The 247,897-nt window shown below is 41.8% G+C and overlaps 2 protein-coding genes across 4 annotated transcripts; one reads left to right on the forward strand and one right to left on the reverse strand.

Annotated features, from left to right (window-relative positions):
- The first annotated feature begins 407 nt into the window (after positions 1-407).
- stk39 (serine threonine kinase 39) lies at positions 408-72,364 on the forward strand. The gene is made up of 18 exons (XM_061235706.1): positions 408-520; positions 5,416-5,528; positions 7,615-7,723; positions 10,010-10,151; positions 11,676-11,731; positions 14,202-14,311; positions 16,265-16,366; positions 16,797-16,930; positions 17,749-17,797; positions 17,898-17,963; positions 27,319-27,441; positions 28,593-28,622; positions 29,968-30,024; positions 31,879-31,949; positions 62,355-62,407; positions 62,869-62,937; positions 63,116-63,180; positions 70,624-72,364. Exons 1-18 carry the CDS (start codon positions 415-417, stop codon positions 70,696-70,698), a joined length of 1,530 nt encoding a protein of 509 aa, XP_061091690.1. The 5' UTR covers positions 408-414; the 3' UTR covers positions 70,699-72,364.
- Positions 72,365-76,944: 4,580 nt separating this feature from the next.
- b3galt1b (UDP-Gal:betaGlcNAc beta 1,3-galactosyltransferase, polypeptide 1b) lies at positions 76,945-233,841 on the reverse strand. Of its 3 annotated transcripts, XM_061235950.1 has the most exons (4): positions 233,773-233,841; positions 196,766-196,837; positions 151,839-151,890; positions 76,945-80,045 (listed from the first exon to the last, which is right to left on the reverse strand). In XM_061235950.1, the coding sequence occupies exon 4, from the start codon at positions 79,782-79,784 to the stop codon at positions 78,801-78,803; it is 984 nt and encodes a 327-aa protein (XP_061091934.1). In that variant the 5' UTR covers positions 79,785-80,045; positions 151,839-151,890; positions 196,766-196,837; positions 233,773-233,841; the 3' UTR covers positions 76,945-78,800. The 3 variants fall into 3 exon arrangements, with proteins under 3 accessions (XP_061091934.1, XP_061091935.1, XP_061091936.1); XM_061235951.1 differs by lacking the exon at positions 151,839-151,890; XM_061235952.1 differs by lacking the exons at positions 151,839-151,890; positions 196,766-196,837 and having other exon boundaries at positions 233,773-233,827.
- Positions 233,842-247,897: the final 14,056 nt, after the last annotated feature.

A 247,897-nucleotide genomic window follows, 5' to 3' on the forward strand; every position in this document is an offset into this window, starting at 1 on the left:
TTACTTTAGACCCACATTTTAAAAGTTAATATGAGTTTTTCTAATACATTGTTTTATTTGGTTTTAATTATGGTGGCGATCAAATTAATGATCAGTAATAGGCTACGGACATACCGATTATTACAAAACACTTGGCCGACTTAAATAGGCTAAATCATGCAAATCATTTCAATGTATAACAAATAAGATATAAAATAATAATGAATTGATCCGTGGGATACACGCTGCATCATTGCCCTGACACATTTTATGGATGAATGCATATCGGCTAGTAGTGAGTCCACATAACTGTGAGCCTGACAGCAGCTGACACTGCACTAGCCTGAGGAGGTGGAGGGAAATTGTTGATACTGTCTGAGGGCGCTATCTAGCTAGCCAAGTAGCCTACTAGCTCAATAGCTGAGCAGCAGCATCATGGCGGAGACGACCATATCTCCGGTATACGTCCAAAATCCGCAACCAGTGCCGACAACAAGCTGGCCAATTACCCGGGAGTCCTATGAGCTCCAGGAGGTTATCGGTTAGTCATTACATTACCTACAAGCTCGACTGGTGTAATTATGTCTTACTTTAAAAGTCCGGTGGTTATCAATAAAATGACGATGATGGCCTACCGGCTTTATCGATGCTGAAGCCGACCTGTTCTGTAAATTACAGTGTAATGCGGCAAGCCGCATTATTTGACTCGTTTTAGATGACAGCTGGAACAGTTAGGACGTGTCAGAAACACGAAATAGGCTAATTTTGCTTAGGAAATAACCTGTCATTTTCCCACAGATATTCGCATTAACGTTACAGATAAGTTGCCGTTTTTTTTCCGAAGCATGCTCTTCTATGGCACGTATCCAATAAGCTACTGTAAGTTACAGTAGCTGTCTATAGAAATGTAATTGGACAAATTTTTAGCTAAATAATGCTTATGGAATTAGCTAAATATTGTTTGTATTTAATGTACCCCTTTGTCAAGCAGACTACAGAATATTGTAACTTTGATTTAGCACTAAAATAACTAGCTATGATGTCTAACAGATTTGTTGTGCATAACTTGTCTGTAACGTTAGCCGGGATAGCCTGCTGTAACCTATAATGTATGCAGAATCTGTTATTGTTAAATTATTACACAATTAAATAGGCCTAGCTATTATTATAATACGCTTAAAATGTTTTCCGAGTATCTTTAAATGTAGCCTATTGGAAATTCGCTCATTTGAAATTATGACGTTGTTGTAGCTTGGCTAATTTGGGCAAACAGCATACCATACAGTAGATATCACTGGTCATTTCGTTCTTTAATTTTGATTTCGGATTATTTGTGAAGCGCGCTTAACACGAAATAATTTCATCACCATGGCGCTTCTTGCCATGTTTCTGGAACTTTCGTGTCCTCTGCTGGCGTTTAGGAGAATCGCCTTTATGAAAAGTGTTTCGTTCAGATTGTCAGATTGTCGTAATTCCATTAATACAAATGTATCAATTACCCTCTACGTTTACAAATACATTTTATTCCAGCAATTAATATTGAATATGGAATAATTGTACAACAGACGTATCCAATTGATACATTTGAAAGAGATACTCTTATAGTGAGTGCAGGTTGAGTTATATACAGCAAAAAAATAATGAAGAAAAAAGGTTGCATATAATAAAATATATATTATTATCTGTGTTGTTTATGTTCAAACATATGGGAAAACCATATACTTTTATTTCAATACATTATTCTCATGTGTTAATCCTTTTTTTCTGAAAATCATGTGTCAAGATTATTGCCACCCCTAGCAGTTATTGTGAATAAAATCAAAACGAATTTACTGAATTTAGTGAATCAGTCTCAAGGAACTATTGTGTATGAAAATGAGGTAACGATCATACAAAACCGATCAATATACCAATCAAAACCAATACAGAATCCATCGCCATGGGAAAAGCCAAAGTACCATCAGTACAAAGTTACCTTCAAAAGTCTGGTACTGTGTGCAACAAAAAGGTCAAAGATACCACACAAATGTTAAACATATGGAATGGTTGCAAACTTGCCAGGAAGAGGACGCAAGTACAGTGAGGAACATGGTGAGGGAGGCAGGATCAAGGTTCTGGAGTTTGCCAAACGTCATTGGAATTATGATTGGAAGAGAGTATATGGTCAGATGAGACCAAAATTGAAGCTTTTGGCCATAAACACCATACCACCTAAACATAAATCCACACAGAAATGGTTAACATCCATGTTCTGCAATAGCCATCTTAGTCTCCAGGCTTAAATACCATCACAAATATGTGCTCTGCACTGAAGAGGGGTCTATAAGCACAAGCGCAAAGATATCAATGATCTTGCAAAGTTTTGCATGGAGGGTTGGTCAAATGGTCAAAATTCCCAACAAATGATGGGAAAAAACTCACAGTCATCATCATTGCTAGGGGTGCCCATAATTGTGAAACCTGGTTTTGGTGAAATATTTTCTTATTTAGTTGAATCCATTTAATCATTAATAAAGCAGCAATAACTGTATTATTTTTTAGTTTACAGTTTACTTTTCTTGTCTGCATATTCATCTGTGGATCTTTTTCTTGCAGCCAATTTGACAAACATCGTTTTACTAAAATTAGTTGTACTTGAATATGAATTGTACATGAATTCACCCAGATTCAGCGATGGTTATCATAAAGATTTAAAGGCATACTCTGCAGCATTTCTTTCCGTGCTTTGCTCCTGTGTTTACATACAAAAAGGTCTACATTCGCAACCCCACCTACACCCAAAAGATTTCTTTTGGTAGTTTGCAGCTCCATTGCAGACTAAAATGTGATAGCCATGACAGTAATGAGCTAAGAAATCACAGCCTAATATGATTGGTAGCCACAGTCTAATATGGTAGCTAGCTTTAGTAGCTAGCTATTTCACTGGGAAATGCAGTAATAGCTGCATTCATAGCAGTCAGACAGTTAAAAGTATTCCAAAATGCTTGACTGACATATCCAGGAAAAAAACATATGCAGAAAAGTTACAGGTCAGCTAACTTTACTTTAACTAAAAGGTAGTGGTGATTGAATGAACCAACACTAGCCCCTGCTGCTAACACCAGTGAATTTCAGTCTGCTCTAGCCTGCCTGGAAGGAGCACAGTTCTGTCAAATAAACTCACAAACACATCAAGTCTTTAAAAGTTTGGGAGTGTTTTGGATTTAGGTACAAGCTCTCTGCCCAGGATAGGAAATAAGCTGGTAGAATCTCCTGAAAATATAAGCAGTAGTACTGTGCAGTGGGACCCAGCTATATTGGCCAGCCAGCTGATGTACAAAACGGAATTTAGTTTGCTAATAACCGCAGCTACCTAATTTTACCAACGCTGGGCAGCCACTTGCTTAATTGTTAGCCACAAGGCTATATCTCGCAAACCCAGCTCAGCGCTGTAGTAGTCAATCCATACACGTCTCTCGCACTTCCTCCTTCTATTGGACCATAGAGTGTACAAGTTCAGCGTATTGAACACATGCTTTTCAGATACAACACAGAAAAAAAGGCCCTCGCCCTGAAATAGCATTATTAGAATAACAAATACAAGTACATAAACAAGGTATTGGGGAGAAGTGAACACAGACACAGTTTGTCAGTGTATCATAGTAATGACTGAGCATGTTTGTTTTATAATATTTTCAATGTGAAAATCCTGCATAGTATGCCTTTAATCAGCCTGAGACATCTGGTGGCGTGTTTTGCCTCAAAACATGTTGCTACAGGAAAAATTCATTTCTCGGCAATAAACACAAGCTCTTTGACATTAATATTCATTGTACAGTCAATAGCTGGCCTGCCTGGCAAAGCCATTCGTACACATGCTCTTCTTTGTAATTTGGGCCGATAATGGCTCCCAACTCCTTTTTCTGCCACCTGCAGTTGGCATGGCATGCAGTTTCATTTGGTCTTCCTCACTGTGAATATTTAGCCCACATTGTACAGTGCAGTCTGCTGACAACAGCTCCTCTGCCTCAGTGTTTTACAGCTCTGCATTCTGGGGCCATTTTAAAGAACTGCTTTCAGTCCTGAACTTTCCTATGTGACTATTCAGCCATTATTTAGGCATTCCTATTCTGTAATCTTAATTTACACTATTATGTGATGTAGATAATATACATTTGTGTATTGTTCCTATTGTGTGGAATTATAAACCCATTATGAAAATAACCAGCAAGTCAATGCAACATAAAAAGCTTGATGACATAAGTATACTGTAAATCATAAAAGGCATGTAGGCTAAATGAAACAAACAAACAAACGGTTAGGTTTGACATAACACCAAATAATAATACTATCTCACACTTTATCCCTGTTTCATTTTGTAATACTTTCTCTTTTTTTCTGGAGAATATAAATGTAAGTGTTTCAGTCACTGTTGTCATGTGTGTTTAGCCTTCAGTGTAAACAGGTAAGACTAACCAGAGGGTTGGTTGTGCATTCTTCAGTCTCCCCTTACTCAGGTGGCTCTGGTTAGTATTACAGTACGTATGATTCCATCACAATTTTGTTTTACTTGGTCGCAAATTTCAGAGAGGCAGAGCTTTTGATGATGAGAATGGTGACTTGAACATCTGGTTAGTCTGTAGTACTATCTATGGTAAGTTCTTCTGTCACTGTTGAGATGTGCAGTTTGCTACCTGTGTGATATTATGTTCACTTCGCCAGTCACTGTTGTAATGTGTGGATATCCACCTATTTAACACAGTGTCTCAGTCCCTCTTGTGATGCAGGGGTATTCACCTATTTAACACAGTGTCTCAGTCCCTCTTGTGATGCAGGGGTATCCACCAATGAAGCAAAGTGTCTCAGTCACTGTTGTAATGTGTGGATATCCACCTATTTAACACAGTGTCTCAGTCCCTCTTGTGATGCAGGGATATCCACCTATTTAACACAGTGTCTCAGCCCCTCTTGTGATGCAGGGTTATCCACCTATTTAACACAGTGTCTCAGCCCCTCTTGTGATGCAGGTTATAGCCACCTATTTAACACAGTGTCTCAGCCCCTCTTGTGATGCAGGGATATCCACCTATGCAGCACAGTGTCTCAGTCACTGTTGTGATACGTGCATATCCACCTATTCAACAGTGTCTCAGTCACTGTTGTAATGCAGGGATATCCACCCATGCAGCACAGTGTCTCAGTCACTGTTGTAATGCAGGGATATCCACCCATGCAACACAGTGTCTCAGGCACTGTTGTAATGCAGGGATATCCACCCATGCAGCACAGTGTCTCAGGCACTGTTGTAATGCAGGGATATCCACCCATGCAGCACAGTGTCTCAGGCACTGTTGTAATGCAGGGATATCCACCCATGCAGCACAGTGTCTCAGGCAGAGCACTGTGAGATGCGTAATGGCCGTCGGTGTAATGCAGACTCTATGCTGCTGGTTCCAGGCAGCGGGGCTACAGCCGTGGTGCAGGCCGCTCTCTGCTCCCCCCGGCAGGAGCGCGTGGCCGTGAAGCGGATAAACCTGGAGAAGTGCCAGGCCAGCATGGACGAGCTGCTGGTGAGCAGCGCGATAAAGGCGGGCTTCTGTTCTCTGTAGATACCTCAGGGCCTTTCATGCTTATTTAATCCCCTGTTCCCTTGTTGTGTGTTTATCATTGTGCATAGAATAGGAACTGCTCACAGACACAGTGTGACAGGGCTGGGGATGGCCCTTTTTGTTGGTGAACATCCCCCTGGCCAAGTAACTGTGCCTCCATGTACTATATTAAAATGGAGGCATGTTGGTTGAAACTCCAGACGGCGTGTACACTCACTGAGCACTTTATTAGGTATTAATTAGACTTAGACTGCTGCTGTAGCCTGTCCACTTAGAGGTTTAAAGGTTTTGAGGCAATGTGTGTTCAGAGATGCTCTACTGCATACTGTTGTAATGTATTTGCGTTACTGTCACCTTCCTGTTAGCTTTTACTAGTCTGGCCATTCTGCTCTCATGTCTCTCATTAACAATGCGTTTTTTCCTGCTGCTCACTGGATGTTTTTATTTTTTGCACCATTCTCTGCAAACTCTAGAGACTGTTGTGTCTGAAAATCCCAGGAGATCAGCAGTTTTCGAGATACTCAAACCACCCTGTCTGGCACCAACGATCATTCCACAGTCACTAATTTCTTCCCTATTCTGACATTTGGTCTGAAAACAGCTGAACCTCTTGACCATGTCAGCATGCTTATTTAGTTGCTGCCACATGATTTGCAGATTAAATATTTGCACTAACACGCTGGTGTACAGATTTACCTAATAAAGTGCTCAGTGAGTGTATATCTGAGCATCTTTCACATCGGTCACATCATTTCACACACAGTGGCAGGCAGGTGGGAAAATGGTGTCTGCTTATGACAGGGATCAGCAACTCTGGCCCCAAAACCAGGAGTTCCCGGCCCTCGAGGACTGTGAGTTGCTGATCCCTGGTTTGTGATGTAGGTTTTGTATAATGAATCCTCGTTCTTTGTAATGTAGTGAATGTATAAGCGATACTACTGTAAAATTTAACAGAAAGTGACCCTCAGTACCTATCTCAGCAGGCCAATTTGCAACAGAAACCACATTACAGGAATCTGAAGAGCGGTTCATACTACCTCTTTCGAAATGTTCGGTTCAGAGTTCAGATGCTTCGCATTCTGTTCAGTAACACTGCAAAGAGTGTGGGGCCTCCACCCCAAGTTCTGAAACTTTGCTAATTTCTTAGATAGAAATTACATGCACTGCTTGTTGAAATGAATAATAATCAATGGGCCTCATGTAAGAACCACTCATATGAACAGATCTGTTCTTAAATTGCTTAAATCTCTTAAAACGAGTGATTTAAGAGAACTTGGCACATTCAACAATTTTATCTTTTAGATGTAGATTTTGTCTTCTGTAGGAACAGCATTTACGAGTGGTCCCGACCTGGGTCCTATTTCAAATAAATCGCTTGAACAGTCTAGGATGATTGGATGCGTCTTGTGTCAAATTTTCTGATTAATTAAATTTGGCCTTACTCCATTTCATAAATGTGAACTACGATTTCATTAGTGAATCAATCATTGTATCATCTCGGATAACTGCGCTACCCGCTCTGCTATAAAGGGCAGATTAATCACTTGCCAAAAACTGGATCATGCTCCTTATATAGACAAAGTGAGGCGGGGCTCTGCCCACGTAAAAATTGAGGAATGTGGGCTATGAGTTCACATAATCTCACTCACACATCGTGTGACTCCCTAGTGTGGGAGAGGTGACACTTCCAGGATTTCAGGATAAAAAAGAGAAAATGTATCAACTTTTCCACCAGGTTTATTTGCCATATTATATTTCGCCAGAAATCAGGTATCAGTCATCCCTTGTTGCTGTTAATCCCATTTGTCATCTCTCTGAAGGAACCCACCTACAGAACGGTATATACTGTATTATAACAGATATTTTGACTGAAGGTGAGTTTGTAGTGGCACCCTTGTATGAGCCCGTTGTACTAAAAAAGTACGATAAATGTTCTTGCATGAGGCCCAATGTGTAAGAAATAGAAAAACTCAAGTAACCAAGCGTCATTGAGCCTAGGTTGAACAGAGTCCTGTGAAATGAAATACATTCTCCTTTCTCAATGCAGAAAGAGATTCAAGCAATGAGCCAGTGCAGCCATCCCAATGTTGTCACATACTACACCTCATTTGTTGTAAAAGATGAGCTGTGGCTAGTCATGAAACTTCTAAGTGGAGGTAAGCTTTTGCCTTTGCCTTTGCCGTTTTCACATTTGAATTAACTATTTATTTTGTCACTAACCATATATAACTTGCCATAGACATGGCTTTCTAGTGTCATTGTAATTAAAGTTTGAATTAGTCGATTGATGTCTGAAGAACACTTAGGAAGTAGAAGTGGAAACAATGAGCGAGACTGGAAATGCAGATTGATATCTCGAAAGCACTTGGAGCGGCACAGCGTTTAAAAGCCTTGAAATCCTTTGTGTTCAACACTTTATCATCACAAGAATATTGCACCGATATTACATTTTCTGTCCATATCTGGGCACTCATATTTTACGAGTAACATTTTCTTGATTTTTGGACTGGTCGTTGAGGCAGACTGAGTTCTGCTTTGTGGGCTCTCCATCCTTGGCTTTGTGTGTGTTCATGCATTGTGTGTGTATACACACTGCGAATTTGAAGGTGAAATTGGTAAAAATGTGTGAATAATGACTAAGTAGTGAAATACAATGTGAGCATAATTCCGATTTACAAAAGTTCAGCCTTTGTGCATTGTGGCTAGTGAAGGCCTGAAAAGTGTATATGCTATTTACTAAACATTTGCAATGAAATGTTTACAGGCTAATACAGTAACTTCTATTGGACCTGTGCTGTGCACATACAGTAGTTAATGTTCATTGACTTCCAACAAATAAGTTATATAAAAATATGTGGTGTTTATATGGTAAAGTTAAAAAAAAGTGGGTCCAAACAATATAGTTGCTAATACATAACATTATTCATTCAAAACGTATTCACGTTCCAACACATAATGCAACCTACTCAAGATTCTCTTGTTTGTGTTTGCAGTTCTGTATGAGGCATTCCATGCCAACTCCAGGAGGTGGATTTTTTCTTTTTTGTTTTGGTAGACAATGAAGAGATATAAAACTCCTGAAAATTTGTTTTGTTTTGTTTTGCTGGTAGAGCCATTGAAAGTTCACTGGGTGTTGCAATAAAAAATGCATCGTGGCACCAAGTGTGATTTTTTGAGGTCCATAACTTTGTAAGGAAGAGCCGTACATGTAGATTTGTACATGTATTTCGAGTAGTAGCCTACATTTGTATGTAGAATTCATATCTGGCCTTAAAGCGCATGTATTTACTTTAATCTTATTTACTTTAAAAATTATTTTTTATTTCACTGTGGACCATTTTTGGGTGGTCATATCACCAGAATTAAACATTCAATTCACTTTTTACAACACAAATTGTTACAAAGCAGCTTTACAAAGAACCCAGGCCTGAGGCCCGCTCAGACCAAGCCTAGGCCTCCCTGACTAACAGGAAGAAACCTTGACCAGAATTCGGCTCAGTGGGGGAGCCCATCTGCTTCTGGCTGGCATTGGGCAAAGTGAGTTTGACAGCAGTATTATATATGATAGATAAAACATATCCTTTGTGTCACTTTATTTTTAAATGAGAGTCATCCGAGAGCTCTTTTTGTGAAGATAAATATTACTAATAACATTGGCTGAGATATGACCCATGGGAAATTCAATTTTTGGCACAATTGTACATTTTAGATTATAGGGGTGTTACAGGCTTGCAGCATGAAGCTCAGGAGCTTTGTATCTCATCATTGTCTATAACTGAAAATAACTGTGTGAATAAACATATCTGTTTGGATATGTAAAACTGGTACAGTGTACAGTTCTGGATGGATATGTAAAACTGGTACAGTGTGCAGTTCTGTATGGATATAGAAAACTGGTAGTGTGCAGTCCTGTATGGATATGTAAAACTGGTAGTGTTCAGTTCTATATGGATATTTAAACCTGGTCTCTATTTTTTCAACTTTTCTTCAGCTGTTCCTTTTGTAAAGCAATACATAATTACAGCTTTTAATGCTTGAATGGATTCAGAATTTCAGCAGTGTAATACATTTATAAAATGTTCGGTATTGCCTGTATAATCATTTCTTGGCACAGGCAATATGCTAATACGGCATTTTCTAGGCACTGCTAAATGTGACAGTCGGACAAGCAACTGCCCAAAGCCCTACCTTTATATTACTAGTTCTAGAAGAATTACCTCACGTCCTGTTCATTGCACCTGCTACCTGAGTCGGTTGGGCCAAGATATCCGAAGCAGTTTCTTTTCATTTTTCATGTTTAGCTGTTATCACATAAAACAAATTGTTATTTTGTTTCCTATGATATTACTGTTCGGTTTAAAGAGAGGAAATATTTTTGAATGTACAGGGCCTGGAAGGACAGCCACAAAGCTTGGGAACTAAATGCAAGTGTTTCCTTTAAGGGTCCATGTTGGATGTAATCAAACACACGGTCACCGGCGGAGAGAACAACAATGGAGTCCTGGATGAACCTATCATAGCCACCATTTTGAAAGAGGTATTAGAAGGCCTGGATTACCTGCATAGAAATGGGCAGATCCACAGGTAATGGTATTCTATGGCTTTTTGTAGCTTCACTTTACTTAATGTGAACAGTGGTCTTGAGAGTGCCTTCAGCTTTTACAGAAGTCTGTCAGCAAATAGCAAGTATTCTGATATGTTCAGTGGATCCTGGTATCTGTATGAATTTCATTAAATGTATGAATCACTTCAATACATTATTCCCTTTAGTAGCCCTACATGCAGGTAATACCAGGACTGTCCATGAAATATACAGCATATGAAAGTATTTTGACATTAGGTTTATTCTCTGAATGTGACTTGAACAGAATGAGAGTACTCTTGCACAGACACCTACAGTATGTCTATGTCTTTGTACAGTGAGGTCCGTAGGTATTTGGATATTGACACAATTTTAATGGGCTGTCATCCCTACCCGAGTCTGCACTTTAATTTGAGGGTATTTGCACCCCTATGAATCGTAAAGGAAGCCCTGTGAAATTGTGTCACTGTCCGAATACTTGCGGAACTCACTGTATGTCAGTGTTATCTTTGCTGCTGTGGACACTGTTTTCACAAATGAACACAGGTTTGTTATCAATTATGATATCGGAGATTATTTAGAAAAAAATGCTTGTCAACACAAGTAATTATGATGCATTTAGAAGGAAGCGTTTACTAAGTGAGACAGAGTGCCGCAATAGCTCCTCGGTTCACTGCCCACATTTGGACGTAATTTGTTTTGCACAACACGCATCGATCATTAGGCTACACAACAGCAAACCTGCATATCAGCTCTCAAAAACATGAAAAGGCGATGCAGATAATCTGGATGCAAATTATCTCGCCTCTTTATGATGCACAGTACAGTATTGCGAAACGGGTCGGCTAATCGGTATTTCTATGGATATCGATCATTAAGAAAGAATATTTCTTTGCGAATTGAGCAAACGAAAAATAAGTTTAGCATAATTATGGTTTAAAGGGAAGATTTGTGCCTTGTCAGTTTCCAGCTCAACGGATTCCATTTGTTTCCATAAGTATTCCCTAATTGTGTTGTGATAGGATTATGTTATTTTACAGTTATGATTTTCTGATGTTTGTTCACAAGCCTTTATTGGGCATTACATTCAGAGCTGGTACTACTGTTGATACAAAGGTTTACTGCATCTAAATGCAGTTTTGCAACTGTTTTGAAACAGTGATTTTACTCAAATTATTTACATTCTCTACTGTAATGAGAACAAAAGAGAATGCTACATTTTAAGAGGAGGCTGCAGGAGTACTTGTCAATCAAATATTCAGATAAATCCATGCCTTTTATCAAACAAATGTAATGAAATGAGGTTGAGGTTGCTGTCTATTTCAAGTTGAAAAGCTGCTTTTGTTATAGGTAACATTATTTGTTCTGTACAGACTAATTAAGCTATACAGTTCAATGCAGCACACTTCACTGTTTGGGACATAGGTATGTTACCTGAACTGTTTTCTGTGTGTATGTGTGTGTGTGTGTGTGTGTGTGTGTGTGTGTGTGTGGGTGTGTGTGTGCATGCGTGTTTCTGTCCTCAGGGATGTAAAAGCTGGGAACATTCTTCTAGGAGAGGATGGTTCAGTCCAGATTGCAGGTGGGTGAATGACATTATACTAAACATTCACGGTGAACGATTTATTTCTTGGCTTTATAAGCAATGCATTTAATCCAGCAGTTATCTTTTATCAGGGCCATTTAATTAATGTAATACAAATATTCTTCAGTGCCTTGCAAACCGATATTTATGTTTCAAATTGTGAATGTTATAAAATGAATGTGTATGTATAGCTGGAAAATATAATATTGCTGTTATATAATATACACTCAGTGAGCAATTTATTAGGTTGACCTGCACACCAGCTTGTTAATGGAAATATTTAATCAGCCAATCATGTGGCAATAACTAAATGCATAAGAGCATGCCGACGTGGTCAAGAGGTTCAGTCGTTGTTCAGACCAAAAGTCAGAATGGGGAAGAAATGTGATCTAAGTGACTTTGACTGTGGAATGATTGTTGGTGCCAGACAGGGTGGTTTGATTATCTCAGAAACTGCTGATCTCCTGTGATTTCCATGTAAAACAGTTTCTAGAGTTTACAGAGAATGCGAAAAACCAAAAACATCCAGTGACCAGCAGTTCTGCGGGAAAAAACATGTTGTTAATGAGAGAGGTCAGAGGAGAAGGGCAAGCCTGTTCGAAGCTGACAAGAAGGTCACAGTAACGCAAATAACCATACATTACAACAGTGAGCAGAAGAGCATCTCTGAACACACAACTCATCAAACCTTTAAGTGAATAGGCTACAGCAACAGAAGACCAACAAGCCAAAAAAATAAGTCTAATAAATACCTAATAAAGTGCTCACTGAGTGTATATAATATAAAGTTCCTTTGGATTCCTTGAAGTGTATTGAATTTTTTTTGCTTGAATCACAATGCCCCCAATGACAGCCAAAGCAAAGTTGGCAGGTCGAAAACCTCTACAATGTCCTTCACTGCACACAAAGCACTGTCTTGGTTAATGAAACACACTCAAACTGAAATAGGCTCATATATTAAGACATTTTGACAGCACACTTAATTCTAGGAGCTAAAATGTATTATATACTACATAGTATGATTGCATGTCAACTTGAGGAATTGGATTTTGATCTTTGACAGATAGGAATCTCTTAGCTGATGACACCACACCACAGGTGTGTGGCGATCCACCCTAATTAAGGGTGCCTAGACTAAAAGAGTTTCTGTGAGTAATAAAGCAACCCCATTCCTAATTTCTTAAAAAATATGTACGTGATATTCCACAATGTTTGGCATGAAGACATATTTGGCTGCACTCCAAAATGTGGGATTTGTAATGAGACAGTGCACATGTGCTTAGATTTCATATTTTCAGCTTTTATTGAATGTGGATTTTTCCGCATTTTGGGCCTTATGTTGACAATTGTTTGGCCCACACATTATGGAGCATACTGTATATAGTATACTTATAATGCAACAAGAGACAAAGTATTCTCTTCAGTTTGGAACCTTTAAGCACTCACTTCAACATCCCAAGTTAATGAGTGAGTAATAAGTGAGTAATAATATCAATAAATAATAATAAATCAATAATAAATCATGTCCCTTTTGGGTCATATTGATTACAAAACATGGGGAGAGTCACCCTCTCCCTGCATTAAAGTGGGCTGCAATGCATGCACGAGTGAAGTAGCTCTTTTTTCAGATGGTCAATTTTATTTACAGACCTAGATCCAGGCTGGCCAATTTTACGCTTGGAGGCCCTGTGCATTTGCAGGTTTTTGCTTCAACCAATTAGCCTGGCTCAATTAGGTAATTAGCTCTGCACATCAAGGCTGGTTCACTTGTAGGTTAGACCCCGCTAAATTCTTACAGGGACACAAATCAGTTATCTAGAGACCATCAGTGAATGTAGCTAAATGCAAGGGTTAGAGAATATCATAGTAATACCTAACAAAATATGCATATCAATTAATAAGGGGTGGCCTGTTGTGTAGTGGTTAAAGTAAATGACTGGGACAGGCAAGGTTGGTGGTTCGAATCCCAGTGTAGCCACAATAAGATCCGCGCAGCCATTGGGCCCTTGAGCAAGGCCCTTAACCCTGCATTGCTCCAGGGGAGGATTGTCTCCTGCTTAGTCTAATAAACTGTACATCGCTCTGGATAAGAGCAGCTGCCAAATGCCAATATTGTAATGTAATGTAATGTCATAAGGAGCATTGCTATACCTTTGCCATGCAAACAGCTTATGAAATAATGTCAAACAAGTTATTCACCATTTGTAGTGGGATATTTGAGTATTTGTGAAGGAAAGCCTTTAGCTTTGTGAAGCTCATGGCATACAGTCTTTGTCTAGACTGGGTCACAGAGGTGTTTAATCAAGTCAATTTTGGGTGTTGAAAATCCTGTTTAAGTATCCATTTGTCCCTCTCAATCTTCAACTTGAAACCACTCTCCTTTTTTGCTGATGGAGTTTGTTGATGTTTGGAATGAGCTGTGGTTATTTTTGCCGCAATTGAATTTTATTTGTTGTTGGTTTCATAGATTTTGGAGTCAGTTCATTTCTAGCTACTGGAGGAGACGTGACACGAAACAAAGTTCGGAAGACCTTTGTGGGGACCCCATGCTGGATGGCTCCTGAAGTAATGGAACAGGTGTGTGTAGTCTGTGGCCCTTCACCACACAGACACCAATAATAATACCTGTGCGGCCCCGGACAATACTGACTCCAGTATTTTGTATCTTTTTTTTAAATTTAGCCTTTATTTCATCCGGTAAGTACTCATTGACATTATATAGAATATATTCTACATGAGACATGGTCAAGAGAACAGCAACAGTACGTCAATACAAAAATTATGCATTCGAAATTTGAAATGTTTTCTGTCATTATTAACGAAAGAGATTAAAAACACTGGAAATTAAAGGTACAATAGGTAATTTTGGATTTCTAACGGCCAAGAGAGGAATTGCAGCAACAAACACCCTCAAGCCACAAGACTCTTTATCCCTCCCCTTCTCTGTTAAAGCACTGACGTTGAAACCTCCCCTCGCCATTGGCTGTAGCAATTAGAACCAATTTTGAACCAATGAGCTTGAATTATTGTACAGCTATACAATATTTTGGAGTGTCGTTCTGTCAACTGTATATTTTGAAACCCAAAATTAAGGTCTATAAACACAGGCAGAAGGTGAGTCAACATGTCAGTGAGCCTTTTTCAATGATAGGAAGGAATTTTAAATGGTTTTGTAACAATTTTTGAATAGAAAAATCTTACCTATTGTAACCTTGGATTTATGTTGCAGTTCTTTGACCATCAATTTAAAGTTATAGTTCTTTATAGAGCACAATGTGGATCTTGATATCTATCATTGTAAGATCTTATAATTATAGATCTTGAGATCTATCATTTCTTATAGATCTAGGAAGCGCTTTCTAGGAAGAAAGTTGACTTCGGGCTGCCTTTTAAATAAAAAAAGGCGGAGAATGAGGGCCAGTCTACTTTCCTATTCAGTATGCAATGAATTCTGGGGGTGTAATGGTACACGGTTTTGAATTTACAGTTGCATTTATCCAGTGAAATTGCTTTAAGGTGTATTTCTTCACTTTGAAGGAGATAGGCTACTGACTCCTATAGGCTTCAAGCCTTCAAGGCTGGGCGGCCTGTAGCGTAGTGGTTAAGGTAAACGACTGGGACATGCATGGTCGGTGGTTCTAATCCCGGTGTAGCCACAACAAGATCCACACAGCCGTTGGGCCCTTGAGCAAGGCCCTTAACCCTGCATTGATCCAGGGGAGGATTGTCTCCTGCTTAGTCTAATCAACTGTATGTTGCTCTGGATAAGAGCGTCTGCCAAAATGCCATTCATGTAATGTAATGTCAAAGTCTTTATGCTAAGCTAACATGTTATGCACAAAAATGAATCTTGTTTAAGTCTGGGTTTTTAAGTTAAAACTGGGTAATCAAAAAATGATATTCCCCAAAATGTTGGTGTATGCATTTAAGCCATCGGGGAATAGAGCCATCTTGTGACTTTTGAATTTAAGTTCCACATGGTTTGCTACGAATACGGGTACTGTTACACCCCTAGGAATGGTGCGGTAGAAACTGAGTTCATGACAAATCTTAAAGTGGTAAACTGCAGACCTGGGTTCAAATAGTATTTGTTTTTAATGACTTTCTTCAACAAAAACAAAATCTTCATTTGACTAAGCTCTACTGGTGTATTGGAGCAAATTTAATGATACCAAAAACCCTGACCATCTGCTCCTCCTTGCAGGCTCAAATGCACAGGCAAGATCAATAGCACAGAAAGTATTTGAATCCAAAACAAATACTATTTGAACCCAGGTCTGGTAAACAGTGACAAAATAATATTCATGTCCATGTGACCTTTCTCAGTAATGCTACCAGTAATCAAATCCGTTTGGCTCATCTCAAGTACTGACACATGTACTCACATTTGTAAGGCATTTCTCAGTACTCACACGTAATCACATTCATAAGGCATTTCTCAGTACTGACACCAGTGATAATATCCATGTGGCCCTCAGTATGGACTCCAGTGACAATATTCCTGATATATCACAACCAGTGTGTTCACAGGTACGAGGTTATGACTTCAAAGCAGACATCTGGAGTTTTGGAATCACGGCCATTGAATTAGCCACCGGATCTGCACCCTACCACAAATACCCACCCATGAAGGTACTCAAGATCGCACCCAGAGATTTTGGGGAGTGGATAAGGTCTGTCAATTGTGTGTGTGTGTGTGTGTGTGTTTGTGTGCGTGCATGCGTGCACAACAGACCTGGGTCAAATTCGTAATTGTTTTGGATTCTTTTTCCAAGCTTAACTGAGCTTGTCTGGTGTCTTGGAACCTATGAAATACTCTCAAAAAGTGCAAACCCCGCCTTCTGGTCCTCTTGTTTGGCTCGGTTGAACCAGGCAAGATCAATCGAGCACAGAGAAGTATTTGAATCCAAAACAATGACGTATTTGACCCAGGTCTAGTGTATGGCTGCCTACTGTATGTGTGCTTGTATCTATGCACGTATGTATGCACATGTGTACATGTGCTTGTGTGTGCGGGTGTGCATATAGTCTGCACTCTTCTGTTCCTCTTGGCTTTTTGCAGGTCCTAATGCTGACATTGCAGAATGACCCGCCCACACTGGAAACTGGTGCGGAGGACAAAGAGATGTTGAGGAAGTATGGCAAGTCCTTTAGGAAGCTGATAACCCTGTGTCTTCAGAAAGACCCCACTAAGAGGTCTGCACTTCTCCACCATGCTTCCTCAGCCTATGAGCTCACACTGCCTAGTGCAGTGCCAGCTTTACTGACCCCACAAGTGGATGTGTAATGACGCCAAGTGGGGACGTCCCCACTTGGTTTACATGTCCCCACTTGGTTACCACATCGCATTTTTGTGTATGTGTAATGACCCCATTGGTCCCCAGAGTGTACACACACACTCGGTCTGATGCACACATGAACACAACAAACTCATTCTCACAAATAACAGTACAGGCATTCAGTCTCTCGCAGACGTGCACTGACACAAACACACAGGCACTCACGTGTACATACAAACTCACATACCAAACACTCACTAACACTCTCACACATACTTGCACAAGTGACACACGCATAGACACTGTTAATATATAAGGCAACACAAACTTCTCAAACCGTCTAGTGCAGTGTCACACTGACCCCAGATCCCTGCTCTCTGGAACGAGGATAGATCAAAACTCGCTATGAAGTTAAATTAGCGAATGGATGCTGTCCCGCAATTTTTCACTTTCTCATTTGCAGTGAATTCAGCTAAGTACAACGTTGAGAAATTTGAATTAAATCCTTTATGGCGTTTTATCTAATTACATTCTCGGCTTCGATGATCATAAGTGTGCACTGGGTCTCAGCAGGGTCATGATGAGCGAGGAAATAGTGCTGACGCCTTGGCATCTGCTAGCAAGTGCACTTACCGTACTGTACACCTGACCTGCTGTTAGAGCCACACTGTTATATAGCAGGATTCTTTGTAGCTGGTGTGTGGATTGATTGTCTTTGTCTCCTTTTGTCTTTAGGCCTACTGCTGCGGAGCTTTTGAAATGCAAATTTTTCCAAAAGGCAAAGGTATATAATTTATTCTCTCACATTCTCACTCCATTCACTTTTAACCGCCTTGTGACAAAGGAGCAAGAAGATTGATTTCTCTTCCTGTTTTCATTTACAGAACAGAGAGTATCTAATCGACAGACTGCTGAACAGAGCGCCAAATATTGGTCAAAGAGCCAGAAGGGTAATGTTTTTAGCACGAAGACACAAACAGTATACACGTGTAAGCACACACACACAGACACAACCACACATTTAATATATTATATATATATATATTATGAGGTAAATGTATTTAAAGAATGTATAAATATCACTTGGAGAGACACATTTATTCAGTGTTTCCTCAGTTAGCTCCCCTATAGACTGAAAACCCGCCAGGGGCCATTAGCAATAATGGGGGAGTGTTTAATTAAACAACAGGGGGTTTGTATGTCGCTGAAATCCCAGCTCCAGCCCACAGGGGCAGCACTGAGACACAAAAACACTCACTCTGACAAACATCAAGTTACATTACATTACATTACATTAATGGCATTTGGCAGACACTCTTATCCAGAGCGACATACAGTTGATTAGACTATGCAGGAGACAATCCTCCCCTGGAGCAATGCAGGGTTAAGGGACTTGCTCAAGGGCCCAACGGCTGTGCGGATCTTATTGTGGCTACACCAGGGATTGAACCACCAACCTTGTGGGTCCCAGTCATGTACCTCAACCACTACACTACAGACCGCAGGCCCTAATGCAATGTCAGCATTAGGACCTGCAGCCACCGCAATGAGTACCCACTTGTTTTACTAGTTTACTGGGGGTCATCATTTTTTAATTAATTAACCTAGAAAATGTCCCCACTTGGTTACCACATCCCCTTTTTGTGGATGCGTAATGACGCCATTGGTCCCCAGAGTGCACACACACACTCGGTCTGATGTACACACACTCACTCTCACAAACATCAATACAGACATATTCAGCCTTTCTCTCACAGACATGCATGCGCACAACACTCGGTCTGATGTACACACACTCACTCTCACAAACATCAATACAGACATATTCAGCCTTTCTCTCACAGACATGCATGGGCACAACACTCGGTCTGATGTACACACACTCACTCTCACAAACATCAATACAGACATATTCAGCCTTTCTCTCACAGACATGCATGCGCACAACACTCGGTCTGATGTACACACACTCACTCTCACAAACATCAATACAGACATATTCAGCCTTTCTCTCACAGACATGCATGTGCACAACACTCGGTCTGATGTACACACACTCACTCTCACAAACATCAATACAGACATATTCAGCCTTTCTCTCACAGACATGCATGCGCACAACACTCGGTCTGATGTACACACACTCACTCTCACAAACATCAATACAGACATATTCAGCCTTTCTCTCACAGACATGCATGTGCACAACACTCGGTCTGATGTACACACACTCACTCTCACAAACATCAATACAGACATATTCAGCCTTTCTCTCACAGACATGCATGCGCACAACACTTCAGAATTATAATGATAATAATGTGTATGTTCAAACATATGGGAAAACGATATACTTTTATTTAAATACATTTGCTCGCATTTCTCAATATTTTGTATTAAAATATTTGAAAACCCTCAAAATATTGGCACCCCTAACGATTTTTGTAAATAAAATCAAACAAAGTGAAAACACAATTTTAAGTCATTTAATTAATCTCAGTCTAAAGGAACGATATTGTGTCATTCCATCACATCCTGTTTCACGAAAGTATAAAAATGAGTCAACAAGCATGCAACATCCCTTTGTCATCCACCAGCATGAGAAAAGCCAAAGAGCTGTCAATTCAGAAGAGATGGTAATTGACTGTGACAAAAAAGTCTGGTACAAAAATATATGAATGGATAGATATACCAATTGCACTCTAAAGGCAATACTACAAAAATCTAAAACATACAGTATGGAATGGTTGGAAACTTGCAAAGAAGAGGTCACAAGTGCACATTGTCCCAACAGATGGTCTATAAAGGCCATAAAGAACCCAAGGGTCACAGTTTAATCTAGAGATTGGTTTCATCTTTGGGTCAGCAAGTCTCAGAACCACAGAATGGCACCTACATATTCTTTGGAAGGCTGTTACAAAGGCAGCCCTTAAGGAGCACAATAAACAAAACCAAGCACAAGCGCCATTGGAATTATGACTGGAGAGAGTGCTATGGTGAGATGAGACCAAAATTATATAATAATTGTGAAACCTGTTTTTTTGGGGATATATATTTCAAAAATATAACACAGTTGATTCATGAATAAAACACACTACTTTATGTTGAAAAATAAAAATCATATCAATAAGAGTATTATTTAGTCATTTCTGTGCACATTTATCAAGGGTGCTAATAATTCACTGTACTTGCAAACAACCTCACATATCAAACGTACACGCGCAAAACCTCCCTCCCACAACTCGCACAGACAGACACTCCCGCAGGCGCACACAGCACGCCCTTCTCAGCTAAGCTGCCAGTGCTGAATAAACATTACATAAACGCTCTGCTGTAAAGTGTCATTAGCAAAGAGCGGCAGCTTGAAGGGTTCGATTTAGCATCATAACACACGCTGAGTGACCTCTAATTCTGCACGCTTTCTGCGGGCTTGTCCTCGCGGCGTAGTCAGGCTGCGGACCGAAGCCTCATCACTCACGCGGAATGAATGCGCTGACAAGTCAGGCAATCGCTGGCGTGTAATTTGTTTCCAGTACAAACGGTCTAAAGAGACAAACGGGATTTAATGCGAACGGTTTGGTAACGGGGCATTGCTTTCAAACTCACTATTTACATATCCCTGACTCTCTTTCAGAGATATCTGGAGCCTGACTTTTCTGGCACAGCGCTTACATCTTGTCTTCGTGTCGTCACGTATGTCAAGAAACTGTATAAGTTGCAGAGCCGAATAAGCATTTTTAATAATTAAAAATATATCAATAATTTCTAATTTAGCTGGCACTTTTATCCAAAGTGACTTACGGTTGATTAGACTAAGTAGAGGACAATGGAGGGTAAAGGGTCCAACAGCTGTGCAGATCTTATCGTGGCTACACCGGGGCTTATGAGCCAAATGCTAACTGTGAGGTTTATTTGCAAACTGGGATGAGCACCTGACGCTATGATGACAGGTGTGGAAAGATAAACGGGAGGGACTTTTATTTTAGTCTTTTATCAGAGCAGGGGGTTAAATAATTCCTTGCATTTATATAGCAATTTTGCTTTATAGTGATGAGGGGGGATACTCTCCTCATTCCCCACCTGGGTGATGCATGGCAGCCATTTTGCGCCAGAACACTCACCATAAATTAGCTGGAGAGGGAGATACCTTTTTTTTAGGAAATTAAATCATGGGATGATTAGGTGGCAGGTTGAGAGAGTCAGGTTTGGAAATTAGCCAGGACACCGGGGAACCCCCTGCTCTTTGCGATAAGTGTCACGGGATCTTTAATGACCACGGTCAGTCAGGACCTCGGTTTAACATCTCATCCGAATGACAGCATTTTACTAGAAAGCTACTGTAGTAAAAGGCACAGGTTCTGTTTGTCCTTTCTCACATAGTGCAGACCGTGAGCTGCATGAGGTCACTTATCTCTGAGATTCCCTTGCAGAATATTCCATTCATAATGTGCCTTAAGGATGATAAGGGGTTTTCTGTTTAGGATATTGATATTAATGTTGAATGTTGTTGTAAGAAATGAGACAGCACAGGACAGGATTAACAGGGAGTTGCTGCAAATGAGCATGCATGCTCAGTCAACCTACCCTGTATAAATAAAGGCAAATAAATCACAGAAATCACACGAATAAATCACAAATAAATCAAACAAATCACACAGGCAGATGCACACACATAATGACATACACATACACTCACATACACATGCACTCATACAAACAGACATACATACTTACATACCGTATACATGCACATGCTGTACATGCACACACGTACAGACACAATACACACACACACACACACACATAATCCACTTCTTTAGCTCAGTTAATAACTCACAGACTTTATATCACATAATCTGTGGTTTATCCGAAGCAGGCGTCTCGTAGAAATCCCTAAACGCTGCGAAGGATTTGCCGCCGTTAAACACAGTATGATAAAGCAGTACAACTAAAAAAACATCCAAGAAAACAAAGACCAAATAAAATGTATTCCCATTGCTATGGAAACTATACTGTAAAGTCTTTCTAAAATATACTATTAGTTGGTAGGATTTAAGCAAGACTGTAAAAGGACCAGTTTTTACATCGTGTTTGGTGCTGTTAAACAAGTGTGTTCACTCAGCCGTGAGGAAGGCCAGTTCGCTGCAGCGTCAGCTAATGCGAGATTAGGCGGAACCTTCCGGAAGGTAGTGTTAATTGCGGAGCAGGAGGCTGATGTCACAGCGGAGAGATTAGTATTTGGAGGAGGCGGTTTAATCCCCAGGCTTTCCGTGACCAGGCCGGCCCCTGCTGAGAGCTGTTTGACTTCCTGCCATGTTTGGTCAGCGGGATATCGATTGATATACCAAACTGGTAGATGGTAAAATGGGGTTTCGTGGCCCCCGTGATGCATTGGGCCGGGTCGCTGTGGCGGTCGAGCGGGGCGTTGTCACGCGTGGGCGGACCCTGTGACCGCTGCTCCGGCCCGCGTCGGCTCGCTCCTCGCTCCCGACTCTGTGACCTCGTTCCAACCTCGCTCGGTTTGACTTTGCCGGTGCCGGTCCCGGGCTCCCCTTCCCCCTGGCTCTCCCTCACCCTCCGTATCCCACTCCTCAATATAATGCCCTGCCCTCACAGTTAGGGTGGGGAGGCGCCTGTCGGTGTCAGTGGCTGCGGGAAGGGCTGAAGAGTTGAGTGGGTGCTGGCCGTGGAGGCGGCGGGAGAGGGAGGCGTCCAATCAAACGGAAGGAGCTGCTTCAGCGGGTCTGAGAGTGGACCGCTGTAGTTACAGTGCGGTGCCGCTCACCGGCTCAAGCCGGGTCGATGATTCAGAAGCTGCAGGGCGCACCTTGTGTGAGGGACTAGGCCCTTCATGGAAAAAGTACTTTTCTAAAAACTATTTCTACTTCTTTACACGGTACAGAAAGTGCACGGCCAGTTAATGTGCGTATATGGGTAGGTAGTCGGCTGCCCTACACACTGTGACCCGCACAGTCCTGCCCGGCCTCGTTTTTAAGGTTTTATTGTTTTTCCCTCGCTCATTGACCGGATTGTAGGGCTGCTGTGGATTGTAGGGCTGTTGTGGATTGTAGGGTTGTTGTGGATTGTAGGTCCGTCTCATTGCCGCTGCGTCCTCACTAAGGTACAGAACTGGGCTGATTTACGCGCGTCTCGGCACAAAAGCCAACCGGCACTTATTTTCACTGCGTTATCCGCCCCTGGGCCGCCCCTGCAGCCCATTTGGCTCCAGTTACCCCCCAGCTGCCTATCACGTCCGCACCACTCACACGGTCAGGCTCTGATCCGCCCCAGGGGGGCATCTCTGCTCCAGCTGCGTCTGGATACACCACTTGGAGGCCCCAAAGCAGCACTTCATTTTAGTATCGGTTATATACTTAGCTTTATGAGAACATTCATACACACCGGAAAAAACTGAAGGACATTACCTGCTTTTTTTATTATACCTGACATTTTTTCTTTATCTTTCCTCCATCTTTCCATTCTCCCTCCCCCATCTTGTTGTTGTTCACTCTCCCCTCAATCAAATGACCTGAAGTGCAGTGTTTTGTTTGTTGTAAACGGTACACGAGTTCCGGTGGATCACATCTGCAGCTCCACCTTAATGCCAGTTCGTATTTTAGAGTGACAGAATGACTGAGTTTGGCGCAAGATAAATTGGCACCTTTTCAGCCGGGAGCTGTTCTGCCAGCAGAGGGCGTCAGAGTTCCTATATTCCGCTCTCTTGCATTCATTTAACATTAAAAGGAGCCATTGATAAATATTATCACATTTCAAGTGTCTGGAAACTATGGGGATGATGCTTAAGCTGCAGTTATAACTGCAGCACAATGTAGGCCTAATTAAAAGGCGGAGACTGGAAGACATTTTATTTTTATATCTAGCGAGAGTTTTTGCCAGACCTGTGAGAGCAGCCTGCTGTGAGAGAAACCATATAAAATGTTTCCCTGTAATTCTAAAACCCCAGGCCCTGTGCTAGCCTTCTATTTGATGGATTTTCAAGTAGCCTATCTTTGATGCTTTAGCTACTTAACTTTCTCGGAAAAGGCCACATCGGAAGTTCTCCGTTAAGTTGTGCCGGAGACTCCTGTAGTCTCGCTCAGTCATTATGCGCTTAGTTTTCTGAGTGTCTGTCTGTTTGTGTGAGTGTATGTGTACAGGTATGTGTCTGTATGTCTGTTTGTGTGAGTGTATGTGTACTGGTATGTGTGTGTCTATCTGTTTGTGTGAGTGTATGTGTACAGGTATGTGTCTGTCTGTCTGTTTGTGTGAGTGTATGTGTACTGGTATGTGTGTGTCTATCTGTTTGTGTGAGTGTATGTGCACTGGTATGTGTGTGTCTGTCTGTTTGTGTGAGTGTATGTGTACTGGTATGTGTGTGTCTGTCTGTCTGTGTGAGTGCATGTGCACTGGTATGTGTGTGTCTGTCTGTTCATGTGAGTGTATGTGTACTGGTATGTGTGTGTCTGTCTGTTTGTGTGAGTGTATGTGTACTGGTATGTGTCTGTCTGTCTGTTCATGTGAGTGTATGTGTACAGGTATGTGTGTGTCTGTCTGTTTGTGTGAGTGTATGTGTACTGGTGTGTGTGTCTGTTTCTGTTTGTGTGTGTGTATGTGTACAGGTATGTGTGTGTCTGTCTGTTTGTGTGAGTGTACGTGTACTGATATGTGTGTGTCTGTCTGTTTGTGTGAGTGTATGTGTACTGGTATGTGTGTGTCTGTCTGTTCGTGTGAGTGTATGTGTACAGGTATGTGTCTGTCTGTCTGTTTGTGTGAGCGTATGTGTACAGGTATGTGTGTGTCTGTCTGTTCATGTGAGTGTATGTGTACAGGTATGTGTGTGTCTGTCTGTTTGTGTGAGTGTATGTGTACTGGTATGTGTGTGTCTGTCTGTTCATGTGAGTGTATGTGTACTGGTGTGTGTGTGTCTGTCTATTCATGTGAGTGTATGTGTACAGGTATGTGTCTGTCTGTCTGTTTGTGTGAGCGTATGTGTACAGGTATGTGTGTGTCTGTCTGTTCATGTGAGTGTATGTGTACAGGTATGTGTGTGTCTGTCTGTTTGTGTGAGTGTATGTGTACTGGTATGTGTGTGTCTGTCTGTTCATGTGAGTGTATGTGTACTGGTGTGTGTGTGTCTGTCTATTCATGTGAGTGTATGTGTACTGGTATGTAGTGTCTGTCTGTTTGTGTGAGTGTATGTGTACTGGTGTGTGTGTCTGTTTCTGTTTGTGTGTGTGTATGTGTACAGGTATGTGTGTGTCTGTCTGTTTGTGTGAGTGTACGTGTACTGATATGTGTGTGTCTGTCTGTTTGTGTGAGTGTATGTGTACAGGTGTGTGTGTCTGTCTGTTTGTGTGAGTGTATGTGTACTGGTATGTGTGTGTCTGTCTGTCTGTGTGAGTGTATGTGTACTGGTGTGTGTGTGTCTGTCTTTATGTATGTGTGTCTCATTATGTGTGTGAGTGTGCCAGCACCTGTTTTTAAATAAGCGTGTGCTGGTCTGCAGTCTCCCTGTTTGACAGAGCATGTCGCGAGGACACGGGTTTGCGCATCAAATCGAGCATTCCAAAGTAAAACATAAAGTGTGGGATGAAGTGTTTTAGAAGAAGACAGAGCTAAAAGGTTAAAACGGCTTACGGAATAATAATCGAGCCGTAAACACGTTTGTGGAAAGAGACGTGGGCTTGAGGATTAAGTGGAGCTTTCTCGGTTGGGAGATGAACACAAATCCCCTTTCCAAAATCCAGCTGATGGATCCGACTGATCTGTGTGACTCACCTCCTGCACACCTCCGGAACTCCTCTGCCCGGCGCATGACGAGCTCATCACTGCTTCCGCCACAACCCACTGCACTTCAACCTCCCCTGGTATTCGCTTTAACCCCGTCGGTCTCACAGTGCCGTATGCCAATCAAAACCACTGCTATAGCATTGTTTTGAGCCCTGATTAATTTTCTCGGTTTCTCAACCAAAGCCGAAACCCCTTTAGGATTTCGCTGGATCCGGTTCACGTCGGGCTCGGGACTGAAGGGGTTAATCTCCACGTGGCTCGTCCCCGCTCTGCACCAGGCGACGTATCCCATGCAACGCGGAGAGCTTCTGACCGCAGCTGCCTTAAAAAAACAAACGTGTCATGTAAGACGAACTCAAGCTTTTCAGAGCCGACGAGTCGCGTTTTTCCGGAGCTGAGCACAACTGGGACGGCCGTTGGTTGGAAGCGTGTTCCGGAAACACGCGAGTGGGTGTTAGAGCGTGTAGAGTAGCGTACTGCGTGCAGGTGCACACGGCCTGCGTTTGTCCTTCTCCCGAGAGGCCCTCTCACTTTTCGAGCAGAGAACGGGGAGCTCCAGCTTGGCGTGGAGTTCTGAGACAGGTTCTGAACACAATGCCACCCGAGGGGAACTCCTTCTTTGACTCGGCGCTGCCAAGCTTTCGGTACTGGTGGGTCACGGTGCCTGTGTAAGCTCCCTTTCAAATAGCTGTCAATTTAGGCCTCAGAACTAAGGTGGGAAGACTGTCAAGAAAAACAATGACTTAAACTAACCCCATGGGTGCTGGAACACCAAACACCAGCAGGCAACGTGGCCCTGATATGGAGTCTGATATCCCTGCATTCGACGTTTCGTGCTTCTTATTAGGTTGCGCTGGTCAGATTGGATTGGTGGCTCAAAATGGGGGTGACATATCTGACATTCTAAATCAGTTCTACTGGCCTCTGTGACGTGGTTACTTTTCTACAACGGCGACCGTTGCTATACTGACGCTGCCTGCTAGCTGGAATAAGATGAAGATTCTAAAATGACCTAATCCTTACTTTGGTTAACAAATTTGATCCGGGCAGCAGAAATGATCCTGGTGACGTACTTAAGGTGCAGAAAGAGCTGATACAGTGTCCGATGCTATATCGACTGTGCAAGCTAGACAGAATCTGTGCAGATAACATTCCAAAAATGACTCATTCATTCCTCCGGGTTAATTGGTCTCCTACATAAAACACCAGCTTTCTGAAAAGAAGCAACATTCTCACACTTCAGCTGATTTGGCTCCACAGATTCATACCCGGGCGTAAATTGCAGCTATGACCAGCTTGAAATGCCAGCTACCAAAACATAGCTTGAGCTGGTCAAACCATGTTGAGTATAGGGCTGGTCTAACTGGTCAACCAGCTGCCAGCTGTTTCAAAACCTAGCTTCAGCTGTTTTTTTCAGCAGGGTAGACACACTGTATGTCTAAAGTAAGTACCCGTATGTCTGTTTGTTGTATGTACAGTATGTTCAGGGAGTTCCTCTTCCTGTTCCTGCCCCAGGTGAGGAGAGTGCCAGGGTCGAGCGGACACCTCCACCGGACGGAGGACGGGGACTGGGAGTGGAGCGACCACGAGCTGGACGAGGGGAGCGAGGAGGGAAAGGCCGCAGCCAATCAGGGCAGGGTAGGTGGACCTCTACCACTCCCACCTCACCTGTTCGACCAGTCAGCTCAGCCCTCGTGCCAAGCGCAGAGCAAGGGAGCTCAACCTTGTATAGTAGTTCATTGTGTGGGTGCATTGTGACATTGCTAAAACAGTAGGCCTCCTGGCAGGTCAGACTATCCTGCCTCCAAGCTAAGCCACCCTGTCTGGCGTCTCTCCAGAAAGAGCGAGAAACAACCTGGAACTGTTGTATCCTCTGTTTGGAAATGCACCTTGCGCCACCTGTTTTTCCGTTGACTGGAGACCAGCGTGTGTGTCAGGGAGGCTCCTGCAGTTGGATGCAGAGTATCAGAAACTCGCTGTGTTCTGAACAGAACACAAGAAAGCGGCCACTTCCACCGGAAGTTAATGTCCGTTCAATGGTAGTTTTTCTGTAGTTTATGATTATGGTTGCTTATTGACTATCTCAGACACTAAACACTTTGATTAATGTGAATTGGACCAATAGTTGTAGAGAAAACGACAAATAACTGGACAACGTCCCTGTGTTCGGAAGGCAGTGTTAGCTCTTATGGTCTGAACACCGCCATATAAGCCTGCCCGGTTCATATCGTCTCTTTAGCAACAGCTTCTCCACCACAAAGTCACAGTGTCGCACTATTACCATGTCACTGTATGCTGAAGATATGCTGAAGTGGATTGCGTATGTGACTCCTACCAAGAATGATACTTTACAACCACGTAAAAACTAAAGCTGACCTGGAAGTAATTCTTTAGTTATCCGTCATGAAAGTCGCACTGTTCGGAACACGGTGGGCTAACTTGGTGTGAGTTCACGTTAGCGTTAGCGTTCAGAGATGGCCGGAATATACAGGGGAAAAGGGAGCAGGAGGAGGAGGGTACTCTGAGTGATGGGAATGTTTACCGAAGGAGCTGGAAATGAGTCTTACGGGGGAAAAGTAAATAACTAAACAAACTGTGACAAATCGCACGTCCTCAGACGTCTCCGTCTCACCTCCGTTCCTTTTGATTTGTCCTTTTGTTTACCCCGTGTCTAAGTGCTTATGATTCAGCTGTAATCACTCTGCTGTGCCCCCCGTCCTGCTGTCTGCCCAAAATGTATGTTTCCTGATGATGAGATCGCCTGGCTCTGTTCGGTTTTGTCTTTTCAGTCACGAAGGATCCACGCAGAAGGCCAAGGAGTAAGTCATTGCACCCTCACATAAATAAACCGTCATTGTCTCCGTGAAGTAAGTCATTGCACGGTCGTAATAAATGTTTATTGTCATTGCCATGTAAATCACTGCACAGCGCAGTCGTATAAACAAACCTTTTATTATCTTTGTCAGGTAATTCATCGCACCTACATGCAAGCACATTTTCATGGTTAACTGTTGGTCTCTGAATTTCCTGCCTCCTCTTAGCAGAATTGCTTAATTTAATTTGTTTTTTAATTTTTTTAAATTTTTTATGTTTAATTTATTTAATTTTCAAAAAAGTGACAGCTTTTTTGGCGACTTTTATATCCGTGGAGTCCAAAGTGAGAGGGTACCGGGTTTTACTCTGATAGTTCTGAGGAAGTTTCCGGTGTTTCGTGAAATGTCAGCTCGCTGCATGCGTAGTGAGAACCTAATAGGCATTGTGACAGCACTCACTGTTTGCTTTCATCACAGCACTGATAGCTTCCACAGGTAATTACTGCTGTAGCAGGCTGTGCTGTTGAGTAGGCATGATGCGATGGTGAAAACCCCGTTGTGCTTGACCAGCGAGACTCGCGTTGCCAGGGCTGTCTAGTGGACGCAAAAATTGGCTGCGCTGTCGACACCGCGTAAATGCCTTCCTGTTAAGCTGCTTTTACGTGAACAGCATCAAAAACACTCGACGCGGTGTCAAGCCATTCAATTCTTATGTAGGGAACGCTGAAGCTCGACTTGGAAGCAACGCTAAGCCTGGCGTAGCTCACAGTTCAAAATAAAGCCAAGTTGAGAGCCTCCGGAGTGCAATTTTTGTTGAAACTTTGACCTTGTTTGAAGCTGACCTTTCCTAGCGTGTCCGGTCACATTACAGCTTTGTACGAAACTGGCTTACGGTACCTAGCAACACAGACAGAGCCGTTTCACATAGGCTACAGACTAACTGAGTTAGCTTGGTTAGTTTCTTGACGTTTTGGGATAAACTCAATATTACTGTTTTCACAAAGTGAGTACACAGTTTAGCCTTTTATAACCGTAGAGAACCTACTATCACATATTGTTGCGGCTTGTTACAGTTTAACAAACTAACGGCTTCCTGGATGGGCGATGACAAGTTTGAACAACTGACGGCACTCAATTCTTCTGAGGTGCAGTCACCGCTTTACTTGGCTTGAACATAATGTTTGAAGCTGATCTTGTGAAAGCAGCTTAATTGCGCTTCATTTGCGGGCTGGCAGAAGCACCCACGGGAGTTTGAGGCGGGGTGGGGGGGGGGTGGGACTTTCACCGCGCCGAATAAAACAGACAGGTAGCCATGGGGATTCACCGCGTGCCTTTCATTCGCCTTTTCCAGGAGGAAGCCAATGGCAGGGGCGTCCCCGTCGACCGGCTGTCCGCCGGCCATCCCCAGGTGAGCGTAGCCAAAAACAGCGTCCAGCACTTTTCGCACGACTCCCCCCCCCGACCTGGCCCCCGTGCCGAGCACCGCCCGTCTCCCCCCCCGCGTTCCCCCCGCCGGCCGGAGAGGACCTTTCAGCGGTAATAACTCAGCTTCCCCAGCTCCTAGCGTTGGCCGCGGTGGGCCAGGGGCAGGTTATTACTTCCACAAAGAGCCCCGCACAATTCTCTGAGAGCCCATTAGCATTTCAAAGATAACCTGAGAGCATCGCTGCCGAGCCCGCCGGCTCTCGCTGTCTGCGCTCCCAGACCATTCATCCTCCGTAATTTCCACTTTAAACCTGCCGGAGCTTCGGGCCGTGCGTGGTGGGCTTTTCTTTTCCTTTTTTCCCCCCTTCTTCCTCAGAGCGGTTCTCAATTATCAACAAAGTCCCGGTTGCTATCTCTACCATTTTTATGTTTGGTTCAATGGGCTTAGCTTGTTTTGTTGGCTTTCATCGTGCCAGTTAACCGCGCCGTGGCGACTCTCGACGCTGTCAAAGCCACGGACTTATCCGCTCTCGAGAACCCCGACGTGCATCGTAGTGTTTTTTCAAAATGGCCGCTGTCCTCTCGGGGGGATGAGCGCTCCGCACTCCGGAGGTACCTACTCCTGTGAGGTAATCTCCAAACCCGGGCTATTAATCCTGCGGACAGCCTAACTGCTTTAATTCGGCAATACTCCGGGAAGGTTGGAGGCGCAAAAAAAGCCTTTGGGACTCCTCAGAGAGTGGCGTGGCCTTGTGGAGATGGCGGTAATTATCAGAATTAGACCCGACATCACATAGGGTGGGGGGCTCGGCGGGGTACCCCTCCCTGGCCTCCGGGCGTGGGCTCCTTGTGGGCTTGTCGGCTGGGGCCTGGGGCACTTGTCCCCGGGGGCCACGTGTCCGGCCCCCTGGGGGTGGCATGGGGGGGGTCGGTGGCCATGGGGGCGCTGTCCTCTGGGGCAGGTGGGGGCTTGGGGAGGGTGGGTTGGGGTGGCCGGGGGGTCTTGGGGCCCGTCTCGCCCTTGTGGCCGGCAGTGGTGCCCGTGTTGGCTCCTGGGGGCGTGGCTGCCCGCTTGCAGTGGGGCTGCGCTTGTCGGGTCCGGCCCCTGGGCGGGGCGGGGCGGTGCTCGCTGCGGTGCCTGGGGGGGGGGGGGCGCCCTGGGTCCTGCGGTGGTGGGGGTGCGGGGGGTGGTGAGGGGTGTGTGGGGGGGCGGATGGGTGGGGGGCTGCGCATGGCCGGTGTCCTCCTCCCACCCCAGGCCGCCCTGGCCGTTCCTCCCTTCCCGTTCACATGTCACTAGGGTTTTGGGGGGATAGGTTCGGGGCAGCTTCGTCCTGTTTGCCGGACCCTGCCGTGTAAAAAAAAATGTAACAACACACACTAGTCACCATATGTCACTAGGGCTCCGGGGGGAGGGATGGGGCAGACTAGCTCTCTGTCGCCCAACCGCAGTGGGAGCCCCCTGCCCTGGTTACTCCCCCCAATTTACTCATGGAAGAAGACAAAGACGAAGACTCGCTACTCCACCCCCCCCCCCCCCCCCATCTCATATCCCATCCCCATATGCCTAAATAAAGTATGAAATAAGCAACAGGGGGAACATCTGACACCTCTGGAAGAATACAAGGGTACCAATACTCCCCTGTTACAGATCAAACTGTCCCCAAAACACATGGCACCCAGATCAATCATACTGCTTGCCCAAGATACCGGGGACAAAAAAAAAAAAAAAAAAATTAGACCCGGCTGACAACGGCGGGCCTGTAAATAGTGGAGGGTCCTCTGGCAAAATGACAAAATAACCACCTGTCCTTTCTCCTTTCTGCCCACACCACAGGTCCAGCCTTTTGAGGACCCCACCCCCTGCGCTCCAGGCCAGACTGCCGTTAACATGGTGCTTCGCTTAAGGTAAAGGAGGCCTCTCTTTTTCTAATCCAAATAAGCCTCATTAGCATGGCAAGGGGACACTTACATTGCCAACGCACACGCTGACATAACAAACATAACAGGTAATAACAAATTGAACTCCAGTAAACAGAAGAAAGAAATACAATTCTGCATCTAGGAGATAACGATTGGCAATGGATTATAATAGGTCTTTATTTTGTTTTGCGAATCTCTCTCTGTCTCCGTCCTCCCATAACCATTTACGGGAAGGCGTGATGAAGCGACAGAATGATGGTGTTTATTTAGCTGTGAGGGGCCTCGCAGTGGCCTTTCGCCTCATTAGCGAGTCGCTGTGACTCAGCCGAGGGGCTTTTATTATTCATTTGTGTCTGGATGTGCTTGCGCGCACGCGTCAATCACCAGGTCAGTCAGTCGTACCGAGCGTGGCCCGGCGGTGTCTCGCGCTCCAGTGACGGAGGGGAGGGCTGGCGAGGGAACGGAACTTTCTAGAAGCTTCCGTCTGAACATTTACCGGCGCTGACCCAGGGTCGCTCTCGGCAATCTCAGCCCGGCTCTGAAAGGAGACCTCTGGGGATGGGCTGCGGCGGCCTGGTTCCGCCCAGCCTCACGGAACATTCCAGAACCTGGACCGGGCAACCCGGCCGCAGGGACAATCCCGGGAAAAGGCCTGTGAGACAGGAGAAAGCTATTAAATTTGATAAATAAGATGTCATATCTCACCGTTCACACTCAGTGCCACCAGATGAGATTTGTGATCGCTTTGAAAGCCATTGGTGCAGGTGTTAAGTGCTTGTTGAAGTTTTAGTTTGGGAAGGGTGATTGGACAGTGTTTTATAACGTATCGAGAATTATGGCGCTCATTAAATGAAATGGTATGTGGTGTGTAGAGAGAACGAGAGTGTATTTCAGTGGATGTTTTTAGAATGCTGCCCAGCTCCTCAAATGTGGTGTAGCAGTAAAAGGGCTCACAAGCTGTAAGAGACATTAAGGCAGAGAGAACATTTATTCCTTCAATTTTCACCTAACAGCTCTTGAAAGGCTTTGAAGGTGGCTCACAGGGAAACCGAACCCCAGGTAAAGTACTTAGTCGGACACATTTCCAAACACTGTTCATATGAACGTCCTTAGCAGTGGTGCACTTTGGAGTTCTGGAATCTTCTAAGAAACATATGTTATGTTTCAGGCTCTGCTTAAATGGACTTGCTGGATGATAATCACTTGGTAAAACACAAACTTTTTTGGAGCTCATCCCTGGGGCTGTTCTCGGGAAAAGTAGAAAGTTTTCAGAACCCCCTGTCTTATTTTCACTATCCTGAGGGTAGTTCTGTGGGCAAAATGGCAATGAAGATCCACGGTACTCCTTATTCATAAGCAGAACCTTCCCTCAGTTTCAGCTGAAACACACACGCTGACACACATCACCCAGACCGCTCCAGTTACCCGGCGAAACGGGTTTAGCCCTGTCACGCATCATTTGTTTCTCGAAATAAAACCGTTTGAATTCGAAAGCAGAGGGTGATTTACGAGTGGCCGAATGTGTCTCCAGTAGACAGTTTAACTGCGGCGGACTCGTATCCACGATATTTCATTGCATTCGGTCTCCAAATAGATTTTAAACTCATGCGCGGAAACGGGACTGCCAGACCTGGTCTTGTGTTACCGGGAGCGACAGCTCTATCTGTGACTCTGGCCGGGGGCCGGCGGGGTGAATCGGGGCGGCTAGCGGGCAGCCGTCTGCCGCCTGCAGAACGTGTCGACCGCGCTGATACTGGTTCAGTTAGATAAGCACGGAGCACGGCTCCAGGCTCCGTCTCCAGAACAAAGCATTCCTACCGGCCGGCTGCTTTGGGAACGCTGCAATTACTCAGACCCTACATCGGAATCAAATAACCTCGCGGACCAGTCTCCGTAGGATGTTAGTTGCTTCTCGGGGCTTTCTGAGTAAAACGATTCCTTGTTCTGCTGCTTTCAATTGGGACTGGGATACCCGGCCCTAATGTCTCCGTTTCTCTGTTCCTGACTCTTGACCTGACACTGATTGAATTAGCAGCTGCTGCACAAGCAGCCTTTCACCACTAGAGGCAGCAGAAAGTCTAAATTCCAGCAGTTTTCACAGCCAACGTGAACTATGTTTGTTTGAGCTCTTGCTAATTTATACAACATTTTGAGCTAAAATTGCTCTCATTTTTGAGGCAGTTTAATAGGACTCAGAAAACGAGGCCCAGATAAAGTGTTTGTTTGGACAGCTGGAAGAATATACAGTATGTTTTTTCTCCCTGTTATTTTTAATTCAGTCCTTCAGTACGGTACAGTTAATGGTTTTCTTTCCGGAGAAGAACCCAAGGTGCCCTTACCTTTTTTTAAAAGTGCTGTTTGACAAAGCGGTGTGCAGAGTAAATGCGGCTAATTAAATGCAAGCCGTCTCTCGTTTCTTTTGCTGTTGTGAACAGGAACACTCAGAAAGCAAATCTCTGTCGGTTGAGAGCAGCATTTACCGTGCACTCCAGCAGCATGGGAACAGGAGCAAAATGTGTTATTTTTGCTATATGAGGTATTTGGATTTTAGGTCAAAGATAAATATGAGACAAAAATACAGACAAAGAGCTTTTATTTTGTAGTATTTACATGCGGGTATTTTTTACCTTTTTACTGAAGCAGTTGTTTTTGTGTCGTCCTTTCACTTTCCGCTGTGCGGGGGAGGTGGGGGGCACCAATTATTTCTGCAAAATGTCTTTGTACGCACCAGTGGTGCATGCGCAGGACCAGTAGATGCAAAATAACCCCATAAGATCAAAGACCCCACGCCATATGTCCAACATGTGTCCCAAGGCCGAACCCCAGTTCCACCCTGATGTGTGTGGCCAATACACCGGTCGTCCGCATCCCCTCCGAAAACAAATTCCTACACTTAACTACATCCAGCGTGTCTGCCCGAAGGGCCGAACTCCTGCATTTAACTGTAATATGCTTCGCTGGCTATTACATAAAAACAGGATTCCCGTGTTTGTTTCCCAGTTGGATGTGGGAGCTTCGGTCTTATTAGCCAGCGCCGAGCCTTGCAGTTATCACTCTGCCTCTCTTCATAATCCACAGCGGCCGCTTTACCCGTAATCGCTCCCGGCATTTATGACACGGAACAAAGTCCTGGCTGCTATCTTACGTCTCTTATGCATAGAATTATGTTTATCCCCTGTATACGGCCCGGTTCGACAAGTAACAGAGGAAGCGGGTGAAGCAGGATAACAGAACGGAAGTATTTTGGCAGAGCGTTTTATTTGCAGAGCAAATCCCATTACGCCGGGTGAATTACACAGCTTAAGCAGATCTCCCCGATATTTTGTACGCCTGTTTTACGCGCTGGCGTCTGTGCCGGAGCAAATGGGGAAAAACTGCTTCAGTCAAGGACGTATTAGGAGTTTCCCAGGGGGCACTGGGCCTGGGTTACTCGCTCAGCTCTCTCGGCGTGAGGAGGGCCTCAGCTGAAGGCCAGTTCCCTTCCGCCTCCGTGTGAAAAGGCAGATCAGACACTCAGACCTGGGTCAAAGACGTCATTGTTTTGGATTCAAATGCTTTTCCGTGCTCGATTGAGTGCAGTTCATGGTTGAGTTGAGCCAACCAAGAAGGCGAGGTTTGCAGTTTTTGAGAGTATTTTGTAGGTTCCAATACACTAGGCAAGTAAAGCGTAGAAAATAATTTGCATCTAAAACAATTATGCTGCCTGGTTATGAGGGCGACGAAACGGACAACGGACTGCAGATGCAAGGAGAAATAATAGATATAAATAATAGATGTAAAATAGATGTATTTATACATAATCCGTGGGCAAACGGCAAAAGAATTACAGCGACAGAAGTTATGCTTAGGGTGAAGATGTAACATGAACAATATTAACTGAGCATAGAGACACAATGCATTCGAGTGCCTCAGTTTTGGTTGGGGTATTAGAACGTACTGTTAACTTCAAGTGCTATTATATTTATTATATTTCGGAAATCTGGAGCTGATTTCAGTGGACTGAACATTCAGCCATCGCTCGGCGAATTCGTGTGAGACCAGGCTGAAACGGAGAGGGTTCCCCTCAACACCGCACGAGAACAGGGAGGTTTCGGGGAGGAGGACCCCCACGGACACCCACTTGTCTTTCTTACCCCTCAGCAGTGGGCTGGGCTGTGGTCTAGACGACGAGCGACAGACCCAGTCAAAGCCAGCGATGACGTTACCGACACACCAGTCTGCAGCAGTGATCTTCAAATCCGGCCCTCAAATCCAGCCCTGGGTTTCTTTTCTCACAGGAAATTAACTAAACAATTAGTGCTCACTCTTCACACCTGACTCCCCGGTAAAGGGAGGGCGGAGAGCCGGCAGTTCTCGGCCCTCCAGGACCGTAATTTGATGATCCCTGGTTTATAGGCTTTTCCGCAGCCTAACGCAGCGGCACCGAGCGCACGGGTAACGGCAGGAGAGAGAGCGCGGAACAGATGTTGGGAATTCTGTAGTGTGCTGCAGAGAGCGGCTTTCAGGTACTGAACAACCGGATTAGGGCTGAGTGAGGTGCGTATCAGTGCAGGCAGGGACAGTGTGAGGGGGGGTGGGTTGCACAGAACCACAGATCTCTCCATCTGCCATCTACCCCGTCATATAAATGGTCTGAAATTCGGCAGTACTTCTGACCTGCAGTTTCACCTATGTTGAAGGTGGAACACCTATATACACTCAGTGACCACTGAGGTATTTATTAGACTTACTTGTTTTTTTATTGGTATTTTTTAGACGTATCGGTCTTCTGCTACTGTAGCAAGGTTGAAGGTTTGACGTGTTGTGTGTTCAGAGATACTCTTCTGCATACCAGTGTTGTAACACGTGGTTATTGAAATAGTTAACCCCATAAGATCAAAGACCCCGTGCCATATGTCCAACGTGTGTCCGAAGGCCAAAACCCCAGTCCCACCCCAGGTGTGTGTCCGCAGGCCCTCCGAAAAATGTGTCCGGCCCTGCTACCAACACGTCTGCATTTCAGTACATTCCAGCACCTTCCTGTCAGCTTGAACCAGTCTGGTCCTTCTCCTCTGACCACTCTCATTAACATCACTCTCATTAAAGGAATTTTCACCCACAGAACTGCCACTCACTGGATGTTTTTCATTTTTTTGTTGCAGCGTTCTCAGTGAACATTAGAGACTTTTGTGCATGAAAATCCCAGGAGATACTGAACCCCCCCCCAACCGTCTGGCACCAACAATTATTCCACGATCAAAGTCATTTACGATACATCACATTTTTTTGTTTGGTCTGAACAACAACTGAACTTCTTGACCACATCTGCATGCTTTTCAGCATTGAGTTGCTGCCATATGATTGGCTGATTAGATATTTACAAGCTGGTGTACAGGTCTACCTAATAAAGCAGTCACAGAGTGTATATCAGCAAATACTATACTTTAATCCAGAGGGCCGTGGTATCAGCGTGCTTTTATTCCCAGCCGTACAAGTGCGCTTATCTGACGGTAGCCTCCATTGAACCGATTTGTGGCCAAGTTCTAATAGCGTTAGTGGTTTAAGGGGCGCTTTTCATTTAGGCAATCTCGTCTGCCTTGGATTCTACCGTGATTTGGGTGCGTGATAAAAAACGCAGAGACGCGGGGAACTGGTGCAAAGCGCGTCTCGCACCAACTGGAGCGAGGCAGTATACACGGGCATCACTTAATCCCTATTAGCTTATACACAGCGCTGCAAGCCGTGGATAGGAGCGTTTGTTTCAATGAGTAAACGGAAGCAGTGCTATGGCATTGCTGAATGGGGCTCTTAATCCAGGATCGATCCAGGGAAAGAAAGAAATAACCCCCTTCAATAAACAATGGATTTGAGGGGATTTTTTTGTAATAAAGTGCTGTTGTCTGTGTCAGATAACATACAGTACCCGGTTTTATTTGTCTCCCCGTCTTAAATAAGACAAGCAAGCATTAAATAGTTCGAATTTCATTTTGGCAAACAATACATTCAACGCGGCTTCAATTAATAATTAACGGAGCAGACTTGATGAATTGCTTCAAAGAGCGTTAAGCCTGTTTAGTCAGATTAGTCAGCTGCCCCTTTGGAATAAATGTTAGAGAATGGTGAAACGCATTTATTTGCATAAATTAATTACACGCCGTCAACTTGTTGGAATAAAAGAATTAAAAAGCACTGGAGGTGTAAGGGCGTTTCATAGTGTGACTAATTCTCATCATTCAAATTCCCATGGTGCCGGGGAACGGTTAGTTAAGGATCTTCACAGGAGCTTCTCAGAGTGAACTAATCCATTTATGTGGTGTGTGTTCACATTTAAAACTCTTACGTTCTTTGTATGCTTGTATACTTTGTATACTACTATGGCTTATGACTATATAAGCCATAGTAAGCTATATATATATTTATGACTGGGCCCCGCAAGGTCAGTGGTTCGATCCCCGTGTAGCCACAATAAGATCCAGCTGTCGGACCCTTGAGAAAGGCCCTTAACGCCACGTTGCTCCAGAGGGGATTGTCCCCCAGCTTAGTCAAATCAACTGTAAGTCACTGTGGATAAAAGTGTCAGTCTAATAACACGTAATGTCGGTTATCGCAAGAGCGAAAACTCTGCTCATTCCAGCACCGGGCCCACCGGGTTGCTAGGCGCTAGTGAAAATAAATTCCGTCCGCCGATTGCATCCCCTTCCAATCACCTAAAGCCAAGTATTGCCACCCTCCAGTGGTTACGTATGGCGTTCCGCTGGAACGTATCCAGCCTCAGTACACTTCACCTCAAGCTGTGAAATGAATTACTCCTGCTGCGTGTGCAGTTTCCCCCCCCACCCCGCTTCCACCTCACAGCGGAGCAGCAAGCCCCTCAGCCCCCCGGCCCCAGCTCACCCGCAGGTCTGCCATTCGCCCACGCTTTCCCTTCCAGGTGGCGGATGCGCTAAGTGGCGGAGTCGAAAGGCTCTCCTCGTTTGCGTGTTTGTTGAAATGTCATCAAAATTCTAAGGTTCACCCCATTGGGCTGTGCAGAGATGCCGGCCTTATCTTTAACGGGGATTTGTCGTTTTACCGGATGCCTGTGCGATGCGGTTGATTCGGTTAGATAAGGCGGCCGTTTTTGTCTCGTTATAAGGGACCCAAAATATCTGTTCTGGCTCAACTGCCACGTCAGTAAAAATGGACCTTAAATTGCTTCACGGAATGTCTTTTTGTGATTGCCCTTGTTATTTGCCACCCTTGGCGGGCTGTGTTAAGTAACTGAAGCCATCGCGCACCTGGTGACTTTGCTTTGAAGGAAGCAGGTTGGAGGCTTGACTGGGAGCTGCTTTGTGTTTTGCAAGCCTGCTTTTATCTCTGTTGCGCACCGCAGTGGCCTTCTTTGTCAAAAACAGCGGTTTGGTTGAAATGCAGCCAATGTGGTGAGCAGTGTGATTTGTACTTTTGTGCTGCAATTAGGAAATGGCAGCAGGGAGAGGTTCTTTGAGTAACCAAATAAAACTCCATTCAATACAATACACGCTTAAATTATTTCATTGTAATGGCCTTAACTGCTGGGTGTTACAATCAAATAATGTAGGCAAGTCTGTGAATCATGACCTTGCATTGGTGGGGATCCAACCGTAGCCAGAAATTCAAGCCAACCATCAAGCCCCTTCATTGACCTATGTCATCATGCAGGTTATGACCTAATCTGATTGCAGGATTCCTCCTGGGCGATAGTGTCTGGATAAGACTAAATTCCAATTAACCAGTTATGCTAGGCTACACAGGTCTCTGTGGATACAATTGACAATTAGTTACAATTGTACTACTAATAGTACACAATAATAAAGCAACAATCAAGTTCCAACATTAAAGCCTTTTTGTGAGATCCTTATATGGAAGCAGACCTCATGTTATCCAATTCATTTGAAAACAACATACTTTACTCTTGACCTAGCATGAAGTAGAATGCATTCTGCCCAGCCGGAGGGGTTCATTGATTTGGCTTTGTTATCGCCTTTTTAAATGCTCTTTTGAACACAACTGAGCTAAATATGCAGTACCTGTGACTGCATAAATAAGTACAAAATAATAAAAAGAACCAAAATGGTAGTTTCAAAGTGTTGCTGGAAGTGAAGGTGATGGGTAAGTTGAGCCAAAATGGAGAACTGCCGTGTTCAAGGAGATGAGAGGATTTACTGTTTCTTTCAAATTGGTCTCATATCTGTGAATGCAGTCTTATGAAATACAATGCTTTCCAACTATGTAGCGGAGTACAACGGAGGATTTCGGGCTCCAATCTAAAAAGAAAATCAGGATTCAACAAATGGTAAAAAGATCCATATGATAGCATTATCCAAAGTACTGGTTCCAGTTAAACAGAAATCCAAAACAAGTGTGCATTTGAGAGATTGGAACAAGCTTTTTTTCATGTGCTACTGAAATTACTTCAGGGATTTTTTGTGGCTGAAAGCTCTTTTCATTCAGCCCTTCGGATACATCTTGAGTGTGGCACATGGAATCTTTTTTAGTAATTGAATGGCAGGTGCTGATCTTGGTGGTTCTTGGTGGTTTGAGAACAAAGTTTGGTTTGATTTGAGATGAGGGGAAATCCAGCAACACAAGCTGTTCAGATGCCTTCCCAATTCCATGGTTCTACCAGAGCTAGATCAGCTGGTTCACCTAATTTCCTAAATTGTTCCTGTATTTGCTAAATCTGAATCCCTTCCCCCTACTCTCACAATCATCTGTCTCTGATTAAATTCCTGACGACTGTCCTTTGGATCAGTAGTAATGTCAGCATGCCTCTTTAGAAATGCGTGAAAACTAAAAAAACAAAAAGCCAATGAAGCCTTCCCAACTTACACAAAACGCTCACAATGTTGTTGCCATGTAGTGGCAAAGTTATAACACTGACAGAACATTCTAGTAGCATTGTAAGAACATTTTGTGTTGGCTCAGTTGGAGCTTCCTTTTGCCCTGCTATCATTGTGCAGCATGGACTGTAGCTTGCAGGGTCAGGCATCAGGTTCAGATTTGAAGGAAGCATAATATTGCGATATTGCATTCAATGTGCATTATGAATATCTGTTTGCCATCCAAGTCCTGCTTTTTAGTTCTGTATTGCGTTTATTACATTACATTACATTACATTAGTGGTATTTGGCAGACGCCCTTATCCAGAGCGACGAACAGTTGATTAGACTAAGCAGGAGACAATCCTCCCCTGGAGCAATGCAGGGTTAAGGGCCTTGCTCAAGGGCCCAATGGCTGTGCGGATCTTGTTGCGGCTACACTGGGATTAGAGCCACCGACCTCGTGTGTCCCAGTCATTTACCTTAACCACTACGCTACAGGCCGCCCAGTTTATATATTTGTAGCAACATTCATGCGAGACCCCCTCACTGCCGATTGGGGAGATTGGAGAGATCAACCTGCTTCTGTTCACACTGCAGCTCACAGTCAAGTTCACATAGGGTTGAGTCGGAGGAGGACATCTCATATGTACAGATATGAGTTTTATTTATTGGAATGCGTTCTGAGAGTGAGGAAATAGGATCATTTGCAGTAGGACGTGCAAGCCTGATCTCCCATTAAGACCTACTGTGGCTTCAGAAAGTATTCAGACCCCCTCACATTTTACACACTTTATTGTGTTGTAGATTTAATTTTAAATGGATAAAATTACCATTTTTGTCCAACAATCTACACTCAATAACCCATAATGACAAAGTTAAAAACAAGCAAATTTCTAAAAAGGAGGGCACCATGCTGTAGTGCAGTGCTACTCTTCTTCTTGCCGCAGTGTCTGCAGGTATTTGATCCCACTGCGTGCTACACCACCTGATTTCACTAATTATCTTATTATCTGAACCAAGCAGATATAACAATTAGTGAAATCAGGTGGTGTAGCACACAGTTGGATCGAATACCTGCAGACACTGCATTACAGCATGGTGCCTTCCGTGCACTACAGCAGCCATCATCAAATCTGGACCTCGGATCCAAAATCTGGCCCTGATTTTCTTTTCTCCCAGGTAATTAGCTGAACAATTAGTGCTACTGATTGACCAGAAGGTCTTTACACCTGTCTACCAGGGATGGTGGAAAGCCAGTAGTTCTTGGACCTTGAGGACCATGATTTGATTATCCCTGCACTACAGCATGGTACAAAAGGAGGCGGTATTCATCCTTTTTTAACTGGTGTGTAAAACTGCCATGTAACTTCTACATATCATTTTTATATCTTCTCATGTTTTTTATGCAACTGGAAGGAATGTGTGCATTCCTCCAATCCTTAGAAACAAAATAATGAACAGATAATAGAAAGGGGCAATGCACAATCGCAATTCACCAACAAAATAATCAGTTCACCGATGGTATTTATGCCATTGCCATTGTAAAGGAAAATAAGTAAATCTATTTGCTTTAAAGAAGTCAAATTAACTCCTGCAGCTCTGTAGATTTAATTGATTTTGTTGTTATTATCCCTACACAGCAAGCCTCCACCATGTTTTTGTGTAACGTTGTTTATACCGAGCTGAGCGCATAGTAATTTCAGCATCTGGAGAATTCTACATTTACTCTACAAGGTATATTGATTATGTTTGTAAATGGGTTGGGAAATTACCTTTCCTGTCACATTAGCTGAGGATTTACAATATACCTTACCGGTATGTTCACAAAAAGGTCATTAAATAAAAGTTTATTCAAGCTATTTATCTAACACATGCAATTTCAGTGAAATGCATTTTCGGTAAATCCTTCAAGTTGTCAGAAACCTTTTCTTCCTGTCACTTTTTAAAGAGAGCCCTTATTCCAACATATTTACCTGTGTCACATATTGAGTGTTCCATTTTCGATTATACTGAAAAAAAAAATACTTTTAATGTGGTTATTCTGAAATGGTGGAGAGGGTGATGATGATTATTGTTGGTGATGAGAATATAATAAGTGCATGTTATTAATGAACGTATTGTGTATGTTATTATAGTTTGGAATTGAAAAATGAAGAAATTGAAGAAACCATAATCTGAACCCGTAGCTATGGACTAAACCAAAATATCCCCACTTTATGTAATAATTTCTTTAACAAACTGTAGCAGTGTGATAATAGGATATATCTGAATAGCCTTTGAAGTCATGTGTTGGCTTGCTTGTCTACACTGTAAAAAATGCTCCTGTATATTTTACAGTAATTTACTGGCTGTACAGTTGCTGTAATTTAAAGCATTTTTTTGTATAGTTGGAGGTTTTTGTGTAATTTTATGTGAATTATACAGGTACAGTCTGCAAGTATTTGTTGTGCAGTGACACAATTGTTGTTGTTTTGGCTCTGTACTGCAGCGCATTGGGTTTGAAATGAGACAGTGAATATGAGGTTCAAATGCAGACTGTCAGCTTTAATTTGAGGGCGTTTAGGTCCATATCCATGTAGGAGCAATAACAAACAACAATTACGTCAACCATCCACTCGAACACTTAAGAACTACACTGTATGTTTGCTGTATTATTTTCTGACACAAAACCTTCCATTTAATGGCTGGAAAGTAAATAGAAGGATGGTCTCATATGCAAAATGTCAAATCCTTCAGTATTTACCACCTGTATCCACCTTTTGCCTTTATTGCAGCTTCCATTAATTTTGGGAGTTTTTCAAAGAAACCTGCAGGGATATTTTTTCCATGCTTCTTGTAAACACCTTGGAAGTTCAGTCTTAGAAGTTGGTTGCATTTCCTGCTTCCCTTGAATCAAGTAATCATAAACACATTCAGTGATGTTCAGGTCTGGACATTCTCAGCTGTGTGCTTGGGGACATTATCTTACTGTAAAATGAATTTGCTCCCAATAAAACATTGTCCAGAGGGTACTGCATGATTTGTTAAGATTTGTTTGTATTTACCAGCATTCATGATGCCTTCAATCAAAACCAAATGACCAACTCCAGATATTGTACTGTACAAAATGCACTGACCTTCCACCGTGCTTGACAGATGGTTATAGACATGATTCGGAGAGTCTTTCATTGCTTCAGCGGTGTAGCTATTGCATTCTCTTCCGAAAATCTCAAATTTAGACACATTGGCTCATAAAACCTTACTGCACAACTCCAGACTGTCTTCTCTTCTCTTTTATTTATTTCCTTTTCTTTGTCGTGGCTTTTTGGCAGCTACACATCCTTTCACCCCTGTGACTGATTTGGTTGAATTGACAACATCCATAAGAGAATTATTGTCTGAGACGCACTCCACAGGGGAGATGTGCTGTGTAGCCTCACCTGTGCATTGATTTTAAAGTACTTCTTGTTTTTAAAGCCTTGAATGGACTTTCACTGAAATATCTGAGTGATCGTATTATCCCGTATCACCCTCATCGCACACTGCACTCACAATACTCTGGCACCCTTGTGCTTCCAGGAATAAAGAAAGTTACAGGTGGTAAAGCATTTTCGTATAGAGGCCCACTGCTTTGGAACAAACCTCCAACAAACCACTGATGTTCGGGTCGCAGAGACTGTAGCCAGCTTCCAGTCCAAACTTCTGTATGACTTGACGACAAATCATTTATTGAATAAACTGTAGCAATGTGATAACTTGCTGACTGCACTTGTGAATTATGCAAGTGCAGTCTGCAAGTATTTGGACAGTGACACTGTTGTTTTGGCTCTGTACTCCAGCACATTGGATTTGAAATAAGTCTGTGAATATGGGGTTCAATTGCTGGCTTATGGCTGAATATATTTCGGGTATATCCATATCCATGTAGGAACAACAACAAAAAACTATTATGTCACCGTCCACTGTATGTTTGCTGTATGCTGTAGGACTTGACTAACCTGTGGTAAGTTCAGAGTAAAGACAAAGTAAAGACAAATCTCCACATGTCGATAATAAAGTTTTTCAAATCTAAATGTGGGCAGAAAGATAGCATTGTCAATACCATCTGCAAGTGTCTCTCCTGCTAAAAGTGCTCTGCACAACACTCCTGATTCTTTTGGAGTGCCAGCAGACAGGTGACAATCTTCCTTCCTCATCCATAAGGATGATGAGATGTCCCCCTTGGGCACCTCCGTCTGAAAGGTTCCCCATTGAGGCATCACTAAACACCACTAATCGAGTTTAGTTGAGCTGTCTTTTCCTACATTCTGAAATGTAAAATGTTGAATGTTCTTATTTAAACTATTGGATTATCTCCTTTGCTTCATGCACATTTCGTATAGTTGCATGTTTTGTGTTGGATGTAAGTATCACACATGACATCAGGCCTACCCTGTCTGGCATCCCACAAGATCTTTGACCTCAGTTGGTCAGTTTCACTCTCTGTGAGAGGGGCATCACACTGCACAGCTCTAACAGGAGCTACAGCACATGCATGGGCTGAAGGTTCTTTATGTGGTTTGCTTGTCACATTCGTACCCCAACATCTTCAGAGATCCACTCAATTCTTATAAAGCTAAAGCTGTCATGGTCCTCGCGGCCCACTTGAAGAGGTTGCTTTCAAGTGAGGAATGACAGAGAATGCTTGTGAGCCCCCCCATAGGAAATCATCAGCGTGACAAGCCAGCACTCCGGTGACATTGCAGTCCTGTGACATTTTTCCCTTTCTTCTCAGCATTGTGTCTGTCTGCTGCACCAGTACAATGATGCATCTGCTAATCCATAGACACATTTCTTTAAGTTCCTAAACTCGGAGCCTCAGGTGGTGGATGGATGTAGATATCTCCGTTTTTTTCTGAGCAAAATTGTTGCCTTGATATCCATGGAGTGCAGTTTCCATTGTTTTTGACATATGACCGCCATTGGTAGTTTTCAGACCTGGATCAAATATGTAACGGATACTAATAGCTATATGGAGCTTTTCTGGTGTATTGGAACCTATGAAATACTCTCAAAAATGGCAAGCCCCTCCTTCTGGTCCTCTTGGTTGGCTCAATTGCACCAGACAAGATCAAGCACAGAAAATTATTTGAGTCTAAACAATTATGTATTTCACCCACATCTGGTAGTTTTATGAATTCTGAGGCATATGTACAGTAGGAAGTGAATCTTTAGAAAGTTCCTTTCAGTTTATTTACTCAAAGCGTCTCTTCACTAACTGTGCCTCGGGTAAAATACTAAAATACTACCAGGGGTTTCTGTACATTTTAAGCCAACATTTCTGTAAACCTGCTGGACTGCAGCCACAGTGTTTTTATCATGTCTGGGGGCCTGAAGAATGCGCTGTTTTATTATTGTGTATTATGTAATATCTTGTGGTAAAACCTGTTTTCATTATTGTCATATACTATATCTTTTGTATAAGTGATTATACATGCTGCATATCCTCTTGTGTAAGTAACCAGAATTATATTCTTGAATATAATCAGCTTAACATAACTGCAAGTAGGGGGGATAAGAGACAATTAGTGGTATGAAGACCAGAGTTTAGAGAAAGAGGCCCAGTTAGGAGAAAGCGCTTGATCCATTGCTGAAGAATATATTGGCTGTGTGCAGCCAGGGAGTAACCAATGAATTAGAACCAAAGGCTGGAGACCGGGCAGGGGCAGTAGATAATGTCACGGCCTCAACAAGAACTATCTTTTTATTTGAGTGCATCTGGGCATGAGGTGCTCATGCGGATGTTGTCCAAATTTGTAAGAAAAAGAAGCGTTTCACTGTGTGTCTGTAAACCTCTGAGTTCATTGGGGAAGCCATGTCGGTCCGAACATACTGTACATGGCCTCCTGCAGACTGTAATAAAAAGTGTTTATGTTTTGATATCATTCTTGCTTTCAGTCTTGAGTTTGTTTGGAATCAACATATTAGAGTTCAACAACACCTGACCGAACCTACTGAGGTGGCACAGTTTGGCCTCAACAGGCCTCTCCTACACTATCAGTGTCAGTCTCATTGTCCATATCTGAGCATTCATCATTTTGTTCATTTGTGTTGCCTTCTGTGGCCTGCTCCTGCCTGTCAATATCTGCCCCCTAAGTGTGACGTGTATTTGCCTTTAGTAATTTGGAGTGGTGCACTGTAACAGAGGGGCCCCCATGCCTGACAAATATGACCACCCATCCTGCCCAAAGACCACACTGGGGTCTTTCCATTCAGCAGTCTTATTAGTTTATAGTATACATTGTACCCGGTCTCACATTTTTCATCCATAGGCTGACATTGTTGATGCAGAGCTCTGAATCCTGTCAGAGCATTGTGCTTGTGTGAAAGTTCTCTTAGCTGTGTGCAATTTTCTGTGCTCATTTGATCTTGCCTGGACTAGAAGGCAGAAAAGTATTTGAATCAAAAACAGTTACATATTTGACCCAGCTATGGACTCTACCTATGGACGTTGTTGCCATTAGAGCCCAGTTCAGGGCTGTCTGCAAGTCACATTTGGTGTCTTTCTTTACTTTTAACAAGCTCTCAGTAGGAGGTCTGATTGTGTCTTTCTAACAGGCCATTGCTCCATGGACTGTAAGCAGCAGTGGTTTGTACTTGTCGAGGTTCTCTGCCATGTCTCTCATTACCTCATGATTGAGCTCACCCCCATTGTCACTACACACTCATTGTGGAGGACCATGAACACTTATCCAGGAATAGATAAAACGCTTCACTGTGTCACTGGGTCTCTTTGTGGTCACAATGCTGCCGCCATTAAAATGTGTGAAGTGGTTGATTATGTGAAGATACCACCCAGGCTCTAGTTTATGCTAGTATACTGCCACCGTTTCATTGTACACCTGCCTCATTGTTGTCGGTTTTAACCGATTTCCCCCAAAAAAATTTTTAAAGATTTTTTTGAAAAGGACAGTTTGGATTAAACCGATTTTTGCCCATAATTTGGATTTTCTTATTGATGTTTCTCCACCTTTGAAAAGTTTTTGGAATTAAAATCTATTATTGATTTGGTTCTCTTGACCATTGCCGTTGGTAAATGAGGCTATGCTGAATGGGAATCATGGGGGTTGTTGTATTGTTTCTGTTTTCAGTGTTCCGATTGGTCCGTGCGTGTATGTGAGGCCGCTGGGAATGGTCAGCGAGTGAGTGATTGTTTTCGGTTGTTATGTGTGCATTTCGGTTGTTATGTGTGCGTTTTGAAAGAGAGCATGGTCACGGAGGAAAGCTGGTAGTATAGGTGCAATAAAGGAAGCAAATGCCAAAAGACCTTGCAGCAGAAACCAGCTAAATTGTTAAGTTGGGTGTTACTCTGAGGTTGCTGGTGAGTGGACAGTACAGCAGCTTCGGCCCTGGAATCAAAAAGGAATAGTAGTTCGGTTCCCCTGTGTCTCCCAACTACAGTTCAGAGAAGCAGGAAAAAGTAACATGTGAAAAGAATACCAGTTTTAACCTGATTCATGTCGTTTGTTTCAAGTTCTAAAATGCATAGATGAGGTCCCCCCCATGCTTGTTTTGTCACTGCACACGTAATAAAATAAGGAACCATTGTTGCTAAAACAATGGTATTGTAAAATTGTTTATGCAAATAGAACCGTTTGTTTTATTGCTTTCACACTTAAAAATTATTGAATGGAAATAACCGCACTCTGGGTGTGCAGCTTAAGTGATTAAACAGGGTTCTTTAGTTTTTTGTATTAGAATTACTTTGTCATTAGGCAATGTTAGGCCTATTTCTTGTGTATGTCACTGTGCGAACATCATTGCAGTGCAGTTGAAATAGCAGGTGCAACGTATCCAATCTCCTGGAATGTGATTTGTTCCCTTAACAAAGCCTATGGTTAAAAGGAAGGACAATGTTTAAAATTTAAATGAAAGATTTGTCCCGGAAATTAGCATAATTTTTTTCAAATCCAATTTCCATCCGTTTTTTAAATTCCAAAAAAAAACCCGGAGAATCCCTGGATTATTAAATAAAAAATAGAAAATGATGAGCCTTAATTGTACAGTAGCTGGATGCCATTGGTAAACCCACAGCAGGTTTCAGATTAGATTTGCTGTACTTGGTACACGTTTCAGTTATTCACAATCTCTTTCAGAATAGTAATGCTCTCATATACAATTCTTATAATAATTACTTAAGCTATTGAGTGATTTCTGATCAACTGATGCCTGTCCAAACTGTTTGTGAAGATATAGGTGTACTTTACAAGCTTTCTTTTCATTCTTTTGATTCTTATTGTTTATTATATTCACACAATGGTGTCTTGATGAGGTTAGCTCTGTTTTAAGTGGCTGTTTTAACATGACTGCCTTGTCACTCTCAATATCTATGATGGCTCCTGCTCTTTTCAATGGTGCTTTGCTTAGGTGTCTGTTGGGACTCTGTTTGGCACTTGGTCTGGATTATTTTTACTCTCTCAGTGGAGTGTGCAATTCTCTCATCACTGAACATGAAAGCCTCATTACTTTGTGCATTTTCTATTTTTCTTGCCTCAGTCTTGTTTATTCCACTGACATAATTGTCAAGCCACTTTTGTCCATGTATATGTAGTATCGATGACTGCAGATGCTAGCGATTCAACCATAAATATGTCAGACATTAATTTTTCCTGTCATTTTCATGTACATTTTTGTGCAGACAAATTTTTAGCCAGTGAAATGTACATTTCAATCGCCTTCCATACAAACCCCGTGGATCTGTATCAATGGCATCCTCGCCTGACTTTGAGAGAATAATTTATTGCCCTCTCTCTTTCCGGAATCATCCATGTAGTAAGCAGAGTATTCACTCACTTTTGATGTCTTGTCAGTTTTGAGCAGTCGTCTGGTAGTCGGGGAGATGCTGGTTCTATCCCTGACCAAGACACCTAACCCCAAATTGCTCCTGATGAGCTGGTTGGTGCCTTGCATGGCAGCCAATCACCGTTGGTGTGTGTGTGTGTGTGTGTGTGTGTGTGAATGGGTGAATGAGAAGTATCAATTGTACCCTGCTTTGGATACACAAGGGGCTAAGGAAGTTTAGTATTTAGTGCCCTTGCTTCTCTTGTTTTCATTTTCATCTGTAAAAATGTATTTGAAATTGATTCATGGGCACAAGAGGTAATGACATTATGTGACCACCATAATTAGAAATTAAGTACACAAGCGAAAACCCAAAAAAACAACAGTTCTCTTTGTATGAATATTGTCATTTTGTGTTGAAAAATACTGGCCGAAGAAGTTGATTAGACAATCTCCACAGTAAGATACATTCGACGGCTCAGTTTTGTACTGTACGGTATATATGAAATAATACATACAGGAAGGTGTAATTATTACTTGTTTTTCACAAATCTCAGATCAATTTATGCTGGTGGCTGTGATTGGAACAGAGCCTGATTTGTAGAATGGCTATCTGCAAAAGTACTCATTAAATCCCTACCACAGTCACAGCAGGGAGGGCTGATTTCTATGTGGATCCTGATTGCACAGAGCAGGACAAGTACCTGCTGATAGTCATTGAGACTGTGTTGATTCTTTCTATGTCTGCTGCAGGCATACGGTTGCATAAAAATATGCAAGTTAACCAAGGGTTTTAAGATAGCATCAGTGACACTTTTGGCATCAGTCCCAACTTCTGTTGGGAGGACACAGCTGTAACTTGTTAATTGATTGAAGGCATGGAAGGCTTAAAGTGGTATTATACAACAGATAGGTCCGGTCCATGGTCAGTTTACGTTCCAGCCGTGGCAATATCCAGGATATACGCACGACTAAATGGAATGTTCACATGTCTTTTAATATTACTCCACGTTTGGAGATCGCCGTTACTTTGAAACCGAAATTAACGTAACGTATAATACTGAATTATATTCAAAACAGAGGCTAAACTATAAACCTAGGTAATCGTTCTCAAAGATAAGCTATAGAACCAACCATGTCCGTGTGAATTACGTGGCTAAGTAGAACGCGTCTTTTACTTTGAAATGACGGGATGATTCCATAATTTTATTGGATGGTTGGCAACACTAAATCAAAGTACAATTAGCTGCTCTACAGTCATTTATGCACAACAAGCTGACAATGCTGGAGTTTCCAGTGGCTCTAACATCATTGAAGACTGTGTTGAAATGATGATATTGCAACAGTTTACTAACAATTTTTGACAAAGACACTTTTATGTTGAGGTGCATTAATTTAGATGCTTTTGACAGTGCTACTTCGTATGAACCGATATGAAAAAGTAACACATACCTCCCAGCCGATCAGAATTGAGTATTTAACCAAGCTGTTGTATAAAATGGAATAGCAATCGCTGGTCACTCACATTCAGCATCTAAACAAAGAATGACTGTGCTGTGTTATTTATGGTAACGACCATAATAAGACTTATGTAGACCTGCTTGTTGAGTGCATGATCTTGCTTTCTAGTGTACAATAAAATGCTAAACTGATCCTGAACATAATTTTTTGTGAAATGATAGTTATCGCACACAATATTTATGAATATTTATAGTTTTCTGTATCTGGAGATGGCGGCACGGATGGTGCAGTGAGTAGCACTGCCGCCTCACAGCAAGGAAGGAGGCCGGGGCCTCTCTGTGCGGAGTTTGCATGTTCTCCCCGTGTCTGTGTGGGTTTTCTCCGGGTACTCCGGTTTCCTCCCACCGTCCAAAGACATGCAGGTTAGGCTGATTGGAGAGTCTAAATTGCCCGTAGGTATGAGTGTGTGAGTGAATGGTGTGTGTGCCCTGCGATGGACTGGCGACCTGTCCAGGGTGTATTCCTGCCTTTCGCCCAATGTATGCTGGGATAGGGTCCAGCCCCCCTGCAACCCTGTTCAGGATAAGCAGGTTAGGATAATGAATGAATGAATGAATGAATGTATCTGGAGATGGTAGGCTGTATATATGCACTATTGGCTATGTTTCCTGCATTATTGTCTGACACTGAAAAGAAAAAAAATGCACAGAATGCAAACTGGAAATTGATTAAACAAAAAGATGGCCTCTGACTTTTAGTACTGTATGTTGAACATCTGTATGTTGTATTTTTCTTGATGGAAAACAAAGCACGCATTACATGGAGCTGTTAGTACAGAACCCCCCCAACACACACCCCCACGCACACAAATTGAATTGAAGTTATATATGTATGACAAGAGCATTTGCATTTGTGTGTTTAAAGGCTAAGTAACTTGTAAATGAATGTTTTTCGAGAACAGAATGCTGTGATAAGTTAAAAAAAGAAATGAACGACAAGGCCAGAACTAGTGAACACTAATATTCATGTGAATACACAACACTATCGGTCTCTGCATTTTTCATAGTGCAAAAATGACATCATCGCCATTTCACCTGTCTAATAGTCACCACAAACCTTGGGTATCCATGACTTTTTATATACACTCAGTGATCACTTTTAGGTATTTATTAGACTTGTTTTTTAGACTTCTACTGCTGTAGCCTATCCACTTAGAGTTATGATGCATTGTGTGTTCAGAGATGCTCTTCTGTATACCACTGTTGTTATGTGTGGTTATTTGTGTTACTGTCACCTTCCTGTCAGCTTTGACCAGTCTGGCCATTCTCCTCTGACGTCTCTCATTAACAAGGTGTTTCTGTCTGCAGAACTGCTGCTCACTGGATTATTTTATTTTTTTGCGCCATTCTTTGCAAACTCTAGAGACTAGTGTGTGTGAAAATCCCAGGAGACCAGCAGTTTCTGAGATACACAAACCACCCTGTCTGCCACAAGAAATCAATCCACGGTCAAAGTCACTTAGATCACATTTTTTCCCAATTCTGATGGTTGACGTGAACATTAACTGAAGCTCCTGACCCGTATCTACATGACTATGCATTGCACTGCTGCCACACAATTGGCTGATTAGATATTCGCATGAATAAGTAGGTATAATAAAGTGCTCGGTGAGTGCATATAAGCATTTCAAAGGCCAGACTGTGGCCATGCTCTCCTTCTCTGTTTTGCTTTTTCTCTCTTACTCTGTCTCGCTCTCTCACTCGCTCTGTCTCTTCCTATTATATCTGGCACTGTTGATTTGAGAAGCATGTTGCATGTTAGCTGTTTTGCTCGCTAGTCACAGCACTGAACACAGCTGGCGCTGCACCTGTCAAAGAGACTCCCGCCTGCTAGCACGAAAGGCTGCGATGATGGTGACTGCACTCCTTTAACGGGAAGCTTTTTGAGAGTTTCAGTAGCGCAGCCGGGAAACATGCAATAGTTATTCCGCCACTTCCACCTCCTCCGCCTAGGTTGATGTGCGGGGCGCGCGGGGGAAAAACTCACAGGGCGTTCGCGCTTTTCACCGAAACTTCTGAAGTGTCCTTTTCCCTTTCAGTCAGCGTTCCTTGTTTGGAAACCCGGTGCAATCCGTGTTTCCGCTGGTGTAATCTGTCAGGTTTTCCAGGCGTCGGGAAGAGATTCGCTCGTGTGGACTGCAGAGCGGAGCGGGGGAAAATAAATGGCCGGGTTGAGACCTTAAAGCGAAAGCAGATTAGCAGCCTTTGGGAAACCTCCTGGCGGATGGGATTACAGCGGCCGTGCGGTGATGAGCCACTGCCAGCCCATAATGCCTCAAGATGCCACATCTTTCCCGTCCAGACCCGGGTCAAATATGTAATCGTTTTGGATTCAAATGCTTTTCTGTGCTCAGTTCATCTTGCCTGGTGCAGTTGAGCCAATTAAGAGGACCAGAAGGTGGGGTTTGATCTTTTTGAGACGTTGCAATTTTCTGTAGGTTCCAATTTTCTGTAGACAAGCTCAGTAAAGCATAGAAAAGTATCTGAATCCAAAACGTAATTGACCCAGTTCTGATCCCATCTTTATCAATCATTTTGGCCCGGTAGTCAATGAAATGTGAAACAAAAAGACTTGTGTACTTATTGTAATGCTCAAATATCTATTTTAATCTAACAGTAGAGATGAGATTTCTGCAATATCAGTAGAATGGGGAAAAACCTAAAAAAAGAAAATGTACATGTACAAGATATGTCAAGTTTCATGTTTCCTGTCAAATTCTGTGTCTGAGACATTATCCCCACATAAAAAGTCACATTTTCAATGCCAATATAACATAAAGAAGACATTGTGGTTAAAGTTGTTCAAATGTACTTAGTGGTGGAACTCTTTATATTAATTTGGCCCCTGACCTTTGATGATAAAAGAATGTGCATTTAGTTGTTAAATTTAATTGCCACGTTTATAATCCCCATCTGGTACATTGGAAAGAAAGGTGACTGTAGGACTAATAGCTGGAGCAATATCTCACCTAACCAACATGTCAGTCTGTCTTTTATATAGAATTCAACAAATGGTCATTTTTTCTTAGAATTTTTCGAACATGGCCGCCAAGTGGTGAAATGCCAGTGACACATGAAATGGGCTGAGTCTCTGAATGCGGTCTGGGTGCTTTCAGTCCATTATTTGTTTGGCAGAACTGATACAGTCCTCTCTATAACCTCTCTACTTAAAACGTAGAGCAAGGTCTTGGGCCTGCCTTTCATACAGTATCTTTTTTGTAAATACAGATTTACAAATTCTACATATCCTATAGAACTGACTAATGGGCAAACCTTTCTTTAGAGGGGTTGAATGAAAACTCTGCTCTAAAGAGAATTTCTATCAGTGGGTTTGCAGTATAGGTCAGTGGAGAGATCTACTGTATATACGTGCTACTTAAGGATTAAAATATCCAGAAAATTAATCTGCAACAATCTGTTCAGGTATTAATGGGATTCCAAAAGATGTCAAATGTCCATCTAGGTAACAGCACTTGTCCTTGGTGCAGTGACAAGTCCATAATTGACTGGAAGAATGGCTTTTGCTGGGAGGGGGGGGAAGTTTCATTCAGCTGGATGTTCCTCATTTCCTCAGGCATTAGTAACTCCTCTCGGCAACGGCGCACCTGCAGTAAGCCCGAGACAGCTGAGGAAAGTGCAGCCAGCCCGCAAAATGGCCGCCCACCCCAGCTGCCGAACTGCAGAGCGCAAAGTAGCAGACACGCGAATTTGAGCCGTACTGATTCGACAAGAGATGCCGCAGTGAAGGCTCAAAACCGCTCTCAGACATTCTGAATTTCACAGAAAAAGAAATATAAGGGATAGAGAGATGTTTAAAAAGGGAACGGTTAGTGAGTGTGCACCACTGGAGCTTGAAATTAATTTCATATATTCCCCACCACTCTGTAACAGTGCTAACCTTACCACTTGTAAAAATGTAAAAGTGGAAATTGCTAACCGCTAACTTCTTTGTGAAAATTGCACTGACTCCCCACGCCATTCCTTGGCTTTCCTACTCACTCTCACTCACCAGCTCACTTTCTTGCTTGAATAACAACTAGATAAACTATTTCAAATGAACAAAGCTAAAATATTAATGTAATTGTCATAATTTCATAACATATTATATTTTTTTATTTATGTAGTACAGTAAGTTTGCTGTACAAAGTTCTTAATGTAAAAATGATCAATGAACTCATATATTACAGTAATAAAAGACAATACAATAAATAAAATAGATAAATGGTAATAAAAGAAAATTAAATAAGAGTGCATACAATTTGGAGCAGGATTAATCAGATTAATTAAGATTGTAATAATATACACACACTTTGAGACCACTGTATTATGTACAGCTTTCTAATACTAATACAGATCAGCCTGAATTCTTTGTTGTGAGGATTTGACAAGGTGCTGGAAACATTCCTTAGAGATTCCGGTTCATGTTGACATGGTAGCATTTGCTGCAGATTTGTTTGCTGCACATTCATGCTGCAAATCTCCCTTTCCTCCACGTCCCAAAGGAGCTCTATTTGATTGAAATCTGGTGACAGTGGAGGCCAATGGAGTATACTCAACTCATTGTCATGTTTGTGGAACCATCTTGAGATTACGGGGGCTTTGTGACATGGTGTGTTATCCTGCTGGAAGTAGCTATCAAAGGTTTTACATTTATTTATTTACTTTTTTAAATGTTTGTACTATACAGCGATTTGAGCTTGGGAAGTGCACTTATTATTATTATTATTATTAGTAGTAGTAGTAGTAGTATGAAAAATTGGGTAGACTGTGGCCATAAAGGGATGCATATAGTCAGCAACAATACTTAGGGTGTGGTATTTACACAATGCCCAATTTTAGGTAAGAGACTTAATCGGTGCCAAAATACATTCACCACACCATTACATCACCACCACCAGCCTGAACCATTGACACAAGGCAGGATGGATCCAAGGATTCGTGTTTATGCAAAATTATGACCCGTCTGCATACCATATGCATGTCACAGCAGAAATGGAGATTCATCAGACCACGCAACATTTTTCCAATCTTCAGCTGGTGAGCCTGTGCCCACTATAGCCTCAGTTTCCTGCTCTTCACTGACAGGAGAGTGGTCTTCTGCTGATGTGACCCATCCACTTCAAGGCTTCGACATGTCGTGTTCAGAGATACTCTTCTGCATCCCACTGTTCTAACACATGGTTATTACTGTCACCTTCCTGTCAGCTTGAACCAGTCTGGCCCTATCCTCTGACCTCTCTCATTAACAAGGCATTTTCACCCACAGAACTGCCACTCACTGGATGTTTTTCGCATTTCGCACCATTCTCTGTAAACTGTTGTGAGACTGTTGTGCCTGAAAATCCCAGGAGATCAGCGGTTTCTGAGATACCACCCCGACTGGCACCAACCATCATTCCACAGTCAAAGCCACTTAGATTTCTTCCCCGTTCTAATGTTTGATCTGAACAACAGTTGAACCTCTTGACCATGCCTGCATGCTTTTATGCATTGAGTTTTGCATTGATTTGCATAGTGAGCTGATGTACTGTACAGGTCTACCTAATAAAATGGCAGCCGAGTGCATGTTATACAGGTACACCCGTCTTTGTAATAAGGGTGCTGGGGTTAGGGGTGGGGCAGCAGATATGGGTGTGGACCCTCTCATCACCTCAGCTTATAGCCAGAGCCGCTGCCTCCCTGTGTCTCTGCTTCTGTCATGTGGCTGACAGCACTCTGCGAATGTGTTTGTTTTTGTCCGCTTTCAAAAAAAAAAAAAAAAATCTGAAATGTGGGTCAGGGTATAACAGCCACTTTGAGACGGATGTGATTTTCAGACCTTAATTACATTCCACATTAATCCAATTAGGCTCTGCCATTCCCCTCCACGCGACGTGGTCTTTTTGTGAGTGCGCTCAAAAAGCCAGCTGTCATTTTCCTTTTCAGCACCATATCAGCTGCATTTAAACACAACACGCTCGCAGCGGGAGAGATGGAGACGACACGACGTACTCGCCTCAGACATGATAAGTGCTTTCGTTAAAGCTGCCAGTAAGGCTTAATATTGATGCATTAGATTGAGGCAATAGACTTGGGGGGGGGGGGGGGGGAGCTGGACTATTATCACTTAGGAAGCCCAGACAAGGCACCGACGGGTTGGGTGCTGAATACTAACTGCTGCTCCTCCCCTGCGAGATAGCCCCAAAACGTGATCTATTTCATATTTCAGTTTTGTTTTGGATGGCGGTATTAAGACTTCAAGGCCGTACTGTGTTTTTCCCTGGCCTCTCTTTTTAAATCTACTGAGGATCCTCGTACGCAGCACGACCGGCAGTGTTTTATATCTCGCCGTGAACCTGGAATTAGGGGCGTCTGTTATACAGGTGAATGTTCTGGAACCGAAAGTGTTGTTTTTTTTGCGCCGGTTGTTCATTTTACTTTGTCAGACAAAGAAAGTGGGGAAAAACCCTTGCTGCATGATGAATTACTGTGCCGCACACAACCGCAGTCTTATCTGGATGGAAACGAATGACATCGCCTCTGAGAAGCCTCTGAGCTGCGATCCGTCTGAATGTAAAAAAAATATCCTGCAAACATAATACGGTGTGGGGGGATTGAGAATACTATTGAAAACTTTATCGGTTTTACCAGCCGAGCTCACGCGCAAAGCCAAGGAGGGACCCAGTTGCTCCTTCATAATTTGACACACGCGCTCGTCTGCTTCTTCCCCGTTTGCGTTTGTGCTTGAAATGTAAAACAGGGAGGCATCGGCCAAGGCTGCCGGGCAAATACCGTCCTTTCATGCCCAGATTTTCGCTACAAAAATACGTAGCCGGTGCTTTCACACGGGCGCTCCACCTTTCATTAAGAAAGGATGGCTCTGCACTTTGTGATCTGAGTGCAGGTCCCCTGGGAGCGGAGCGGATGTGGAAGAGCTGCTCGGAGTTGGCGTTGAAAGAGAATGGACTATGACGTTCTGCGGCGAGCGCCCTTTGTTGTGCGCTTCTCCCGCCTGTCACGGACGGCCCCCGAACCCGCCGCTCTGCTGGGCACCGGTACCGCTTCCTGCAGAACCCGGGGGGGGATGAGTGACATCCTCTTTGTCAGCATCAACGGACAACCAGTCATAAATACGAAACGCACCCGCTGTGTATTCTCGTGTCCTGGCGCACCGTAGCTATTCTGGGCGCAGGGACCCAAGCGCTACTGCCCACGGCTCTTTGTACTCACCTCCGTAATAGGCCAATTACTCCCAAATGTGGAAAACATGCAAATTCAGCCTCTTGTAGAAAGTGACCTCATTCATCAGTACGTCTCTAAGCAACACCAGTTGTTGAAAAAAAGGGCCCATTATTCACTTACAATTCCAATCTATTGAGAATGATTCATTGGCTTTGGTTACGGAGAAATGTTCTATTAGTTGTTTTTTTTTCATAACAATTATTCTCTTAATAATTAAGGTAATTGCATAATTAAATTAAATTAAATATGTAAATGAATCACTGAACCATAGCATATATTAAGGTAGATACTTTGATGGGCTTAAGCAGAATTCCTCTATATTTCCCCTTTTTTCCCACACTATTTTTCCTTTTTCTGCCAAGCATTTGTATTTTGATGCATAGCTCTTCAACAGGACGTTAATGATATAGTTTAAATGGTGCTGTCTGCCCAGGAGAGATTTAGAACCCTGTTACAGGAATTGACTGGCAGGTCAGAGCCTCCACTTTAGCGGAGATAATATATCATTCCGGTGAATTACCCCTCTTTGCCATTCTGACAATCCCATAATGCACTGCCCTGCCAAAAACACTGAAAATGACATCAAAGCCAAGGTCCTGCTCCAGGCGACCCTAGCGGAGGCGTTGGTATAATCACTCAACGCACTGTCGTGTTTTAAGTCAATTTAAGTTCACATTGAGTGGAGTAATATGTTACCGGCCCTTCAGTTTTCTGTCTTATCTTCCTTCTGTCACCTCTGTTGCCGAGAGAGTTGGGGCCAATTTCACCTTGCAGTAAAAACACCCTGGACAGAATCATTTCCTTAAGGCATAAACCTCTCATTTGGATTCCTGCCACTTACGATAAAGCCAAACGCTGCATTTTTAATATGCCGGCGCAGGATTCTGACACCGCCATTTTGGTAACGGAACGACCTCAGCAAGGTGTCATCTGTGCAGCTAATTTTAGCTCAGATCTGTTTTTTATGGATTTCGCCAGGCGTATCGCGGGTGGATTCTCGGCGCTCCCCGTTGGAGCACAGAACGAAATGAGGCCCTGATGTTGTCTCACAGGTGTGTTTGGCTGGAGTCAGTTCAACCAGGGTACATGGGGTGGAGCCTCATTAGATTATTGGCATTTTGGAAGACGCTCTTATCCAGAGCGACGTACAGTTGATTAGACTAAGCAGGAGACAATCCTCCCCAGGAGCAATGCAGGGTTAAGGGCCTTGCTCAAGGGCCCAACGGCTGGGCGGATCTTATTGTTGCTACACCGGGGATAGAACCACCGACCTTGCGGGTCCCAGTCATTTACTTTAACCACTATGTGACAGGCCGCCTCACCCAATGGAAACAGGTGGGACCTGATTCACAAAAACCTTTACCATGTCCAAAACATTTTAGCGCGCGCAAAACCAATAACATGACCAATGGTTGGTCTTGGTTAGGGCCGCCAGTTTGTCTCCTCTTGTTTTCTCACATTGTACTTCAGTCCTCCACCAGCTAGAGGTCACTCTAGCCTTTATCTCAGAAAATCTCATTTGCACCCCCTCAATAATCTAAGTTGATGAAGTAATTGAACTCATGCACTCAGGATTGTCTCCTGCTTAGTCTAATCAACTGTACTTCGCTCTGGATAAGAGTGTCTGCCGGGCAAATGCCATTAATGTGATGTAACTCATGTTAAATTCAGTTGGATTTCTAGCTACTGTGGACATGCTACTGTATTTTTAAATGTTGTACAACGGCATGGTTGGCTTTGTTAGAAGCAGTGGGAAATGCCATTAAAAATGAGAGTGATCACTTTATTAGGTAGACCTGTACACCAGCTTGTTAATGCAAATATTTCATCAGCCAATCATGTGGCAGCAACTAAATGCATAAAAGCATGGTTTTTCAGACCAAATGTCAGAATGGGGAAGAAATGTGATCTAAGTGACTAAGTGACTGTGGAATGATTGTTGGTGCCAGACATGGTGGTTTATGTATCTCAGAAACTGTTGCTCTCCTGGGATTTTCACACACAAGCGTCTCTAGAGTTTGCAGAGATGTTAAAACTAAAAACATCAAGCGAGCAGCAGTTCTGCAGGCAATTAATGAGAGAGGTCAGAGGAGAAGGGCCAGACTGGTTGAAGCTGACAGGAAGGTGACAGTAACACAAATAACCACACATTAGTGGTATGCAGAAGAGCATCTAAACACACAACACGTCAAACCTGTAATTGGATAGGCTACAGCAGCAGCAAGTCTAAAAAATAAGTCTAAAAATTAATAAAGCGCCTAATAAAGTACTCACCGAGCGTATATGACATTTAACCTGCACAAAAACAGTGGTGTTAGTTTTGCATGTGCTAAATGTTTTAGCACGCACTAAAGCTCTTTGTAAATCAGGCCCTGAATGTGCTGCAGGCCCTGTCCTCCCTCAGTGCAGAACTGTGCTCTCTGCCTGGCTGTTCCTGTGGCTTTGTCTTATTTATGTGCCTGGTGTCCTGTAAATAGGTTTCATCTGTTACGGGTGACAGGAAAGAATTTGTGCCACCACACCCGCACTGTCAAAACGAATCACAGGGAAGCCGCGGCCTCTTTGTAAGGATGCTAATTACGAAGGACTACTTTACACACGGCAGTTATTTCAAAAAAGGGTTTAAACAAGGAAACCTCAAACCTCAAACTGAATTTTCAGTGTTAAATCAACTGATAGGTATACCTTAAACTCTAACAGAGTTCACATTCTTCCTGCTGTCCCTGATACAAACTAGTAATTTTGCTGCTTTTCTTTTAATCAGCAGGCAATTCATGCTTTGGATACAAGGTGTGGTTTCATCAATCAGTGACTTAAATGAAGCGCTCAATCACTCTGACACCAAAAAAAGAAAAAGAAAAAAGAAAAACATACCAGCAGACTCTGCCTCCCTCCAGGGGCTCAGGTTGAGATTCCTGCACTTGGTACTATGTAAATGGTTGGCATTTACATAGAGCCTTTATCCAAAGCGCTGTACAATTGATGCTTCTCATTCACCCATTCACACACACACCAACGGCGATTGGCTGCAATGCAAAGCACCAACCAGTTCGTCAGGAGCATTTAGGTGTCTCGCTCAAGGACACTTCGACTCACCCAGGGCGGGATCGAACCAGCAACCCTCCGACTGCCGGATGACTGCTCTTACCACCTGAGCCAATGTCGCCCCATAAATTGTACGTATGATAAAAAACACGGTTGTACCTTTTCAACCACTCCAGTGCTTTGTTCTCAACGCGGTTGGTCCAGTCGCAATTCCAGCGGTCAGAAACCGTATTCTGGAAAAGACTGCAGTGCCCCAGTGCTGGACAGCCCACACACTGATAAGAGTCTGGGAAGAGGGAGGCTGTTGTTCAGCATTCTGCTGCTGCTGGCTGTCTTCTTGTCAGGCTCCACAGGACAGCCCATATGGCGAATCTACCGTGTGTCTGTTTCTCCTGTCTGCTCAGCTGAAGGCAAGACAGGTGGGCTCTGTGGCCACTTTGAGTTATGAGCGTGCGTGTGTGTGTGCCCGCGCGGGCGTGTGTGTGTGTGCGTCTGGGTCCATGCGTATTTTACAAGCTAATAAATCTGAAACGATGCCTGAAGCTTTAAAACATTTGATGAAATCACACGGTGAAAGGCCATTTGTAAGATCTACGCTACAAACAATGTTTCGAGGTATCGGAAATATGTTACTCTCTTGTCCGATTCATTATGAAAAGAGTATAACTTGATGTTGTATAATTCATTACTGGCCTTGACTAATAAATCTTATTCCTGGCACCAGAGAACTGCATGCTTTGTAAATATGGTACATAAGCTTTATGAAGCAGCTGTAAACCGTATGAGTAAGTTGATATTTCTCAATGACCTTAAATGGGACAGAATTTTTGTAGATTGTTAGTGTTCATTTTTCCAATTATTTACACCTCCGGTCTAACCTTTCTTTTAACCCCATTGACTTATAATAAGTGCCTTAGATGATTAACTATCACAGTTTTCTATACATGGTTTTCTATACATTTGTTTCGTTTTTCTATCTTCAGAAACTCCAGGAAGGAGCTGAATGACATACGATTTGAATTTACTCCTGGTCGAGGTAAGCGCAAGAAAATCCATTATGATAGCATGATAGCAATGATTGCATGATGCCATGTTTAAACACAATTGGTGGTGAAATAATTATCTGCATGGCTGGTGTTCAGTAAGGGAACTTGTTGTGCTAATTGGGGATGAGCTAATGAAGTCTATGAAGTGTATGAAGTGCACTTGCTGTGTCGATGGCATGGAGTAAGTGTGCACTTTCTGTCTTGATGCCGTGGAGTGAGGGAACTTGCTAGATTGGCACAGATTAAGTACTATATGCTGTGTTGAAAGAGCAGATTACACATGTAGCTCTTGTGTTGGAGGTATGCAGTAGGTAGCTATTTGTTGGAGAGTATGTAGAGTAAGCGTACACTTCACTGAGTGGAGGGAGTGCCCTTCCTGTTGATGGCATGGAGTAAGTGTGCATTTCGTATTGTCGATGGAGTCCCATTATTTGTGTTGTGTTCTGTGAAGACACTGCAGATGGAGTGTCTCAGGAGCTCTTCTCAGCCGGCCTTGTGGATGGACACGATGTCCTTGTGGGTAATGTAGTCTCTCCTTCCAAGAGGGATTCCATTTGTTTCCACCTTTATTCCACATACTACAGAGTTTTGTGCTTTGAACAATATATCCTCCACTTGCAATTTATGAATATGACATGAGCACTTGCTGTGTTTGTATGGCAATGTAATTTAACACAGACTGAAATGTGACTTTTCAGTTGCTGCTAATCTTCAGAAGATTGTAGAGGATCCAATTACCTACAAAGTATTGACCTTTAAACTGGTAAGTACACATTATTTCTGGCAAATGTATATGTAATACAGCCCCTAGATTGTGTTACATCATATTATGAAGTCTCTTATTTGACACCCTTGGTCAAGGAAAAAGTACTTAGCTTACATTTTAGAGATTTATGCAGCTTGATATTTAGTGGAAATGCTGTAAGAGCACTTGAAACTTTTCTAATAATGTCCAGGGGGTATACTACAAAGGGAGCTTAACGTACTGTACAAAGCTTCACAAAACCTAATAACTGCAGTAGAGCAATGGCAAAAAGTAGCACCCTTGCCTCCAACAAAGCCAGTTTTTAGGGGACCAAAACTAATTGGACAATTGGCTGCTCTAATGATGTAGGCATGGATGTGTCAAAGAAGACCTTGAAGAGAAGACTGCACAACTTCAGAGGGTTTACCGCAATATGCAAACCCCTGGCAGGCCTCAATAATAGAATGGCCAGGTGTACGTTTTTTACAGTTAAGAAAAACGTACATTAAAATACTTCTGGAACAAACTGTTATGGACGGATGAGATGAAGATCCTTCATTGGCGTTTATGGCTGCCATTGGCACTGGCTCATTTGTGTTCATTGATGACGGCTGATGGCAGCAGCAGGATGAATGCCGAAGTATACAGAAACACCTTGTCTGCTCAGATTCAAGCAAATGCATCAAAACTGATTGGATGACGCTTCACAATGCAGCAGGACAATGATCCAGATCATACAGCCAAAGCAACAAATTAGTTTTTTTGGGCCAAAATGTGGAAAGTTGTTGACTGGCCAAGTCAATCACCTGACCTTAATCCAACTGAGCATGCATTTCACTAGCTGAAGACCAGCCTGAAGGCAAATAGCCCCCAGAACCAGCAGGAGCTGAAGAGGCCTGCATCACCAGGGAAGTGATGTCTATGGGTCATAGACTTCAGGCAGTCATCGATTGCAAAGGATTTGCAATGGAATATTGAATATGATGACTTTCAGTTTGTGTTTTAGTTGTGTGTCCAATTGCTTTTGGTCCCCTAAAATTGTTGGAGACTATGTATCAAAATGGCTGTAATTCCTACACAGCTCGCACAATATGGGTGTAAAAACTCTCAAATTAAAGCCGAAAGTTTGCAATTTAACCACATAGTGATTGTTTTATTTCAACTGTTTGTTTGCAGGAATACAGTCAAAACAACAAAAAATATGTCACTGTCCAAATACTTACAGACTGCACTGTAGATATGGATACTTAGGGTTCAGAAAGCTTGCTTATGTAGCCTACCATATTCCCTTCATTGACAATCTAATCTTTTGTAGAGTTTATCTGAGAGAAATCCAGCAGATTAATTTGGTCTCTAAAGAACCATTGCCCTGTGACACCCCTGAGCTATATGGGATCCTGCAGGAATGGAGACGCCTTAAAGGGAGGTGATTTTATGTTTCAATCCGGCCTGAATATAACCTGCCCATGATCAGGTTAGCCGTGCAGCATACTTTACCATGGCGATATACCCGATTTAAAGTCAGTCAGCGTTGTGATACGGAAAACCCAGGGTTAAAGCTTAAGTGGACTTAACCCCGGAATCTTATTTATTCTTAATTTATCCAGGAGAAAACATACATTAATATAGTAAAGGTTTCATGAAATGTGAGATGTTGGATTTCCATCTATGCATGAAAATTAATGTCAGTTATCAGGAATTTAAGCTTAACCCATTATTCGTTCTTAGTGTAATTATTTACTGAGTGCCTGGGGAATTGGTTTACTTGTGGAGCAAATACTTTAATTTAATTTAATTGACTAAAATCCAAACAGCAGTTATAATAACAATGGCACAATCAGCATTCCATATTGGAAGTGATCACTGCTGTTTAGTCAGCACTTTAGAATGTTACCTTCCTGTAAAATATAATTTGTATTGTATTGATCGACTTGATGCACAACAATACTTTTTTTCAAAAGGAAGGGAGAAAAAACTATTATAGTACACTTCCCACTTAGCCTGAAAATGCAACAGGCAAAATTTTACTGCATTTTAAAAACATAAACAACATCTTTGTGAATCACAGTTATGATCTATGGTGATCAGTATCACAGAAACTTTTCCAATTTATTTTCTAATTGAATAGGTTCAGAAAAAATAAATATTTGGGAAGAATTAAATCTATTGGTGTTGACATTTCAGTTACTCTTTAAGATGCATTTTATGGGGAAGTGTATAATTTGGTTAGTTTTGTGAGAACACAATATGGAAAGCATATTTCAGGATAAGAGTTGATTGTATCTTCACCTCCGGTGACTTTGTAGTCAAGAACATTTTGTATTGACATGCGTGGGCTAAAGTACACTCTCATTTCGCTGACTCATCTTGTGCAAACTCTCCTTCTGCTACTCTGTAAAAAGCCCCTTTGTGACAGATCTCTGTAAAAATCAGTATACAAATAAAATACAATTTATTTAATTTGAAACAAAATGATTTCTCTGTATGGCACAGCCTTACAGTTTCCATAGAGTGCATCCTGATAGAATGAATCCATTGAATATAAATATAAAAAAAAATAAAAATAAATAAATGGTCAAACTTCTGTTGAATTAATGGGATTCTTGTGGCGATATTTTATGGAAATTATATTAAATCTTTTTTTTAATCCCAGGGAAAGCACAAAACGCATGTAAGTAATAACTGCATTTGAGCCATAAGAGCAACATTGCCTTTCCACGGTTTAATGCACCAGCTCAATATCAAACTAGCAAATAGCAGCTTGCACTAAACCAGGGGTAATTGTGTAAACCAGTTTTTTGTGGAAATAATGTTTTTATTTCGCTTTGTTTGATTCTATTGAATCATTAATAAAGCAAGATACTTGATGCATGTTGGGAGATAAAGCTCCAAACTATTATTTTTTAGTTTACTGTATTTTTGTGCACATTTCTCAAGGGTGCCAATACTTCAGGAACCAACTGTATATTATCATATTTCGTAACCTTTTTATAAAAGCAATAACTCACTCTAGGCTGTGGTATATTGTCATTTTATCACAGCTATGGGGGTTTGTGACCACATGTCAAAAAAGAAGAATTTGAATATTCTATGTTCCAGCCAACGGTGAAGGGAGCCTCAGTGCTCTGAGGGCTGGGAGCAGGGAGAGAGGGAGGTGCAGGGAGGCGCAGGTTGTCACTGCTGAGGTTCTGTGAAGAGCAGCAAACAGCTCCGGGCTCAGATGTAAATCGCAGCATGCCAGAAGTCTGCCCTGTCACTTGCAGTGGGTTATCAGACGGAGCAGATATCGATCGCCCTCACAGGAACAACTCCGGCCACTCTGAAGCGCATGTAACGGGTCCTCGAGCTGCGTCACAGTATGATTAGTTTACGCCCCAGCGACAGAAAAAGGTCTCTCCTTGGCCAATCCTTGTCGATAAAACTAACCTGAACTATCCTGCAGTTTTCAGCTATCGGGTGAAATCGGTCGAGGTCACGGTTTGGATTTGAGCTCGGCGTTAAGGTCATAACCTCTCTTGCGCTAAAACAAGAGCTTTCCGCATCAGAAATTCTGTGCTCCCCCCTCCCGCTGTTGCAAATTATATCTCTAACCTCAGACCGGAACATAAATCCCCCATAATCTGGAGTAGCTGGAAGGACGACCTCCTGAGCCTTTTCATTAGTCTTGTCACCAGAGAGATTTCCCACATCCTCTCATCCGGAATTACAGCGTGCCGTCCACGCAATCTAATCTCGGAAGTCCGGCTCGAAATCCGTACGGGACACTCGGTGGCCGAAGAGACATCGTCCCAGGACGCACCCGGGGGCCCGTTTCCCGGTGGCGGAGCGGCTGCGTGGCGAGGAGAGAGGCGAAACGGCGGAGCGGGTTTATCCGCGCTTTAATTGGCACGGTTTACGTCTTAATCGCGGCGAGCCGGCCGGGCTCGGCTGATTGATGAGGCGCTGCGGAGAGATCAAAAACACGGCTCCGCAAACAAAAACCAGCGTTCGTCCGCGGTTCTCCTTCGGCACAACACGCCGGGCTGCCTCCACCCACCCTGGGGACGTGCCAACAGGGCCCTCCGCCATCCATCAACGTCCCCCGCCTCGGATTTCATAACGCTCCGGTTGAAGGGAGCAGCTGTTGAAATCAGCACAAATAATTAGCTGCTCTTCCAACGCGAGCTTAATCTCCTGTAATTCAGGCCCGGCTGGTCTCACCCGTTTAGCGAAGCTGGTTTCGCTACAACATTGACTCGAGGAAGAAAAGCGATGCTGGTATTGTAATTAAAAGTATGGCAAAGCAATAGCGTTTCAAGAAAAAAACTTACTTCAGGTCGATTTTAGATTACAGGTCGATCAGAACGGGGTGATGACCTGTACTGAAAATTATTGGGTATTTTTTTTAGCAAATAACTGCTCGTAAATACGTCCTAAAAACATCTTGCTAGTGGGTGTTGGTGTGATGTCCAATCAGCAGCAAGGCCATGCAGGTTTCCCCGATGTGTTTTTTCCAATCACAGAGCGGCTGGACGGCTGTTATGTTGCATGGCGACAATGATTGTTATTACGCTACATTCGATAATTATCGTTATGGTTTATCACCCAGTGCTAGTTTGGTTTATCATTTTTCTTGTTCCTCTGAATGTTATTAGCGCCAATTATTTTCAGTTCCCATCTGATTAATGAATTGAATTTATGTGTTTCACTCAAGCAATTATTTTTTACAGCACATGCTGTTATGCATTTTAACCACCGGTGCACTATTGAACTTATATTGAATGTGTGTGAGCATTGAGGGTATTCATAGTTTAGTATGTTGATATTTAAAATGATATGAAATCATCTGAGTAGCAGCAATCAAAATAAAACAAATGTAAACTTACTAGTTAAACTTACTAGGTAGTGCTGAATTATGCTTACAGTAGGTGCACAGCCTATTAAACAGAAATCCAAGAAAATCCATGTCAAGGTGAGAATGGTGAGAAATTCTGTATCAGTAGGTATTCAGACAATGTCCAGGAGTGTGTGAGGTGCCTGCTCCTCCTCCATTCTTGCTACCTCCCAAAAACCTTGGTGGCTTTCAGTGCCTTTCAGTGCAGTAGCCTCACGTCAGTAGCAGTTGTCTGCATCAGGGATCAGTAACTCATGATCTTTGAGGGCCGAGAACTGCTTGTTTTCCACCCTCCCTGACCTGGGAGTCAGTTTTATGACAGTCTGGCCAATCGTTAGCATTATTTACCCAAGAGAAAAGAAAACCAGGGCTGGATTAAGATTTGAGGGCCATAGTTGATGATCCTCCTTGGTCTACATGGAAGTATGGACATGTATCTTTAATGTGAATCCATACACAAACTAATAAAGGAATATACTGACCTACAGTGCAGTCTCTATGTATAAAGCTTTCTTATACCTGCACTAAGGAAGTGATTGAATACACCAGACTGTTCAGAAGCTGCTGAGAAGCCAACCGTCCAATTACTTTTGGTCCCCTAAAATTGGGGGGGACTATGAATATTACATTAATGCCATTTAGTAGATGCTCTCATCCAGAGCGTCTTACAGTTGATTTTAGACTACGCAGGAGACAATCCTCCCCCTAGAGCAATGCAGGGTTAAGGGCCTTGCTCAAGGACCCAACGGCTAGGCGGATCTCATTGTGGTTACACCGGGGATTGAACCAGCAACCTTGCCGGTCCCAGTCATGTACCTTAACCACTATGCTACAGGCTGGCCTATAAAAAGGGTATAAAAAGGGATGTGACACACATCACATGCATCACCCAATATGGATGTAAATACCCTCAAATTAAAGCATACTGCACTTTAACTTCACATTAATTGTTTCATTTCAAATCCAATGTGCTGGACTACAGAGCCAAAAGAACAGAAATTGTACCAACTGGCCAAATACATACGGACTGCACTGTATATTCCTAGAGTGTTTCTCAGTGTGCTTCTTTGTTTTGATGGCTGCATTCTCTGTGTTTGTCTGTGGTACTGTTTTTCTGTGTGTATGCGTTTACGTCTGTTTCTCCATACAATGGTATGGCCTGTCGAATGGTGCTCAGCTTGGAAGGTATCGTTTTCATCCACTTGCACAGCTGAAGGTGACTGCTACAGTAGTTTCCTTAATCTGTTAGGAAAGCATAGTCCGCTAGGCCTTTGGGCAAAGATGTTCAGTGGCTTAGCTCGGCTGCCCTACAAGACCTCTGCTCTTAGGACGGCGCAGGGAGTCCTCGTGGAAAGGTTTCAGGTTTCATTCGTGCCTGTTGGCCAGTTCACTCAGTTGTATGCGGTTGCTACGTAACACATTAACTCCACAGGCTGTCATATCGCAGAGAGATGAGGGTGTAGGTCGCTCGCATAAGACTAACAGCACAAAGGGTACTGTGCTAGGTTTGCGAATTTGCCGTATTGCTGTAAGAGCTTCTCTGAACGTGTCCCTGTGGATGTGTCTCGCTGCCTGTGGAGAGGCAGGTGGCTTCTACGCCGGGAGTGAGAATGCACAAGGCAGTGTCACGCTGATGAGGAATCGCTAGTCGCTAATGTATTGGCACAACCATAATTAAACCCATTCGAATTTCATTCAATTTCAGGTATTTCATACAGCGCTGGTGAACTGCGCCCAAATGCAAATTGCATGTGATTTCATTACTGCCGGTGAGAATCCACTGATAATTACGGAGAATTTGTGTACGGCAGCAGTAATCAGCGAAGACAAAGCGGCCATTAGAAGCCAATGCCCAACGATGCAGAGGAGCAATAGCATAAATTGTTTTGGTTTGTCAGTTTATATATTTAATTCGAATTGTGCCTGTTCCCACGCTGAGCATGCTGGAAAACTACTTGTGATGTTTGACAACACAACAGCTGGCGCGTAGCAACAAAGCCGGCGCTCTGGTAGTCGGCGCTCGATGCTGCTGGGATTGATCTGCGGGTCAGACGTGCCTGCGGAAACCACTAGAAACCGGGAAAAAAAGAGAGTTCAGAAGCCGAGGTTTAATACACCGGGAAAAAAAACTTCAAAAAGTTCTCCTCATTAAACTTTTATGGATAGCTTCTATAAAAGTTATGTTTTTTTTGTTTTTTTTACTGCTCCTCAGCTCATTTGCATGTTAAAATGTATAATTGACATTATATTTCAGATCACTGTGGGGTGTGCTACTAAAGCAAAAGCAGTAGATAGTTCACTGCAAAAACCTAAATAAGACAAAAACTATTGACAATGAGGACAGTTTGACACATTTCAGGATTTGCCAAAATTTCACATGTCAAGCATAGAGGAAATAGTTTGATCTTATGTCTTATTACCACACTAAAGTGCATGTTAAGACAGTTGTTTTTTGCAGTGACAGGATGTGACAGGAAGTTTTTGTCGGTAATCGCAGATAATCAGAAGTAATCCCGAGCGGATTGTGATTTGACTGGAAATGCTCTGCTGTGTTTGTGATTGACTGTCCCCTTTTCCCCCTCCCGTAGGCTTCAGGCAGTGAAGGCGCGGAGACGTTCGATGAGGTGAAGCTGGTGGGCTTCGCCCAGCTGAGCGTCAGCTGATCGCTCCTGGCCTGGTACGGGTGTGGAAGTGGGCGGATTTGGGCTCGCGGCAGACGCACAGGAGAAGCACAGCCAGGCACTGCGAGCCTCTCTATCCTGCGGTTCCCCCTGCTGCTCATCGGAGCAGAACGCCAGTAGGATGCTTCTGGAATTCTACCAGAGCTCTGCTAGAAGTAAAAATTCCACTGTAACTCCGTGGGATCTCTGCTGAAACTCTGCTAGAACTCTCTGCTAAAACCCCCCACTATAATTATGCTGCAGCTCTTCTAGCACTATGTCAGAACCATGTTGTAACTCTGTTTTAATTCTACATTAACACTAGAAAATGATATGGCTGTCACTTCACCTTCGACTCCCTTTACAAGGACCAGAACTGAAAGAACTGGGGTATATTGGTATATAAACTCAGGTGGTATAGTCATTTTAGAGGAGGCTGTGCTATTGTCATACCTCTCCTTTCAGTGTAGCTTTAACTTCCCTTATTTATTGAACTGAGGATACTTTCCTCCGTGTTTTGTTCCCATTTTCAAAGTAAAGCGCTCGCGTCTTCATCACGTGCATTACGGAACGTACAATTGATGTAAAAAGCAATTAGCGGGAATAGTACTCACTGTCAGAATGTAAAGTTTGTTTCAAACCACATTTTGATGGCTACATTATAATTGTTGAATTCAATTTAATGAACTGTACAGTGTCTCGAACAAAGATTAATCCAAGCAAAACGGGAAAATGAGACGGCAGAATAGGAGTGAGCCGTAAAATCGCTTTTTTAAAAAGTCAGTGTTGAAAATAATAATAAAATATATATTTAACAAAGAACAAAAACGCTGGAGGTGCCTTGCTCATCAAATTGTGCCTGAAGATTTTGGCAGCATTTCGCAGCCTGACCACAACGGGCTTCAAAGAGAACGCGTTCATGGTTCATACGATAAGGAAGGAAGAGACCCGACCCTTAAAACACATCGTGTGGTGTTCATAGCACAAAGCCATAGGCTAGGCAGCTCATGATAAACAACGTCCGTCACCTTAATGGACAGTAACAGTTTCTGCAATATCTCTGATTGTTGATCATTAGAGTATGGCATTTCCATTACAGCCTTGTCCTCTTACAGATATTCTGTTGAAATGAGTATTTCACCATTGATTGCAAGCTTTGACAGAAAAGCTATCGTGCACTTTTAGCCGCAGTATATGTACAGTATGCCCTCCTTGGGCGATTCACCCTATGATTTCTGCACAGAATTGAACCTGTAAGCATTGTCAGCCGTAAAAAAGATACCATAACTATTAAATAACACATAAACTGCAATACATAGATTTTACAGAACTTGAATACTGAAAAATATGCTTATATCTTACTGCATTGCAGAAATGGTGTCTTTCTGAAACACATTTAGTCTCAGAAATATACTGTATAATGATGTACCTGAAAACAAAACCTACTGAAGAATATTGAGTCATCATTTGTCCGATAAGTACAGTAGCTCTCAAGTATTTTTTAAACTATTTAAGTAATACTATTAACTAATTAATTCCCAAGCTGTTTGTTATTGTGTTTTCTATATATAGTAGTATATACAGTGTCTGCATATTAATCCTGTCCCCTTATAAGCATTATTTAAAATGTCAGGAAAAAGGCAAATAAAATATTGCTGTTAAAAAACAATGGTGTTTTTGATTTCTCGTTGTCCGTGCTAAAGGTGCGATTCGTTTCAAAGTGCACGACGGTTTTTTAACAGCCGTAAGCAAGGTGAAGGTCAATCTGCTGAAGGCTAGTTTCCTCTCCGTGATTGACATCCCATTTCTTCGCACTGAAAGTCACGGGGGTGAAAGCGGTAATGGCGGGGGAGGAGGAGAGAAAGTCCTACCATGAGAAAATAGCAAGTTAGGCTACGGTTGCAGCCCAATTCACAATCCTATTGTTCCACTTGATTTAAGAGCAAAATGTGCACCTGTGGAGCTAAGCTTTCAAAACCCCGTTTTGAAAACACTCTCTGAAAATCTGTGTTTATGCTCGCGGCGTACCTGAGGACATGTTTTTGCTGTAGCGAGGCTAAAAGCAGTGTTTTAAAACGTCTTCCTCCATCGCCGCCGTTAGTTTGAACTGGAAACATAGCATCCATCCCTTCAGCAGTGGAGTAAGATTCAGAAAGTCAGAAAGTCCTGCCATGTATTCTACCACCCATGAACTCAGCCAGCTGATTTAAAAAAATTGCCTCTACCCCCTGGCTGAAGAATTGTGCTAGTTGTCAAATCTTCGTGTTTGGAACAAAATCGTGGGGAGGACTTTTACTTTCTGAACCTGGATTTTACACCTCTGCCCTTAACAAACCAAACACTTCTGCAGGCCAGTAAACTCCAACAAAAGCAGGCTTGAAGAGTGAAATTTCTCTACAGGCACATACATGTGAACTGAGGAGCATTACTGTACCAAATTACAGTTGACAATCTTGTGGGTATAACTATATGGTAAAACTACATTAGCATTAGCTAGTTTGAAGTGCACTATTCTGGGTTTATGTCAACTGGGGAAAACGTAGCTATTCTGGGAAGTGCTCTTAATAAAAGTGCTACACGAGCTACTCATGTTTTTACATTCATTATATTAAAAAACAATCCTTCATAATGACAAATGTTATTAATACACTAGCGCTGGAGTCACGTTTTCCCTTAGTGCATGTTTCATAAGGACAGAAAAGCACCACTTGAGAGATTTTAAAGCAGAGCTAGAATTCAAGACTTTTGGGATGCCTTTCCCAACATTCACTGCTGGATCTTGGCTGCAGAAAAGCATTTATTGTGAGTGTTTTAGAAGGTTACACGTACAGCATTCATGGGTACATCTTTTTTTACAGGCTTTTACCTTTTACGATCAAACTGCTGGATTGTGAAAATTAGGCAGAGACTTTATAGTGAAGCAGTTTGCTTTATGCCTCTGCGTTATTGAAACACACAGAAACATCTGTAACCTCTTCCAGCATTTTGCCATTCCGGAACCTTCTAAGCATTTGCTCTCCTATAACATCTAAGTAGCATTCTCAGACAATGCACCTCAGAACAGTTATTTCCTTGAACCTCGCAAGAACAAAAAGCCATTGATGGACAATGAGGATAACTTGTATTTACTTGTCGAAATAGATATATTTGCCGTAGAAGACACTCCACTGGACTAATTTGATGAGAGCAGCATTCTGAGAGCTGTTTTACATAATTGTTTTCGCACAAGCTGGAGTGTTCATCTCAGATATCAAAAAATATATTCTCTTCTGAACAATTGGGTGTAAAACCGAATGCAAATTGACATTCTGTTCTGCGGCACTATTAACGGTTTATTATGTCACCTCCATTTTGTTTGTGCACCTCATTTTAAGGATTCGATTAATCATCTAAAAGACAACTATCTGGAAGTTATTAGTTTGAAATACATATCCGGTAGGCACACATTCTTGTTTTGTGATTTCTTCACTGGCTCAGAGAATTCAGTTGCTTGTAAGTGGACTTCTTGTAGCTAATCCCCAAAAAAACTAACGGACTGATAAAAATACAATTTTAGAATGTGTAGAAGTATGAACATTTCCCCACCCGCTCAGTTTTCATATTATTGTGAGTGTTACAAGGCATTTTAGGTGAACCAGTCCTGCTTCGGGTGCCGCAGTAATTCTCCACCCATCAAAACTACATGACTGATGGCTGCACTTTATGAGTGAAACAGCTATAGATTTTTATTGATTTATCATTGCAGTCGAAAGTATATCTGAAATGAGTTCTTTCCTTCAGTTTAGGAAATGCTTTTGTGCAGGAGGATTTCAGAGTAAATAGCTATCCAGTGATTATCATACAGCACATCTTATTTTAACTCTTTACTGTAATGCCTGAAATAACAACTGAGAGAAAGGGACTATCGTTCTCACATACAGTAATTTGATTGCAGATAATATCAAGGAATACTCTTCTCTAATTTCCATGAAATTTCCTTGAAATACCATCTACCAGCTGTTTCAAGACACAGCTTGAGCTGGTCAAACCATGTTGAGTATGGAGTTGGTCTGAACTGGTCAACCAGCTGTTTCAAAACCTAGCTTGAGCTGTTGTTGTTTTTTTTGTTTTTTTTTAAAGAGTGCATCTTTTAATAATTTAAATGAAAAAATAATAATAATGAAAATTATTTGGATAAAAAAAGAAATCTTATCTTAACATATTTCAGTTATTGCATTTTTGCATTGGTGACGATGAGGGGCTTGGAGTATGCTATTTCTGGGTTTGGTCTGCTCATAACGTTGAAGCTATTCACCCTGAGCCTGATATGACCATGGACTCCCCCTCTTCAGTTCGTTTCCCCACAAGATTTCTTCCGATCTATTCTGCCTAGGGAGTTTCTCCTTGTCACCATCACCCCAGGCTTGCTCTTGTGGGGAATTAGGCCCAGGTCCATTGTAAAACCGTATTATGACAAACTGTAATTGCTCTATACAAATAAATTTGATTTGATTTGATTCGATTAACATCTCTGAGGTCCTGCTGCATGACACGGCACTCGCGTCTATAAATATTTTTAAACGAAATTGGACCCATGGTACCGCTTTATAAATGATGACAATTGAAAATGAACTTATGAAGTCTACTCACATACTGTCTAGAATAAACTCAAAGTGCCACACTAGTCAACACAGATAAAGAATATGGAAGAGAGGATGAAACCAGCTGAATGTTAATGCTTTGGATAGACAGTCTTCAGACTTATTGAATTTGCTCACACTTCAGACTATCTCCTATAGTATGTTCTGTTGTATGTCTAACTGAATCGTCAAATAACTCATTTTATATGCACAAAACGCTCGTTTCCTTTTGGCATTTTGCACAAAATGTTAATAAAAAAGGCTCCTAACCTCACCTTAATGGAAATGTCAGTAGCAACCGTTACATACTGCGTTCAAAAGATGAATACGCTCAGTACATACAAACCAGACTCAGTTCCTCCTTGAGTGAGTAGTCCTCCTTATTGACTCTGTAATCAAACTTCACTTTGGAAATTGTGTGCAAGGAGGGATAATTAATACTTTTCTGACCACCGATGCGCCTCACAGCAAGGAAGTCCTGGGTTCGAATCCCCGTCGGCCGGGGCCTCTCTGTGTGGAGTTTGCATGTTCTCCCCGTGTCTGCGTGGGTTTCCTCCGGGAACTCCGGTTTCCTCCCACAGTCCAAAGACATGCAGGTTAGGCTGATTGGAGAGTCTAAATTGCCCATAGGTGTGAGTGTGTGAGTGAATGGTGTGTGTGCCCTGCGATGGACTGGCGACCTGTCCAGGGTGTATTCCTGCCTTTCGCCCAATGTATGCTGGGATAGGCTCCAGCCCCCCTGCGACCCTGTTCAGGATAAGCGGGTTAAGATAATGGATGGATGGATGGATGACCACCGATGCTCACACTGCATAACAGAAAGAAAAAAAACTGACGTAGAACTCTGACACTATTTTTTTGTGATATTTTTATCCACATTTCAGCAGTAATTAAAGAAGTCATTTCAAAACAAAATTCATAAAAATGATAAAAGAAACATACACCAGCTTTAAGCTTTGTATTCTTTTAAATGTTTAGACAAACATGGATTTTATTCTAACAGTAACTATTTTGGGGACCAAGAACTAAATTGACCATATAACAGACTGCACGCGTCTGCACACTGAATACCTCTCAGTTCTCTTTGTGACCGTGAACTATAGTCACACACCTCTATAATTTCATTGAACAAAATTAACAGAGCGAAAGCACTGTTCTCGCTATGTAATACCAGCCGGGCCCGTTCCATCAAAGGAAATGTCAAAGTGTCTCAATTTACCAGGAGCAGGTGATGGAATTTGGCAGTCAGAACTTGGCACATGTTAGGTAGGCTAAACGCTGCCAAGTGAGACTGTTTGGCAGTGCCCGCGTTTGGCCAATCACTCAGGTGGACGTGAACGGAATCGGACAGTTTGACAAGGAAGCATAATGTACAATTTGAAAAATATATATTGTTCAAGATGTGGTCAGTGAGCGTAGCGTCTACCCCTTTACCCAAATTTTACTTTTAGGATGACATGTTTAATTTGATCAACCTGTCACGTGCATAGCTTGGTCACAGATTGAATGTGGGACTCGATACAGATACTATGTGTTACAGGGTTATCCTTATTTACACTATATATCACAATTTATAATCATTGTGACATTCTCCATATTAAGAGACAGATGAAATGTGCAATGCTTCAAATGTGCAGAATAATACTTTTAATATAAAAAAAGAAATGCTGTACAATACAATTATCCCATTTTGGATAGCCGGCTCTTCACCTATGCTTTACATTAAAATATCACAACAGCTTATAATACAAGAGGAATAATAATAAAAAAAAAACTTGCTTTAAAAAGAAATTGCTTTAAATTAAATTGGGCAGAATGCAGCCCTTGTAACCAATCTATATCTGGTCAAGATATAGAAAATGTTTATTTTCAATCATTTTAACAGCAGTGCTTAATTAAAGATTGGTACTTTACATACAGAAGATACCCTGGGGAATGTAAATGTATACAATATGTCACCTATACAATGGTACACAGTACATATGCTCATTACCTATGTTTCCATTAAAATGTCACAGCAAAGTCACCTTGGAGCACTACAGAGTATCTGCTACTTGTGCGTAAAACTGCCAGCAAGATTGTTGTTTCCAAAGTCTGATTTGTCAGCAAAATTCATAACATGTAATTTGAGCCTGCCCCGTGTGCTGTTTCAGTGACAGTTACTTAATAACTTTTATGTGAGAATGATCGATTTTTAATGCGGCTAAGGTGTGGGGATAAGTTTTGTGCACATTACAGCTGTTTCCATTAACGTTAATGGACGTTTACACCACGTTTTCCAATTCACTGAACTGGCTAAAATCGCTAAAGTCCTGTCAAATAAAAAAAAGTCAAATAACTAATTTCTCGTTTCCTTTTGGCATGTTGCACAAAATGTTAATCAAAAAAGTCTTCTAAACTCACCTTAATGGAAATGTACAGTAGCAACAGATACAAACTGAGTTCAAAGGTTTAATACGCTCTGTACATACAAACCGGACTCAGTTCCGATAGAAGCGAGTAAAGCATGTCACTATCATTTACTCAAGGTAAGAAAATAATTTTGATATTGTAAAACAATGATATTACATCATACTTGCAAAGTAAGCCATTAAGGTCTGGTACTTTGTAGGCCTTTATTCAAAAAGAAGCAGTTCAGGCCCACAAATTGAAACAAAATTAAAGGAATTAATTAAAAAGATCCAATAGCCTTCACATTAATTAAGCATCGTTTGTTAGATTTACACAACTGGTTCTTTACACGAAGCAACAACGATGACCGTTATTATGTAATAGCATTGTCTTAAAACATATGTTACAATACATCCAACAAAGATATATATTTTTTCATATGACAAGAATATGGAGTTAATTAATTGCAATTTCATTTGGCCTCAGTTTGCAGAGCGATCACATTAGTTATGCTGGCGCATCTAATTGGTGCATTAAGTACTGAATTAATGTCACAGAGCCAGGCATTCTTTCTTTCAGTATTGGCAGGCTCTCCTGCATAGGAGTGCAGTGAAACAGCCTCTTGTCACTTTGACCTGGAAAATGGCATGTTCCATGTCTAACACAATTCTACAGCACAAACAGCTCAAGTCTTTCATGATGTGTCCCAGATTTCATGTGAAGCTAGAATCTAAATTTAACCAAGTTTGGTAGATGTGCATAATTACAATAGCGCAAATTGGAAATACCGAGGGAATGACATGAATCGTGTTTTGTTTATCGCTTATTTTTCAAGACTACAAAACAAGCAGTGCAACGTGATTTGTGTGTTGTGTTTGTTTTTTGTTGTTGTTTTTTTTTCTTCTAGAATGTGCACCTAAACAGCCGAGTGCTCCCTTGACAAAGGACCGGATTAAGATCCGACCGAAGATATGACAAAAACAATAGCGGTCGCCAAAGTCCTCTGAGGTCACACGACCTGGGTCTGCGATACTCAATGCTGCTTATGAAACAGAGATGGGAGGAGGCGGGGTGGGTGGGGGCGAGGGTTTGTCATTAACACCTCAGGTGCTTCTTGCTGGACATGTCGTTCCAGACCCTGTGCATCTCCTCGGGCGAGATCTGGTGCACGGTGATTACTCTGCGGTAGCGGCAGAGGCTGTAGGCCATTTTCCAGTGGTTGAAGCCACTGTTCTGGAAGGGGTGGATGCCCAGTTTGCGCAGGCAAAGGCCCACGTACACGTCCTCCAGGTGCAGCAGCCTGGTGTGGAGCGACGTCTTGTAGATGAGCTCGGCCACGTCAGCCGAAAACACGTACCCCGTCCCCGAGCAGAACGGCGGGTACTTACTGTCAGGGTACAGGTCCCGCGACATGTACCATTTGCTGCGCATGTCCCGGATTGGGCCTCCGTTGATCACGTACCCGGTGAAGTACCTCCTCCTGGGCTTGGTGGTGGGCTTCAGGAGCTTGTAGACCAGGTTGTCCATGTTCACGAAGATGTCGCTGTCGGTCTTCATGACGTACTTGGCCTTGGGGCAGAAGGTGGCCACCCACCTCATGCCCATCAAGGTCTTGAGGGTGAGGTTGTGGTAGGAGTCCACAAAGTCCTCCACCACGATGTCGTGGAAGATCTGGCTCTCCTGCTCCACCATCTGGTTGAGCACGGCGTCCGTGTTCCTGCCCAGCAGGAAGAGGGTGACCACGCGGATGTCGGCGAAGGTGCTCTCGTCGCCCCACGTCTCGCGTATGGCCTGGCGAGCGTCGAACTCCTTGTGCGTGGTGCTGATGAGGATGACCAGGAAGGGAGCGTCCTCCTCGCACTTCTTGGGCTCGTTGACCACGAAGTCGAAGGCGTGCGGGTTCAGGGGACGGGTGCGGATGTTGCTGAAGGTGACGTTCTTGCTCTTGGCCGTCTTCCTGGCGGGCAGGGTCAGCTGCCCGACGTAGGAGGACGAGGGCCGCGATAGGCTGAGGTACCAGAGAGCGCTCGCCCAGCAGACCACCGTCAGGACGTATAGGCAGGACACCTTTGAAGGCATTGTGTAGCATTTACTTGTGTTTGGCGCGTTGAATTTCAAGTGCTTCTCTTCCCATCGGTGGTGTTGATCCCGGCAACGCAGCGCTATGCTGCCTCCGCGTGACGCTTGACATTAATTGTCAATGACGGGCTGTTTTAGGGGTGAAGGGAGGGCGCTCTCTTTAGAGAAAGAGAGGTTTATTTTTTAATGCAGGGCTGGACTGGAACATCTGCAGGCTTCCGGGTCCTTCTCCAGGTGCTCCTTCTCTCACTCCATTTAGTTCTGGAAAACACGAAAGAAGACCACATGACATAACACCAACACAAATATACACGCAGTGAGCACATTATTAGGCATTTATTAGACTTTCATTAGACTATTTGTTGGAGTTATTGGTCTTCTACTGCCGTAGCCTATTGACTTATGAGTTATGATCCGTTGTGTGTTCAGAGATGCTCTTCTGTATGCTCTTCATTACTGTCACCTTCCTGTCAGCTTTGACCAGTCTGGGCCTTCTCCATTATAGAATTAAAGATTAAACAATGGAAGTTTAATATTTGGAGACAGACATTTATTTCTGTAAAGGGTGTTCCTATGGAGATAACCCCAAGCCACTTAAAATACTATGGGGTTTCCAGAGAAAGACTTTTCAGACCTAATCGATAAGAGAACAATGTTTTGCTGATCTGCTAACAGGCAGGAATGGATTACAATAGGAAATACCATCATGCTAAGCCAGTCAACTGCACTAGGGGAATGTGACTTTCAAATTGAACTGACAAGAGTGAATAAAGGGAAACAATGGGTTGTAACTTGAAGTCCTTGTCAGCGTGTTTCTGTTCTTAATATAAGTGTCGTTAGGGGGTGTTTCACGTAGCGCTCAGCAAACAAGAGCTTGGGGAGAAGGGTTCTCATGTTTGTAAGAGAATTAGGGGCTGACACAGCAGTTGAGATCAATATTTTATCAGGGGCCTATATAACTCAGGCCTTTTTGTTCAGAGGTGTTCAGTGGTTGCCAGCTCAGTGTCACATCTAACAGAGGCACACAGGGATCCTTACCAGCGGGGGAGGGGGGCAGAGGGACCGAGCTAGAGAACGAGACAAAAATAGAAAGAGCGAGTGCTAGTGAGCATGTCTGCCGAGATAATAACCCAGAAATTCCCGGCCTAAATATATGATGAAATGTTGATGTTACCTGTCACTGAAAGGCCAGCAAAATTAATTTAGGACTTAAGCCTGACAGAAGACATACAGAGGAATCCTTTGTCTGTATGAAGTCCCAGTTTAGCCGAGGAAGCGTTCTTGTTTTAATGCTGGTCAGTATTATTTAAGTATTATTTCTACTGCTAAAAATCCATAGCTGTATACAGTAGTGCATACAGCCCTGGAGATATACCATATCCACAACAAGCCCTAAGGTTAGAGTTAAAAGAATATTATTCTGAGCTCTACCCCCTCGACTAAAAACAATGAAAATAAATAATAGGTGTCAGAGGATTACTTCCTATGAGTTAATATAAATGCAATAACATATACAGTTGTTTTCTGTTTTTCTTTTTTTTTTTTCCACGATGCTTAATTTACTATATGAAGTTTATGGAGGTGTTATCTAGATTTGTCAATATGGACAGAGAATTTTATTACAATGCAGTTAGAAGCTGTTGATCAATATGACAAATTAGAACTTGGAGGCATGAGGCTTTTTAACAGCTGGGCGGTAGCTTTCGTTTTGGATCCAAGAATGTCAATTAAACCCACAACACGGTACTCTGTCCCGTGCATGAGATTAATATTCACCCCTCGCCTTGCTGAATCCGTAAAAAAAAGTCAATAAACCCCATGACTCAGACACATATTTCACTGATAAGCTACACTCCGGAAGACAAATAGAGAAATGAAAAATATCGGAATAACGGTTTTCACGGTCTGCCTGTCTCAGATTTCTGATAGGCACCGGATTTGAGCTTTTTTAAAATCATCACATTCTATGAAAATGACTGTTTATAAATAAACGGCAATGTAGGATATTTGGTAATATTCATACAGCCGTCCTCTCTTTCGCCCATAACAGAACAATAAAAAGGTTCCCATTTAAGTGCTTTTCTGTTTTATTTTCCCCGAGCGTTAGGAGTTAGAGGCTGGGGGATTGCGGGCAGTCATTTGTCATGGCAGCAGTGTGCAGCAAATGACCTTGAAGAGCACCTTTTTTTAATGACAAATTTATAAAAATGACCACGCTCGCATTTTTATACGAGCGCAAAAAAAAACAGCCTTGATTCACAACTCCTGGCTAAATCCTACTCAAAGAGCGCGCAACAGCCGTGAGCGGAGCACTAAAGCCCGCTGTTTGATTAACGGATCTCCCTGGGTTGAACCCCGCATGCCGATCTCCCGGATCCTGCACTCAAGGGAACGCGCGCTTCTGATTTGTTACACAGCAGCATCCCTCTGCGCGGAGACACATCTTTCACCGCGTTACTCGTGTCCAATGCGCGATACTGCTCTCCATATCGACAAGGCATGCGCGTAATAAGATAAACAACGAAGCTTTCACGGGTTCCGACGGCACTTTATTCCTGTGAAATTGTTGCTTTGCTCTCGCCGTCCGTGTAGTGAGTCTGTAGACTCGAGGGGAAAATTCCGGTAATTGGCAGTTAATGTTAATTTCCTCAGCTGTAGGTGTGACCGGAAACACGTGTGTAAAATCGGCGCGCCTGCCTGAGTTTCCTCGGTGCCCTCAATGACGACGTGATCTTGAAGCGAAGGGGAACAACTGCACTGTAATGAGGTTTTCTCCCCCAGGTGGAAATTGCAGCATGCGGGGGAATGGTGCTGCGGCGTCCAGGCGCCATTACTCTAGCCTGGGTAATTCCAGGCCTCTCCCTTTGGGTTTGTCTGTGCCTGTTCCAGTACACACGGGTCAGGGGCACGGTCCCAAGGCTGATGAATCTCGATATACCTGCGGAGGGGAGGGTGGCGGGCTAGCTATCGCCTGCCAGCGTCTTGTTATCTCAGCCCAAAGGATTACTTTCATCCCCCGCAGGAAATGACAAGACATCCAGGGGGGGAAAAAATCACTAGAGGCAGAGGCAGGCAGACACAAGCCAGCGCTGACATTTTATAAACACGACCGACGGTCTCGAAAAACCCACGAGGCTGGGGGGTTTTTTTTTCGAAAGGAGGATTTTGGTCGCGGTTGGGGTTATTCGTTTTGTTTGTAGCAGTGAAAGTAAGCGACCCATGTGAGTGCCCGTGACCGTTGTGACCGAATATCCGGCTGATGTGCTTTTATTAGCCTACGCCGGCACAGAAGAAAAGAGCGTCGAGCGGACCGGCGATATTTCAGGAGGGTGGAAAAGCTCTGGTCTAAAAGAGACAAACCGTATTGTTTGCAGCACACCGACGTGGAGAAATGGAGCTGGCGCTGTTTGTCAGCGAAGATGGATTTCTCGCGGTGCGCGGTAACTTATATCTGCTGGTGAAGCCCTGAGCGCAAAGTCATTGGTCACGCTGGTCCCTCTGCTCAACAGCACCGGGAAGAAAGAGAGCTGGTTAGCGTGACAAACAGAGCCCCTTCTATGTGCAGCTTCAGCACCAGGCCTGGGGACCCCTTCTCTCCATGATGTAGCGCCCCCCCCATTGTCTCTTTTTCTTGGCTGCATCCTTCAGAGGCCTGCTGCCCTCTTTTAGGACCCTGCTGCTAAACCAGTCAAGCTGGTCATAACGCTGGTCTAGCTGGGTATGAGCTGGTCAACCAGCTAGTGCTGGTAGCTTGTCTGAGAAGTTCCAAAACATTGCTTGAGCTGGTACAACCATGTCGAGCTGGGAGCTGGTCTGAACTGGTCACCCAGCTAAACCATGTTGAGTGTGGAGCTGGTCTGAACTGGTCAACCAGCTAAACCATGTTGAGTATGGAGCCGGTCTGAACTTGTCACCCAGCTAAACCATGTTGAGTATGGAGCTGGTCTGACCTGGTCACTCAGCTACCAGCTAGAGCTGGAGCTGTTTTTTCCAGCCGCTGTCAGTGTTCTCTCATAAGCACGTAGCCAGAAGCCGCTGTCAGTGTACTCTCTAAGCACGTAGCCAGCTGCCGATTTGCCAGCTGAGAAGCACAGTTATTATGCCAGAGGGCCTTTGCAGCCGGCGCGAGCAGATTACAGACGCTTGACTGACCTGAGAGATGTTACAGCACAAAGGGGCGGGCTGCACTCTGCTCTGTCACACCCTCAGTGTCACGTTGGCTAAAGCATGTAGCCTACCATCACACATATCCCATGTCATAGCATCATCATTCGTGTTGAATCCATTATAGTATGTTCTGAAAAAAAGTGTACTAATTGATCTATCTTCCTCTTCCTTTTTTTTTGACCAATGAATTAGTTAGCAGCAAGCAAAAAGTGCCTACCTACTCCAACCTAACTTCCCTAACGCTTATTTGCTATCGTATATCAGCTAGTCCAATATGCAAATAAAGCTGGCAACTTCAACTCCCAAAACATATGGCTACCTAACTAACGTTATTCGGTAAATGAAAAACCTGTGAAACGTGGTTAATGGCTTGTCAGTTATGTACATTCCGTAATCCTCGATCAGATGAACCTTTGCCTCTACGCTTATAATCTGGCATGCAGATTTTTACTTTTACGCCACAACACATATTACATTTTATGTCACATTTTACACCACAATACATATCAGTCATATGATTTTATCACAGCTTTGTAACAGTCTTGTTAAGGGAATTGGAAAGATACTTCATTCTATGGCGATATGGATTCGTCAAACTGGCGGGTGTATTTTTCATTTAAGGCCCGCAGTTCAAGTTGAGCAATATCTTAAAATTGAAAGCCTCTAGGGATTCATGAAAACCTGACATGGCTGCTATTTATCTTGTTTGTTGCAATTACCTCACGTTTTCTCGTTTTGCTTGCATTCGCTGTCTATCACCATCTGGCACCACAATTGATTGTGAGCCTATTAGGCGGTCTGACACTTTCCCATGACTCTTGAATTATAGCACATTATAAGAGGTTTTATACTTTTTTTTCTATGTAATTCTGGGCATTATCCAAACGTCTCATTTCAAACCACGTTCCTCAGCGCTCTGAGAATATATCTGTAACGGTTAGATAATTAGATAATTCTGTAAGTAGCAAGCGATAAGGATGAGTCAAGTAGACATCAAGGTCACAGACTTTACCACCTCGACATTTCAATCACGCTGTGCCCAGACCCGTCCCAGATTTCACGAGCATAAGGGTTTCCAATTTCCCTACTGTGCAGTGTCTGGCCCCGATTTCTACAACACAGTGGCACAAAAACAGCACTTCCCCTGCTTCAAAACACATTTCACAAACCCACAGAAAGTCAATGGTTGACTTTACAGTTACTTTGTCCATTATCTTTATAGTGTATGATTACACACATGTGGGCGCAACACACACATACACACACAATGCTGTTTCGCATTCTTTTCATAAAGCTTTTTAACGTTATACCTCAGTTATGTTTCAATCTAGGCCTAAGCACAGAGAAGTACATATTTTCCCCTCTGCCTCCACATCATGAATCATTTTTTCTTCATTTGCTAGGCACTCATATTCAGGCTGCTTTATAGAGAATTTGTTGACACAAATGTCAACGTTATTAGTTTTGTGACCTTTTCAACTCCACGTCCCTGAGTTGATGTAAATATCAAGTATAAAATATTTCCTGGGAGATATTTAGTGATATTCTCTAATATGCACTGATATTCCAGTCTGTAGGTATTTCTGACAGAGAAATGGTGCCATGGCATGAAAGGACAGCTGTAGAAGATTTATTCACTGAATTTATTTATAGCTACTGAGTGAGTTCATTAACCAAAACACCCTCTGTAGCAATGTTTCTATTATAAGACAGTTAATCTGACAGTCCATATACACTCAGTGAGCACTTTATTAGGTATTTATTTAACTTATTATTTTTACTTATTAAGTCTTCTGCTGCTGTAGCCTATCCACTTAGAGGTTTGACGTGTTGTGTGTTCGGAGATGCATACCAATGTTTAATGTGTGGTTATTTGTGTTACTGTCACCTTCCTGTCAGCTTTGACCAGTCTGGCCCTTCTCCTCGGACCTCTCTCATTAACAAGGCATTTCTATTTTTTGGTTTTTCACACCATTCTCTGCAAACTCTAGAGACTGTTATGCTTGAAAATCCCAGGAGATCAGCAGATTCTGAGATACTCTAACCTTAGTTAGATACTTAAATCACATCCCCATTATGATGGTTGATGTGAACATTAACTGAAGCATTTTTGCATTATTTTATGCATTGCACTGCTGCCACACAATTGGCTGATCACATAATCGCATTAAATAGTAGGTGTAGAGGTGTTCCTAATAAAGTGCTCAGTGAGTGTAGTATATCTTGAACTGCAAAACTACTGAGTGAAAAACCCCATCACAGGGCAGGTGCTTCTGTATTCTGGGGGCAGGAGCGTAGCCGGCACATCCCGCAGAGATGCCTGGTGTTAGCGCGTGGAGCCCTGACCGCGCTGATGCGAACCTCAGCTCTGCGGGGCGATTCGGTTAGCCTGGGCCGTCCCTCTCCCATAACGCATGAGCGACCGCGGACGGTCGAACGGTCGAGCTGGCTGCGCGTGAACCCGCTCGCTCCTCGACCGCGCGCCTCTGCAGGGGGGCCGCTCAGCCGAAACAGGGGCGTTCGCACCAAAAAAAACGGCCGTGCCTGCGTAACCCTCATCAGTGCGGATCTTTCTGGATTCACGGGCCTTTATCACCCGGCTGCTCCGCTCCCGCTATCGGCTGACCCGGACGACGGAAAGGACCGCGCGGGTCGGGCCCTGAGCCCTTTCTCCGCCGAACGCGCACAGCCTGAGGATGTGCTTCGGTTCTGAAACAGCGGGGCTCGATTCCGCACAGAAATAAGGGCGAGCGCTTCGAAGGCACAGGGACAGATCGCCGTACCAAGCGGTCACACTCGTTACCCGACTCCCCCTTTAGCGGTTAGCGGCCGCTATCGCACGGAACTTTCCGTGGCGGTACGTACAGGCGGAGAGGGTTGGGGGGCAGGGGCGGGTGACAGCAGCGATAAGATTTATAGGCGCGGCAGCCTAAGGTGGGTCTCGCTCTGGCAGATAAAGAGCGGGAGAGGAGGGGACGGGGCGGCCGCTCGCCGATACCATCTCTTTCACCATCTGCGACACGCGCACAAACACAGGAAGGATATAACCGCCCGTCTCCGAACACATTAACCTCCTGAAATTAAAGTGTCAGATTGCTTCTGGAAAATATCGGTCCCGGGCACACCGGCGGCAATAAACGGTCGCAGCCACACAGAGCCGATGGGGGGAGATACTGACAGTGTGTAAAGAACTCCGGCAGTGACTCGGTCCTGTTTTCATACGGAGGGGATTCCTTATCGCTTCACTGCTCAAACATGATCGCCTGAAGAACTGTTCACAGAGTACAGTATGTAGGGGGGTACACGGACACAGGTGGATAGGGAAATAATTACTTCTTTCCTATCATATATATATATATATATATATATATATATATATATATATATATATATATATATATATATATATATATTATGGCAGTTGAACATACACTGAAAACATATTTTTTTATGATTACTGCTTGATTTTGGTTTTCAAGTTAAACAAATCTATATATCATAGAATAATGCTCTAAATTGTACATTACCCCAATCAATTCCAGGCTAAAATGGATGACGAATGGAAAGCTATTATTTTTCTACATAAATATATACGTACAAAACATAGAAATGATAATGAAATGCATTTTCATTGTTTTTACATAGGCCTATAATGACACTTAAAATGGAAGAGACAAAAGATAACATTATTTATTTACTGAGGTGGTAAATAATAACCTTAACTTTATGATTAATATTTATAATATTTTGCGGGTAGTAATAGAAGCACAACATGGTAAATGGTTGGGATTTATATAGGCACCAACCAGCTTGTCAGGAGCAAATGGGGGTTAGGTGTTTTGCTCAGGGACACTTCGACACACCCACGGTGGGATCGAACCAGCAACCCTCCGACTGCATACGACTGCTCTTACCTCCTGAGCCAATGTCGCATATGCATGTGTTTTCTGGCCTTAAACGGTGTTTGATAAAGACATAATTTTAGGATGGGAGCAATGTATGTAACAAACAAAGTGGATGTTTGGAAGACCAGTGCAGTATTGTGCATCATGGTCACTGCAGTAGACACTGGTCTATAGTGAGTAAAACAACACCTTTCATGACTTCATACTTCATACAATAAAAGAATCATCCTAAATCTGAGGTGGCAAATATTTTCTTTATCTTCAAAATTCTACTGTGACAATCTGCATCAACCAACATTATTGTTTAAGAATAGAGTAGCTTCATTTTTCAGTGTGACAGAAAATCAGGCTTCCGGGAGATACATCAAAACCTCAGTTATCTCCTGCGTCTAGTCAGACTGAAGCTGATAGTATCTGCAGATTAAACAGTTGGGCTTCCCTCTGATATCTGGATAATTCATGCTAGCTGTTTCTACAAACCGGTGTGAAACGTTCCTTACTGGCTGCAGCTGAACTACATGCAGGATGTTTAAAGGTCCTCATTGGTAGTTTCAGTTTGGCCTTCAGCATCCATCCAACTCACGGGTGTCAAACTGAATTCCCAGGGGGCCGCAGTGTCTGCGGGTTTTTGTGGTTTCCTTTCAATCAGCTGCCAATTAAGGCCAATTAAGGCCTTGAGAACAAGGCGTGTGGATACTTTAACCAATCAATGACTTGAATGAACCCCAAAAACAGTACGGTCCACCAGGACTGGAGTTTGACACCTGTGATCTAACTGCTCAACATCTCTGAAACCCCCAAAACATATCAACCCCATACAAACACATGAGAAAAAAAGCTCAAGACACCTCCATTGCATGAAATGTTTCCTACACAGTATATGCATACCCATGCATTCATGTCCAGACAATGAGAGTGTATTCAACGTAGGTATTGAAATAGCATTAACACCATGGAAACTGTGTTAGATGAAGAGGTTCACACCCTTCCCCTTCCTAGAATGCTGGCACTAAGAAGTGTTGGTGACCACAACTAGTGTTCCAACTAATTTAATTTTAATTTTAATTTTTTGACTCAGGAAGGCAAATTACAAAACGACAACAAATAAAAACTGGAAAGGACTGTCTGAAGACACATTTTGTTATTTTGTTCAAAGTTTCATGAGTGCAGATTTACCTCATTCTGTTGTAAATTTTTCAATTCATTTAAAATGATTACAATTCATATAAACACGTCCATGAAATTAGCATAGACTTTACCGATACTACTGCATTTGCGGGTGTCGCTTACCCCTCAGTAAAAAAAGTTAATGGAGCCTGTACTGCCAATTAAATTCCTTCATTTTTTATTCATAGGTAAAAATATTGAGTCGTAAACAATCATTTTCCTTTTCAATTTCAGTAAATGTGTTTCATTCAGGTGTTTCCAGCAACCTATTCAGGGCTGAAATGAGTGCACTGACTCAGGCATTGCAGATGAGACGTTGATGGAGCGCTTACTGTGACCAATTAAGTGTCTATTTGCGTTTATGGTGACGCTGCTAATACATAGATGATGTCAATGTTCATTGTTTTTGTTGGGAAGGGATCTTGCAATTCTATATGTGGGTGATTATGCAAATATGTAACTGACTCAGGAAGTCAAATAACAAAACAACAACAGAAAAAACGAAAAGGACTGTCTGAAAACACAGTACTGGAATTTTTGTTTAAAGTTTCATTAGCACAGATTTACCTCATTCTGGGAAAATACAAAAGGTTCTTCACAAAATAAGTGGGATGCCATCTATGCATAATATGGTAGTGAGAGGTGTTGCTTGCTTCTTTCTGCCGTGGATGTGCGGCAACACATCGCCTCTTTGTTTTGCTACGTGTATTTGTGAAATCAGCGAAACTACAATGAGGTTCACAGGCTTTTGCCTGAAGTCACTTAAAGTCACTCAATCTTCGAATTAAAGACCCAGCTAATTGTGGAGGGAGCAAACGGAAGCTTGTTATTTTTATTTTGTTATTTTTAAGCACAATTGTTATTTCTGTTCTTTCTCCAAACACGTTCCTGCTATTTCCTCTGCTGTCCTCAAAATGCTTCCATGTCCCGCCTCTCATCCCCGGAGAAGCAGGCTTCCTGCCCTGCCTGTGGCATTTCAGCAGTGACATTTGATAAATAAACCACATCTGTACCACGGAGAATTGATTCTGTCTCAGTCACCCCGTATGGAAATCTAATACATGGACATAAGTGGGATTCTCATATATGAGCATATGCAGGGAACACTATACATGTTCATATTAAACATTTGCCCATTTTCATATTTGTCAATACAGTAAATGCCCGGCATACATATGGACATATATGCATCACTCATATATACTTATATATATATACTCATATATAGACATTTGGAGACTCCAAAAAGACACGTGTAAAATAAATTATATTATGGGTCTTATATGAGGTGTAAAATTCTATAGTTCACAGGCTAAATGATAAGCATAGACACTTTTTTTATCCTGAAAAATGTGTTCTCGCTGCCCCCCTAGCTCTCCCTCTTCTTGTTCTCCCCATCTGGCAGCAGCAGGTCCAAAAGACTGTAAAAGAAAAAGTGCAGAAATTGCAGTAATAAGATCTGGTATGCTAATATAGTGATTGAGGTCTGTTGACTGATGTTTTTGTCAATTACCAAACCCCCAACAACAAGTCAAACATATCCCACAATTTCACATGCCATGTATTACCAAAAAGCAGGCCTGCTCCTTATTTAGAAACGTACAGCATAATAATAATTTTGATAATGTATTTAGATGTTGACGGATATAAAATAAAAATGGCCTCTTGTGTGGAGTGGAATGCGTTTTCACTGTTCTCCTCAGAACTATTCTCTCAGATGAGCGACTTCTTCTGATCCTTCCAAATTTTCTATTGGACCAAAGTCTTCTATTTAGACTTAGTCATCACAAAATATTTTTTGTTGTTGTAAAACATCAACCTTTTCAGGCATGGTCTAAAGAACTTTATTTTCCAGCTTATAACTGTCTTAGCGTGCGTACTGAAAATGAAAGGAAAATGATTACGGCAACAAAAAAATCTGTGTTGTTTATGTCAGCCGAACAAACAATACAACCTTGGAAACGTAATTTAGTTTACCTCGTAGTTGCAGTGATTGTGTCCGAGAGAGCTTATACCAAAATAACTTTTGTACACGTATGCAATGGTGAAACGGACAAAAATGATAATTCCTCTGAAAAGAATAACCATTCTATCAATGTTTCTCTGAGTTAGCACATTATTGGTATTATAAACGATTATGGATTGGTTCACGGGATCCTTGTTGTTGAGTTCCTCTTAAGAGTCGAACACGAGTGTGTTCAGGAAACCCAAGTTATAATAGAACGTTCTTTGATTAAGAACCTCGGCTGAGAGCGGTATCTTAAAGAGGTTCTTTGCTGTGAACAAGAGATCCTGGTTGCTCGTAACTTACAAGGGAACTAAAGAGACAATTTCACGCTGTTGCCAATATGAATTGTTTCTCCTGATGAATTCTCCAGTTGAACTCAATGGAAAAAATATTCAGGAGAAACAATTCTTCTAGCATCTACTGCATAGCAGCACAGTGGTTTGAGGCTCATTTGATAGCTTGGACCTGTGATTAGCCAACTAATGTGTTCCATACTGTATCAGCAAAATGTACAAAATTTTGCATCACCCGCCCAATTCCCATAGAGATCCATTCCAATGCAAAGAGTTTTATTATCGCTTATGGAACCACCTGAAAAAAAAAAATACATATCCATATCTCTATTTCATAGAGAAAAAAACTTCCTAGTTTCTGTCCAGACTCTGACGATGTTGATTGGTCACAGACATCAGTCAGGGCAAAGGATAGGCAACCATATACAAAACGTGACTCTTTTATTTGGCATTATGTTAATTTGTCTCAAACATTGAAATGGGGGACGACATATAAAACGTGCTGTAATTACTACATGGTGAGACCAAAATATATTTAAAAAAACCCTGAGCCTGCGCTTTGACCAGGTATGAATTGTTTGATTACAAACCTAGAAAAGCAAAAATGTAAAATCATAAAAAGCAGAAAAAGGCAAGGTGACCCCAAAATTTTGAATGGTAGCGTGTGTCCATATATTAGATTTCCGTATGGGACGTGAATCATGAGTGTTCCACTACTTGTGTGATCAACACACTTCAAAGAACACAGAGCTTCCAACAATACAGTCATTTTCAAGGAGAGTTATGAGAGTTCAAGCGTCGATTGAAATAAACCATACTCACATCTGAGCCTCCACTGGGAATCTTTCTCAGACACAGCCAAACCCTTTAGCTGTGTGCTTTCTGCTTTCAACCAGTTAAGACCCTGTTAAGTGGTGTGTGAATGGCTTTGTTGTGAGGCTACAGAACTGCTCATTTGAAGAGTTACAGAGAGCACAATGCACTTGCACCTTCGCAGAAAAGAAACTTACAAACCCATTTTGCAGCGATTCAAAATCTAATGATCGGATATCAAAGGCGACTGTTTCCACAACAAAGCAGTGTTAGAAGTACGCGGCACAACATCAACAAATCAAACACTGAAGTAGATGGGCTACAGCAGCAGAAAACCAATAAGTTCAAAAAAATAAGTATAGTAAATGCCTAATAAAGTGGTAACTGAGGGTGTAACCGTGAAAAGAACAGAATAAAGGACTAAAACACTGAGTTGTGTGCTTGCCTTTGAGATCCAGCAATGCTGTTGCAACCTGGCTGCATTCTCCCTCCCTCCGCTTCCGTCGTTTAAAGCCGCTCAGTTTTCATTAAGACGTCCCTTCCAGAGCCGACCGTACAATAGCGGCTGATTTAGGGCGCTTTATGAATTTCCGGCCACAGTTACGCTCCAGTAAATTAACAGCCCATAAATTCAGCCCCAATTCTGCCGTCAGTAAATGATGAGGAGGGAAGGCCAGACTTTATTTACTCTGGCTTGTTGATCCGAGGCCGAAGTCATTTCTAAGCTCATTGAGCCTTTAGCTCAGAGGCAACGGACTTGGTTAAAGTTAATAGGCTAAAGACTGAGTTCCTCTTGAACTCATCCGGACAATGTATCACAAATGCTTCGCATCTTGAGAAATGCAGCATCTAGCCATAATTCTACGCACCAGTCCTTCGATCCAACCGCAGATTAATGACGCCTCGAGGTCTGGGGGCAGAGCGCATGCAACGAAGCAGGGCTCGGACAAACTTTTATATTAGGTGGCCTTGATTAAAAGGCGTGGTTGACACTTGCCAGTTGTCTTTAGGCAACAATAAAAACAAATGTGCATTTTTAAATTTTATTGTCCAGTCATTTAAATGTATTTTAAAACGGATTTTTCAAAACCTAAATTTCCCACTATAAAAGTTCACCCAAACTGTCTGGGCGTGGTAATGGGAATGGTCAATTAGCGATAACGTGCCCCCACTTTCCTGTAAGCCAGCGGCACTAACTGTCAGTCACGAGTTATAGGGGAGGGATAAGGGGAGTGGTTATCCTCATGTGATCTACAACTAGGAGAACATTCTCACCTGGTTGAAAATAGGACGATAAATTTAAAACGCTTCTCCAAAACTACTGAACGGACACATTTAATACTTTCATCGTGTTTCTTCAATGCCCTCTTGTGCAAATTACATATAAAATCCTAGAAAGTCTGACCAACCACCATCTTACTCTTTAATGTGAATGTATTTTTGTACATGCATGATTAAACCATCTCTTTTTCAAAAGTGAGCATTTCGAATAGTAGCAAAGCGGCTTGCATTCACATCCGCAGTCCTACAATCAATCACCATTTTTATGACTGGCAGTGACTGTTGGTTGCCATGGCAGCTGGCATCAGAGGGTTAAGAGCAGAAGGTTCGCGGCCGTTTTAGGAACATTCCAGCAATTTGAACGAATCACCCACCACAGATCCTTCATTTACCACCCCTACGGTGTAATCACACGTTAAAGCATTAAGTCCTCCACAGGCCTCTCTTAGCTACAGCATTGTAAAGTGTGTTTTCGCGGACGCAGTGGGGATGCAGCGCTATTCTGCATTGATTATATGCGAGGGCAGTAAAAGGTCCCACTTTGAAAAAGCACCGGGAATAAAGCGCCTTTATGAGAAAGTGAACCTCTGAGAATATGTTTTGTTGGACCAAATGTATGTGAATCAACCTTCTGAAGGTCACTGACCTAGTGGGCCCTACGAAGGTCACTGACCTTGTGTGTCCAAATAAACCTTTTTGTTCAAATGTGAACAGACTGATATATGAATAATATGAATAAAAAGCCTTGTAACACATTATGTGTTGGTTGAGGGTTAAGTAATGGCTTTATGGTGAAGGGAAAGGCAGGCTAAAGTTATGAGTAAAAAACTAAGAGGAGGGAAAAATCAGCCAGAATATGCTTAGGTCTCAGGGCGTTGAGCCGAGGGGCAGAGCCCAAGACTGGCTCTGGAGAGGAAAGGTGGCCACTGCGTGAAAAAGGTGGAGAACGTTTGATTGCAGGGGAACGGAAAATTGAACGGCATTTGACATAAATAACATGCCCGCTGGTACAAATGCCGTTAAATTTAATAAAATATCATTTTCCAAGAGGTGGATGGAAAAAACCTCAGTGTGAAAATACAGTAAGTATGTCAGTTTGTCAGTAAAAGTATGACAATTTCATAAATTCTTTGGAATATATACAGTGCTTTAAGATGTTCGTATGGCTGTGAGGACATCCTACCCTTGCGGAAAAATATTTCCAGGAGACCGTCTGGGGGGGGCTGTGTTTGTGTGTGTGTGTGTGTGTGTGTGTGTATATGTGCTCCTCCTCCTCGGTCTGTGACCAGTGGGGGTGTACTGTGCTGGGGTCACTTTTCCATTTTTGGTTCCTTAATTCACAATTGTCCTTCAATTTGTGACTGGATAATGCGCATTTCTAAACACTTCACTATGTATCAAGGAGCAGGTGCTGAATTGCAGGAGACTCCTGGACCTTGGGAGATGTGGGATGTCTGAAGAATTGAAGGAAACATTTTTGATTTCAGCTTGTCTTTAAGAGAACCTTTCTACAGTAGATATCCTTGATTGAGATGTCAACAGGAATGGGCAAGGTACAGTACAGCAGGTCTCATTTAAAAAGAGGGTGGCCTTGGGTAGACACTTGCTTGGAGGTATTAGCATTTTGGGTTCAAACCTTGGTCAAATCGTAAAAAATGGTTTCAAATCCAATTTTCTAAGCTTTACTGCGCTTGTCTTGTGTATTGATGTCGAGGAATCATTCAGTTCAGAATAATTCAGGTCTATGCAGTCAATCTTGGTCAAGCTTTATAACATGATCATGGTGAGAAGTACGAGCATTTATAGTTCTCTGAAATTGCCAAGGTTTTGCCCATCTTTATACCTGGACAGACACAGAAAAAACACACAGGACTCCTGCCATACATCATTCTGCTGGAGAAGGGAGCTGAGGGGGTAACACAAAAGGGGTCCATAGAACAATAAACCATTATTGGTTAACCAAACCAGTTGTTTAACCAAGGAGATAGGAGCTCCCCCAGTTCACATCATTTTCCAATTTCCTCTACAGTTAGCCAAGCCATTATTGTTTAACCAAGGAGATAGGAATGCCTCAGTTCACACTATTTTCTGAATTCCTCCTGCTGAAACCCACAAAATGATCTAGAGAAGTGCAAACCCCACCTTCTGGTTCTTGGCTGAAGTGCACCAGGCAAGAACAATTGAGCACAGAAAATGATTTGAATCCAAAACAATTACGTATTTGACCCAGGTCTGATTGGAATCCATCGTGGATGTCATTAAAACAGTGCAGGATTAATGATCTCTATCTGCTCCAATTGGCCTCACCTACAGTAAGTAAAATCTCTGAGCGAGGAGAATTCACAGAGGAAGGATTGTGCGGGGGACACTGGAGAAAGGACCAAACTCATTCATCTCAATGTACTCCTTTACTTCAACGAGGGGTTTGGGTCAGATGAGGTTATGCGGCAGAGAGTTGGGTCGATGCGGCACCAGACACCCTGTTCGACGGGGAAAAATCTAGATAATGCACACATGTTCTTGTGTTCATTATGAAATACCATTATGAATGGTATTCATCATTATGAAACCACATCTATTTGACTGCAATTACTCAGCCCTAACCAGCAGTTTGCTTTCATACCCGTCGAGCGCCATGAAACCCGACAGCAATAACGCAGATATGGAATAAGCCATCGGAACGTGGAATGTCGAAACGATCCCCGGATTGCGTTCATTCTTAAACGTACTGTAATGCAATGGGTGGCGGGTTCACGGTTTGCGTCTGACTTTATCTCCATTACTGTAACATGAAGAACCCCTTGGGCAGGGAGCCAGGCCACTGCAGAGCTATTACTCCCATCCGTCTCAGTAACGCAGAGCGTCACGGACAGAGGCAATAGCAACCTCTCTCAAAATCCCACGTCCCGTGTACAACCGGGAAAGCGTTGCCCATCAAAATAAACACCCAAAACCATTTGTTTGCTTTGTTATTTTTTCCATTTTCGAAATAAAACCTTTTACATAGTGCTGTAGGATTCACACTAGATTAGTTCCATGCCCATAAAAGGACACTGAAACAGTCCGTCCTTAAAGATTCTGCGGAATTCCATTAAATCTTTATGGTCTGCTATTATCCTATTGATTCAGATTGGAATGGCTGCGAATAAAACTTCACAGTCCAATGTATTTTATGGAATCCGAATGTACGGGTTGAATTTATCGCACACCCCAAAGATTTGCGAGACAAAATCCCCGTAATTTGGGATTGGGAAAGAAGAGAAATATCAGGACTGCGACATTGTGGCAGGGACAGCTCTGTAGAAGAAGCAAACAAAGAATAACATTTGCAAAGACACTGGCATCCATTCCACACACTATCTATCCTCTATTTGGGCTCTGTGCCGATTTGACAATCACAAAAAGCAATTATATTTCACCCCTGTATACAAGGGGATTGGTTTGTGACTTGATTTATGACCCAATGCAGATGTGCAGACATCTGTCAAACATCATGCCAATTAAATCTTGCTTCATAGGTGTCTCACTCAATTTAGCAACCCATGGATTAAAGAGAAATTAAAAACACTGCCAAAACATTTTTCAATCTTCTTAATGTGCACAATGTTGTACACTGGTACAGTATATCAACCTGGGGTAATGCTATCGTCTTGCATGCTTGCCATGTTCAATCAAGGACTTCCTATGGATTTAATGTGTTGGATTGGGTAATACTTTATTTGACATTATGTTCATACAAGCATGCAAACGTGGTCGAGCGGTTCAGATGTTTTTCAGACCAAATGTCAGAATGGGGAAGAAATGTGATCTAAGTAACTTTGACTGTGGTTGTTGCCTGAAAGGGTGGTTTGAGCTGATCTTCTAGGATTTTCACATACAACAGTTTCCAGAGTTTGCAGAAAATGGTGCGAAAAACTAAAAACATCCAGTGAGCAGCAGTTCTGCAGGCAAAAACCAGTTGTTATTGAGAGAGGTCAGATGAGAATGGCAAGACTGGTCAAAGCTGACAGGAAGGTGGCAGTAACGCAAAAAACCACACATTACAACATTACAAGAGTGGTATGCAGAAGAGCATCTCTGAACACACAACGTGTCAAACCTCCAAGTGGATAGGCTACAGCAGCAGAAGTAAAAACAAATAAGTCTAAATAATACCTAATAAAGTGCTCACCGAGTGTATACTATATTAATGAAAAGGGCTATACAGTCTGATGAGGGTTTGCACTGCAGAGTTGAATTTTTAACCAAGTTGCAGTTTCTAATCCCAGAAGATGCAGTACTGTTGTACCCATGAGCAACCTGAACTGCCTCACTAAATAAGATATCTGCTGCATTAAATTACAGAATAAAAGACAATAAACAATAGTGTATTAAAAGCCATAAAAGTAAAATTAAAAATCAATGAGGGGAACAATCATTTAGATGCAGAATTTGCGTAATAGAAAGAAAATGATTTATGTAAAATGGAAGAGCTTTCAAACAGAGACCTCTCAATAAGTATGCATTAATGCTTATGAATTCTGAGTAGCATATCCCCCTGTGTTTATACAAGTATACTACTCTCAGAGAAGTCATGCACTTTATAATTCATACTGAGGCTTCTGTATACATTATATCTGTGAAACAGCATAGAAGTGGTATATCAGCACCAGAGTAACACTTAGGCTGATGGGTGCGTAGATATACATCAGTGTCCATAAAAACAAAAAGAACATGCCCACTTCAAGCAAGGAAAAATGCAAAAAGCCAAGAAAAATAAAATGCCAATCTTTATTAGTATAAGATAAAAAAGTAGCAAAAACGAAGAAAAAAAAGTCCACCTTCGGTGCTATATACAAAATACCTTGTGTAAGCAAGTAGCGGCCTGTAGCGTAGTGGTTAAGATAAATAACTCGGACCCGCAAGGTCGGTGGTTTGAATCCCGGTGTAGCCACAATAAGACCCACACCGCCGTTGGGCCCTTGAGCAAGGCCCCTAACCCTGCATTGCTCCAGGGGAGGATTGTCTCCTGCATAGTCTAATCAACTGTATGTCGCTCTGGATAAGAGCGTCTGCCAAATGCCATTAATGTAATGTAAAAGCACATATAGAGTAGCCAGCAATCAACAGCAATTAAATTGTCAATCACACAGCCATCAGAACAGCCATCACCTAAAACTGGTGGGGAGCATAATTACAAGGAAACACTTGAGCAAAATGATATCAGTATAGCAGCCAAGTGGGACTAAAAGGGTACATATGTTACAACGTTACAACGTTAAGAAAATAGATATACCCACACATCCAGTATATCTGTACAAATATTCTAACTGCACAAAGATCTACTCTATGACAAATTACTGGCAAGTAGGTTACATATGATGGTAACCTGACATTATCTTCTATTTCCAGTCTAACGAAAAGTGTTTTGTCAGACATATTAAGCTCATCCATAGATAAAAAAAGAATGTATAAATGTTTCATCTTGAAAGAGTACAATGAATGATTTTAGTTTTTTGGGGAAACCCCAAGGTACCTTTTAAACAACACGCACTGGTACATGCTCAATTGTGGCTATATTGTAGTGTAATGGTTATGGAACTGGGGATGAAACTCAAAGGTTGTGTTTTCGACAACTGGGGCACTGCTGTCATATTTGTGAGCAAAGTTATCAACTTGAAAAAGCTTGAAACTTGAAGTCTCCAAAAAAGCATCTGCTAAAAGGCCAGAAAGTGGGTGGATCCTTCGACATTCTTTTAAAATACTATGTTCATTTAAAATGTTGTTTAGAGAATAGCGTTAGAAACACTGACATGCTTCGTCATTGTTTGAGGTAAATATTTGCACCTCCAAAAAAACATTTTAAGCAGAGAAGCTATCCCTTCTGTAGTGCTGGTTGGTCGTCTGAGCTGCTAGCTGGTCAACCAGCTGTTTCAAAACAAAGCTTGAACTGGTCAAACCATGTCAAGCTGTGAGCTGGAGAGATCTGTTCAACCAGCTAAACTGGGAGATGGTCTGGACTGGTCACCCAGCTACCAGCTATTTCAAAACCGAGCGTGAGCTGTTTTTCTCAGCAGGGATAACCAATGCAAATATTTCCTACAGAAAGGCCAGTAGAAAAGCTGGGTACATGAACAAGTATAACAGTAGCAGAGAGGCAAAGGAGTGTCAAGTATAAATGCTACATCTCAAACACTAAATTAAAATCCGTAGCAGATGCAGTGATGTTCCACGTTGGCTGCATGCTAAAGAATTTTAGACAGCACACCTGCACTGTTGCTCATCAGTCCTGATGTCTACAAATTCCAACCAAGTACACAAGTCTTTTCCATTCAGCTCAGTGCTGATCAACAGCAGCAATAATAAAAAGAAACTGACAATGAGCAAAAGGCAGCAGTCAGTAAAGAGTTCTGACACCTTTCATTTCAGTGTGAATGGTACCTTTTCCAAGGGCTGGCTGTTGTTGTCTCTTTGAAAAGATTCCTGCTGATTTTCTCATTGTTAAACAGTGCATGAAGGTCTCTACAGAGGTTGAGTTAGAAGGTGTTCTTTCACTTTTGGAATTTCAATTAAAATGCCATTGATAAGAATTCTTGCTTTGCCGGATGGCCTTGTGTATTGGAATGATAACAGATAATTGAATGATTGCTTGCGAGAAATGCAGATGGATGCTGCCTGGAATCAGAGACGTGGCAAGGCTAGGTACCATAATAGAACTTTATATTACTACAAAACACAGTAATAAATAAGCACCATAAATTCAGTATTGCAAATTACGAGCAGTGATTTATTTTTATTTTTTTATCATTCTGTGACTTGAGTTCTGAGTCCTGTTTTGAACTTATCAGTTGCATTTTGTCCAGCAAAAGGTAAACAGTGAGGCAAAAAATAACGTAAACTACTGTGGAAAGGTCTGAGGCATACTACCGTTAATATAAATTTGGTCTTCGTTGTTTATTTTTTGTTTTTTTTTGCAATAATGTGTCAGTAGAAAAGAGCACATTTGAGATTTCCAAACATTCATTTTCCCAAAAGAATGCATGTTACAGAGAATGTTTTGTATTTTCTTAAATAAAGTAACATATAAAGTAATAGACCACTAATATTGTTCAAATATTGATTTGAATTTGTTTTTAACTGTTCACTTGGTAGTAAATGTTTCGATATTTAGAAATTGTTAATTTAATTATTTATGAAACCATGTATTTTTTTACATGTGCTTTTGGCACAGACTTTTGCATAGTACTGTATAAAATTGGAACCAGAACTCTTAGGCCAGGTGTTTATAATCAAGGTTACTATGGGAATTAGCAAACGTCTCTGAACTAAGACACATAGCTACTATCAAGCTAATTATGCATCACTCACACAGCCACAGTCAGCACTCCAAACCCCAGAACGCACCACTACATCACACACCTGCACTGATACCAAACACATTGGATTCATTCCAGGATGTAGGACACATCATTACATTGTGCACGAATGCCTTAAACAGAAGCTATTGCTAATGGAATCAATCCTTCTACTTTTGGTGTGACCAAGCCATTGGATAGTTGCCCCTCTCCAAAAACAGCAAATCTCTACGACTGAAATTAGATGAGTGTGTTTGCTTGCACTGCCCTTCTTGAATTAGCATTAACAGAACCTTCAGTCTGTCCTAGACCGTACTAGATGCAGGTACTCATAGATCATTGCCCTGTGATCACCTTGGTTACTGTGCTTTCTCACAGTACTGAGTATTTGAAAATGACATTGTGGGAAGACCTCACAGGGGAGCCCTCACAGGGGAGCCACCGCTCCTGCAATATAAATGTATTTTGGAGAAAGCAAACAAAAACAATGTATTTTCGATGGCATAGACATATCTGACTGTACTCTTATCCTCTGTATAGACATGCGCCTTGCTCTGCTTTTTCACTTGAAATGTAAGCAACAGCTTGATTTATTTGGGCAAGGTACTGTTATATCTAACTGGATGTGATGGTGTACAGTATCTGTAGTCTTTGAAGTTCGGCTAACTGCTGTTACAGAATAAACAGGTTGAATGTCATGGTGCTTCAGTTTTGGTTGATATTTTAAGCAGGCAGCACAGACATTATCACAAAGAATAGTGCATCAAGCATGTCTTTTTGAAGTAAGGTTCTCCAGAGAGAAAAAAGCTACATGGCCGATTTAAGTCATAAACAAAATCAAAAACAAACTTGTGTGAAGGAAGGAATAGAAGGCAGTCCAATCTTCATTGGCTAGGACTCCTCTAACAGCTCATGAGGGAATGTTTATCTGCAGCAGCTTATCTGCACGCTGACACTGCAGGCTAAAACCAGACTGGTCCAGTTCCGTTCTGGTACACACTGCTCAGAATAACTGCATCCTTGCTCAAATTCAGTAGCCAAGCCTGAATTCTTCAGGTAGCGACTTCACTTCTCAATTTTTATTAATAATTCTAACTGTCCGCTTCTTAATGAGTCATTTAATCAGATCAAACTCTGATATAGAGTTTGTTTTGACTTGTTGGTTGATTCCACCAGTTTACTGTAGACTGACCTTTCAAATAATTTAATTACGATTTGTCATTCCTAATATTAATTATTCATTTAAATCACATAAAATGTATTTCATATGTAGGTTAAGTGAGGGGTTCTAGCATGCGATACCACTTATGTTCAGTATTCAGAGTGCTGAACATCTTAATTATATTGTTTGTTGGAACCGCTGGATTCAGAAAATAAACATATTATACTTAATCCTCGCTTCCGCAACACCATGTAAGCTCTCCTGTGGTATGTTGTGTAGCTTGGTAATGAAAATAGTCACTGGCTTGTGGGAGATCAGTAGAGAGGAGCTGAGGTGTTCTGAGGTGGGAATATGGACAGCCTGGATGTATGATGGTACTGCCACTGTACTCTTATTAATGGTTAATGTTCTTGAACCCTTTTAACTACAGGCACAACCATTTTGGATTTGTTTTCCAAGAGACAGAATTACTCTACACATTACTAAAGCAAAGTTACAGAAGCCCAAAGGTGTTTGCACTTCCCCCCCGAAAGCTGGCTCCTTATTTTTAAGCTTACTGAATAATAATACAATATTTTTGAGAATGTATTAGATGCTCACTCTATATAAAATGGGGTCACATCACTGTAGATGCCCTCTATTGTGCAGTCAAAGGTGGTTTCACTGTCTTCCTCAGAAATATTCACTCAGAGAACAAGAGATTCCTTGGAAGTCCTCCAAAAGAAGTCCCCTGTTTTGATGTAGGCAATGCAAAATAAATTTTTGTTTTGAAATTTTTTATATTAAATCTCAAGAACTGTTTTTGCCAAAGCTCACACTCTCCAGTGCATATTGAAAATGCTACAGATTCATTACGCAGGCAAAAAAATGCTGTGTTTTATGCAAGCCTAACAACGGTCAGAGAAGCTCATACGTGAGCTTACAGTGTTCCAGAGCGCCTGTACAAAATGTAGATAATAGAATCCTTATGTGCCAGTACTTTTGTAGAAGTACGCAACAGCAAAGTACACAATAACATTTCCTCCAGATACATTTTAAATAAACAACGGACATTCTATCGACCTTTCTCCTAGTTTTTAGAATTAGAAACTATTATGCATTTGGTTCACTGGACCCTTGTCGTGAAAAGGACACTGACATTACAGTATTTATTTTCTGTTGTCGCTAAAGCAATAGCATCTTAAAATAGGTTCCACAGATGGAACTGTGAGATGTAACACTTTGAAACAGTATATCCTGTTACCATAGTGATTGAAGATTGCACCAGAATTAATGCAAAAAAACCCCACACTGGCCCAGCCCAGTGAGACTTAAAGCTGGGGTAGGTGATCTTTGGGCAACAGCAGAATCTGGGCAGAAGAAAGATTTTGAATGTATACAGTGGCAAAAAACCCACCCCCTCCTCTCCAGTAGGCCTCTCTGGGATGCGAGCAACAATTCTGGCTGAGAGCTGCCCTCATCAGATGTAAGCTTCCAGGAGCGATGAAAAACTGAAGTCCTTGAAAATCTGTCCTGGGACAGTCACAGATATAAGATTTTTCCCCAGAGCAGTTGTTTCATTGCTAGCTGTCGGAATGTGAAGAGAATTTCTCCAAATATCACCAAAAAAAAGATTGCCTACCCTAGCTTTAAGGGGTTAAGCCTTGAAGTATGGGTACTTTGATCCTTTACAGTGGTATGATACGATGAGTTACAATGGTACCGGCACAATATCATGCATCATGTTCACCATAGTACATGTGAATCACTAATCAAGTAATTTAGAAAATGTAATTGTAATGCATGAACCTTATGCATTTCAGAACAGTCAGCTATATTGTGTAGCGTGGGAAGCTAAGCGGAGAGCCAGGGGCGACCAAAGGTAGAACCTTTTTTAACCAACATGCGAACGTGTTAGTCACTAAATCCCAGGGAGAACCGAAATAGGGATACCCAGCTAGGAACAGGACTTCTCCCGGAACAATGGGAGGAATAGAAATTAAACAAACCAAATTTCGAAAATAGTAAACAGAAAGGTAGCTCAAAAACGGCTAGCGAACGTAAAACAACCCTTAAATAACCAGGGCGAACCAATAACTTTGGTACCGTGCCAAATAGCTGGGCACTGAGTGAAAACCAAAAGAAAATACAACCTAGCGAGAAAAGCTAGGCACGAAAATAAAAACCTTGAGGCGCAGCTCGGGACAAAAATGCAAACCAAAATACAACACCGGGGACAACGTCCCTCTACCATCGACTCACACGAGTCCAAAAGAAAAACAAAACCCTTGAGGAAGGCGCCAGCACACACAACTCTTCCAGCTGTACGCCTTCCTTACCTTTTAGATATTTCTCTTACTTTAGCAATGAGAGAATTACCCACCAGCACCGTACCTGACTCGTATAGGTTTAGAGTCTACCGGGCGCTTTACCGGCTTTGTGCCAAGGGCGAACGGTTGAACACAAAAGCACAGAAACTAGTCCATGCTGGTCTTAAATACTCTCCCGGAAGGTAATTCCCCTGGCGTAAACGAGGAACAGGTGGAAACAATTATCCTCGGCCAACTAGTGGCACCAGTGAGAATTACCTCCCACCATGACAGGACCCCCCTACTAAGGAGCGACCCCAGACGCTCCTTTAGCCCCCCGCCTGTGAAACTCACGAATCAGTTCAGGGTCTAAAATATCCCTAGAGGGAACCCAACAGCGTTCCTCCGGCCCGAAACCTTCCCAATCTATAAGGTATTGTCTCCCTCTGCCTACGCGACGTTCCGCCAGGATGCGACGGACGGTGTAGACCGGGCCCCCGTCAATTAATCGAGGGGGTGGTGGAGGAACTTCCGCAGGTGCCAGTACGCTCGTCGACACGGGCTTGAGACGGGAAACATGGAAGGTAGGGTGGATCCTCATAGAGCGAGGCAACTGGAGGCGCACCGTGACGGGGTTGATCTTCCTAATAATTTTAAAAGGCCCCACGTATCGAGGGGCAAGCTTACGCGACTCGACCCTCAATGGCAGATCACGTGTGGACAGCCATACCCGCTGCCCCACCCTATAGCAGGGCGCTGCTCGACGACGCCTGTCGGCCAGCCTTTTCTGGTTGGCCGTAGCTCTTAAAAGGGCCACTCGCACTTCCCTCCATGTGGCCCGGCACCGCCGAACAAAGGCCTCAGCAGAGGGCACTGCGCCCCCTCTCTCTAGCTCCGGGAACAGAGGCGGGGGATAGCCAAATTGTACCTCAAACGGTGAGAGACCTGTGGACACATTTAGTAACGTATTGTGGGCGTACTCCGCCCACGTGAGCTGGCGGCTCCATGACGTGGGGTTGTCCATAGCCAGACACCGGAGCGTGTTCTCGAGAGTTTGGTTAGTGCGTTCTGTCTGTCCGTTGGTCTCTGGGTGGAAGCCAGACGAAAGGCTCACCGAGGCCCCCAACAGAGAACAGAACGCACGCCAGAACCGGGAAGCGAACTGGGGTCTGCGATCAGAAACCACGTCCTGTGGGAGACCGTGAAGTCTAAACACATGATCTACCACCAACCTAGCGGTCTCCCCTGCCGATGGTAATCTTGGCAGTGCCACAAAATGAGCCGCCTTGGAAAAACGGTCCACCACCACTAGAATGACCGTTTTACCGTCCGATGGTGGCAACCCCGTGATAAAGTCTAGCGCGATGTGACTCCATGGGCGCTTCGGGATGGGTAACGGACGTAGCCACCCTGATGGTGGTCGGTGGGAGCCCTTGCTGCGTGCGCAAACTGGACACGCGGCTACGAATTCCCGGACATCCTTTTCCATCCCGGGCCACCAGAACCGTCGAGACACCAAATCTTTGGTGCGGTGGACCCCGGGATGCCCCGCCAGCCGTGAGGCATGTCCCCATTGTAGTACTTCGGAACGGCCCCCCGCAGGCACAAAAAGGCTACTAGGTGGACCCCCCCCTGGACCCGGATCTTGGCGCAGTGCTCTCCGCACTGCCGACTCCACCTTCCAAACCACAGGCACCACAATTTGAGCCCCGGACAGAATGGGTTCAGGCTCGTGCTCCCCATCCGCCTTGTCAAAAACCCGTGAGAGGGCATCTGGCTTGGTGTTCTTGGATCCGGGGCGGTACGTCATAGTAAATGAAAAACGCGCAAAAAACAGCGCCCAGCGGGCCTGGCGCGAGTTGCGAGTCTTAGCCGATTGAATATACTCCAAGTTTTTGTGATCCGTCCACACTGAACGGATGCTCCGCCCCCTCCAGCCAATGCCGCCACTCCTCCAAAGCTAGTTTGACCGCTAGCAGCTCCCTGTCTCCGACATCGTAGTTTCTCTCGGGTTGGGACAGCGACCGCGAAAAAAACGCACAAGGGTGCACCTTTTGGTCTTGGGGGGACCGTTGAGACAAAATAGCCCCTACCCCCAGCTCAGAGGCGTCAACCTCTACAATGAATGGTAGGGAGGGATTCGGAGTTATTAAAATAGGTTCCGAACAGAACCTATTCTTCAACTCAATGAACGCAGCTTCCGCACGAGCTGTCCATACAAAACGCATCGGGACCTTCTTTGTGAGCGCGGTAATGGGTGCGACTACGGTGCTAAAATTACGGATAAAACGACGATAAAAATTGGCGAAGCCTAGGAACCTCTGCACTTGCTTAACCGATTCCGGGGTAGGCCAATTTTTTACAGCAGAGATTTTATTCTGGTCCATCTCTGTTTTCCCCGCAGATACAATGAACCCCAGAAAAGATACCGAATTAGCGTGAAACACGCACTTTTCAGCCTTCACAAAAAGGCGAGCCTCCAAAAGACGCGACAACACTAGTCTCACGTGGCGAATATGCTCAGAGATAGTGGCGGAGAAGATCAGGATATCATCCAGATAGACGAATACAAACCTCTCCAGCATTTCTCTGAGCACATCATTTACTAATGCCTGAAACACTGCGGGGGCGTTGGTAAGACCGAATGGCATGACGCGATACTCATAATGGCCAGAGTGTGTGTTAAACGCGGTCTTCCATTCGTCGCCCTCTCGTATGCGTACCAAATTGTACGCATTACGGAGATCTAATTTTGTGAACACCGATGCCGCCTGCAGACGCTCAAACGCAGAGTTCATCAGCGGTAAGGGATATCTATTTTTAACTGTGATCGCGTTTAGTCCCCGGTAATCAATACATGGCCTAAGACTGCCATCCTTTTTTTTTACAAAAAAAAATCCCGCTCCCGCTGGTGACGACGATGGTCTGATAAAACCATTCGCTAAGGCTTCGCGAATGTATTCTTTCATTGCCTTGCTCTCAGGCACTGACAAAGAATAGAGTGCGCCCCGGGGTGGGACTGTCCCTGGGTGTAACTCGATCACACAGTCGTATGACCGATGCGGTGGTAGTGTGGTCGCGCGCTGCTTGCTGAATACTTCTGCCAGCTCGCCATATACCCTCGGAACGTTGGTTGGTAGCGGAAATTCGATAGCCCCAACCATACGTTCCTCACCCCCACTACCTGTGGTCTGAAAAAAGCTCTCAGTGTCCCAATCAGAGCCCTCACTGCCCTCCCCGTCGTCAGTAAGACGATTCCAATCACACATGGAGTCCCACTCCAGGCTCCCCTCCTGCTCCTCCTCCCCCTCAGGTACCCTGACACTAGGATTATGGGGCTCCCTAGCCTCCTCCTCGTCCAATTCGGACCCTATGTCAGTCTCAATAGGAGGGGTTGAGGAGTTATACACATGATTGGAGTGCTCATCACACCGCGGACCCCACCGGGACACCGGGTTGCTCCCGTTACCCCAGTTTATTTGTGGCTGATGCTTTACCAACCAGACATGTCCTAAAATAATCGGATAAACCGGCGATTCCACCAAATAAAAATATATACGTTCCCGGTGCCCCCCGAACGGGATACGCATAACCACTCGCTCCGTTTTGTGACGAACCACCCCGGAACCCAATGGGCGGCCGTCCAGCGCCGTAATGGATTGGGGCTGCGGTATAGACCGAACCGGCAGATTATGTTGCCTAGCCCACTGACGGTCAATAAAGTTGTCCACTGCCCCAGAGTCGATAAAAGCTTCTGTCCTCACTACGGCCCCCTTCCACGTCAGTTCGACGGGAAGCACTGTGCGAAAGCTAATACCTGCACCTGGTCCCACTAGTGACTCTCGCTCCACTAGTGCGACTGCTCTTTTGCTTTCCGGTTAGGACAGTTTTTTTATTAAGTGCCCTGGCCGTTTACAAAAGAAGCACAACCATTCTCTCCCAGGCCGCCTCCTAGGACGCGCCATCGTGGTGCTGTCAAGCTGCATGGGTTCCTCTTTGTGTACCCCCTGTCTCCGCTCCGCCTCTGTAAACTGGTTCAGGGAGGGCGGAACCGGCCAATTGAAACTGCCCATTCTGCCGGCTCTCTCTCGCTCACGTTCCCGAACCCGGTTATCAATGCGAATCGCTGTCGATATTAGTGAGCCTAAATTCCCCGGTGGCTCCACTGTGGCCAGCGCGTCCCTGACCGAGTCTGACAGTGCGCATGTAAAGAGTGTCATTAGCGGTTCGTCCGCCCACCCCGTCTCCCCTGCCAGAGCCTGGAACGCCACTGAAAACTCTGCCACACTCTGAGTTCCCTGCCTCATCCACGTTAATCGGGCCGCCGCCTCTTTACCCGTGACATTGTGGTCGAATACTCTTGTCATCTCCTGCATTAGGAGCTGGGAGCTGCTCATTAGGGGGGATTGTGCCCGAATCAGCGGATCTGCCCAGGCCAGAGCGGTCCCGGTCAACAGGGATAAAATAAACGCTACTTGGGAATCCTCGGTTGAGAATCGTGAGGGTTGGGCTTTAAAAAAAATTAAGCACTGGGAAAGAAACCCCCTACATCTACCCGCCTCTCCCCCGTACCGCAACGGCAACTGTAACTTAGGTTCCCGTATTAGTGGTGAAATGGGCTGGGATGCGGATCCCGTAGATGGGGAGGAAGTGAGCGGCTGGGGGTTGTAGGGATGTGGTGCCTGAGCTTGTGGGGAATGGAACTCGCTTGCCAGTAATCGAAAACTATCGGCAAGCTCCATCAACACATCTTGCTGCCTGCCCAGCCTAGACAGGATCTCGTCCTGCCTCTGAAAAACAATGGTCTGCTGCTCGGTGGTAGCTGTCTGCTGGGTGTACAATTCCTGCAACGCCTGCCCCTGCCTAGCTAGCATAGCCTGCTGAGCGGCTACCACCGCTTCTAGTGGGGAGTCTCCCATCTCCCTTCCAGTACTGGTCGCTGGTCTCTCCATGGTGGCTTTTGTGTTCTGTAGCGTGGGAAGCTAAGCGGAGAGCCAGGGGCGACCAAAGGTAGAACCTTTTTTAACCAACACGCGAACGTGTTAGTCACTAAATCCCAGGGAGAACCGAAATAGGGATACCCAGCTAGGAACAGGACTTCTCCCGGAACAATGGGAGGAATAGAAATTAAACAAACCAAATTTCGAAAATAGTAAACAGAAAGGTAGCTCAAAAACGGCTAGCGAACGTAAAACAACCCTTAAATAACCAGGGCGAACCAATAACTTTGGTACCGTGCCAAATAGCTGGGCACTGAGTGAAAACCAAAAGAAAATACAACCTAGCGAGAAAAGCTAGGCACGAAAATAAAAACCTTGAGGCGCAGCTCGGGACAAAAATGCAAACCAAAATACAACACCGGGGACAACGTCCCTCTACCATCGACTCACACGAGTCCAAAAGAAAAACAAAACCCTTGAGGAAGGCGCCAGCACACACAACTCTTCCAGCTGTACGCCTTCCTTACCTTTTAGATATTTCTCTTACTTTAGCAATGAGAGAATTACCCACCAGCACCGTACCTGACTCGTATAGGTTTAGAGTCTACCGGGCGCTTTACCGGCTTTGTGCCAAGGGCGAACGGTTGAACACAAAAGCACAGAAACTAGTCCATGCTGGTCTTAAATACTCTCCCGGAAGGTAATTCCCCTGGCGTAAACGAGGAACAGGTGGAAACAATTATCCTCGGCCAACTAGTGGCACCAGTGAGAATTACCTCCCACCATGACATATTGTAAAAACAATACAAGAAAAATACTTAGATAACCATGGATTGACATTCCAGAGGATATTGGCATTGGTGTGTATTTCCCCCTCTAAATTAAGCGTGTGTAGTGTTCACTTTTCAAAGCTTGAACCTTATTGATTTGTTCACATGTAAGTGGTAAATGATTTGATGTGGCAGGAGATGTGGTGATTGAGTTACATGATTGAATCCCACTCACTGTCCTTTTATGAATACATTCAGCCCACTCTTTACATTGCAGCTTTACATAATGCAATAATAATAAGAGTAATGATAATAAATAATAAATTACTGCCTTAGTCACTAAACCCAAAAAGTGAGGTGGACCTGCAGCATCTTATACATGCTTACATGTTCAAATCTTTGTATTCATTCCATCTATGTCAGAATAATATACTATGGCGTTACTGTGTTATTTTGTCACTACCATGGCAGAATAACAGTACAATAACTAATGCTATGGTATTTTTCTACTATGGTACCAGTGTAAAAAACTAAGCTATTTTTATAGTGGTACCATGGTTTTTTGTTCACTACCACGGCAGGATAACATCATGGTGCAATATAATTACCATTCTATTTCTCTACCATGGTAGGGACCCAAAACTGGTATTTTTTTTATTGTACCATGGTACATTTTTGGAATGTTATGTTTTGGTATGTTAATTTAAAATCGTTCAACAGTATCTTGTTCGCTGAAAACATAGTTTGCCAAACACAGTTTGTGAACACACTGACAGTTATTTGTCTGATTTTTATTGGAAGCATTTACTTCTTCAAAACAAGGCAGGTGGGACTCTTGTCTAAATGTTGTTTTCTGTAACTGGAGAAGATGTCAAAATCAGCAGTCCCCTGTATGTGAATGGTTCGCTTTGAGATTGATCACCTCAAGAATCCCAAAAGGAATGCTAGACAAGAATGTAAAAGCTTGAATGGATCACAGCAATATGGCAATTTATATTTTGAGAGCTCAAGGCATAGTTATATTGGGACCTGGTTGTGAAAGATAGTAAAAAAACAATTAGTAAAAAGAAATACCAGACAATTAAACACGTAAGTGCAAAGAAAACCTCTGTTGGACCACAACCAATAAAAAAAGACAAAAGTGCATAAAATCTGCATGCTACATTATTCCAGAAATTGAGAATTAAATTAAATATAAGCACGGATTAATTTGTGTACTGGAGGGGGGGAGGGGGGGGGATTTACTTAGCAACACAATATAGAGATTGCCATAGCATGTATTAAAAGAAACCACACTCCTTTAGTTTTATCTTTATCCAGAGTACCCACTACTCTATGTTGAATACAAGCGGCAGCTGAAAAACATGCTGGATCACAAGAACTCCTCAAGAGCGTTTACTCTGCAAGTTACCCGAGAGACCAAACTTCATAGCCCAAACATCAATTTCAACAAAGCAGTCTTTTTCAATCTGCACTCAAAGCCAGTGGCCTGGAACAAGAAACAAACAAGGAAACGGTTTGTACAGAAGCGTGGACGTGCTGACCTTTAGCTCGCCGTCTGGTGCACTTTTTCCACGTTTTCCTTTGGGTCCGATTTAGTCTCAGACCAAAAGACTGAACCACCCCCGACCCTCCTCCCCGGGGACCTTAAAGAACTCAGGCGGAGTGTTAACCGGCCCCTACGTCTACCTGAGATTCTGGCTTACCATGGCAGTCAATTACATATATTCAGACTTGTTTGAAGACGGGAGCATTGATATGAGAAAAATATCTGGAGGGAGAGAGTGACAGACAGCATACTAAACACCTGTTCCCCATAGCAACCGGCGCTGTGCGGACACCCGGCCTAGTTTGGAGGCCGGAGAGTTCGCTTGTCCTCCGCTTTGGGGAATAGGAGCCTTGATCTCCCAGCCTACAAAAGCCCCTCTTGCAAGAGACTAGCAGAGGAGTCGAGCTCCGCTGGACATGTTAAACAACATCTCAGCCTGTCATCTAACCCTGTCTGGATCACACCAAGTGACACCATAGCAGTCCACTGTACCGGTCCCCGCTAGCATGTGTGCTAGGCTCTGAAGCGTATGTGCTAGGCTCTGGTGTCAGTGTGTCTGCTGGCCAAACAACCTTGATCTTATCATTATTACGAGACAGTTGGTACAATGATAGAACAGCGACCGGGAGTGAGAGATTACGAACTACTCGAGTCAACAGGCGTGCTAATTCAATCACAGCAGGACAGCCAATACACTACAGCCTAATAGAAAATTATTTACACCCACACCTGATCAAGGCTTGGAAAAATGTATAAAAAGTAGTCACTGGAACTGTTTGTGGTTTCATCCGACTGTGCAGAAGTGTCATTTGTTTACTTTGTCATTGCCGGTATTGGAATAAAACGCTTGCACATTTTAGTTTGAGAGATATCATCTTTCCTTACACACAGACCTGTCCACCTAGCAGGAGAAGGGAGGCCGCAGTTCTGGGGGCTGTGTCTGGATCAGGAGCTCGAAATCCTTGTGTAGCTCGATGCCGCTAACTCACGTTCATCCTTCAAAAGCCGTGCAGACAGGGCTGTCGCTAGTAGGGAGAAAGGTGATTCTAGGTGCCCACAGCTTGGGGGGGGGGGGGGGGTCACAGGTGGAGAGGACCCACAAAAATTCCAGCAGGATTAAAAAAGGGGATCCTAGCTTTGGTGGCGCAACAGGTTAAGATGCAGCGGACTTGCGGTTGCAGTTCGCTGCAGTTGCACACCAAGGACCGGGGTTCGATTCCCGGTCCTGCCAAAAGCCAAGTTTGGCTGGCTCTTGTGGAGCAGCATAATTGCCTCACTGCTCCAGGGGAGGGACTTGGCAGGGTTAGTGGGATCGCTGCATACAGCGCCTCGGAGCGTATCGGAGTAACGGTCTAACTGAGACGAGACGGCTTGGAGAAGGCGTGTCACTCTCAGGGTCACAAGATCCTACTGGGCCGCCGAGGGACGGGGACAAAAGGCGGTGTATCCCCAGCTGGCACCAATTGGATTAGATATGGTACAACTGGCTAACAAATTGGGAGAAAAAGGGAAAAATTGGAAAATGATTTAAAGAGATCCAGAGCAATATTCTTTCAGGGGCCCCAGAATTCGTAACTACACCACCCCGAGCGAAGGATCCGTCGAGAGGAACAAGCAGGCGCTCCGCCAGTCGGCGAGCGAGGCCTCGTTCCTCATTTCCCCGCGACGCCGAGCGGAGCGCGTATCCCTCCGACGCGCCGCGTCTCAAAGCCCCTCCGAGCCGGCCGCAGCTGAGGCTGTAAATAAATAATTAAGCGCGTCTGAAACAATAAGCCTGGCCCGGTGGGTCGGCGGGGAGTCTGCTCGGCCGGGGGCCGCTGGCAGCGAGCCCCTGTGGTGCGCGGGAGGGAGGGAGCTAACCGTCTCGCTGAGGCCCCTTCTGGACCAGATGAGCCCCTGTCGTACAGAACAGGGGGAGCTGAGCTACGTAGACTGGCGCTTAGGATGGAGTGAGCTGGGCCTTGAGGGAGGGTTTCTCCCTCAATCTCTCTCTCTGTTTCCCTCCCGCTTTGTGTTGTGTGGGGGTTGACGGTTTTCTGTGCCGTGTGATGTTTTGGTGGAGGGGCATAATAAAGGTGAGTTGAAACACTCTCTCTTCTCTCTGTGAAAGAGTGATTCCTCTTATAAGTATACTCATATAATCACTTTTAGAAATGAATGGGACACATTTCCCTGTACAGAATTGGTTTTCTGTGTGCGTAAGATATTATCCTTCGGTTCACGGCAACTTTTATCGTTAATTTCTCATCAAAAAAGGTTTAGGTTTTATAAATACATGGCATGTTGTCCTTAGAGAAGATCCCACCGCTGCAAGCCATAGAGAGAGAGCACACACGCAACACATGTGCATGCACACACACACACACACACACACACACATCAGAATCATACTTACACAAACAGGCACATGCAAACAAGCATGTGCACACACTTGCATAGACTGCTTCTTGAGTAAGCTTATACTTATACAGTACTGTGCAGAAGTCTTAGGGTGGTCACAAAAAATATTCATTTGATTCAGTTTTTAACTATTCTGCCAAATTACTAAAATGTAATGTAAAATGTATAGCACGTTTATTTAGGACCTTTCATTGAATTATTTTTGAAAGAATCTTATCTGCACAGAATGTTATACAGGTGCCTAAGACTTCTGCACAGTACTGTACATGCCATATAATATAAAGCTCAGAAACACTGTGCAAAAGAACAAAGAATCTGAAAAAAATGAAATGTCAAATCAGACTTCTGTTCTGTCTAACCAAGCCTCTCTCTCTCTCTCTCTCTCTCTCTCTCTTTCTCTCTCTTTGTGTGTCTCTCTCTCTGTCTCTCTGTCTCTCACTACAGTATCTCCCTCAATTTAAAATTCAATAGCTTTATTGACATATAACAAAATATATATTTCTAAAGCACAGTGATGACACCACAACAACAACAATCAGTCATAGTGACAATACACAAAAAAGCAGTGTCAAAAATAGCAGCCTAAATTAGACTTGAAATATGAACTATTACATTATGTGATATGAAATATATCACTGTGTCTACATTTGTTAGCTCTCTCTCTCCCTCCCTAGCAGGTGTCTGTGCTCTGAACAGTCCCAGGGGATATGGCTTGCTGGCCCTCTGACCACAGGGAAACAGCATCGGCAGAGTTCACCTTCACAGCTAAACTTCCGACCCGGCAGAACATCTGGTCGTCTCAGAAGTGCCTGATGGCAGAAGGGACATTCGCATACCGTCTATGATTAATGATAGCGTGTAACCATGGTAGCGCCACAGGGGATTGGCTCGGGGGCGTTCGGGGGGGCGGTGCCTTCCAGCAGGGAGTTGTCAGAGATCTGATGATCAAAACTGCGTTTCGGCGTGATGGGGGAAACGCTTTCTCTTCATTACGGTTGGCCTCTGCTTTTGCCTGACGCTCAGACGCGTAATGAAGAAGCAAGGGCTAGACCCCGTAATGCAATTTTCTCTAATTACAACCTGGCACTGACAGATGGCTGAACCGAAAGCGTGGAGAACTTACACAATTTACAGCACCTTCGATGAATTACTCACAGAAACCAAGCATTCAGTTTCAAGTGAATTATATTTTGTATGTATATATATGTGTGTGTGTGTGTGTATGCATGTGTGGGTGTCTGTGTGTATGCCTGTGAGTATGTCTGTGCATGTGGGTGTCTGTGTGTGTGTGTCTGTGCGTGTGCATGTGCTTGTGTGTGTGTGTGTGTGTGTGTGGGTGTGTGTAGTATTATCATGATTTCTTTTGGTTTTTTTAAGTACTATATTTCATACAACAATCTGGAAGAAACTGCATTACTCTTCCTGGATATCAGTGCATCTTTTGTCCAAACACATTCAGAAAGTGACCAGATTAATACCCGGGCTGCATTCAGACATCCTCTAATGACTTTTGAAACGTCTCCTCAATTTCAATCTCACTTAACTAGCACAACTGATGTGCGCGGTAAAAATGCCTCCCTCTCTCAGCGTCACATCCATCTTCGTGTTTCTGCTTCCCGGGGAGAGCGCAGTAATTTGGCAGTGGGATATGCTATGTCATGTCCACTACTGCTCCCATCTTGTCAAATATGCCAAGACCTGCAGACCAACATGGTCACGGAAAAGGCACGATGTCTCTTTATCTAGTTTAAGTTTCAGACGGGCGGCCATTTTGTTTCTGTATTCTAGGTCTGTGTGTTAAAGCCAAGTGACCTGGACAGGTATACTGTACGGGTTCATGCGATGGCCTACGAGAGGGCTGTCTCGTTATAACCAGCTCGATGATCGCACAGGGTTGAAGACGACACGTAAGCACATTCGCTTGTGCGTTTCATCACTTAACGCCCGTCTCCTGGTGATTTTTTTAATCACCAAAACATAATGAACTAAAATTAACAAAAAATTAACTCTAAATTATTCCTCACTAATGCACACAGAAACAAACAGAACATGCTTCTCACAGCACGAATCAATGGTACAGTTCCAGACATAACAGGAAGAGACAAAGAGAGAGAGAGAGAGAGAGAGAGAGAGAGAGAGAGAGGTTTTTTGATATGGATGGGGAGACACAACATTCCCTTGATGCAGCTTGTACAATCCTCACATCCTAAGGACTCTTAAATGTCAAGCTGATGACCTGCTGTAACCAGAAGGCACGATTCTTATGGATTCATTTTCATTCTAGTTTCAGTGCTCAATGAATAAGAGCAAAATGGAACCGACAGTCCACAATTCACTCAGTTTGCTGGCAGAACGAAATACACAAAGGCTGCGAAGCACTTTTTTAAAATCTGTTTTTTTTTTTGTTTTGTTCTCATCTTCAGCGTAAATGAAAAGTAATTAGGTCAAATTTTGCCCTTGCTTTAAGCCCTCAAAGAACAGATGCTGAGATGACAGTGGGGACAGTATTGTGGGCGTCCTTGGATTGAGCTTGAATCAGTGTAACAGTACAACACAGAATAATTTATAACCTAACGGTAAATCATCGCTCTGGTCTCTACACATTGGCATCTTTTGATTTTTAGAACAGCTCCCATTTGTTTCCTTGGTTCTTGGACAATGAAAGATGGCAGCTCCCTGTCTAAAGCAGTATTTACCTTCCACTCACTATGCAGTGAGTCTTTACCGATAGCAGATCAATGCGCAGAATTGAAAGTGACCAGCGGGGACTCAGTTCTGGACGAGTTGCCTTAGCACACCAAGCATATTGTTACTTACCACTCGCCTAATGCAAAAGTCAATTTAAGTCACATTTATTCATGAAGCACATTTAAAATGACTACCGTCAACCAAAGTACTGTACAATTTCTAATTACTATATACTGAAAAAAATAAACAGTGAAAAAAATAAAGAAAGGCAGCACAGATGGTGCAGTGGGTAGCACTGCCGCCTCACAGCAAGGAGGTCCTGGTTTCGAATCCCCGTCGGCCAGGGCCTCTCTGTGTGGAGTTTGCATGTTCTCCCCGTGTTCGCGTGGGTTTCCTCTGGGTACTCCGGTTTCCTCCCACAGTCCAAAGACATGCATGTTAGGCTGATTGGAGAGTCTAAATTGGCCATGGGTATGAGTGTGTGAGTGAATGGTGTGTGTGCCCTGCGATGGACTAGCGACCTGTCCAGGGTGTATTCCTGTCTTTCGCCCAATGTATGCTGGGATAGGCTCCAGCCCCCCTGCGACCCAGTTCAGGATAAGCAGGTAAGGATAATGAATGAATGAATGAATGAAAAACAAAGAAAACCCCAAAATCCACAGTACTGCAATACTAATACATAAAGAAACAATAAAAACAACAACAAAGACAGTTCTTATGTGGTATTAAAAGCAAGCAAAAAGAAGTGAGATTTGAGCTGGGATTTGAACGTGTAGCCTATTTAGATGGTGCACAACTGATAGAGAGAGGCCGTTTGTTACACAGTCTTGGTGTGGCCAAAATGCCTAAGGACCACAACAGGATTCCTGGACTAACCCAAACCACCCACTCTACGTGCCAAACAAAAGTATGTCACGGAAGCAATAACATTCAAAGATATGGAAAAATAATCGATGATAAACCATATTCATATTACAATATTTTAAGCCTTAAGGTGAAGGTACTGTGACCAGAATTTATTGAGCTAGTGTCAGCAGGCTGCAAAGGTGTGTATATGACTAATGCACAGTATCTGATATGTCAAGACTTTGCTTACCTTCAAATCTCTCCTATTATTACTTTCAATGTGATGTGCCATTCAATGCACTGACGATTTGGACCTTTCCTTTCTCTGTCTTGTGTTAATTGGTATGCTAACAGTCTTATTGTTTTATTAAGATGCACAGCAGGTTGTTTATAAAGTTTCCCTCTCTTATTGTAGGAGGCCTTTTCCCCCAGAACCAAGTAAACAAACAGGGACAAAAATGCAGGTGTGGTTTAGGTACATGACTGGGACCCGCAAGGGCGGTGGTTTGATCCCCGGTGTAGCCACAATAAGATCCGCACAGCTGTTGGGCCCTTGAGCAAGGCCCTTAACCCTGCATTGCTCCAGGGGAGGATTGTCTCCTGTTTAGTCTAATCAACTATACGTCGCAGGATAAGAGCGTCTGCCAAATGCCAATAATGTGATGTAATGTATGGTGTGTTTGCTTTCAGAATGGGATAAAGTGGAATTTCAAAGAGCATTGTGAGTCGCAGCTACAAGGTACATCTAAAGCCATCATTATTAATGACCAATGATGGACAGGAGGAGCAGGTGGGGCAGACGTTATGCCACGTGGGCCGACATTGGCTCAGGAGGAAAGAGCAGTCGCCGGGGTTGGAGGGTTGCCGGTTCGATCCCACCCTGGTGTCCCTGAGCAAGACACCTAACCCCCAATTGCTCCTAATGAGCTGGTTGGCGCCTTGCACGGCAACCAATCGCTGTTGGTGAGTGTGTGTGTATGAATGGGTGAATGATAAGCATCAATTGTGCTTTAGATAAAGGTGCTATATAAATGCAGACCACCAGGTTTTCAAAAACACCATCAGCATTACATGATCATCAATGGTGACGTACTCTAATCATCACAAAATGATAAGAATGAGCATAGCAACTTGTGGGTAGATACTGCGCTTTCAGTCAACTTGAAATAAAAATGAACTATCTTAGATTTAACTATCTGACCATGGTTTTTAAATCATGCAATGAGTGAGTTGGATTTATTATACACCTTTATTTTGTGCTACAATCAAATTACCCTTTTAGACACAGTCCTACTCTGTAGGGACCAGTTCTGTTTGTGTTCATTCATCATTAAAACTAATAAGGAAAATTTTAAAAGGATGGATGCAAATATATTCAACTTCCTACGTTAGAAAGGACATTATATAAATTGGCTCTCTAAAATTGGACTTTTCAGATTATTACAAATATTTCTTTTTTTTTTTTTCTTGCTTCGTACATAAGGTACTGAACATTACATTACTATATTTTTGTGGTTTCTGGTTGTCTCGGCTAAACTGCAAATGGTACATTCAGATTTGACAATATTTGAGAATACTTAAAGAGAAACTTTGCCAGTCAATATTTTGCACTTTATCGTGAAACATAAATGCCTTCTATTCATCTCATTCAGAAACATGGAATAACCACTTTACTTAAAGCAGCCTTAAGCAAGCATTGTCGCAGAGCAACATATCAATTATCACATAAATTAACAACTTTTTTACACAAAATTTTATAATGTAATGGAATCTTTATTCCTCAATGCCAGCTGTTGTGAAATGTTAAGGGATGATTCATACATAACATTACTCTCATATCATACTATAATTGATGGCCCATTTGTCTGATTTGTAGCTTACTAAGAAATGCTTAGCACCATCTTCTCTAAATGCTCACAGGCATTGTAAGTTTAATACATAGTTGGACCTACAACAGTTGCCTCTGAAGTCGAGAGACCCATGGAGATGCAACAGCCTGAGAGACACCAGGGAAATGTAGGCAAACTGCATAGGACGTGGCTGCTATTTAAAGGTTGGCAGAACGACATATCATAGAAATCAAAATCTATTTGCCTTGCAGGAAATGTCAACAATACGCAGAATTGGTTTTGAAATGCCAGGCAAATATGAACTTCTCGCCGCATGTGAGGGTGGAATTTAATCTACTGAATATTGCCTACTCATGAGCGTAGGTAAATCTCAGCAACCTGGCTTCTTTGACAGACTGATAGCCCAGTGTAGCAGACACCGTACCAAGGCAGGAGGCAAAAACATTCACCTCCTCTCCGAGACCGTTATTCATTACGGCGTGATGAATGGGCGTTGCTTACGGCTTTTCAAACTCTACAATAAAAAGACGGCGTCACATAAATTCAAACCAGATGGATCAAAGCCCAAAAAATTCTGGTAATTAATTTTCGGTTGAGAGGGGAAGAGAAGCTTGCTAATGAGTATTGCTGAAACGTTCCTGCGATGCATCCGGCCGGTTGGGGAGAAAAAAACGAGATCGATGCTCCGTGGCGCGCCACTTCAACCGGTCTTTGTTTTCCCACCCACGGACGTGTGTCCTCGTGTTTCTGCCACTCTGGGAGATGTCGAACACGTAAGTGGGTAAACAAAAAGGTGAATCCCAGAGCTGCAAACAGAGGCCTTTCACCACGGAGCCTCAAACTAAAAGCAATTTCTCTCTTCACCTGGGACACCATTAAGATGTGGAACTTAAATAATGCATTTGCGAACGTTATTCGCTAAGGACTGAGCTTTATTAGCTAAGGGATGGGCAGCGTGTGACAAGTGCAATATGTGCATGCACTCCACTTGCCTGATAAGAACCAAGCATGCCTGAAAAAGCTTTGCTTATTTACTCGCTTATTGTAGATGCTCTTTATGAAGACATGTATTCCTTGTATTGATAGAGTGGTTTTCCCACACTCAAAGCGCTTTACAGTGATAAGGGGAGAACTCACCTAAACCTCCCACCTGGGTGATGCATGGCTGCCATTTTGTGCCGGAGTGCTCACCTCACATCAGCTGAGGTGGAGAGGGAGAGAACAATTCTTAGCCAATTAAATCGGGGAGTGATTAGGCGGCAGGTTGAGAGAGCCAGGTTTGGAATTTAGCCAGGACACTGGGGCTGCCTGTAGCCTAGCGGCTATGGGACATGACTGGCACCTATGGTAGTGTAGCCACGATAAGACCCATGCAGCCGCTGGGCAAGGCCCTTAACCCCACATTGCTCCAGGGAGATTGTCTCCTGCTAACAGGAAGAAACCTTGAGCAGAACCAGGCTCAGAGGGGGGAGCCCATATGCTTCTGGTTGGCAATGGGCAAACGGCAAGTGTTTATACAGTATGTAATATATAAATAAATAAAGTTAAAAAATGGAATAATTATACAAATGATACATTATGCAAATAATAATTATGCAAATAGTAATTATGCGGATGACAAAACAAATGTAACTACTCTTTGTTTCTGGGATTCTTTGCACTGATATTCTGAGTGGCACTCAATGTTTCCACTGGCATTGCCCTATGTGAGGTGAACCTGCTACCCACAATAAGCCAATGAAAAATAAATAACAATAAAATCAGGCTCTGGGATGTGATTATTTCATACCCAAGAGCCAGAAGGCACAGTCCGGAAGGTTCCGGCGCACTGCTTTCCCTACATGTTTAATAAATCAGACAAGCTCCATTGGCAGCCTTTCATTTCTACAGCAGTGAAGTAGAGTGAAGGAGAAGGACCCGTGCGGGCGAAATGACCCTGACCGCCCAACACGGAGAAGCAGCTAGTCATCACAAAAAACAGATGGTGCCCGCTCCTGTTTTTACAATCTTATTTTACAAATCATTCTTACACATCACACCCCCCTCCTCTCAAATCTTCTGCACCAGTCCCATTACTCACACAACCTTAGATCGACCTATTTTATCTCCCGGCCGTCTCCAAAACCTCAACAACCTTTAGTCGTAATTCCTTTCGTTTCTATGCTTCCCGTGCCAGGAACACTCTAGAATCCATTCTCAGACCTCCCCAATCTCGACACCCCCTTATCTTCCTTCAAAAGCCTTTTCAAAACATATTTACTGATCTTTGCACATTCTAGCTTCCCCATTTCTTTGCAACTGCTGATTGCATTTTTCCCTATGCACAGACTCAGCGACACTTTCTATGTCCTTTTATTATCCGTTTCGTCTCTAAAAATGTACCATTATGCACTTTGTTTTTTCAAGCAACGTTTGTATGTTTTGTATGATGCATGCCATCTTGGTCAGGCTGGCATTTATATAGCACCTTTATCCAAAGCATTCACACACACACACCAACGCCGATTGGCTGCCATGCAAGGCACCAACCAGCTCGTGAAGAGCATTTGGGGATTAGGTGTTTTGCTCAGGGACACTTCGACACACCCAGGGCAGGATCAGAGCCCTGCAGCCTTCAAACAGCCAGATGACTGCTCTTACTGCCTGAGCCAATGTCACCCCAGGTCTTTCTCTGTTACTTTTACCTGGTTAAATAAAGGTTAAATAAATAATTACAATAAAATTTTACTGACTAATTTAAGTGCGTTTTTCAACACTGCTCCGTAGGGGAGATGGAGGAACAGGCCCCACGCTTGCTGACGCATTCCTCTTGAAAACGACGAGAAGAAGAGACACGCACCAGGGCTCACAAGCCTCACTGCCTTTTCTCTTTGGCAAACATCTGGAACTTTCCAGGCTCAAAATGAGTAATTAAAACCACCGTTTTCATGCTTAATGATTCACCTCCTTAACAGAGACGCTATTGTCATGTCGGTTCATCAAGAACGAGTCAATCAAACGGTTTTGTTCCATTTACCATAAAATCCTTGGTGACAAATTTTTCTGCTCGAAGGCGTTTTCCATTGAAGATAAATGAGGAAGAATGAAAACTCCAGAGAAGGTGCATCTGTGAGGCCCAAGGGGCAGTCATCCCTGAGCTTTCCAAAAAGCCCAAGGGGACAGTGACACACAGAGAGCTCCTGAAAAGTCCAGCTTCTAATGATAAAAATCATGATAAACTGTCCGGTAACACTTGACAATTAGGTTACATGAATTGCCATGACAACTAACTAACTACTGAGTAGTACAGCTTTGTATTTGCGCATCATTAATTCATGTTAACAACTGTGTTAGTTCATATTGGAATTCCAATTCATAGTGGAATGTATTTGTAAAAAACGAATTATATGTTAATCCTATAGTTTACTAACATATAAATATTGCTGTAACTAATGCATTAGTTAGTAGTTAACAAATACAGTGGGGTCCAACCAGAGACCACCAGTGAATTTTTCTTTTCTAAGTTAATACAAACGTTTTAATTACAAATTATATTATCAGCATAATAATTTGAGTGAAAAGTTTAATCTTTGAAATATTAATAATTTCTTAGTATGTGGTATGTCCCTGTTGCTTTAATGGCAGCATGGACTTGAGTTGGCATGGACCCCACAAATTTGTGCAAAACCTGATGATCCATATTATCCCAGCATTATTTGACAATGTTCCAAAGAGCATCTTGTGATGTTACTGAATACTTTGCTTTTGTCAGTCTTCAAGTATTCCCATAAATATTCAATGGGGTTGAGGTCAGGTGTTTGTGGATTGTGCAGCACTCCTTGCTCTTCTTTGGTTGTTCTTGCAAAGCTTTGAAGTGACTTGTATTTTTATTTATTTTCAAAGTCTGAAAAGGTTCTGGGTATTTTCATGATTTCATTAAACCCCCGCCAGATTTCCAATGTGGTCTCGGACTTTCAGACCCCACGGTATATTAGCTACTGAAAATGTAATTTCATGCTTAATTAATGTATTTGTACATCAATTCATCCATGTTAAGAACTACATTAGTCAATGGCCATTCATGTACCTTATTGTAAAGTGTAAACAACTGTCACCAACTGGACCAGCAGAGCCATTTGAGAGCAGTATAGCGGTCCCCTGCTGTAGGGTTCACTGGTGCATGTGTTAGGAAGATACCCCACCATTCTGTGTACTGTGGATTGCACTGAACACTCATGTTATCACGCTTTACATTGGAGCCTGTTCTTCATTCCTCTCATGAGTTATTCATTAGCGGATTAGTTCCGCAGGCTGTAACTACATGTGTAAATGTCAATATGCGGTCATGTTGAGAAAACGTAGAGTGCTTACATCGTATCCGATTCAAGAAGCGGTTTCAGTGAAACTTACATAGGCCTACGTTTGACTGCTGCATGTCATAGGCAAGTTATACTCACTGGCCACTTTATTAGGTACTTGCTTGTGCCTACATGGCTCAGGCAGTAAGAGCAGTCGTCTCATTGGCTCAGGCAGTAAGAGCAGTCGTCTCATTGGCTCAGGCAGTAAGAGCAGTCGTCTCATTGGCTCAGGCAGTAAGAGCAGTCGTCTCATTGGCTCAGGCAGTAAGAGCAGTCGTCTAATTGGCTCAGGCAGTAAGAGCAGTCGTCTGGCAGTCGGAGGGTTGCCGGTTTGATCCCCCGCCCGGGCTGTGTCGAGGTGTCCCTGAGCAAGACACCTAACCCCCAGATGCTCCTGATGAGCTGGTCGGTGCCTTGCATGGCAGCCAATCACCGTTGGTGTGTGAGTGTGTGTATGAATGGGTGAATGAGAAGCATCAATTGTACAGCGCTTTGGATAAAGGCGCTATATAAATGCCAACCATTTTGTTAACTCAAATAGCGCTCCCCTCCACTGAACAGTGAACAGTATGACTGCAGAGGTTCAGCTGTTTGACCATGGGTGTCTCTGAGCACATGATGTCTGGAAGCTTGAAGCAGATGGGCTATATGCCAGGTTCTACTCCGATCAGCTAAGGACCGGAGGATGAGGCTGTAGTGGGCATGTGTCCACCAAAACTGGATGACTGAAGGTTAGAAAAACACTGTCTGATCTGACAAATCTCAATTTCTGACTTGACTTTACTCAATGGCCTCCACATTCCCCAGACTTTCCACTCCTCAAAGAATTCAGGCTGTTCTGGATGCAAAGGGGGACACGAGGTAGTGTACCAAATAAAGTGGCCGCTGAGTGCATTTCACATACAGTATATTAAATAAATTACAAATTATTTTAGCAATATACAGTAATACCTATATAAATGTGATGTTTGATAAAACTAATTTAATGTCTCACATTCATCTCTCAAGGGCAATAGCTCAATGCTTGTTGCCTGGCTCAAACTCTATTGCATCTGCATTAAAAGTCTCTGTGATGAGAGAGGAAAAAAACCTTACATGTAAGCTACAGATTTTTTTCACTCTACTGTTTGTGCAGGAGATTAGTGATTTTCCACATGTCATAATAAAAAACAGACCATGCAGTGCTTTTCACCTGAAGAGCAACTGGAAATGCATTTGTTTACCTTATTCGCTTCACATTTTAGTTTGAGACGAATGAATACGTACACAGACCAAGCTGCGTAGTTACAAAGCCGTTCTGCTTTGAACAGTCGATAGGACTGCGTTTCCCTTTACCGTAACCTTTTCCTTTCTTTTGACGGTTGTTGTTGTTCTTTTCGTTGTACTGTGAATGTCATGTAAATGCTGAACAAATAAAACTATAAAAAAGGTTAACATATAATATACCCAAGAGACTGAAATGTGCCTCCATTGGGGTCCAGGCTGCATGAGGGTTTCCACCACAGAAAAGCACCAAAGGCATTCAACGACAGCAGAAAATTAGCATATTCATAATGAGAAGTACGGTGTGCACCAGACCTGGGTCAAATAGGTCATTCTTTTTCTGTGCTCGATTGGTCTGGCCTGCTGCGATTGAGCCAACCAAGAGGACCAGAAGGCCGGATTTGCAGGTTTTGAGATTATTTCTTCTGTTCCAGACAAGCACCAGCCAAGCTCAGTAAAGCATAGAGAAGTATTTGATTGAGTGTATTTGACCCAGGTCTGGCTTGAACTATCACCCTCTAACATACCAGCTTTGAGTGATATCAGCTTTCAGCTCATGAAACTATATAACAAAAAATGGAGTTTACAAAAATGACAGGAAAAGGCAGGAAAATTGAGAAGAATATTATTGCCCATATAAACACAAGAAATGAACTTCAAGCAGTGTATTATTATCACAGACCATGTTTCTTAATTAGCAGAGAAATCTGCCTTTAGTTCCCAGAAACAGCAATCCCTGGTGGTACGTGGAGTAAATGTTAATGAGTAAATAAACAGCTAAATTAGCATTTTTATGAGAAACCAGTTCTGCAAAAAGGGAACAATTGCTATCCTGTATATCATGGAGCAGTCTTTGAATCCTTAGCAACCCACCCCTTACATGACATTTTTTTGTCTTGCATGCTGTGTGCCGAGGATGTCTTGCATTTAATGAAACATATGGTACAGAAGAACTGAATATGAAGTATATTATGTATTTATACTTACAATTTCCGTTCTTTTGGCTCTCTGCTCCAGCACATCAGATTTGAAATGAAACAATGAACATGAGGTTAAAGTGCACACTGTCACCTTTAATTTGAGTATTTACATCCATATTGGGTGATCCATGTTGGAATCATATCCTTTTTATACACAACCCTCCCATGTTATGGGACCACAAGTAATTGGACGGTAGGCTTCTCAGCTCTTTCTGATTACTGAAGTCTATTCAATCACTTCCGTAGTCCAGGTATAAGAAAGCTTTCAGTATCTAGACTTGATTCTAGACTTTTGATTGCCTTTGATTGGACTGCACTGTATATACCAGAATATTTCATCAAATATTATGTTGATTACTAAGTGAATGTTGATCTGAAATAACATGGCTTCATTTCCACAGCGGGTCAGCAGTTGAGCTACCACGGCTAGCACAGTGGAGGACCATTCAGCTGAGGCAGCTCATGCAGAAACATCTCCCTCACGTTCATCATATTTAAAACCATTCAGTATTTACACAAATGCTACAAAGCTTGGCGGTTCACAGCTATATCGGTTATCAGGTCACTGTCAAGCCAGCAGGAAAAATACTAGCGCTATTCACATTGGACGAGCATCTCCGGAGAATGTTCAAGCTGCAGAAGACATGAAGAGAGACCAAATATTGCCGGCTTTTGACTTTTTCTACTTGCTTTTTGAAAGTCCATTCCCGCCTACGCCTCTTCCTACATCAAGTGGACAGTACTGTGTTAGCTGCAGTCGACAGTGGCACATTTCCAACCTGCGGGGCATGTTACTACAGTCAGAAAGAGCGTTTTAGTAGCATGAGCCTACTGACAGACTCACCATCGACCATTTTGAGTTTCTGTTTTAAGTTCAAATATTCACATTTTAATGGGTGAAAACGACTGCATTCAGCTGTACCGTTTGTAACAACAATTCAGTCCTTTCTTGCAGCCAAATGTGAAAAGTAGCCTATTTTAAAAACAGTGCAGATTTGTAATTTTAGAAAAGGACAAAGCAATTATCCTGTCTCCTAGCAGGATTCTGCAGTAATCTGTTCTTCATGGAGATGTGATTTAAAATATGATATTCAATGCTAAAAGGTTTGAACAGACATGCCCTACCCTGAAACACAAGCCTATTCATTCTGATATGAGTGAAGTTACATTTTCAAAATACTACAAATAATAAATTGTAGCATATTGCATGTTTATACCCTATAAGCACTAAGTTGCAACAAAGCACTACATTTGAGAGGGGGCAATGACCAATGTTTTATATGATAATTCCTATTCCTTCAATTCAATAAATAATACAAACAGTGATATTGGCCAATTATACATTGCATTCTTCTGAAAATAGATTCAAAGTAAAACAACAGGGATTTGTCTTGTGCACTTCTGAGGAAGAAGTTACTATTCCCCAGGCTTCTTGCGATGTTAGTGTAATTATTTTAATCAGTGAAAAGTCAGTGCTGCTTCCAAACATTTTTGCAGACTTTGCAGCCTCTTAGCAAGATAATATTGATATTAGAAGAGAATATAGAATTGAGAAACTACGGTGAGTCGCCCAGTAGTATTATGAAAAACTATGCCCAGCAGCGGATGAAAAACTCTGCCAATGTCCTCCCTATACTCGTATTTGCATTGTGCAGCCAAAATACAATAATGTCTGCTATAAGCAGAGGAAATGATATCAGATAAATCTACCCATTTGAAATGAAAAGCAATAATGAGGGTAATTTTCTGAAGAAATCTACACAAGAAACAAATTTGTTTGCCATCATGTTTTGCTGAATATCCACCAAGGGCGCATAACAGAATCCCAATGCACAGCAATTCTGTTTATGCTGAATATAAAGTAGCCATATTTGCTAGTCCAACATTAAGCACTCTTGATGCTGAGAAGCCAATTCATTTAAGCTACTTACTAATTACCATGCTGTTTTTTTATTGACAAAAACACATTACACTGTTTTTTCCTCCTCCAGAAAACTAACCATAAACCAAAGACAAGTTTCATATATGATTTAAAGCTTACGACTCCTGGAGCACTAACATAACCATGCCAGACCTGGGTCAATTACGCAACAGTTTAGGATTCAAATACTTTTCTGTGCTTGACTGATCTTGCCTGGTGAATTTCAGCCAACTAAGAGGACCAGAAAGGGGGGTGATGGTTTCCACATTTTGAGAGCTTTTCATGTGTTCCAATACACCAGACAAGCTCAGTAAAGCATAGAAAAATACTTGAGTCCAGAACAATTGTACAATTAACCCAAGTCTGAACCACAATGCCAGTAAACATTCTCAAAAATAGAATGTGGTTGTCCCAACATGCCTTGCAAACTATCTGGGATATTATCACTACAACACTTCTCTAGTAGACAAGCAAACAACACACTTCAAAGAGAATAGATGCATTTGCCATCTTTCGGACATTTGAAGGGTAGCCAACAAATGTAAGCAAGTAAAGCAAGAAAAATCTGGGTTGCTGAACTCCTTATTAGATTTTGAGCAGCACACAGATTGGTTGACAGAACCTTGAACACGGAATCTTGCTGTTTGTACGTGTACCCTAGATAACTGTCACGGAAAAAAACATTTCGTAGCGAGACATGGCACGGTAATGAAAAGCATTGACACCGAACGTGACTAAAAAAAGCTATTGTCTCATCAAAGCAAATCTGAGAGTGGCACGCGGCACATCCCCTTCGGAACGAACACAGACCCCGTCTCATGGTAATATCCAGCTGTCGTTAAAATCATCTATAATTACCAGGATAATAAGCTTAATGGCATCAAAAGTAATCATGTTCTTTGAAAAACAAATTACATTTTAAATGATGTCTGATTAAGAACAATAATAATCCAATCTGTGCCGACGATATGTTTACGATAAAAAAGATTTCCTTCCCGAGAAACCTGCGGTGCATTACAGACATTTGGAATCAGATAAAAATAAATAAATAAATGAATGAATAGAGTTGAGGCATACATGTCAAGTGAAAGAGTGAAAGTCTACTAAGCTGTAGAATTTTAAAACTCCTCTGATATTTTGCTGTTTATGATAAGTAGACTATATTGAGGCTTGTTTGAGTAAAGGCGGCATATTACCAATTGGGCCCCGGTCGACAACATCTTCACTGAACTACTTTCCAGCTGGCAGCAAGAGACCGTCATTACTGTTTACACTGTACTCGCCTTCTGCAATGATTAACACAATTCATATGTTTGGCTCCTGTCCTGACAAACACAGCAGGAGATATAAAAGAAATCAGCATATGCAATTTATTCGAACTTTCATACCGCAATTGTGCCATGACATGGACCATTGAGAGGAGAAGAGGAAATGCATTGTGTGCTTTTGAGAATTTTTAATTGGTAAAAGCTCAGGTCTGGTACTGCTGGTAATTCAAGGCTGTGTTATATACATAACTTCTTCTTTTATGCCCTTTGTGCCTCTCTTATAGGTGTGAAGGTTTCATTCTCGGTATGGTGACACATCCTTGTGCAGAACTAAGTGACCTGCATCTTTGCAATTTTGCGGTATTCATCTTCCATTGAATGAGATAAAAGAAATGTCTATCTGCGTTCTGTATTTTGCTGAACGCCTTAAAAGTTCTCTCGTTTCTTAAAAAGATTATGTTTTCATTAATAAACTACACAATGCGCTTTAATATAAACCTGTATAAAATATGAAACCTGTATGTGATATGAAATCTGCAAGGCTTGTATGAAGAGCTAGCAAATTGTTTTTGTACCAGTGAAGGACCAACAATTGGTTTCATGGTACAATTGCTTAGCAAATTCAAAAATGTTGTTCCTCACTGACAGCTCTTTGAGAGGTCAAAGTGTGTGTGTGTGTGTGTGTGTTGTGTGTATGTGCTTGTTGTGAGGAGGAGGGGGCATGGTTTTGAAGCGTGTGGGGGCGTGTGGTGTTATGAAGAGAGGCGGGTGAGAGATGTCCTTGCTGTTGAAGTCTAAATCATTATTCCACTGTGGTAACTCACTACGCACAATCTCAATCTCCATGGGAGAGATGCAAATATAAAGTCCTACAGCGACTCGTTCTTTTCGAACAAAAACCGCATTGCTTTTCATTAGGAGGAGTGGAAAGATTCTCAAGACAGGCCAGGATTTATTTAGAAAATACAGACATGCCTCTAGAAAAGTGTATTGACACAAACGGCATCAATACTTGTTTCCAAGCTCATAAATTACAAATGACGAATGTATTTGAAATACATATTTCGAATGCGTGCCTATCCGCTAAGAAGCAGGGGTCTAAACTTGAACCACAAGCCCAAAATTACGCTACTTTCTTGGTCGATCTCACCCTCGCTTCCTCCTGGTTCATATATGAGATGGAGTCAAAAGTGCCCTTGAACATGAGCTGAACTTTAGCCTCATTATAGATTTCTTGCTGTCTGCCCGAGATGCTCCAACATCAATGTCTCCAGGAGAACATTGTTTGCCTGGGTCACAATACCTGGGTGAAATACGTAATTGTTTTCGATTCAAATACTTTTCTGTGCTCGATTGATCTTGCCTGGTGCAATTGAGAGGTCAATCAAGGTGGGTTTGCGAGTTTTTGAGAGTATTTCATAGGTTCCAATACACCAGACAAGCTCAGTAAAGAGTGGAAAAGTATTTGAATCCAAAACAACAGCGTAATTGACCCAGGTCTGAACCACAGTGCCTGCAAAATTTATCAAAAACAGAATGTAGTTGTCCCAAGCTGTCTTGCAAACTATCTGGGATAATATTAGTTCAGCACTTCTCTAGTAAACAAGTAAACAACACTTGTATTTGAGTCCAAAACAACATATCTGCTGCATATGAAGCACGGTACACATGCGCGAAGCCACACGTGATTCAAAAGACCCCCGCACTCCAGGGCTAACATGCTGCGGAGAGAGGAAGGTTGGCAGGGGCAATCTCTCTGCTCCTCTCTCTGGCGAGCTGTCTGTTCAGTCACCCCAGGTGTTGTGGGAGAGCTGCAGCACCTTGAAAAGTGCTGGCTTCACTCAAAGGCAGGGAAGCAGCAGTAAGTCATTGCCTTGCTCTCCAGGGCTACAGTGAGACCTTCTTCTCCATGTGACAACAGCGCAGGCTTGGGCTTGGAGTCTTTTTGGTGCCTGTTCTTCTGCTTGACAACGGTGTCTTTGTTGTTATATCTTGTTCTTGTTGTACATTTAATCGCTTAGTTATGTTCAAGGAGGTATAGTGGAAATGGCCCAGGAATCAAGACGGTGTAAAACACAAGGCCATCGTAGGTTCAGAATAATTCATTCTTATGCTACAGAATACTAGCATCACGGGCACTGGAGACTCTGCCTGCAGAAGCCAGCCTGCCTGCTGGTCTGTGGGTTTCTCTCTTGTAGTCATTGAGTGTGGAGTTTAACTGTGCTGGTCTGTGGGTTTCTCTCTTGTAGTCATTGAGTGTGGAGTTTAACTGCTGGTCTGTGGGTTTCTCTCTTGTAGTCATTGAGTGTGGAGTTTAACTCTGCTGGTCTGTGGGTTTCTCTTTTATAGTCATTGAGTGTGGAGTTTAACTGTGCTGGTCTGTGGGTTTCTCTCTTATAGTCATTGAGTGTGGAGTTTAACTGTGCTGGTCTGTGGGTTTATCTCTTGTAGTCATTGAGTGTGGAGTTTAACCCTGCTGGTCAGTGAATTTCTCTCCTTTAGTCATTGAGTGTGGAGTTTAATCAGTGGTCAGTACAAAGTCCGTGTAGGTAAAGACTGTGTTCAATCTTGATTTAGTTAACAGTTGCAATCCTGCATCAGGGGGTTGTTGGTTGTTGTTGTTGTTGCCCTTTGGTCATCCATGATGGATTATGGGCTTTTTCATAAGTGATTCTGCTGATGCCTTCTGCTCTGTTGTGCCACTTCAGTATTAATAAACAATAATTACACAGTTTTCCTTTCTAAAAGTTAATTTTGTACAATGTTCTATTTAACATTACGGCCAGTATTTAGTGACACCTCATTTTGTAGCTCTGAATCTGCACTTTAGTTTCATGCGATAAAATAAAATCAGACGCAAATTTTACAATTGTGCCCCTCAAGCACACAAGGTGTTTTTCTTGTCAGTGACTGTCTGGACACCCACAGCACCACCCCCCCCCCCCCCACACACACACACACACATACACACACACAGACACACACACACACACGCACACACACACGCTCACAAACACATTCGGCTCACAAACCCGTCCGTCTGAAAAGCGGAAACCAAAACCCATTTTTCCCGCTCGCAAATAACAAGATGCTCAACTCATCCGTCTGCAGTACGCATTTACTTACCGTCAACACCCTCACAACAAACTGATTTCCATAAACAGATTAACACGGGCCCATTACATCTCCATAAATCCCCACGCCGATGCATTGGCAGAACAAGAGCGATGGCGGGCGGAGGGGATGAGAGGGGAGTTAATTAAGACTCCATTACCCAAAACCTCCGCAGCCTCGCGCTCCGTTAACAGCTTACACCATCTTACAGCGCAGGCTTTAAACTCAAGTCCAGGCAGCCTGCGTCCGAGTCAGATGAGCTGTGAAGCTGGGTCTTACTTCCTCCTCCACCGGCTGCCACATTCGTCCCGATTATGCAGGAAATTTCCCAATTTTCAGCTAATTATTTACATTACATTACATTATTGGCATTTGGCAGACGCTCTTATCCAGAGCGACGTACAACAAAGTGCATACCCATAACCAGGGATAAGTTCGCTGTTTTTGAACAAAGAGACAAACAAACAGAGCAAAAGTGACCAAAGTTAACTATCCAAACACTGCCTACCTAGCCAACTAAAAATACCGATACACAAAGCAAGTCACAGAGACAACAATTAAGGTTCACAGGGAGGTAGGGAGGGATGGGGAGAGGTGCTGCTTGAAGAGGTGTGTCTTCAGCTTGCACTTGAAGGTGGGGAGAGATTCTACAGTTCTGACCTCAACGGGGAGTTCGTTCCACCACCGTGGAGCCAGAACACCCCCATTATCTGCCAGTCCGTGCCTACTGGCGAAGCGGCGTAGGCCCCAGAGAACCGCAGTCAACGAACGCGGGTGTCCCGCCAAGCACCGTGGGGCAAGGTCTACCTCCTCCAGAAAACGTGCAGTCCGGGGTTAAATACGTCATTCTTTTGAATTCAAATACTTCTCTGTGCTGGAGTGTGATCTTACTTGGTGGTATTTCATAGGTTTCAATACACTGCACAAGCTCAGTAAAGTGTAGCAAAGTACTTGAATCCAAAACAATTATGTATTACGTATTTACACAAATATGTATTACGTCTACATCCGTAACATTGACACACCAAAGACCCCTAAGCGATAAACTGGATTATTTTCAAGATTCAACCTACAGATGAACACATAATATTTTAGGTTGAGCTTTTAGGTTGACTCATTTCAAAATGTACAGGTAAAGAGATTAATTAGATAACTTTATGGAACGATGCAAATGTTGTGGACACCAACTGCCAACAGAGCTTACGTTAATGAGGGAACTCAAATGCACTATACAATAAAAAAATCTCTATAATGATGAGAGTTATGCACGAGTGGTCACCTTGTGCCTCTCATTTTCACCAACATGTTGTTAACTGCAGAGGGTTTTTTTATTATTATTCAGAGAGAAGACCGCACATAACTCAATTTAAAGTGGGTCTTCTATATTATTCACAATGCCTAAATAAGCGGTTCATACTACATCATATCTATTGTCATATACTTACAATTGACTATATGTTACAGCTTGTATGCTTATGACAGTACAATAGCCATTAGGGTTTTTAACACCCACACCAAAGAAATAAAAGTGTTACTATTTATACTACTTTCTTTGGATAAAGTACTATCTATCTATTCAAATTGCACTGTGGCAGCACTAGCAAGTACATTAATCACTGCATAAGTAGTCCAAAATCACAAGGTGAAAAGAGCTGATGCAAAGTGGGATGAAAGCGATAGCTCTTGGTCAAACCAGCAGCAACCCAGCGGCATTCAAAAAGCACGGAACTGGAAATGTGTAAATGTGTTATCGGCCAAAATATCTATTTCCATCAATTCTGACGATTTTATATGTTTTTTTAAGCTACAGATACTTAAAAGAGTGACCATATACACTCACTGAGCACTTAATTAGATTTTCTTTTTGACTTATTGGTCTTCAGCAGCTGTAGCCAGCAACTCAGGGGTTTGTGTTCAGAGCTACTCTTCTGCATACCGCTGTTTAATGTGTGGTTATTTGCGTTACTGTCAGCTTTGACCAGTCTGGCCCTTCTTCTCTGACCTCTCTCATTAACATGGCATTTCTGCACGTTTATTAATAACGTTTTAAATTTTAACAAAATGTAACTATTTTATTTGCCCTCCTCCAATAACGTGATGATAAAACCTTTAGCTTATTTAAATATACAGGGAGTACGGAATATATTACAGCAAAGTGAGGTAGGCTCACATTCTGGAACACAGTCCAATTTTACATAACAGTTTGGGGAAACTGAGACTTCTCAGTTTGACATGATTACATTAGCCGTGGGTGTGTGGGGACAGCCTGACTAACAAATCTGTAGCCTAATCCCATCCTTCAACCTCATTTGTTTGCATGTATAATTTGTTTGTAATGCATGACCACTGTTTGCATACAACAACCAATGCAAACACTCCTTCTGACATCTCAGTTTCTTTATGATGACAAGTTTGCTTAGCTAGCTACTGAGGTAGCCAACTATATCATTAGCCTGGGCCTTCATTGATCAAATTGCCATCATATACAGTCGCTCATATTTAGAGATATATTAAGTGTTGCTGTAAGCAACTTTGGCAAAATCAACCTTTTTTTGTGGATGAAGGCTTATAACATAAGCTTGCTAGTTATCTTACAGCTGGCTTATTAGCTTCAACGAGCAGCTTGAACAGTCCATTCCTGCAGAACTACAGAGAGAAGTACATTTTATAAAAAAAACATTTAGAACACAATAAAGATATTACTTTTTTTTTTTTGGGGGGGGGGGGGGCATTTGTTCACGCGGTACAGTAAAAGTGCTTGTCCTGCAGGTGGAAGGTAGCTGGTTCCCTCTCTCGCCCTGGGGGTGTCCAAGTATTCCTGAGCAAGACGCCTAACCCCCAATTGCTCCCGACGAACCTGGCATGGCAGCCTATTGCCATTGGTGTGTATGTGTGTGTGTACAGTAAATGGGTGAATGAGAGCCATCAACTGTAAAGTGCTTTGGATAAAAGCACAATAAAAATGCAGTCCATTCACCATTATATAAACTGCACACTCATCAGAAGCTTCATACTGGGAATATTTTTTCCCGGAAATATGCAAGCGTGAGAAAGTGGTATTTATCAGCTTTTTGTAATGACATCCTTCAAACACATCTGCCTTTTTATTTACCGTCGACCACAAAAACGTGTGACTACAAGCTTTAACAGCAGCCACATTTTTCACAATAATAACAGAAAGACGTCAGTGTTGAGGAAATGAACGGAGGAAGTGAATCGATGGATCAGCAATCATTCTGCTGTGTTGTTTTCTGCCGGGGATTTACTGGAGGACACGCTCTAAAGGTCAGACCCAAATTCCCAACAATATCTAATATGCGTTTACTTTTTGGCCATGAAAAATCCCCACACGCAGAAGGGTTTTCAAATTTTTGCTGGCGAAAAAGAAATTGCGTCTCAAATGCTTACACCCACCTACCGCTTATTCGGTGTCCATATGGGACTTCCTAAAAAAGAAATCAAACTCCTTGGATGGGACAGCCATGAAATACGTTTGAAATTAACGAAGTTGTTCACACTCTGGCGCTGATGGGGAGCATATGGTTGCAGCGAGTAGCAAGCACTACTTTTGGCACTCGGCAACAGCAAACATTATGACTTATGCCCTCTATTTGTTAAGACTCGCTCAAACCTGGTAACATGCGTTTCATTCACTATTTATATCTGCAATCCTGTTACCATAACAGCCTTCGTCACATTTGTAGCCCTTTTTTTAACAGTATTCTTCACAAAATGCGTTTCCTTTTTGGCATGTTTTAATATTAAAACAGGCCGTGAAAGATAACGGAGCATCTGCACCACGCTGAAACAAACTGCTTTCATTTCCCAGCTCAGCTGGTACGTTCTCCCGCGGAGGCCACTAACCTCCGCTTCGTCTGGGCAACAGAGTGTAAACCATCATTTCTCAGGAAGGCGAAACGGTGATTGTAACAGCAGCCGTAATTAAAACACCAGGATTTCATAATAAAAAGAGTTCTAACAACAGACTTGAAAGGTGTGATAGCGTGGCACAGAGGGAGGGAGCATTTCTTGGCTGTAACTTTGCTGCGCTTGTGCTTTGGGTACGCTGACAAGAAAGTTTCCGTGGGTAAACCTGAAATGTTCACGTCGATTTGTTAACCTCAAAAATAATAGTGTTTCGCGATCAAAAATGTTTGGGTTCATTCGGATGAAATGAAAACCTGAAAAATGCAGACTGCCACTCTTAATTTGATGGTATTACATCCCTTTTTATACATAGTCCCCCCATTTGACCAAAAGTAATTGGACAGTTGGCTTCTCAGCGGTTTTTGATTAGTTAGGTGTATATAGTTGCATCCTTTGTGCAGGTATAAGAAAGCTTTAAAGGACCACTCTAATCCTGTCACCACAAAGATTGCCCTGCATCGTATAAAATCAAATGCATTTGCAAAGTTTATTGTCATATAAAAATATAAGCCAAATTGTATGGCATTGGTTGGCATTGGCATAAAAGTAAAATCATTAGATCAGTCGACTATGGTATCTCTACAAAATCCCATTTTTATATTTACATCGTTTCCGTCAGATTCCCTGCGTGGTGTTGCCACCACGACACGGTGTTATCATTTTACTGTACATCACAAAAATATTGGACATTAACGTGACCACGGAATTTGGAGTGCACAACCCTGTCTAACAAAGTTGTCAAAAGCAGAAGATTGGGTGATTTCATGCCAATCAAGTTTGTCAGGCAGAAGCCATAAGGAAGAGGGATGAAAACACAAAGAAATATCATTTCAACCGATGCATTTAAAAAAAGGACAGGAGATCGACCAGCATGCCTGGACGTAGCCTACACGGCTTTAACTACAGACTGCTGGACATCTGTGAGCACGAAGTAATAGCCAATTAGGCTATTATCTAACTTACAATGTTGACATTTAAATGAAACTATTTTAAGATGGCCCAAAATAAAGTTTGAAAATGCAATTACATTTCTGTCAGTAGGCAGACCCCTAACGGTCATAAGCAGTATCGGTTACACGGTTAACCGTTTTCAAACTGGGATGGTAACAGTTTACAAAAACTGATTGTCACATCCCTAATTACCACAGGTCAACAAAGTTCTTTAGTTGCTAGGTTGCTGTGCTCTCAAATTTGTTGGAAGTATATCTGAATTATATGTAACTAGAAACATGGTGAATAAAAAAAAAAACGTGTTACAGTTGTGCAGCACATCTCCTGCATCTCCACGGCAACAGGAGACTAAGTGCTAATTGTTTCCTGCACTTTTTTGCCTCTATAATTCAAACGTGAAATTAAAAGTAATAATTCACTCCCGGGAAAGATATTTATATTCAGTGGGGGGCGGCGGGTGTGGGAATTGGGGAGGGGGTTTGTAACAAGGCATTTCAGCAGTTATTTCAAATATTAAAGAGGAGAGCTGTGGCTTCATCCTGGCACCGCATGGCTCTGTGTATGACTCATGGGTGTAGCCACTGAAGGCCAAGTGCACACCCAGGCCACCTGCACACTAACACAGCTTTGGCAGAGGTTCTGGAAACGAACACGAAGAGAGAAATTACAACAGCACTTACACAACGCTGTGATAATGCCCAGGACGGGGCTGGCATCTGGAGGCTTTGTCGAACTCTCCACAGTGTGTTAATTAAGACAATCGCAGCAGGTCCCAAGAGTCAACGGCTATGGCGCAGGCACTTCACACACAGGGAGCGAAGGTGGTAACCCACACACACAACCCCACAGACCCACACACACACACACACACAACCCCACACACACAACCCCACAGACCCACACACACCCACACACACATATACCCCCACACACACACACACAACCCCACAGACCCACACACACCCACACAGACACACACACACACAACCCCACACACACACACACACACAGCCCCACACAGACCCACAAACACACACACACACACACACACACACACACACACACACACACACATACACCCCCACACAGACCCACACACACACACACACACACACAGCCCCACACAGACCCACAAACACACACACACACACACACACACACACACACACACAGACCCACAGACACACACACACATACAACCCCACAGACCCACAGACACACACACTCACACACACAGGCCCACACAGACACACACACACACACAGCCCCACACAGACCCACAGACACACACAGAGCCCCTCACAGACGCACAGAAACACACACACACACACACACACACACACACACACACAGACGCACAGACACACACGCACACACACACAGACCCACAGACACACCCACACACACACACACAGCTGCACACAGACCCGCACGTGGGCACGCTCACATATCCCGCAGCGAACGTTCAGAAACATCACGGCAGTGTAGCTTCCGGCACTCTATCTTGATCTCGCGGTTCACGTTAAGAGCATCCCCTACGGCAGGGGTGGCGGGGCTCCTTTTTCCTGTTTTGATCTCCGGAGGTATGGTGGATGCATTCTGATTTCACAAGGCAAAGCCAGTCTGAATGGCAGTCAGAGCAGGTCTGACAGTCACAAACAGCCTTGAACTGTATCTGCTGAACTGATGCCCTGTCTGGTGAGCATATCTCTCTTTCCTTCTGTCTGCATCATTACTCCGGCTGTTTCATAGTGTGCGTATTTGCAGCAATACTGTGGAGAAAATAAAAGGGCCTTCCAGCACAAGCCTGCCTGCCACCTCTATGAAATTTCTTATTCTCTTTTCAGACCTTTAGGCAACTTCTCCAGTTGCCTGAAGGCAGTGACACAGGATCTGAGGGCTTTGCCCATATTGATTTTACACTTTCTGTGCTTCTATACCAAAGACAAATACCTGCCCGTTGTTGTTAATCACCACATTAGTGTGGCAGAACTATGTTGTCTTTCGTATATAAAGACAAAAAAAATAACAGCTAAGCAGATATAAACTAATTATGAAACCACTCAGGCACTACCCAAGACACGCTTCTAGAATGAAACAAATGTAGATAAATCAAACCTGCATTGAGAACATCTGCTCTCTTTTATTCTGCACAATTATTCACAACAGTGGTCACAAAGGATATTGTGATGTCATAATGGAATGAAAGATGAGCTACTGGGGCTCGAAACCTTGTGATGTCATAATGGAATGAAGGATGAGCTGCTGGAGCTCAGAACCTTGTGACATCATAATGGAATGAAGGATGAGCTGCTGGGGCTTGGAACCTTGTGATGTCATAATGGTATGAAGGATGAGCTGCTGGGGCTTGGAACCTTGTGATGTCATAATGGTACAAGGGATGAGCTGCTGGGGCTCAGAACCTTGTTATGTCATAATGGAATGAAGGATGAGCTGCTGGGGCTCGGAACCTTGTGACATCATAATGAAATGAAGGATGAGCTGCTGGGGCTCGGAACCTTGTGACATCATAATGGAATGAAGGATGAGCTGCTGGGGTTCGGAAACGTCTGATATCATAATGGTATGAAGGATGAGCTGCTGTAGCTCAGAACCTTTTGTGATGTCATAATGGTATGAAGGATGAGCTGCCAGAGCTCGGAACCTTTTGTGATGTCATAATGGTATGAAGGATGAGCTGCCAGAGCTCGGAACCTTGTGACATCATAATGGAATGAGGGATGAGCTGCTGGGGCTCGAAACCTTGTGATGTCATAATGGAATGAAGGATGAGCTGCTGGAGCTCAGAACCTTATGACATCATAATGGAATGAAGGATGAGCTGCTGGGGCTTGGAACCTTGTGATGTCATAATGGTATGAAGGATGAGCTGCTGGGGCTTGGAACCTTGTGATGTCATAATGGTACAAGGGATGAGCTGCTGGGGCTCAGAACCTTGTTATGTCATAATGGAATGAAGGATGAGCTGCTGGGGCTCGGAACCTTGTGACATCATAATGAAATGAAGGATGAGCTGCTGGGGCTCGGAACCTTGTGACATCATAATGGAATGAAGGATGAGCTGCTGGGGTTCGGAAACGTCTGATATCATAATGGTATGAAGGATGAGCTGCTGTAGCTCAGAACCTTTTGTGATGTCATAATGGTATGAAGGATGAGCTGCCAGAGCTCGGAACCTTGTGACATCATAATGGAATGAGGGATGAGCTGCTGGGGCTCGGAACCTTGTGATGTCATAATGGTATGAAGGATGAGCTGCCAGAGCTCGGAACCTTGTGACATCATAATGGAATGAGGGATGAGCTGCTGGGGCTTGGAACCTTATGACGTCATAATGGTATAAAGGATGATCCATGGGGCCTCCTTAAAGGGTAATTACACCCTAGATCAAACTTGTTTTTTAGCAGTAAACATGTTTGCATACCAACTTTATAGTGAAACTTTATAGCAATCCCATTATTTCAACATTCATCACTTCAGGTTCCTAAGGTCAGGACAAATTTAGGAAAAAGCTTTCAGATTCTGTGCTCCAGATATCTAGAACTCTTTACAGCAATCCCTGAAACTAAATACTTTAGTGTCCATGAATGAATTCAAAGTGATGATAGATAATCTGGTTAGCCTGACTTGTGAGCGTTTTTAGTGAATGTTTTAATATGCTTAATTTATGTTATCATTTTAAGTGTCTATTTTTAATCATTTCATGATCAGTTTCCTATTGAATCTTAATTATGTATTTATTTTACGTATTACTACTTACTTTCCTTTCAAATTGTTGTTGTATTGATGTGTACATGTGGACATTCGGCACACTTGCAAAAGAGGGCACCAGCTCTCAATGTGTCGCCGAGTTTAAATAATTTAAATAATAATATCATTCCAGCTTAAAAAACTGGTCAAAAAGTGTGTTCTGCATATGAAGTTTGAAAAATGCAATCTGACATCGAATCATGACATCAATGTCAATCGGATATCCAGTTGGAAAATTGTTGACGGCCACAAATTCGTCCGTTTAATTTAACGGGTCATTTTCAAAGTCAGCCAGCCAGCTGCTGTGGATCAATACTACACAAACACTGCCGGTACTTGATTGGTTCGAGAATACTTTATGCAAATGAGATAGAAATACTGGGTCTCATTCATGAAACGTTAGTAAGTCTATGTGCAGATTTCCACATAAACGTCCACGCTACTAAAAACCTACTCCGGATTCATGAACGCCGCGGGAAACCCAGATCTGATCGTAAACACATGTGTATGATCATGAATGCCAATCCATCGTAAAGTGAAAGCGCGCTCCCGGTAATCAGCAATTAGCATAAATCCCCGCCCATGAATAGACAATGATTGCCATATAAGGAGGTGTAGACGCATCCAGTCGACCTGTCAGTCATCATGGCGCAAACAAGGAAAGAGAGAGAAAGAAAGAAAAAAAAAAAAAAGAAAAAAAAAAAAAAAATTCCGAAATAATCTTGGGTGAAATATATATTTTATTGAGTAAAAACTGTTTTATTTTCTTCTATCAGTAGTGGTGTTGTGACAGGGACAGGCAAAGCGAAGGCCTGGAAGGAGGTGACAGATGCTGTTAATGTTGCCTCTGTAGACAATAGAACCATATCCGAGGTTAAACGTAAATGGTTTGACATGAAACTGAAGGCAAAGAAACGCATAAGAGCACAAAAAAAAACATGCATCAGCCACAGGAGGAGGAGGCTCACAGGCACAAATATCACCTGCTGACGAGCGCTGGCATTGGGGAGACCTCTCTGTTAGGAATTATACCTGACGGAGACACCGACATGCCTCCACTGGAGACAACATCAAACCCAGATGGTAAGGTGATAATTGTTGTATCATAATACATTCTGAACACCATCACTGATAGCTTAGTGGTTAGTGTAGTTTAACCTAGGTCGTACAGTCCCACCAAACAAACAGAACATTTGTGGGGGTTTCTCTTCGGATTGAATGAAGTGGAAACGGGAAACCAGTAATGTTATATTGTGCGATATGGTGCGTAATGGATATCAGTGTCGGAATGTAGAGCTATTTAACATTCATTTCAAGAAAGGATACGGATAGCGTATAGCCCACTGCAGTTTTGTATGCATCGTCTTCAAATTATTTGAATCTTAATAGCCTAAAGCTCTGTTTTATACTATACAGCTCCAAACAACTCTTCAAGGGTTCTGAATTTCTGTATGTTTACACTAGGACTCGGAACTGTACTGTCCTCTCAGGTCCACTTTTGCACGTGTTCTTGTGTTTGATTTGCACTTTGTTGTACGTCGCTCTGGATAAGAGCGTCTGCTAAATGCCACGTAATGTAACGTAATGTAATGTAAAAATAAGTCAGTCTGCAGCCAACGTAAATTAAAGATTTTTCAAATAAGATTTATTTAATGTTTCTTTCAAATGAAAAAAGAGCTGTCCTTACGGATGAGGTCCTGAGGAATCAAGAAAGTCTACTTACAGCAGTCAACCAAATCAACACGTCCCTCCAAGAAATTAACACCAGCTTGAAGGAAATCTGCAAGGCACTTTTGCGTCCTCAACAATAAAGTGTTATGTTGTCAGTATTGTGTGATGTCTGTGTTTATCCTGGGAAAACACTTATTTACTACAAGATAATCAAGCTACTCTCTTTTACTCTGATAATTAAATATAGCCTATTTGTATACATTTTAAAGAGCATGACCTGAAAATGAACTGAGGTAGCCTACTGAAACAGGATGTTGTATATAAATATAAAACAAAATACAAATGAAACTAACTTTTTGCAAAGCTTGTCGGCCTAAAATGTGCACAGCTTATTCAGTCTTAGCAACACTTACCTTAAAATTGCTCTACAAGTCGCTGGCGTGTCTGTATAGCAGCCGCATTTCGAGGCCCAAGAGCTGGTTCCGGAGGCAGTCGTTCCTCTGCATTGGGCACTTCAGGCAGGGGAAGGCCCTGTTTAATGGCCACATTGTGCAGGACACAGCAGGCTAATATTATTTTGCACACCTTCAGGGGTGCATAAAGAAGGGTACCACCTTTATCGGCAGCTCCATCTTGCCTTCAAGACCCCGTTTGTGCGCTCCACAACGGCCTGAGTAGCAGCGTGTGCCTCACAGATCAGTTGCACATTAACGGAATGAAAGTTTTTCCGGTTTATGTAAGCAAATGCATCACAAAGAATGTGTAATCTATTGAGTTGATTTTCATAGATAATTCACAATCATGAACCTAATCTGGATCTTAAACCTGCTAATTGCCAACTAATTTAACTAAATGTATTATATTTTTAATTGTCATGTTCATATCAAAGGCATCTGCATATTGTTTACATAACAGAGCGCAATATGAATAAAAACGTTAATTTCCAATAGTGACAAGCATTATTTATGTGCATTCTTGAATTTACACAAGCACTACGCGTGGTCAGCAGCAGGTGTAGATTTTGTTAGTAGCTACGAAAAGATCGGAGCTACTAAAATATTGATGAATGCCAAAAACCCGTAAATTTCCCTCTACTCGCATTTTACACACAAATTCGTTCAGCTCAAGTTTCATGAATGAGACCCACTGACTCTACCCACCCCAGAATGAATTTTCTTCTGAATTGTGTAGAAGGCGGAGCCAGGGTGAAACATCAAGTCCAATCACTCTTTAACAGAGCTGAAGAGGAAAGGAGGGAGAGGGAGAACTGCAGAGGTAACGTCAGAGCATTCTGTGTGTGTGTGTGGACTGGAGGTCACTGGAGGTCGCTCTCAAAAAACCTCTCCGAAGCTTTATACAGCCCCTTTCAACTGCTGGCCAGGTGCCAAAAACAAGTCCAGACATAAGCAGGTGCTAATCCATCAATATCCCAACCATCCAATACAGCTAGGTGTTTATCACCAAGGTCAAATTTGTCTAAACTTTTACTTGGATTAAAAGGATCTGGATTCTAACATACACTGTTTTTCAATCCATGGTCAATTGGGCAGATCCTCATCTAGCTATTCGAAATACAACAAGACGGGATGATTCTGATCTTGATGAAAAATGAAGATTAAATAAGGGTTTGCAATGCTATTTCTCAGTTTCCCAGCATTCAAAATTCTTCCAAATGAGCACCAAAGAAGAACTTCCAGAATCTATAGCTAAAAAAGTGTTCCTCATCAGATTACATACAAGTGCTACATAGGCTTAAAGAGAACCGATATTTGTCATAGTACCATGCAAAAAATGCCTTCAGAAAGCAGTGTCAAATCAATAGTCTAATCCATTTTTACTTGCTACACCATTTTTTTTATATCATCCTTCAGTGGATAAAATGTACTAATCTACTGTAGGTAATAAACTTGCTACAATTTTACACAAAAATACTGAACAAACTAGCCACATTACAAACATGTTACATAGGCTACATACACTGTCTATATTTTATAATAAGAAATTGTGCATATGATTTTATGCTTTAAAAACTCCACACTGGGCTATGAGAGAAAAAAAAAGTACTTCAATAAATTAGCAAATAACACAAGACTGGAAGAAAAAGCACTGAGAGGTGCAATAATGTGTCAGGTACTCTTCCAATAGACATTATTAGAAATCGGGTAAAGGCACTGCCATTTTAAACCGTGTTTCATTCAGCCTGCTTGTCCATTCGATCCCACCACATTCAGAAAACTAAAAATCTTCTCCACCAGTTCACATAAAAAATAAAAAAAAACAGTGAACCTCGATGTACAGCTACGAAGCATTACTTCTCAGTATCCGAAATATGACACCTATTGCCTGTACTTATCGACGCCTACTGCCTGTACTTATATCGGCTTATGAGCGAATCTGGGCTGCAAGGTCAAAAGAAACGAGCAGAATTGATTAAATAAGGTCTTCTCCTCAGTTTGATAGTCACTCCCCGTATGAACAGATGGCCACACCAAAGGCAGTGGCTGAGAAGCACGAGGGACCCCCCAGCATAAAGGTATGCTTTTACACTCGTGTCATGTGATGAGGGTTTGCCCCAGGGACCGGGGAGAGGGAGGTTACATTGACCTGGCAGGGTGAAGAGCAAGTTTAAATTTAATCTGCAGCTCCCTGGGGAAGTTCCCCTGTAGAGCTCCACTGTGGAGCCTTGTCTTTGAGCAGGTTGCATATGGTACATACAGCTCCCGCTGTTCAGAGCATCAGGCCGACAGGAACATCAGTACAGACAAAATGGCGGAGCGCGCTTCACTCACATCCCAGCCAGAAGAGGTTGGAACGAGGTGTCCTTAGGGGTTTCTTTCTGGGCCCGGTGCTCAGAGATGTTCACTCTTTTTATGCTGAGGTAGCCAACTATATCATTAGCCTGGGTCTTCATTGATCAAATTGCCATTATATAGAGTAGCGTTCAACTTTTTTTTTGGTGGATGAAGGATCAACATTAACTCGCTAGTTATCTTACAGCTGGCTTATTAGGTTCAATGAGCAGCTTGAACAGTCCATTCCTGCAGAACTACAGACAGAAGTACATTTTGTAAAAAAACAAACGTCTGTTGGATACATTTAGAACACAATAAAAATAATACTTATTGAGATGATTTTTGAGGCAGGGTAAGAGGCAAGAGCTATTGCTGGTTCGACAGAAGTGTCCCTAAGCAAGACGCCTAACCCTGAATTGCTCCCAGCAAGCTGGTTGGTGCCTTGCATGGCAGCCTATCCCCGTTGGTGTGTGAGTGTGTGTACAGTAAATAGGTGAATGAGAGGCATCAATTGTAAACAGCTTTGGATAAAAGCACTATATACCATTGGATAACATCGTAACAACAGAAATGTAAACCTCTGGACTTTTTTTCTGGATGTAGAGACTGTTATGAACAATTTACTGCAAGTACTTTGTGGAACGCTGCAAGCAAGAAGGTTAACTGTGAAATCAATATTATTTATTATTATCTGAGATAAAATGTATAATGAGGTTACATGATCGAACAGATTAGTACAGTGAGTGGGCACTGCAACATCTTGAGAGCTGTTACCAGATTATGTTGGGCTTTGGAGACACAGGACACGTGGCAGTAAATTAAGCTGATAGCTAAAGAGGAGCATTTCTATTAAGACCCTTGCACTTGTGTCCTATTTCTGATTTCATGAAATAAGCCCAACATTTTCCCCTCAGCTGCGTGGAAAATCAGTAAACAAATAACAGAGCCCTCAAAAAGCTCTGTTGTTTAATTTATCATTTTCTCACACACCACTGGACTGACAGGGTGACAAATATTTGGCAGAAAAAATCCCAAATGAAGGAATTTAATTTACTCAGCAGAGCCAAACATATCGCAGATTGCATGCCAAATGATACCGAAACCAACCAATAGAAGGAGACACTATAAAGCTAGACTACCATGCTATGAATATTGTGCTTGACAGGACCGAGCATGATTCCCAATATCCACTACAATTTTCCCAACACTTCAGGCTATTTATTGCTTTCCCGACGACCATTAACGTTTGCTACGGGATTGACCCCAGATTAACCTCATGGAGGCAGTCACATTTTATTCCGGGTTTTATGGCCACTGATTAAAGCACAAACCACTACATACACATTACATAAGAGTTATGGGAAGCTGGATTTGTATCCATAATTATAGTTCCCCCCATCAATTTGTAGAACAAATCTATTTAAGCCAACCATGCGAAGCCATTTTTTAACCTGGCACGTTACATGTACATTTTGGTGGTTTTTCTTCCAGTCGTCTGTTATTGACTGATCTACAGAAGCAGCTGCATATTTCACGCCTATCCCCCAGAATGGAGATTCCCTCAGTCAAAATGCAAAACAACTGGCCTACCAGCCAAGACAACTGGCCTACCACCCAGGATTTTCAGTGTGCAGACTTGAGTCTTGTCAAAAAGACCTGCACATGTTTTCAAACAATGTGAAGAAATACGAAATTACTAATATGAAAATGCAGTCAGAAAAATTACAAGCGTCTCTGGGCTGATCGGCCCGTAGACAGCATTTCTCACTCTTTTAGTCTTGCGTTCATATTTCCACAGATCTCACTGAAAAGAACATGCAGTAAGAGCAAAAAACGATCTATTTGTAAGGGGACAAGGTGAGACAGATTGATACTGTATTATTTTAAACATCAGATAACATTTCATTAATTGCATTCCCGAAAGGTGATATAATCTCAGAGCATATATTTGGAATGACCTTTTGAAAGACTCTTCATGGGAGGGTGCAGTTTGCACAGCTGTCGGTTGGAAGCAAAGACCGGCAGTGCAACAAATTAAGCGCACTCCAGAGGCAAGCTTCATGGGAGACCGTGCATATTCTGAATTATGCATGATCCAACACAGCTACAATTATAAAGCGCTATCATCTAAACCTTATAGAGGATTACTCCTACTACTTCACCTTCTGCACAGTGGCCATGTAAGGAATCTATTGAAAGATGCTTCCGTCAAACAAAAGCCTACTGTCCATTTCCTCAGACAACAGAAATGCTCCAAATCCCTGAAAGAAAGTACTCAGGATAGTACAGTAATGCTGGCTTGAATCCCCCCCCACCCCCCACCCCCCCCATTAAAAGCTTGGATTTTACACAAACGCTGGCTGTTTGGGACGTATCTCCTTAATTACCTTCCATAATTCAGGTCTAATTGATCTGGGATATTGATTGATTAATTAAAATGTGTAGGACCCTGTGGTAAAGGGTAATTAATTTGCCGGCTCTGATGGATCCATTAGCAGAGGTTTTCCAATGTTAGCGGAGAATCACTAACAAAGGAACTTCACGAGGCTTCAGCTCACACTCAGTAGCACTGGATGATAGTACATGGGTGTGTGGGAAGAGTTACTGTCTGTCGGCTACAGTGATGTACTCCTTCACAAACGGAGGTGAAAAGGAAATTAACTGCAGCCATTTTGAAACATATCGCTTCTATATTCATCATCAAGAACTATCAAACGAACTGGCTGGACATTTTAAATAAATTGAGAAGCAATCCTATTTCCAATCTATGACCCAAGGCAGTATGCCAACCGGGAAGAGAATAAACATAAATACACATATTTAAAAACGAATTATACTTTTACACTTTCCGCCAATTCTTCTTCATGTTATTTATTATGCAGCAATGCACTATGGCTCCTCGTATTGTGTCTTATTATTGTGACAAAATAACGGCACAAAGCTCAAAATAATTCATGTAGTTTTGCTTCAAGGAGACATTGTACATGATTTTTCATTAGCAAGGAAATGTGTTGTAAAATGGAATGTATGACAGACATCTAAAATATGAATAAAATATGATTCACTTTTACTAAATAGCATTTAAAATACCAATTATGATTAAAAATGACATTTTGGTCTTGCATCTGAAACAACTGCCTCATCTCAGCCAATGTCTCCACGGCAATGACCTTTAATCCTCTCTGGGCAGGATTGATTGTATTTACATATTTATTCCTAAAGAGATTGATTATATTTACATATTTATTCCTAAAGGACAAAGTTGTTCATTAGAATTCCACTGCTAGATCCCAACGAGTGACATATCTACCAAGGCATCGATTTACATTTATAAATATTTGAGAATCACCAGAAACACCATTTCACAACCAAGCAGAATACATTAGACATTGATTATAGGACAAAAACACATTTATCTTTTGGAATTTCCCTGGCACCTATGAACTATATTGAAACAACATTTAACTGATTAATATTTTGCTATGGGTGCACGGTTCAAAGAGTATCCTCCATGAAAATTAAATGAATGCCTGCAGGTTCTTTTTTAAAGCTAAACATATGATGGCATTTTATTTATTTATTTATTTATTTCGTTTTTACCTTCATAATTCTCCACAGGATTTCCTGCTCTATTAATTTAATAGCAGAAGATGTGGGTAAAATGGATTACATTTAACTGGGTGTGCATTCCCATTTTAGATTATGAATGGCTTGTCTGTCTTCAAACAGCAAAGAGTGCTAAAAACAGATGGTTTCTCTCAAACATATGTATGGCACCCCAAGGCCTTTTCAGCAGGATTTAACCCTGTTTTCTGTCCAATTCTGTCAATACACGGTGTTTTTCATGGCCATAGCTAGCACTCCAGCTTTCTGACGTAATGCTTCTGAAAGAATTCCAGAATTTATACAACTGTGAAAATGCCACTATTTAAACCTGTACAAGCACTATTCCATCATCATGAATCTGGCAATGTTGGGAGTGACTGAATATGCATCTCAACGCCACAGTGGGTCTATCATTGCACAGTTCTCAGCTTTACAGAATCCTGAAAAAACTTTGTCAGATTAGATTTTGGTCAAAAATGCGATGTGCGCAGATCTGGAATCTTGTAATACTTGTCTATCATTCAGCACTAGGGCAAAGCCATTACGCGTCACAATGTGCAAATATGAAAAAAAACTCTAGCTCGTTGACAGCCCCAGACCTAATGTCCTGCCCCAAACTACTCAGATCTCTTCACAGCAATGGCTGATGGGCCAGTTCTTACACCTAGGCCACTTTGAGGTGAGAATCTGTGACAAACGTTCACAAAACTTTGAAGATGAATTCCTCAAAACCCACTTCTGTCAGACACACATACGTTAACAAGCCATATCTCCAAAACAGATCAATCCCAGCAAGTGATACCTCATTTTGTCTGAAAAATTGAGACGTGCATTATGATACCCATTTTACTGTGCTGGGTCACACATAGCAACACTCATTTGACACTTTTTTGCTGGGTGATCATAGTGGCAGTGTAGTGTGCTCATAAAGGAACTGGTCTTGCACAGTAGAGGTTACAGGTTTAATATCAGCTGGGGCACTGCTGTTCTACCCATGACCAAGGTGTATAACAGTAATTATTTCAGTAAATGTCAAGACATTTGAATGGATTATGAAGCAAATGAAGCTGTGTATATCAGCATGGATAAGGCCAACGTCTGTTCAAATAAATAAATAAATAAATAATGGAGATGGTATTAAAAGTTAAAGGAAGAAAAAAATATACGTGGGATATATTAAAAATCCTGCTGCCGTACTTAACCCACACAAAATTATAGGAAGTTATTTTTCCATAATTACGTGTTGCTGTGGAAACTTCATGCGTCAAAAATATGTCGGACTTGTACATTTGTGGTGAAACAACCTGATAAATCCATGTAGACAACAGCTAAAAAGTCTAATGCAGTATTTCCATCTGTGTCCCATCAAACAAACAATTTGTCTGTGTCACCATATACAGTATCTCTGGGAAGCATACACATTATGCTAGTATGCTGTAGCAATGACCCGTTTGCGTACATCAAACTCATCAATGTGAATGCCATAATTCAACATCTGCTTCATATGCAAGAACAAAAAAAAACAGACATGAATTCCCTTAATTTAATGATAATGCCAATAACACATTAGTGTTTATACATTAATATCTGCATTCAAAGGAAAGTGTTCCTTTAAGAGAATAAATACTTATTTTGCACCCAATAACTACATTAATGGCATTTGGCTAAAGCACACAGGTAGCTCTGAAAACAAAGTAATGTTCTGTAAAATAAAATATGTATATACAGAGACAGCCAGTCACTGATACAAAATAACAGGATGTAAACAAATACCTCAGTGCTGGCACAAAACAGGAATCGCCAGGTCTATTAGCACTATACAGCACTAGTCATGCAGAAACGCAGGAATCTTTTCGAGCTGTTAAGCTGTAATTGCATAGGTGATGGGAGTGGTGCGGTCTGAGCCTTTCGGCCATTCAGCAAATTACAAAGCAAAAGTGAGCAATGGCACACTGCTGCCAGAAACCTTGAGGAAACATGGGCAATATTAAAAACATTCAAAGGTCAAGGTTGTATAAACAGTCAGACTCGGCTCACTGAGTGGGTTGTGGATTGGATTTAAAATAGCACTACATCAGGTGTTAAAAAAACCTTTTGCACACACCTCCTTATTAATGAAAAAAATGTTTCTTATGAGCCTCCAGGAGGTCCTCACCATCATATACATGCAAAATAATATATATGGCCATGGCTATATATACATATATAATGACATCCCTTGTGAAAAAATAGTATACTGCATATTGTTTTTTCACATGGGATGATAGACATAATAGAGGCCATGGATAGACCAACCATTTTCTCCAGTCAGTTCTATACACAGAACAAGCTGGGTTTTTGAAACAGACAAGCTACCAGCACTAGTTGGTTGACCAGCTCATACCCAGCTAGACTAGCATTATAACCAGCTTGGTCATGCTGGTTGAACAGTTCATAGCCAGCCGGACCAGAGTTACGACCAGCTTGGTCATACATGCTGGTTGAAAAGTTCATACCCAGCTAGACCAGCTCAATTTTCAAACTGGTCAAGCTGTCAGAGCTGGATTTTAAAGCAGGGTGGTGTGTGCCATCCATTATGGCATTATGCTATGTCTACTGGAAGGGTGATCCTGTCATGCTGTCCACGCTGACTGGTCTCAGGCAGAATTCAAATATCAGCATACGCAGAGACAGGCAACTGCACTGATTCACACAGTAATTGCTTCCAGTTCAAAAACAAAACACAGTTACTGGCTGCGATTCAGCATTTCTACTCAACTTTGGCATACAAATTAATGCAAATGATCCATTTGATGAGTTCCTTTTGGCAATGGCCAAACTCAGCGCACTGATTTCAGGGAAGAAAAACACTTGAACAAATTTGTCACAGCCAAAGTAAGTTAAGAACCACTGAATTGACTTTGTGTATGACGGAGCTGAACTACAGCACTGCATTATGGGGAGGAAAGCAAGCGGTAATGGCTTGGAGAGAGAGCTGGCTCATCTACTGTACCGTTGGCTGATGGTGACTACCCAGATCCACAGCCCCCGTCTTCACACCGTCTCTGCAAACAGAACACAGACCACGCAGGTGAGTGAGCGAGGTGTTCACATTCGCTAGACAGTTTTGCCACATGATATTTCTGCCTGTGTTTGAGAGAAGAATTTCACAAAGTGAATCACACAAGTGCAACGAGAGGGTCCGAGGTGGCATTTGAACCTCTGCCTCTCACTCGTCCAAATAATTATATTAGACGAACACGCTACTGACTTCACTTTCACTGCACTTCTAGCAAACTAGCTAACACTGCTACACTAGATTGATATACAAGAAGCTGGTTCCCTCATCAAAGTTGCAAAGGGATTTTGGGAAGAAACAACCTCAGTTTCAGGTATAAACTCTTGATAAATGCGGTACACATTTATTTATTTGTTTCTCAAATAAATAATGTCCGATTGCATGGGTCTGAAAGCAAATACAAGAGCCCGCCAGCAAGCTGCAAATGGAAGACTGTAAAACAATGTTCACATTGTACAAAAATCCCCACTGAACTCGACACCTGACATTGCTCGCTCAGTAATCTCAAAACAATCCTGCAACATTTTCTTATCGCCGTTTCTCTCCATAAGAAATGTCAAAGTCATTGACGCATGGTCTTTTATGCACTTTTATGTAAAGTACCCACACCACTGCAGGAAAGGTCATACATAATGCTTTCTAATGAAATTAAATGTTTCTGGCTTAATGTGTTGCCATGGATGGCTGTTTTGCACTCTATCCACATTTTCACATTGAAACAACATACAACAATATTGACCTAAGGGGTAAAAGCAATTTGCGTTTGTAATGTGGAATCAGAAATGAACTGCCACAGAACATGTAATCTTTGCCTGTATTTATGGGCATAGATATTATTACAAAATGCGTGTTACAGTAAATTTAGCCAATGTAATTTTCTCTCCGTTCAGCCAGCTTTTATACTTCCGTATAGTAATTATTGTTACATCAGAATAATATGAGTTCGTAGGGAAAAAAAGAGCTATCCCAAAGTCACATTATTCAAAAATGGAATCTCTGTAATTCCTTTTTCTAATAATGTGAAACACAGTTTTCAGTAATGACATATGGTAATTATTTGTATAATTTGTTTCTGCTCTGAATAGAGTTCTGTATCTAACCAATTTAAAGATAAAAACATTTGCCCCATAGAAAATGAATCATTAACAAATACATTTTTAATGATACAATGTAGCAAATCTTTCAATCTTTGGTGGTTGGAACAGCAACACTGCCATTAAAGCTTTTCATCATAAGTTTTCATATAAGAACATGCACATGCAGTATTTATATTTTACGAGAGGAACGACTCCATTCAGGTGTTAATTTCAGCTGACAGCCAATGGGCAGTGAGGTGGAACACTTGTGCAATTAAGTAGAGCATTTAATCATATTTACCGTCTGCTCTTGTGTCAAAGTAACAGACCCAGAATCTAAGATAAGCCCTGCGCAATTTCCTTTCATTGCGATTCCACCATGACTAGGTTGTCGCATTATCTTCCATAACTGAGTAAAATGTTTTTCTATTTTTACATTTATATTCAAATGAAAGAAATTACCTGCAATTACTATGCTTAAAAATACTGATCAAATAATACAAAAAGGCCTACAATTTTAATGAATAGGAAAAATAATTATGACAGCTGCAATGAAACTACATTTTGAGTGTGTGTGTGTGTGTGTGTGTGTGTGTGTGTGTATGTGCTTGTTTTGTACTTCAGTTCACAGTTTAAACAGCAGAAACTCTGTGCTTGATCCAATAGGACCATCGTGTTTGTTCCCTGAATCAATCACAGGACTTTTATAGCCAGGATTTCACTATAAATGCAGTCTTTCAGCTTCAGTGGAATTACTTTGGTTTATTTTGCTATTGAGAGTCCATTACTTTGTCAACTTTAACACACTTCTTGTTAAAAGCATTTCAATTACTGTGATTTTTCCTTCTTGGTCTTACTGATAGAAATTGAATAGACCAAGACCAGCACTGTGAACACAAGCTTCTATATCTACCTCAGTAAAAGGGTGCTATAGTTAGCACATAAAACTATAAAAGCTGTAGATGTAATGAATCTCTCTTGGCTGCTATTCTCTAGAATATATAAACATGACCAAAAGAATAATGTTATTGATCCATCATAATGATTATTATTAGATTTAACCTGGTTTAAAAATAGTGTATACTCTCAGTGATCACTTTATTACATAGACCTATATATCAATTTGTTAATGCAAATATTTAACATTTGCATTAACAAGCCAATCAGGTGGCAGCAACTAAATGCATAAAAGCATGCAGACATGTTCAAGAGGTTCAGCTGAGGCCAAATGTGAGCATGGGGAAGAAATGTGATCTAAGTGACTTTGACCATCAAATGATTGTTGGTGCCAGACAGGATGGTTTGAGTATCTCAGAAACTGATCTCCTGCAATTGTTCACACACAGCACTTGCACTTGTGTTTGATCTGCACTTCGTACGTACGTCGCTCTGGATAAGAGCGTCTGCTAAATGGCATGTAATGTAATGTAATGTAACAACAGCGAAAAACTAAAAACTAAAGTGAGCAGCAGTTCTGCGGGCAGAAACACGAGAGTTCTTAATGAGAGAGGCCAGAGGAAAAGGACCAGACTGTTCGAAGCTGACAGGAAGGTTACAGTAACGCAAATAACAACAGTGGTATGCAGAAGAGCATTTCTGAACACACAACGTGTCAAACCTTTAAGTGGATAGGCTACAGCAGCAGAAGACTTAATAAGTCTAAAAAATAAGTCTAATAAATACCTAATAAAATACTCACTGAGAATAAATACCCTCTTATTTCTGTGAAATCTGTATGCTTTGCTGCTCAAAGATACAACTGGCTTAACAATATCAACATAAACTATTAAAATAAATATATATTCTTTGCTCCCATTCATAACCATACTACAATAAGAGTAAACTTAACAGCATTAAGCACTAAATTGAGGTGTGACAACAGTCTTCAGCTGTAGCATGAATCGTGCTAAAGAGAAGCTAGCTATGTTGGCTAAAATGTATGATATTACATTCAATTACAGCTATTTGGCAGATGCTGTTATCCAAAGCCGGCGGCACGGATGGTGCAGTGGGTAGCACTGCCGCCTCACAGCAAGGAGGTCCTGGGTTCGAATCCCCGTCGGCCGGGGCCTCTCTGTGCGGAGTTTGCATGTTCTCCCCGTGTCTGCGTGGGTTTCCTCCGGGTGCTCCGGTTTCCTCCCACAGTCCAAAGACATGCACGTTAGGCTGATTGGAGAGTCTAAATTGCCCGTAGGTATGAGTGTGTGAGTGAATGGTGTGAGTGAATGGTGTGTGTGCCCTGCGATAGACTGGCGACCTGTCCAGGGTGTATTCCTGCCTTTCGCCCAATGTATGCTGGGATAGGCTCCAGCCCCCTTGCGACCCTGATCAGGATAAGCGGGTTCAGATAATGGATGGATGGATGGATGTTATCCAAAGCAACATACAATAAAGTGCAAAACCATAACCAGAGGCAAGTGCTCTGAAAACCCTAGAGGCAAGTACACTTCCAAGTGCTAGAAGTGACCACATAGATAAAAACTTGAACCCTTGTAGATTAATTACATAACAAACTGACAAAGAAGCAGCAATAAAACAGTATCGGCAAATATAACACGAAGAATAGTAAAAATAGATATCATAAATGGCTAATTTGAGATTATAGGAAGGTAGGGAGGGGAGGGGAAAGGTGCAGCCTGAAAAGGTGCCTCTTCAGTCTCTGCTGTTCTGACTTCCACAGGAAGGTCATTCCACCACCGTGGGGCCAGAACAGACAGCAGTCGTGACCGGGAAGAGCAGGTGCAATGAGGTGGAGGCACTAGGCATCCTGAGGTAGCAGAAGGGAGAGGTCTGGATATATTGTGAAATGAGTCGCCCAAGATGATTTCAGCCTGCAAAAACTGTCCTGAATCAGCCTGCAACAAGAAAACAAGCAGCTGCAAATAAGAAACCAGTTTACAACATGTCTGGTGGACCAGAAATTACAAGTAAGAAGCTGCAGATAACAAGCTTCAGCCTCGTTTAAAACCTTGAATTTAGCCTACATAGTTTAATAATCCATGATGGATTTTGCCGACATAGACAGCTAACCATCCTCTGTAACCACAGAAACATCCTGAAACAGCAGCTTCAGATGGTGAATGGTCAATGGTTGGCACTTATATATATATTATGCACACTCACGCTCACACACCAACAGCGATTGGCTGAACAGCTCGTCAGGAGCATTTGAGGGTTAGGTGTCTTGCACAGGGACACTTCGACACACCCAGGGTGGGATCGAACCAGCAACCCTCTGACTGCAGATAGTTAGTGCAAGCAGAAAAGTTTATATTTTGAGAGTGAATTGCCCCAAAAGACAACCCCTCCTTATATTTTAATTGTTAGCAACAGACCATGGTATGAATGGAATAGTCCACTCCAAGGTGCGCACTTTGCACTGAGTAGTTCCATCTAACACAGGACTGTTTAAGCACAGGCAATATAGGCAAAGGGAGAGAGTAAATATGAATATCACTGTTATACTGTAACAAGTGGATGCGATTTTTGTATGATTATAATTTCACTTAAAGTAATGGAAAGCTCCCAAATCTGACCACAAGGTAGGAAACCAGCATACCTTGGTGTATCATAATAATTCCATTATCAATCGTTTTAATGCTGGTTTGGGGTAAATATACACACTCTTAGTCTGCCATAGAGGTAGACTACATGTAACACATTTGACTTATTTATTTACAGGTTGGAAACGGAGTAGTCATCAACATACAATACTTGCTGTTCAGTCTCTGGGATCTCTGTGTCATTGAGAATGCGGTTTCAGGTTCACGGATTACAGACCTCAAGAAGAGATTTACAAGACAGTTCGGAGGATGCTGACTCACTAGCATGACCAAAACCCAGCAGCTGTCATTCAACTTTATTAAAATGAAGATGGCAACCGCAAATAACCATGGACTACTGCAAGAAAGAGGACAGCCTAGCCTCTTTCCTATTCCATTCGTCTTCCTGCTAAAAGTGAAAATACAGCACTAAACCAAGTGAAAAGGGTCAATTACCTGCCGCTGAATTATTAGCATGTGTAATTATCAATTATACATGCATTATGTTGAAATTCCCTAAGTGAAGAAATAATTAAATCTATTAGCCTAATAGTAACATAATGTAATGTGATGTGATTACTGTATTCTCTCAGAAATAAAGTGACACTGGAAATGCAGTTTTGTTCTTTAAGGATGAAATTACCTAAATGTACAGTGATGGTATCTTTGGGTAGAAATTAGTACACTTTCCAAACAAAAAAGGTTCAAATTAATCATATATTGCTGGCCAGGGGTACAATTTTATGTACCCGTAGGGTACAGCCCCAGCGACAAGCATTTGTACCTTTTTAGGCACTTTCCATATGTTTATTTCTGAGAGTGTACATTAAACACTAATGTGTTAATTACTTAGTTACTGGGAAAAGTAATCTGATCACAGTAACATGTTATTTTGTCCCCCTGACGCTGCTTATATTTATCTTGTGGTTGTAGGCTATTATGTGTATTTATATGTGAACACAAGCTTAGTCACATTAGTTTCATCTTGATGCTGGGTGAGTGCGCGTGTGCTTGCTTTTGGACAGGGAGGGTTCTGTTGAATAGGGGCCCAGAAATAGGCAATGACTATGGCAGAGTAAAAGTTTAACACGGCCCGGCTCTAACGAACACCTTGTCTAAGTATGCTGTATGACTTTATCTACTATGCAACACTTAATGATCCATTTTCCATCACCCAGTCACAATACGTTAATCTCATGCCCTCCGTAAATATAGCACTGGATGCCAAACTGAGGTGAGTGAACATGTGTGAAAACGCGGCAACACTGGGGAGAGATATGAATTAGCCTGAAGTGGCTAAGTAAACACCAGGCTAGTGGATAATTCACTGCAAGGGATGATTAGCGAGCCTTTTCTTGTGGGGACGTCTTCACTGCAGATAGCCGCTGATAAAAGACAGTCTACGAGTGGAGAGGCTCGTGTGTCGTCCACCTGGCCCTCTGTGGGCCTGCACAGGTGAGTGACGTGATGCGTGTGACAGGCTCGGCTCCGGGCGAGCGCGGGGCTGTCACCGCCCGCGACAATGTGACAAACGGCAGAAAGCGGCCTGGCCAATCTGAAGGGATTCCTGAAGACCAGCAGGATACCATCTAAACAAGACAGGCTTGTACACGACTCCCGGTACACCTGTTAGGTCCACAAGCATCAGCGTTCTCTTCCTGGTTTTAGCATCTGAAACGCCCGCAAAATAATTTTTTGTTTTTTCCTGGTTTTAGCATCTAATAAGCGCACTAAATGTTCACAATGAGCAGTTTTTCCTGGTTTTAGCATCTAAAAAGCACACAAAATGTTCACAATGGGCGGTTTTTCCTGGTTTTAGCATCTGAAAAGCACACGAAACGTTCACAATGAGCAGTTTTTCCTGGTTTTAGCATCTAAAATGTTATTTCTAGCACAATTGCAATTGTTTTACTTGAATCAGTATGGAACACAAATCGAAAGCTCCAGGATGACAAAGAAAAGCTCAAAAACATGAAAAATATGTGTGTGGGATTTTAAAACTGCTTGTGGATATTCTGGGTCCCCTTCAAAGCAATAGTACAGTCAGTGTAATTATGAGATGTCTGTGGGTCTTTTTACACTCTTACTGTGGGTGAGGTTGAAGAAACCACTCTCCCTTTTGTTCATACCCTTCCCGGAGGTCTTGCATCTGTTCACATGCGTGTTGCGAGGTGGGCCAAAGATCCCAGCCCTTCCTCAACTCACACCCTTAACGTGGGTGAGGTGAAACACCCCGTGTGCCCGCTGCTTGGGGGACACACTGATGGGTGGAATGGCCTACTCCCCAGGCTGAAGAGATAGGGGCTCGTTCAGCGAACGCCCGCTCTCATCCCAAACTGCATTCCAATGAACGCGTAGGGTGAAGCAAGGTCATACGTGACGATAACGACACCCTTCATCGCCTCCCGCCGTAATGCGCTGGCGCGCTCGAACGACCCCATTGTGCAGTCCCCGGTAATTTTCGTTAAAAGCCATGAAAATGACATTTGCTTTATCGCATATTCCCCGCCTGAGTCTGTGTTTATGCATCCGGCCGCAATTACCTCCGTCATCAGTAATGGAGTAATGAACATATCGCTGCATTTATCTATCAGTGGGAAAACAGGGAGGGACTCGGAGTAATTTGGGGAGAAACAGTTTCGTTCGGATGGTTATCGTAATTGTGCGCTGGAAAAGCAAGCCATTGCGGTTTATTTTTGGCTGTGTACCTCTAAAATGAAAGCGACTAACTGAAACTAAAAGCAGGGCAGTAGCACACTGTTGATACTGCATCATCCTGGTTGTGGAACTGTTCTTAGTTTTAAGAAAGGTAGTCAAAATCATTTGTAAACGATCATCAGAAATAGCTTCCACCTCAGAGACTGTTGACTGTCATCCTGCCTGCCTGTTATTAATGGAGGCTAGCTCTTGCGCAATTATATTCACATAATACATTCAACCATTTTGATGGTTTTGGCTGACATCATACAATCTGTACATAAGTAAACAGTTATTTTATTTCTGAAAAAGGATGCTCAATTTTTGTACCATTTACAATGCCTTTCAATGTTGTCAGGATTGTGACCAAGACTGAGCTACTACTGAACAGATCTGTTAAGATGATGAGCAAAAGACCATGGCTCCAGCTGTGTGTTGTCAACACCACACATTTACAGTATATAAATGTGCATACATAGCAACCTACACAGGCATGTCTAATTGTGCCCTTCTAAGCTATAAATAAAACAGTGTTGCCATACTTCACCCACTGCTATGCTAATGGCCTGCTAAGTGACAGGGGTGACCCGACCCTACTTTCCCTACACTACTAATCTCTCTATGCTACTTTCTGAGTGACTGTTCCGGAACAACCAGAAGCTATCATTGGCAGTCGACCCATTTGGTAGCTATGGGAGTTTCAATTAAATATGTGGGCATGCTATGTAATCGATAAACTCATCATGGTCTAATTAACATGCTTCCCAGTCCTCTTCTAAGGATTAAGAACAACTTCTTTGCTGACGCTAAATTAATTAACTGCCCTTAACACTTTCTTTTGAAGCTACCTATGGCACACAAGGAATTCTGGGTCTATTGCTCAAGCCTGGTGTATACTAGTATAGCAACAAACACATAAACCAAATATTCACTCTGAGCACAAAAATCATAAAAGGTACGTCTTTTTCGGAATTATTAAAAATAATAATTCTGCGTAATTAATGTGAATTATGAAAAATGTATACATACACACTGCATAAGCATTATCTGGTTATCTTAATTTGTTACACTGCTCATGACATAATATGTGTATAAAGTCATGGTGGAAGTTAATCTTAAATTACATGCAAATTATTATTTTTGTCTAATTAAAGATTTTTTTCATTTGACAACATTTTCCATCATTTTCAAGAATGGAATGAGGTCTGATTGAATCCCGGCCTAATTGCTGGTACATCACTGTCCCCCTGAGATATGACCAACATCAGCAGTAAACTACAGAGCTATAAATGAGCGATGGCTTCCCCTCAGTTGAATACAGTGACGTCTGCAAAATAATGCTGTTACATAGGGAGATTTATGACATCCCCCTCTTCACTTATCATTCTCCATCTCAGTCCTCAAATGGCAAACTACGCAGTGCCTTGGTGACTTTACCTTTAGGGACGTCAGTCGGTGCTGTTCTTTAAACTTTGTATTGACACTTTGGCACTTAGATCCTAATTACAAACAGAAAATGGCAGCCCTGGGGGCCAGTGTTGAAATTCAACGCACAGCAACACTGAATAAGACACTATGGGATTCTCTGAGGAGCACCAAGCCACAGTGCGATTAACCTTCAGCCGTAAGGTGTCCTTACACAGCCCGAGCAAACATCATTAGCGCAGAGAAGCCCTCAAAGATGGACAACATTAAAGGACTGGAATTTGATCCCGGCTGTCTCAGAGTGCAGGTGCTATTCGATACGAGCTCTGCAGTGTGTGACCCCTAGTCAAGGTGTGGGAAGGAAAAGTGAAAAGCAACATCTCCGTGTACATTTAATATTCGTTAGTGTCGCCTCGATATTGTTCACGCGGACGCAGAGCCTCACACAGAAAATGTGTGTACGCTAAAGTGACCGAAAGACAATTTGTCTGCAAGAGTTTCCCCCTTCAAGCAAAACTGCAACTGAAGTTAAATTTGACTGTTGGAAAAGATTGCAGAAAAAAAAAAACCCTGAAGTACACCTACGAGAATTTTAATTGCACGCTGTGCGTGAGCAGGAGCATTTGGCCACCGTTCTTCAAAGCCCCCCTCCAGAGAGGCCGCCCGTTTCACTGTCTCCTCCCCCGCCCCTGGTGACCCTGTGTTCTGGGAGGAGGGGTGACACGGCGGTCTTAACAAGGAATCTGGGGGCAGCTGAGGGCTGAGGCAATTACAGGCACCTCAGTACTGGGTATTTCTGGCAGCGCTCATTACCGAAAGAGCAGGGCATTCGGGGCCCGTCTAGGGCATCTGCGACTCCCTGTGTCCCTAGTGGAAGGCTGAAGGAAGAGGTGCCGTCGACCGGTTCGTGTGGCTGCAGCTCAGAATTGTGCTTGTGACATAACGAAAACTCAAGATGATGAATTTCTAAAAATATCGGGAGTAGTTCAGTGAAATAGCTGCTAAAATCAGTGAAAATGAGGGTGCGATTGTGACTAATACGTTTTTCATGCTGAAAGGGTGCACGCATTTAGCAACAGGACACCATTGTTCGGGGATCTTAGTATTTATCAGTACGTATGACAGAGGGTTTTTTTTCTCAACTGACCAACACTAGAATCACAGCCACTTTATTAATTCTGTATAAATATGAAAAACAAGGACATTAAAAATAAAAAGCCTGAAAGCTATAAATAAGCAAATGAAAACGATATGGGCACTGTTGTTTTATGACTCAAAACAACAGCCGTACAGATGCTGGATTATAAAACAGACTGGTGTGTTATTTTTGAAAAGCAACCAGCTTCCAGGTGAAAGCAGTAAAATAACATATTCTCATACCTCTCACAGACAAAAAGAAAAGTGACGGGGCTCCAGGGCGGTAGGCCAGTTTGACCTACATTCCTCAGGCAACCTCACATATTGCCATGGTCATGTTTAATGAACAAAGTATGCTCATTAAAAATATAAGTGTGTCAAGCACACCCTCGGCTCAGCCCCTGGTCCTTGTGGGGGCCCGAGAGTCCGAAAAGCTGGAATCTAGGTGTCCCGCATGGCCCTTGTTTGGTCCAATGCCGATCAAAAGACCACAGCTTTTTAGATAATCTGCATTGAATCTGCAGAAGATACATTGCAAATCATCTTAGAGCAACATACTATTAATCACAAAAAAGAAAACATGTTTTAAGTGAAATGTTTGCATTTGCTGGAGTATCCTCAAAAGACAGGAAATTAAATGCATTAGCCCTAATGCTAACAGCCTTCTCTCCATGAAGATGTATCAGCGCAGGTGTTTGACAACTGCTATAGCCCTGTATCTGTCTACTGGACTTCAGACAACATGTACAGTACTCACTGTTGTGCAGACTGCTTAAGAATCAACCTTGATTAAAATTCAAACCTGCTCTCAAAGAGGCTGAATGTATGCTTCATATACATATGTCTTGTACAGCACTTTTGTTGTTTTACATACACTTTACAAATAAAATGTACTTGCTAATTAATAATCCCATTGATCTTGTATTCTGAATTTATCAACATAATTAATAATATGCTGCCATCTTAATACAATGAAATAATTGGGTATAAATTAGAATAAATCTCATTAAATATTTAACACAAACTAAATATAAGATATTAACATTTATTAATCCCATGTAGTGTAAGGTCGTTTCAACTGGCAGTATGATCATCTTCAGAATGTTCTCTTTCACACTATGACCAGTCTTAATTATTCACAGTGCAAATATGGTTGTCACCGAGAATGTTGAACATTTAGGGGGACGCAGGGCGGAGTCCAACACCTCAAGATATATTTTTCTAGCATTTTTCTAGAATGAGAGGAATCAATTGTACAGCGCTTTCGGTAAAAGTGCTATATAAAGGCAGTCCATTTACCATTTACCTTCACAAGAAATTACAACACTACTGCACAGTAATTTAGTTACAGCAGTGTAATACCAGAAATGGCTAGCAACATGGTTTGAGGCATTAACTGTAACATTAAGAGGTGTAATTTCAAGGGGAGGCATCTTATATGTGGTAGGGAAAGTGGTCATCCTATCACTATAACCTGCTGCTGGCCTATAATTATCATTCGTGCTGTATAACATAAATGGCATTTTCGGACTAATTCTTTGTCAATTCAATGCAAGGAGCAATATCATTGAAGATACAGCTTGCGAGGACTTGGAGTCACTAACATTGTAGCACAACTTAAAGTGGAACATAAAAAAGTAACCCAATTAGCTATGTTTAAAAAGTTCCAGCAAGACATGCAATCAGAGGAATATACACATTTATTGATTAAACTAAAGACAAATATGTTCATTTACATTATTAATGACTAGCTAGCATATGTTACATTATTATCTCGCTAGCCACTGAGTCGGCAAGCAAAATGACTGGGGTGTTTTCATGCAGTGCATCATGGGAAAACCCAGGCACTAAACTTTACCTAATGGCAGTTAGCCAACTTTGCCACATTAGCAAAGCTATGATGAGTGCAGCCGTTTTTCTGTAATGTACACCTACCTAGCTGGTCTCTTTTGGCCACCCTCACTTTGCTGGATCTGACACGTTACCACAAATTGAGTGCTTGCCACTGTGGAGTCAGTGTGACTGACTGCTGCTACTGTTGATGTGCTGTCTGCGGAGTGTCATGCATGTTACGCGGAGCTCCTTCTAGTGGTGCGTGAGAAGGAGGCCTAACCTCTACCATTTCATGTTTAAAAAATGTAATTCAAACAACAAGAATATAATAAAAATACAATAATTAAAACACTATCATTAAATTGAGAAATGAAAGACATTTAACTAATGTTTGAACTTCATCTTTCCGGTAATATATCCGGTCATATATATTGCTTGATATCTATGAGGAGCGGCGGTTATTCATACAGTAGCACGTGGTGTAAACTGTAATGTCACCCAGAGAGGTAGCCCAGAGGAACTGAAATGGATTGTTAAAAAAGGCCCTTATATTGGTGCTCAAAACAAATGAGAAATGATGAGGGTCGAGAGGACAGTGACATTTCAGACAGCCCTGTTGAAACTCACTGAAGAGGATAGCCTTATCAGTGGACTGAACACAAGCAAGCCGACTTGCAGCATGAGTGATGTCAGTATGGCAGCTAACGTTACCAAAACACGGCACACAAATCAGAAAAATATCTTAGATTTTCGAATAACAGTATGTTACTACTAATAATACGATATTTTCTTCTAATATCTACTAACAGTTTTGGATTCACTTGTAGCGTGTGTTTCATGGAGCCAGGGTCATGACAGGCCGCCACAAAACAGGCAGCTCTGTAGCGAAAATACCTGAGGAACTAAAGCCGGTGTTGGACTCATGAAAAACGGTGAATTCCATCGAGGCATTACCAATCTCTTTTGTGTGCTCGGCGACAAAATAAGCAAAGAGAATGTCCAGCTCCTCACACTGAAGTAATGTGGTTGTTGAGAGGAAAGGTACGTTCAAGGCTGTTCACGATGGTGTCAGACTCAGAGACAACATTGTTGCGCACCTTGTTTCAAGAACAGCTCTGCAACTATTTTCCAGAGTTGGCTGGAGTGAGCCACTGGATGAGACACTGGTTCAACACCCAAGTCACTTGTGAGCAGGAAATAAATTGAGCTGATCAAGCTGGTCTTAAGCTAGTCTAGCTGGGTATGAGCTGGTCAACCAGCATGGCCAAGCTGGTCATGAAGCTGGTCTAGCTTGTCTGCTATGTTTCAAAACATAGGTTCAGCTGATCAAACCATGTCAAGCTGGTCTGAACTGGTCAACCAGCTACAAGATGTTTCAAAACCTAGCTTGAGCTGTTTTTTTTCAGCAGGATTAGCTTTTCACATTATTTATCTTATGAGGGTATTTCACCTCTCGGCGGCACGGATGGTGCAGTGGGTAGCACTGCCGCCTCACAGCAAGGAGGTCCTGGGTTCAAATCCCCGTCGGCCGGGGCCTCTCTGTGCAGAGTTTGCATGTTCTCCCCGTGTCTGCGTGGGTTTCCTCCAGGTACTCCGGTTTCCTCCCACAGTCCAAAGACATGCACGTTAGGCTGATTGGAGAGTCTAAATTGCCCGTAGGTATGAGTGTGTGAGTGAATGGTGTGTGTGCCCTGAGATAGACTGGCGACCTGTCCAGGGTGTATTCCTGCCTTTCGCCCAATGTATGCTGGGATAGGCTCCAGCCCCCCTGCGACCCTGATCAGGATAAGCGGGTTCAGATAATGGATGGATGGATGGATGGGTATTTCACCTAAATGTCTCATATTATTTTTCTTTTATTTGACTATCAGAATGAGGCGTCCTTCCTTTGGATCTGTTGAGTTATCTTTGTGCAAAATAGGGCCTTGAGCAAGGCCCTTAACCCTGCATTGCTCCAGGGAAGGATTGTCTCCTGCTTAGTCTAATCAACTGTATGTCGCTCTGGATAAGAGCGTCTGCCAAATGCCAATAATATAATGTAATGTAATGTAGTCATGCAAAATGGCAGGCATTTTGAAATGGTGGAGATCACAAGGTTAAATAATTGCAGTTTTAAGGGAGAGAGCTGACCAATGCAAACACTGCTACCGCACTCGGTGCAATATTGAGTGTGTAAAATCGGCAGGAACTGAAGAATGAACTCCAGAATGGGTGCTCTGTGAGCAGAGATCCAAATCCCGCTCATTCTCCACAGGCTATTGCCCAGAGATGCTCCCTTCTGCATCTAACAATGATGTAACTCATTGTGGCTGTGGAATAAAAGACAAGTAGTTCTCCATTGATGAAACCATCTCTGATCTCCCCAAAAGAAGTCTCTCCCTCCTGCCAATCTACGAGTCCTCTGGAGCATCCTCCTCACCTGAGAGCTGGTTGTTCAAATGGACGCTGCTGATTGTTTCCTCAGACCGCGGCACGGCTCGACTGTTTCCACGCAGTCCTTTCATCCTGATTGCCTCTCAGACCCTGCCTAAAACGCAGGGCTTTAATCTCAGGCTTTTGGAGAGTCTAATGGGAGCCGGCATGTCTCTGCAGTGATCCACAGCCTCTTCAAACAGCTGCCATTATTCTGAGCTACAGGGATGTCTTTGTTGCTGTTGGTGTGGCTAATTGTTGCAATTACAGGAATGCATCTGAAGTGCTGGTGCTATCATCTAGGGATGTTTTGAGCAATGCTGGACAGAACAACCACAGGAAATGCAAGACTTATGAGAACAGGCCTCAAAAGACTCACAATACACAGGCTCACGAGATTCACAATGCAAAAAAACAGCACTTTTCATTTCTTGAGAGGTAAATACTACCTGTGATTTTCAATATTGAATACAATGTACAGAGAGCTGCATAGTTTTTGGTACAATTTTAGAATCGTAATCAAACAATTCACATGTGGATGCAGATTTTCTGCTTTTATTTAAGGGCAATTTTATAGTTTGTTTTCACAATGTTGAATTTGCAGGATTTTCTAAGCGTACCATGTTTGGGGCAAGAGGCTTCACAGGGGTTTCTGATTTGTCAGATGTGCTCACTTGCTTCCTTAGTGCGAGTATAAGATAGATTTCAGTATCTAGACTTTTGATAGCCTTTGAAGTCTGTTATCGGCATTTGTCATGAGGACCAGAGTTGAGCCAAAGGAAATCAAGGAAGCCATTATGAGGCTGATAAATAAGAAAACAAAACAGTCAGGGATATAGGCTAAACCTTAGGCTTACCGTAATCAACTGTTTGGAACATCATTAAAAAGAAAGCAAGCGCTGGTGAGCTTGGTAATCACAAAGGGTCTGGTAGGTAAGACCTGTGCACTTAATGAGCAAATAGTTCTCACCATAATGAAGAAAAACCTTCAGGAGGCGGGCGTAGATGTGTCAGTGACTACTGTCCACAGACGACTTCATGACCCAAACTACATAACCTACACTGCAAGATGCAAATCACTACAATTAAGTATCTAAAAGAGCCTGCAGACTTTTGGTCTTGTGGACCAAAGATTAATTTGCATCAGACTGATGGCAAGCAATGTGTGGACTAAAGACTGAAGATCCAAAACACCCCCCCTGTAAAACATGGTGGCAGGGTGTTATGGTTATTGCTGATGGTTTTTGCTGCCAATTCAGTATTTTGGAGGATAAATAATTAAAAAGAACAAAAACATTAGGGTTCAAAAAGTGCTGTCATTTTTTCATGGTGAAAAAACATTCCATTAAATAAAAGCTGAGCATGTGCACTTTAACCAGATGTGAATCGTTTGATAACAAGTCTAAAATTGCGGAGTTCAAAACCAAATCAAGAAAATGTCTTTGTCCCAAACATTATGGAGCTCACTAATATTCCTCCGCCTTACCAACCATTCCTCTCTAGTTGAAGGCTTGACATTTAACCAGTTTGAGGTGAATGTTTTTTGCAATTTTGCAATGTACAAGTCTCATCTTTTGTTTCTAAAAAGTTGAAGCATTACAACCACTGCTTCTTTTGACAAGTTCTTAAAAGATCAAAAGACCGAGCTGCAAAACATTCAAAGTTTGGGCATGGCATAGGACGAGCAAATGATTTGCATCTTGTCTTCCCACTGTTCTGCCAACAATGGCCTGAAGTTCCAGATTGAATTCATGCTCTGCTACTCTGCCTTGACAGCATTCCATATCAAATCAATACCAATTCCAGGCTCACGGTAATTCTAATCAAGTTCAGCCCTTCTCCTCTGCCTACCAGTGGCAACAATGTCCTTGCATTCTGACAGCAGACGCCTTTGCCTTTAAAAGATGATGAAAAATGCTTTGTTGTCTAATCTTCCATGGAATGGTACTATAAAAATGACTTTTCAGATTCAGTAGACCAAGTGTTTCTTCCCACTACAGAGTGAACATCCCATTTGTTTCAAGGGCTTCTTAGTACATGTCAGCAAGTCTGAGTATTATTTACTCCAAATAAATCAATGATTTCACTGTTGAATAAGGGGGTTAGGTTAAGAACCTTGCTCAAAGGCGAAATTGATTTAAACCGACAATGTTGGGGCTTCAAGTCCAGGCCTCCAAGCATAAAACGCCATAGCTGCTCATTGCTCAGTTTTCTGCGATTATCTGATAACACCATGAGATGATCGGAATGCTATGAAAGCATTATTTCATAAACCTTGTTTTCCTAAAGCGTTGCTTCAATTTGCCCGTCCGCAGCAGAGGATAATTATTCCCCCGTCTTAACCGAGATCTCCAACGCCAACACCATGAATATTTCTTGAGAAGCTGCAGATGTTAATGGAAATTGATATGGAAAGAACTGTATTTGCATGAGATTATAGCGATTTCATTTATATTCATGTTTTCAAAATGGGAATGAGAGCAAAGATGAGAAAAGCTGCAACTGACGCAAAGTACAGAAAACATGCATGTGTGTTCAAGAACAGCAGGAGAAAGAAAACGCAGAGGTAAGCAACGCCTGTGACAGTTCAATGGCACATGCTAGGTCAAGGTCTCATCAAAGTCAATGTTTCCATTGTTCCGCAGCAAGGTATATTGTGCACTGGATGTCAGTTCCTTATTTAAACCAGAAGATCCTGCCCTTTGGCTTTTCATTACTGACATGAAATTTACCACTGGGAACACCACAAAAGATCTGCTCGCACACTTTGTTTCACATTACTTACCACAATCTCAAAAGTGGTACTTTACTGTAAAAGCGATTGTGTTGGTCATGCCTGATGTCAAATTCTTAAATGAATGGACCAAAGTAATTACAATCTAATTATAATCTAATTATGCATGAAGTCAGATTATTTTGCCTTTGCTAGATATAACACTCTAGACCAGTGGTTCCCAAACCTGGTCCCCCTGTGTATGCTGGATTTCGTTCCACCCACAGTTGCAAACCTAAAATTTTAAGAAGCTGTTATTTTTCTCAATTAAGTGCTTTTCATGTCTAGAGGGACTATTTACCAAATCAAATTGCTGACCATTAGAATCTGCAGAAAAGCTGTGTGTTTACGTGAATAGGCTTTCCGTCTTTCGCTTATGTATAAAACTACACACATAGTCTCTCTCTCCTCGCAGCTAACCCATTAACACTCCCACTCAGAACTCTAGCTAACTAACTTAGCGGGTAGTCGCGAATAACCCACTAATTGTTTCATGTATAGCTTTGAATTGAAGCTACATTTCTCTCCTTGTCGAGTGATAGGCCCACTAATGCTACCTTTACCCTTTCCCCTTTGTTCAGACACGTGTTCTTACATGCGTGCATGCCTACGCATGCACAACCGCCTCTTACCTAGCTCTCCCCATTAGCTCAACCCATGTATGTTCTTTGTTTGCTTGTTTATTTAATACATGAATTATCAATCCTCGCAATACTACACATAGTGTAGTGGCATATCCCCTCCAAAGCACAATATGAACATTATTTTATTCTTCATGCTATACGTAGTTCTGTCTGAAATAATATGGCTTAATTGGTGAATAATTCCTCTAAACATGAAAACAGAAATTCTGGGATGCAACTCTTTTGGTAAAATACGCCATTGCTAAGAAAATAATGTGACATGAATGTACATGCATTACAAAAGTGCTGTATTTTAAATTTTAAGTTTAAGAGAACCAGAAAAAACTCTCTCAAATAACCCAGAAAACCCATGTGAAAATGAGAGGTACAGATTAACAACGGTTCTATTAATCAGAGACAGCACAAATACTATCTCGCGCATGCGCTGGTGGAGACCTTATAACAACAAAGTCATTTGTGACGTTGTTATGATGTAAGACAGCCCCCCATAAGTACCCACGTCTGCCTATCTGTTCCAGAGGAAAAGAAAGAGTGCACCCTTTCTTCTTAATGATGTTCCAAATAGTTTATTTTGGTACGCATACTGCGTGGCCTATGTCTCTGACCATTTGCTTCCTTTAAGGTCATTGGCACAACAATGTTCCTCATGTTGACAAACACCAACAGCAGACTCCAAAGGCAATCAAATGCCTAGAATCAAGACTAGATACTGAAATCTACTGAATACAGTAAAGCAAGCAAATACAGCTGACTAATCGGAAAAGGCTGAGAAGCCAACTAATTACTTTTGCTCCCATAAAATGGAGGGGGGGCGCTATGCATAAAAAGGATGTAATTCCAACCCGGATCACCTGATATGGATGTAAATACCCTCTAAAAGGCAGCAGTCGTATTGATAGTTTCATTTCTATCCACAGTGCCAAAAGAACAGAAATTGTACCACTGTTTATGGACTGCACTATAGGCACTGTCTACTGTGACCTATATTGTGACCCATTTTTTCTTGTGCCACTTGGGGTCTAAGTGTAGACTGCTCAGACACACCTGTATGAGATACAAGGAGAGAAAGCCCAATAGTACTAATGCTGATGTCACAGTCAGCAAATGGAGCAGTCAGAAGAGACTGGGCTCAACAACTTGTGCCTCTGAAACGAGGGATCAGGTAGAGTATGGCCCAAAAATTTCCTTGGGACACAGAAGCTCTCATAAGCTGAGAGTCTAGTGTCCTCCCCAGGAAGACAATTTGTTGACACGATGTGAGGGAACTCGTAATTCATTATCAGGCCCAGTGGGCCCTGTGAGTGTGCGATTGCCGCATCCTACTGCATTCTCTGGTCGAGGACAATCAACAAGTCAACCAGATGCAGCATTATTTTTACTGATATGAGGGCCAAGAGAGGCCCATGAAGGCGAATGCAGATTGCCATTCATCACTGAATGTTATGTGAATGTGAAGACAAACCTTCTCTAGGCCTATGGATGTGAACCAGTTCCCCTACATGACACTCTGGAGCACATCCCCTGTGAAATATATGAAATAGCAGGATTTTTAGAAATCAATCCCACAGATCAACGACGGGGCAAAAACCTGCCTTCCCTTCTTGGATTTGAAGAGTATGTTGAGTAGAACCCACTGCTGTGCACAAGGCTCTAATCACTCTCTGGCATCGTTCTCCAGTAGGAATATAACCAAAGACTTTTGGAATTGTTGAACACAGACATTGTGATCCATTGTATCTTGGAGGCAGTGTACAATGTAGGCACCACCCAGGTGTCTGTGGTTTAGGATGCCCAGTAACTGATACTGGGATAACCATTCGACAGCCGGCCGCATGGTATCAGGACTCACCCCCACAGCTTTTTCAGCCTGGGGGCAAGGCCTTGGTGGACCGGGAGTGTGGCTATGTGACCCCTAGAAAGCAATCTGTGCACAAGATCTGATGATGTGAAGTGCAGTGCGGGGTCCTTATTTGGCTGTCTGAAGGAGCGGGTGGGTAAGATCGCCCAAGAGCACACATACAGGTTCAGGCTAGCAAACTGCTGTCTAGCTGGCCTACTTGCACGCTGCCCTGCCTTGACCTTGCCTCCAACAAGGGGACTGAAACAGCAAGACCTGGTGACACGCCAGTGTCATCGTCAACATAACCTCACTGTAACATGAAAGCAAATGCCTGCAGCGATTCATCACTCAGTGTCTGAGCCGCTGCACACTGGATTCCGGTCTGGGATAAGGCCAGAATAAGATGGGACATAGAACTGCCTATATGGCTGCTATGTCACAACTCCTTGTGAGGAAATCGTTTGTCATACGGAGTTGTGGCCCGGGAGCACAGAATTTGCTCAGGGTGCTTCATCAAGGGAAAGGATGAGGGAGGCAATATTTGGATCAATATGGGGCACTTTGCCCAGCCCTTATTTACCTGCATCCTGCATAGCAGCCAAACACCTGCCATATATGGCAGCCATGCTGGGATGTTGTATTTGACACGAGAGAGAGTTTCATCCTCCATCTCTCCCTGGTCATAAAACCCGGTGCAGGAGGCTGCCGTAGACAGCACCTCCTCGTCACGGCAGGGGGAGCTCACAGGAGCGGTGGGTCAGCTAGGGGTTGCCCGATTGGCAGGTTCAATATGAGGGTTTTAATCTGAGAGAAGTCGGAAGTTAGCGTCCAGGCAGGCAGGGCAGCATGGCCAGCAGGGGAGCCATGCCCCTGGTACAACAGTGGAAGTCCACCGTTCTGCTGCAGTAGCCCAGTGGTAAAACTACTAAGTATCTGCACAGTGCTGCTAGCCAACTAATCAGCAGGAACATTGACTTTTAGATAGCAATGGCTATAGAACTGCAGCTGATTCACAATGAAAATGCTGACCACAGTTTGCTTCTTTTGTTAAGATAGCCAGCTTTTAGTAGCAACGGCTAAGGAAGCTGCAACTGGTTTACAGTACACGCTGACCGCAGTTTTTATTTTCCTTGTTTGGTCGAGTCAAGAGCAACTGCTCTCGACTAGAATCCTTTGCCTCGGGCTATTGCCAATTAGGCGAAATCAATGCCGCATGACAATCCACAGACTGAATGCTGGAAAGAGCTTCCCACAGCTTCTGAATGACAAAATATTTGTAGCTCCAACCTTGGTTATGAGGCTACAAACGGATCAGCTATGAGCAACGAGAAAAGTTTGACCTTCTTACTGAGACGGATGCGTGGGGGTTGGACCCAAAATGCACGACTCAGAAACAACAGTAATTTAAAGTCCCGTCAGGGCTTTATTCGGGACGAATCCCAGGAGCGTAGTCAAAACAAGCAAAGTCCATACACGTAGATCCAGCCAATAAAACAATAAATAATCCGAAAACACGGTGCTGAGGGAAGAGGCAAACTCGTAGTCGGTAGATGTGTAGGGAGGTCCGGTAGCAGGAGAGCTGTCAGCGGGGCAGAAGTACAGGCGGGCGGCAGGCAGGGTCGAGGGCGATGCGGAAGTCGAAACCATAAACAAAGCAGCGAGGCAAAGGTGCAATAGCAGTAGGCGGGACGTGGTCAAAAACAAGTGATGGTCAACGAAACAGAAATCAATAACGGTGGTCAAAAAACAGGCTTGGATCTTAACGTGAAATCAATGGTAAATAATGCTCAAGAGTTGCTTTGACGGACAAGAGGCAGACAATTTCGCAAAGAACAGAAGTGCGACTGGGCTATAAATGCGGGTGTAGACAGGTGTTAGTTAGAGAGCAGCAAGGGAATGGAAAACAGGTGCGATGGATGACAAGTTTAACAAGGTAATTAGTAATCGTTAGTAATAAACCTATCCTGCCCTAGCATTAGTAAATTAGTAAATGACATGCACGAGAAAGTAAGGTAACATGAACACATGATTAGTATGTTAGTATTACCCAATCCTGATCTAGTATTAGTAGATTTTAGTAAATAGACAAACAAAACAATTAGGGTGTGAGTGACAGAAAGGGAGAGAGAGAAAGCCGGAATGCAAGGTTTGCGGAAAGACCTGTAAAAGTGTATGTTTAAACAACAACCAGTATGCGTAACAATAAACATAAATCAAAACATAACACTAAACAAACTAAGACGATAACCACTCAACATAACAAGGTAAAATAATCGTAACGAAAACATAACTAGACATGACAAGACAATTTATCGTAACAAGAAATAAACTAAACAACATGACGAACCTAGACTAACATAATACATGATAAGACAATACGTGACTAAGACAAAATGATAAGACATAAAACAAGGCAAGACAGACCTGAAACGTGACACTTACCATTCTCTGCAATTTGTGAGAAGATATTAGGAACAGATGGGAAGATGACGTGGGTAGTTATGGGGGCTTTATGTGACAGGTGTCTTTATTGTTATCAGGTCTCGACCTGTGCTTGCACAAGATGGAGATGTCCATGTGCTATAGCACTGTCTCTGAAAGTCAGCAGGAATAACATAGAACAGATGACCACAGATGGCTATTTAACATAGAAAACTGCTGTCCTCTATATAAATTTTGGAGTTCAGTGTCATGCCTGGATGATAACGTGCTAAATTTGGTCCAACGACCAGGAAGCCACCTTGGCAAATGCTAAGGAGCTGAATGGTTTCCAAGGCAACATCCATTTGCTTCCTATTAAAACCTTTAGGGAGAAATTTTGATGACACAGACTCAATTACGGTTATGCTCATTTCACAGCAACTTTATTTTCTTACCCCACACTAATCATTTAAAATTGGTGAAAAAAAGATCCGAAGATTGACCCTTGCTTTCTCCACAAACATGGCTGTTGCAAACACGGTTTCCATTCCCACACCTTACCTGTAAGTAATTACCTAATAAACAACAGAAAGGTACTGAAAATGATTCATAGAATGATCAGAATTCAAGTGAGATATTTTATCTGAAATGGCTTTTAGTTAATTATTTCTGCCAATACAGTCAATAGTGAATGTTCTGAATCTGACTACTATATAGTCAAATATATATTTATAAGAATATAAGAATATAAGAACATTCTTTATTCTGTATACTATGTTTCATTGTCAAAACAAAGGAGACTAAATGTAAATAAATATGCTGTTCCACAAGACCATCTCACTGAGCAATGACAAAGAGAAAAATTGATAAAACTCCACTAAACTAAACAAGTTAACACTCCCACTCCCAGCGAAAAACTCACTGACACTACATTTGCTAACATTTTCATTTTCAGACACTCATGTCCAAAAATTCCCACAAAAAGCCTAATATACCAGGACACTGCATATACAAACATTCATAGACACTGCATATCTTAACATTCTCAGACATTGTACACCCTAATACCCACAGACTAATGCTTCCAGGCACTGCAGGGCCTAGCATTCCAAGACACTGCATAGTGCCTAAACAGTGTACAGCTAAAAATATATGGAGAGATGGAAGTGAAAATATCTATCTCTAAAGGTCTGTTCTGTCTCACTGTCCTTTCCATGTAATGTCACCTTTACAATGCTACTACTACTACTACTTACCTTAGCCAAATGTCTCTATTTGTCAATATTTTCACTGTAAGTGAAACTGAGTTCCAGCAATACATTTCATAAATGTATTTTTTCGAAACAATTCATGGAAAACAACTTGCTGCCAATGCTGCCTTGTGGCAATACAGTACACAATGTGGTGATTTAAACAGAATTAATCTTTCCAAATCTAAAACAAAGCTAAAAGAAAAATGAAAGACTTTCAGATGACAAACTAATCAAACAGAATATACAAATACCTCACCTTATCACAGATAATGTTCACATATTTATTCTTTCTCAAGTAACTCCATCATGCACAGATGAAAAGATTCATCCAATTATCACATCACACCATGCAAAAATCATATTTAATTTTCCAAATATTTTAGGAAAGTGGACTTCACTGAGCTAAATAACTAAAAACAAAAAATACCCATATTATTGTAGGGAATTGCCGAAGCAGTAATGAGAGGGGAAATCATTTCATCCTCCATTTTCTAGAAAAAGATTAATTGAGAGCAGAAAATGAAGAAACACAAACACGAAAGCAGAATGAAATGCAATCGAATTTCAACTAATGATATGATTTAAAAAAATGCAAATGCTTATGCAGAACTGCTTTGTACACAACACTACATCTGGAAAATCCTCAGCTGAAGAAAAATAAATAAGGAGGATTTCATGATCCCAGTGATTAAAGATTTACAGAATATTACCAAGAAAATGGAACAATATTCTCAGAAGGTATTACAGTTGTTATGGTTCAAACTCTATACAGAATCTGGGACCTATTTTATGTACGTCACTTGAACAATCTAGGATAATCTGATTAAATCCGGCCTTTCATAAACTTGAACGGCGATTTCATCAGTGAATCGATCATTGTATCATCTTGGATAACTGCGCTACCCTCTCTACTATAAAGGGCAGATTAATTGCATTTCAAAAACTGGATTATGCTCCTTATATGGACAAAGGGAGGTGGGGCTCTGCCTACGCGAAAATTTTGGAAAGTAGAGCCCACAAAATTCCAAAAAATTGTTTTTATCTTGGGCGCACAAGATGAAACAATACGAAGCACGAAGCAATATATTTAGAATTACCGTAATGTAACCCTTGTTCAAACATAGCATGAGTGGCCAAAATAAGAGAAGTATCACATCAAAGGCGCCCATGAATATAGCCTTAAAAGGTCTTGTCATTCTGAATGCCTTCTAAATGCTCTTCTTACAACGATAGCTTGTTATTCAATTTCCCTCCGGGATCAATAAAGTTATCTATCTATCTATCGTTCATCGACAAGAACCTTGTTTACAAAAGCTGAGGTAATTTCTGCTGCCTCAGTGTGATTTCACCCAGTGGTTTATATGAGCTATGAAGGCGATATCATCCCCTTAGCTTAACATTAAGCTCGGAGGATGACATATGCTTAATGCTTTATGCTTAAGACGCCGTTGCTCCAGCAACAAGCTCGTCTAAATTGTGAAATTCATGAAACGTAACCTTCATCCCAAAACGTCAACAATCTATTCGGGCTAACCCAGTTTGCAACGTATAGGAAATAGGGCCCAGAAATAATGGCATTCCTGAAATAGGCAAAAACTCACAAAAGAACAACCAGGCTTAATAACCTCTCAATTTCCTCCAATGTAATTTAAGGCAGCATAAATGGCCCAATAAGAGTTAAGCAGGATCAGGTGATTATCCTGCTGAATGTTATAAACACTCCTGGGGCTACTGGGTGGCTGATCCTGTTCAGGCACTGTTGTACTTTTACAACAGTGGGCGAGTCCCACAGTCTGGCACTGACCCCCACAGTCTGGCACTGACCTGGCCATAGTCCTACTGGCTGAGGCATAATTGGAGGCAGCGTTGCCCAGGGTTAGGAGGGTTCATGGAAAGATAGGATACCAAACAACTGTATGTCTATAGCCCAAATACACTGTGTGTAATATATACAGTAACAGGTTAAAGGTCCAAATGTACACCATGTTTAACAGACCATTTTTACTACCCCCAACAGACAATTAACAGGTTTTATTACAAGCAACAGTGTTTTCCAGTAACTGGACTTGCTGCTTTATTGGCACAAACTCCGACTCATTTCTGGCGCTTCCGTATTTCACCAATTCACAAGTGACTGGCAGACTCACCAACGTGTACATCAATTCATTAAAATGCATTTTATCTATTCACCAAATGTAATTCTGTTTCAAACCTGGATGTAACCACTGCCACCAGTTTTTTCTTTGTTTATTTTGCAGTAGTGAGCAGTATTCACACATACAATGGTTAATTCTATTTTCATGCTATTTTGTAGAACATCACAATTTGTTAAATACACTGGTCTGGCATATTGTGTTGGTGGCTTCGTACAGCTTTGTTGAAAGCCAAAGCAGAAAGTTCATGCTGTATCCAAATACAAAAGGGATTGTTAGTCCAGCACTCCGCTGCAGCACACAGGCTAATGATGCCTCTTTTCAGGCCTGCGATACCTGAAATGGGTAGCTTCTTTACGGCCCTCCATTATCTACAGATAAGGCTGGATCTCTCAAGAGTGTGCAGCAATTTAATCTTTCCTCTCTCAGCAGATACGGCTTTAATCATACAGTGCACCGCAAACAAGCAAAAAAGAAAAGGCCCGCTCGGACAGTCTGTACCTGCGGCAGCACAAAAGTGCGAGCACACGCGCGCATATATCAGAATGGAGCGGACGTGCACTCTTGGCTTCGAGTGGAAAAAGCTAATTAGAAACGGGCCCCGCGATGACAGCCGAAGACCAGGGGCGAGGACAATCGCGGTTAGCCTCGGCGACCTCTTCCCGGCTGCTCCGATGAGACGCGCCATCCACACGGCCTTGACCCCCCAAAGCTGGAGGGAGCACGGCGAGCTGCTGCCGGGCGTCGGCGGAAAGGAGTTTGACTTCGGAACCTTCATAGACACTTCCACAGTGAGAGAGACCAGGGGAGAATATCCGCCTCTCAATGTACAGCACGCAAACCAAGGTCCCCCCTTCCCAAGGTCCCCGTCATCTTTTAAACTCAACGAATTAGGTTTCTGCAGTGTCAGCTGTGACCCTGTACCTCGTAGCCACTGCGAGGACTATTTGAAAAACTGATGATAGGCAGCCAGTGCCCCATTCGCTGCAGGAATCCTCCTCACTTCATCGCCTTCACAGCCACGCCACGCTGCTACACGCTATTTGTATTTCATATTTTTAGCATTTTTTAAAGTGATATATATTTTTATACTTTATATTACCACAAAGTCCATACAATCATACACACATACAATCCCCTTTATGAGGCTGTGCTGGACAAGACCCTATCCTATCCATACCCCTCACGCGAGGAATAGCAGCAGAGTTGAAAGGCGTGTAGCGTCACACCAATATGTGACACGACTCATCGCATCTCGTCCCATCACTGCTCATAACTACCGACTGCACTGCAATCAATACAACGCTCTCGACAACCCGCTTGATTTGATTTGAAGTCCAGCAGCACAGCTGAGTTGGATTCCACCCCTACTGACTACCCTGCCAGCCACCGTCCTGACAGCAATCACACCCCAGCAACCGCCGGACTGTCGAGAAAAAAGATTGTTGATGAGCTGGCGTGAATCGATGCTGCATACAAAGAGCATCCTTTCACAATTTGTTTTTGTCATCCTAACTTTTGAGCTTTCAACTCTTTCCATATTTGATGGAAAGAATACTGTTCTGCAAATCCCAGCATACCTGCAAATCCCAGCATACCAGGCAGTGTAACCTAGGAACAAACTATTCTTTATGGCTCAAGGTGTGGGCCTGAAAAATGATCTGTTGGGAAAGCCTCAAAGGACAACATACAAGGTCTGCATTTTCAGAGACCGCCAAATACGTACAGTACATACACAGACAACAGGAGAGTATACCATAGAATATCCACTTTATTTTCCTCTCCGCTTTCAGTCAATCCTCACCCATTTGCTTCACCCTTTCTCATCTCAGTCTCTCACTCCTCGTTCTCTCTCTCAGTTCTCTCTCTCTCTCTGTCTCTCTCCCTCATTTTGATTAAAGAGGGACACTTTAATCTGTCTGAGCCTGCTCCAGGTGGATAATTGTCTAATTGGGCCTACTCATATCAGTCAGTAATTACCATGGTGACATTCTCATCCCAACTAGTCAATTAGGCATCGGTAGGAAGACACTTCCAACAGTTTGAGGCAACAGCTTGGGCTGCCTTGTACATAAATAGGAGGGAAAATACAACCGCAACATAAAACATATTTCTCAGCCAATGGCAAAGATAAATACATTGAAATGTACCTGTAAATAAAAGAAATTAAAGAAAATGGAAAAGTGTAAAACACTGTCCTTTTAACTCCCTATATTCAATCGAGAACACACCCACCACTTAAACTTGTGGTCACTCGAATCAATACGAACAGGAGGTATTGATTTAAAGCTGGGGTAAGAATTTTTTTTTGGTAATATTTGGTTCACATTACGATAGTTAGCAATAAACCAACTGCTCTGGGGAAAAAACAATATCTGTGACTGTCCCAGGACGGATTTTCAGCGACTTCCGTTTCTCTCTCCTGGTAGCTAACATCCAATGAGGATAGCTCTCGGCCTTAACTGCCTATCAAAATTGTCGCTCGCATCCCCAAGAGGCTGACTGAAGAAGGAGTGGGTTTTTCACCACTGTATACTTTCAAAATCTTTCTTCTTCTGCCCAGATTCTGCTCTCACCCAAAGATCGCTACCCCAGCTTTAAGTCATGAAAACTGTGATATTTCCTGGGTTCAAAAATAGTGCAGCACTTAAGCCAAACGTTTGCTCAGCCCAGGAATTTTCAATCTAGTAGCCTGACATTGCAATATATAGGACAAACAATGCTCATTTGTTTTCATGACTGTTTCGCACTGCAACTGAGCGACTCTACAGGAAATTGCGCATCAGCCTCCAAGCAGATGGTCTGCTTAGAAAACAATGCAGGATCCTGGGGAAAAGTCGACCTCGCATCTGCCTCGCAAGGAGTCTAAAAGACCACTGGGCAAGACAGAGCTCCCCTTTCTGAGATTTAATACCAGATGGATACGATCCTAAGAGAAGCAGGAAAAACAGATGCTGAACTATAAACAGTCTATCTGCTTTCCGCAGTTATCCCTGCAGCAAACGCACCGCAGAACAGACTCGCAGAGGTAGCGCGCAATGCGGGCATGCAGTAGATGCATTCAGCGAGATTTCAGTCGCCGTGCCTCGGAGAAGAATTTTCTAAGACTTGTTATATAAAGCAATTAAATATGCAGTCATATAAAACGCACACTGTCATCACAATTAGAAGCACCGTTGATGGACTATGGTGACTCGAGTAGCACATTGCATGACCTAAGACGTGACAACAGATTAAAATACAAATCTCTTTATTATTATTATGAGAACAGAATTAGAAATGTAACCATGTGTAAACATGCTAGATTGCAAAATGAGAGTAATGACAAAAATAAAGAAAAGTAAATGAAGACCGGAATAATGAGGGGCTCTCAATAGACAAAGCTGCATCACACATTGAATTTGCAATACAGTATTCAGGCAATAAACAACTGCCTGTCATACATTATTAATTCAGCCATTTTTAATGGCTGTTGGGCTGACCTTTGCACATACGGTGTTGAAATTTGAATATACGCCTAATAACAAAAATATGGATGAAATATTTAACATGAATGGTAGACAATGATTGGTATTCAACTGACAAACAATGGATTCATTATTGCAATTATACCGATAACTATGATAAGAATAATAAAGTAATAATAATTGCATCATACATTATTCAACTGTGATGTTTGAGTATTAATATGTGTAGTAAACGTAGACAGATTTGCATTTTTATTAATGTATTTCATTTTGAACAAACCGCCAACATAAAAAAAAATGAAGCATAATGCAGTTATTAACGCTTTATTAACAATTCATAACTACCAATGTTCTAGGTGTGACCTTGAGTCGAGCTTCAGCAACAGCTTAGTGTTACACTGGATGTGTTAAGAAAATAAACAGGGTTTCTTAATGTGTGATATACATACACATTGAGAAATAGTGGGCAAATGGCACATCACAGCTTATGGGCGATTCAATCTTCCATGCAATACACCAAGGGCCTGACTTACTAAGACTAGCACACACAAAACTAATAATACAACCAATGATTGGTCATATTATTGTATTTGCATGCGTTAAAAGGTTCGGGCTTAGTGAATCCTTAGTGAGGCCACATCAAAGTATAAACGTTTAACCTACCCATATAATGTAGATATCCACTGAATGTATCTATTAATTTCTATAATTATGTACATATCTAAAATGTACAATGTGAATAATTTCAATCATACAGATAGGTTAAAAAATGTGTAAATTAGGATTCCAAATGAAAGATATGAGCTTCTCTGTGTATGTCCTCCCTTGCAAGTTTATAAAATGTACACTGTTCTCAAAAGCAAGCATTTATTACTATTTTTCCCGAGGCCTTTACATTTTCAACCAAAACTTTGAAAACTATATCATTACAAAAAAGTTTAAAACTGGTTCAGTAAATTCTAATTCAACTTTGCCTCCAAATTTAGAATGCAGGCCGAGTAATATCTAGACACGAAGAACCTCACATGTGCACAAAGGGCTTATGGAACAGGGTGACATCTCTTTTTGCCATTTTGTTGGAATAGTAGAAAGCATTAATCTACTGCCTTTTCCAGCTATTCAAGCAGCATGCGGTCGTTCAGGAAATCTGGCCCAGTATCATTTTCTGAGTGAAACCAGATGCCTCCATTGAAAACAAAATTACAAATTATTAAGATATGACTTTGCTTTATCAAGCGACTTAAGGTCCCATCACCATTAGTTATGATTAATAGAAGGTTCTACTTAAGATGGATTTTCCCAACGTGCATACAGCAATGTGAGTTTGGTGGTCATCGGAAATTTTGCTGAAATCAAACGTCGAAGATGGACCGCTTGGAGCGGGACCGAATCCTTCCCAGACAGTGCATCTGCTTGCACGTACAATGGAATGGTTCGTTCACAGAATAAATAAAAAATAAACAGTTCCCTTGATCTTTCCTTATTTGCAGGATTTTCGGCAGGGCCGTACAGGAAGTTCCCCACCCCCTCTCCAACTGTCACGGGGTACAGAGAGCTGAACTCCATGCCTGGCAGCTGCTCACTCTGTTTGGACGTTCTGCTTACTGAACTCTGTCCATCTGCCACAGCTTTAATTCCCCAGCCTGCTTCCTCGTACGTGTGTGATATGATGACAGATGTGACACCCTCTCACAGAAGTAATGCATTCTCGGCTTTCTGCCTGCTGAAGGCACTGCTCCTGTGCAAAGGGAACGGGGTGGAATTCTGGCTGCTCATTTCATTAGAATGTTCCAGATGAGTCTCAATCAGATCACCGTGTACAGACAATCCATCTTACCCAATACAGCCAGCATTAAGCAAAGCGCGACAGTAGTTCCCCTGTCTGGTGTTTGTCAGTTTCGTTCTCGTAAAATAAGGGTCTAGAACAACTGGTATAGATGAACATAACTGTTTTAAGGAAGAACATATTCATGAAGAAAGTCTTCATATACATTTTTTCATGAAGTATGTATGGTGTGCATGTATGTACACAATGTATGTTTATCCATGATGTGAGTGCAGGCCTTTGTATTCTTGTTTGTGTGCATGTGTGTGTGCTCATGTGCCCGGGCACGCGTGTGTATTGGCGTATCTGCCAACGACCTCTGCACCGTAGAGATAATCCTCGGCCGAGGCATACGGAGGCTCACGCCAGCCCATGAAAGGCCGTACAAATTGGGAGGCTGTAATCTCTCTGTTCCCTGTCGCAGAAGCGTGGCTCGCTCAGAAACGCGAGGCAAAGTGCCTCCCAGCCCAACGCAGCCATCAAGGCAGACCGGTCCTCCCCCGCTCCGGTCCCTCGGCATACGGGAGATACGGACGAGAAGCCAATCACCAATGGCCGCTAAGGGGGAGGCGCTTTCCACACTCGAAAAAAGACGGAGGAATTATCCGCTCTGCTCTCAACGGCAGAGGCCGCAAACTCTCCCGACTGAACAGGTTTACTGAACCAAAGGAAAGACACCCGATCGGCAGCGTGAAAATCGAGGACGGGATCGACCCACGAAACGAGCAAACTCTCGAGCGAACGTTAACGACGCGGGAATTCGACATTACGCTCGCGAAAAGCGCGGTAGCTGGAGGCTATTCATCTGCCGATAGCAAACGGGTGCTGATGCGCACCTTGTGAAATATTCATGCCGGCTCCGTGCAGGTCCTCCGAGCCCTCCTACGGCGGAGACTTCAGAGGGAGCTGAAACGAGGAGGCCCGGTCCCGCCGAGATGGCCTCGGCAAATTTCTGCCACCGCGTCGCAAATCACTCCGCATCAAGCCAGCCTTCCGGGCTCATGCCAGCTCAATTATGTGTGTGTCCTCTCCAAATTCTCTGCTCCGAACCCTCAGCCAATAGCATTAAAATGACAAGAAGCTACAGATGCATTCGCCACGATGCCAGAGCAAAAAACCTGTAGCAGGCCTCGCTGATGCGGCTTTGGCTGCACTATCTAACAGAGACGGATGGGATCTGTCTCGACGTAAAGACATCGTTTTACTAAAGCGTCTTCATTTCATGAAGCAATAGGGCTAGGCACGCTGAGAAATGTATCGGCAACCGAATGGAACATGTTCTGAGAGTTTAGTAAATAAAGGGAAAAAATGGAATATTAAAGTAAATATTTTTTATTGCTTTTTGCCATTTTCCTTAGGCAAACTACTCAACCATTCTGGCATGACCAACATTATTGCCATTTTAAATTAAAATATTAATTGACAATAAAAAACCTCTGGCAACGTTACGGCAAGGCCCACAATTGTTAAACGGTGATGGAAAATGAGACAAACACATTCATACTTATTCAAACATTAGCTAAAATTAGTTATCATTTGCACATTGACCACAAATTATTACTTACACTCACCAAGCACTTTTTAACTTTATTACACCTACTTATTCATGCAATTATGTAATCAGTCAATTGTGTGGCAGCAGTGTATTGCATACAATCATGTAGATACGGGTCAGGAGCTTCAGTTAATGTTCACATCAACCATCAGAATGGGGTGTGTGACTTTGACCGTGGAATGATTGGTGGTGGCAGACAGGGTGGTTTGAGTATCTCAGAAACTGCTGATCTCCTGGGGTTTTCACACACACTAGTCTCTAGAGTTTGCAAATCTTGCAAAAAACTGAAGAAATCCAGTGAGTAGCAGTAACAGAAACACCTCGTCAATGAGAGATGTCAGAGGAGAATGGCCAGACTGGTCAAAGCTGACAGGAAGGTGACAGTAATGCAAATAACCATACATTACAACAGTGGTATGCAGAAGAGCTTCTCTGAACACATAACACATCAGAACTGTAAGTGGATAGGCTACAGCAGTAGCAGTAGTAAAATAAGTCTAATAAATACCTAATAAGTGCTCTGTGAGTGTATATTTATTATATTTCATATTATGTTTCAGTCCAGAGCAAGTACCCTTAAGGTAGCACTGGTACCTAGGTAGAAAGTAGTTTAAATGTGCGCACACTGGCTATCGTAAACACTCTAAACAATTGTGCGGTCTCAATTTTTTACTATGGAAAATAGACCTTTGTTCTAAACTGTTCAGGCAGCATCCATTAACCCTCCTATTAAGTTAAGATGTTACGACCGCTTTTATGTTTGGGGTCTAATTTAGACCAACAGTTTAAATAAACACACAATTACTGTAATATAAATATCTTGACACTTTGGTTGTCGCCTTATTACTGTTTCCAAAACGACTAGCCTTTTATCCATAAAAATGATAAATCTGTGAGAACCATCTCATTTTAGAGCCTAAGGTACGTTAAGTGAAAGTTTGGCACCTGTATGGGAAAGTGCCACTCCAATCATCCGCAAAGAAATGTGAGATAAATATAAAAACAGTTGTATATTTTCTCACATTTTATACAGCCACAGAGGCTCAAACGAACCCCACACAACACATTTGTATGCAAAGTTGGTACAGGGCATAGCACTAATGCTAAATGTGGTCAAATTGACCCAAAACATAATAGGAGGGTTAAAACACTGGCACTTACTCTTGTGCTTGAAACAGCATAAAACCCCCACCATCCCAGCAGTTATAATACAACTTAGCATACTACTGTGCATATTGCCCGTTTTGTTTTTGGCAGAACATCCCTCTATACAGAGCTAATCTGTTACACTGGCCATATACCAATAAGTCATGTGTTCAATAGTTTATCTCGCGGCAGCAGAGAAAACACTTTGCATGCAGCTTCTTGATTTAATCATGGCGTCGAAACAGCCTTGAGGGAATTAAGTTCTTTCTTCACTCCCGAGATGACACCCAATAAACCGACCTACTATTTCACAGAGAAGTTTGTAAATAGCTTTATCAAACAAGGGGTCTGCTCTCCCCTTCGGTCATCAATCAGATGCAGCCCAGGCAGCAGAATCTGATTGGACTATAGCAGTACTAGAAAAAAAGTATTATCAGCTGAAAAATGCATTAGTTCGTGAAAGTAGTTGTTATGATGATGAGAGAGATGGAGACATTTCTTTACATTAACTTCACAGCCTGCTACAGGCCCACTTATTTTGGTGACAGAAAGAAATATTTACTTTATCCTTGAAAATACTTTTTAGGGCTGAAGTATTGGAAAGTGTCACTGTCAATATGACTTAAAAATACTAAAAGGCAAATGTGTATAATTCTATTAGAGAATTAATCCCAGGGCAAGCATTTAGTTGGACAGAGCAAAGTAAAAATCTAATCTGTAGCAGCCATGGATTCAATCATACTGAAATAAAGACATAATGTAGATAATCTGATCAAACACTTTCACTGGGGTGCACTATAACGTTACTGAGATTCTTTTTACAAATCTTAAATGAATTCATTTTAACCACAAAATAGAGAAATGCATTGAATAAATGTTGCTATGCAATAGATGTTTTGCCTTTGTATTGATTAATTTGTGAACTATTTTATACTAAATTTAATTGAAAATTGTTTAAAGTGAGATTTCAGGCATCCTGAGGACTCTCTCAAGGTATAGAGCAAGTCTTGTGGTTGAAGGCCAGTGTTTCAGACAAAGTCAAAAATAAAATGTTTTCAAATACAAGTACAAATACAGGTTAGTATAAAAACATCTGCAGAGGGCAGAATAATGGACTAAATCAGTGGTTCTGGCGTGGCGGTATCTGCGGTTCATCTGCTCACCTTGTATACCTTCTTAGGGCCTGCGGAGGTCCTGTCGGTTATCCAAGTAACCAGCTTTTTTGGTGGTCTCCTGGTAATTCTACCAAAAAGTGTCCCAAATTACCTGATTCCGCTATAGGTTAGCTAATTAGCGAATTCACGCAACCTTATTGTAAAGTGCTACCGAAATCAAAAATTAAAGATGGAGGTGGCCAGCCCTGGTGCTGGAAAAGCACAAGATATGCTGCGTTTCATTTTAATTCAGCTTTTAATTGATTGACTGAGTACAGAGCTAACTCTACTCATCTGCTTTATGCGCCTGAATTGGTTTCTTTTTGATTCAGTTAAAAGAGAAACCAGCAGGCAGTTACTAGACCTCTAGGTCGAGGGTACGCCACCATCGGTATGTACACTGAAAAGGTATGGCACTGAATAATATCCAGTCAAATAATTTAGCATTAATAATATGCATGCTCAAAGAATAATCCATTAAATATGCATGATCAAACAATACGGCATTGAATAATATAAAATAAGAGAGATTATAGGATAAAGAATATGCAGTGGGTGATCCAAGAATTACAATGAAAGAAGGTGATTACCAAGGCAAGTGATTACCAAGGCAATTTCATAATTCTTTTGTTGCACACTACAGAAGAGTGTGAGAATCAGAGAATGAGAGAGAAAGAAAAGAGGGAGCAAGAGAAAGAATTAAATCCAATTTCCCCCAGAATATTTATAAGGTATAAATAAAACCATTCTGAAGAAGATATAAAGGCTGAATTTTAATGTGCACGTTACCTTTGTATGAGAGTGTACTAGTGACATTCCGTTTTTGGACTATGTAATCCCAACGTAATGTAAGCCTTTAATATTTTTCTCTTGTCTTCTGAATTGTAACAGTCTAATTGGAGGGAAGCTCCTCATTAAGTATAGAGGGTTGGACATACCGTATGTTCAAACAGGTACCAGTCTAATCTTAATCATACTTTGGATGGCACTTAGGATGTGTTTTGGTGAGGAGTCTATCAAAGCTATCGCGTGTTCATTACACATCCAATTTTGTGTCTTTGCGAGAGTGTGTGCATTTGTTGTTGCATGTGTGCATACGTCTGTGTATGTGCGATTCAGTGCAGTGCTGAGGATTTGACTCTTAACAGAACCATGCAGGGAAAATGCCTCTTTATCTCAGCATTGCAGCTTAATCTGCCCCGTTCAACTGACACTGGTACATTGTGCTGGCTTCACACTTACAGGGGAGCCGAATGTAATTCTGCAGCCAATGAGAATTTAAAAAGGAACATCCGCAGAGTCTAGTGAAACATATCAACTGAAAACGAGTGCTTCCGTTAAAGCTTTATAATTATACAGTCGAGTCCATAAGTATTTGGACAGCGGTACAATTTCTGTTCTGTTGGCTCTGCATTCCATCACATTGGATTTCAGATAAAACAATGAAAGTGCAGACTGTCACCATTAATTTGAGGGTATTCATATCCATATCGAGTCTTTTTATGACTGCACCCAGCGAACGCCCTCAATTATCCTTATCCTAATCCATTTTATGATCATTTAAAGTTTATAAATCTCAATGTTGTTGTGGATTTCGGCGTAGGCACAATTTATGGTCAAATCTGGTCATACGACCTATTTATGCATGATGCCCCAGATCTTTAATCTGATTGGTTATAGGGCCACATTTGCAGTCACGGTATTTCACATAGAAGGAGTACTCAGTTTAGCTGGATAATTTTGCTGCGCAAAACCTGAAACAGCTCTTATAACTCTTATAACTTATAACTGTTCTTTATGAGGGTTCCTGGTTTTACTTGATGCAATTATCCATGGAAATCAGCGATTCTGATTTACTGAGGAAAGAAATCCCTCGGTGCACCTGCCTACCATCACCACCTATCCCAAAATGCCTTCTGGACGCAAAAAAAATCACCTCTCATTGGAAATTAATGGGGGTGATGTAATCGTCGCTTCTTGCAGGAGGATGTGTGGCCTTACCCCAAGAAAGCTTTCAATATCTAGTCTTGATTCTAGGCTTTTGATTGCTGTCTGTTATTGGCATCTGTCAACATGAGGATCAGAGACGTGCAAATGACAGTCTAGAAAGCCATTATGAGGCTGTGAAAGTAAAGAGAAGAAAAAACTGTCTGAAACGTAGCTCAAACAATAGGCTTACCAAAATCGACTGTTTAGAACAAATTGTGCTTGATGGCCTGGCAGCCCAGCAGGCCTGTACAATTATAGGGGAAACACTGAAACACTGAAAAATTATTTTGCTAATGAAAACCAAATCTTGGATTACAAATACCGGTAAACAATAGACCTTTTTATTTTCCCTTTACATTTTGTATTGCATATTCCGAGCTGAACATCAGCTGTTTTGCCGATGACCATGCAGTTTTATCAGCCGATATTGACGGTCGGCAGATATATCAGTGCTTCCCTAAAATACAATGCACAAAATATCAATAAAATCCTGTTTGAGATATATGGAGATATATGAGGAGAGGGATTAAAATCTGCAAATTACTTGTTAAAAAAATGACTTCTGAAACATTTACAGTCATCAGAGTGCCAATCAAAGAAGAGCCATATCCATCAATATAAGAGCACGTTCCTTTCCAGGCCGTATCTATTTCTGTTTTAAAAGGCAGGAAGCTTCACGATGTAGGCTAAGATAAATGACAACTGAAGCATTATGGAAACCACAAGCAATGAGCTGACTGCTGCATTTTCAATACACAATATGCTGGATCTCCTGTTCACTGCAAATACACAAAAAAACGGGAAAACAAAATTGAATGCACCATAAAATATAAATAAAAGCACACCAATGCAGAAAATGCTGTGATCAGATTCACTGTTAAACCTTTTGAGCAAAACATTTTTTAAATTCTTAGAATTACTGTGACAAACACAGTATAGGCAAGGTGTCTCCAGCACAATCTGTTATGATCCTGGATTCTGTCTGCTAGTTTATTTGTTATTTTTGTAAATTTATTATTTTTCATACTCTTGTCTGGTTTTCTGTTTACATTCATTAGTCATTGCACTCGTCTTCCCCTGTGATGTCTGTGTCTTATGTAGTTCTGAGCCCAAATCACTTCTCTGTCTGCATGATTCACTATTCGGGGGTTTTCAGAATTTTCCGGTTTCCCATGATTCCTTCTCAGTCTCGCATTTCTTACTTCGTGCTTTCTCTCCATTTATGTTTGTAGATAGCACTAATATACTAATCCCGACAAACATTTTTATAGTACTAATTATATTAACACACTAATATGGTTGTCTAACTAACAAACTAACATTCACTAGTTTTGGGTATTTATCATATCACATACTAACATATTAACATTCTCTATTTCTGCACTGCTCTGAAGCTCCACCTCCCTGTTCTATCTCTGATTGCCTGCCTTAATTCTGCAAAGTGTTCGCACCAGGTCTCTGACTATCACTACATTCCTTAAGTCTGTGAAACTGTCTACTCCCTAATCCGGAGCCGTTTGTATTACATGTGTGTTGATGTGAATCCAGTCCCGCGTTTTCGTTCCTCCCTCATCATTGTATGATTGCCCTTTCATGTGTCTCACCTGAAGTGTATTTGTTAGACCGCCCCCACTCCCATGCCCTGCCTAGGTTGACTCATTCCCCTGTGTATTTATACCTGTCCTTTTCAGTTTCACTTTGCTAGTTTGTTTCTTCCTGTTTCTGAGTTTCTACCCTTGTATTCCTTCCCCCTGGTTCTAGCCTCCTCTTCCCCGTACCTCTGCCCTTGTGTTATTCTGTCTGGTTTTGCTCTTTTTGGCTTTGGACTTTCTGTGTTTTTGGATCTTTTTTTTGGGGACTTTTGTTGGTTGGTCTGTCTCCTTGGTTCCTGAACTCCGCCTGTGTTACGATTACGCTCTGCCTGCCCCATATGTACCTGTGTGCCCGGATTTCGACCATCGCCTGTCCCTGGATTTGCCCCCTGTTTACTTCATTAAACTGGCCATTTTTCTCATACCCCTGAGTCTGCGCTTGGCTCCTCTGTCCCCCAAACCTGACACAATCCCTTTGGGCTCTACTTCAACTGTCTTACAGTCAGGACACAACAAACCTGCTACAGAATGCTAAATGGTTGAAAAAGATCCAAAATCAGGTAGTTGGAGATGGAATGCTTATTTAAGGACATTTGCCAACAAATATTTCACAAAATTAATTGGATTTCTTCACTATACACTACTGAAGACCATGGGATTATGGTAACTCTCCATGGTGCATTTCTTGACGGTGCCATTATAAAGTCATGAAAATCCATATTTAGCATACAAATGTGAAACTGGCATGTAAATCAACTGCCAATTACAGCAGCGCTTATTAAATCAGATAAAGAATGCTAAACAGGCAAGGGAGTAATTATCTCCGAGGCACATGAGCATGAATGTACAGGTAATGTATATTCAGGCTTTCTGTATTTCAAGTGGATACATATTAGGTGATTCTTTAGGGTGTTGTACAAATGAGGGACAATTTTAGCACTTTCATATTCATAACAAATTGTTAACATTTTTTCATGAGGTTAAAAATAGCAAAAAACTTTAACAATTATTGTGTGCTAAACGATAAAACGATTTAAAATCACATCATTCCATTATGGATATGTAATCCATATACAGCAGTCATTAATTCATCTATTCAGTCTTTTCCTGTATCAAAAGCATTACAGTACAAATATCAGTTTGTAAAAATATATAGTAACATAGAACTCTGTTCATGCTTAGAGATTGTAGTGACTGTCGTAGTGAGATTGTCCCACATTAAATTCAACACATTTGTAGAAGTGTTGGATTTTTTGAAACAGGGGAAAAGGACTGTGCAATCCTTAGTGCTGTAACAACCTCCACAAAAAAACTCTGTTAGAAACTGCCGTCTGGGACGAGTTACATACTCTATTAAACAAGGAGATATTTATGTATTGCCTCGAGCACAAATAAAAAGGCAAAACTGCCAAAATAGCAGCCCCTCCTCTGTTAGTTCAACTAAAATGTATTGCAAGCATAAACAGAACGATACAATGTTAATAGAGAACTGAAAAATTGGAACCAATAATAATGCAATATGGAACACTTAATTCTCAAGGTAAATCAAAGTCATTTTACCAAACAGGCAAAGTTATAGGAAGTGAAGATATGGGAAGTTGTTAAATAAATTGATTTGGCGGTTAAAGCAAATATGATATAAATATATTTTTTAACAAAAAAAAAAACTCAAGAAAAGTGTCCGTGTGGACATTTGTGTGTATGTGTGTGTGTGTGTGAGAGAGAGAGCTTGTGTGTGTGCGAGATACTGAAAAACATTTCTTGGAACAAAAGAAATACAAAGTTTCTTTGATTATAGACTGAACTGTCAACAGAAAGGGTAGGAAACCAGCAGTAGCACAGTCACACCTTATAAAGCTCCTTATTATCACTGCTGAAATTGCCAGAGTTAAAAAGGCACACTTTTCATACAAACTTGGAATTACTATTACAATGAGATGAAGGGACATGTCAAAGAACTTCTGCTACAGAATACTATTAGCAAACATCAACAGCGTTTGATTTTAGAGCTCAAATTCAAAGTTTGCTTAAGAGGCCAAAGAAATATAAACAACAATTACACTTGCTGTATTTTCAAGACATTTCAAAAGTACAGAACATTTCAGTTCAGAACAACCTCTATTCCCAATATGTTTGTAATTGAAACGCATGCTTCCGCAGCTTGTTATTCAAATTATAATGGCCTTCTGCATTTCATAACTGTATTTCTGTGAGCTCAGTACTATGAAGAATAATGTACTGTGGCCCTGGCTTTCCATTTGAGATCTTAACTCAATTATACTGACAGTGCATAAAAGGAAAAATCAACCTCATTTGAAACTCTTGGGTCACAAAGCCAATTGGGTACGGTTGAGGTTTTATAATTTCACCCAGTGATTCAATGTCTGTGGCCTTGCCAAGAGAATAACTGATTCTACTGTTCCTTTGTCTTTAATTAGCAATATTATGAAACGAGTCTTGCAAAGCACAAAAAGGTCAGTCTGAGATGGAATTCATTCAATGAGCACATTGCCATCGTTTATCCTATATGTTTTTCATTTAATTTCTTTTGCCTTTCACTGAAGGCCTTTACGACCTAACTACTGTGTATTCTGAATACAGAATTCTATAGTTTCCATAGATTCCAACATCAATACATTACTAATTGAACTAGCAATGGTTCCAACATGACTGGGGACTTCTATTTGACAGTAGAATGTGAGGTGACACTCTACAACAGGGGTCACCAACCCTGTTCCTGAAGATCTACCATCCTGAATGTTTTCACTACAACCCTACTTTGGACACCTGCTTCTACTAATTAGCAGCTCAATGAGATGTGAAGCTGTTGAATGAGGCACACTTTGTAAGGGTTGGAGTGAAAACCTAGAGGATGGTAGATCTCCAGGAACAGTGTTGGTGACCACTGTTTGTAATGGGGGCCGCATGAGAACCTTGTGTCTAACCTGGTGCTCTGAAGTGCACACATTACACCAATGTTCACTTCTCTGCACTGGCTCCCCGTTAGTTTTAGGATTGATTAAAAAATTTTCGGTTTTAAAGCACTCCATGGTTTAGACCCCTGCCCCACATCTCCAAACTCCTTCATCTGTATTCCACACCCAGGTCTCTGAGGTCTTCCACCCGACTACTCCTCGGTCTCGGCTAAAGCCAGAGTCAGAGAGGTGGAGAAAATATGTATTCCTGTTTCCCAAAAAAGGATCGCAAAAAAACATGCATCGACTGACTGAGCTGTCTAGTTTTAGAACATATTCATGAATTCTCATCATGAATTCTCAACATACATCGAGGTTCACATTCATACTATCAGTACCAGCTTGTTCTGGCACCTTCTTTACTTCATAGCCGGGCACTTCAAGGCATATTTAAGGTACTATTTCTTTTTTAAAGAACTAATATATTGTTTGATCCTCTGGCCCTGGTCTTGTCAGGTTACCTCATATCTTTTATTAGCATTTATCGCATGAAAGTAAACATTATGGGCTGAGGAGGGCCATGAAGTGCCCATGCACACTCACTGTTAGGTATTTATTAGACTTATTGGTCTTCTGCTTCTGTAGCCTATCCACTTAGAGCAGGGATGAAAAACTCCAGTCCTGGATCTACATCTCTTTGTACGGGCTTACAGGGAAGAATCATCTTGAGCCTGCATGGTTGGGTACATGAATGGCGTACAAAGCCTGTGGGTGGGCCTGCTGCATTTCCTCTGCTTCCTATTTGCGGGCTGGGCCTTTTCTCACGGCAGGGACTGAATAAGTGCACTTGATCTATGTGAGGTGAGGGTATATATAGCACAGTTTTGACAACGTGTAGGCGTGTAAAGAGGTGTACCTTGTACAAAGTGTGCAGAGAAAGCCAGTGTCCGCAGAGCGCTGCTGAGGGGATAAGAGATAAATCTCGGCAACACTGCACCTGTCTTCCCTTCTCTTTATCTGCTGATCAGGTACTAGCACTCCATCCCCTGACCGTGGCTCTCCGCCAGGGCAAAATAATTTCATTCAGCATTCGCCTTCACACCAAGATAATGGGGTCGAGCTCATCCGAATCAATATTCAAAATCATGACTTAAAATTCATTGTACCCTTTTGTGCTCGTTTGCCCACTTAATCAAAGGAGAAGAAAAAAGTGATCACAGAAATGTTCACGTTGTAGAGTACATTGCTGACACTGACTAGCTCTGAAATATTAGGAAAATAAACATCAGGGGTGGTCAGTATTTTCTTCTGGACAGCTAAGAGGTATGCTGATTTTGGTTTTCCCCATACAATCAGCACTCGATATAGACCGAAGTAATCAATTAGAGTGAGCTGAGTGTCTAATAAACTGCATTATTTAAAGGTAAAATAGGTAATTTCAGACTTCTAAGTGTAAAAGGTGAGAAATTGCCTGAGTCCGAGGTGGGATTTGAACCCCGGCCTCTCACTTGTCCAAATTATTTGTTGAACGAACGTGTTACCATTCAGCTAAAGACGAACTTCCCCCGAGCCAAGGGCAACAACGTTCTTTTTTACGTCATCGGGGAGTGTTGTCGCGATAACCTGCTACCAGCCTTCGCTTTCACTGCACCATCCGTGCTTACTCGCGAACTAGCTGAGCTAACCATGCTACATAAGGGTCAAGAGAGGAATTGCAGCAACAAATACCTTCAAACCACGACACTGTTTATCAAACTGAGTTTGAATTACTGCACAATTATACAATGTTTTGGTACATATTGTTGGGCCGTCAACTGTATATTTTGAAACCCGAATTTAAGGACTATAAGCACAGGCAGAGGGTGAGTCAAGATGTCAGTGAGCCTTTTTCAATAATAGGAAGGGATTTACATTAGTCTTGTCACAATGTAAAAAAAAAATAATCCCCTATTGTACCTTTAATGCTTACATACAGAATAACTAGGAAAACCAATACACCGACTCTCCAGCACTAGTATTGATCACCCCTACTACAGAATTTCCAGCAGTGCAGGGTTTTTTCTCCATCCGTCTATCTATTGATCTTTCCTTCTATCCATCATACCAGTGATGATGAAAATGGACAGAAACAATCAAACGTTTCAACAGTTTGTTTTCAACCTTTTAGAATGTCAATAATATTGTAATGTGCACATACTTCTCCCAACTGTATTCCTGCTACAACACATATCTGCATAGGGACAATTTAGTTGAAAATTATGAAAATAGTGAGCCCCCGATTCAGCTGTTGAAAGCAGGATTAAGGCAGCAGGCGTAAGGACTGGTTCTATGACAACATGGAATAATTTCCACTTCATTAAAACAATCAGTGTGCTCCCCACATTCACCTCCCATTATTATAATATAACAATGGAGCGCATATAGCATGATACAGGCTGATAATGGGTAGCCAGCTAAAATACTGCCTACAAAAATGACTATAATGGTGGCTTTACCTGACAACACAAAAGCTTTTCAGAGGCAAAATGGGAGATGATAATTCTCAACTTACTGTACAGTCAAGACTTGAATTTGCAGTTCTAATTTGCCAGATGAGATACAGTATACAAAGTGAGCACTTTATTAGGTACACCTGTGCACCAGGTCGTTAATGCAAATATCTCCTCAATCAATCATGAGGCAGCAAATGAATGCATAAAAGCATGCAGAAATGGTCAAGAGGTTCAGTTGTTGTTCAGACAAAACATCAGAATGGGGAAGTAATGTGATCTATGTGACTTTTGACCGTAGAATGACTGCTGGTGCTAGACGGTGTGGTTTGAATATCTCAGAAATTGCTGATCTCCCGGGATTTTCACACACAACAGTCTCTAGAGTTTGGAGATAATGGTGCGAAAATAGAAAACATCAAGTGAGCGGCAGTTCCGTGAGCAAAAGCACCTTGTTAATGAGAGAGCTCAGAGAATGGTCAGACTGGTTCAAGCTGACAGGAAGGCACAAAAAGGTGGTATACAGAAGAGCATCTCTGAACACACAACACTTTGTACATGGGAAGCAGAAAGGCTACAGCAGCAGGAATGGTAGACGACTAGGACAACTGGCAAAAAATAGTCCACCTTCCATTATTCAATGAATATCAATAAATTCATAAATACATTTTTGAGTGAAAAAATATTTTAATTTAATTAATAATGTCGGTGAGGCATATTGTTTTTGACTACAGATCATATGTGAAAAATAGAGCCACTGGAAGAAGTAATGCTGCCTGATTCATTTCTTTCCACTGCACTCAAGGACAATCAAGCTGTATTAACAATGCAAACAATGTACCTCCATCCTACCCAGTGAAATATATAGCACTTAAAAGCTGAATGAATGAATGCATTAATTCATTAATTAATTAATTATCTTTGTTTATTTATCTTGTAGATCCATGGAAACAATAACCATGAAAGTTCTGGCTTATTCAGAAGCATTTCAAGAAAGAAAATTCTGAAAATATTTTCTGACCTTCAGAAAACACAATCTAAAATGGGATTCCACAATGCACAATTCCTCTTAATAATATTCAGACTTGTACTCTAGGTGATACGAATTATTCATTGGCACAAAAATAAATCAACATGGACCGCATAATGACTTGAATCCAAGATACTCAGAAACAAGGTGATAAATATTCTAAAATCTTCACAGATACTAACAGGATGAATCTGTTTCAAAACTTTTCGTGACAAGAGAACATTAACATCAAGTTATATGTATTTGTGGGAGTAATGGTAATAAATATATGTATAGATAGGCTTGACACTGTAATTAAATAGCTTTTTTCCGAAACCAAACAGGTCCTATTCTACCTACGTAAGTCAATCATTTTCAGTACAAGCTACCACCCTGAGTACAAATAGCTGTGTGGGGCACCGAGAGTGAGCAATGAGTGAACAGGCCGTGAGTGCGGAGGTCAAAGCAGAGAGCTTGTGTGCAAGGGAGCCAATAGAGGATGAAGGGGACTCACTGATCAGAGAGACAAGTCCAGCAGATGACAGGCCTGACAAGCTCTGTGGCTTGGGAGCAGTCCACCAGTTCCCTATGAGAGTGGAGAACAACAGTTAAAGACCACAGGGCACCAAGCAGTTCTACACTAGCAGGCTGAAGACAGGCAGAACTGGCCCCAACGCGCCACCCCCCCCCCCCCCCCCATCCCCTCCAACACTTCCTTTATCTTCCCCAGAAAAGAGACGGCTCACCATAATCACCAATCAAGTCTGTAAAAGCCCGAATCCATTCCCACAAATACTGTTAAAGCCATCTGGCGCCAATTTGGGAGTACACAATTTTCTTCTGGAGAAAGCTGAAATATCACGCTGTGTTCCGTGTTGGTGCGAGGCCCGTGTTGCCTTTCTTTGCACATAATTACCCGGTTTAGCATGTGGCTGTTTTACTCGCTTTGGCAGTGCAGCTTTTATTGTGATCATCTCCGCTGCCATTATTTCAATTAGCCCTGCGGTTCATCTGAGAAAAAAAATCTTTAACGCAGAAAATAATGCCTTAATATGATGATGTTTCATGCCTATTGAACTTGTTCGAGACAAATGCAAATTGGTTGAAATGGTAACGACGTGTTGGTACTTTTGTTAAAGCTATTAAGTCAGAGGAAGTTTCAGGTTCATGTCTCAGCTGTCATTAAATGTAGAAACGGTTCCTTGCATGCGTGACCTACAGGGAGAATGGCATTGTGAGAGGAGTTATTTACGTAGTCAATTTAACCTCTGTTTTATATCAGCTCTGAGCAGTAATCGTTCTGAACAAAATTATGCAAGCTGGCTCATTCAGAGGGAATGAGTGCCAGCCTGTGTTCTTTCCAACTGATGTGATGAACACAGACCCACACACATTGCCCATTCGCCTTAATGATTTAATGTACTTAATTGACTTAAACTGGAATAATAATAACCACAAAAGAAATGTCAGCGCATGCTATTCCTTTGCAGTTTAGAAATTTGCAGCTATTTTATCTTCATAAAAAATGGAATAAAGCCGCTGATATACGAGAAGTCGAATGAAATTTATATTTAAACACGCTGAGCCAACAGTCAAAGGGAGATTGTGTTTCATGTTCTTTCATAGGCCCGAGCACAATTCAGCAATTCAGCACGTTGACCTTATCCATTGCAGTCAGTAGACGTGCAATTTGATTAGCATTTTTGGGTTAATTCCTTTAAGGGCAAATTGAGTGAATCCGGGCCTCCTGGAAAGCGACAGACAGGCCATAAATAACAGTCACAGGCCAAGGGCACCATCTTGTAAGAAAAAGGGTTAGTGCGTCTTTAGTGGAGCCACTAATCATTGATCTGGTCTATCTTATTGGTGATATGAATGAAGTCCCCAATGCACTAGCTTTTTATCACTTAGCACTAGCTTTTTGTCACTTATCGCTCTTGTTCATAATGCCCACTCAAATTTGTAGCCTCCATTGCTGTGATGACACATATGGCAGGCAGGTTCTCTAAAGTGCAGTGCAGACCACTCTTAACCAGCTGAGCTGAACAGCACTGCACTGGGGGGGTCTTCAGTTCCTGCGCAGCTGCTGTGGGCAGACTGCATTTGCCCAATGAACCAGAGGCATCGGCGCTGCCCGCCTTGCCGGGCGATGTCGATTAAGGCCAGTTTATAGTCCATTTAGATTATAAGAGCGTCCGGTGTCAGAGTGTCGCTCGACTGAAATCGCAGAATGTTTCTGAAAATTGTTGCCCGCTGTAGACTGTAGTCGTTGTTCCAGTCTCCCAAAGAATAAAGCAAATATTGCTGCGACCGGCAACGTCCGTTGCATGTTGCCGGTCGCACGACACTTTGTCACTGGACTAAATTCTAATTCAGATTCAGATTGCTTTATTGGCATGAAAAAAATTTGCATTTGTATTGCCAAAGCATGGTAAGGAACATAAGGAAAATAACACGGTAATATGATTGAATATAAAAATAATAACGGGATAATAATGAATAATTAGTGCTATAATATATACTCACTGAGCACGTTATTAGGAGCATTTTCACTTTATTACACCTACTTATTCATGTGATTATCTAATCAGCCAATTGTGTGGCAGCAGTGCAATGCATACAATCATTTAGAGACAGGTCAGGAGTTTCAGGTAATGTTCACATCAACCATCAGAATGGGAAAAATGTGATCGAAGTGATTTTGACCGTGGATTGATTGTTGGTGGCAGGCAGGGTGGTTTGAGTATCTCAGAAACTGCTGATCTCCTGGGATTTTCACACACACTAGTCGCTAGAGTTTGCAAAAACACAAAAAAAAATCCAGTGAGCAGCAGTTCCGCAGACATAAACGCCTTGTTAATGAGAGAGGTCAGATGAGAATGGCCAGACTGGTCAAAGCTAACAGGAAGGTGACAGTAACACAAATAACCACACAGTACAACAGTGGTATGCAGAAGAGCATCTCTGAACACACAACACATCATAACTCTAAGTGGATAGACTACAGCAGTCGAAGTCTAAAACATAAGTCTAATAAATACCTAATAAAGTGCTCACTGAGTGTACATATACACACATATATAAACAGGCCTTCATGCTTCTCATAGCAGGCTCTGGCATGGCCAGGACTCCATTCTGCACTTTGGGGCACATGACTGCACCATGAAGGTAGCAGCTGTTCTTAAGATTCTGCGCATATTCCCAGGAAAGAGAACAGCAGAACTGAACTACAGCCGTACTGCGAGGTGAGGGTGAGGGTGATTCGTGAGGGTGGCTAACTGCCTCCATGTGACTGCGGGGCCCTTAACAGATGATGCAGGCTAGGCTAGTTCTCCTTCCCACATAAAACAAATAAATGAGCATTCAAGTGGATAGTGCCAGAGATAGTCAGCCCACGCAGTTAAAATACCTGTTTAAACGAGTTCTTGGAGGTAATCCAAACCCGTTGTATCTCGATTGTATTCTCGGTCTTTATTGAAAAAAAAAAAAAGATAATAAATAATTCATCCAAAATATTGTTTAGAAGAAAGTTCTCTCTCCACCATTGTGAAGGAATGTCCTTTGAAATAGCCTTCACAATTGCATTTTACAGTTTTTTTTTAACAATGAAAAGAAAATGATGAAAAGAAATTATTTCTGGCAGCGCCCATTAAAGATAATGTTGTCAATTTCCCTCCCTGTCCCTGTCCATATCAGCTCAGCTGGGAGCTTCCATCAGTGTGTTACAGCGGGTATGGGCACCATTTTGAATTCAAATCCACACATATCATACAAAAGAAAAAACACATGATTCGAAAGAATTCCGTATCAGCCGAATTATCATATAACACGTAAACCCTATATTCCAAAAATTATTTTAATTACCATCCACATCCTTGATGGAAAATATGTGGAATTAAATATATTGAATTAAATATATTTCCTTTTTGACGGAAGAGGTACTAGAGATTCTCATGAACAAAAGCAAACAGAAAAAAGTCTGATTGTGAAAACAGGCCATTTAACCCAGCTAGCCTCTTCATTTGCAAATGGTTTTCACCAAAGTTTGCACAATTTGCTAGATGTCACTATTTAAAATGCATATTAAGTGCACTTAACCCTTTTACAAAAGCATAATTAAAGATTATACACATCGATTGTACGGATCTGTCTGCCATGGCAATGTAATGGCATAAGGTTAAGTGTAAAAAGCTAATAATTTCCAAGGCTTCTTACACAGGGGTACATCAGTGTTTAAAAACTTACACATTTTCATTATTTTTACATTGATGAGCACAGCTATGTTACAAGAACTTTTCTTTAAAATCTTCTTGAGCTCAAAATGAGTTTTCTTTTAATTTCAATTACCAAAATTATTGTTTTTAAGAACAGTCTCTATATACAAGACCTACTGTATATGACATGCTTCATTTGCAAAAAAGCATCTGGATAAAAACGGGTTCCGTAGTGGCACAAACACCCAAACACTTGATTAGCACCAACTGCACGTGCAGCATATTGTTAATTAATGCATTACACATTAACACTGCCAGCAAAACAAATAAAAAATTTTTTTTTTACAAATGCAGATATCTTTCCCTCTGTGTTGTGGTGTGTTTCACTGTGACTAGCAAAGCTTCCACTTTCTCCTGCTCTCTCTCTCTCTCTCTCTCTTTCTCTCTCTCTCTCTCTCTCTCTCTCTCTCTCTCTCTCTCTCTCCTAGCACAGTTGAAAATACAAAAATTGCATGCCCTTTTTATACCGCAGAAAATGCAAATCCGATAGCATAAGACTACTGCAATCATAGCTGAATGAACATGATTCTGTGTTTTGAAAAGCACATCAATGCGGATGACCTCAATCTATGTGTAATAATAGTCTGCAAACACTCTATATTTATGGTAAAACAATTCTCACACAAATCAGGCAGCAGCACAAACTTTAATGACAGCTTCTCATGTCATTCAGCCAAAACCTGAATGTTTGTAAAAACCTGAATTCATCCATGCCTGTCCCAGTCATCTCTACCTTGTCCGGTGTGCTCGGCACCCTGACGATTCGGACAACTCAGGGTTAATGCATCACATCTGTAAGGGAGGAATTATGGGAGTCGAAGTTCTCAGGGGTCATTTCAGACTTCAGGCCCTTTTTTTCCTCTCCTCTATGCCTGCAGGGTTTTTTTTTTTACTACATTACATTACATTATTGGCATTTGGCAGACACTCAGAGCAACGTACAGTTGATTAGGCTAAGCAGGAGACAATCCTCCCAGGAGCAATGCAGGGTTAAGGGCCTTGCTCAAGGGCCCAACAGCTGTGGGGATCTTATTGTGGCTACACCAGGATTAGAACCACCGACCTTGCGGGTCCCGGTCATTTACCTTAACCACTACGCTACAGGCCACCCCCCTGTATCATCCATTACATCGCTACTCAACTCCTCATCCTGAGGGCCGCAGTCTCTGTTGGTATTTGCTCCGACCGTGCGCTACACTGCCTGATTTCGCGAATAATTTTACCTGCTAGGTTAAGATAATAAGCTAATTAGTGAAATCAGCTGGTGTAGCGCACGGTTGGAGCAAATGCCTGCAGACACTGCGGCCCGCAGGACGTGGAGTTGAGTAGCGCTGATCTATTATCTATCAGGCAGGCCAACGTCCTGAAGGAAGAACTGCTGATAATACTGATACAGCTAAAAGAATCAGATCAATAAGAGACAAAAAACGATCGACTTCGCACAGCGAGCTCAGATCAGCCTCTTTGTCTGAATGGACAGAACATGAAGTAGCACAGCCTACAATGAGCAGTGGCTCCCCGTAGGCCCGCTCACGATGAGGAACGTTCTAGAAAGTCGCTCATACGTCCATCAGTTGGAATCAAGTGAATGCCTCTACTGGCAACGGATAGGGTGTTAACACAACCTGGGAATCTCCCACTCACAAGAGCACAAAATCACAACCTGATAACACATCGGGCATTCCCAAGACCCAACACATTACAAGCGTAGTAAAAAAGTAATGTTGAAACTACGTCTCAGGTAAGAGACTAGCAAAAGCCTCCTTGCCGCAAGGTGCAAGCAAACCCTGTTGTCCTCAGACCGACAGGAACAGAGATGAATATAAAAATGTTTTTGACATTTTCGCCGTCCTCACTCAGCAGGGTAGCAACACCTCTCACCATGTCCCCTTTCCAAAAAGGCAACGGAAGCGCACGGCCAAACAGGCCAGCCCTTGTTTTGACTTTGTCTCCTCACAAGGTCACGGGTTCAGCAGACAGCAAGCATACGGTTCCAGCTGTTAGGAATGATCCATAAAACATTTCCCTCTGGCCACCGGGGAAATCAGCAGTTGAGCCTCTGGAGGGGCAAGAGACACTCATCTTTCTGCTGGCAGCTGAGTCACATGGAGAGAAATATCTTGCAGGTGCTCACATGCAATTTGTGCTTTCTGAATCTATTCTATATACACGTATAATTTCTTGATTCTCTCTCTTGATACGGTACATATTGCTGTTTTTCAAGGAGGATGAGCCAACTTCATTTTCAATGGTTTGAGAAATATGTGTAAATAGGTTACATACAAGCCATGCTGATGATAATCATGTAATGAGGAGAGTTGGAGTGCTCGAAGCTCTGAAACAAGACCTTTAACCCTGTTTCGCTAAAGAAGGTGAACTTCTCATGTAATTCAGAGTGAGAGAGAGGGAGAAAGAGAGAGAGAGACATAGAAAAAGATTACAAATCAGACCTCACCAGGTAATATCCAAGTCCTACCTTCAGTGTAACAAAAAAAAAAGAAAGAAAAGAGGTAAAAATCCAAGATGGAAAAACATAACCAGCCACAACCAACACATCATACCAGTCAATGTTTCTTCTCTTATCTTTCCCCAAACTCCAAATTCCTCTTGGCATACATGAATCCTCCATCCTGCAGGGATTGAAGATGCTGACCCGGCTTGCCCGATGCCACATTAAAGCACTGTAGTGGTTGTTTTATGAAAATGACTCACCTAAGGTCTGTGATTTCTTTTCATAATAAAACATATTTTCTACATTGTTAAATTGTTGAATCTAAATGCCACACTGGGTTCCACATAGTGTAAATACACTGCTACCCATTAAGACATAGTGAGCACCACAACTGCCTACATTTGTGCATATGCAAGGGATTAATGGACAATTTACAAAAAGGTTCCATTAACTAACATAGCATGAACTAACCTGAACAAAGTTTTACCTCATTTATTAACAAGGCATTAGTTAAAATGGGCGAATCATTTACTTGCATTTTATCAAATCATGTACCATTCTCTTCACGCTCTAGCTCCTATTCAACCTTTCCTAATGGCCTAGGTCACATGGATACATGTTAATAGATTAGTTAATTTTTTGTTCAGGTTAGATAATGCATTAAGTCATGTTAGTTACAGGAGCCGTATGGTAAAATGTCACTAGATACTGTCCAAGCAGTTTCCTTAAATTTTATGGATATCAGTCAAAAAAGAATAGACAATAATGAAATGTTGCATTCACCACAAACAGATGACCTGACATGAAAGCTTACCATCTCCACACATATGCCATAATACAAAACTAGACATCGAACAAGAGCTTCCATTAAATAATGGATTCTGTGTGGGAACTACAATCTCCAACAGAAGAAAAGATCAGGAGCAGAGCATGAAAGGAGCTTTGGCTCTGTCAAGGGCTTGGGGCTGCATTCGTAACCTGTAAACCACTTCAGCCCTCGCCCTCAGTAAACCAAAGCACTTAGTACTGTAGCAGGGAGGTGTCAGATTTGAAGAGTGAATCTGGCAGAGAATGCGTTTCCCATTTCCTAAACGCAACACACGCCTCTGGGATCACTGATTGCAGCTCCAAGGTAGTGACATCACGTGGGGGTTTTAACAAAAATTCTTATTACACCAGGCATTATGTTTTCATACTCTGGATTCCGGGCATTATTTCAGGCATTATTTCAGGATGTTATGACAATGAATAGTGGCAAAGATTTGAAAGCATTGAAGGTCTTTGAATTCCACTGTAATATCGTGACAGAGACGGAATCAGACACAAGCGAATGTTGTCCCCATCAGATTTTCATTACTTTGTTTGTTCTGCTCTGATCCTGAAAGCTTTGTTGAGACTTCACGCCGCTTGAAATGTCTGAGCACTCAGGAAAGGTCTCGCAGAGGTATCTATCACACTGCCACTAAAGGACGCGTGTAGCCATTATCGATCCACATCACTACTGAATGCTAATGTGAAAATACTGGCTAAGGTACTTGCTTCCAGGTTGAATGCCACCATGACATATCATTTCAAAAGACAAAACATTTTTAATAGGGGGTCCTCATTCCTTCAATAATGCTCTTCATCTGGATGTTTTGCACTCCTCGTCATCCCCGGATGACCCCACAGTCGTTATCTCCATGGAATCTGATAAGGAATTTGTCAGGGTTGAATGGGAATATCTATCTGCAGTTTTGGAAAATATTTATTTTGGACCCAAATTCATTGCGGCCACATCGTTTATATTCCTCACCGGAGGCAGCGGTTGCATAACGACTGAGCTCACCAGGGCTGCTTGCTGTGTATGAATTGTCTTCCTGCGATTCATATCTGTGTGGCTTACAGGCCGCAGAGTGAAAAGCAGCACCCACACGCTGGGAGTGGGGATCACAGCAAGTTTGCAGACTGAGAATTCTAAATTCTGGAGAAAATGGGCTACATCATAAAAAAATACATTGGGAAAACATATGTCTCTAGCTGGGAGAATTAATTGGCTAAAAATGAATGTCAAGTTTTGTGTCTTCCAGTGTTTCTATCCAATCATTTTTCCACTCAAGAGATAAGCTAGTATCATGTTTTATGGGGCGCTGCTATGGCCAATAAACCCCTGAGTTATAGTAACCAGAAAATTAACAACATATACAGTGGGCTTCAGAATTTGTTTTGGCACCCTTTCTGCAAATATGCTGAAAAAAATGTAGATTGTACTGTAAACTGTAAACTAAAAAATAATACTATTCCTGAAATAAACTTCATTTTCCGACAGTAGTGTGCTTTATTACTGACTCAATGAATTCAATTATATTCTTACAATGTATTTCCCCAAAAACAGGTTTCATAGTTATTTGCATTTGATGTATGTTTGGAGATGGTTTCCTGCTGGACAATCTACCAATGATTAAGGGCCATATTTTCCAGAATCAACTTCACACAGCGCACTGGAGCAGTCACTGGTGAGGTGCGTGGCACACTCATATTTATTATGGGCTAGTTTCAACTCCCCATTAAACCTGTAGCTCAATATTTTTCAAGTATTTGTCAAGTTTTACTAAACAAAATAAATTATGGAAGATCATAACACAACGAAAATAAATAAATGATCAATCATTCATTCACATGAATGACTTTGCTTACTAAACTGAACCGAGATTTTTAGGCTTCTTAAAATGTAAGTAGCCGGCCCTCCAGACAACTATAACAGCTTGTAAATGCTTCCTGTTGAAGAGTCTTTCAATTCTCGCTTTAGGAATTATTCCCCATTCTTCCTGGCAGAACACCTCTAGCTCAGAAATATTCTTCGGCCTCCTTTCATGTACAGCATGTTCGAGATCTCTCCACAGATTTTCAATAATATTCAAGTCTGGGGACTGTGGTGGCCATTTCCACCTTTCCTGGAGGTACTTCATGGTTTATTTTGAGGTTGCTTTGCATCATTGTCTTGCTGGAATATCCAAGCTCTCATCAACTTCAATCTCTGGACTGACTTTCAAACATTAGCCTCTAGACTTTCTTGATGGCATCCATTCTTCCTTCCACTCGCACAATATGTCCCCCAGTGCCCCCAGCCACCCCAAAGCATAATGGATCCACCTCCATTCTTCACAGGTGGCAAGGTGCTGGCCAAAAAGTCTGGTTTCGTCAGACCAAAGCACATTGTTCTAAAAGGCTTCAGCCTTCTCAAAGATTTCTTTTGCAAACTTCAGATGCTTAATTTTGTGTTGATGCTGTTCTTTCTGGCACCCTGCCATGTAGGTCTTTGTTGTTTAAAAGTACAATAGGTAAGATTTTTGTGTTAAAACATTGTTACAAGACCATTGTAAATCCATTCCTATCATTGAAAAAGGCTCACTGACATGCTGACTCGCCCACGGTTTTACACAGGACAAACAGGGGTCATGGCAGGAATGTAAGAATAAGATGACAATATCAGTTCTACGTGGTACCACGTTCTTCTTACCTATGATACCTCTATGACCCTTAATCTTCCAAACATATACAGCCACACTCCTACGAGAATCCCAATGGTACAAAGTGCAGAGAGGATCTGATTTTCCTTATTCAAATTGGGCACCAAACCATATAGTGGGTTCAGACCCAAGAGAAAGATTGGTGTCCAAAAGAATCTAAATCAAATTTCTGAATTTCTCACCCTGCTCTATTCGCTGCCAAGCCACGTCTCTCTCCCTCATGTTATATCTCTAACCCCTATGATGTTTCCACAGTCAAAACCTGGTCCCAACAGCATTTTGAGCTTGGAGGTTTATCTAGCCAAGACCCCACGCTGTATATAATAACCACTTCTCGCCTCCAGCTAAACTAGATTCTACTTTTAAGCAAAAGCAGAGCTTGGGCCTAGCCAAACATATCAACCTCAAAATCAGCAACAATTCAATATCTGCAAAATGTAACCTACTCCATTTTAATTTATATTGTTACTTTCAGATTCATCAATAAATGAAAGCTAAAGCTCCTCTGGTCTTTTCTTTGGTAGCTCAGACTATTTCTACACACAATTCCTGACAGCCTGCAACCCGCTGCCTTCTTCCATATTTAGTGCTGCACTGAATACGTAAAACTTACAAGAGCTGGGTTGGATGCAATATTACAAATTCACACCTACAATAGCTTATGGGTCTCATAACTGAATTATTTTCTCCAATAAATTTGCCATCTCCAATCCCACCCGAATCTGGAATGTCCAATTCACAAGTATATATAATATAAGCTCGTATGCAGCCCTGCCACCAACTCAGGAGAGTGAAGTCATGCACCCTTCGCAAACCGCTTATTTTCACACTGTATTCGCCAGCCTGATATTCAGAGAACGAGGGTGGAGGAAACCCATTCATGTGCTTTGTAAGGGCTTGATTCACCTTGCCTTACCGAACGCATCCCTCCGAGCAATGCGGGGTTAGCCTAATCAACCGTACGTCCCTTTGGATAAAAGAGTCAGATACATAACACATTATTATATATCCCTGAGCAGCAGGAAGTCCCAATTATGCACTACTCCCCTGGGCTGCCAGCCACAGTCAGCACTGAAACGGGTTGGATTTGATCCGATAATATGGAGAAGAGTTGGGAGTGGAAATAGCAGACTTAGGGCAGCGCTTTAGATACGTTGAACGGGAGCAACATCAGTGCGCATCTTGCTTTAATATGGGTTAAGGTCCTCCACCTTTTCAGCAAAGTAAAATTGTACAGGATCTACCCTACCCTAATCTAACCTTTAGATGAAGCACGGTAAGTGTCACAGTGGCAGAGCTGACTTGACTGCCATGTTTTGGTCTTGCCCTGACTGACTGCTGGTCTATGATATAGACCCTTTCTGAAGCATTTGAAATAGATGTTGAATCCAGTGCAGAGATTGCCATTTTTGGGGTTCCAGGTGATGGCTTAATGATAAACAGACAAAGCATACTTTCGCCTCCACAGTATTTTGGAGGAGAATGTCAGGCACTGTACAAAGGTTGTTTCTTACACCAGAGATGGAATATTTTATAGCTAAAATTTTATTTTAACAGTCATCACAATACTCTTCTACTTATGTTTCCCTTTTTATTATTCGTTTTTTCTTTATGTTTCTTACTTCTCATATTTCATAAATTTGCCATTAGTTTGACTGATGTTCTGTGAATGCAATATGTGATGGGACTATTTTGGGGGTGCAAAAAAGAAAATGCTAATAATTTATATGTTAACAGTTCCTATACTCTTCTTGAATACAAATATGAGCATATTTTCATTCAAGAAATCCCGCCAATCTCATCATGTTGCATTCACAGAACACCAACCAAACTAATGACAATGGCAAGGGAGAAGCAAGGCACATAAAGCAAAAACGAATTATACAAATAATAAAAAGGGAAACACAAATAGAAATATTCATATTATAGAGAAACAGTCTTTGAACTATTTCCCACTGAAAAAATAGCACAGTGCTATTGAATTCACATTTAAGCTTGAACGGGTTTAACACCTTATATAGAGAATTAGGGTCAGTTGACCCTAAAGGTAATAACAGATTCTTCACGGGAGAAAAAAGCCCTGACACCTGCATGGCAAGTTCAGTTTCATGTCTTACTGTGAAAAAACCACTCCAAAAAAGTGAAAAAGAGATATAGCATGAGGAAATGATATAATTGTGCTTTCAAATGATTTACTGTACATCAAATAAGAATGGATTCAGATTTTGCTCCTCAAATTTTACTTCATTATTATTATTATCATTTTCTTTTGTAATATCCAGAGAATGAGACACCTGCTTCAAGCTGAATCATCTCCGAGCCCATGACCGTGATTCTGAGGCAACCTGGCACTGTTAACCCCTGTCGAGTCCCTCCCTCGGAGCGGTGAGCCAATTATACCGCTCCACATGAGCCGGCTTTGGCAGGCCCGGGAATCGAACCCCGGCCCTCCCCGGGAACCCTTCTGAAATAATAAGGTTGGGATAGGCTGTGTGAGGACAGCATATCCCGGCCCACACAGTCAAATAACAGTCAAAATAATAGACTGTTTAGAAAGAAAGTTATGAATCCGTTTCTACCCTCCTTGGTAACACATTACAATAATGTCACATGAATTGGCATTAACTAATATAGTTGTAAACATGAATTAATGCATTCAATGTACAAATACATTAATTAGCCTTTGTGTTCTGTTCATTTGGCATGTTTGCAAGGAGAAATTGACCCAGGACATTATTGGGATTTAAAGTAATACAGAAAAAATAATATGTCAAAATTGTCTTTATCTCAATCCCAAACAATATAGATAAAATATATGGTTAATGCTTCCTTATTACCGCTGCTAGATCACATTGAACAATTAAAGAACCATTCGTTTTTTTGTGAAAAAGTTGTGATTCATGGGGAAAATCCACTATAATGTGTCATGATCTGTGTTTTGGTGAAATTATTTCATGGTTTATTATCCTTTGTTTGTAATTTATTATTTTTCATATTTATGTTTGTCTTGACGGTCATAGTATTCCTGTGTTTGTGTCTGCCTTACCATGTGCTTGTGTTTTCTTTGTCCTGAACCCCGCCCTCACCTGCCGCTGTTAGCCACGCCCCCTTTGGTTCATTTGCATTTTCATTGTTTTGATTGATTCCTCCCTGTTCCTCATTGTCTCCTGCCCATTAGCAGCTTCCCTCTGTTATTTAAGTTCTTCCCTTCTGTTTAGTCGCTGCCAGATCGTGCCTCAATGTTTGGAGAGAGATTCTGCCCGTTTTTGCTCTGCCTGTTTTCTCTCTGTTTCCTTGTGCTCATTTATGATTCTTTGGTTTTCTGTTTAAGTAAATTTGGAGTCTGGATTGCTTCTATGTTGGTGAGAGATTCTGCCTGTTTGGCTCTGCCTGTTTTCTCTGTTTCCTTGTCCTCATTTGTGAGTCTTTGGTTTTCTGTTTATAGTAAATTTTCTTGAGTCTGGATTTTTGATTACATTTTTGTATCTGCCCTTTTGGCGATTTTTCCGAGTTTTTGTTTTTGAGAAGATTTGTCCCTCGGTTTCCAGTGACCTTTTTGAGTTTGGATTTTTGTGCTTTTCTTTTTTGATTCTGGAGTCTGGCCTTTATTTCTTGTCGATTCAGGATAAATCCTGTTTTGCCTCATACCTCTGGTCTGCACCTGGGTCTGCCCGTCATCCTAACAGTACGATCTGGCCATGATGGACCCAGCAGACCCGAATCAGGTGCGAGTTGCCCTTGTGCAGCAGGGAATCGTCTTGGGAAGGCACCAGACCAAGTTAGAGGCCATCGCCTCATGCGTCAGGGACCTGAGCGCCCAGGTCCAGCCACTTTGGTTTATCCGATCTGCTGCTGCAGCCACCCCCGCTCCACCAACCCATGAACCCCGACTGCCCCATCCTGAGAGGTACTCTGGTGAGCCTGACACCTGCCATTCCTTCCTCTCTCAATGCTCCCTCATTTTCCAATCCCAACCTGCCACCTTCCCCTCTGACCGTGCTAAAGTGGCCTATGTAGTCACCCGGCTGTCTGGCCGTGCCAGAGAGTGGGGAACCGCTCTCTGGGAGGCTGGATCAGCTTCCTGTGAGGACTTCCAGGAGTTCTCATCTGCAATGAGAAGGGTCTTTGACCATCCCAAGTACGGGCATGAGGCGGCAGCTCGGGCCGCCGCTACTGGTGGGAATACAGGCTTCTATGCCCTCCGGGCCAAGATCCGTGGACCACGCCATGCCCAACTACCTTTCCCACCCCTTATCCACTCTTCCACTCCACCTCTGATCCGGTATCCTGAACCACCCCTGTTCCAGCATCACCTTCGATCCCAGTGCCCGTCCCTGTTTCTCGAACCCCGTCTGCCGGAGGGCTGCCGGCCCCCGGGTCCCGAGACCCGTCTGGCGAAGGGCTGCCCGCCCCCGGGTCCCGAGCCCCGTCTGGCGAAGGGCTGCCCGCCCCCGGGTCCCGAGCCCCGTCTGCCGAAGGGCTGCCCCGGGTCCCGAGGCCGTTGAACCTACCCATGAACCTGTAACAGAACCTGCCCCTGCATCTGAGCCACTCGCTGAATCTGCAATCGCCCCTAAACCTGTCGCCGAACCTGCGCCTGAGCCTGCCCTGGCCCCTGAGCCTGTCGCTGAACCTGCCCCGGCCCCTGAGCCTGTCGCTGAACCTGCCCCGGCCCCTGAGCCTGTCGCTGAACCTGCCCCGGCCCCTGAGCCTGTCGCTGAACCTGCCCCGGCCCCTGAGCCTGTCGCTGAACCTCCCCGGCCCCTGAGCCTGTCGCTGAACCTGCCCCGGCCCCTGAGCCTGTCGCTGAACCTGCCCCGGCCCCTGAGCCTGTCGCCAAGCAGGCCCCCAAGCCGCTTCTGCCCGGAGAGGCCCCGTCTCAGGCCCCCGAGTCGCTTCTGACCGGAGAAGTCCAGTCTCGGTCCCCCGAGCCGCCTCTGCCACAGGACCTTGGTCTGGCCCCTGCACCATGTCCGGCCCAGTCCCAGGCTCGGGCCCTGCCACAGGCGCTGACTGGGGCCCCAGGCCCCACCAGGTCAAGAATCCTGAGACCGCGACCCCGGGGCCGGTCCCGCCTGAGACTCCGACTTCGACCCCGGGCCCAGTCCCGTCATGATCTGTGGGTGGGGGGTACTGTCATGATCTGTGTTTTGGTGAAATTATTTCATGGTTTATTATCCTTTATTTTTGTAATTTTGTAAGTTTGGCTCTGCCTGTTTTCTCTGTTTCCTTGTGCTCATTTGTGACTCTTTGGTTTTCTGTTTATAGTACATTTTCTGAGTCTGGATTTTTGATTACATTTTTGTATCTGCCCTTTTGGCGATTTTTCTTGTCGATTCTTGTGGAAAATAAATCCTGTTTTGCCTCATACCTCTGGTCTGCACCTGGGTCCTTGTCTGCCCGTCATCATAACATAATGAAGACATGGGTGGCATAAATTATGCTTATCTTGAAAAAATGTCAATGAGGTTCTGATACTACTGATATGGGAGTGGAGAGTGGAGGTGGGTCACTAGGTTTGGGACATTTTCTTTTGGCAATGTCTACAGTATAATATGGTGTTTGTTACATGATTATTATATATTATAGCCAGGGCTGGGCTGATTTGATTTTGATATTTTGGAGATGTTTTGTTGCCAGTAGTCCAGGGGCACTATTTAATGGCACAATGAATTCTACAAAGTACAAGGAAACATTGGCAAAAAATCTGATTGCCTCTGCCAGAAAACTGAGATTTAGTTGCGGGGAGATTGTCCAGCAGGACAATGACTCCAAACATACATCAAAATTCACACAGAAAAGGTTAAGTAAAAACAATAACCATGTTCTGCAATGGCCATCTCAGTCTCCAGACTCCCATCACAAACCTGTGGTCTGAACTGAAGACGGGGGTAACCCAAGGATATCAATGTTTCTCAAAAGCTCTGCCTGGAGAAATGGTAAAAAAATCCCTCCAAATGTGTTCTCTAACCTTATCACAAATTATAGGGAAAGACTGGCTGTCATCTTTTCCAGGGGTGCTTGCACAAAGTATTAAACCAGGGGTAAAACTTGTTTTTTGCAGAAATACATTTTTATTTTAAAAATCTAGGACTTGGTTGATTCCATTGAATCGTTAATAAAGCACACCACTTTACATATGTTGGAAAATAAAGCTTATGTTTTTTTTTAGTTTACAGCTTTGTGCATATGTATTAAGTGTGCCAATAATTCTGGAGTCCACAGTTTTATTTCAACAAAGGTTTCCCAGCTTAACCATGTAATTGGGATCTGATGAAGCAAACTATAAATATATGCTAAAGTACTTACTTAATGTGAAACCACATCACAGCCAAAATACTAGTATTTCAGAAGCAAGATAAGAACTTGCTTTTGCCAACTTCATATCAGATAGTTATCAGATCTGTCATAACTCCTCATCACAGTTTTCTGGGTCAAAAACAGCAGCGTCTGTTCACAATTACATTAAATCCTGACTATAATATGGTATTTAAAAAAAAAACATAGTTTGCTATTATTCCAGGTATAAGAGAATCCATTTTACAAAAGAGCAGGCTGCTAACCCCACTCCATGTTATGCATCTGGGGCCATTCAATATCAACATTCATATCTTCTTCATTTATTCCCATAAGTCTGCTGTGGTGATGGGAGCAAGCCATGTTCTCTCTAACCAAGCCATTCTTCATATCTTGCTCTCATCTGCTCTCCTTCCTCCCCAAGTAACTGAAAAAGTTAAATGTCAAATCCGACCTCCGCTACTTTGTCAGTGAGGATGTACTAATATGTTCAGCCGTATAGGAAAAGCTCTCACTTATCACTTATTTTTGCATCATTAAAATGATGAAGGAAACAACCTGGCCAAAGTGATTTTCTTTTTGATTTCAGTATGTTACTGGTGCCCAACTATTTCCAATAGTGTCTGTCTCTTCTTTAAGAAGTGAGAAAACTCTGATTTTTTGTTAATGTTTTGGTAAACTTAACACCCACTTGCAGTATTATTAGTGAGGCATTTTCTTATGAACAGAATATGTACTTGTAGTAGAGACTGCTTTGTTACTGTTGCTTTTGGGAATAACCCTTTCCCAAGAGATTTTAAATATTCCTGTAAAAACACGTTATGCATGTAGTGCATGTTTGTTATAAAAAACATCTCTCTCTCATCCCCAATTTTGTAATGAAACACTTAAAGAAATATCTTAATCCTATCATCTGGACAAAATCTTAGCAAAGAAAATGTTCAGGTCTACTCATAATGCCGTCTTTATATCAGCGAAGTTGTGTCTGCACCATTTTGGATGGAAACCTATTATTACAGCTGAAACGAGGTCATGTCAGGAAATGTGTGGGAAAGGCTCCTCTCCCTTGGGTGTTTTCAGTTCATCTTAAGAACCACACTTATTGAATATGAAAGACATCAAACAGCAATCAAGTGTATTATGAAATATGTATGTGCAATGAGATTTACACACAAAATGCAAAATACGACTAATTTAGTTTGTCATACATTGATTGCATGTTTGATTGCAATCACATTGCATTGCATTTTGGCATTTAGCATAAGCTTTCATCCAGAGCAACTTATACAGATTTTATTTTATTTTTTACAATCCCTTTATACTGCTGGATTTCTTCAAGAGAAGCAATTCAGGCTAAGCCTGCCTTCTCAAGCGATGCAAGGCAGTGCCCAGAGCTGGGAATAAAACCCACAATCTTTGAGTGTCTGGCCAGGATCTCAAACTATTACGGTTTATACACATACAAATACAAATTCATGTGCGTCTCATGTAAAGACACTCCGAGCGTGAAACAACAACAGACTATGTTCAGTATTCACAAAAGAAAACACAAACCAATCTCTGCTCAAAATGTATTATATCCCAACAGCTGGGCTCAAAATTTCTTCTCAGTTCCAAACAAAGTTGAACAAAAGCATTTGACAAATGAATAGATGAAAATACAAAATTAAAATAATTTCATGTTGTTTTTTGTACTGGGTTTAATGAGCCGATTCAAGGACCTACGGTAATGCATAGTGACGGCGAATGTGGAAGCGTTCAGAAGAAACCGCAGATCTACGTCTCAAGGCAGCTTCTGCTGAGAGGCAAATGGGTCAAGGACTCTCCGGTATTCTGCTTTGAAGCAGTTCATGGAATGGAACTGTGTTTGGTATTGTTTGGTTGTTAGCTACACACAAAGGAGCACTTTTCTCAGTGCACTCCCACACACTTTGCTTTGAATCTGTAGTATGCTGTTTACCGACGATGCACGAAACGTTATCACTAGACAAATGAGAAAGGCGAAGAAGTGAAGCCACTGGCTTTGTCAATGCCAGCAACACCTAGCAACAAGCAATGCTTTCAGCAGCAGATATGTCCTTGGAGTCCATTTTAGAGTTGACAATGCAGGGGAAATGATGAGCAGTACGAGCATGTGGCTGAAACATGGTCCAATAGGAGGACTATGCAAAAAGTGCTTAGAGTTTAAGGGGCCCTATGTAGTGAATTGAAAGTATGAACACTGTACACGGTCCAAGGGGTCAAACTTTGGGAGTCACCTAATGAATAGTAAATGGCTGAAAGGCTTCATTGTGTGGGGATACTAACAATATGGTGAATGGTAAATAGTTGGCATTTATAAAGCGCCTTTATCCAAAGCGCTGTACAATTGATGCCTCTCATTCACCCATTCACACACCAACGACCATGCAAGGCTCGTCAGGAGCATTTGGGGGTTAGATGTTTTGCTCAGGGACACTTCGACACACCCAGGGTGGGATCAAACCGGCAACCATCCAACTGCCAGATGACTGCTCTTACCGCCTGAATATGAATATGAACACAAAGAACCAGAGGGTCTGGATTCCTCCATCTCCGGTACTTTCTCATCATGAAATCAGTTTTGGAGATGCGGTGTGTAATTTTGCGAAGCAAATGTCACATCTGCATATCAGACTCCAGGGATGTTTCTGAAATGCAGTGAGGAACGCCGTGTGCCTACACGGGGAAGGTGTGGCTCTCCAGGCAAGAGGCATGGGTCTGGACTTACAAATTGGGGGGAGAAAAAAAAGCAGGCGAAAACTGAATCACAGAAATAGACTTGGTATTCAAAGCACTCTCATCTTCCAGAGGACCGATTTGTCATTTTGAACAGCGTCGCTTCCAAACTAAACCGGGCAGGCTAAGACTAACCCTTCTAATTAAAACGCATTTTTAATGAAGCTTTTTTGCCCAAAAGCAAAATTCAGAATTAGAGCTTCATTCTAATGACTGCCGCAGGGTGCCTGAGGTTGTAAGGTCACCGCATCGGCGACGAGCGGCCCAACCAAACCGGTGCGGTGCCATAGCGAGAGTAGATAGTAGTTGTTATGCACCCAGCCCCATAGCAACCAGACCAGCTTAGCCGAGGAGCCAGCATTGTACTGAAGCTCAATTATTGCCATCAATCCAGGAGCTTCAGCACATGCTGTGCTGTCCCAGCTGAATAAAAAAGACTGATACTGACCCTTTGAAGACTGATATAGGCCTGTACTGTATATCATATTAGCTGCCAGCACACTATGCTTCACAGCACAATAGACTTTTTTCATTGATAAATCTAATGAAATCTTCAAATTAGAGTTCATTGGAAGGGGCAGTGTATATTTCTGAAATTTTAAAAACTATGACATTTATTTTGGTAGGGGCAGAACATTGCATTTTTTATCAAAGGTTAACATGAATTATGGTTTAAATGCACCATGGTTAAGACTAGAGTAGCACCAACACATTTATTTTTATAAAAACCTAAGCCATGCCTTTGGTTTTGCTTTATAATTTACTATAAAATTATAAATAAATAATTATATTAATTAGTTTTTCAAATTCAGATGAAAAGAAAAAATGTTTTGGGATTGGGGGTATTTAAAATTTAATGGACCCTCATTGCAAACTGATAAGTGCTTTTAGGTGATAACAGCAGGTAAACATTTGTAACTGATTAAAGTTGGCAAAGATTCTTCTTGAAGACAATTACAGCAGATATATTCATTTAAAAACAGTCAGTATTCTGCTTACATTAATTTTAAGCCATCAGATTGACTACCAGGGCTAAAAGTCTGTCACGTTATTCATGTTCTGTTAACGATTGCATGAGACATTCGATCAAAATGTCATAATATATCATCTAAGGTGATAATAAACTTTAAGCCAAAGTTATATGCACATTTATTGTTCAAAACACATTCTGAAATAATCTATATTCATAAATGGTTTCTTAAAATAATGCGCAGTACTATAATGGTAATGCATTAAAATTCATGTTTTAAATATTAATGGTACCATAATAACAAATTATAATTGAATTGGATCACATAGTTACAGAAAGAAATGAAAGGTGATCTGCAATGACATAATTAATATGCACAGTAAGCTATCACTCATGGCTTTCATAGATTTTTACCATAACATTTCAGTGAGCATATTCAGTAGCAGTGGCTCAGATGGCTACCTGCATTGACTACTATAATGACCTGCTGTAGGCAGCAAGGGAGGACTTCCGTTCACAATTAAAATGCAACTCTTGTCGCAGAAAGATATCCCGCCCAAAAAACATCTTCTAGAAAATTCTGGGGGCAGCAACTCTCCAGTTCTGCCGCAGACACCCACACTACCTTTCGACAGGTATCAGTATGCAGCCAGCCAGCATTTTGTTTGCATTAGGACTATTGGATACGATCTCGTGATAAGAACTCATTTTCTTGTTTGTCAGAATGATGGATGGCTTTTATCTCTTTCGAGGGGGGGGGGGGTTGGCGGCTGTCTGGCCCCGGTCGGTGGGCACAGTGCCCCCTTAAGGTTACTGAAGGGGGAACACCGCACAGGCTATAGCCCTCGGAGGACTGATTTATAAACGCCGTGTACACATCAAGCCAAACACTCTGCCTGACTTTTATGTTCCTGTACTTTTTCCCAGCAGAGGCCAAGTAATTGGAGTTCCTGCTTTGCCATGGGTGCAATAAGAGTGACTCCTGCTTCAGCATGTAGGCCCTTAGATTTCCATTACAGTCCGATAGCGCATCACTGCCCTGATGGATACCGCACACTAATTTTCAACCCTGACTTTCACCAGGGCTCTTTTTAATCAGGGCTCTTTTTTTGTTGTGCCTCCAAGAACTAGCAATCATGGACAGAAGGCCAGCGACTAATATTCCAGGTCACAAGCCATTTCATATTTGTTTCAAAGACTGGTTTCATTAGACCGTCAATGATAATCTAAATGCTAAAAGGTGAATACTGCTTGTGTGGTATTCCTTACATTACAGTAGTTCTTTCCCGTCCATTTCATACAACTTCTGAAGAGGCAGCTATTTTGATTCATGCTGAAAGGATATCCCATTCCATTTCTGTTTTGGGAATTTGGAAAGGCAACTCATTTCCTCAACATCAATATTAATAGAAATAATGTGATTCAGTATGATTCAATATGAAATGAATCACAAATGCGACATTTTAAGTGAAATTGTGTTTTGTTTGCTGTTTGTACTATAGTGTCCTGCAGTATTGTGGTTTGTGATGTTTGCGCACTAATGTGTCTTTGTTGTGCTTGCACATTCAATGTGGTCTTTGTTGATTTAATGTTTGTTTCCAATGAGGACCACAATGGAAATAAGTGTTTTAAATAATATGTTTTTGTGCTATCCTCTGGAGTCAAATATACATAAAGTGCTTTCATCATGTACGTTTTTTGTTTTAAGGTATTCATCCCACAATCAAATCAAATCACCCAACACAGTGAATGAACAGCAAGCTTAATCACTGAATAGTTTTGTCAATGCCCCTTTGATGAAAAGAAGTGGAGCCCCTGGCCTATAGCAGGAATTTCCAAACCCTAGGTCTAAAAGGCACACTGTGAGAGCTTTTAGTAACTGTGGGTTTTATTAAGCTATTGGTTATATGCTGATACATAATTGAACACGTATCAGCAGTTCATAATGTATTGTTTTTACACAGGTTCGGTAATAGACAACAATTTCAATTAATTTAATTTATTTGGGTACATTTAGCAATTGAATGACATAGACAGGAATACTTTATTGGTCATTCACTTTATTGGAGCTTCAACAATGGGTTGTATAAATAATTGATTTTAAATGCTATCCAGAATTTGTCCAAGGGGTATATTAATAAAAACCTGTGCATTAAATATACTTATTATATTTTCATTAACACAAGATTTCCCCCAACGACACATTTCATTCGTTAAATATTTGTGGCAGTCATTATCTAAACGATCAGCATTCAATTAGTGACTCAATCAAATGCAATTATTTGAGAGCTCTGCTGGAATGGAAAACAGCTGCCTCACTAAAAGGTCTTCAAATGTGAAGATGTGAAAACAAGAACTTAATGTGTCTGGGACGGCTGGACAGCATATTTGGGATATATAAATCACTTACCCTTGAGGGGTTCCTGGGTGGCTCATCCATTAAGGTACTGTTCTAGCCCTGTGGTCTGGTTACAATGCTGACTGTGGCCATCAACTCAGCAAAGCTAAGGAACGGAAGATTTCAGTTGGTCAAGACGGAAGCAATCCACCGGCTGAGTGGCAACATCCATCTACTCACGTCTGTGCAATGTAATGCAATTTCTGGGGCATGATGAGATGAGAAGAGCTATCTGACATTACATCATTTAGAGGACAGCACAGGCTTGCCTGCCCTCTCTCAAATGAATAATGACTAATAATGAATACAGTTGGAGCTGTATTGTCATTCTCCCGCAAAATTCTGTGGATTTCCGCAGCAACTGGTTGAACAGTTTCACTCCATATACTGTAGACGGCACTAGTCTACCATAATCAGTCACTGAAAAGCCCAAGGTCTGTGACTCCTGGAAGGCAGAAGCTTTCAGAACTAGAGAACTAACAGCGGCAGATTAGCGAACTAGCTCAGTAACACCCCTAAGGATAGATATGATAATACATATCAAGAAAAACTGCCTGCAAAGAAATATGCATGCATAATCTGTGGTTGGCTGAGCTGAACCCACTGGCTGACCTGCAATTTGCAGTCTTGGGCTCTGAGTACCCTGGGCTCACAAAATGCAGAGAAGAGACAAAAATCTTGCTTGAGACTGAGAATGTAACAACCAACACAGGCCTTGTTGTCAAACAAGTATTCTTATTTGCTAACCAATTATTTTTCAAGTTAAGAGAAAATATTGGTATATCTTTTTATTTGGGTACATTTTATATTTATTTAATTATTTATGAGAAAATAATAAGCCCATAATGTAGCCTACCTCTAATGTGTCGTCCAGATATTGTTTTTTGTTGTTCTTAGCTCTGTTAAGTAATGAAATAATTTGCTAAAAATGATCACTAGTCTATCAAACAGACTGAACTTTCAAAACGAGATCGACAACTGCGCCTCCTTGCGCCTCCAGGTGTTCTTGTCAACTATTGTAGGTCATTGCTGGAATTATTGTATTTTTTAATGACCCGTGCTCATTATAACTGACTGTTTCTGTAGATCAGGGATTCCAAACTGCAAAAAATCGAGCCGTGACAATGCCAGTGTTGTTTCACAGGGCAACACCAGTTTTACAGTGGGAAAAATTAAATCAGTATAAATATTGCAAATCTTTCTTTCATGTGACTTTCATGTTTCACAGTGGGGGCTGTAACTCCTCAGATCTTCATAGTCATCCATGTGTTGATGTGCGTGAGAAATCAATCAACCCTGGTAAAGGTTGGGCCAATATACGGTAAACAGCTGGCATTTATATAGCGCCTTTATCCAAAGCGCTGTACAATTGATGCTTCTCATTCACCCAACAATATCCGGTAGTATCAACAGGTTCTAGGTCTGGCATGGTATGGAACCCTTGTTCGTTGCTTATCAGAATCTCTTTTCTCAGCGCTGCCAAAAAGTAACATACTCCGTTTAAAGTTTATCATCCATCTGTATCATTCACAGAAGCATAATAAACATTTTTGGCAAGTTTGTGACAGCGGCACAATTTGTCCCTCATTCCACAAAGATGGCATCCCACATTGTAAATAGTAAGCATTCAAATCCATTCATTCGCTTTCAATGGTTGTACTTGGCTAGCCATGATAGAGTTTCTCAGGGAAAACATGTGCCATTTGAGCAGTTTAATATGAGTAGTAACACATTCACTAAATTCTTAAAGTAAGCTAGCTAAATGGGTAGATTTTGGTCATGAAAATGAGTGAAGATGAAATTCCAATTGGGAATGGAATACGTAGACTTTACCTAGATTAAGGGGGATGTAATGCGAAAAAAAATGTCACCCATGAGCCGCCCCATAAAATTGTCAGGCAGAAATAAACCAAATAAATTAGTAGCCTATATCAATGTATCATATTATTTTGTTTTCAAGCCAAAGTTAATTTTGTGTTACCTTTTATACCTTTCAACCTGTCATGGTGTACCCTCCAGGCCTCTTAAATTGGCCTTGGCCAAATTAGCTATATTTTGTATCAAATTAATATTATAAAATTAACTTGCCGTTTATTAACATAACAGGTGAGATGGGTGCGTGGGGGGTTGGACCCAAAATGCACGACTCAGAAACAGAGGTGTAATAAAGTCCCGTCAGGGCTTTATTCAGGGAATGTACAGTGAACGTAGTCAAAAAACAGGCAATGTTCAAACACGTAAAATCCAGCCAAAACCAAAGTACAGTACCAAGGGAGAAGGCAGTCTCGTAATCGGTACACCATGCAAAAAAGTCCAGTAGCCAGGAAAGCTGTCAGTGGGGCAGAAGAACAGGCGGATGGTAGGCAGGCTCAGGGTCGATGACGGCGCAAGAGTCAAGACCGAAGTCCGCTCCGCGGGGCAAAAGCACAAAGACAGCAGGCAAAGTCGTGGTACAGGCAGGCAATGGTCAACAAAACAGAAGTCAATAATCTTTGGTCAATAAACAGGCTTGGATTGTAACGGGTAGACAATGGCTTGACAAAAACACTCAAAAGTGCACTGACGAACAGGGGGCAAAAATGACATGAAAAAAAAGACATGACATGAAACTGAGCTTTATACGCAGGTGTAGACAGGTGTAGACAATTAGTTTGAGAGCAGCATGAGAATGGAAATCAGGTGTGGAGGATTGACAAGTTAACAAGGTAATTAGTAATCGTTAGAAATAAACCTATCCTGCCCTGGCGTTAGTAAATTAGTAAATTAGTAAATGACATGCACAAGAAACGTAAGGTAACATGAACACATGGTTAGAATGTTAGTATTACCCAATCCTGATCTAAAGTTAGTAGATTAGTAAGAAGACAAGGGATATTGAAACAATTAGGGTGAGTGACAGAAAGGGAGAGAGAGAAAGCAGGAATGCAAGATTTGCAGAAAGACACAAAAAAGTGTATGCTAAACAATGAACAGAACCACATAACATGAAACAAACATAAATCATGACATGACATAACATGACATCCCCTCGGGGATACCACACTCACGCCATCACCCAGTGCAAGGAACCTCGGCGTGGTGATGGACAGCAGACTGTCCCTTTCCGAGAACATTGCGGCGGTGACCCGGTCATGCAGGTTCTTCCTATACAACATACGGAGAATCCGCCCCTTTCTCACCCCCTACTCGACCCAGCTCCTGGTCCAAGCGATGGTCTACTGCAATTCCCTCTTGGCTGGCCTCCCAGCATCCACCATCAGACCCCTCCAACTTATCCAGAATGCAGCAGCTCATCTGGTCTTCAACATTCCCAAATACTCACACGTCACCCCCCTGCTTACTTCCCTCCACTGGCTGCCTGTCATGGCTCGCATCAAATTCAGAACATTGGTGCTAGCCTTCCAAGCAGTTAAGGGGTCTTCCCCAGCTTACCTACAAAAAATCATCAGACCCTACACTCCTGCCAGACCTCTTCGTTCAGCCTCCACAGGCCGCTTGGCACCTCCCCCTCTCCGAACCTCCACCTCACGCTCACGACTACGGTCTGTTCTGGCTCCACGGTGGTGGAACGAACTCCCCGTTGAGGTCAGAACTGTAGAATCTCTCCCCACCTTTAAGCGCAAGCTGAAGACACACCTCTTCAAGCAGCACCTCTCCCCATCCCTCCCTACCTTCCTGTGAACCTTAATTGTTGTCTTTGTGATTTACGTAGTGTTTCAGTATTTTTAGTTGGCTAGGTAAGCAGTATTTGGATAGTTAAGTTTGGTCACTTTTGCTTTGTTGTTTGTTTGTTAATAAAAAATAAAATAAAATAGGCCCTGGTCCTTATCTTTGTTGTACGGGTAGCAATTTAAATTGTACTTTCAGCACACTTACCCCTGGTTATGGGTATGCACTTTGTTGTACGTCGCTCTGGATAAGAGTGTCTGCCAAATGCCAATAATGTAATAATGTAATGTAATGTAACAAGTTTGTGAAATTATGACAATAAACTATATAACATGACATGGCAAGACTAAGAAATAAATGGTAACAAGAACTAAAAATGAAACATAACATGACATGGCAATGAAACGTAATAAGAAATAAAACATAAAAACGTGGCGAGACTAGACTAACAAAATACGTGACATGACAATAACGTAACTAAGATAATGACTAAACATGACATGACAAACATGAAAAGTGACAACAGGCAGGTAATACAGAGAAGTGTATTTGATGCAGGCTAATCATTTTGTCCAAACACTATGAAAGACACTAATTGCGTGCTGCCCTGCGGTATAACATGGTTGGCCATTTTATATGAAATGTTCTCACAGTCTTTTGTATGACAGTGTCAAAATATTGACACAGCTCAACTCTAATGGGCTATATAAAAATACTGATAGTATTATTTGCAATACAATACAGACCATTTGTCTATCATTTTTAGAATGCATGCAATAATGTTCGCAGAATTGAATTAAAACAGAATCTCTTACCATAAAGCAGCCATTGTTTACAACAGTAGCAAGAACAGTTTCTCTACAGAACATGCATGAACTGAATCAACATTCCAAACATATTTCAAGAATATCATTCTAGAAAGATGAATGCAATCAAAATAGCATAATATGGGAGTTAGATAAAATGTCGCCAGCAAAGGAAAAAAGAAAATCACAGATCATTGTAGAAAATGTATTTTTACTTTCATATGATTATGAAGCTCCAGAGCACAATATAATACCCTGCTTGACACGATATGCTCCTAAGATTTAGACAAAGCAAATAATGTAATTTAGAAGAACTCTTCTGTTTAATATGTGAAGAAAAGTATATGCATGCTCTCGGCTACTAGTCATTATCTTGAGATTCGAAAATCAACTGTGATGCTACTCTGTCAATCAAGCAATTTTGGAGAGTGCATCTATGCTTGGTGAGGGGGGTGAGGAGGGTTGAACTTTCTGTAGTATTAGCAAAAGTTATAGTGTAGATGATTGAGAGGGGCATTGCCTATACCATGTGCCTGCATTACCAGTACTGGTCAGTGAACCTTGTAGTTACACTAATCATTTTCCAGAGAGCCAATACAAAATATAGGTAATAGCATTTCTATGCAAGTACTTTTTTACACGTATGCAATGGTGAAATGGACAAAAATGATAATTGCTCTGGAGAACTTCTAAGTAAACAATGGGCATTCTATCAATGTTTCTCCAAGTTCCACGTTTTTGGAATTATAAACTATTATGGATTTGGTACATTGGATCCTCGCTGTGAAAAGGACACTGACATTATCCTGATTTGTATAGCCTGTGGATTCCCAAAATGTAGAGGTGTGGTCTCCCTCTGGCTTGTTTTTCCACCCCACATGTTACAAAATAAGGAATGGTTGTCACACAAGCAATGGAATGGTAAAATAGTTTATGCAGACTGGACCGTGAGTTTTAACGCTTTTAAACAGTATATCCTGTTACCATAGTGACTGAAAATTGCACCATGAAAAAATAAATGAGGGTAAAAAAATCCCACTGGGGCTGGTGCGACTTAAGGGGTTAAGGCAGATAAGATACTTTTTTTTACCAAGCTTTTATCTCAGCCACTGATAACTAATCGCATAATTAAAGATGTCAAATCAGCATACCATACATCCCAGTATTTTTCCAAGGACAGCATGATGGTGCAAAATCTGATAGCTCGCAAAGCTATATCCCAAGCCTATTGAATGGCCCTAGTTTAAATCCTTCCCAAAAAAATGTTACATAACAAAAAGCTAAACAGTGGGGTGGGGGTGGAGGAGGGGGGATGGGGACCAGACAGGAAGTACTGTTAAGAAATGTATCCCACAGAGTCCACATGCCAGACCTTGCGCTGAACGAGATTGCACACTGATCCCACTGAGTTCCACAGACAATGACAAAGAAGGTTACAGTGGAGCCAGTGAGAAGATAAACAGACAGCACAATGCAACTTCACATTTCAAGCTGAACCTAATACGTCTCTGAAGTACACCACCAGTACCGTGAAGACGTTCCGCTGACAGGAAAAAAAAAACACGGCCTCAAACTCAGTAGTGCCCCGACCCCCTCACTCCTCCCCCAGGTGAACCCTTCAAGTTCAACCACTCGAAATAGAGTGGAATGCCATCATTATGCATGCTCTCCACAAACGTGACAGTGTCAAGAAGCCAAGAAGGAGCATGAATGAAAAGCGCATGAGAGATTCCTGTAAGAGAGCACTGAAGCCAGGCCAGTAGGCTCCAGATCTGTCTGGGAAACTGAACTCTTTGACAATAAATGCATGAGGGCATATCATGTCAGACAAACAAGACTATTTCAATCTCCTCGCTTTAAGCATCTGCAGTGCAAGAAGATAACTGTACTTACGACGGGAATCAGGATGAGGAATGTACAGCCAGGCAGCTGCGGAACACGGAGAGTTTCAGAGCTTGAAAACACAGGGTTACGAACCATGGGGTAAACACAAAAAGCAGAATGCGTCTGCTCCAGCCATTACTGAAACCATTATGCAACAAGATGAGAAATGTTTTTTTTTTAATCGCAACTGTATAATCACCTAAAACATCCAGCAAAACATGTTGAAGAAAAGAAAGCATCAAGCAGAAGAAGACCTGAAGTCTTCTCCCACGTCTTAACCCCAACATCATTACGGAAGAGGTACAAACAAGGCAGAAATACCAAGTATCTTAATATGCAGCCAGAAAATTATATTTTCATATGGTAGCAGGAAAACCAGAGAATACCCTCAAGGGATGACAAGCAACCGTTTACGCAGAAAAAAAGAAAAAAGAAAAAAAGAAAACCATATTATAAGATATTTGAGTGAAGTGCAATAAAAGGTCTAGCCAAATATTTGAATTGCCTACAGACTCCTAGAATAATCAAATACCAAAATATCACTGTTTTATTTCAGGAATTGGCTGGAATACTGCCTCAGCAAAGATATTTTTTGAGGAAAAATATTTCAGGACAGAAATATTATCCTCTTGACTATTCACGTGATACCATAAACATATACAAACATGGAAAAAACTTACCAAAACTTACAAGAGCACAATTGGCAAACACAGATCAAAGCCACTACTAAAGTCAATACGAGGATATGTATACTTGTAGATAGTCCCATTTCAAGGCACCATAATGTGTTAATGGTTTCACACATGTTCCTGATTAGTCAGGGTGTGTTCAATTGCTTCCATGATGCAGGCATAAGAGAGCTTTCAGAATCTAGTCCTGATTCTAGGTTTTTGATTGCCTTTGGAGGCTGGAAATGGCATTTGTCAACATGAAGACCAGAGTTGTGCCAATGAAAGTCAAGAAAACCACTATGAGGCTGAGAAAAAAACCAGACAGAGACATAGGGCAAACGTTGTGCTTAGCAAAATGAACAGTTTGGAACATCATTAAGAAAAAAGAAAGCACTTGTGAGCTCAGTAATCACAAAATCTACAGTTGGTGACTGAATAATTCTCATTGTAATGAAGAAAAAAAACCTTTCCAGACAGCTTAGAAACACTCTTCAGGAGGCATGCATGGACATTTGAATTTGCCGGTTACTACTGTCCACAACTACAGAGTCTACACTGCAAGATGCAAACAATGACTTGGCCACAAAAACAGGACAACCAGGTTACAGCTAGCAAATAACTACCTAAAAGAGCCAGCAGAGTTCTGGAAAACAGTCAGGGGGACAGATGAGGCCAAGTTTCATTTGTATGAGAAGGACGGCAAGAGCAAAGTGTAAAAAAAAAAGTAGCTGCCTAAGATACATAGCACCTCCCCTCATCTGTGAAACTTGGTGGTGATTGCTACAGGTACTGGCTGACTTGTCTTTCTTGTCTGGCAGAATTCATTCAGAAGTATACAGAAATATTTTATCAGCTCACGTTCAAGCAAATGCCCCCAAACTCACTTTATCCAATTGCCAATAGCAGGACAGTGAGCATAACATACTGTAAAAACAACAAAGCAGTTTTTCAAAGCCAAAAACTGGCCAAATCAGTCCCCCTGATCTGAATCCAAGCTGAAGAGAAAACGTAAGGCAACTAGCCCCAGAACAGAGTACAGGCCTGACAGAGCATCAGAACCTGATGATGTCTATGGGTAGATTCAAGCAGTCATTGCATGCAAAGGATGTGTGACAAAGTACTAAAGATGACTCATTTACATAACATTCGCATCCCACATATTACGGTGCCCTAAAAAGGCGGGCTATGTATAAAAACGGCTGCTGTGCACTTTAACCACATGTGAATTGCTTGATTACAAATTGTGGAGTACAGACTGTATTGTCTCACTGTATAGGTTGTACTGATATATTAAAGCGGTTAAATCGATATTTTGGAAAATATGAAATTCTTTCAAGGGGAAAATTACACAAATAATTACAAATACGCAGATTTGATAAGAAATCTATTGCTACAGCAGGCAGTTATGAAGTATTTAACAGACACAGATTAATCTCAGTCCTGGACTAAATTGGGATTTCTATGGGGAATCTAAATTGAATTTAGTCTTGGACCAGGCTTAATCTGCGACTGTGAAACTGTGAAACTGATGATGTGCTTTTATTGATCAAAAGAAGACAATATATAAAAAATGAAATAAAAATCTCTGTGAAGTGGATTATGTTCACTCAACATTTTGTACCTGAATCCAAACTATACTTGGTTCTTTTTAAAAACAAAGGCGGACAGTAATTCAATAACAGGCACAACACATAATAAGTACTCTTCTATATAGGCCATTCTATCATGTCCCACAAGGCCTCTCCCACACCCTTAACTCTCGTCTAATGGTCAAGTGCCGCAGTCCATACTGATGAACACATTGAAAGAGAACAATACAGTGGGCTCCAGAATTATTGCCACCCTTAATAAAAAATGAAGAAAAAAGAATGCATATAATAACACACATATAATCTATATATTATGTTCATACATATGGAAAAACTACATACTTTTATTTCCTCTCATGTTCCAATGCGTTTTATTAAGTTTTTCTGAAAACCACAGGTGTAAAAATTATTGTCACTCTAAACCTTAATCAAAATAAAATCAGTGAAATTCTCAATAAAATGTTACTTCATTTAGTTAATCTGAGTCTAAAGGAATTATATGGTGTCATTCCATCACTTCCTGCTTCACTAGAGGATAAAAATTAGGTACCAAGCATGAAAAATCCCTTTGTCAACCATCAGCATGGGAAAAGCCAAATAATTGTCAGTCCAAAAGAGACAGATGGTAATTAACCATCACAAGTCTGGTAATGGGTACCAGAAAATACATAAACCACTTAGCTCTGGAAACAAAACATTTTTCAAACATATAGAGTGATTGCAAACTTGCCAGGAAGAGGGTACAAGTGCACGTTGTCCGCACAGATGGTAGGGAACATGATGAGGCCATAACAAACCCAAGGAACACAGTTTAGGAAGTGAAATTGAACGGGTTGAATTCAATTATTATTGTATTAAATTATCTTGTCTCAGAAAGAACCATAAAATAATACCAACATACCAGTCACTGCAAGGGTGGCAGGAAGACAGCCCTTACTGAGCACAATAAACAAAACCAAGCATCTGGAGCTTGCCAAACATCGTTGGAATTATGACTGGAAGGGAATGGTCCAAAATTGAAGGTTTTGGCCATACACACTATTGACCATGTTTTGCGGCAAAAGAGGAATCCATACAAGGAGAAGCACCTCATACCTACTGTCAAATATAGAGGTGGGACATTAATGATTTGGAGATGTTTTGCAGCCAGTGTTCCAGGGGTACTGTTAAAAATCAATGGCATAATGAATTCAGCAAAGTACCAGAACATTTTTGGCAGAAAATCTGATTGTCTTTGCTAGGAAGCTGAGACTTAGGTCGTAGGTTGATTTTCCAACAGGACAATGACTCGAAATACATGGTCAAAAATCCCTCCAAATGTGGTAACTAGCCTTACCACAAATTAGAGGCAAAGACTCATGGCTGTCATCTTTGCCAGGGTGGTTGCACAAAGTATTACAATCAGGGTGACAATAATTGTGAAATCTGTGTTTGGGGAAATAAACTTGAAAAAGATAAAGCAGTATGTGTATATAAAGTATATGTCAATAACATATATCATATACTATATACAATAATTGTAACTGTAAGCTTCTTGTTATTTATAGGAATTAAACATACTGAACCATACACAGAGAAACATGCATGTCCATAGAGACTACTTCAGTGTTCCGTAATTTACTACAGTTTGACACATCTAATTAAGAGTGGCGTTAACGTGCTACATTTTGCTGTTCCAGACCACAAACCATATGGGATAAAATGCCAATGTCAGATTACATGAAATAAACAAAAATGAGAAAAGACAATAAACAACCTTATTTTCTGTGAAGTATAGTCAAAGAACAGTTAAATGAGAGGTTGCCTTTGAGTCATTAGATCGATATGATCTAAACTTATCCCGGTATTAATGATAGTGTCCCGACTTAGAGGTCTCCTAAGGAGACAAATCAATCAACTGTACACCCCCTACTGTTCAGAAACATTGAACAGGAGCCAGTTCTGTACTTGAGTTCACTTATATCACACTACCATCACAGCCTCCATCTTTAGAATTGCACTCCATCATTCAAATCCCATATCCCTGCAGCAGCCAGTCACGGTCATTATCAAAACACACCATCGATTTGGTATTTAATTACCATTTTTCATTTCGTATAGATGAATGAACCAGTCATTATCTCTATCACAGGTAGTTAAAAAATGCTTTATTTCATATTTGTATATTTGTTAGAGACAGGATGACGATAGTTCAGTGTCCAGTTTAAATCATAGGGCCTGCCTGCCTGGAGGGAAATATTGCCATATATATCTTTTGATCTAGAAAGAAACACTTCTCTGCAAGATTCCCACGCAAGATTCTATTCTGCAGTACTGTGTTCCGTCATCACGCTGCATTAAACATGTCAATATTGAGATTTAAAAGAGCAAAATTGCCTGTGAAAAGAGCATCAGGCGGCCTGTAGCGTAGTGGTTAAGGTACATGACTGGGACACTCAAGGTCGGTGGTTTGATCCCCGGTGTAACCACAATAAGATCTGCACAGACGTTGGGCCCTTGAGCAAGGGCCTTAACCCTGCATTGCTCCAGGGGAGGATTGTCTCCTGCTTAGTCTAATCAACTGTTCGTCGCTCTGGATTAGAGCGTCTGCCAAATGCCAATAATGTAATGTAATGTAATGTAATGCATCACTCATGCCTCGAAGAAAGCCTAGATATGTGCGCACACTCCGAACATGTTCAGGTGTCAAAAAAAAGCAAAGAATGTTGTTGCAATTTTAAAGTATGCAGAGCAAGTGAGAAAGTAAAATTTGCCAAAATAATTTATTACGGAAAATCCAAGTGCAACCTTCTGAATTATAAAGCAAGCTGGCCTGTCCCATTACCATGTTTCTGCAGAGGTATCCAGTTATTTCTCTGAAATTATACCAAATATTGTAAAATAACATGCACCGCCTGTCTGCTGATTTTTCCATATAATGATTGTTTGGTGAGTATTTCTGGCTTGTGATTGCACCCTGAATAATTTGATTGAACCAGTTAATTATTTTTCCTTCTCAAAATAATGATTCCTCAAGTACAGTCCATAGGAATTTGCACAGTGACAGTATTTTTGTTGTTTTGACTTCTGCGCATTGGATTTGAAATGAGACAGTGAATATAAGGTTACAGAAACGAAGGTTAATTGTAGGGTATTTACATCCATATCCAGTGATAGTTTTAATTACAGCCCTTTATACAGCCCTCCATTTTAATGCGAAATTCTTCACACTCAATGACTGCCTTAAGTCTGTGACACATAGACATCACTGGACACCGTGCATCATCCCTGGTGATGATACTCCGACAGGCCTTTATTGCAGCCATCTTCAGTTCAGTTTGCTTCTGCCGCATTTGGCCTTCTTCAGCAAGTCAGCAACTTCTTAGTTTCTTTAGCATTGTGTTTGGGGTCATGTTCTGCAACAAGGTAAAGCGCCATCCAGTTTTGAGTCACCTGGTTGGATCTGAGTGCGGATTTTTCTCCATAATTTTCACTTTCCATCACTCTCGTACAGGTTAAGACTAATCTCACATGTTCAAAAGAGTTTGTTCCACCACTTTACACCTTGCCGGTAAGCAGAGGATGGGCTCCCCCTCTGTAGCTGGGTTCCTCCTGAGATGGGAGGGGTTTTCTTGCCATTGTTAAATGGGATTTCTCCCAAATGGGGAGTTTGTTTTACCTCATGTGCTGGCTATTTGGGGGTTCAAGCCTGGTGTTTGCCCTTTTCTTTTCTGCCCTTATTTCCTTTACTCTGTAAAGCATATTTGCGCTATTCAAATAAAATGTAATTTAATTCTCCAAAACAAATTGTGTAATTTTTTTCCAAACTCAAACCTGTCGTACTGAGGCTTACCAGTGGTTTGCACCTTGCAGTGAGCCCTAAAGGCTGGTGTATTGTTCTCTTTATTTGAGTCTTTCACACACCTATAAGGCCATTCTAGAGTGTTCTTAATCAGTTGAGAATGGTTGTCTTTTCACAACTCAAAGTATTCTTCCGTGGTTTTCTGTGATCTAACAAGTTTTTTTTGCCATTGCTGAGCTCACCAGTGCATTCTTGATTCTTAACAATGTACCAAATCGATTTTGACACAAGCAGTCTCTGATCGATTTATTCAGACTTTTCTGCACAGCTGGCCAACAGCTGAACAGTCAAGTGTCCAATTACTTTTCGTCCCCCAAAATGCGGAGACTACTGTATGTATAAAAACAATTTTTTTAAAATGTGGTTCAGCCTATATGGGTATAAATACTGTTAAACTAAAGTGCCCAGTCTGTAACCTCATATTGTTTCATTTCAAATTGAAAGTTGTGAGTCAAAACAACAAAATTAGTGCCACTGTCGAAATGCTTACGGACTGCACTGTACAGCATCTGTCTCATGGAGAACACTACATCTTATATTAAGGCTCACTGCTGGAGGTCAAGACATCATGGCACACCAGTAGGGGTTGAGTGTAAAAGGCAGATTTCATTATTGAAAATTATCAATCATAGTTAATAGTATAGTCAGGCAGTGAGTTTGATGTGGCATGCCTTGGAAGGCAATGAAAATTTAATTAGCCAATCAGAGAACATGAAAGTCTAAAATACATTATCTCCATCTCCCAAAAAATGCCATTTCTGTTGAAATGAGCAGTCTACTTCTTGCTTATTTAAGAATTTCACGTGGTGTTCAGAAAGCGGCACATCAATAAAATGTGAGCATAGTTGAAGAATAACAATGAGTTTCACCTTAAAACACTGCGTGGTTGTATACAGAAAAACAAAACATTTAAAAATGCTAATTATGTTCATTACTAACAGTTAAAAACTAAAAACATTCTTTGGCAAAATATAATTTATTCGTCTGGTATTGGTGTTAGGCGAAAAGTCTAATGGGTGTTGTAAACACAAGTTATAATGATCTCATTACTTTCGGTGGACCTAATCTGGTTTTTAAATTGTTTATGTGCACAAACTAATGTAAATTTCGGTCATCTTAATTTATTCTCAGAATAGAAGCATAAAGCATTCTCGCACATCCTATTGCCTATTCTAGATACGTAACTGCATAACCTACGAGAGAAGGTTCCGGTTATGACAAGAAAGCATGCGACAGTGGGCTACTGGATGGCAAACCTTCGAAATCGGAATATCTCCGCTTCAAAACAAAAGCACGCTTCACTGAGCAACACCTTGTTTCGGGATATGAACGGCAGATGCATTATAATCGAGTGCCTTCTGTTTTCAAAGGACCTTCGTGTTCTCCCTTTTCCCGAAGAAACAATGATCTATCTGCTTCATGACAAACACGTATGATTTATACATTCTGTGTACTGTACTTCACCAAAATACAGTGAAACAACAGAGAAATCAGCTAGGAATCTTATTTCTTCAGAAGACACTTCTGAAGTGTTGAAATAAAGGACATCACAATTTTGACAATACAACATTAGTTAATAATAAATTTTCAATTATTTCGCAAACGTTTATTGAAATTTTAGCTCAATGAACTCCGGAAAAACGAATTAGTCAGGTCACTACTACATCTTATATAGCCTATAGGCTACAATTAGCCTAGTCTAATATACATTTTTGATGTCGTTTTTGTCCCATAAAATGATAACATGTAGGCTATATACTATGCAATGGGTTTATCAGAACATACTTTAAATAAACAAATTCCAAATGCTAAGTAATATTAACAAAAAAATCTATTTAAAAAATCACTTTCACTGTTAGGTATAAGTTTTATTCTAAATAACTAAAGCAACAACCACTTTTAATTAAGTGCCATTCCCCTTTAATCCAGTCGGTGAGGGAATGACCTCTTAGCATGGCAAAGTATGTCTCTTTCACGTAATATCGAACGGATAAACTACTTTGTGTTTATCAAAATAATTTGTGCGATACTGAAACAGAAGACGCAGATAGGCTACAATATGTTCACCTAGGTAGCCAAACGCCGCAACGATAAGTCCAACACAGTGTTTGCCCGGAGTAGCCTACACGTCCTGTGGAGGACATGTATGTCCAGGAAACTGGATAAAATGGTTCGCTAAAATATAACGAAATCCGCCTAAGAAGAACAGCAATCATTGGAAACGTAGCGAGCTGTTTGTCTCAATAAGACCCAGTTTCATTTAGGTACAATATCGAATAACTGGAGAATGTGAAGGTTACATCGAAAGCCTCTTCAAATATTCCCATGCTTCCTGTGGCACCGGTCCTGATGTGAGGCGGAGAACACATAACAATTGCATCAATGGTAAACATTTCGAACCTACCAGTTGTATTGTCTCCATCCCACCAAGACTACAGGCGCTGATGCTATGACTGTCCCTTGATCAGCGTCTCTGGACGAAAGGCTATGTGTATCGAGGAAACGTAATGGGTTGGTGCTTAGTTTGACAAGACAACGGCCCAATCAGAGGCATCGCTACGGATTCACAGCCAATCCGTCTGATAGAAATTACACTACTTTATGTAGCAGGATAGATTGTCTTTGTTTGAAACGGGCAATTCCTATGCATTCCTGACTCTTGGAAAATATATTTCGATACAACACATGCATTTAAATCGCATTCTTTGATGTCGAAACTGCTGTTTTTTGGGAATTGTGTTTTAATAGAAACCTTTGTGACTTTGAACAAGATTGGTGTTGATTTTTTTATTGTATATTTGCTGCTCTGTTTTGTAGCATAATAAAAATAGATTGCAAACATTTTCACTTAAATGTTTTGCATAACATTAAGTTCTAAACTATCATGTTATGGTATGCTAGCCCATATATAATTCACACAAAGGGTACAAAGGGTACTACAAACTTTTCTAAAGATTACACCCTTATTGTTCAGTGATAAATTGTAGTCTATGTGCATTCTTATCATAGTGTCAAGGTTTCCCAACTGTAGATCTGGGAAGTGCACGACGTCTTCAGCTCAGCTGATCGGAATACTTTGGTAGCAGATTGACAAGGAACTTATTTCGCGTAATAAATTGGCTTTCAGTAACAGCCTACAGCAATTAAAACCAACTTTGATTAGAAAATGTGAAGAATTTGGAAGGACTTCAAAAAGCTTTACTTAAAATACATTTTCGTAAACTAACTAACCGTTACATTAGGCTACAATTTAGTGTAAAGTATAATGTTTAAATATGTGAATATGATGGGAACAATTGATATCTGCCAGGATTATTTATTATCTTGAAATGTTGATTTAAGAGCTTGCAATATTGTTAACATAAAGTAAAACACATAAAATGTGCTTGGACAGTGGTAGGACAGTAATGTACTCCCTCCCCTGCACAAATTCAGTGTATCTAATTGAGGCATATCGAGGGGTCTGAGTCTCTTTGCAGTACAGATAGATCGTTATCAAGTCACCTCCAAAGCTGAACAGTATGGATATCATATCTCTGCTGTAGTGCAGACTTATTCTGATTCTCTAACATGATTTTCTGACTAAACCGGCATTTAGAGTGTTGAAATATTTCAAAATAGATATACATTCTCACAGTGTCCCTCATGGATGTGATGAGTGCACCGTCATCTGTCATTATTTCCCAAGAGAGCCTCATCTGTCTGAACAGCCTCAACAATTCCCTGGCCATTTTCTCTGTGGCTATGACACCCACCTAGTTCAAAGGTTTTTAACTAATGGACAGGAGAATGAAGACATTGTGGTTGTACTGTCTTGGGGTGGCCTTCTAGCAGCCCAGGCATAGAATCATTTACAGCTGTATATATTCAAGGCCTAGGGTGTTTCTCTGGTTTCTTCCTGGTTGGGGTTATGTTCAAGATCAAGATAAATGATTTTGGGGATAAGAGTAGCCCCACCATTCCCCTAATATTTCATTGATTCAAGATCACTTATAATCACGAAGTAAGGGTGAAGAAACCAATACATTTCATCATGAATTCATTAAATCTGATTCTGTTCTAAGCTCCCAATATGCTGTCTTATTCCGTTTATGTTCCCCAGGATACAGTGCCGTAAAACATGTTTTCACCCCTCACGATTTCCCCTATTATGGCATATTTCTTATATTTCTTCTTTGTCTGTCGACAAAGTGTAATATTAGAAAAACGGTAAACATAAAACACATTTTGTTATGATCCTGATTTCTGTCTGTCAGTTTATTTGGTATTTTTGTAAATGTATTATTTTTCATACTCATGTCTGGTTTTCTGCCCTGCGATAGACTGGCGACCTGTCCAGGGTGTATTCCTGCCTTTCGCCCAATGTATGCTGGGATAGGCTCCAGCCCCCCTGCGACCCTGATCAGGATAAGCGGGTTCAGATAATGGATGGATGGATGTCTGGTTTTCTGTTTACATTAATTCGTTTTTGCACTCGTCTTCCCCTGTGATATCTGTGTCTGAATGTTTTCTGATCCCGAGTCACTCCCCTGTCCGGTTTCCCATGATTCGCTGTTCTTACTTCCTGCTTTCTCTCCATTTCATGTTTGTAGATAGAAATAATATACTAATCCCAACTAACATATCATTTGTACAGTACTAATTATATTAACACACGAATATATTTGTTTAACTAACAAACTAACATTCACTAGTTTTGGGTATTTGTAATTTAATCACATAACTAACAGTCCTAGTCCGGAGCCTTTTGTATTACATGTGTGTCTATGTGAATCCAGTCCCGAGTTTTCATTCTTCTCTTGTCATTGTATGATTGCCCTTTCATGTGTCTCACCTGATGTTTATTTGTTACCACCCTCACTCCCATGCCTAGGTTGTTTCATTCCCATGTGTATTTATACCTGTCATTCTCAGTTGCACCTGGCTATTTTGTCCTGTTTTTGAGTCCCGAGCCCTTGAATTCCTTCCCCCGGTTCTAGCCTCTTTGTTCCGGAGCCCTTGCCCTAGTGGCACTCTGTCCTGTAAGTTTTTGTTTTCTGGATTCTCATTTTTGACCCCTGCTTATCTGGACTCTTTTCTTGTTTTGTGGATATCTGTATCTCTGCCTTGTTTGGATTGATCTCCTGGTTTTTGAACTCTGCCTGTTTTTGATTACGCTCTGTCTGCCCTTTATCCTCCTGCTATTAAACCTGCCACTTTTCAACATCCCAGTATCTGCTATTGGTTCCTCTGTTCCCCTAGCCATGACACATTTTGAATTAATTGAATCAACCAATTAACCAAATGTTACTCACAATAACATTAATCTGATAGAACTTTAAACCTGTACTTTAACCCTGTCACCTCAGCCAGGGAAAACTGAGTTTGGCAGGACATTTCAGGTACAGTACCTCAAACTATCACACACATGCTAAATGCAGTAGTTGTTTTCTTTTTTCAACTTCTTCAGTTGATCTCAGGGCAGTAGCTTTGTTAAAATATTAATACACCCTCACAAAGGGAATACAAGTAGAAAAACACAAGGTGCAGTACACCTGTGTTTTGTCTCACCATAGGCTTATAGAAAACGGACTGAACATTTTCATATTCACATACGAATACTCATCTTTTTTTGTTTGCCCTTTCTTTTTAATGAGTTCCAATTAGCTTAACCTACACCCAGCCGTGGTACCAGCAGGGTTTTCTGGCACCAGACAACAACATCAGGGATGCAACCGTTAATGTCACAAACATTGAAAATAAAGCAAATTAAATGAGGGCACCAACTGTGCTTTTAAGTGCACAACAGCAATGCAATTTCACCTTATGAGTAGAAATAACATTAAATCAATCAGGCATGTTACTAATTCATGGGCCCGTGCGCAATGTAGACCAGCACTACAATTCTCCTCACACTTGGGCAATGACTGAACCATGTAAGAAATCACTTAACAATTACTTTAATTTATATGCATTTCCAGTCTAGAGGAGCTATGCCCACAGTCGTTCCAATCCCTTTAATGTGTAGTTAGATCAGACGATGCACTTAATTCTTAAATGGGAGTTGGATAGTTACTGTTTTCATTGTGTGTCCATGGGGAAATTGACTTGACTGTAAATTTGAATTAAAACGTTTGAGATTAAATGAACTGGAGATACGCTATCTAGTGTTACTTACTATTGTTGAGAAAGGCAAGTAGCATCTTGTTGTCAAAAACCTGAGGTATAATGAGACATTTTGTCCTGACATCACCATAGGTAAATTCATTAAAGATAAATTGTATCTTAAGTCATAAGATTTGCAATCATGTGTGACTTTCTTTTTTAGCTAAGCACTATTTTTGAATACATGCCTTTCTGTTTAAACAATTTTACGTATGAATCTACTGTATATACACTCAGTGAGCACTTTATTAGGTATTTATTAGACTTATGTTTTAGACTTCTACTGCTGTAGCCTATCCACTTAGTGTTATGATGCATTGTGTGTTCAGAGATGCTCTTCTGCATACCACTGTTGTAATGTGTGGTTATTTGCGTTATTGCCACCTTCCTGTCAGCTTTGATCAGTCTGGCCATACTCTTCTGACGTCTCTCATTAATAAGGCGTTTCTGTCTGCAGAACTGCTGCTCACTGGATTTATAATTTTTTTTCCACTCAGCAGTTCCTGAGATACTCACACCACCCTGTCTGCCACCAACAATCATTCCACGGTCAAAGTCAACGTGATTATATGCATTGCACTGCTGCCACACTATTGGCTGATTAGATAATCGCATTAATAAGTAGGTGTAATAAAGTAAAAATGTTCCTAATAATGTGCTCGTGAGTGTCATTAAGTATATTGTACTTAATCCCAAATAACAAATCCCTAATTTTTAAATATACCACTTTTGAATTAATCTCCACCCCAAATAACTGTTTCCACACCTTCCTGCATGTATAAAAAACTGAAAGCACAACTGAAAAGGTAAAATGGTTATTAACAGTTAACAGTGGCCCCAAAAAGTATTTGACACTCAATCCACACTTTGGACTGTTATCTTGCAGAAAGATCCACTGCTGTCATTTGAATCATTTATTTGGTGATTTCTTTGAGTTTGTATTCAAAATGCATCTGTATACTTCAGAGTTCATGATTCCATGAATGCACACATGCTCACTAGCACCACTGTAAGAAACACAGCCTCAGACTTTCACATTCCCACCTCTATGCTTTACAGTACCCTTAGTGCAGTCTGTTTGGAATTCTTCTTTTGGCTTTCTCCACACAAACACTTTGCCATCAGATCCATGCAGCTTACATTTTGACTCATCAGAAAATAAACAGCTGTCTTTGTGTGCATTTTGCAAATTCTTCCCTCTGTACCCATGCTCAATGTGCCTGTTTCGAATAGTCTGTGAACTTAGTTGTATCTGGTAATTCTCCTTGATGTCTGAGACAGTCCTTGCTGCTGCTTCTCGCCTGTTTTTCTTGATGTTACCTACAATTATCCTGTCCAATTTGCTAGTGGATTCTCTGCGTCTGCCTCTGTGCTTTCTATTCTCATTCAGAAGTCCTTCATCTTTGAATTTTTTGACAATATACCCAACTGTGGAAGATGGGAGATTAAGTTTTTTGCTGATCTATCGAAAAGAGTGGCCTTCTTTGTGCAAACAAATGATGCTAGACCTTTTCTCAGAACTTACTACACTTTTCATTCTTGCAATAATAATTGCAAGATAATTTATAGTTGGAGTATGAGTCAATTATCCTTAATTTGGCACAAGTGCTACAACCACAAGCATAGTTCATCATCAAATTAACCATGGACGTGTTCCACTAAGTTTGAGTGTCTGAATACTTTTTTTATTTCTTAATTTTGAACAGTATATCTATTGTTTCATCATTTAAAAACTAACAAACAGCTTTTTCTGAAATGTTTTGCTTGAAAGGTATGCTTAAGGTATTTTTCTTTAACATAAAGGCTAGTTTAACATTTTGTTATCTAATTCAATGAAATTCACACATTTCTAAGCGTGGCTAACCATTTTTTGGCTATCCCTTTTCAGTAACAGCCTGATTTTGTGACAATATAAATGGAATTATTTAACTGACTTAAAGGAATAACATGGTGGTTGGTCACACTTTCTATGTTTTTATTTACAATTTGCACAAGAGGGCGTTGGAGAAACACAATGAAAGTATTAAATATGTCTGTTCTTTTGTTTTGGAGAACTAGGCATTTTAAATTTATCATCCTATTTTAAACCGGTTGAGAATGTTCTCATCATAGTGCGTCACACAAGGATATGAACTCTCCTTATCCCTCCCCTATAACCCGTGACCCATAGTTTCCGCCACTGGACTCCAGGCAAGACAATGCAAATATTTGACTAGGTTCACCAATATTTGAGCCTTTTAAGGACTATTAGACAATTTCTGGTTATATTCATTTATCATTAGCTAGCTGTTAGCATAAGGTGACGTTATTAATAATGTTAGCTAGCTCGTTTATTTTCTTAATAATGTTATACCTGTGCTTTTATCTTTTATCGTTGTGCTAGCTAGTTAGCAAAAATTATCATTGGATAAATCTTAGCTTAGTTATCAATAGTTGATAGTTTGATTTTTAGCACACTGAGAACAAAGGAGTTAGGAAGACGTAAGAGCACACAGTTCTTTACGGCTGTTGAAGACCTTTGGACCCTTTTGAATACTTGAATGTCACATTTTCATTATTTGGATCTACTGATTTAACTACTTTCTACTAACCATTTGTTTGAATCATTGGAATCTATTGGAGTTTCCTTTGTTTGCTCTCATCCACCTGCCAACTCACCTGCCTTGCCTGTCTGCCCTGCTTCCCTCTCTACCCCCAACCATCGCATCTTCATCCATAAAGGTAAAATTCAATCATTGTAAAGCCAGTCAAAGAAGCTCGACATTACGTCTAAACTTGTGGCTATTTTATGGACAAATTTGAAAATATGCCCTTACAGATATACTAGGTTAGCTAGCTTGTGAAAATTCAGAACAGAAATTCAAACAGAAACGGATCAGAACACGATTAAATCAGAGCGAATGAATGCTGGAGTGAATGGCAGGAGCACATTACAATCTGGCACGGAACAAACAAAACAGACAGGTTTATATAGAACAGATAACAAGGGGAAACTAGAATCAGGTGTGCATGATAACTAGGAAATGACAACAGGTGAAACGAATGAATGAGACAGAAAACAGAAAACTACGGTGGTCACACAGGGTAAAAAAGATGAAACGCTAGGGACTTTGACAGAATACTGAAACAGAAAACACAGATCATGACAGTGAATAGTGTTTCCTGTGGACTGAACCAAAATGGTTTGCGTTTGATGATAATTTCACTTTTTTAATGGGAATATTTACAGTGTTTAACAGTGAACAAACCATCTGTCAACAAATTGCTGCTAAATTGTTTGGGGTGATGAGCTCTGCAATATCTCAACAATATATTTAGCAAATGCTAGATGAGCTGTTAAACCTTGTTCACTGCATGGGAAAAATATTTATAGCTGTCTAAAGTGTAATGTATCTGTCTTTAATGCCTCATCGTTTCTTTGTATTTTTAAGGAATTCATTTATTTATTATATTGACATTTTTGTATTTCAGTTCAACAGAAATTCTTTTTTTAGAATCTTCTCTTCCAGACTTTAGTTCTTTGAGGGATGAAAGAGATGAAAATTGACTTTGCACTCTGCACTCCAAAACCTCCCAAAATGATTCAATAATGTTTAGATCTGAAAACATTCCATGTTTAGTTCATGGAAGGTATTTGACTTGATTCTGGGGTTCATGAAACCACTCTTGAAATTGTTTATCAGTTTGTATAGGGGCTTTATCATCTTGGAATATGGATAACATGAAGGAAAATTGTCTATAGGACGTACAGTACCTGGACTTAATATTCCTTTGTTATTATAAAACCATGCAGAGTAATCTTTGGACCCGGTCCCTATGAGATGGCTGCCTATGGGGAGATAAAATGGATGCCCCCCGAATTGCATTTCCAGTATACTGCTAAATGCTACGCTAGTGCATTTCATCATACGGCAGCTGCGACAACATTACAAGGCTCCGTATCATCAGCTTTTTAAAATATTATAGTAATGAGTGCGCTGTCAGATTTGTGTATCAAAGGCAACAACAAAGATGAAATCTATCCTCAGCTGGCTGGTCTCATGGGACGTATCAAAACATACGCTTCACACTGTAATCAAGTTTATGAGTTAAAATCATGCTGCTTACAGTTGGGACGATAAATGAATACAGACACCACTGTTGGTGGCATTAGGATGGTCCAATTGTGGATATGTTGTCACTATGATACGGGAAAGCATTCTGGGAGTTTGCTTATTTTAGTTTGCTTATATTTAAAAGGGAGCATTATACCGGAAGTATGGTTCCAAAAAGGTTTATCTCCCAATACCACTATACATCCACAATCAATGTGAACCCATCCAGATGTAAGAAAAAGAGAAATATAAGAAGACTCATCCGACCAAACTCTTTTTTTTTTCCATTGCTGAGAGATCTAGGGTTTGTGCTCCTTACACAACATCTTTGTACATTGGCGTACAATATACATAAGCAGTTTCCAAATGGTCACCCTGCCATGAATATCAAAGTTTGGCCCTTTGCAACAGAGATGTAGGAAATATCCTGCAAGTGGGCAGGACCTATCCACAACTGTTTGAGTGTGGTTGGGTGTTGAGCTGGTGGCATACAAAATTGCATCGTAAACATTAAAATAGATATTACAATGCGGTATGTAAGATATACTGTAATATCATTTGTATATAATGAAAATAGAAGTGGACGCAGGATAGAGATGGACCCTTGTGGGACACCTTTGCTAATTGCAAGAGAGGTGGACTTCATACCATCAGCTGCAACTTCTTGAGTTCTATCTGAGAGATATGCATACAACCAATTATATAGATCATCCAGACGTATAGAAGATAACTTGTTCAGTAAAATATTATGATTGATAGTATCAAATCCCTTTGATAGGTCAATGAACGGGTGTAGAAATGTGGTTAAGGTTATCCAGATAATTAATATTGTTTATCACCACTGCTGCAGCTGTTATTGTACTATGACCTGGTCTAATCATTGTTTTCTGTGGTTGAAGTATGTTATTTACCTCAGGAAGGTCCTCCAGGAAGCTGACTTGGGATTCTAGAATTTTGGATAGGCAGGACAAACTTGAGATTGGATGGTAATTATTTATATCGCCAAGGCACAACCAATCTCTGCAATTCTTAAACTGCGATTCTTGGGTTACTTATGGCCTCCCTCACCATCTTCCTTACCATCCATGGGGATAATATGCACATGGTGCACTTGCATCTTCTTCCTGGCAAGTCTGCAACCATTCCATATGTTTTACGCCTTTTTATTTTTTGTCCTTACAGTGCTAAATGCTATGTTTATGTTGTTTATGCATTTATTTAGTACCAAATTACCATCTTTGTCTTCTGAATTGACAGCTCTTTGGCATTTCCCCTGCTGATGATTGACAAAGGGATTTTGCATGCTTGTTACCTAATTTTCATACTCTACTGAAACAGGAAGTGATGGAATGACACAATATAGTTCCATTAGATTGAGACTGAGAACTAAATTGTATTATTGTATTGCAAATTTAACTTTGTTTGATTTTATTTTCAATAATTGTTGGGGGTGCCAATAACTTTGGCATCTGTGGTGTGAAGAAAAAACAAGATTACTAAATCAGAATTGAAACATGAGAATTAATGTCCTGAAACAGAAGTATATAGATTTCCCATATGCTTGAACATAAAATATAGTTAATTATCCATGTTGTTTATTATATGCAGCCTTTTTTCTAAATTTTTATTCGGAGCACTATGTTAAGACTGAATAGAGCATCCCTTTGCTCTCAAAACAGCTTCAAGTCTTCGTGGCATGGATTCCACAAGAAAAAAATCCTTTCAGATTCTGTTCCATGTTGACATGATTGCATCATGCAATTTCTGCAGCTGCACATTCATGCTGCAAATCTTACATTCCACTACATCCCAAGGGTGTTCTTTTGGATTCATATCCTGTGACTGGGAAGGCATTCTCATGTTCATGATTACCTTTGCTTTATAACATGGTACATTATCATGCTGGAAGTAGCCATTAAAAGATTGGTACATGAAGGGATGCACATGGTCAGCAACAATACTCAAATAGATTGATTGGTATTAACATTACATTACATTACTGGCATTTGGCAGACGCTCTTATCCAGAATGACATACAGTTGATTAGACTAACCAGGAGACAATCCTCCCCTGGAGCAATCCAGGGTTAAGGGCCTTGCTCAAGGGCCCAACGACTGTGCGGATCTTATTGTGGCTACACCGGGGATCGAACCACCAACCTTGTGGGTCCCAGTCATGTACCTTAACCACTACGCTACAGGCTGCCCTAGGGTGTCTGAAGAACAGGCCATTACACCTCTGCCACCTCCCTGGACTGTTGACACAAGGTAGGTTGGGTCCAAGGATTCATGCTGTTGGTGTCAAATTCTGACCCTACCCTATGTATGCCTGAAATTGAAATTCATCAGATCAGACTACATTTTTCCAGTCCTCAACTGTACAGTTTTGGTGAGCTTGTGCCCACTGCATCACCAGCATTCTGTTCTTGGCTGACCAAAGTGGAACCCGATTTGGGTCTTCTGCTGTTGTAGTCCATACGCTTGAAGGTTCATCGTATTGTGCATTCTGAGATGCTTTTCTGCTCAGCACAATTGTTCAGAGTTGATATCTGAGTTACCATAGCCTTCAGCTTGAACCAGTCTGGCCATTCTCCGTTGACCTCTCTCATCAATAAGGCATTTCTGTCCACAACACTGCACTGGATATTTTTTATTTTTCCCACCATTCTCTGCAATCTCAAGAGACTGTTGTGCCTGAAAGTCCCATGAGATCAGTAGTTTCTGAGATACTCAAACCACCTATACTACAAGCTGGTGTACAGGTCTACCTAATAATTTGGTCACTGAGTGTTCACAATTTAGTCAGATTTTTCCACCTATGATGGTCTGCTCCACTGGCATTGATACTTATTTGGTCGTCATGTTCAAAGACAACAGCAACAGACTCCAAATTCCAATGGCACACCAAAAATCTAATCCAGACCTTTTGTTAGCTTTCTTGGCATTAAGTAATCATGCAAAAAAAACACAGCTGGTCAAGCAGCTAAGCAGATTGTTACGCAATGTTGTCTGAGCACGAAAGATGACGTGGATGGGGGTGTGCAGTGTGATTTACAGCAGGCTAGTTTGTTTCTGATCGGGCAAAAAAAACATCTAGTAACAATGGACCCCATGTCACAATAGACTCCTACCTTCAGTTGACAGTCTGTATCTCAACCTCATATTTCTATACAATACAATGTATTGCAGTACAGAGCCAAAAGTATGGAGTGAATTTAGTGGCAATATTATTTCCTTATGTTTTATGCTGCAACGTAAGCATATTTTGTGAATTGCATGTTTTAGAATTCACAAAAGTACACATCCCATTTTCTCAAAATACAAGTCACAATATATGAATAATTTGACCACTACAACAAATGATTAACCGATAACCGATAATTTTGCTGAATCTGCAATTGTAAGCTTAGTTCAAAATAAATGTGCTTTTACCACCAGTGACAAAATGCACTAATTGATTGGACAGTTGAAAGAAAGATTCTGGCTGTGTATCACTTCCTGTCAGGCCATTCTACACGAGCAATCGACAAGCAAGCAATTAGCAAGCAAACTCTGGCTATTTCAGGGGGTTAAGAATGCAAAAACCACAGGGAATTGAATGCTGCATTATTATAGTTATCAAATAATTTGTTCGGTCCAATATTGCATATGTATTTTTATCATCATAGGCTACTAAGTTTTTGGAGCTCAGAGAGGCAAGATGCCATGATGCAATTGGCCAGCCACCGATTCACACTCTCACCTGGTATCCTACATCAACATCCTGTTTAATAAAGTTGTCGTCTGTAAAGTTAATATTTAGGATTCTTAGCAAGGATTAGGCTTCTTGGGATTCTCAGTTCACTGTGAATGTGTTTAGCTGAAAGAGAATAATAATCTCCTCTATGAACCACCTGAGGATGGAAATGAAGGCTGGGTAGCTGTGTTTGTGCAAAATGGTGAGAAAAAAGTAGATTTTGTACTTTTAGGCCACTTGTTTATTTTCACTAATTGCTAGTGCTCTTATTGTCTGGTGTTAGCAATGTTACTTGTTAATTGAAGCTTTGCTCATGTGATTCTAAGTAATTGTGTTCTTGTGGATTTAATATTTGTTGTGTAGGGATATAGGGATTGTGACATAACAAAATTAAGTGTTTTTAAAAGACAGCATGTTTTGGCATGGTACATTTAATCATAAGACATAAGAAAAATTTCTATAACAGAATGTGGCGCGTGTTATCTTTGCATTTCCCTTATGCGGGAGGTGTAAGCGTTGGGGGAAACCCTAGCAACATTAGATATGTGCAGAGAAATGGTTGGATTAACATTTTAAGAATAACTGGCGTGCGAAGTTGAGCCACCCGTTCTGGCTGAATGTTCTAGAACCAACCAGAGTGTTGATATTATATTACAGTTTTATAGTTGACTGGGCATTGTGCAGGTTGGGCCACCGTCGTGAAAACAAAGGAGTGCGACGTTGGGCCACCATGGTTGCGCCGACATCAAACCACTGAGCAAAAACATTGGCCAACACTGTAATGTGACAATGAGCCAATATTTGGCCAACACAGGGTAGGTTTAGGGTATTGGGAGGTAAAGTGGATGTTTCGGTAGCGATACTCCCGGTATACGGCTCCCTATTAAATGGAGTGGCTAAAAGCTAAATATAAGCAAACTACATAGTGATGAAGTCTGGGCTCAAAGTATGTGCTTTCTGCTGAATATGATGGGATGTCAATTAGTAAGAAGTTTTTTTTTTGTTGTGTTTTTAGATCAGTGAGACCTAACTCAGTCTCTCATAATGATGGCATTTGCACAATCCAACGTAACCGGCATGATATTAAATTATGAACTTGATTACAAATAGGATACATTTGTGTAATCAGTAGCCTATCAATGCAACCGATCGATGCAAAAGACGGCATGTAACCAATGTCAAGCACAGAATCAGAAGAAATGGGCGCAAATGTTTTGGTACTGCCCCAGCTGAGGACAGATAATATCATCTTTGTTGTTTCTTTTGGTACACAAATTTGACCGTGCACTCATAACTAGAATATTTTTAAAAAACGTTATGAAAAGCTGTATGTCATATCATTTGCTGATGATACGGAGCCTTGTCATTTTGTGGTTTCAGAACAATGTAATGCTTCATTTCCTTATATGAAGTTGTTAGTCCTGCCGTCTATGATTAAATGTCTTAGCATAGCATTTAGCAGTATACCCGAAATGCAATTCAGTGGGACATCCGCTTTACAGCAACTATGCTGTTACGTGTCTGTCTGTCTCTGTGGGTGAGCTGTGACCACTGTTCCGCTTTGACGTTGCAGTTTGTTTGCGTTTGGCATATGCTGTCATAATTTTGAACACTGTTCTCCTTGCCACACAAAATAATTTTGCAGTTTTCATGATTGATGCACCTGCAATTTGGGAACTATTTAGCTTATCACGAGTTGCCTTATACTGCTTTGGAAACTCATATCAGTGTTAATTATCAGATCTCTTTTATAGTCAACACATGTAGTACTGCTAATATAACTCATCTGTGTAGCTGCCTTTGTTTTTGTAATTTAGTCACTTCAAAGTTAAAGTCTCCCACAAATATATTAGGTAAATACAGTAGTCCTGCCAAAGCCAAGGTTAGCCGGCTCAGATGCAGCTGCATAATTGGCTCACCACTCCGAGGGCGGGGGAAAGGACACCACAGGGGCTGTAGGATCGCTGTACACAATAGACCCCTGACTGCACTCGCCTCAGAGTCACGGTTGCGGGAAACTTGAGACGGTGTGGCTTGTAGAAGGTGTATCGTTCTCCAATATCCTGAACTTCCTGGACTGCCGAGCGACGGGGCCGTTGCGGTTGCATCCACAGCAATAAGGGTGATTGAAATAGATAGGGTACAATTGGGCGACATTGGCTCCGGCAGTAAGAGCAGTCGCAGCCAAATGCTCCTGACAAGCTGGTTGGTACATTATGTCACAGCCAATCGCCATTGGTTTGTGAGTGGGTGAATGAGAAGCATCAATTGTACAGGTATATAATATAAAGGTGCTATATAAATGCCAACCATTAACCATTTACCATTTACCAAATTGGGAGAAAAGGGGAAAATACTGTAGTCCTCTGAGACCAGATGCATGACTTCAAACTCGTAGAGACTGGTAGCTAGGTAGCTTGCTGTTCAGATATAGGGTTGCCAGATTTAGAATTTGTGTAAACCACTCAACATGGGGTGTTTAGCTATTGGAACAGATCACAGACCAGTGGTAGTTGAGACACAAATTAATGACAAACAGTATTTCTTAAATGAACT

This window comes from Conger conger, chromosome 3 (genome assembly GCF_963514075.1).
Source record: "Conger conger chromosome 3, fConCon1.1, whole genome shotgun sequence".
Lineage (NCBI taxonomy): Eukaryota > Metazoa > Chordata > Actinopteri > Anguilliformes > Congridae > Conger > Conger conger.

Coding starts and splice junctions, on each gene's coding strand:
- b3galt1b (XM_061235951.1), bottom strand. CDS start 79,784: ATGCCTTCAAAGGTGTCCTGCCTATACGTCCTGACGGTGGTCTGCTGG.
- stk39 (XM_061235706.1), top strand. CDS start 415: ATGGCGGAGACGACCATATCTCCGGTATACGTCCAAAATCCGCAACCA. Junction 10,152..11,675: donor AGAAATGGGCAGATCCACAG/GTAATGGTATTC, acceptor TTCTGTCCTCAG/GGATGTAAAAGCTGGGAACA. Junction 27,442..28,592: donor CCGCAGCCAATCAGGGCAGG/GTAGGTGGACCT, acceptor TTGTCTTTTCAG/TCACGAAGGATCCACGCAGA.